Source organism: Pelodiscus sinensis, chromosome 15 (genome assembly GCF_049634645.1).
Source record: "Pelodiscus sinensis isolate JC-2024 chromosome 15, ASM4963464v1, whole genome shotgun sequence".
NCBI classification, from domain to species: Eukaryota; Metazoa; Chordata; order Testudines; family Trionychidae; genus Pelodiscus; species Pelodiscus sinensis.
This window is the reverse complement of record NC_134725.1, coordinates 39,214,220-39,495,541: the sequence shown is the minus strand read 5'-3', so window position 1 is coordinate 39,495,541 and position 281,322 is coordinate 39,214,220. Positions and strand designations below refer to the sequence as shown.

Genomic DNA, 281,322 nt, shown 5'->3' with positions numbered 1-281,322 from the left:
AAATCCAAAATTAAAAAAAAATCGAATACAAATGTTACTCATTGGTTTATTTTTGTATTATTTTCCAAACTTAATAAAATTCAGTGTGAAAATTTTCTGGTGACTAAGTGAATATTAATGCAAATAAACTGACATTCAGTAATAGATGTAATTGAAAGAACTGCACAAAACAAAAGTACAACTATGTAGATTTGTACATAAAATATTAATTGTTGCGTGACTGTTTTTCTTGTCTTTTAACTAATCGGTTATTTACTATTATGACCATAGGTTTTTAATTCAATGCCACTGTAATTGTTTTAATGCCCTGAGCCACGACACAGTTGGAGCATATATTTATGCACCCCAGGAGATCAGTATGCTCGGGAGAGCTGTATAACTATGTTTCCATTACGACCTGAAAGTAATATGTTGTAGCAATGCCAAAACTACAGCCTGCGATTGTGTTGGGCTGTGAGTGTGCATTCGACTCAGGAGTTTGGAATCATTGATGATCAAATGTAGGCACCTGAAATGCTGTCAGGCTGAGGTGGCTCCGGGACCTGATCCAATCTCTGGTGGATCCATTGCTGAGAGAATACTGGGCAGGAGTGGAAAGAGGAGGAAAATATAAGACAAGCTAATAGGTCTGAGCCTCTGCTACTGGGAGCCCATCAGCTAATGCAGGGAAACTGGATATTCAAAGGCACTTTGAGTTATTTACAAGCAGAACACAGTCATCTGTCTCATTTGGGTGATAAAAGTCCGACCCCAGTTGGGACAGCCCAAGAAAGCTCAGACCAGTTTCCTGAATTTATTTGGTAACATTCAGGCAGCCATCTGTCAGGGATGTAAAATCCCGTTTAATTGGTCAATCAGTTAACCATTATGTTCAGCCTGTTAACTGATTACAGGGGATAATGGGGGGAGGGGCGGAGGCTGCTACAACTTGTTTGGGCTAGAGCAGCCCCCTTTGCCCCCTGCCTACCACAGCTGGGCTACAGCAGCTGTTCCAGAGCCTACCGGTTAACCAGTTAACCATTAAGCCTCAGCTTTACCATTCACATCTGTATTGCCTATAGTTTTTCCATTTGTGTTTTTCATAATTAAAACTCAGGTGGTTTTAGTTCTGATATGAATACTAAGACTGGGAATGAATGCCCCACAGTCAGGAAATTCATGAGAAATGGCAGCCCCAAAAGATATTCTCCTGGAGTCTGGGAAGAAATAAGGGAGCAGAAGCATCACCTTAGCATTAAACAGAGGGTCCTTAGTGCAACATGGGAAAATATGTGCAGAGCCAGGCTAATCCCAGCAACCTCAAACCATCCTGCCTGGGGAGCCAAGGAAAGACCTGTGATGTCACTGCTGAGATTTGCTGCTTTGTGGAACTGTGTCCCCCATTCGGAGAGCTTGCAAGCCACCTCCTCCATCCTCAGCATCCCAGTGTAATTACTTCCCCGCAGCATGGCTTGCTGGCACGCGTGCATTCTGCATTGAACAGAGCTGGCCAGAGGAGAGTTATTTGTATTGCTCAGCCCTACCTGAGGCTCCAGAGTGAGATTCATCAGGAACCCAGCAAATCAAAATGTATAATGCTTTCCCTCGGATTCAGGAAGTGTTTAGGATGGACACTAATTATTGTAATGATCATGGGGACTCATCCCTCGCATCTACACAGCGCAGCCCTCAAGGAGCCCAAAGCAGCTCTGTAAATGAGTCTCACCCCCAGGGTCGGCAGCTGTACAGATTTCTGGCAGGAAGCAAACCACTTGCTGGTAGGCAAAGGGAGGGGGCTCCGGGATGTGCAGCAGCGCAAGGCAGGGGAAAGGTTCCCAAAAATGCCCGGCTCCCAAGAGTGAAATAATAATAGCAAATCATTAGGCCAGAGCCCCCTCTGTGTGGCTCACTGTAGAGATCACTGAGGTTTGATGGGCTGTGAGCTATTCAAGGCAGGGACTCTGGTTTCTCCAGGGGTCCGTGAGCAGGGCTCCCAGATGTTATGATAATAAAAATACAAACATCATAGTTCTATATAAAATAATGAATAGTATATAAAATTATCTTATCTAATTATATATAATTGTACAGAATAATATATACCATTCTGTCTACCAATACATAATTATGCAACACAGATCAATGCTCTCATGCGCCCTTCAATCTTTTTCATCCATGTGCAGATTTTTTCCACCCATGTGAAGAATAAATGTTGTATGTGCACTGTGGCATGTGCAGAGGTGTACCACCTTTGGAAACAAAACACTTAACTGTGGGCATTCTGCTAAACAGATGGACGGTATTTGAATTTCTTCTTAGCGGCCGCACAAGTGCCCAGCCTGCAGGGGACACTGGCGCACATATGATGTATATTATACATATACAAATACTAATTTATGGCACCTGAGTGTCTGGCCTGATCTGTAGCTTAAAAATGCTAACACTCAACGGGGCTGATGGCTGCTCCTTTTTACTGGCCATGCCTGCCCTGCCTCGACAGGTGGATTTTAGTGATGTAATGAACTGTCTTCTTGTAAAATCCTAGGCTATGTCTAGACTGCAGGCTTCTTTCGAAAGAGCCTCTTTCGAAAGATCGCGTCTAGACTGCAGGCGGATCTTTCGAAAGAGAAATCCGCTTTTTCGAAAGAGAGCACCCAGCGAGTCTCGATGCTCTCTTTCGAAGACGGCCTCTTTACATTGAAGAACGCCTTCCTTCGAAAGAGGAACTTTCGAAGGAAGGCGTTCTTCCTCGTGAAACGAGGTTTACTGCCATCGAAAGAAAAGCAGCGTTCTTTCGAAATAATTTCGAAAGAACGCGGCTTGAGTCTGGACGCAGGGGAAGTTTTTTCGGGAAAAGGCTACTTTTCCCGAAAAAACCCCTGAGTCTGGACACGGCCCTAGTGTTCACACAATCTCTGTAGTTTTCACCATGATGTAGCTAGGTAAGTCAAGGCAGAGAATACAGAGTGGACCTTGCCTTGCTCTATTGGGGTGAAAACAAACAGGGCCTCAACTGCAGTAGGATTTACAGTGGGCTAGCTAACACCTTTCCTTCACCAGGAAGCCTACTTGTGGGACAGTAGACATATACTTGCAAGATGCTTTCCAGGAAATTAGGGTCAGCCAGTTCTACAAGCATATGCAAAGTAGAGTCCAGGTGGCAGCTGTGTCCCTATTGGCTAGAAGTGGCTGGTCAAACAAAGGGGGAAATTATTGGCTGCATCTGCAGCCTGTGCCTGGATTCTGAGTTCAGAGCCCTGATGGCAGCTGCTACAGAGCCCAACAGCAGAAAGACTGACATGTGCAGAGACACGTGCCCCTCACAGGGCAGGCAGAAATGTCGGTGTGCAGTGCACATGAACATTCAAACACTAGTGATGTACTTCCAAGTGTCTGACACCAGCACATATGCAAGGGCTAGTCACTGGGTTCATGTCAGAATCTTCTCTCCCCCCCGTCCCCGCTTCGGCACATGCATTTTGGGGGTGACACCCATGCCTGTCCTTGGTTAAACTGCTGCCGGTGGTACCAGAGGCATGAAATCTTGGGTTTGAACTTGTCAAGCACTGCTGCATGTGCATGTGTCCGTTTGTTAGGGAAATCCACATTGCTGCCTGTGGCATGATACTTCAGAATGCAGTGGAGGCTACATGTTGCCCACCTCCGTCAAGCTGAGAGTAGAGGCTCGATATGGATGTATTGCACTGTGGGGAGAAGTGGCACAGAACCACCAGCCCCGGTGCCACACTAGGGCTGCTTGCCCCCTCTGATTGGCTTTGGTGTGGTTGCATTTTCCCTGTCGTTGCTGTCATGGCTGCATGTTGCAAACAGGCCACTGTTGGCATGAGAGCCAACCATGGCTGAGCCTCAGAACGGCACTTCAAGGAGGCATCCATGGGAAGCAGGATGAGGGACAGACTGATCTCAGTTTGCTGCTATGTGCCATCAGCATTTTCCCGTTTGCATTGCCTAAGTCACCTCATAAATGCCACCTGTCATGGCTGGGACTTATCTGCATGCCACAGGCATGGCTGGGGTCATGCAGAGCTAAAACCCACAATCCCTGTCTCAAGGACCTTCCCATTCTGCCCCTACCTGCCTCCAAGCAATGATGCTCCTGCTGCAGTCCGTGTCTGCCTCCCCATGCTTTGTCCTCCAGCCTAGCCACCGAGCTGGGGCGAAGGCCCTGTCCTTATCTAAAGTAGGGCATTGAAGACATGTCAGCCACAGGGCAGGACACTTCCCAGGCCTATTGAATGGAGGGAGACGTGGGGAAGGAAAGGGATGACACTGAGAGGAGGGAGGTAATGCAGATGTGAGATCTGTAGAGTGGCCTGTGATCAATCTTACTTAGAGGCCATTTAGTGCAGGAGGCTTGGCCGACCATTATCTCGCAGAAAACTTGACAGAAATCCCATACATTGCAAGGTGTTTTTGTAGCCACTGCACAGTGCAGTGCAGCCCGGACAGGGGCTGTGCCAGTTGTAATTGGGAGGAAGAGAGTGCGAAACAAATGTCAACAGTAACCAACCCGGCCCTTCATTTAGGCAGATTAAGCAAGTTTCTTATTACCCGTGTCATAATTTAAATGAATGGCGTGAGTGATCCATCAGCGCAGCCATGTGCAGGAGGGCCCTGGAAGGCGCCAGTGGGGGATCCCATTACCTTACATGTGTTAACAGACCAACTCCTTTGTATAAACAAGAAAGTGGCTCTCCTGAAAAGGCCGGTTTTCCCTCATTGTCTGCACAAGGACTAGCCGGGCTGCACAAGACGAATGGGCAGGACTGGCAGCTTCCCTGCTGGTGAGGGTCTGAACCAGAACAGAATGTGGGTGAAGAGGGACACCGTGTGGGGAGGCGGAGTGCTGCTGGGGGCCGGTGGATCCTAGCCCTCCTCGGAGCAGAAGGAGCCCACGCCGCATCCCATTCACCAGCCGGATTTGAAACACACAAAACGAGGGAGTTCCAAATATTGTGGCACTTTTTCTCCAGTCAGTGTCAGTCATTCTCCGATTTGCATAACTGAAAGCCACCGTGTATCTCCCTGCATCCTGCTCAGAGACAGCTGCCTCTCCCTCATTCCAGGGATGGCCCAGGGCTAGCAGGAAAGGGTTTAGTCAGGCATTGAAATGGGGGCTGCTGCCTGGCATTGGACTCTGGCCCCCTTCAGTGCTCCTGAACACCGCCCCTCCCCCCATAGCCACAAGCCTTGTGAAGCCACTTTGGATCCCAATGAAACACGACACTGTCACAAAAATGGATTGATTTAGAAGGAAATGCCTGTCTGTAGAGAGCATTTCTTCCCTTCAGAACTTCACCAGAGGGAAATTCAGAACAGAAGCTGCATCTTAGAAAGCTAACAAGGTCAGTGTCAATTCAACCCACGTATCTTCTAGCTTGCACTGCAATAACCCAGGGTATACAACCAATGATTTTTTTCCATCAGTGCAGAATAAATTTGTTGTGTGCACCAAGGTATGTGCAGATGTGCACCACCAATAAAAACACAGGCTGCCAGCTATGGACGCTCTGCTAATCAGCTGGGCAGCATTTGAATTAGGGATGCAAAAGTATAACTGTGTACACAGTTAACTGGTAAGCAAGATTACACACAGGAGCCACCTCCTTCCTCTCCCTTTCCCTCCCCCCCGATACAGAAGCAGTGGCACAGGGCGGCAGGCAGGAGCCAATACATGCAGGGAGCTGACTTTCATACACTCCAGCTCCTGGGGAGCCACCTGCCACTCTGCAGATATCCATGTATCTGCTGAAATTTTCAGCAGTTACTTAATTAGATGCATTTTAACAGCCCTAATTTGAATCTCTCTTTGGTGGCTGCCCATACACTTATAGAGAACACTACACTCCCCTAGGATGTCCCTCTTAGTTATCACTTCTGTTAGCCTGTTCCTGCAGCCTATTGCTAAAGCTGCGGACTGAACACACTCCTAGACTAGGCTCAGTTATTCTCTGGAGTGTTTACTCTTGATTTCACTGATGTCTAACTCTAGACTCACTCTCTTTGGGGTATTAACCAGCTTTTCTGCACTGGCATGCCCTGAGCCTCCTTCAGTTGCTTAAGGAGAGTGACTCAAGTGGAATGTTTCTAACTTCTTCAAACTTAAACTTTAATTTATTTAAAAAACCAAAGGAAACATTAACACTGCGGGAATGTTTGGCACTTCCCATTTCCTTCCATGCAGATGCTTCATTTCTCAGCCTTGCCACTGCATTGATGCTGGATGGTGCACTGGATTTCCCTAGATTTGGGGGTGGTGGGAGAGAAAAAATGAACTTAGCTCCTCCCAGTGGCTCTGGCCTTAACTCAGGCACCATTCACAATCCCTGTGTTGAGCTACCAGTGCTGCAGTGCTCAGCTCCCTCTAAGTGCCTGGGATTTTCATAGCAATGGGGATCCCTGCTGGGCACACGAAAGGAGCAGTCTATTTGGAAAACCACCTTCTAAAAGCCCCTCCCCAGCCTTATGGGAGGGACACTGGACCCATGTCCAATTAATTTCGGGGGACAAATAATGAAGAAAGGATCAGGGAGTGCAGGCTAAAGGTTTAAAACTAGGGAGCCAGATGGGGACACCGAGCAGAGAACCCCAGACAGCGCCCACTGCTCCTCAAAGCTATCGAAGGAGCCAGTGGACGCCACCCAGAGGAACTCTGCCCGGATTCGTGAAACCAGGAAGGAACGGAAATAGGCCCCACAGTCGTAGAGAACCCCCTCGTTTAGCATCCTCCTCCTGGTATTATAGATGGTAGTCTTTGCCAGGGCCAGGAGGAGGTTGACGAGGAGGTCTCGCGACATTGTGGGGCTACGTGCTACTCCTTTTTTTTTTTTTTTTTTAAATGGCTCATGCCGTTTTCCTGGGTCTTTTAAAAATCTCAGTGCAGGACAGAGGCAAACTGGCTCATGGCAGCTCAGCATCTGAAAAGCGATCAAGGTTTGCAGTTAAGAGAATCTCTCCACTTTGTTCTAGCATTAAAACCAGCTGCAAAAGTCACAACTTGCTCTTCTACTCCTCACCAGGAACATCGTCCCTTAATTGCTGTGTTTATTCTATATATCTAGCAATAATAAGTATATTAGATCTGTCATTAATACTGTCATAAGTGTTCTAGTGACAAAACAACAAGGCTGTGTCTAGACTGGTAAGTTTTTCCAGAAAATCAGCAGCTTTTCCGGAAAAACTTGCCAGCTGTCTACACTGGCCGCTTGAATTTCCGCAAAAGCACTGACGATCTCATGTAAGATTGTCAGTGCTTTTCCGGAAATACTATGCTGCTCCCGTTCAGGCAAAAGTCTTTTTCCGAAGACTTTTGCGCAAAAGGGCCAGTGTAGACAGCACAGTACTGTTTTCTGCAAAAAAGCCCCGATCACGAAAATGGTGATCGGGGATTTTTTGCGGAAAAGCGCATCTAGATTGGCCACGGACGCTTTTCTGCAAAAAGTGCTTTTGCAGAAAAGCATCCTGCCAATCTAGACGCGCTTTTCTGAAAATGCCTTTAACGGAAAAGTTTTCCGTTAAAAGCATTTTCAGAAAGTCATGCCAGTGTAGACGTAGCCCAATTGAAATAGTGTCTATGAGAATAACGCACTGTTCGGCCATTAATACTGCCCCTGCTTCGTTAAGATGTCATGGTTTAAAATAAATGCTATCATTACTCCTTTACTAATACCGTGGTATAAGAATTATAGCAGTAATAATTAAATATCTGTAGTGATTGTGTTTTGCTATAGGTGAAACAGAACTCACAGAAAGTAACATGATAGAGAAATGGGCTTCAGGTGACTCTAACGGCAGATGGCATATAAGGGTTATGGAAGGGTGTCTGAGAAGTAACTGGGCTGTTTACAGCCACAGATCAATGGTTGAATCAGAACAGTGTCTGTATGTTAGGTTGTGCCTGTGTGTGTGACAGAGAAGGGCAAGGAGTCCCTCAGGACCGGGCAAGGCAGGCTGTGCTTCATAGTCAAATCCAGCCCCTGCTCCCCAGGGGGAGAGCAGAGCATTTTAAAGTTAGTGGATACATCACTACGACGCTGGCTCCCAGTAGCCCAGGTGCACAGCAGAGCAGCAGGGGGAAGCCCTGATACCAGTCAAGAGATTCCTCCTCCCCACCCCAGCACCACAGCCTCCACACTGTCCCTTGTCCCCTGACCCATCCCAGCTCCCCCACCATGATCTAGATCAAGGAGCCCAGCAGGGATGGGCATACCTCGGTAGAGCATCCTTCCACCCCTGCACCACAGTGTGGGGACAGGCCACCCATGGGCAATGGGAACCCATCACATGCTCAGCCCCAACTCCCCACCCCGAGCTGCAGCCTGAACACAGTCTCCTGACTCACGGGGGGGGGGGGGCAAGGACCAACCCCAGTGGCAGGGCTCAGCACCCCACTGGAGCTGGCCCTTAGGCGTCAGCGCAGCAGCAGGCTGACCAGGTCCCATCTAGTCAGACCCCAGCCTCAGCCAGGCACCTGCGCTGTTACAGTGGCCACCCCAGGCTGCCTTTCTGGTCATGGCACTTGGGCCACATGTCATCCCTGTGCAAGCACTAACCACAGCCCTCTCACACCCCTGGCTCAAACGCCCTCTGAGGCAAGGCGGCTCATGGGCCTCTCTCTACACCTGCCCTTGGCTTGGACGCGGTCTATGGCTGATTCTCCAGCAGGCGCTTCTCACCTCTTGAAAGCAACCCTCCCCTCCCCTCCTTCGGCTAGGCATGCCTGCTCTCTTGTCTCTGCCACGCTAGCCCCCTTCCTTTGCGAGGAGTTGTCAAGGTAACCATATCAAATACTGTCCTCTTTGTCTGCGCTGAAGTGATGAAATTCATGAGCGGCGTCTCTGCTCAGTGACCCCTGGCGACCCCAGCATGTCAGCCATGTTGTTTGGCTGCTCCGACAGGCCCGGTTCAGCTCAGCACAATCCTAGCTCCAGGCTTCATTCTCTAATGAGACTGAACATCCCTGTACAACAAGGATGCCATGTGTTAAGAGCGCAGGGGAGATGGGAGGCATCTAAAGGCTGGCCGAGACTGCTCTGTACATAGCTCATTTGCTGATTGCCCGGCTCTGTGTGGATGTGCCTTTTTCCTTCAGGGCGTTGGCCAACGACCAGTAGTGCCTGGACAAAGCAGGCTGCCCAACTGCCCCCAAGCAGAGCAACTGGATTTCTTGGGCAGGGAACCGTTGGTTTAAAATGAGGACTGCCTGCTACCCCGTCAAAACGTCACCCCCTTGAGTTCAGTTCAGGGCCATGTTGCAGGCGGCCTACAGCTCAGTGCAGGTGCCAGCCAGAAGGTAAAGGAGCCTGCACTGCTTCTCAGAGACAGAAAGAGGCATTTGGAAAAGCCTCTAGCCCCTAAGGAGCCAGTGCTCTGCCATGGCGAACAAAGGGAGGCAGAAGCCAGAGCAGTTTTAACAGCCTTAACCCTAACCCATGTCCTGTCCCTAAGGAGGGGTGTGGTGATTTCTTCTCCTGCAGTATTCAATGACTATTCCAGGTTACATAGATGAAAGAGGAGCAGAGCATCTGAGAGAGAGCGACTGAGCCAGATGGCCAGCCCGCACTCCTGACACCTTCTGAGGAGGGACGAAAACATCACAGGACTTTGTGCTTCAGGAGCAGGGAAAACATGTAACAAACCCTCCCAAGATTTCCAAGCTCATTCATAGCATCCTCCCAGACAGCATTTTACTACTAAGACATGGCAGGAGCATTAGCTGGAATCCCAGCGATCAGCTGTTAATCCTCCTTATGCAGGCATGGATGTTAACACAAAGAGCACTGAACATTTTGTACTAGACGTAGTAAGTCCTGCAGCCATTACGGTCCCAAACGGCATTCAGCATGGTGCTTGCCAAGTTGGAAGCAGGATACACTCCTCACCAAAACTTGCTGGGTAGCAAACACAGTGACAACCATTGGCCCAGAGTTCGCGCAGCTCCCTGCAGTTTTCTGGCATTGAGTCATTCTTCTCTTAGGAAAAGCAGCAGCTGTGTTGGGAAATGATATCCACTTGCCAGAAAGGAGGGTTCTCGGGCTGGTGATTATTGGACACAAAAAGGTCACAATTTTCATCCTCTTCTTTTCCTTGCTCCCGGAGCATTTCTCATCCCCCAGCAGAGATGCTACAGGCCGGATGAGGGTCTTGAGAGCATTTGTCAATTGCAAAGCAAACACCAAACACCAAAAGAAAAGAAAGATCCCCTCAGCATTCAAGGAACGGAAAATAAATCAGGCGTCACCCAGGAAACCCTCCCTCCATGCTGGCGCCATCTCACCTGCAGCACCCAGTTTCCAGCCTGGGCATCTCTGGAAAGAAAGTGACAAGCAAACGCCAGCAAGAGATGGTGTCTGCCCATGCCCTGGGCTTTTATCTTTTGGGATCCAAGTGGAACACTTACACTGTGCAGCAGAGGACATGACCAGTCTTAAAGCAATGCATCAAGCAATGCATCAAGCCTGGCTGACTGCAAAGCCAGTGCAGCCGTGTGAGGCCTCATTGACCCAAGCAAGGTCCAGAGAGTTTGGACAGGGAACTGCTCAGAATCCCCTCATCCCCCAACACCCTTGCAAGCAGAGTGCTAGCACTGCCTCTCTAGGCTGGGCAGCAGCAGCACAGAGAGACCTGCCGTCTCCTCCTTCTGGCTTACCAGGAAACTGGGCCTCCTCCAGGCTTCTTGCAAGGGAGGGTCCCATGCACGTCTCCCTTTCACTGACGCTGAGTGCGGGGCTGGTGGCACAGAAAGAAGCAGCCCACAGTCATGTTCTTCACCTTCCTCGGTGTCCTTGCTTGTTTCCAGAGGCCTTGGCCGCCTGGGCTGTGGCTGAGTCCCAGGGCGAATGGCTGCAGTTCTGAGTCTGGGTCTGTCTCTGTCTCTGAGTCCAGGGTGAGGCTCTTAAAGTGAATACAGAGAGCTCTTTACAGAGGGTCCTTCACTGAGGCACAAATTCCTGGAGGAGAGAAGGCCAAGTCCTAGCCTTGCTATCCAGTGAGCAAATCTCTTTTCAATCACACCAGTGTGTCTACTGCAGTCCAGGTGCAGCTGAAGCTGACATTGCCACATCAGCACAGCTCAGAATAGCACCAGAGATGCAGGCAAGTGGCCTTCAACGTGGGCTAGCAATGCCAATGGACACCCAGGGTCCCCAATGCACCGGTAGCACATACCTTACACCACCACCTCCCTTGCTAGCTTCAGCTGTGCTTGGGCAGATGAAGCTAGCATGTATGTGTCCTCCCACACATGCTGCAGTCACTCCTTGAATGGCGTTGTCAACAAAAAATGCATCCCAGCCCCTTTAAATTTCATCACTAGATCAGACAGGCAGATGACAGTGGATGCACTTGTTCTCCTTAAGAAGTGGGGCTGGTGGCTGTTAGGTCACTTTTGTAGAAGTGCTGACAGCTTGGCAAGTTTCCTTTGACATCCGTAAGGAGTTGTTAATTGAGAATTGCTGGCTCATCAGTTCTTCCACTTAACGTTTCTCTTTGGTAGAGAAACTTTCACAGAGAAAACTATTCCCCATCCATTCGCTGTAAATGGACAGTCCCTGGCACGCCCTATATGCATTACAATTTCATACTTTCTCGCTCTCCCCTAGTAGCTGTGTTCTCCTGCAATGCCTTTGTCAAGACAGAGAGTGTTATTTTCTAGCCATGGAGGTTCTTTAGGATAACTCAACTTTACTTGAGTTCAACTCAATTTTCTCAGATTAAATAAAATTTCAAAGTGTCACTCACTAGCAAACTATCAGTTGGAAGGTGGTTGATTTTTCTAACCCTATCTCTGGTCCAATTACAATTTTTAATCTATATGTAGATAATGGTGAACAAAACCCCTGTAGAAATGTCAAGAGTGAGGAGGCTATTAGCTTAGTTTTAATTACTGTCTATCATTCTTTGAGAACAGCAGTAACCTGATAAATTAGGTGACAGTTTCTGCTGGAAGAGTTTAGGTGTGCTTTAGAGATGGCTTTTTTTTTTTAACCAAAAGTATCTTCTTGGAGAGGGGGTTACCGTCCCTAGTTGAAGCTAACTGCTGTTGGAATTTGCCCGCTTCCTCCTACAAATTAATGCTTACTGAAGCTAAGATCACTTTTAATGCATCTTTTAAGCCCGCTTCAAGAAACTCACTCTACCAGCCTGAGCCAGCACCCACTGGTGTCTCTGGGAACCTTTCCATTGATTACTCTTGTCTGTGGGTAAGTAAGTGTAAGTTTGGTTGGGCTAGACTTCACTGCCCTTCTCCAGTGTCTAAAGCCCCCCTCCCCCACTCCCACAGAAAGTAGCTGGAGACCCAGAGTTTGGTCTGTGAGGGATTCCAGCAAGGAATGCCCAGCGTCAGCTTCCCAACATTCAAGTTCCAAATGAAACTGAAGAAAATAAATAACTTTATAAAATCTTATGAAGAAACAAATAATAATCCAATTCCTTCAACAGAACACTGCTATTTATAACCCACAGATAATGTCCACAGTTACAATAAACAGAAGCAAAGAGAAAACCAAAAGTAAGATTTGAACAGTTCAGTCCACACAAAACACAGTGGCTGCGTCTAGATTGGCATGATTTTCCAGAAATGTTTTTAACGGAAAAGTTTTCCGTTAAAAGCATTTTCGGAACAGAGCGTCTAGATTGGCACAGACGCTTTTCCGCAAAAGCACTTTTTATCAGAAAAGCGTTCGTGCCAATCTAGACGCAGCCACTGTGTTTTGTGTGGACTGAACTGTTCAAATCTTACTTTTGGTTTTCTGCAAAAAAGCCCCGATCGCCATTTTCAGGATCGGGGCTTTTTTCCAGAAAATAAATCTGAGCTGTCTACACTGGCTTTGCGCAAAAGGGACTTTTGCGTGAATGGGAGCAGAATAGTATTTCCGCAAGAAGCACTGATTTCTTACAGTAGGAAGTCAGTACTTTTGCGGAAATTCAAGCGGCCAGTGTAGACAGCTGGCAAGTTTTTCCAGAAAAGCGGCTGATTTTCCAGAAAAACTGGCTAGTCTAGACACAGCCAAGTAAGAAGAAAAGTGATAGAAATGTAGCCGTGTTAGTCTGGTGTAGCTGAAACACAAAACAGGACTATGCAGCACTTTAAAGCCTAACAAGATGGTTTATTAGGTGATGAGCTTTCGTGGGCCAGACCCACTTCCTCAGATCAAAGGAAGTAGGTCTCGCCCATGAAAGCTCATCACCTAATAAACCATCTTGTTAATCTTTAAAGTGCTACATAGTCCTGTTTTTTGTTTCAGTAAGAAGAAACTGAGAGATCCCAAAAGCTGAGTTTCAGTTTGTGTCTCTAATCATCAAATCTGCACCATATGTTGAGTCTGAACCATCTCTCCACTTGCTTGTAGGAAATCCTCAGTTGGGGGATGGCTAACTACATTCCTCTTCCAAAAGTGGAATGTAAATGAGCTTGATCAAAAATGCAAATGAAGTGCAGATTTACAAATCTTGCACTTCATTTGCATAATCAGGAGAGCACTTTTTTGCAACAAGGTTTTCGAAAAAGAAACCGTAGCCTAGACAAGGTTCTTTAAAAAAAAACTTTTTCGAAAGAACGCGTATACCTGTGCATCCTCTTTCATTTTTAAAAAGGCAGCTTCTAAAGACAACCGAGGAAATGGGAGTTACTCACCTCGTGCAGAAACGAGTGCTCTTCAAGATGTGTGTCCCTGTGGGTGCTCCACTCTACGTAAAGGGTGGCCCTGAGCCGCAGATTGGAGCTTTGTACAGCAGTTTCCCCTGTTGAGCCACACATGCCCAGGAGGCGTCTTGAGCCCTTCCCGCCTCCTGAGGAGCATGGCTCAACCCTGTCCCTTTCAGTTCCTCATCTCTGCCCAAGTAATTTTGACTCCGAGCAGAGGGGAGATAGGGAGGGTCGTGGAGCACCCACAGGGACACGCATCTCGAAGAACACTCATTACTGCACGAGGTGAGTAACTCCCTTTTATTCTTTGAGTAGTGTCCCCGTGGGTGGTCCATTCTAGGTGACTACAAAGCAGTATTCAATGTAAGGCTGGAGGGAGCCGGAGTCAGTGTTTGGCAGTGGTAGAGAGCACTGCTGTGGCAACTGCTGAGTCACTCTTGAGTTGTGGAAGGATAGCGTAGTGTTTAGCAAAAGTATGGTCTGAAGACCATGTTGCTGCCCCGTAAATGTCTCTTAAGGGGAAGTTGCCCAGAAAGGCTGTAGAGGCAGCCGTGGCTCGGGTGGAATGCGCTCGTGGTGGGCGCTGTAACGGTATATTGCCCAGAGTGTGGCACTTGATTATACATGTCAATATCCACTTTGAGATTCGTTGCGATGATATTGGTGTCCCTTTGGATCGTTCAGCGATGGAAATAAAAAGTCTTTCAGATTTATGAAATGGTTTTGTTCTTTCTAGGAAGAAGGCCAGAGCCCTCCAGATGTCCAGAGTATGCAGGGTGGCATCTCTCTGTGAAGAGTGCAGTTTTGGGGAAAAGGTAGGTAATACGATCGGTTTGTTGATGTGGAATTCTGTACAGACCTTAGGCAGGAACATCAAGTGGGGTCTAAGTATGACCCTATCCTTCATGAAAACTGTGTAAGGGGGTTCCGACATTAGTGCTGCAAGTTCACTCACCCTTCTGATGGAGGTGATGGCTAAGAGGAAGCAGACTTTCATAAAAAGGAAGGGCAGTGGTATTGTTGCCAATGGTTCAAAAGGAGGTCTGGTGAGGTAGTCCAAAATGAGATTTAGATCCCACAAGGGGGGTGGGGCCTTATATGGTGGGTACACATTTTCGAGTGGATTGTCTCCTGCTATGGAGGAGGATGTCTTTTACTTGCTGCGAGCAGCGGTCTTCTATCTCTGAGAACCAGAAAGAAGCCATGCCTGAAGATGCAGGGTATGGAGTTGTGGATGTAGTATCCTGCTGTTGTCTATCCGGTATGCTAATGGATGGGGAGGCTGTACCGCTAGCTTGTGAAGGTATGGGTACCAGGTTTGGCAAGACCATGATGGGGCAATCAGGATGATTAGGGCTTTGTCTCTCAGGATTTTGCGTAGGACTCTTGGGATGAGAGGTATGGGGGGAAAGGCATAATATAGGGAGGCTGCCCATTTGATTAGGAAGGCATCCCCCAGAGAGTGCTTGCCAAGTGCCGCACGTGAGCAGAATTGGGGACATTTGGTATTCTGGGCCGAAGTGAAGAGGTCTATAGATGGCCATCCCCACTGGTGGAAAACTGAGTTTGTGGCCTCCGTATGTACGTATGTAATTCCCATTCGTGGTCTAAGGTGAAGTTTCGACTGAGGGATCTGCTCTGGTATTGTTCACCCCTGGCAGGTATGATGCTCTGAGGATGACATGGTTGCGGATGCTCGAGTTCCAGCGGCGAATAGCCTCTGCGCATAGGGAGCGGGAGCGGGAGCGGGCTCCACCCTGTCTGGTTATGTAGAACATCGTGCAAATATTGTCCATTAGAATGCAAACTGTATGATTGGCGATGTCGGAAGCAAAGTGTGTGCAAGCGTTCCTTACTGCTCTTAATTCGAGAAGGTTGATGTGCAGGAGTGTCTCGTTTGGGGACTACCTGCCCTGAACTTCGCGGCTGTCCATATGTGCACCCCAGCTGAGGAGGGAAGCATCCATGGTAATTTCGATAATGGGTTCGGTTTGTTGGAATGGTACCTCCGCCAGAAGATTGTTTGGCATGGTCCACCATCGTAGGGATGCAAGCATGTTTGCTGGGATAGTAACCCTTTTGCTTCGAGGGTGTCGTGATGGGATGTAAACGGTCACCACCCAGAGCTGGAAGCATCGAAAATGTAGGCTAGCATGGTGGACTACATAGGTGGAGGAAGCCATGTGTCCCATTAGTTGGAGGCATGTAAGTAGACATTGTGAGCATCCCCGTTATAATTTCCTGTATAGTTGCGAAACGTTGCCGAAGTAGGAATGCTCGGGCTGTAACGGAGTCCAGTCGTGCGCCAATGAACTCTATATCTTGGACCGGGTTCAGCGTTGATTTGTCTTGTTGATCAGGAGGTCTAGACGGTTGAGGAGGGCCATGGTCATATGTATCATAGAGGTGGTTTTGGAGTATGAGGATCCCTTTAGAAGGCAGTCGTCTAGGTAGGGGAATATGATAACATTCTGCTGCCTGAGGTATGCAGCTATGACCACTAGTACCTTCGAAAATACCCTCGGAGCTGATGAGATGCCAAAGGGGAGAACCGTGTATTGGAAGTGGTCTGGACCTAGCGCAAAGCGTAGGTAGCGTCTGTGGGAGGGGTGGATGGTTATATGGAAATAGGCATCTTGGAGGTCGAGGACTGCGAACCAGTCCCCTTGATCTAGTGCAGGAATGATTGCGGAGAGAGAGAGAGAGAGAGACCATCTTGAAATGCTGTTTCTTGAGAAATTTGTTCAGTTTGCGGAGATCCAATATAGGTCTCCAACCTCCTGTTCTTTTCTCAGTCAAGAAATAGTTTGAGTAAAACCCTCTCCCGTGGAACTCTCGGAGTACCCTTTCTATCGCTCCAATGACGAGGAGCCAGTCGATCTCTTGTTTTAGAAGGGTTTCATGAGAGTGGTCCCTGAAAAGGGGCAGGGTAGGGGGGATAGAAACAAAAGGGATGGTATAGCCCATTCAAATTATCTCTAGGACCCAGCGGTCTGATGTTATGGATTCCCACTGTGGGAGGAAGGGGCGCAAGCGGTGATTGAATAGATGGCCATGTTGAGCTGGTGCTAGAGCATGAGGGAGGTCTTGCAGGCCCTCGACCAAATGTTCAAATTTGCTGCTTAGATAGTTGAGTAGCCGGTAGGCAGGCTTGGTTGGGTCATCTTCTGAGACCTCGCTGTCTTGGTCTGGCATCTTCATAAGGCCTCTGTGGTCGATTGTATTGCCCATATCCATATCGATTATATGAATTATATGAGGTGTATCGCCTGCTTTTATAGGATGGCATGTACATGCCTAACGTGCGAAGTGTGGACTTAGAATTTTTGCTGGAGTCCAACTTTTTGTGGTCTTTGTCTGTGTTGCCTGTCCTATATTGTGGAAGCTTCGCTCACTGTGGTGCTGAGTCCACGACTAGAGAGTTAGGTTGTGGGTGAGTGAAGAGAAAGTCGTTGTCTTTTGAGGGGACAAAGTACTTTCTGTCACTTTTCTTATTAGTTGGTTGAATGGATGCAGGTGTCTTCTACAGGTCTTCTGAGGTCTCCATTATTGCCTTGTCTATGGGCAGGGCAATCTTGCCATGTAGTGTGGGATGTAGATTCTTTAGCAATTGGTATTGTTACTTCTGCACCTCTTGCAGGGAGACATTCTGGATTGCCTCTACTCTCTCGAATAGTTCTTGGAACTGTTTTAGATCGTCAGTTATTCCAGTGTCTGATGGTACTACGGCGTCATCTGGTTGTGCATCAAGGGCATCAGAGTGTGTGACGTTTACTGACTGAGCATCTGAGTTGTTGTCTGAGATTCGTTCCGCCTTGTCCTTCAAAAGACTTGCTGGAGGTAGGGGCTGTGGCCGAGGCAAGCTTCTCCGGGATGCGGTGGAGCGAGGTGGGGAGGGGTGTCCATATGGCTCCCAGTGTTCCCATAGTCCCCATTGCGGTGGATAAGGTGGAGGTGGGTAAGGCCAGTATGGGTGCCATGGGCTATGTTGTGGTGGAGCCCTATAATGGTGGGAGCGAGCCTTCCCAGGTGACGGATGTCGCAAGGAATAGACCTTGCGGCGGTCATCATCAGGAAGGGGAGTGTCCTGAAGAGATAACGGTGATATCGACCTGGGAGGAGATTGCCTTGATGGAGACCTCCCAGGAGAGTAAGAAGTAGAGGGCAGGCATGGATAGTGATGCCTGCTGTGTGGATCAGTCTCTCACGGGGGCTGATCCCTAGCAGCACCTTGTCTGGCTGTGGCAGGACCAGCGGAGCATCAGCTGGTACCAGTGGCTTCAGAGGCTGCCCATCCTTTTGCTGCAGTGCCATTACTTTAATCGATACCGCAGTTTTAAGCTGTGCTGTAGGTTTTGGTGCTGCAGAGGCTTGAAGCGGTGCCGGGACTAGAAGCGGTGCCGCGCTTTGAAGCGGCACCACGGTTTGAAGCGACGCTGGCTTTTCCTGCCGTGCCGGTTGCTTAGAGCGCTCCTGAGGCTGCTCAGCTGTTGCGCGCCCCGATGCCAGCGTGGAGTGGGAGGATCGCCCCGAAGCCTTAGTGGCAGGGGACTTCCCAGCCTGGTGTGCCTCTCCTCTGCATTTGGGAGAGGAAGAGGCTGGAAGGGAGCAGGATGGAGAGGCTCTCGCTCTCGAGTCATTCCTGGAAGCCGGGGGAGGCTCTTGCCACGCTGTAGGTTGTTCCCCCACAGGCTGTAAAGCCTTTTCAAATAGAGTCATTCTGAGACGGAGCTCTCGATCTCTTCTGGCTCTCGCCGTCAGGGAACTGCAATGGGTACAGTTGTGGGGAGAGTGAGTCTCCCCCACACAGCATATGCAGTTTGAGTGACCATCTGAAGCCGGCATCAGGTCCCAGCATTGACCACATTTTTTTAAAGCCTGAAGAGCCGGACATGGCGAGTTCTCTCCCCCTTCAGCTTATTATATCTATCTTCTATACTGTTAGGCTACATCTAGACTGGCATAATTTTCTGGAAAATCAGCCGCTTTTCCGGAAAAACTTGCCAGCTGTCTACACTGGCCGCCTGAATTTCCGCAAAAGCACTGACGATCTCATGTAAGATTGTCAGTGTTCTTGAGAAAATACTATGCTGCTCCCGTTCGGGCAAAAGTCCTTTTGCGCAAAACTTTTGCACAAAAGGGACAGTGTAGACAGCTCAGATTTGTTTTCCGCAAAAAAGCCCCGATCGCGAAAATGGCGGAAAAGCCATCTTTTTTTGCGGAAAAGTGCATCTAGATTGGCACGGACGCTTTTCCGCCAAAAGTGCTTTTGCAGAAAAGTGTCTGTGCTAATCTAGATGCTCTGTTCCGAAAATGCTTTTAAAGGAAAACTTTTCCATTAAAAGCATTTCTGGAAAATCATGCCAGTCTAGACGTAGCCTTATTGTAGTATGTCTTTGTGTGGTTTTCTTCTTCTGTTTCCTTTTTTGTTTGTTTGTTTGTTTGTTTGTTTGTTTGTTTGTTTGTTTGTTTTTTAATGTCTTTATGTGTCTCTTGCTTTGACAGCCGGGAGAACGCCAGTTCACTGGAGACCCAGTTTGAGGTGAGTTCAAGCCCCCTGAGGGAAGATTTTAATTAAATTTATTTTTCCTATTTCTAAGTTTTTGTTTTGTTTTGTTTTTTGAAAGAAACAAGAAGACACTAACTTGGATTAGAACAGGGGAAAATAACTATGGCTAAATAACTAAAGGGAAAGTAATCAGATAGTCTGACAGAGAGCTCCTGTTTGCTCCGACCGCTGACGAGGGCGGTTAAAGAGGAACTGAAAGAGAGGGGGTTGAGCCGTGCTCCTCAGGTGGTGGGAAGGGCTCGAGATGCCTCCTGGGCATGAGTGGCTCAACAGGGGAAACTGCTGTACAAGGCTCCGATCTGCGGCTCAGGGCGACCCTTCACCTAGAGTGGAGCACCCACGGGGACACTACTCAAAGAAGAATCAAATTTAGCAAGTGCAGAGATGGGGGGAACAATGGCTCCTTAGAACCCTGTCCCATGATCCAGAGGAACCTTTACAGCAGTGATGGACAACTCATCAGGGTTCTCTGTGTGGCCTGCAAGACATTTTGTTAACTGTTGCTCATGCACAAGATTGCCACATTCCATTGGTTTCCGTCTTTGTAGGATTTTTTTTTCCTTCCAGCATTACTAAACTGACACGTATGTAAAGCAAGGACACATGCAGTGAGGGGTGCACTGATTGTACACAAAGTTGTAAGAGCCATGTGCTCCCTCTGCATCCAAAGTGCTGCTACAATTCAATCGGCACCTCCTGCAAATTCTAGGTACACAAGAATAGTGAGTAAAACTACCCTATCCCGGGAGACTGTCTTGGTTACAACAATCTCACGGGTCACAGATATAAAGAATGGCCACTCCTGTGGCCACTCACTAGCCAAAATTGCCCATCGCTGCTTTATAGCAACTGTGTTGCATCAAGCTCTGTCCAGATACTGATGTAAATTCTGAGCACTGAAAAGACCTTCCCATAACTCACGTGTCCCTCATTCCCTACGTTCTGCATCATTTTGCTGCCCCTTCACTTTTACTGTTGAAAATTAATTACAACAGTGATGTAGGTCCATGGAACAGAGGTTATAGAAGGACCCATGTGCAGCAAAGCAAGAAATCCCTCAGCATTTTATTTCCTGCATGGATTGGTTTCTTGAGTCCCTCATTCTGAGTTCCTGTCACATACAGTGTAGCCTCTGCAGGGTGCGTGTGTGTATCCACCCCTAGTGCAGCCATCTCCTCTATCGCCCTTCCATTCAGCACTCACTCCCTTCCTGTTTGATGTCTCTGAGGGGAAGCGTTACCTAACATACAGAACCCAACAGCTATCAAATGGATGGGAAATCTCCAGGACATTTTGCCCTGAAAACATTGGCCCATCTGCTTATATCATTTTAGTCCAATTTTGTTTCTAAAATGAGTGTGGGTCTGCACCAAGAGCTCATCTCATTGATAAACAGTGCGTCTGCTGCTTTTACGGGGACAAGTTTCCAGTAGGAATAAGGGATTTTCCGGAAAAGGGTTTATTTTCCACAAGATCCCGTCTAGACTGGTGCTTTTCTCCAGCAAAACCCCGAGCCAGAAAAAAGTGGCAGCCATGTTCATGCAAATGCCGCGGGGGATATTTAAATCCCCCATGGAATTTGCAAATCCGACTGGTCTCATTAGCATCCCTTTTCCGGAAAGGGGTGCCAATGTAGACACAGCCTATCAGTAACACTAAAGTGACACGCACTTAAAACAAGGGCACATGCAGTAAGGTGGGTGCTGAGGGTTCCAACAATCTTGCAGTCCATTGAAATGAAGGAGGCCACTCATTTGGCCCGCTCACTAGCCTTGGTTGTGCCTCATTGGTCCAAAGGCACTGCAAGGCAGTGGGAGGCAGGGAGAGAAAAAGTGAAAGAGCTGCCAGCTGGTATAGCCAAGGCAACAAGAGGTCTGTGCCCTGCTGAGCTCAGGTACCCCAAGCCGCAGCATTCTGTGCAAATTGCTGCATTCTCTGTGAAGGGGTGGGAATGAACTCGGCATGTTTCTCCCAAAGAAAGTCTCTGAATACTTTGTCTGGAAAGTACACAGCATCTCTCTGCACACTTCCTTGAAACCAGTGCACTCTGCCAGGCTTGTGGACTGGCTGTGGAGCTAATGGCAGGTGGGTTTGGCAGCTCTTTGCTTCAGGACTGCTGGTAGGTGCAAATCAATGCAGCGCAGGGCTGTTTTCCCTTTTCCAAAATGTCACTGCAAAGATGATGACAGAATCCTCCTTCCCAGGGTGGAGGCAATTAGTAACTGCAGCTTACCAATTATGGTTAACGGGGAAGGGCTGGAGCACACACACACACACACCCCAGCCACCCTGTTTGATCAGTTAACTGGTTTAATGTAATTTTAACTGAGTAACTAATTAAATGGGATTTTACATCCCCTAATCCCTATCCAGCCTTCTGGACACCATCAGGAAAAGTTTAAAGATACTTTGGGCTATATCATACTCTGCAGCTATTAGCCAGGTGAAACCCAAGAGATGGTAATTCTACAAAAAGTACGTGAGCATCACATAGGGGCCAAGCAGCCCTGACCCATTTGTGGAAGCCTCTGAACACACCCACCCAACAGCATCTAACTTCACAAGCTCTGCTTGCCAAGCCAGATGGTTGAGTGGACTGGGAGAGATGGCAAACCTCGGGGATTGCTGTTGAGCAGCAAGCCCTCTCCCACGAGAACATGATCAAACCAATCTAGAGAAAGAATGGCCCATAGCAGGAATGGCCTGGCCCAACACGCGGATGTCGCAGCTTGTTGGGGATTTCTCCCACAAGCCTCTGTCTCTGCCATGCTCCCTGACCAGAAAATGAGCCATGCTCAGAACTCATGGCTCTAGCAGAGATCATACAACAACCACCTGCTGTGCAGAAGCTGATGGGGAGAGATGTGCACTTACTTCTCACCGTCCTATCATAGCCAATACTGTGGGCTAGGCCACCAAGGCTCCTGGGCATTGCTCCCTGTAAACTGGGTACTTGTGCGGCCACCCAGGAGAGATTCCAATGCCACCCAGCTGATTAGCAGAGCACCCACAGCTGGCAGCATGTGTTCTACTGGTGGTGCACATCTGCACATGCCTTGGTGCACAGAACAAAATTCATTCTGCATATTGGATGGAAAAAATAGAAGGAACATTGCTCCTGGACAGTGGCAAACACACCATGTGCCAGGGTCCTCATGCTGCCAGAGGCCCAAATGGTGTGCTCACTTAGTTGCTCAGGCTGCAGTATTCCTAGACCAAACGTCTACACCCAACGGGAGCAGATACTTTGGCTCAGCGCCTGCCCTTGGCTTCATAATGTTGTGCTTTCCTAGCCACAAGAGAACTTGCTGGGTGTCATGGCTCATAGGCGGTGCCCACACTTGGCCCCTTGGCCCCTGATCAGAAACCCTCACCTTCAGTGCAGCACCCCTTCTCGGGGAGCCCCTTTCACTCCAGCAGCAATGAGACAGCCCTTTCCCAGGGAGTCCACTCCAGTGCGGGAACCCTCTCTTGCGGGCCCACTCTCACCTGGGGGTCCGCACCTCCGCCTCCGGGATGGCCTCTCAGCCGCCTGCCTCTGCCGTGAGCCCCCCTGGGGGGTCCACTCCCTCTGGACCCCCGGGGTCTCCACTCTCTGTTCAGTGCAGCACTGCAGTTCTCCAGACCAGAGTGCCCCTCAGCCAGCACCAAAAGGAGGGATTATTGAGCTTTCCACACAGGCCTGGCCCCCCTCAGCCCAGCATGTCTGAATCTCCCTGGGGCCCGGTGGGCTCTGCTTGCTCTGCCCTCTGTTCAGATCAGAAGCCTCCTTCTTCCAGCAGAGCCACCAATATCCCCCAGCAACAGCCCCTCCCCAGGCAGTGTCTCTCAACAAGTAGTCAGGGTCGCCTGGCCCCTCTCGTTTCCACTTCTGCTCCTCAGTCCAATGTTCACCCCTCGCTAGGACCAGCAGGGTCAGTAGCCGGAGTCTCCCCACTACAGTTCATTGTCTGTTGTCTGGCTGGAACCAGTTGTGTCCTCTAAGTGGATCTGCCGGGCATCAGGGCACCAGACACTGGGGCTGCAGTTCTGTGCTGTTCTCTGCAACACCAAACTCCCTCCCCCCTTGTCACATTGCACCAGTGACATCCCGGGCACTGAGTGCCTCCCTCTGCATGCAGTCCCCCTTGGATCCTCCAAAACGCCCCACGTCTTCACACTGACTCCATGCCTTGTCAAGTCCTGCCCAGAGATGGGTGTTAGGTATTCTTAACTAGAAGAGTTGCTTAGTGTTGCTTGGACCCTTAACTCAAGTCATTGTTGTGTTTTGGAAATTAAAATGAAAATGACCAGGCTTCATTGGAATCACCACTCTGGGGCAGGGTCGGAGACGAGGGTTCAGGCTGCCCTGGGGAGAGAGGACAACCCCAGCCCTCACTCACCACAGCAGTTTGGGGTCAAGTGAAGAGCGCCTCTCCATGGCAGCTGCAGCTCCAGCAGGCACAGCTGATGGAGAGGTGCATATCTCCTTAGTCGGGAAGGTCCAGGTTAATCTGCACTCCCCAATCAGAGTAAGGAATCAGCAACCTGATGAAAGGGAACAGCCAGAAATATTCCCATATTAATCAGTGGGGATCTTCAGCCCTCCTTCCCCCCTCCCCCCACTAAAGATCCTCTGGGGGTGGGAGGCACTGGGTCTGTCTTGCCTAGGGGACAGCCCTTTTCACCTGCCTGGTGATTCTGTCTCTTTTCTGGGTGGGTTTCTGAGAAACAATCCCATTTTCCTGGCACAAGCAAACCCTGACCTTGCTTTAAGTTAGGACAAGAGGAAGCTGCCTACCAAGTGTGGTGGTCCTAGCTCTTACCATCTAGGACATTGGTTCCCAAATTGTGGGGCGCACCCCTCTGGGGGCCGCATGAAGGAATTCCAAGAGAGGAGTGCAAGGCAACCCAGCCTCCCTGTCTTCCCCCCCCCCCCCCCACCCTAAGAAAGAGCCTGTGCAGGCACTACCTCCTGCAAAAATTGAGGTAGCGCCGGCTTCTTGCAGCGTGAGGGGGAAATCATGCAGCTGCACACCAGGTCTGAGTCTCAGGAAGCTTGTGTGCTGCTTTCCCCCTCCCCAAACAGCCGTCACATTTCCTGAAATGCTAGCTCACACAGATGTGATCTCCTCGCCTCAAAAAAGTATTTTGACATTAGAAAAGGTTCAGAGAAGAGCAACTAAAATGATTAGGGGTTTCGAACGGGTCTCATATGAGGAGAGGCTAAAGCGACTGGGACTTTTCAGTTTAGAAAAGAGGAGACTGAGGGGGGATATGATAGAGGGATATAAAATCATGAGTGGTGTGGAGAGGGTGAATAAAGAAAAGTTATTTACTTGTTCCCATAGTATAAGAACTAGAGGACACCAAATGAAATTAATGAGTAACAAGTTTAAAACTAATAAAAGAACGTTCTTCACACAGCGCACAGTCAACCTGTGAAACTCCTTCCCAGAAGAGGCTGTGAAGGCTAAGACTATAAGAGTACATCTACACTTGCTCCCTATCTCGAGATAGAGATGCAAATGTAGTGTACTGAAATTGCTAATGAAGCACGGGATTTAAATATCCCACACTTAATTAGCATAATCGCGTCCTGCCGCCATTTTGAAATTGCATTATCGTGAAATAAAATGCCCTGTGTAGCAGCATCCACTTCTCCACCTCCTCCTGCATCCAAATTTCCTCCTAGAGCTTGCACCTCTCACCCCTTCCCACACTCAACTCCGTCATTCCAAACCTAGGATTTCCCAAGTCGTGAAGAAAATGCAGCATCATCCTTCACATTAAATTTGTTTTGTTTCTACTTTTTCTTACGTTAAATTACATTTTTATTACATTTTTGTGCCAAGAATAACTACTTGTGCTCATTTTTAATTTTAATAATTTTTATACCAAGTTTTTGTGTTTATTTTTAATTTTAAATTACTAATTTATTTTTTTGTGAAAAGGGGGGTTGGATGATGGTAAAGAAGAGGTGGGGAGGTGTGAAATCAAAAATCAAAAAGGGGGAGTGATGCCAAAAAGTCTGGGAACCACTGATCTAGGAGGAGTTCTTGAGCAGACAGACACACAGACAAACTCTCTCAAATATATAGTAGATAATGTTCAGTACACACAGGGGTGCGAAGTAGACCCTGCAGTTGGTGAAATCTGCAATTTCTGCCCCGGGATGGTTTTCTCAGATGTCACATCGGGCTTTCAGTGCTGTGCCTACTTTTTCTGCCAGTGCTCCACCGACCTGACCCAGGCAAAAGTGACTTGCCCAAGGACCCCATACCTCAGGTGTGAACTCCAGATTCACCTTTCTCCACCCCTGAACTGTTGCCACTAAGGCCCCTTACACATGGCCTGGGCTGTGGAAATCTGGGGGTTGTACTGAAAACCCTGTGGCCCTTTCTGGGCAGTGCACGCCCTCAGTTTATAGATTATTACCTGCAGCCAGGGCTGTGTAAAGTCCCTACTTAGGAAGCAGGTGAAGCAGGGTTTTATCACAGTGGATACCTGGGCAGTAGCTGCAGGGCTCACACTGGATGACAGGATTCCATCTATGAGCTCATAAGCAGTTCATTGCTGCTGAAGGAATGATCTCTGCTGGCATTATTGCTGGTGGGAGGCATCGACGTGCCGGCAGTGTCTGTAATTCCGTATAATTGGTCCTGACGCTTGCATGCTCCAGCAGCAGGATGCACGGACACAAACTGTCCACACAGGGCTGGCTCTGGGCAGCATGGAGTCACCAGCAATGCTCCAGCCACAGACAGAGACATGGACCCCAGAAAGTCCAGCTGGTGAGGGAAAGGATGCAGAGCTCTGCACGTTCAGCACTGGGAAGGGGGCAAAGTGCAGGAAACGCTCACAGTGCCATATGCAGGCGCAGCTGACAGACAAGTGTCACTTGGTTCAGCTCTGAGGCTACGACTAGACTGCAGCCTTCTTTCAGAAGAAGCTTTTCCGGAAGAGAACTTCCAAAATAAAAACTTCTTCCTAAAGGGAGTGTCCACACTGCGAAAGTGCATCGAAAAAGTGATCTGCTTTTTTGAAAGACAGCATCTACACTGAATGGACACTCTCTCACATGTAAGCTATGATTGCTATAGGTGGAGTGGCCACCAGGGCACCTGTGCTTTTTCCTCTTTCCTCTTCTTGCAAAAGAACTCCGTCTTCCATGTCCACACACGCCTTTTTGTGAAAGAGCTCTTCTGGAAAAAGGCTTCTTCCTCATAGAAAGAGGTTTACCAATGTTAGAAAAACCCTCTACTCTTTTTATTTACTTTCGGAAGAACATGATTCCAGTGTGGACATAACTCAGGTTTTGTCGGAAAAACGGCCATTCTTCTGACAAAACTCTGTAGTGTTGACATACCCTTAGATGCTGCTGGGAAAGCCCTTGTCTGAGCAGCGCTGGGCCTCCCTCCTAACCTTCCTCCCTGGATTCTCTCTCCCGCACTAGCCAGGATCTCTCTCACACAGGTTTGCAAACCTGACAAAGAGCATTTGAGTTACAGGCCCTGGGAATGGGCCGACTGTAAACAGGAGACAAGTCGGCCAGTGGCCATGGTAAAAACATAGTTTGGTGAAAATGCATATTGCTTGCCACAGGGGAGGGTGCTCTGAAAATGCCTGAGTGTCAGCAGGAGCGGCGTGTGTCCATCCTCCTACGGATCACATCTGGATCCCCTGCCATTCTTCACCCTCTCTCATTGGCACAGACACACAGGCACCAGCCCTCGCCCTGGTGATTCCCCTGATGTACGTGGCTGGACCCCCCCCTTGTGGTATTTCTAGGCTCCATTACCCTGGGTGGTAGCACCATTTAAATCCATACACATGCTCCCCCAGCTACTGGGTCAAGTGAAGCAGGGGCAGGTTTTGCCAGGCTGGAGAGGACACCACAGAGGAGAAGGAATGGTGCCAACTTTCAGAAGAGCACAGCACCCAATAGCTCCCATGTAGGTGTCACTGAGCCTCAAGAGGTCACAGCTGAGGATGCCAGATTCAGGACAGACTGCCACAAAATAGGGCAGCCTCACCCCAGGCAGGCTGTTAGTTTCTCATTAGATTAGCAAACCAGTAACAAAAGTGAACTCCTGTCTCACAACACTGATTAACAAGAAGTTAAGGGTGCCATCTCCTTACACATCCCAGCCCTCTTTAGGGCCACCACCCAAGCACGAGACTCTTTGTTGCGTGCTTACTGAAAGCCAATTTCATGCAATATGGGGTCCTTCTAATATGCAGGTGTAATCCATGTACCTGCTGGGTGTGGTTCACTGCCCCATGTAATGGTACTTAGACCACTTACAGAGAGAGAATGAGTTTCCTCTAGTGCCAAGGTTCTCCAGCGTTTTGGCCTACCTGGCTCAATGCAAACCTTTCTGCGAACCACCATTTGCTAATGGAAACTCACCATTAATTACATAATCATGCCAGAGCCATTTTGCTAGTGCTGCAGCGGGGTAGAATGGTTTAATTTAAATTATGGAAAAGATTAAGCATTTTAACTTTCTCAGGTTAGTTTATCAAACTCCATTTTAAATAAAGTAAAATATTAATTTATGTCCAACACAAAAGGTTTCAATGTTGTCTATTTATGGCAGAGGTGAGGAACCATTTTTTTGGGTCAGAGGCCACTGACCCACAGAAAAATCAATTGGGGACCACACAAGTGAGGGGGATTGGAGTGTAGGGTCTGGGCATGAGGAAGGTGCTTACCTGGCTTTGCGCCCCCATCATCCCCAAGCACAGCCTCCTGCTGCTCCCATTGACTCCAATGGGAGCAGTGGGGAAAACCTCCAGGTATCATGTCCCTGCACTGCTATTCCCCCAGAGAGGTACAAAGGGGGGCAGCAGCAATGTGTGGAGCCACTTGCTCTGCCTCTCTCCATGAGCCAGGTCTGGTGGGGAAGGTCAGGGCTTTCTTCACCATCACCCCCCATGACCTCTGAGCAGGTAGCCAGAGCTGGTGCTCCAGCCTAGCTAGGAGCCACAAGGATAAAGCACCAGTGCAGGGTCCCCACTGTGGAGGAAGGGGGGGGGGTGAATGAGCTCAATCAGCGGACCACCTGTAAAGTGACCACGGTCCACTAGTGGTCCGCAGACTGCACTTTGAGAACCATTGCTCTACAGCCTTAGCTGAGCACCAGCTGACTTTTGTAGAGGCTCATACACTAAGGTCTGTGTTATACAGGCACCAACCAGTTAGCCAGATCAGATTTTACCCAATAATCCAATCTTAAGTGACAGAAAAGAAAAGAAAAGAAAAGAAAAGAAAAGAAAAGAAAAGAAAAGAAAAGAAAAGAAAAGAAAAGAAAAGAAAAGAAAAGAGTTATGAATAGCTAATAGATCATATACTTACAAGTGATTAAGGCTTCTTTCCCCTCTTCTCTGAGACCCGCCCCTGCTCCACCCCTTCTCCGAGGCCTCACCCTGCTCACGACATCCCCCTTCATCTCCATGCTCACTCACTTGCACCAGGCTGGGGTAGGAGTTGAGCTGAGAGAGGGGAGGCAGTAGTAGAGAGAGAGACGGAGGCAGGCTCTGGTCTTGGGCCAAGGGGTTTGGAGTGTGGAAGGGGACGCCCTGAAGGCAGGGCGGTGGGGTGTGTTCTGGAGTGGCCTAGAGCAGTGTTTCTCATCCAGTAGTAGGAGTACCCTTAGGGGTACTCGGGAGCAGTCTGGGGGTACGTCAGCACAACTGACATTCAGAGAAAACTGATTTTTTAAGTTTTACAGCGCTCTATTGTTTTTGTACTTTTTACGCCCAAAAATTTCATCGCCTGCCCGGCTATATTTAAGTTGTTCAAACAAATGTGTTGCAATGGTAGAAAAAAAAATTGTGTGTCTGAAAACTGTAGAGACTGGGGATACTTATAATTTTTTTTAAAGATCTCCTTTATAAAAAAAAAGGGAGGGGGGGTTAAGAAACACTGGCCTAGGGGATAGGGCATTTGCCTGGGAAGCGCAGGGTTGGGGACTTGAGTCCCTCTGGAAGCAGCCTAGCAGCCATCACAGGCTGCCCCAGGGACAGAGCTGGTTCCTGCATCAGCAAGATCAGGGAGGCAGCGTGAGTTTGGGAATGGCCTAGGGACACAGCATCTTAAGCACAGGTGGTAGATTTGGTTCCTGTTCAGGCAGTGGCCCCAGGGAGTGGCCCACATTAGGAAGGCAGGATAAGGGATGCTCTGAAAGTAGGGAGGTGGGGTGGATTCTGGAGTGGCCTAGGGGATAGGGCATTTGCCTAGGGAGCACAGGATGGTGGGCCCAAGTCCCCACCCACCCTGGGAGCAGCCAGCAGAGACAAGGCAAGCCCATCCCTGCACTGGCCCTGGCCTTGCACCACTCCCAAAAGCAGCTGGCATGTACAGCAATGGCTCCATGTGCTGCCCCTCATCTACAGGCATCAACTCCACTGGCAACAGTTCTCCATTACTGATCAACTAGCCAATTAGCCCGTCATAAGACGGGATTTTCAGGTCTCTCCTCCACCTTTGTCTTCTCTCCTGAGCCTCCGTCTCTCTCTCTACTACTGCCTCCCCTCTCTCAGCTCAACTCCACTTTCTGTCTCTCTCTCCGTCTCTTTCTTTCTCTTCTTCCCCTCCTGCCTCTCTCTCCCCTCCATCTCTCCCCAAACGCTCCCCCGTGGCGGCCCAGCTGAGAGGCGCAGCACACAGTGCCATGACGGGAGTGGAAGGGGGGGTGGGGCAGTGATGGCCATGTACATCAGCACCCCACCCCCTTCCCCTTCCACCGTGGTGCTCCGCTGAGTCCTGCGCTGCTCAGCTGGACTGTGGCGGGGAGAGCAAGTGGCAGCAAACGGCCATTTGGGGTCCGCACTCCATGGATGGGGAGCGCGGACCCCAAACGGCCGCTTGCCCCCCCCCCCCCCCGCCGCTCAGCTGGGCTGTGGCGCAGCACTCAGTGGAGCGCCACGGCGGGATGGGAAGGGGGGCAAGGCGCTGACATACATGGCCAAGGGGCGTGGCTGTGTACATCAGCATTACAGGCTCACAGACATTGGGCTACAATATATATAATGAGAATTGCAGGAGCAGTGTCTGCAGGCAAGGACAACATGTGGAGATCCCCTGCTCTGACCGTCTCAGAGGCTGCAGGAACATGCCAGCCAACTCCAGGAGCACAATTACCACAGGAATGATGACTCCAGCCACAACAGGTTAGGCATTTTAGAACTCACTACTCAAAGAATTTAAGAATTTAAGCATAAGAGAGAAATGAAAATGATGAAATGTACAGACCAGTCAAAAACCAAAAATAACTCACTTTGCAAGCAGTAAAAGTAACACCCAACCCCCTATGTATGTGTTGGGTCAGGAGATGCGAGTGTAGGACAGTGCGTGTTTGTGAGAATGAGCATGGCCATGTATGTCAGGGGGCGTGGCCGTGTACATCAGCGTTACAGACTCAGAGACAATGGGCTACTATATATATGATTCCCAAGCAAGCAGAATACACATGCTAAGCACACAGTGTCATGCTCACCATGGCTCACCAAGGCAGGCAGATTTCTCCTGTTGGCCAGCGAAGGTCAGCCTCTCTGGATCTTAGCTGCTGTATGTCACAGTCATGCAGAGAAGTCCTGGCAGCTCTGGTCTCAGGCTGTGTCTTGGAGGTGAGCTCTTCTTCCAGGTCTTCCCCCGTCTTCTTGGTGTTCCTTTCTGTTCTTGTTTCCCTTTTCCTTTTCTAGCTGGTCTCCTTGGACCCCAGTTTGTATAGTGAAACCTGAGTCCTGCTTAGCTATACCGTAACCAATTATTTTAGTATATTTTTGCTAACCAGTCATAACATACTGTAACAGAATTACCTAACCAATCATACCCCACCACCTTAGTTGATTTACACCTAGCAAAATTAATTATACAGCAGACAGAAATTGTTACTAACCAAACAGAGATCACACAGACGAACAATAGAAAAGTGAGGACAATAATCACAGCATGAGGATTCCACAGCCTCAGCTGCTGATAAGCAGTTTCTTGAAAGACAAAATGCTGTTAATTAAGTTTTCTTTACCCATCTTGAGATCTGTTTCTTTATCAATGACAGTGGGTGCTATTAGGACAGGATCCTCTTCTCACAGCCTAGTGTGACACTACTGTCATGCAATTTAGATAGAACCTGAGTATGTCACTCCAGGCTTTGCAGCTAATGGCTGCTGCTCTCCACTCTGGCTGCAGAAGAAGGCTTTAGTTTAGGCCTGCCACTATGGCCACAGGCCTTCCAACATGGCTACAGAAAAACCACAGTTACAACTGTGTTAGGAGAACTGCAGCTGACCTTTGTAAAGATCATGACAGCAGCAACACAGTTAAGAGTGCCCAGAGATTACGTTTAATGTCTCACTCCTTAGCTGGTCAGGAATCTTCTGTCGGAAATATAGTTCCCACAAAACTGAAATTTTCAGCAGGAAATGGTTCGTTGCAGGTTGGTTCAATATTAACCTCAGCTTCACCTGAGCCACTGTGGAGTCTGCTGGGAGTTGCCAATGAGTGTCTTACACCCCCATTCTCTGCTGTTGGTCAGGTTCTCTGTTGGACTACATTTCCCATAAGACACTGTAGTCGTGGTGCTCCCAAGATAAACCATAGCGATCTAGTCACAGGGAGAGACTGAAATGCATTATGGGAGTTGTAGTCTGGCCTGTTTTTTGTGGTGACTAGGGCATTAGACACACAAATTACTACTCCCCTGAGGCACCGCAGTGTCACAGATGGATGCAGATTAATCTCATACCAAACCAAAACTAAATGTTTTGACATTTCCAAACTGAATTTTTCTCAAGTTTTATATTCTATTTCAATGTTTTTGCCCCTAATTCAAGACAAATACAGATGCTGAAATATCAGAATTTCCCACAGGACAGAAAATTCCATTAGTTGGTCAGCTCTAGTTACTAATAGCATACTAGCAAATCAAGTCTGAAAGGCATTTAAAGATCAAATGGAGATTTCATTTTTTACACGGAGTCTTTACTTGTCGGTGCTTTGTGCAGCTGGGATAGTGAAGCTAAGCTAGTCTCTTCTGCTCTTTTGTTCTCAGGTACACGCCCACTGCTGCTAAATTGAGAATGTTCATAAAATGACCATCTGCCTCTTCTCCTCTGTTCATGCTGCCTAAGTCTGGGCCCTCAGAATGACCCAGAGGTTTCTTCTCTCAGTCTCCACTAACTTCATAAAAATAAAACAGTCTGACACATTTAATCCCACCCCTCTTGTGGACCACGGCTCACTCCAGCTCGCGTCTCAGAGCCCGAGGACAAAGGCAAAGTAGCTCAGAAAAACCACAGCTGAAAAAGGCACAGGTTTCAAATGTCAGACTTCCTCTCCTGAAACGTCAAGGATCTCTTACACACGTTTCAAAATTAAAATGTGCCTCTGGAATAACGTGTTTTCAGAAATAGAAGTGTTTGATCTATCTTTAGTGCAGAACACAGATTGCATGGAGACATTCAATTTGGAGTCAATCTAAATTTCAATTGTCTGTGAAATCTAAATCAATAGGCTATAGTTCAATGGTGCTTTAATAAAACAGGACATAACAGAGAAATCATTAGAGATTACATATGATAAGAGATTGAAAACAGTATCTTTGTAATGGTGGAGGAGCTGTTAGAGAATTACCTCAAGCATTTGCAAGTAAACCAACAACCTCTTTCTCCTCCTGAGATTAAGGAGAAGACTTAATTGTACTGTAGTGTCTAAAAATACATCTCTGTCAGCCTTTAGATTGGTAGACAATTTACAGTGACATAAAAGCTTCAGGGCACTTCACTGCTGCTCCATCCCAATACTCTCTCTCTCTCTCTCTCAGTTGTCTGGATCACTTTTAACTATGAGCCTCAGAATGAACTTTGTGGAATATGAGAGTAACATCTCTGTCATCCTTAGAGCTGTCTGTGGGGTCTTGAGCAGTATTCAAGGAAATTCATCTACATCATCTCATCTTCTGTTCCATCCAGGAGCCTGCCTGGCCCAGCTGGTAGCAGAATGGATAAAGAAGCAATTCCCCTACAGTTGTGTCCTCTTTCACCTCACCATGATTCCCCAGCCAGTGCCAAGCAGGCAGTACAGGGATCAGAATATGGCTCTGAATTTCTACCCCTCATGCTGCCAAACCCTCACTCTTTGGCCTTGACCCAGTCACATAGGCTATGTCTAGACTGCAGGCTTCTTTCGAAAGAGGCTCTTTCGAAAGCATCTTTCGAAAGAGCCTCTTTCAAAAGATCGCGTCTAGACTGCAGGCGGATCTTTCGAAAGAGAAATCCGCTTTTTCGAAAGAGAGCACCCAGCGAGTCTGGATGCTCTCTTTCGAAGACGGCCTCTTTACATTGAAGAACGCCTTCTTTCGAAAGAGGAACTTTCGAAAGAAGGCGTTCTTCCTCGTAAATTGAGGTTTACCGCCATCGAAAGAAAAGCCGCATTCTTTCGAAATAATTTCGAAAGAACGTGGCTTGAGTCTGGACGCAGGGAAAGTTTTTTCGGGAAAAGGCTACTTTTCCCGAAAAACCCCCTGAGTCTGGACACGGCCCTACTTGCCAGAGTGGGACTCAGTTTTCCCATCTGTGCAGTGGATATAATACTTGTAGGACTGTGTGAGGAAACCAGCTAGAAATGTCTCTGGGACAAGCTTTCTGATGAGAGTTTCTGATGAAAGGTTCAGAAAAGGACAACAAAAATGATGAGGGGTTTAGGAACAGTTCCCATATGAAGAAAGATTAAAAAGACTTGGATTCTTTAGCTTAAAAAAGAGGAGGCTAAGAGGAGGGATATGACAGAGGTCTATAAAATCATGACTGGTATGGAAAAAGTGAATAAGGAAAAGTTATTTACTTATTCCCACAACATATGAACTAGCAGTCGCTAAATGAAATTAATAGTTTAGGCCTGCCACTATGAACACAGGCCTTCCAACATGGTTACAGAAAAACCACATTGTTGCAACTGTGTTAGGAGAACTGCATGTTTTCCAGCTGGGGTTACATGTTTTGGAGGCCTTCCTGCATCAACTATGATGCAGTGTGAAAACCAGTCTGTAAGCCATTGAGAATTTCATGTACAGCCGGTTCCTGAGTTGCGAACAGTCGACTTACGACCATTCGCAGTTATGACCGAAGCTGTTGTAAATGGTGGACCCCAAGTTACGAACATGATCCGCGCATACGAACAGTGCAGTCGTGTGTAACTCAATGAGGTCCAACTTATGAACAAACCAAGTTATGACCAATTGCTTGGTCTGTAACCGGTTCGTAAGTCGGAGAGAGCCTGTAAACAAGATTGTGGCTGTAGGTGCATTTTCCATGACAAGGTCCCTCCTAGACAACTCATAGACAAATCTGCAGAGGCCACTGTGGCAATAGATAGATAGATAGATAGATAGATAGATAGATAGATAGATAGATAGATAGATAGATAGATAGATAGATAGATAGATAGATAGATAGATAGATAGATAGATAGATAGATAGATGGGATGTGTGGGGATGTGTGGAGATAGAGAGAGAGAGAGAGAGAGACCTGTAGACCTGTAGCAGGATTTCTTCCTACACTGTAACTTCCCTGATCCTGCACCCTAGAGACCCGACAAAGTGAAGGATTTTGTCAGACCAGGGGAGGTCAGTTGTTGCTCTCCTTCCCGCCCTGCCCCCTTGACTCCACTCCCAACCCCATCTGCCCCTCCTCCCAGCCACCGGCTCTGCTCAGAGTGCCCTGCTGGCACCATCAGTCCCAGTCAGGCAACCAGTCGCAGGCTGACCACCTCAGCCAGGCTCCCAGCCCTGCTGCTGCCGCTGGCCCCAGCCCGGACGCTGCCATTAGCCTTGACTGGGATGCCAGAGCCACTGTCATCACTGTCCTTGGGCTGCCCACCCCAGCCACTGGCTCCACTACTGCCAGCCCGAGCTGGATTCCTGGCCACAGGCCCACTTTCTGCCCAGCTCCTGGCCACTGGGGCTCTCTGGCTAGAAACAACTGTGGACTGGCCGGGCCAGAGAGTTCTGGATTTTAGAGGTTCAACCTGTATTTCCTAGTGTCTTTTCCCATTTCACAGACTAAAAGAGCCCAAGACCAGCAGGTTTTCACTTCTGTTTAGCCTAACTGTCGCCCTTTCTTGTGTTCACCCCCGTTCACTCTCCTAGGGTACGTCTAGACTACATGCCTCTGGCGACACAGCCATGTAGATTAGACTACCTAGCATAGGAAATGAAGCGGCGATTTAAATAATCGCCGCTTCATTTAAATTTACATGGCTGCCGCGCTGAGCCGATCAGCTGTTTGTCGGCTCAGCGCGGTAGTCTGGACATTCTGCAGTCAACATCAAAGGCATTTGTCGACCTCCTATGTATGCCTCATCCCAGGAGCTTCATTTTCCTATGCCAGATAGTCTAATCTACATGCCTCTGTCACCAGAGGCATGTAGTCTAGACGTACCCAGGTGAAGTCCTCTGGCCCACCTTGGTGCTCATTCTCATAGAATCAAAGAATCACAGGACTGGCAGAGACCTCAGAAGGTCATCGAGTCCAGCCCCCTGCCCAAAGCAGGACCAATCCCAACTCAACCATCCCAACCAGGGCTTTGTTAAGCCGGGACTTAAAAACCTCTAGGGATGGAGAGTCCACCCCCTCCCTAGGTAACCCATTCCAGTGCTTCCCCGCCCTCCTAGGGAAATAGTTTCTCCTAATATCCAACCCAGACCTCCCACAGCGTAACTTGAGACCATTGCTCCTTGTTCTGCCATCTGCCCCCACTGAGAATAGCCTCTCTCTTGAAAGTAGGAATAAGGGATCTTCCGGAAAAGGCTTTATTTTCCACAATATCCTGTCTAGACTGGCACTTTTCTCCAGCAAAACTCCGAGCTGGAAAAAAGCGGCAGCCATGTTCATGCAAATACCGTGGGGGATATTTAAATCCCCCGTGGCATTTGCAATTCCGGCTGGTCTCATTAGCATCCCTTTTCCGGAAAAGGGTGCCAGTGTAGACACAGCCCAGATGTGGCTCACCAGTGTCAAATAAAGGGAAATAATCTTCTCTCTAGATCTGCTGGCAATGCTCTTTCTAATGCACCCTAATATGCCATTAGCCTTCTTGTCTACAAGGGCACACTGTTGACTCATATCCAGCTTCTCATCCACTGTAATCTGCCAAACTTTTCTGCCAAACTGCTACTTAGCCAATCAGTTCCCAGCCTGTAACAATGCTTGGGATTCTTCCATCCCAAGTGTAAGACTCTGCACTTTTCTTTGTTGAACTTCATCAGATTTCTTTGCCCCCATCCTCCAATTTGTCTAGGTCACTCTGGACCCTATCCCTGCCCTCCAATGTATTTACCTCTCCCCCTAGCTTAGTGTCATCTGCAAACTTGCTGAGGGTGCTATCCATCCCCTCATCCACATCATTAATAAAGATTTTGAACGAAACCGGCCTTTCAACTTCTCCTTGGGGCACTCTGCTTGAAATCAACCACCAGCCAGACATCGAGCTGTTGATCACTACCTGTTGTGCCTGACAATCTAGCCAGCTTTCTATCCACCTTACAGTCCAATTATCCAATCCATACTTCCTTATCTTGCTGGCAAGAATATTGTAGGAGACCATATCAAAAGATTTGCTAAAGTCAAGGTATATTATATCCACCAACTTCCCATGTCCACAGAGCCAGTTACCTCATCATAGAAGCTAATCAGATTGGTCAGGAATGACTTGCCATTTGTGAATCCATGCTGACTATTCCCAATCTCTTTCCTGTCTTCCAAGTGCTTCAAAATGGATTCCTTGAGGATCCCCTCTATGATTTTTCTGGGCCCTGAGTTAAGACTGACTGTTCTTTAGTTCCCTGGATTGTCCTTTTTCCCTTTTTTAAAGCTTGACACTACATTTGCCTTTTTCCAATCATCCGGGACCTCTCCTGATCTCCATGGGTTTTCAAAGATAATGGCCAAAGGCTCCGCAATGACATTTGCCAACTTCCTCAGTACCCTCAGATGCATTAAATCTGGCCTCATGGATTTGTGTATGTCTAACTTTTCTAAATAATTCTTAATCTATTCTTTCTCCACTGAGGGCTGCCCACCTCCTTCCCACGCTGTGTTGTCTAGTGCAGTAGTCTGGGAGCTCACCTTGTCCGTGAAGACAGAGGCAAAAAAAGCATTGAGTACTTCAGCTTTTCCCACATCATCTGTCACTAGGTTACCTCCAGTAAGGGCCCCGCACCTTCTCTGATCACCCTTTTATTGCTAACATGCCTGTAGAAACCTTTCTTGTTACCCGTTACATCCCTTACTAGACGCAATTCCAATTGTGCTTTTGTCTTCCTGATTACTCCCCTACATTCTCAAGCAATATATTTATACTCCTCCCTAGTCACCTGACCATATGAAGAGAGGTTAAAGTGACTGGGACTTTTCAGTTTAGAAAAGAGGAGACTGAAGGGGGATATGATAGAGGTCTATAAAATCATGAGTGGTGTGGAGAGGGCGAATAAAGAAAAGTTATTTATTAGTTTCCATGATAGAAAAACTAGAGGACACCAAATGAAATTAATGGGTAGCAGGTTTAAAACTAATAAAAGAAAGTTCTTCTTCACACAGCATGTAGTCAACCTGTGGAATTCCTTGCCAGAGGAGGCGGTGAAGTCTAGGACTATAACAGAGTTTAAAGAGAAGCTAGATAATTTCATGGAGAAGGATGGCAGGAGACAAATCGCTTGATTGTTGTCTTCGGTCCACCGCCTCTGGGGCACCTGGTGCTGGCTACTGTCGGCAGACAGGATACTGGGCTAGATGGACCTTTGGTCGGACCCAGTACAGCCGTTCTTATGTTCTTATGACCAAGTTTCCACTTCTTATAAGCTTCCTTTTTGTGTTTAAGCTCACCAAAGATTTCCCTGGTAAGACAATCTGGGCGCCTACACCCAATCTTCTCCAAACACTCCTAGGTATTTCTTTCATCTTCATATTGGTCATCTCTCAGCAGGGAATGGGTAAGGAGATGAGGAAAGATGAGAAATACCAAACTGAGCAGCTGGGTGCACTGGCTTATTTTGTTCATGGCGATGGCTTCCAGGACGGCCTGACCCAGTTCTTTGCCTGTAATGTGTATCTCTGCTTGTACTGAATACTGAGAGCTAAACTCGCTGCTCAAAGCCACAAGCAGAAAGCCAAGGGCATGTGTGGGAGGAAGATGGTGTCCAGACTGCTGAGCCAGCCTGCTTACCCTGGCAGATCTCTGTATGCAGCTGTAATCGCTCATATACCAACATGTCTATGGACAGAAATCCTGTCACCAAATTCCTCACTGTCTCTTGTCCCAAATCCAGAGGGAAAATAACCCTCCCAGCCAAAGAGTGGTGGGGCTGTGTCTGGGCTGGGCACATCCAGACATACGAGGCTGGAAAATTTATCCTTTCAGACTGTCACTTAAATCATTGTACAGAACAGAAAGTGTCTGCAATGCCCAGTGGCCTCTTCCCAAGGCAGCGAGCTCCAGGCAGGGAAAGCAATCTAGGAGCCACACAAAGTGAGGGTGGATTAGGTTCAAATCAAATAAAAATGCCACTTGTTTTGTTGCAGCAAACTGAGCTTCACTGTCATTTTCCAATCAGTATAATCACATTCTTTCTATTGATGGAAAGATAATTGAGGGCCTATACTGCTCTCTGTGCACGGCTCAGGATTTAGCTGCGGTAACTACTTGCCGTGATACATTACCTGGGTTAAAATCTCTCCCTCTGACTTATGGGCTTTTTGTCATTTTGAGCGGCCCCAAACAGCATTATTTAACTTTTATTTGCATTTCATAATAATTCACTTTGCCTTTGCTCTTTGCAAATTATCACAATCAAACTGGAGGTGAGATTGGATTTCATCAGCAGTTGCTTTTCCTCTCATAGATTAGCGAATCATCTGCATAGAAATGGGGTTTTCAGGATGACAGGAGAGGACACAGATTATTCATCTACCATGCAAATAATATTTGGCTTAATGTGGCTGCTTGACGGGCTCCCTAACAAAGAGTAAGCAACCTGGAGTAGTTTGGCCACCTTTTCAGATCATCCTTCAGAGAAAGCCAGATTCCAATGTGCTGCCCTGTACACGCTCCTCCCAGGTCCCAAGAACTGGCAGGGAAAGGTTAAAACACTCAACAAAGGAAAGGTGAGGCTGGAGATGCTGGCCTCTACTTCAGAGAGTGTGGACAGCTTAGCTGGGCCAGGGACTTTGCATTAACATCTACCCTCGCCGCCGCCCCCCCCCACACACACAGCACTGTACACAGCTTGTCTTGGTCTTGGTCCCTGCTCTGAGCTGGGGAAGCTTGTACTTGTTTGTCCAGCCCTCTAAGCCCTAAACCAGGGGTAGACAATAAGAGGCCCACAGGCTGGCCCCAATTTTCCAGGGTTATCCCCTGACAGGCCATCAGGTGCTTTATTTACCTGCATATCCAAAGGTGTGGCCACTCGCAGCTCCATTGGTTGCAGTTTGCCATTCCCAGCCAGTGGGAGCTGCAAGAAGCGGTTGCCCGGCCCACGGTGTTTCCCACAGGTCCCATTGGAGGCCAGAGGAGGGCTGTCTATTTACACACTCAGGCTATGTCTACACTGCAAGCTTTTTGCACAAGAACAGACATTTTTGCACAAAAACTTAAGGAACGTCTACACTGCATGCGTGTTCTTGAGCAAGTAAATTTACTGTAAAGCATCAGAAGAGAGGGCTTCTTGTGCAAGAGTTATTCCTCTGTCCACGAGGAATAAGCCCTCTTGTGCAAGAGCTCTTGTGCAAGAAGGCAGAGTGGACAGGCAATAGGGGTTTCTTTGCACAAGAAACCCTTATGGCTAAAATGGCCATCAGAGCTTTCTTGCACAAGAGAGCGTCCACACTGCCATGGTCCAATGTGCGCAAAAACTCTTGCACAAAACAGCTCTTGCGCAAGAAGCCTGCAGTGTAGACATAGCCATATTGTTGGCAAGTGGAGGGAAAGGACAGCACTCACAGACCCTGGTCCTGGTAACTGTAGTGTCTCTGACTGAGCCAAAACCCATGTGAAGAGGGACACACTTGTCTCTGTTACCCAACAGGAAAGAGACCACGACCTGGCTTTTGCATCAGCACTTTGAAAATCTTTGCTCTGAAGGGCAGAGAGAAGACAGATCATGTCACTAACCTGCCTCTTGGCCTTACACAAACTCAGCTATCTTCTAGCCCAGAGGCAGTGGCCAACTGATGGGCTGCCATTCCTGTTGCAGTTTTTCTAGCACTAGCTTTGGCCTGGGACTCTGACATCAACATGCTTTCTAGTTGATTGTCCCTTCCTTCTGGGTCAGAAGAAGGCAGTTTTTGCTGTGGGATTTAGAGGATCTCTCTGTCTACTCCATTAGAGTGGGGAAATCTGTACTTGTTGGGAAAGTTGGGCTTGGACAGGGTGTGCTTTCAACTAAGTGTCAGCTGAATTTCAATCTAGTCCCTCTGTCTCTAGTTCAAGGCTTAGAAAATACTTTTAAATTCCCAAGAAAGGCAGTGAAATGTACTTCAGGGGTATTTTTGAGTTACACTGACAGTGTCTAGTCCCTGTGGAGAGCCATGCATTTTAGTTTCCATGCACCCAAATAAATAGTCTTTCAAGCAGGCTGCAATAAAAATGAAGCATGTCTTGATTGTGGGACTTTCCTGCAGAGGCCATCTGCTCTGACACCAGTAGGTCAGACAAATGCAAAGGGGAGAATTTACATTGGATATTTTTTTCCCTCCAGATGAGATAATCAAATGAGATCAATTAAACTGGAACTGAGTCTCTGGTAGGAATGTTAACATGCTATTCATTGAAACTGAGCTAAAAGTAGTTTTAATTGCTCCAAATCCCATTTGTGCCAATCTAGCTGGGAATTGCAGGCAATAGAAAGCATTTGCATAATCAGGAGATGACTTTACAGGGCTTTCAAAAAATATCATTGACTGCCAAGGGGCCTGAAGACAGTCACAAGGGGAAAGTGTGTGCGTGTGTATGCATGTGTGTGTGACATGAAAACACACAAGGGAATTTATTAAACAAAAATTAAGAAAAAATGCAAACAGTCATGGAATTCAAATTGTAACTGGCATGACCCTAAGCGGAATGGTGCAGCGCGCAGAAAAGGAGGGAGGGAATAGATGAGGTCCGGCACAGAGTGGTGCTAAGAGGATATCAACTCAGAAAAGGCAGTTCTCAGCAAGGGTTAGTGCTAGGCATTCTCCCATGCTGTGCAGCTACTGAGACAGTGTTGGTAGTCTCATGGTTAGCATGGCTGTCTTCCAAACAATTGGTTTAAGTTCAGCCTCAGCCAATGCAGGCTGTGGTTCAATTCTTACCTTTTAAAGAGATGACTGAGAGGGGACATGACAGCAGTTTTCAAGAACCTAAAAGGGTTTTACAAGGAGGAGGAAGAGAAATTGTTCTCCTTGGCCTCTAAGAATAGGCTTAAACTGCAGCACGGGAGGTTTAGGTTGGACATTAGGAAAAACTTCCTACCTGTCCAGGTGGTTAAACACTGAAATAAGTTGCCTAGGGAGATTATGGAATATCCATTACTGGAGATACCTAAGAGCAGGTTGGACAGACATCTATTAGGGCAGGGGACTGGACTCGATGACCTCTAAAGGTCCCTTCCAGTTCTAATGTTCTATGGTTTTATGATTAAGAGGTGGTGCCAAACTACTCAGACTGCATTAAAAGCCCAGATTCAGTCTGTTCTGGAATCACACAGTATTTCTAAGCAGCGAGCTCTTTACAATGAGACCCAGTAAAGAGACACTCACTTTGCACCCTTTATACCAGTGCAAAAAAAAATCCCACAATGAAGATGAACAATGTCAACAACAATCCAAGTGAATTTAAGTGCATTCGAAAAATGTTTTTACAAGCTTTGGTTAACCTGAAGTGCCAGCTGTCTGAATGCACACAAATCAACCTGTTCTGTGGAGGAGACAGTAAAAACTAAGTGTAGGGGACACTTTGGCTGCTGCACTGCACTAGTAGGTGAGGAAATATTGTGTGCCATCTAACTGTTTAATACTCAGAAATGCAGCCATGGAGAGCAATCCATTTGCTAACTCTTGACAGCTAGGAAGCTGGGGTGTGTTTTAAAATTGGTTTCTCTCTTAGAAGGAAAATTTGGGGAAAACATATCAGAAAAGGCTCAGAAGAGCAGAGACTTTCTCTGGCTGCACAGAGGAGGTTAGATGTGCTATTTGCAGTACCCTGGGGAAAATGAAGGGCTAGTTGTAGGGCTTACGGTGGAAATACAGCTAGTCAGTCTTGCACAAGCTCCCCACGCAGCTCTGCTGATTACCTCATTCCTGTTCTCCCACCCTCTACAATTCCATGCATGGGATGACCTCATTCCTGCTCTCCCCACTGAGTACTGCCCCTCAGTCCGGGCCTGCTGCGGTAGGTGGCAGTGTTCCTGCTTTACATTTCAGCGAGGTACTGAATATAGTTGTTTACACCCTCCCCACCCCACCATTGCAACTGAGCACCTGATGCATTCAGTGTTCCAAAGGGTTCTACATTTTTTCTCACCCTCCCGGAGTCACTGGCCATGGGATAGTGGAGCCAACATAGGGGTGTGCAGGAGTGGCAGACGATGCTGCACTCTGCTTTTGGGCACAATTCATGGCAGGTACAGCAGTGGTAGGCAGCTGCCTCTCTGGGGTGTTGCAGCCAGGCACAAGGCAGCAGGGTGCCCCATGTAACTGTGTGCAGTGCAGGTGTCAGTGCCTATGCTAAAATGCCTCTCTCCCTAGGTAGGCACAGGGGTCCCTCCAGCAGCACTGTCTGCACTGGCCCAGAAGCCCAGAGAGCAATGCTGATCTCCTTCTAGTCACTTTAGAATCAGGGGCGAGGGATAGCAAGCTGGTAGCCCACTTGACATACCATGAGGATCCCTGGCACAGCTGTGTGTTCTGTGCTTAATAAACCCTGTGTCAGTGTGCTCAGGCCCAGAGACTATGCCGTCACAGCCACTGTGTCTCTGTGGGGGTGCTGGGCGGGCACACTGCACAGCTTAGGCACACACAGCTAGGGGGGTTCCAAGGCTGCTCAGACACCAGTGCCCCCGAGCCCTGTGCCACTGGCCACCTTTACAGGGCGGGCACTGGTTCTAGTGCTTTCGGCACCTCCACAGACTCCCAAGCACATTCCCCACCAGCCTGCCTCAGCACCAGGCTGGATTTGGTCCAGAACTGCTCCACTTCCCACCCATACACGAACAGCAGCAGGGCTCCTCCTGTAGCTTTGAGGCTATTCAGAGCCTGGTTCTGATGTCCACTGCAGCCTAGGGGGCCGCCTCCTTTCAGGTGGGGCCCACCTCTCAGCTTGCAATTCATTTTGCTCCTTTTGGACTGCCTCAGGCCCAGTCCTCAGGGATGATACTTCTTTCTGTGGAGCACGGCATGCCGTTCTCTGGCTGCACACACAGGCCAGTGACATACCGGAAACATTTGCCTGGGGAGGGTGTGGAATCTCCATCCCTGAAGATACTTCAGAGCAGGTTAGACAGACACCTGTCAAGGATGGTCTAAATTCTAGATGGTGCTTGGTCCTGCCGTGAGGGCAGGGGACTGGACTCGATGACCTCTCAAGGTCCCTTCCGGTCCTAGTGTTCTATGATTCTATGCAGCATCACCTGGCTTAGAACCAGTCACCCTTGCCTTGGAAGACTTCAGCATCCGTCTGCAGAGCTAGAAATGCTGCTTGGACAACTCAGCAGACCAACCTGTTCTGTTTAAGCCTCACACACCCCATGTACTGGAGAGCAACAGCATTTATAACAGTGTATGCCAATTTATTACAACGCAGCAACTCCGTCCCATCAATCTCCTCCCACCAACTAGCCCCAGTGCTGCAAGGCAGGCCAGGACATCCAAGGACAGGTGTCTGTGGCAGCCGGGCTGAAATCCTCTTCCAGGAGGGACAGTCCAGCAGAACATTTCTCTCCTGGGTGGCAGAAAGCTCCTCAGAGCATTTCACACCACTACACTGGGGAGCTGGCCTCACTGACTCTATAGCATTTGCCCAGTAAATATATTTGCTGGAATAACCACAGTGAAATAAAAATAATCCCTGGTGCTCCTTTTGTTAGAAAAATCACAGCCTGGAGGGGAGCTGGGAACATTCTTTTCTCCACCTGAAAATGAAAGTGTTGTGCTGCTTGCCACTTCAGATCCGAGCAGAATGGGCTCAGGAGTCCACTAAAGAGTGAGACTTTAAGCCGTGCTGTTAAGAATGAGCCGAGATCCACTGGGCAGTGTGGAAATAGAAGAAATACTACAGTGCCAACGCTAAAACCTAATGAGAAATGGAACAAGCTGAGACAGAAGCTTAACAAGAAATACTGGACAAGTCCCCCAAGAAAAACTACACGCAGTACTGGAAAGGAGCTGCCAGCCATCTGCGTAGCTTTATTGATCAGGTCCTGAGATATAAGAGGAGGCCTTTGGAAAGTAGATAAACAGGGAGATATATGGCAGGAGAGGTCCAGCACTGATGAAAAGAGGAGAAAATGCAGCCTAAATCAAAGGGCAAATACACAGAAAGAAGAAAGATAATAGGATTTGTGTTTATGGTTAAAAAGGAGCCCAGTGTGATGGTGATCAGACACGATGGTAATTGAAAAGAGCTGGAGAAGAAAGGGAAAATGGAGCACAGCATAAATATCTTCTCTGGGCCAGGTGAAGTGCAAACCCTGAATGGAACCATTATTAATCTGAATTGGAGGCAAATTCTAAAAAAGAATATGGAATGAGGCATGATGTGTGGTGGGGAGGGAACGGGATGTAAGAAGCTCCTGATTAAAATATACAGAGTTAGAAATTCCTTTTTCTACGTTATTTTCCTGGCTGAGTCTGCAGGATTCAGGGATTTCGTATGTGTCTTGGCCAAAACCATGCAACAAATCTTCCTGGGTGGTAAACTGGCTTAGCTCTGTTAACCCTGCCCATTCCGCCTCTTCTCCAGCTCTTTTCCAGAGGATAACTATTCTTCTGATGCCCAAGATTTGGGGACACTGTTCATCCAGTGAAATGTGCTCCATGGCTCTGGCTGTAGGGCAGTGACCTTAGAGCTGGAGGGGGGCTCAGGTTCATGGCTGAACTTGAGACTTGGCAAAGCCCTGTCAGATGCATTTTGCATTGCAGGTTCTGTTTTATCCAAGCCCCACCCCCCAGGGTCTAGGATGGGGATGATCCCAAGCAAAAGGTTTGGTTTGGTTCCTGTTCCATAATGGGTGGGCTGGTGTGGGTTTGGATTGGAGAAAAAAGAGCTATTATTAGCAGAATCCCAACTTGTCTTCTGCCCTGTGCCAGCCAAACAATACCCCATGGAGGAGTGATGCATGAGATGTCTATTATCCATGTCTGGTGGGAAGAGTTAACGCTCATGGCTTCGTAATACTGACACTCGACGGCCGAGAACATGGCAGAATACACCACATCCAGGCTGGCTATGTAACAGATACATTACCTGGCATTGCTCGTGTGTTGGTGTAACATTGCGCCCTCTGGAATGGAGGCACAGCTGCTCCTAAGCTGTACGCTACTAATGACCAGCCAGAATTCTTCTTCAGCATAGGATTGGGGTCTGAATTCTGAGGCTCAGAGCTGAATTCTATCCAAGCGCTATAATTCTGAATGGCTAGGGTGTGTAACACAGGAAAGCTTAGAGTTAGGGTTTGGTTTGGGTTTGGGTTAGGATTAGCCTCCCTCCCCCTTACCTGGATTTAGACCTTGTGTCACAATGCAGGGCATCTGCACCTGTGCTCTCCCCTCTACAGAACAGCATCTCCCTCCTGACCAGGGGACTTCCCAGCTGAACAATTGCTGCCTTCACAGTGGCATTTTCTAGCCAAAGGCAAGCTGATATGAACGGTGAGACTGCCCACAGTTATTAGTTACCACACAGATCTTCCTGCACGTGGCTGTTTTCTTCTTAAGTTGAACACACTAAAGAGAAATCATATTAAAACTACAGGTTTTATAATCCAGCAACCTCGGGACTTGATTGGTGCTGATCCAGAGAATTTGCCAGACCACGGGAGATCAATATTGTCTACCAGCATTACTCATACTTCCACTGCTTCCTGGGCTCTTAGGGGTAAACTGGAGCTAAGTAACAGCACAGAACACTGAGAGCCAGGACTGGTGGCTATAAACAAACTTTATAGGACCACGGGAAACTTGGCCACACTCGTGATCAGTGAACGTCCAATGAACTAAAATCATGCCGGACCATGGATGTTACCAGACCAGAGAATGCTGGACTAGAGAGATTCAGCCTGTATAAGAACCTACCCACATGCTACAACATTGCCCCACCTCCAGCAGGCCTGCCACAAGTCATCCAAGGGTGTCCTTGTGGTTTCAAGTTCATCACAAATTTTCTGCCCTTCCTGATGTGTGACAGAAGTGGAACAGAGCAAGAAACAGGTAAAGATGCTCTGAGATGCAGGCGAGGAGAAGACTCCTTCTCTGGATAAGGCCTGATGCTTTTCTCCACTTGGAGATTGCTGCTGTGATATTCAGGGCTCCTCCCACAGAGAGAAATGGGTGGATGTGCTGGTGCTGGATGCAAGGGGAGCAATAGGCTCAGTGAGCATTGCGGATCTGTGGTCAGCTCCTGGCAGTGTGTTTCCAGCAGCACAGACAGGAGGAAGTGCCCAATAGAACATGTGGCTGCTTGTGCATCAAGTGGCCAGTAATAGTGACATGCCAGCCTAGTAAAAGAGCATCATGTAGCTCACAGAGCCCCTCTGGGGAGTCGCATTTGGCCTGGAGCAGCAGTCAGCTCAGCAGTGCTGTCTTCCTCCTGTACCTGTTGTGTTCCCTTCCTCTTGGGCAACTGGCACTGGCCGCTGTCGGCAGACAGAATACTGGGCTAGATGGACTTTTGTCTGATCCAGTCTGGCCATTCTTATGTTCTAATCCTAATGCAAAGAGCATCACTCCTTGGGCAGGCCAGACATACAGCTAGGCAGATATACAGCGGTGACAGGGCAAAGTAGCAGCAGTTGCAAGATCTTTGCCCGATCTCCTCATGCCCTCCCTTGACTCCACAGGGATGTGTTTTGCAACTGCCCTGCCTCCAATCCAATGGAAGAGAACCAAAGTGTGATTTGCTGAGGGACCCTGTTGAAGTGACCACCGGATAATATCTTCAACCCAGTAGGAGCAAAGGGGATGAAGGGGGTGGATGGACGGTATCTGCCAAATGGACTCTGCCTAAGAGGCGCTAAGGCATGGCTAGCGCATGGGTAACTGAGCCTAGCTATGAGCATGAATGTCCATCACATACCCCAAGCAAATGCCCTGCCACTGTAGGAACAATGATGGCTTTGCTTTTCCCATTCCGCATGGTGACTCTAGCAGGGAAAGAAGTGCTGCTCAGGCTATGTCTACACTACAGGGTTTTCCAGGGTACCGGTGGTATCCTGGAAAAACTCTTCCACATCCAGGGAACGTGACTGCTCTTCCGCTTTTTTTTGTGAAAGAACAGATGTGCTCTTTTAGAAGCCCTGTCTTACTCCTTCCACAAGGAAGAAGGACTCTTCTGCAAAAAGGAGGCTTTTCCAAAATTTGGCCCAGTGTAGACGGGCCAAATTTCAGAAAAGGCTCTTCCGACAAAACTAACGGAAAAAGGTATGCAAATTGCAGAGTGCCATTTGCATACCTTTTTCTTTTGCATACCTTTTTCCGATTGATCAGTGTAGTCTAGACATAGCCTCAGAGTGGGAGGCTCATGTACAGGTGCTTGAAATGCCTGACTTGAAGTCACCCGGCAAGCGGGGATCCCAGACAGTGCTGAACTGAGCCATACTTGTGCACCGGGCAGCAGGCGCACGGCGCATGCGCGGCCTCGCCCCTGGGCACGTGGTTCCTGATTGACATGATAAGGGGCGCCGTTCCCCCAAGCACCAACCTATGGGGGGGGGGGGCGCCTGATTGAAGTGGTAAGGGGAGCCGTGCGCCAGGGCATGCAGCATATGCGCAGTCCCACCCCCGGGTGCGCGGCGCCCCTTACCACTTCAATCAGGTGCCTCCCATAGGTTGGCGCCCCGGACAGCTGCCCGGCTAGCCCCCCACTTAATCCGGCCCTGATCCCAGATGCTCATTCCTGCCAGCTCCTGCAGAGACTGGTGTGGTGGGGGCATTATAGCCTGGCTTTCTGATGCTTTCGCCATCAAGGGCTGGGAATTCATTGGAACAGCTTCTCAGGAGTTCTACAGAAACAAAGCCAGTGGTGGGTCTCCTCGCAGATTGAAATCCCTGCAGAGCAGTGGCTGAGCCAGCCATAGTAAGGAGTCCAGCACACAAACCCCCTCCCAAAATTCCAGAGAGGGGCCGAGCGAGAATTTGGCAAGCACCATTCCCAGCCGCCCCTTCAGCCGATCTATTTATAGCAGCCGTGGCTGGCACGCCTCCCGCTCACACACTATTACTGCTCTTTCTGACAAACGTTCACACCGGGCTGCCGTTGCCATGGCAATGGGAGAGGGTAAGGGTTAGCGCTTGGTATGCGCATGATGCTAAACGCTGGGGAATGCTCCTTTGCATTAGGCACGATCACACGGGCCAGCAGCTGCCCAAATACAAATTGGCACTAATTGCAAGGAAGCCCCAGGCAGCTGGCTCCTCTTGGAGGCCCCAGGGCCTAAAAAGGAAAGGCCCTGATCCTCGCCCAGCATGTGCGGCCTGCAGAGGGAGACCACTGATGTCACTGGTGTCCAGAGTCATCTTCATCCCTCAAACCACCATCCCCTTGCTTCCTGTGCTGTAGGGCAATCAGGGCCCTCTGAGCTGAGAGTCTGCAACACAAACAAGGCCTGAAAAGCTGGGCCGGAGCTACTCTGTCAGATGCATGTAGCAGCCATATCTCTTTGGAGTGAGGCCCTGCAATACAGTGGCATGGTTGGGAGGGTGCTCAGATTTCCTGGAAGCTGTCTGGATGTCCCCCAGCGAGAGAGAAAGCGCTGTGGAGCCAGCTGAGAACATGGCATACAGGAGTTTCACATACCTGCCATTTCCAGAGGGTTTAGGGGATGCCAGAGGACATCTGCCTTTCAGACGTAATGTGACTATCATTGTGACCACCCAATATAAACTATAACAACCCCAAATTCACAGCAGACCAGGGACTCCTTAGGAAGGAAACCTGCTTTGGCTGAGCACTGGCGGATCCCGTCATTCAAATTAGTTTTAATCATGAGCAGACTGGGATTCACTGCTGCCTTTTTGCACCTGCTCCCAGTCTGTCAGTCTGTCTGCATTTCCCAGTCTCGTCTGCAGCGGGTACCAGGCCCAGCCAAAGAGTGTGCGGGGCCCAAGGCAGCACTCTGAGATGCACAAACGCATGGCTCCCGGCCAGGTGAGTGGGGCCAGGAGTTAGGCAGCGCGGGGCTCTTAAAGTGCGGGACCCAAGACGACTGCCTTGCTCACCTTGCTGAAAGTCTGGAGGGAACCTGTCCTTAACTTCGTAAGAGGCCCCTCACTCTCCATGGGGCAATAGCAACACTGAGAAGTCAACATTCCTCCTCCATTTACACGGTCCAATAGGGACCTAAAATTTGCTCTTTCCACCAACATCCCTGCCTGCAATCACACTTACCTATAGAAAGTGAACACAAAGCAGGAGAAAATACAGCAAAACAGAGCTTATTCAACAATTGAAACCAAGTCACAAGGCATATTCCTCAGTGTTTGTCCTACTCTGAGGTCTTGTCTGCACTAAAGGGGAAAGTCAACTTAAGATACACATGCAATTCCTGCTACGTTAATTACGTAGCTGCAGTCGACATATCTTAAATCGTATTTTTGAGCGGTCCACACAGCGGGATGTTGATGGCAGCCCATGCTCCTATCATCTTCCTTTACTCCTCGTGAGGAGCAGGACTACCTCTCATTTCGAAGTAACGGGTCTTCATTAGCCCTGCTAATTCAAATTCTAGAAGATCAAGCTCCTGAAGGCCGATCTTCTCCATAGTGCAGACAAGCTCTAAGAAAAATAATTGAAATATGCCATCATGTGCACACCCCAGTTCCACCACCATGCACCGAGCGCACTGTTGGTGTTTGGAAAACAGGACTGCAGTGGATGTCCCTAGAGGAAATGGGAAGAGGAGAGACAGGACTATCCTTACAACTTATGGGACACTATACAATTGAGCCCCCCCCCCCCAAACCGAGCAGTTTTGCTGGGAGCCTAGGGCTTGGGGCTTCCCTACTATCTTCCCCTCACGCCCACCATGCAGGTTCCTTCACTCCCACCATGCAGGTTCTAGCAGGGCTCAGGGGCTTCCCTGAAGCTGGAGTGGAGCTGCAAAAGCCAGGGGCTCTGCTCTTCAGCCAGTCTGGCATCAGAGAACTGTCACTAGCCAACTGCTGTTGGCAGAGGGCTACCTAGGGGAGAGGTGGGAGGGAAAAGCCCCGCAGAGGACAGGGAGAGCAGCCCCGGGAGGGGAACAAGCAGAGGCATATCCTCAGGCATACAAGAACACACAGCTTCCTAAGGGAACCTGAAAATTTGGTGCCCCAAATTTTCAGGCGCCCTATGCAGCCGCATATTTCACATATGGCTAGGGACAGCCCAGGGGGAGGGAAGTGCTTTCTATCTGAGCATAATCATGTGGTAAAGGGGCTCAGTGTTAGAAAGAGGTAGAAAACTAAATCTCTGGCAGGACTATGAACATAGCAGAAGCTCACCATACAGATGCTATGTACAGTTATTATTGCAATGTCCATTTTATTCTGTAAGAATTAGAGGTGCTGATTACAACTGGTGTCTTAGACAGACTGTAGCTTCCTAGCATAGCTGTGCAGAAGAACATTCGTGATGATCAGTAAGCACAAGGTTGTCGAGCAACCCAAGAAGCTCATGATTCTGTGGGAGGAAATATAGCTAAACAGAACCCCATTTAGGGACAGTCTCTTGGCATTGTTGGTCTTTCTGGCCCTAAACACCTGACAAATCCAAAACATTCCACATTTCCTCCTAGAAAACCCAAACTCGTGTTGGTACTTCATAAGAAGGGACACACTGTGACATCCCAAAGGTCCACCTAACCCAGTATCTGGTCTTCCCACAGTGACCAATGCCAGATGCCCTGTTACTCATTCCCAGCTTCTGGCAAACAGCGGCTAGGGACAGTATCCCTACCCACCCTGGCTAATAGCCATTGGTGAACCTAACTTCCATGAATTTATCTAGCTCTTTTTTGAACTCTGTTAAAATCCTGGTCTTCACTTCCAAATACAAGTGCGTGTACTAATGCCTGTGTGTACTTTCACAGGCATTAGCACTGTGATGGGATGGCACAGAGACCTCACTTTGCAAGGCACAAACTATCCTTACGCTTCTCTAAACTCTCTGTCCAAACCTCCTCACTCTCAGGAAAATATCTGATCACCTACCACTTCCGGATAGTTCTCTGCAGTTTTGGAAATCCTCTGACAAACCACTGAGATGAAATTTTCCTTCAGGAACAGGCCAAGTAGTTTCCAAATGATTTGTGTTAACAGGCAAGCTCTGTAAACACAAATTTTGTGCTTTCCACTAGCTAGCAGACAGTGGAAAGATCTCTTGGAGGAAAGTACAGTAGAGTGCAGTCCACGTAATTAATCTTCATTTTGTTGTATTACTAGCTGCATGTAATGACAGACCTCAGTGCAATCCCACATCCCCCAGTGAAAACAACAGAGGCTCTGACTGTTTGTTTTGTTCACACCCACCTAAACATGGGTCAAAATTCCTTCCTCTGATGCCTATGGAAATATCAGTCAGTACATTTTCCACTTCTAAATACAGTAAATTAATTAGAACCAAAAGATCTTTCTTCTTAATGTTTTCTTTTTTGTTTTGTTTGTTATTCAAACCACAAATTAATAAATAGTCAAACTAAGAAAACATTTAGCAAAGAATCAGTGTCCTGGGTAGAGACGGTCTGGGGTCCTTTTTAAGGCTGAGTTTAATACTGTGGGTACATTTTTGGGAGGGAGTGGCACTGGAGTTTGAGGAGCTGGCCAGGATATAAGATTCTTGTAGTATTCTTTCTAAGCATCATAAAAGTTCAGGCAGCTATAGTGAATTTTTCGCAACAATTTACAGTAGAAAGTGAAATTAGACACAGTAGTGAGTGAGATTATGTTGTTTGTTGGGACTAGTGTCTGTTGGGGTATGTCTACACTACAAAGTTAGTTCGAACTAACGGACGTTAGTTCGAACTAACTTTAATAGCCGCTACACTAGCGCTCCGCTAGTTCGAATTTGAATCGAACTAGCGGAGCGCTTAGTTCGAACTAGGAAAACCTCATTTTACGAGGATTAAGCCTAGTTCGAACTAGCTAGTTCGAATTAAGGGGTGTGTAGCCACTTAATTCGAACTAGTGGGAGGCTAGCCCTCCCCAGGTTTCCCTGGTGGCCACTCTGGCCAACACCAGGGAAACTCTATGCCCCCCTCCCGGCCCCGGACCCCTTAAAGGGGCACGGGCTGGCTACGGTGCCCGTGCCAGGTGCAAGCCTGCCAGCACCCAGCCAGCAGACCCTGCACCTGGCACGGCACAGAGCCACCCACCCGATGTCCCCCAGCCCACCCCCTCTTCCCGGGACCAGGCTGGCGGCTCCCGGGAGCTTGCCCTGGACCGCAAGAGGCGGGCACCTTCCTGGGCTAGTGCGGACATCGTGGACCTCGTCCACGATCTCTGCACTAGGCACAGGAAAGTGGCCGTCTAGGGCAGGAGAGCTGCCAGCCTGGCCACCCAGGAGCAGGTGTGCATGAAAATCAAGGGGGTCCACTGAGACCCCCCGACCCTGAGCCCTGAGCTTACAATGGCCGTCCTGGGTCAGACCAAAGGTCCATCTAGCCCAGTAGCCTGTCTGCCGACAGCGGCCAACCCTAGGGACCCTGGAGGGGATGGACCGAAGACAGTGACCAAGCCATTTGTCTCGTGCCATCCCTCTCCAGCCTTCCACAAACTTTGGGCAGGGACACCACTCCTACCCCCTGGCTAAGACTACTCCATGGACCCAACCTCCATGACTTGATCTCACTTCCCTTTCAACTCTGTTCTAGTTGTAGCCTTCACAGCCTCCTGCAGCAAGGAGTTCCACAGGTTAACTATTTGCTTTGTCAAGAACAACTTTCTCTTACTAGTTTCAAGCCTGCTACCCATTCCTTTCCTTTGGTGTCCTCTAGTCCTTCTTTATGGGAACTCAGGAAGAACTTTTCTGAATACACCCTCTCCACCCAACCCCTGCTTTTAGAGACCTCTATCCTGTCCCCCCTCCGTCTCCTCTTTTCTAAGCTGAACAGTCCCAGTCTCTGTAGCCTTTCTTCATCTGGGACCTGTTCCCAACCCCTGATCATGTTAGTTGCCCTCCCTTCTCCCAGCCTTTCTCTTCCCCTCTCCCACCTCCTTTTCCCAGTCTCCCCCAGTTTTGTTCAATAAAGACAGAGTCAATGTTGGAAGAAACATTATCTTTATTTTGTACATCAATAAGAAGGGGGGCTAGGGAAGGGTAAGTGGAAGGAGGTGAGGGAGGAATGGGGTACGAGCCCCCGATGGGGAGGACTGGGCTGGCTCTGCGGGCTTCTGGGGGTGGAAGCTCTCCTGCAGCCCCCCAATTGCTCCCTCTCCCCAGATGGCAGCCTGCGACAAGTGCAGCCGGGCTGATGGCCGAGTGGTGTGATGTGCCCAGTGTGGGTACTCCGGGCACTCCAAGCCAGAACTTCTTTGCAAGCAGGGCACCCCTGAGAACTGTGTGTCCGGGGTGGGGGTCGGGAACCTTTAAGTGCAGCCCTCGGCTAGCCTGAGACAGCATCTCCATGCTCTAAGTCCTCCTCTGATGCCCTGCCGGCACTGCTTCCGGCCATCCTTAAGCCCTGTTCAGAGTCCACTCAATGTGGACTTGCTAGTTCGAATTAGCAAAATGCTAATTCGAACTAGTTTTTAGTTCTAGACGCATTAGTTCGAATTAGCTTAGTTTGAATTAACTAATTCGAACTAAGTTAGTTCGAACTAGCGCTGTAGTGTAGACGTACCCTTGGTGAGAGAGACAAGATTTCAAACCAACTAACTTCAGGTCTAGGAAAGGTACTACCAGAGTCACAGCTAAGGCTATGTCTAGACTGCAGAGTTTTATCGGAGAAAGATACGCAAATTGCAAACTGCAAACCACAATTTGCGTATCTTTTTCCACTTCTTTTTTCAGAAGAGGCTTTTCTGAAATTTGGCCCGTCTACACGGGGCCAAATTTCGGAATAACCTCCTCTTTCAGAATTTCCCTTATTCCTCTCACCAAGAGGAATACAGGGATGTCTAAAGAATGTGCCTGCTTTTTCGGAAACTGTTCCAAAAAAGCGGACACGTTTCCTGGACACAGCAGAGCTTTTCCAGCAGACCTCCAGTTTCCCAGGAAAAACTCTGCAGTCTAGACGTAGCCTAAAGGCCAAGTGGCACAGATCGTTTAGCATAAGGAGTTAGCTCATATTCTCAGAAACCATTCAACTCCACTACCCCACTGCAGTCATGGGACAAAAGGAGGGGATCAGTGAGTTACAGCGGTTCGCAATTTTCATATCTTTTTCCGATAAAACTCTGCAGTCTAGATGTAGCCTTAGCTGTGACTCTGGGAGTACCTTTCCTAGACCTGAAGTTTGTTGGTTAGTTGGTATCTTTCCTCAGCCCAGGATTTTTAGCATTTAGCAGGGTTATGCATTAAAGCTTCCAGGTTTCCTTTGAGGATGAAAGTGATCATTTTAGCCCACAGGTGACAAGAGTTTTCTTGTCTTTTATCGTTTTCCAGTGTGAGTCATTTGGGAGCACAATGATTGTCTGCTTCATCCACAGAGTTCTTATAGGCGCATTTAGGCACTGGATGACAGAGCCGGCCCAAGATATGGGCCGACCGAGCTACTGCCCCATTGTAGGGGGCGCGGCACAGGGCTGCCGGGCCGGGTGGGGGCAGCACTGTGCATGGTCTGCGTGCCTGGGGGTGGGGCCACACATGCGTCGCACTCCTGGGGGCGGCGCCACACTTTCGGAGCCTGGGGCACGCGCATGTCTCGGGCTGGCCCTGCTGAATGAGATACCCCACATGCTGAGATAAGCAGGCATAAGACCCCTGGAAACTGCAAGGAGTGTACCCCTAGCTATTCCTTGGCTTTGGACACAGTGGTTGTTGTTTTATGTAAAACGGTTGTGGCTGGAAATGAAATGGCTGAATTTGGTGATGCATTCGGAGTGATCCCCTGCCTTGGAGAGCTTTGAAGCAGGCAGCAAAGACATCACTGTGTCAGACACTGGTGTTCACCTTCCAAATGCTACCCTGGGTGCTTAAATTCATCATTTTGATAGATACTAAAATTCCTCTTCTTGGTAGAGACACTGGATTCATGGCTTAGCACCACACTATCTCCCACGCACCCCACTTTTTGGTACCAAGACTACAGTTAATGGGCCACTTCCCTGGGAATGGTCTTGCAGAATACATGGTAATAGCCAGGGCTTGACAAACCCCAGTGAGAGCTACTCTCAGCCCCACACTGTGCATGCGCCAGACCGGCACTGGCATGCGCGAAGTGCCAGTGAATGGAGCGCACAGAGCGACTGGCTGAAATCTACTCACCATGGGTGAGTAGATTCAGTGGTTTGTCGAGCCCTGGTAATAGCATATGTTGAACAATTTATTGCACCTGACATTTAGTTGTGGCATGCAGAGTGCCTTTCCTGGACCTGAAGGAGAGCTCTGTGTAGCTTGAAAGCTGGTCTCTCTCATCGCCCAAAGTTGGTGCAACACCACAATATTGCAAACAAAAAAGCAAACAGGGAAACTAAGTTAATATAAAGTGTGTGAAAACCAAAGCCATATGCCTGCAGACCAAGACACACAGCTGGACATAATGAGCTCTCTACAGACATAGCAGGAGCCACCAGTGACGAATCTATTCCCTGCCCTTTGACTGGACAATGGCCGGAAGTAAACCCATTGCAAACTCACAGGTTAGAGGCCTTCTGTTCTCATCAAATCCCTCCTTACTCGTTGGGGATCTGTGGCCTCCTTCAGTCACTAACTCCTCCTTCACATAGTGTGCCTTTGTGGCAAACTTCCTCGTGAACAGGGAGCAGGGGCCCCAGGGTCTGAGGAGTTGCAGGGAAGCTAGAAGAGTTGGATGGAACAATGGCCCTTTGAACAAAGAACTGTTAGAATGCATTAGAATGGCTGGTAGAATGCATCTGACTTTGCCCAGCAGCCCAGCATGTTGGTTTATATCCCTGGAGGCATCTGGCAGACAAGTTCACATTGTTCCAAGTCAGCCACAACAAAACCAACCTCACTTTGGAAGATTCTCCGCATGACAGCCCTTCGGTGCCATGACGTGAGTCCAGGCCAGGGCAGAGTGTGCGGAGGAAGCAGACAGGACTTTACACAAAGATGTGAAGAACGCACAACTGGAAAAAGCCGGTTAGCTCTTTGAGAGAGAAAGGCTGTGCCTGGCAGGGTCAGTGTCCCAAGAGATGGGATGCCTCCCTTGTTCCTTGGAGGAATATTACACCTCTAGGAAAGGTATCCTGGATTGTCCTTTGTTTTGGTATGGGAGCTGCAGTAAGAGTGGGAGGAGAACATTCCTCTTTCACATGGGCTCTCCAGTCCTCCGAGATTTCTGACATTCAGACTGTATCACCCCCCAAAGGCTATGTGCCGGCTTCCTGCTCTCCTAAGGCTTGTCTACACTACAGAGAAGATCAAAGCTGCCACAGTCAATTTTCTGGGGTTCAATTTAGTGGGTCTAGTGAAGATACGCTCATTCGAATTGAGAGGGGTGCTCCTGTCGGTGCTGGTACTCCTGCTCCTCATGAGGAGTAAGAGAAGCTGATGGGAGCATGTGCTCCCATCGACCTCCTGCTTCATGGACAGCATCTAAACATGATTTAAGACACTTCAACTCCAGCTACGTAATTAACTGAATTGTGTATCTTAAATTAACTTTCCCCTTTAGTGTAGACCTGGCCCTAGAGAGGGGAGTAAATCCAGGCCAAGAGCAACCGAAATCCAGATCTTATTACAGGAGGGAACGAATGATGAAAAACAGTGTCTTGGTTGCAAAAGTACCTACATGCAATAATCAAATGCAGTAAATATTGCAGTCTAAGATGCCCCTCAAGTTTGAGCCTGTGTGCACATGTGCAGCCACATACACTCATACACACATGTGCACACCCGCATGCACATACAAACAGTGCTCAGAGGGAGTAAGGAGGGCACACCAAGCCCCAAAGCTGCCAGTGCAGCACATTTCCCCTGTAAAGGATGCAGTATGCACAAGGGAAGGATTTTTTAATAGGGCCCCATGGAGACATCAGAGCAATTTTCAAGGAGGTTTGAAGCCACCGGGAAGCTTATTAGATCTGGAGTTAATTTGATGTTGGTAATCAGTGAGCAAGTTAAGCAGTTAAGGAGATAGCTGCTGCAGAATGGTTTGTCTGTTTAGCCTGCTTGTAAGCAATGGTTACTAATGAGCTGCTCATGAATATGAATGAGAGATGATTACAGTGCGGAAAGGGCAGTCAGCAAACCATAAACTTAATTTTAATCTTTTTATTATCAAAGTCATGTTATTAATAATAGACATTACACTAAGACCATGCTTCATCAGCCAATTAAAGGGCTGCCCGGCAGTCCCTCTGGAAACCTCACCTCCAGTGCATGGCTCTGCAGTGGGTTCTCTCCGGCTGTCTAGCTATAAAGTGCCACTCACTGTGGTATCTGGACATGGGCTGGCAATACCCCGGTGGGCAAGAGGCAATGCTGCTTAGAGAAAGCAAAAGAGATTTCTTTCCTGAAGAGTATTTACCTAACTCTATTTTCTGTGCAACGACAAGGTGAGTGAAGGGAAGGGAATTAATATCCAGGGAGCCTTTCTATTTTGGAATTGACATGTTAGCAAACACAGGACTGGCTTGGCTAGCATCTGCTGAGATGCAACTACTTCTGGGGAGGAACACAGAAACTGTTTGACAGTGCATAGTGCCAATACTCCAGTGTTGAGGACAGGAAGTGAAGGTACAGGAAGGCACAGCACCCAACTAAGCCAGGAATTCCAGGGCTTCACACCTAGGATAGGTCTATACTACACCCTTCTTCCACAAAAGCTTATGCAAATGAAGCACGGAGTAGAATATCACCATGCTTCATTTGCATAATTAATTAGGGGACTTTTTGCTCAAGAGGCTTTTGCACAAAAAGGAGCTGTATAAACAGCTCCTTTTTGCGCAAAAAACCCCTCTTGTGCAAGAGCCGTTCTTCCTGCAAAAATGAGGAAGAATGGCTCTTGCGCAAAAGCCTCTTGCGCAAAAATGGCCCTTAATTAATTATGCAAATGAGCATGGCCATATTCTACTCCGCGCTTCATTTGGATAAGGGTGCAGTACAGACATAGCCTTAGCATCTGGGTAGGTTTACATGCCACTTCAAGCCATCCGCTCCCTGCAATGCAATGGCCTCTGTAGCTCCTTCTGTGGCTCTATACAATCCTGCGACTGGCTCACATGTGAGGTGTTGCCATCCACCCAAGTGACATCCCATGGGAAGAGCTGCTGCGGGTGCCTCTCCTTCCTGTCAATGTGTTTCAAGTTAACTGACTAGTATGAGTAGGTGTGTTCTCAGTCTCATGTGTCCGGCACAGAAGGAAGTTACAGCCTGTCTGTGGGACTTCCAGGGCTCCCATCCCTGGAGTGTGTACAGAAAGTAAGCACCTAGTGAGAAAAGTCAAACTATGGCTGAGATGGAGGAGAACCTGGTGAGGGATGAGCACAGGGCTCCGTGCAGAGCCCCCTGTGGTCAAAATGCGAAGGAGCCCAGCAGCACTAGACAGTGGGAACCAGAACTGACTCACCAAGCCCCAAAGCTTCTATTTCTCTCCCCCCTAGTCCTCCTCTGCCAATAATAGGGGATAAAATGGCTCTGAGCCTGGCTCCCCATCAATACCTAGGTCACGCAGCAAAGGTGGCAAAGGAGAGGTGCCTGGAAGATGCAGCTAAGTCCAAAGAGGCTCACCATGCAGCAGGATGAAGAGGCTGAACAAGAGCCGAGTTATGTTGTCCTAGTGATAAAAGATCCCTGTGAATGTAAAGTATAGATCTATGCTGGCACAGTGACTTGGGGACCCCAGCATGTGCTCCCCCTCTGCCTTGCACTCCACACCACAGAGCTGCAGTGGAAGAGGCAGCATTCATGCAGTACTCTGCTGAAATGCTACACTTTTATTTTCAATGGCCTGTGCCCAGTTAAAATAACTCTTAGTACACAAGGCCCTGTACGTCCTTTGTGCTTCCTGAGATGGGGGTACAGGAAGGTATCCTCTTCCCTCCTCCCTGTTCCCCCCCCCCCCCCCCCCCCCACTGATTCCATGGGAAGATGCTACTGGCCTCAGTAGCCAGCTATCGCAGGAGATGGAAATTCAAATTCCTGGGCAGTTTCTTGGCTCGTTTAGTCTAAACATTCTCACTGTCAGATGACAGCTGCTTTTTAGAGGCACAGAGCCCTCCCTAGCCCAGGGCAAACATTGTGACCTTCGACCAGGGTGCACAGAGTGTAAACACAAAGGAGGCGTTTAAGGCAGCATAGGGGGGCAATGGGACAAAGCTGGGGGAGAACAGTCCAGGTTCAATTAAAAAGCAGAACCCAGGCACCGCGAGTGCACGGAGCAGGCTATGGGTTTGGGAGGCCCCGGTGTGCTGACCCCACTGCTTCAGTGCCTTCACACTAGAGCACGGGCAGCAATAGCAAAGAGAGTTCCACTGATCTGCTCGGGTCCCATTTCCAGGTGTAAGTATGTGCCTGTTCGGCACTAACCAACCCTCCCACTGACAGGCCAGCTCACATGGCGTCCGTTGGTCAGACAAGCAGCAGATATTCTTGCCTGCATCTCTCTGGGAGGGCTCACACTTTGCAGGAGCACTCGCGTCAGGCTCACTCGTGGTAATGGGTGGCAACAAGTCTGACACCTGCTCCCCAGGTCTCTTCTGTCACCGAGTTGTGGGGTGAGGGTGCAGCCGCCCTGTGTGTGCATGCGAGACCTCTCCTGCCTTTGTAGGGCCTGGAAAGCAGGGTGAAACTAGCATTTCCATTGTGTTTGCCCCTTACCTCCCTACCTGCTAGCTCCACACCAGAGCCCAGGGACAGGCGTGTCAGCCAGCTGTCTTCTCATCATTTCCGTCCCACCTGCTGCCAGAGTTAGAGCCAGTCTTCCACATCCAACTCCAGCTGCCACACTAGAGGGTCCAAAGAACATTTCCTCCGCATTCAACAGAGGTCTGAGTTTGGGTTGTGGATTCCTGTTGCTCACTCTCTCCCGCTCAGCCCTCTGTGTGGAACATCAAAAGCAACATAATGGGAATGCCACTAAAAGGGAGCAACCCTCTCCTCCGAGCATCTAGTTAGCTGCCACTACTTCCTCCGACACATGCTGCTCCTGCAAAGGGGCGGCAGTTATGGTGTGAAATGCTGAAGCCAGGCCTGCAGAACATGCTAAAAAATATTAATCTACAAATGAAAATGATTTTAATTGGATTCTGCCGGGGGGGGGGGGGGGTCAGGTCACGGTTATGTTTTCAATCAGAGTTGTCCAGTCAGCAAACCAGGTGGTGCAGCCTTTTCAAATTGAAACGCTGCCTGACTACAAGAGGTTAATAGGAATGTTGGAAAATAAATAGGTTATTGATTGATAATAACAATAAGCTGACTCCTGTTCTACCTTACTGACCTTCCTTCACCCAATCTTACAGAAAACTCAGTTAGCATCTAATTATGGATTGCCTTACAATGCTGTGTATTAATGAGAGTGCGCCACTGTGCCAGGCGCAGGATGTCATTCTCATCGGAGAACTTGCCTGCCCCTTGCATCCATGGTGTGATCCCTTGGCTGGAAGAAGATCATGCTTGGGCAACATTCAGACAATCTATAGGGCTCTCATGGCAGCAGCGACGGGGCTGGGTTTGTCCTGCCCTCTATTGTCCTTCCCTACACCCTGGCACTGAGAAAGCTTCAGAGAAGGGCAACAAAAACGATTAAAGGTTTGGAATGGCTGCCATATGAAGAGAGATTTAAAAGACTGGGACTTTTCAGCTTAGAAAAGAGGAGCCTAAGGGGGGATATGATAGAAGTCTATGAAATCATGACAGGTGTGGGGAAAAATTATTTGCTTATTCCCATTAACATAAGAACTAGAGGTCATCAAATGATATTAATAGGCAGCAGGTTTAAAACAAACAAAAGGAAGTTTTTCTTCACTCAGTGCACAGTCAACCTGTGGAACTCCTTGCCAGAGGATGTTGTGAAGACCAGCAGCTTCCTTGGCTTTCTCAGGCAGCGGGGTGCTCAGCACCTCACAGGCAGACTGGCAGCTTTGCTCAGGAAAATACTAATCCTGTGAGCAGGAATTAAGTCCCAGCCATAGCTACAGGGGTGGCCCTAAACTAGCTGCCAGCAACTGGCTCCCTAGGTGAACTATGCAATCGGCGCCGCTCCCCAACCCCAAGGCAGATATAGACTGAGATTTTTGGTTCTGTGGCTGGGGAGAGGAAGGCTGGGGATGGAGTTCTGTGGCTGGGGACAAAGGAGAGGGGAGAGGGGAGAGGAACAGGGTGCCAGTGGGGGGAGAGAGTCCCCTGCACCCACCTCCTTTCTCCCCCCCCCCCCCCCGCAGAGGGAAGCCAGCACGCACCTCTCCCAGGGCAACCCCCCTCCCGCAGCACAGGGGAAGCGTGGCGTGGGAAACCCCCATGCGCCTCCTCCCCTGGGGCCAACCCCCTTCCCACGGCCAGAGAACCCAGGCACGTGCCTCTCCTGGGGCCAACACCCCTCCCCCTCCCGCGGCACGCACACCTCCTCCCCCAGGGCCGACACCTCTCCTCCCGCGGCGCAGGGAACCCCCGCACACCACCTCCCCTGGGGCCAACTCCCCGCGCTCCTCCTCCAGGGCCGAAGCCAGGCGTTAGGGGAAGGGGAAGGAAAAGTGGCAGTAATTTGGCATCCCATTTAACTCGGCACCCTAGGCGGCTGCCGACTTTGCGGCACGGGCCACCCCTGCATAGCTAACTCAGGAGAGAGAAGGGGCCCAGTGCAATCTGCAAACCCTTGGCTTTCACCATCATGGAACACAAACCTGACCGGCATGTTTGCACACCTGTGCGTTGGTGCATAAGTAGCAGGCATGTGCAAGTAGCACCACAAAATAATGTGCTTTTGCGCAAGACAGCATCCATGCTGCATTTTTCCCATAGCATCCACACTTGCCTTTTTGAGCAATAGCTGTAGCACAAAAGGGAGCTATGCCTCATAGAAGGAGGTTTACCTACACCAGCAAAAGCCCTCTGTTCTGCCATTTAACTGCTGGTTTACTTGCATAAAAGCGCATTTGAGGTGTGGATGCGCTGCAGGTTTTTGCACAAAACCGGCCATTTTTGCGCAAAAACCTTGCAGTGTAGACATAGCCCTAGGGTACGTCTACACTGCAATACTATTTCGAAATAATTAGCTCTATTCCACAATAACTTAGTCCACGTCTACACAGCAGGCAGTTATTTCGAAATAATGCCAAAATACTGTCAAACTGGAGGACTTCTTACTCCAATTCCTGTAAATACAAGGAATAAGGAAAGTTGAAGGAATAAGGGAAGTGGAGGAAGAGTGCCCTATTTCGAAATAAGTGCTGTATAGATGCTCCCTATTTAGAAATAAGATTCGCAATTGGCATAGATCAATTTGTGTAGCTTATTTTGAGTTAAGCCCTGCAGTGTAGACACACCCTTTAGTCTTTGAGAGTATGTCTACACAGCAGGGCTAGAGCCAAAATAAGCTACGTAACTTGAGTTATGTCAATGGCATAGCTTAACTCAAAATAACTTACTTCAGCTTTTGGCGCTGTCTACACAGCAGGAAGTCCAAGGTAGAACACTCTTCCTCTGACTTCCCTTACGCCTCATAAAATGAGGGTTACAGGCGTCGGAGTAAGAAGTCCTCCAGCTCGACATTATTTCAACATTATGTAACCCTTCTGCCGGGTAGGTCTGGCAGTAACCAGAGCTGGGTTCAATATCTTGGGGTCAATCTTACAAAGAACCGGCTCGAGCCCCACCCAGTGATCTGGGAAATTCACGCACCCCTGGGCACCTCTGAGAGGCAATGCTTCCCCACTCGTAAGCACTGAGTCTGAGTGTAGGAAAAGAACATTTAGGCTGTGTCTACACTGGGCCACTTATTCCGGAAAATTAGCCGCTTTTCCGGAATAAGCTGCGAGCTGTCTACACTGGCCCTTGAATTTCCAGAAAAGCAACGACGTTGAACTGTACAAAATCAGCCGCTATTCCGGCAAAACTATTCTGCTCCCACTCAGGCATAAGTCCTTATTCCGGAACACTGTTCTGGAAAAGGGCCAGTGTAGACAGCCCAGGAGTCTTTTCCAGAAAAAAGCCCTGATCGCAAAATGGCAACCAGGGCTCTTTTCCAGAAAAGCACATCTACATTGGCCACAGACACTTTTCCAGAAAAGCAGCCTGCCAATGTAGACACTCTTTTTCCAGAAATACTTATAACAAAAACTATTCTGTTTTAAGCATTTCCAGAAATTCATGCCAGTGTAGGCACAGCCAGGGGGAAAGGTGCAAGCTGGGCCAGTCTTATAGCTCACACCTGGCAAGTGTGAAGCAGGCTAACTCAACTCCTTTAACCCTTTCCCCCAGCTCTGTTCACTCAACTCTGGAAGCGGGGAGGCTTGTTCTTCCGAGACCTCTTACCAGGATGGTGGTGTCTCTCCTGCAAGCACTGGTGGCATGTTTTACAGTTCCCACATTTAGGGGTAGCATGATTAGGTACCCCCACAACAGTCCCAAATTATATACAATTCTCCACATTCCATTCCAACACTGACCCTCCATCAGCCCTGGATGCATGGGATTTACATAGCCACACCTCGGATTCTCTCCTGAGCTGTATTTACATGTCAACAGTTAACAGTTAATTACCTTGTAGAGCTAAACAACTGTAGTGGGCACACCCACTCCTCCTTTTAGCTGGCTGACAGCAAGCAGCAGTTCAGCCCCTGCTTACATCTATGTCAAAATAACTGCTTGTAGTATAGATGTGAACTATGTTATTTCAGAATAACATCAATTATTCCAAAATAACGCTGCTGTATAGACATAGCCTAAGGTGCCACAGGACTTCTCATTGTTTTTGAAAATACAGACTAACACAGCAACTCCTCTGAGACTTGTCACTTCATCCTACATCATAGGAAAGCTAACAGGTCCAGCAGCCAACGATATTTGCAAGGATGATAGGAGGTGTATTTTCATTAAAATGGCTTTTATCTAACTAATAAACAACCTCTTCTATAAGCCAGACAATTGGGGAGCATAGCTTAGTAGGCTGAATGATCCAGTGGCTTTTCTTTTATAAAAGGCTAAAAGATTAGTGGTTTCTGCAAGGTGCTGTAGAAAGGAACCAAAATCACCCGCAGATGTAAGTAAATCAAGACTTACTCTGTTCAACCTGCTGTCAGCTGCACTGCTGCATTCTTTGTTTCGGGTTAGAGTAAACTATTTATTCTGGTTCCCAACAAAATCACAGCCACTGTCTTCTTCCACAAAGGTAAAAAAAGAAAGGACATTGGCTTTTCAGGCATGCAAGTTTGGAACTGATGTTTTAATTGCTTCGAGATGTGCCAGGGACCTCAGAATATAAGCATCCGCTTTATTCATTATTTCACATATGGTTTTCAACTCTGTTTGCTGCAAGATATGAAACAGTCATAACCATCTGGAAAACAAGTGAAATTTCCCTAGGCCTGTACAACTCTCCCTTTGATTAAAGCTATTTCCTAGCATGGAGATAACCAGTCACCTAGGAGGCCAGGATTATCAGGATATTAGTCAGGATGCTAAATGCCATAGCTTAACGCCTTCCCTGGGACACCCTGTAAGTGTATTTAAAATCCACCACCACTTCCCTGACAATGTCTTCACGGAGTCCAAATCAGTGCTATGGAAGCGCCTGTTTGTCCTGGGAAGAAGGCAGTGACTGTGTTAGCTTAGGGACTGAACACTGCACCCATAGGCTTTGACTGAGCCTTGATTGGGACAATCAGTAGCTCAGAGCAGCTGTTCCCTTCCTCGTTTCCCCAGGCTCCTGGAGAGGCAGGAGGAGGTGGGCGCATCAGCAGTGAAGGGGGATGAGAGTCAGGGGTGGGGATGTAGGACGACAGGACAGGGAGGAGCTGGGGTAGTTCTGTTTTCTCATTTAGGGTCCATGGGCACCATCCTGGATGTAAATGCTGTTACACTCCAGCACTACTGATGCAGCCATTAATCAAGTAAACAAACCAGCGAATACAGGACGCCCCCAACATGCAACCGCCCGACTTCCGACCCTGTGCACTTACGGCCATTTTTGTAAGTGAGGAAGGGGCCGGAAACCCCTGACTTACATCCTCGGCCTGCATTTATGACGGCGCATGGCACCTATCGTAAATGAAGGTTCAGGTTATGACGCCCCCAGCTTGTGACGCTTCCCCCAGAACCGATTGCGTCGTAAGTCGAGGGCCTCCTGTACATAGATGAGAGAGAGCACACGTGTGTCAGCAGCAGATACGGTGGCTGGGAAGCCATCCCAAGACCACAGCAATGGCTATTTCTGCTTGCCGTCTCGCCTGATAAATGGAACTGAAATGCAGAGCAGGTAGAATGTGCCTCAGTCAAAGTTACTACAAGAACTTTAACTTTGGTGTTTCCTGACTTTGGGTGCTTATGTAGGTTGCTGGGTTGTATTACTGTGGGCCCCAGGGAGATGGCTGTATTTACTCAAAGCCTTTCTTCATCTTTCATGTCTTACTGAATCCAGGGATCTCAAAGCACCTCACAAAGAATTAATGAAGAACCCACATGAGGTAAGGAATGCAATCATTGTTTTATAGATGGGGCTGTGCAGCAAAGCAAGGTTCAGGCCTGGTCTGCACTTAAAGAGCAGATGGACCTAGCTACATCACTTGGGGCTGCGTATGGACACAGCTAGGCCCACAGAAGAATTCTTCTGCCTTTCACAGACGTGGGTCAACTATAGCGGCAGCTAAGCCCTGCTGTCAGAGTAAGAATGGGATTGACTTTCTAGTTTTTTAAAACTGGGTCCTCCCTGCCCCACCTGTTCCCCAAGGGCCTACTCCACCTCTTTCCTTGAGGCCCTGCCCTCTGCCCCACCTCTTCCCCAAGACTCTGCCCCTTGTGCCATCTCTTCCCTGGACGCCCTGCTCCCTCTCCCGCCTCTTCTCTAAGGCCCTGCTCCCTGTCCCGCCCCTTCTTTTGAAGCCTTCCCCTGGTCCCACCTCTTAATCTGTTGCTCACTCCTCTCCCACTACTCCTTTCCTTCTCACTCAATCCTCTCCACAGCCTCCCTCCTCACGGCTTGGCTTCCTCTGCTGTGGGCTAGAACAGGAGCTGCAGCTGGTTGTGGAACCTGCTTACCTAGACATGTGATGTAGGTGGGAGGCAGCCCCAGCTAAACTGGAGCTGGTTCAGGGTGATGATATGGCACCTCCCCACTGCTTCCTCCCCACCCACAATAACCAGATCCTTCCCCCCCACAGTCCCTTTTTCAACTGAAGTGAAAACCAGATACCTGGCAACCTTAAATAGAAAGCCTATAGCTGTACCACTGTAGCAAGCCGTAGTGTAGACAGCAACACTGCAGGAGCAGCCCCATTGTTTCACCAGGGTAGAGCCATTTCACCTTCCGAGTAGAATCTGTTCCTGCTACAAAATGAAGGGCCTGATCCATGTGGCACTTTCAATCACACCTACTATTGCAGGTACACAACAGTCCATAAAGTGACCCAGATGTGTCCCCCAATCTATCACAGTAACAGCCCATGATAGAAAAGCCACCTGCCAGGCCCTGGCATGGAGAACGGTGCATTCATGTTGTCGTCTTCCTGAACATTCCCAGACTATCCAACCACTGAAGCAGTGGTTATGGGAGTAACCAAAGGCCCTTGATAACTGAGCTCAGAGAGAAGCATGGAAGAGGGTGTGTGCGTATTTCTGTCCCCCCAGTGAGTGCCATATAAGAGGCGAGTCATGCTTGGTGACATCTGTGTCAGAGGATATGTCTAGACTACTTGGCTCCGTTGACGGAGCCATGCAAACTAGTTTACCCGACATAGTCAATGAAGCGGGGGGTTAAATAATCCCTGTTTCATTAAAATAAACATGGCCACCACGCTGTGATGACAATCAGCTGATCCGGCAAAGCCCTGCAGTCTAGACGCGTATTGGTTGACTGGGGAAGCCTTTGCTGACCAGTCCTGTAAACCTCATTTCATGAGGCATAAGGGAGTGGTTGACAAAGGCTTCCCTTGTCAACCGACCCGTGTCTAGACTCCCAGGCTATGCCAGATCAGCTGATTGTCGGCACAGTGCAGCGGCCATGTTTATTTTAATGAAACAGGGATTATTTAAATCCCTGCTTCATTGACTGTGTTGGGTAAACTAGTTTGCATGGCTCTGTCAACGGAGCCATGTAGTCTAGACATACCCAGACTGGATATCCCCAGGCTGGCCTGGTAAGGTGCTGGGCGCATTCAATTCCCAGAGGCATATGTGAGGGTAGAAGTACGCAGCACTTTGAGGATTAAACTCTACTAACCTGAGAACTACCTCTTCCAATAGGAGCTTTGGAGAGTCATGGCACACATTTCTCCCAGTGTGCCTGCGCTCCTGCCTGCTCCATATGGGGAAAGCACACTGGAACACAGGCCACTGCATGGGAATTGGTGCGGGGGGGAGAGAAATATCTAATGTGTCTTTATGATTCTGTTTATATCTATTCTGTGACCAGAAATAACTGATACCCACTCTTACCTTAACTCCACCGAGACATAGACTGTGTCTGAAAATATATTTGCATAATGAGCCAGCACCACCAACATAATCTCAGAGGCAGCTGCATGTCATGGGAGTACAAGGACTTGACATTTTTCTAAAGAAAAGTTTTTCCATCAAACAGAAATTGTTCATGAAAACTCAGGGACACTGTCACAGTCTGTCACTGTACACGACACATGTTGTGCCTCTAAAAAAAGAAGTCCAGAAGCTTTGTCAAAACCAAGCCAGGAACTAGGTCAAAGTTTGGGTACGTCTACACTACAGCGCTAATTCGAACTAACTTAGTTTGAATTAGTTAATTCAAACTAAGCTAATTCAAACTAACGCATCCAGACTAAAAAACTAGTTCGAATTAGCATTTTGCTAATTCGAACTAGCATGTCCACACAGAGTGGACCCTGAACCGGGGTTAAGGATGGCCGGAAGCAGTGCCGGCAGGGCATCGGATGAGGAGTTAGAGCGTGGAGCTGCTGCCTCAGGCTAGCCGAGGGCTGTGCTTAAAGGGACCCGACCCCCACCCCGGACAGACAGTTCTCACGAGGCGTACAGCTAGTTCGGATTAGAAGCTAATCCGAACTAGCTAGTCCGTGCCGCGTGTAGCCGCGCGGCATGGAGTCCAAACTAGCCGGCATTTAAAAATGGCGCTGGCCGGCTTCATGCAAATGAAGCCCGGGAAACTCAAATCCCGGGCTTCATTTGCAAGTGCGGATGACTACATTACCCCTGCTAGTTCGAACTAGCGGGGTAGTGTAGACATACCCTTGGAGTGCCCTGAGTGCCCACACTGGGCACATCACAGCACTCGGCCATCAGACCAGCTGCACTTGCTGCAGGCTGCCATCTGGGGAGAGGGGGCAATTGGGGGGGCTGCAGGAGAACTTCCACCCCCAGAAGCCCGCAGAGCCAGCCCAGTCCTCCCCATCAGGGGCTCGTACCCCATTCCTCCCTCACCTCCTTCCACTTACCCTTCCCTAGCCCCCCTTCCTGATGTACAAAATAAAGAAAATGTGTGGTCAAAAATAGAATCTCTCTTTATTGAACAAAACTCTGGGAGACTGGGAAAAGGAGGTGGGAGAGGGGAAGAGAGAGGATGGGAGAAGGGAGGGCAACTAAAATGATCAGAGGTTTGGAAGAGGTCCCATATGAAGAGAGGCTAAAGAGACTGGGACTTTTCAGTTTAGAAAAGAGAAGACTGAGGGGGGATAAGATAGAGGTCTCTAAAAGCATGAGTGGGGTGGAGAGGGTGCATCAAGAAAAGTTCTTCATTAGTTCCCATAATAGAAGGACTAGAGGACACCAAAGGAAAGGAATGGGTAGCAGGCTTCAAACTAGTAACAGAAAGTTGTTCTTCACAAAGCAAAGAGTCAACCTGTGGAACTCCTTGCTGCAGGAGGCTGTGAAGGCTAGAACTAGAACAGAGTTTAAAGAGAAGTGAGATAAAGTGATGGAGGTTGGGTCCATGGAGTGGTATTAGCCAGGGGGTAGGAGTGGTGTCCCTGCCGAAAGTTTGTGGAAGGCTGGAGAGGGATGGCAGGAGACAAATGGCTTGGTCACTGTCTTCAGTCCATCCCCTCCAGGGTCCCTAGGGTTGGCCGCTGTTGGCAGACAGGCTACTGGGCTAGATGGACCTTTGGTCTGACCCAGGACGGCCATTGTAAGCTCAGGGCTCAGGGTCAGGGGTCTCAGTGGACCACCTTGATTTTCATGCACACCTGCTCCTGGGTGGCCAGGCTGGCAGCTCTCCTGCCCTAGACGGCCACTTTCCTGTGCCTAGTGCAGAGGTCGTGGATGAGGTCCACGATGTCCGCACTAGACCAGGCTGGTGCCCGCCTCTTGTGGTCCCGGGCAAGCTCCCGGGAGCCGCCAGCCTGGTCCCGGGAAGAGGGGGAGGGCTGGGGAGATTCGGGTGGCTGGCTCGATCCGTGCCAGGTACAGGGTCTGCTAGCTGGGTGCTGGCAGGCTTGCACCTGGCACGGGCACCGTAGCCAGCCCGTGCCCCTTTAAGGGGTCCGGGGCCGGGAGGGGGGCAGTAGAGTTTCCCTGGTGTTGGCTAGAGTGGCCACCAGGGAAAGCTGGGGAGGGCTAGCCTCCCACTAGTTTGAATTAAGGGTCTACACAGCCCTTAATTCAAACTAGTAAATTCGAACTAGGCTTAATCCTCGTGGAATGAGGTTTACCTAGTTCGCACTAAGTGCTCCGCTAGTTCGAATTAAGTTTGAACTAGCGGAGCGCTAGTGTAGCGCCTATCAAAGTTAATTCGAACTAACATCCGTTAGTTCGAATTAACTTTGTAGTGTAGACATACCCTACGTGACAACATTCCCCCTCCCCTCAGCCGCAAAAAAGAACAACCAAGAAACAAAATGAAATCAACTAAAAATGGGACCAATGCAAAACAGCTCAGAATTGCGAAGTCCCGCAGGACACCAATTCTGCAGGTTTCTCCCAGCCCTAGTGATCAGCAGCCCTGCCGTGGAGCTGGGCCGGGCGCTACTGCGGCAGGGTCAGCGGCCGGGGCTCACCAGGGAGCCAGACACGGCTCTTCTCAAGCCCTGCCCTGCTCCCCCGCAGCCCGTGTGGGCGCTAAGCAGCTGGGCAAAGCGCCCTGCGCTGTGAGATGCCCCAGGCAGCCCCTCCCCCCGCGAGCCGTTTGTCTTCCGTGCGCTACGAGTGGGGGGAGGGGAAGCGGTGCCTCATGTGCTGATCCCGATCCCAGCACAATCCCATTGGCCACTTCCGGCCAATGGCAGCTTCTGGTTCAAGAACAGGCCACGCAGGAAGCACCAATCACCGCTCCCCTCCGGCTCTGAGTCACCGAGCGCGGGGCCAGGCCGCCTGTGGGGACGGGGCAGCTCACTGCTCAGTGTCCCTGCCGGAGCCTCACTGGGCGCCCAGCCCCTAGGTTGCCAGGTGTCCGGTATTGCCCCGGACAGGCTGGTATTTTCAGCTCCTGTCCAGTAAAAAAAATTCAGAAAATACCGGACACTTGAAATGTCCAGTATTTTCTGATATTTTCCAGGCCAGGGGGCAAAAATACCAGACTGTCCGGGTCAATACCGGACACCTGGCAACCCTATAGCACAGTCAGCAATCGGGCCCAGCTAGGGTGGCCAGAAGATTTCAACAAAAATACCGGACACCCTTGACATTACGTCTCAATCTACCTCACAGCTTAGCTAGAAAACACCCGACACTTCTAGATTCTCATTGCTATCTTCTCAGTTTGTTTCCTGGGCAGAAAGCTCAAATACTGGACTGTCCGGTTCAAAACCGAACACCTGGCAACCCTAGGCCCAGCCCCCTGCTTACCTGGTTCTGCAGGGGAGCTGTCTGGCCTGGAGCAGGGAGGGAGACAAGATAGGCACCAGCAGCCTGTTAGGAGAGGCAGCCAGCTCCTCTGTTCTTAAAGGGGTTAGGCTGGTTTTTTGGGTTGTTTGTTTGTTTGTTTGTTTGTTTGTTTTGCTCTACAACTTTGGTCCTCTCCCGTTTTTTTCAACAATTTTTTCCCCTTGTTTTCTTGTTTTGGGGGGAGGGGAGTGTTTGGTATTTTTGGTTAAACCATCTGGCAACCCTACCAGCCTCGCACCCTCCTCCTCCCCACTCCCCCACTGAACCCAGCACCCCAACATTCCCAGCCCCTGCCATAAGATTGACAGGAGACAGCCTGAATGTGTGCATGAAACTGGATATAACCAGTGATGATGTAAACTTCAAAGAACTGTGTGAAAAGATGCAGCAGCAGAGGTCCCATGACATACAGTCTGGGAGTACCATGTTTCATTCATGCTCTTTATTGACCACTTGTTCTGAATGTTGATGTAGTTGGACTCTTTGGTTTGAAAATGGTGCTGACCCCTGAGCTAAGGAGCTGGAAAGAGACTTCCCCTGGGGACAGTCCCCACTAGGGACTTTTTAAAGTGTTCCCTAGGGGTTTTTTGTTTCTTCTCCTTCCCTGAAGGGTGGATTCCAGGCCAGAGTCTGGCAATGTTCAGTCCCCATTGCAGCCCAAAGTCAATGGCCCTAGGACAAGCGTGGGGAACCTTTTTGGGTAGAGTGCCAATGCAGGCTCTGCAGTTCTGGAGGAGCCCCAACCCTCGGGGTCTAGATCCAGGCAACTCAGGAGCCGCATCCAGCCCCCAGGGCCCTATGTTCACCACTTCTGGGTTAGGAGATACAGGGCAGATTGAGGAGCTATCCCCTACCTTATGGTGGAGCTCTCCATCTGGTGCTATGTCTACACTACAGAGTTTTTCCAGCATACCGGAGATACCCTAGAAAAACTCTGCCGCATCCAGGGAACATGTCTGCTCTGCAGATGCGCTCTTTCAGAAGCCCTGTTGTCCTCATTTTATGAGGAATAAGGGCTCTTCCAAAAGAGGAGGTTTTTCTGACATTTGGCCCCATGTAGGCGGGCCAAATGTCGAAAAAGCCTCTTCCGAAAAAAGAATCGGAAAAAGATACGCAAATTGCAGAGCACAATTTGCGTACCTTTTTCCAGAAAAAAACAGCAATGTAGACATAGCCCGAGCCCCACCAAGCCGCCTCATTGCCTGGCCTCACTGATACAGGGAGCTGCGCTGTTTACAGCTGTTACTATAAACGTCTTGTATCAATTTCACAGAACTGAGTTGTAATTTGATGCAAATAAGACGCATTTCTCTTGCTTACACACGTTTTCTGTCAACATGTTTTTGAGAAACTTGCTGTGACATGTGAAAATCCTGCTGACTGGGTAAAAATAAATGCTGCGATTCAGATGCTTCCTGTCCACAAGCTGCCTGGTGGAGGGCGAGCTGCACAGAGGCACCATTTCAGCTGGGAAGCTAGAGGTCCGCTCCCTGGGCTGAGCGTGCCTGGCAGCGCCCACTGCTTCTCACCAAGAGGAACATCCCTGAGAAGGTCAGCTGCCTCCAGGGCAGGATGAAGGAGCCAAGTGTCATGCACATCAGCAAAATCACACAGCATCTGTCTTCTCCTCATGCAGCCTCTTGGTCCTACAGCAGGGGCCGAGGGGGGTGCAGCCACCACCAGGAATCTGGCCCTTCCTGCTTGGGGAAGGAAAGTCATGAGTGCCCCGTGCTCGCAGGCACTGAAAGGATCACAATCCAAGCTAGACGCTCCGAGGAGACTCGCTAGGGGGAAAGGACCTTGACAGCTGCTGCCCAGTGTCTAGTCTCCTCTTGCAAGAAGCTATGAACTAGGGATGTTAAATATCGGTTAATTGAATAGTCGAGTAACCTCGTGAATTCTTATTGGTTAGTCGACTAGTCTATAGTCGCCGGGGGCAGGCCGGGCAGCCACTGTATCAGAGGCTGCAGTGCAGGGTGTCAGGCAGGAGCTGGTCCACAAGTGAAGTGAGTTTATAAAACAGCTCCCCTTGTAGACCAGCTGCCAGTTGCCCAGTGTTGCTGCTTCTGATAAAAAGGCAGCAGAACAGGGTGGCAGCAGCCCCTTTCTAAGGTGGGTCTGAGGTCCTGGACCCAGCATGAGCCGGAACTGAGCCAGGCTGCCTGCCTCCTAATACGCTTTGGGTGTGTCTTTATACCCTTTGGGTACCTCTAGACTACAGGCTTTTGTCAACAGAGGCTTTGTCGACAGATACTGTTGACAAAGCTTCTGTTGACAAAGAGCGTCTAGAGTGCATCCAGTTCTGTCGACAAAGCAAGCCGCTTTGTCCACATGAGAGTGTAGACGCAAAGGACAGTGCAGATGCAATAACGCCTTCTGCCCACAGAACTCTGTCAACAAAAGGCGTTATTTCTCGTAGAATGAGGTTTACTGCCGTCCACAAAACTGCCGAGTTCTGTCGACGTTATGGTATAATTTTGTCAACAAAACCCTGTAGTCTAGACACACCCTTTAAATGCAGAGCTGCAGCAGGAGTAGGTTCTGGACCCAGTATGAGCCAGAACTGAGCTGGGCTGCTCGCCAGCCTGCTAAAAAAAGTACTGGCAAGGGATGGGGGAGGGAAATGCATGTTGTCTATCGCATAAGCTGTAACTTATCAGTTAATCAACTATACTATTACATCCCTATTATGAACAACTGTCTCCCACCACCTGCCCACAGCCAATGCCCAGACAGGGGCTGCTCTGTGATTTCCATACCTAAGGGGTGCCTGTCGATGTTTGTGCTCTTGCGCCTGTCTGGAGGTGGTTGGCACTTGGGAGAGCCTCTCTCAAATGCTGAGTCCTTTTCCTGCAAGGCAATCCCTGGAAGACTGTGCAGGAGACCTGCCTACCTACCCGAGATTGCTCCCTGTGCACCCTGGCTCTGCTCCTATCCCTGCCATAATCAGAATTTGCGTGCAGCCTCCCAGAGAACATCAGTTGATGGAACCAGGGCTACGTGTCATTCAGCTGCACCTACTCTGCCCAGCTGAGACTCGCCTGTGACCAAGGAATCAGATGGGGTTAACCCTGGACCCCGAACCTCCAGCATGCCCATCACTCCTGGCTCTGCTCGTGGCCTCTTGCTCCATGGGGCTAGTCCCACTCACCCACTATGGGCTGAGAGGGTTCAACCATGTTTCAGCAAATCACCCTGTGGCATATTGAGTGCAGGGCATGTCATGGGCAGTCCCAGGCTATGTCTACGCTGATGGGTTCTTGCGCAAGAATGGCTGTTCTTCCGCAGAGCGTCCACACGCCCCCCCCTGCCCCGCCCTTGCACAAGAAGATTTACAGTAAAGCATGGGAAGAGAGGGATTCTTGTGCAAGAGCTATGCACATGGCTGTGTGGACGTGTTCTTGCACAAGAACCCTTGCGCAAGATGTTCTTGCAAAAGGCCTGCCAGTGTAGACATAGCCCCAGAGCCCTGCAGAGCTACCAGAGAAACGGGGACTCCTGAGCCCCATGCATGGGACACAATCCTTCCTGTGAGCTGGGGGGGACCATGGCAGGCCTGAACACCCAGCTCCTCTGCTTCCTCCACTGCAGGCACTCAGCTTTGTCCAAGCCCCTTTGAACCCCACTGTACCTCTTTCGGTCCACCTGCCCCAGCACCCTCTCCTCCTTAAAGGGCTTTGCTTCTGGCAGGTCACAGAGTGCAGGCCAGTCACACACAAAAAGCCTGCACAAACGCCAGCTCCCCATCCAGGCGCCAGGCGCATTGGCTCAGTCACTGCATGTCTGTTGCATCCCTGTCCCTCGTGTGCATGCCTGCCTGCAGAGTGGTGTCTTTCACACTGGGGAGAGTGCAGGCTCCACTCTGATCCCCCAACAGGCCAGTCCCCCTTGCTTCCCCTGCAGGCAGAGGGAAACTGTGTCTCACGAGCTCAGCCAGCCCTCCAGCTCAGGCACACATCTGGGCAGCAGGATACCCAGAATGCCAAGTGGCTGCTCCGGTGCAGGCCAGGTCCACACTGGCTTGGAAGGTTCCCAAAGATGCTGCTGTGTGGTTGGTTCTGAGCCATTCCCATGACTAGCACCTGACAGGCGTCACGACAGCCCCAGACAACGTATCTGTGGGGAAGCACATGCTGACAAGGGGCGGCTGCTTTCCTGGCCCTCTCCCGCTTGCTGCTGCTTCCCAGGCTCCCTGCCGGAGACTCACCCATAGAAGCACCTTGCTGTGGTGCACACAGGGCTGCGGCGGGCTCCAGCTAGGATCCATCCGGCTTGCTCAGAGCTGGGCGGAGGCAGCCGGTGCAAACCAGCTCATCTCCAGCCTCAGCACTGACAAAACCTGCCAGGCAGCACGGGAGAGATGGCTGCCTCCGCAGGACACCCAGGACTGGGCTTTCTTAGTGCAACAGCACCATCTGCTGCCCCTGGCCTGAGGCCCAGCGGCACACGGCAAGCAGGAGATGGGGTGGGATGCAGGAGCTCGGGAAGGAGGCAACAAGTAATGCACAGGCCTCACCCCGTGTCACCACAGGATAAACCTCACACTGGCAGTGCAGCCAAGCTGGGGACAGGCTCTTGTGCAAATGGGAGGGGGGCGTGTTAACCCTGCGCAGTGAACCAGCCAGCCAAGGTCTGGGCACCATGGACACCCCACTTGAGACCTATTGGGAGGGATGCAGTGGGACTGTGTGATGCTTGGCTCATGGGTGAACAACACCCAGTGACACGGCTGCAGCACAACCCAGCGACACTCCTGTAGTACAGTGACAGGAATGCGCACAATCCAGAAATACGACTGTAACACAGCCACAGGACTGCAGCACAACCCAGCGACACGGCTGTAGCACAGCGATAGGACTGCAGCACAACCCAGCGACACAGCTGTAGCACAGTGACAGGAATGCGCACAACCCAGAAATACGACTGTAACACAGCCACAGGACTGCAGCACAACCCAGCGACACGGCTGTAGCAGAATTAGATGACTGTGGCACAGCCCCAGCTGTTTGGCAGTTTGCTGGCGTCCAGTGTTTCTTACTGATAAAAATCAGTGCCCAGCCCCACAGATCTTCCCTGCTGGCTATGGGGTTTGCTGCCATAACTCCTGCCTTATCTGTAGCCAGACATCTCCTCGCAATGACTCCTAGGATGGCCATCAGGGTACTTCAAAAATAGAGGACGGTTGCATTTAGTGCATAGGGGGCCCAGGGCTGGGGATTCAGGAGACAGGACTTGGGCTGAGGGATGGAGTATAGAGGTGAGTGCAGAGGGGACACTGTACCATTTCAGGAGGGTGGGGGACTTCAGCCACACATACCAGGTCACTGCTGCTCTTCTTCCTCTGACTCTCAGGGAGCGAGGGGGAAAGTGCACAGCCTGCTGCATCCTCCTCTGCCCTCCCCTCATAGAGGATAGAGTAGCAAAAACCATGACTGTCCTCTACAATAGTTTCTCAACCACTGGTATGAGTACCCGTTGGGATACTTGAGAAAAGTCTGGGGGTACGTCAACACAACTGACATTTGGAGAAAACTGAATTGTTGTTTTAAGTTTTACAGCGCTTTATTATTTTTGTACTTTTTACACCCAAAAATGTCATCGCCCACTCGGCTACAATTAAGTTGTTTAAACAAATGTGTTGCAATGGTAGAAAAAAAATGTGTGTATCTGAAAACGGTAGGTACTGGGGGGACTTACTTTTTTTTTTAAAGGGGTTATTTATAATTTTTTTAAAAGGGGTACTTTATAGAAAAAAAGGTTGAGAAACACTGATCTATAAGACCACAGACTCCTAGGGTATGTCTAGACTACATGCCTCTGCTGGCAGAGACATGTAAATTAGACTACCCGACATAGTCAATGAAGCAGGGATTTAAATATCCCCCGCTTCATTAAAATAAACATGGCCACCACACTGTGCCAGCTCAGCTGATCATCGGCACAACATGGCAGTTAAGACGCGGATCGGTCGATGAGGAAAGCCTTTGCCGACCGATCCCTTATCTCATGAAATGAGGTTTACAGGATCGGTCAGCAAAAGCTTTCTTTGTTGACCAATCCGCGTCTTGACAACCACGTTGTGCCAATGATCAGCTGAGCTGGCACAGCGTGGTGGCCATTTTTATTTTAATGAAGCAGGGGATATTTAAATCCCTGCTTCATTGACTATGTCGGGTAGTCTAATTTACATGTCTCTGCTGGCAGAGGCATGTAGTCTAGACATACCCTAGTGTGAAGGACTCTTTGTGGCAGGCAGTATGAGTGGGGCCATGGAGGGCACAAAGGCTTAGGGTCAGCATTGGATAGCAGTAATACCCAGGGAAAGGGAAAGGAGAGGGCAAGCCACACAAACTCTCTGGGTATGTCTACACTAGAAAGTTAGTTCGAACTAACGGACGTTAGTTCGAACTAACTTTCCTATGCGCTACACTAGCGCTCCGCTAGTTCGAATTTGAATCGAACTAGCGGAGCGCTTAGTTCGAACTAGGTAAACCTCATTTTACGAGGACTAACGCCTAGTTCGAACTAGCTAGTTCGAACTAAGGGCTGTGTAGCCCTTTAGTTCGAACTAGTGGGAGGCTAGCCCTCCCCAGGTTTCCCTGGTGGCCACTCTGGCCAACACCAGGGAAACTCTATGCCCCCCTCCCGGCCCCGGACCCCTTAAAGGGGCACGGGCTGGCTACGGTGCCCGTGCCAGGTGCAAGCCTGCCAGCACCCAGCTAGCAGACCCTGCACCTGGCACGGCACAGAGCCACCCACCCGATGCCCCCCAGCCCACCCCCTCTTGCCGGGACCAGGCTGGCGGCTCCCGGGAGCTTGCCCTGGACCGCAAGAGGCGGGCACCTTCCTGGGCTAGTGCGGACATCGTGGACCTCGTCCACGATCTCCGCACTAGGCACAGGAAAGTGGCCGGCTAGGGCAGGAGAGCTGCCAGCCTGGCCACCCAGGACCAGGTGTGCATGAAAATCAAGGGGGTCCACTGAGACCCCCGACCCTGAGCCCTGAGCTTACAATGGCCGTCCTGGGTCAGACCAAAGGTCCATCTAGCCCAGTAGCCTGTCTGCCGACAGCGGCCAACCCTAGGGACCCTGGAGGGGATGGACCGAAGACAATGACCAAGCCATTTGTCTCGTGCCATCCCTCTCCAGCCTTCCACAAACTTTGGGCAGGGACACCACTCCTACCCTCTGGCTAATAGGACTCCATGGACCCAACCTCCATCACTTGATCTCACTTCCCTTTAAACTCTGTTCTAGTTCTAGCCTTCACAACCTCCTGCAGCAAGGAGTTCCACAGGTTAACTATTTGCCTTGTCAAGAACAACTTTCTCTTACTAGTTTGAAGCCTGCTACCCATTCCTTTCCTTTGGTGTCCTCTAGTCCTTCTTTATGGGAACTCATGAAGAACTTTTCTGAATGCACCCTCTCCACCCAACCCCTGCTTTTAGAGACCTCTATCCTGTCCCCCCTCCGTCTCCTCTTTTCTAAGCTGAACAGTCCCAGTCTCTGTAGCCTCTCTTCATCTGGGACCTGTTCCCAACCCCTGATCATGTTAGTTGCCCTCCCCTCTCCCAGCCTTTCTCTTCCCCTCTCCCACCTCCTTTTCCCAGTCTCCCCCAGTTTTGTTCAATAAAGACAGAGTCAATGTTGGAAGAAACGTTATCTTTATTTTGTACATCAATAAGAAGGGGGGCTAGGGAAGGGCAAGTGGAAGGAGGTGAGGGAGGAATGGGGTACGAGCCCCCGATGGGGAGGACTGGGCTGGCTCTGCGGGCTTCTGGGGGTGGAAGGTCTCCTGCAGCCCCCCAATTACTCCCTCTCCCCAGATGGCAGCCTGCGGCAAGTGCAGCCGGGCTGATGGCCGAGTGGTGTGATGTGCCCAGTGTGGGCACTCAGGGCACTCCAAGCCAGAACTTCTTTGCAAGCGGGGCACCCCTTAGAACTGTGTGTCCGGGGTGGGGGTCGGGACCCTTTAAGCACAGCCCTCGGCTAGCCTGAGACAGTATCTCCATGCTCTAAGTCCTCCTTTTATGCCCTGCCGGCACTGCTTCCGGCCATCATTAAGCCCTGTTCAGAGTCCACTCAATGTGGACTTACTAGTTCGAACTAGCAAAACGCTAGTTCGAACTAGTTTTTAGTTCTAGATGCGTTAGTTCGAACTAGCTTAGTTCGAATTAACTAATTCGAACTAAGTTAGTTCGAACTAGCGCTGTAGTGTAGACGTACCCTCTGTTAGAAAGAAGCTGGGTTTATTGCCCTGCTTCTATTAGGGTTTCCAAATTTAACTTTCAAAAAAGAGGACACCCCTGAGAGGGAATGTATCTGTATCAGTATCTACCAACTTGCGTTGTGTTAATGTGCTATATATATATTATATAATACATTAATATGTAAGCAGGGTCTGGACAACAGCATGCAATGGAGTCAACTGAAAGGGGACAGCAGACCTGGGGGTGGGTATGCTCACTCAAAGGCTGTTTCTAGACTGGCAAGTTTTTCCGTAAAAGCAGCAGCTTTTGCGGAAAAACTTGCCAGCTGTCTACACTGGCCACTTGAATTTCCGCAAGAACACTGACTTCCTACTGGCTGAAATCAGTGCTTCTTGCGGAAATGCTATGCTGCTCCTGTTCAGGCAAAAATCCTTTTGCGCAAAGCTTTTGCGCAAAAGGGCCCATGTAGACAGCTCAGATTTGTTTTCCGCAAAAAAGCCCCGATTGCGAAAATGGCGATCGGGGCTTTTTTGCGCAAAAGCGTGTCTAGATTGGCACAGACGCTTTTCTGCAAAAAGTGCTTTTGCGGAAAAGCATCCTGCCAATCTAGACGCTCTTTTCCGCAAATGCTTTTAACGGAAAAGTTTTCCATTAAAAGCATTTGCGGAAAATCATGCCAATCTAGACGTAGCCAAATTGTTTAGCCCTGCAAGATAATTAATTGTTGATATGTAAATACAGCTCCTGCTGGAATGGGGAAAAAATCCAGGGTGTAGTTATGTAAATCCAATTCAGCCAGGCCTGATGGAGGATCGATTGTTAGAATGGAATGTGGTGTATTGTAACTAATTTGGCTGTTGTGGGGTTACAAACTATGCTACCCTTAAATGTAAGAACTGTAAAATATAACACTAGTGCTTGCAGGAGAGACACCATCATTGTACAGGATTTCAGATGAACAAGCCTCCCCGTTCCAGAGTTGAGTGGACTAAGTTGGGGGAAAGAGGGAGCTTGAGCCAGCCTGCTTCATGCCTGCCAGATATGATCTGTAAGATTGGTTCAACCTGGCTCCTTTCCCTCCTGTTCTAAGGATAGACCTAAAGCAGACTCTATAAGGAGTCTCTTTGTTATTCCAGTGGAAGCTGGAATCTTTTGGCCATCCTAGGTGGAGGCTAAGGCTATGTCTACACTGGCAGGTTCTTGCACAAGAACGTGCAGAGCGTCCACACTGCCCACCTGCTCTTGCGCAAGATTTACAGTAAAGCATGGGAAGAGAGGGCTTCTTGCGCAAGAGCTACTCTCTTTTCTAACAAGTGTAAGCCCTCTTGAGCAAGAGCTCTTGCGCAAGAGGACAGTGTAGATGCGCAGCAGGGTTTTTTTGTGAAAGAAAGCCCTATGGCTAAAATGGCCATCAGAGCTTTCTAGCATAAGAGAGCATCCACACTACCATGGATGCTCTTGCACAAAAGCACATGACAGTGTGGACGTGTTCTTGTGCAAGAGTTCTTAAGGCTACGTCTACACTGCAGGCTTCTTGTGCAAGAACGGCTGTTCTTGCACAAAAGCTTGTGGAGCATCTACACTGCATGCACGTTCTTGCACAAGTACATTTACAGTACAGCGTCGGAAAACAGGGCTTCTTCTGGAAGAGTTATTCCTCTCCCCACAAGGAATAAGCCCTCTTGCACAAGAGCTCCTCCTCAAGAAGGCAGTATAGACAGGCAACATGAATTTCTTGCACAAGAAACCCCTAGGGCTAAAATGGCCATCAGAGCTGTCTTGCGCAAGAGAACGTCCACACTGCCATGGACACTCTTGCACAAAAGCACATGGCAGTGTGGATGCACTCTTGTGGAAGACCTTTTGCACAAGAACTCTTGTGCAAAAATTCTTGTCAAGAAGTCTGCAGTGTAGACGTAGCCGAAGAGCTGAAGTCACTGGTTTGGCCTGGAGCCAGACCCATTGCAACTGGTGGGTGGCCAGCAGGATGGCTGGTAAGAGTAGCAGCAGGCAGCCAGGAGGGTGGCTGGCAGGGCAGCTGGTGGGAGTGACTGGCAGGTGGCCAGCAGGGCGGCTGGCAGGAGCAAGCGGACCACAGGAGCAGTACAACGGTGGCATTGCCTCAGACCCAATGAGTGGAGTCATCAGGGTGATGTGTCTGGCTCTGCCCGGACGGGACAGAGCTGTAAGTGGGGCGTTTGAAGTGGGGTATGGAGAAAGTTTGGGTAGGTGAACGGGACCCTTACATTGTTGGACTAGTGAGCCTGAGAGGCAAAGGACATTGCTCAATCCACTTGAGCTGGGATGGCTTCTCATGGGTTGGTTATGAACTCTAGCTTCTATACCTGTGTCTAGACTGCATCCCTTTTCCGTAAAAGGGATGCAAATTAGACACATCGCAATTACAAATGAAGCGGGGATTTAAATCCCCCTGCTTCATTTGCATAAAAATGGCTGCCGCTTTTTTCTGGCTCAGAGCTTTGCCAGAAAAAAGCACCAGTCTAGATGGGGATCTTTCGGAAAATAAAGCCTTTTCCGAAAGATCCCTTATTCCTCTTAAAATCCCCGCTTCATTTGCAATTGCGATGTGTCTAATTTGCATCCCTTTTACGGAAAAGGGATGCAGTCTAGACACAGCCAGGGAAATCAAACCAAGGGCAGCAGCAGAGGGACCAGGGGACTAGTGCCCCTGTAATGCAAATGTTCCTGCAACCCCTATACGACCTTGTGCACATCCAGCAGGATGGGGTGAGTAGAGAAGTTATAGTGGGATTCAGAGGGACAGGAACAGACCCTGGAGAAAGTTGGAACCCCTGGGGCCCTCCTGCTTGGCCCAGAGACAACTGCCTCCCCCTTGGGCTGCATCTCTGACCTCCCCTCAGTCCACCTCCAGTCCCAGCACCTCATTTGCAGGGAGCTTCTGCTCCCTGCTGCAAAGCAGAGTTTGATACCCTTCCATACATCCCTACAGGAGTGCAGCCATGGCCTGGCCCCGGGGATATTCTGGGGATGGGACATGGCAATGGCTGCGTCTGGCCCCTTACTGCCACTGCCAGGTGCTGGAGTAGACTGGACACCTCGGTGGGCCTGTTCCTGGCCAGAGACACAGGAAGCCACCAGAGGGAGCAATCACTGTCCTGGAGGTGGCCCAGAAGAGCTCAAACTGGCCACCATAAATATGAGCTTCCCTGAGTGGCTTTGTGGGTGTATTATAGCCAGTACATTGCTGATCCCGGCATCACAGACACTACTGGCTTCACATGGCACCAGGCATGGGACAGGCCTGACACACGGGAGTAGGGAGGGATAGCATGGGAGAGGCCCTGGGGCATGGAGGCAGGCTCCCAGTGTGTGGGGCAGGCAGGACTGACTCCAGGTGTATGAGGCAGGCCCTGGGGACATGGGGGCAGGCTCCAGGTGTATGAGGCAGGCCCTGGGGACATGGGGGCAGGCTCCAGGTGTACAGGGCAGGTGAGGCAAGCTCCAGGCGTATGGGACAGGCCCTGGGGGCATGGGAGCAGGCTCCAGGTGTATGGGACAGGTGGGTTAGGCTCCAGGCATATGAGGCAGGCCCTGGGAACATAGGGGTAGGCTCCAGGCATATGGGGTAGGCCCTGGGAACATGGGGGCAGGCTCCAGGTGTATGGGACAGGCAAGACAGGCTCCAGGCATATGGGGCAGACTCTGGGGACATTGCTGATTGCAGTTCCAGTTGTAACCACACACGAATGTCCCAGGGGCTGGTACAGGAGCGTCGTGCTGTTGGTGCTATTGTTTGGAGCCACCAGTGCCCAGCTGCGTAAAGCTCATATGCCCCCTGCTAAGTGGGGGCAGAGTCAGGGCAGGATAGACCCAGGAATTGGGAAGCAGGAGTCACTTTGCTGTCTGCTTGGCTGGACTACGAGCCTCAGCCTGCAGAGGAGCGGTACCTAGTGGCCGAGGCCCAGACACCTGTAGGTTGTTCCAGGTTGCCATCGCCTTGCTAGGAACCTTGGGGTGTTGCTGCATCTCTGGGTTTCTTTCAGTAAGCCAGTCCTCTTCGGTGCCTGGCCTCTGGGGAGAGCCAGCTCTCTGTTGCAGGGCCTGTCTCCTCGTGTCTGTGCCCACACTGCACTCTGTGCTCCAGCATCACAAATCATCAGTGTTTGCAGGGGCAGATGGATTTTCACTTTCCCAGGGCTGGGTTCAACTAGCCAGCACCCCCACCCCTCCGGCAATGCCACTCTCCTGTGGTGTGTACTCCTCTTGCTTTGCTGCAGATTTCTCGCTTGTAGGGCAGCCAGTGTGACCTTCCCTGGCTCTTGCCCCTCTGCTCCCCACTTCCTAGGGAGCTCCCCACCCCGCCCATTCCCATTCCAGCCCAGGTCGGGCTGGTGCAGACAGGCCCCTTTCCTCCGGTGTGACGAGGTGCAAGTGGCATCCATGCTGGGGCTATGTCCCACCTGGCAGCATGCGGGGGGGGGGGGGGAGAGGCAGGATCACACTGGGCTGACCAGCCATTCACAGTGGGTCCCACGCTGCCCAATCAGCTGACAGGGCTGAGAAGGTCCCTTTGTGGACACAGATTGCCCTGACTGCTTCCGCTGAGCACATGTCCCCGTGTGCTGCTCTGGAGGCGGGGCCTGGGCCCCCAGGAGCTGGAGTCTGCCCCCAGCACTTGCTGAGTGCCCTTGGTGGGTTACACACTCCCCCCTGCCAAGGGGCCGGGTCTCTCGCTGCTCCAACCCTAGATCAGTCACGGCTGATCCTCTGGCCTGCCCGGTCCTGCTGCCTGCTGGGGCTGCATCCTCTCTTACGCTTACCGGTTCTGGGCAGGTCCTGGGCCCTGAGGGTTAGTCAGTCCAGTCTGGCTTATTGCCTCGGTCCAATCCTGCCCTGTGGGTACAGGGTGTCAGAGCATGAGAGCTCTGGCCCTTGGTCTGCCGCTAAGAGACAGGGGTAGGCCTGGCAAGACTGGTGGGGTGGGTTGTGCCCCTCAGGACTGCGATTCAAACTGCCCAGCAGGGTGGCAGGTCCTCCGCCCTCAGTTCCCGCTGCAGCTTCAGTGAGAGCCATTGCAGGGCCAGACAGTACAGGCTCCTGGGCCTGGCCCTTACACAGCAACCCCATCCCAGCTGCAGCAGATTCCTTCCTTCCTTCCTTCTGCTCCTCCAGCTGGGAGGGAACATGTAGGGAGTTGTGCAGGGAACACCCACCACAACACCACAAAAGACACAGGGAAGCACAGGCCTTTGCAGAGTTGACATGTTTAGAGCAGACTTCACAGCCCATCGGCAGCCTGGGCACATACACAGCCAGGGCTGTTCACAAAGCCTTTATATGCCTACCAGCACTGCAGGCAGCACCTTGGGGCCAAATGCCTGCTCTCCAGAGCCATGCAAAGGCCAGTCCCAGCTGTGAGATGGTCCCTCCCTAGCCCCTCTCTGCCACCCAGGCATGTGTCTGTCAGGGCTGCAGGCAGGGCCTTGAACTGGATGTGCTGGCCTGTTGGGCCCTGCTAAGTTGCCTGGCTGTTAATTCCCTGTGGGGCTGGGCTGCTGGAGGGCACTCTGACCAATTGGGCTGGAGGGGGCCAGGGCCTGGTGCTCACAGCATTAGTATTATACAGAGCTAATTCTCCAGGGAAGTGACATGCACAGCAGGGGGCAAATCTCCAAGACTCCAGGGTTTGGGTGCTTCTGGGGACGTGACCGGAGGTGTCCATATCCCATGCAGGCCTGAGTTAGAGAGCTCATGAGCCGGCCTGCCCTCCTAAAGCACCAGCCCTTTCAGACTCAGTCCTGCCCAAGCACTCAGAGCCGCAGAAAGCAAAATACATGGAACCCAAATCTTATATCTTCCAATTAACATTTGCCTCAGGCTCATGACAGGGTTGGATCAGGCATTATTCTAGTGGCCGTGAACATTATTCTAGTTCATGCAGCCTAGGGTCTGTGGAATCCACTTGATTCTTTTGCTTTGGAACTGCAATACTAGCCTCTTTTCCCACATTTGCAGCTAGGAAGCCTCATCTAACCTGTGCTCCTCTCTGCTCTGTGGCCGTGCCTTGCGTTGGAATACGACAGCTTTGCTTCTCGTTTCCCCACCACCCCCTTTGCCTCACTGCTGCTCCTAGATGTTAGTGTGGCCCACCTCTTGTGAACTAGGTTCCAGGCCAGTGAATAAGGACAATCATATCTGAACCATTCAGGCAAGCCCGCTGTTAGTGTACGCAGCCATTCCCACAGAGATGGTCTCCATTCCCAGCATGTGCAGCGTGCTCATGGCAGACCCTTGGTGGCAGTACACACACACACACACACACACACACACACACACACACACACACACACACACACACACACAGAGCCATCACAGATACACACATACCCACCCATTGCACACGCAGATACATAGAACCATCAGAGACATCCTCACACATGCACACACACAGAGCCATACACACAGAAACACACACAGGGTCCATTGAACTCACGGACCCACATGCACACACCAAGGCATATGCGATGTGCACCGCCAGTAGGCACACATGCTGTGCGGGGCAGCCCCTGGGAGGGTTGCCCTTAGGATCAGTGAAACCCAAGCTGGGTCCAGCTCCCTCCATCCCCCCTTGTCCTGCTCCCTGCAGGGCACACCCTACGCAGCTGGCAACGGGCGCCTGCTACTGGAGCTGTCTCCAGCAGCTCAGCCGAGGCTCTGCCAGTGCTCCATGAACCTAGGCAACCCTTCCAGACAAGCTCTGGCTACTTCTCCACAAGCCCCAGCTGCTGTCCTCAACCCTGGTGCCTCTGGCCCTCGGGCTGCCCACAGCCATTGTAGGGCAGAGGAGAGGGGCCGTCCCGGGGGCCGTCACCTGGCCCAGCTCTTACCCAGGAGCACAGGACTTGGTGCACACGTGCAGACAAATGTCCCTTCTAGGCTGGGTCCTGCTTCCCTCAGCAGTCAGATGTACCTGGCCCAAGTGCCCCACTGGCAGTGAGGGGCGCCCATGGAAGCTGCCCAGCCTAGTCCACCACTGGCTGCTCCCAGAGCCGTGCGACACAGCACACTGACGCAGAGGGAGCACTACATCTAATCCACGGTGGTGAGCATCAGGTCATGGGGGGGGGCTGCCATTGCTGCAGTGACTCCAGGTATGATTGGACCCGTGGGGAACGGCACCAGCCACCCTCACCAGAGATAGCCCCGCCTTGGATCTAAAACCAGGCCAGCCTGGGCACCCTGCTCCCCGACGTTCAAGCTGGAAGTGCTGCTAGGCCAGCTAGTCCCTGCCTTGCCGAAGGTCTGCCCCGGGACACGGCTCCACAAGGCACCACCACTGCCTGGCCCAGCTCTCTTGATCTTGCATGCACCCTGGCCCCCTCAATCATCCCCTCCCTACCTCTCCACTCAGAGGGCCAACTCTAGGGGGCTCCTGCCATTCCTCCCCTTAGCTACAGGTTTTCACTTCCTCTTGTACGTCAGCCACACTGCTCTCCTCTCCGGTCCCCTCGTGTGCTGCCCGGCACCGGGCCAAAGGCTGGTCATGCCCACATCCCCTTCATCTCTAATCTGTGCCCTGGGCGCAGATCCCATAGCCCCTGGAGGGAAACGGGAGAGCCCTGCCTTGGACCCCCTCAGGAGGGCCAAGAAGCAGTGGGTCTGGAGCAGGCAGCTGCTGGAGACCTTGTTCCCTTGTTCTGCCAGGCCCCTGAAGTCGCTGCAGAATCACAGCTGGGAGGCAAATCCCTGTCCCCTGCCAAGCCAGAGGAGGGAAGCCAAAGGGCACCCCAGGTGCCAGGCAGGGAACATCTGCAGCCACAAGGAGCAGAACCCAGCCGCCCAATCTGTAAGAACTCTTCCCTGCACCCCCGTCCCCAGCCTGCATCACTGCCCGGTGGTGAGCAAGCAGCCAGCCGTGCAGACAGAAGCAGGCTGCAGAGAATCACAAGTGCCCTTCTATGGAGCCTGCCGCCTTGCCAGCAGCTCTGACCCCTCATGACCCAGGGCTCCAGCGTGTGTCACTAACAAACCAGAAGAGGAGGGGCCCTGGCGAAAGCAGAGACAATTCCAATGTCAAACCCAGCAGGGGTTGGCACAGACACAGGTTTGGACTGTTGGACTCAATGTGCCACACATCTCCTGGGAAGAGCAACTCCAGCTTTTTAGCCCCGGTGCCTAGCAGACTGGTTAGTTCATGAGCCCTGGGCAAGGCTCAGGTCTCAAAACAAAGTGAGGGCTGGGCTGGAAGAGTGGCAGCCCGCAGGATGGGGCATGGGCCTGCTTTGGATACCACTGAGGCTAAAACGCTGGATCCCTAGTTGCCACATTATTGCCTCCAGAATAGGAAGGTTTTGCTTTCTCTGCCAGGCCCTGAGCCAGATCACCCTGACCTAACCTAGCTCAGCTGCTCTGTGCCAGCCTCACTGTGCCCAGGCCAGGCCCACGTGTCCTCCTTTTCCAGGATGCACTGTCCACACCACTGCTTTCCACCCTCTTCCCTGATGGGCTGGTCAATCCTGCATCGCTCTGATCCAAGGCAGCCAACTACTCTTCCCCCAGCAGCACTCCCTCCCGTCAGACTCTTCCCCTCAATTTGGCCCCATCACATCCCATTCTCCACAGACGCACACAGAACAAGGCTCCAGCCCTGACAGGTTTTAGCATGTGAATAAATCAGGGAGTAGAAAGAGCCTGACAGCCTCCTGACTAGTTATCATGTCAGGGAAAAATACCCCAACCCCGTCACTGCCACCTACAGACCTGGCATGCTAGTCAAGAGGAGGCAGCCAGGTTAACTGCAGGACCCCAAGCTGTGAGTTAATAGCAGACTGCAGGGAACTGGCCGTGGTGGTTAGTACAGAAACACACACAGGTGAAAGGCAGGGAGGTGTCTACAGAAAGAGGCAATAAACTTGCATAAAGACTGATTCATGCTGAGGGTCCTTGTCCAGCTACACGTCTCAGCTCAAAGTAGACCAGCTGTTAGTCGTCAGACAGCAAGCCAGGCAGAGAGAAGGGATTAGCACCGGACTGTCTCAGGGTTAGTGTGCACAAGTGAGGGAAAGGTTCAGACCAATGACAGGCCAGTTCTAGGAAACACTTGAGCAGTGCTGCTCTTGGCCCCACACTTGGAGACCAAGAGTTTGCTCCTGGCTGCAAAGTGCACCTATCTGTCCATCTGGGCACACGCTCTCCTGCTGTGAGCACTGCAGCCCAACTGCCGAGAGGAGGGGCTCAAGGAGCGGCTCTCATGTTTAGCCTTTGGCCATGCTGAGATGCACAGAACAAGCACACTCCGCCCAGGGAGCCAGCAGCAGAGTGAACAGGGACAGTCTGGTTGGGAACCTAGTGACGAACTGCATCTGCTCCCACTCTGCCCACGGACTGGATCCATTCTCCTCTCTGCCCAGTCCCCCTCCTTGTTCTCACTGCACCCTCCCTCACACTTGCCACCTTCCTCCAGAGCTCTCTGACCTCTGCCCACAGGCACTGCTCCCAGGCTAGGGGAACACCCCATCACCTGCGCAGCTCCTTTTCTCAGGAGCTCCCCACACGGCCCTGGAGTCACTGTGCTCTTCCCGCTGGAACCTCACTGAGGCACCAAGAAGGACCCCCCCCCACGACATGCAGGCTTCATGCACAGCATTTTGGGTGGTTACAGACAAGACAGTCCCAATCCATCTCTTATCACTGACTGATCTGGGTACGGGGCCTTTGCCATCAGTATTTAAGGACATAAGAAAGTAAGAACAGCCAGACTGGGCCAGACCAAAGGTCCATCCAGCCCAGTGTCCTGTCTGCCACCAGTGGCCAATGCCAGGTGCCCCCGAGGGAGTGACCAGAACAAGGAATCTTTAAGTGATCCTTCCCCTATCACCCAATCCCAGCTTCTGACAAACAGGGTCTAGGGACACCTGGCTAACAGCCATTGAGAGACCTATCCTCTAGGAATTTATATTTAGCTTTTATTTGAACCCTGTTAAAGTCCTGGTCTTCACAACATCCTCTGGCAAGGAGTTCCACAGGTTGACTGTGCACTGAGTGAAGAAAAACTTCCTTTTGTTTGTTTTAAACCTGCTGCCTATTACTTTCATTTGGTGACTCCTAGTTCTTATGTTATGGGAATAAGTAAATAACTTTTCCTTATTCACTTTCTCCATACCAGTCAGACCTCTATAATATCCTCCGGTAGTCTCCTCTTTTCTAAGCTGAAAAGTCCCAGTCTCTTTAATCTCTCCTCATATGGGACCCGTTCCAAACCCCTCATCATTTTTGTTGCTCTTCTCTGAACCTTTTCCAGTGCCAAAATATCTTTTTTGAGATGAGGTGACCACATCTGTACTCAGTATTCAAGATGTGGTCGTACCATGGATTTATATAAGGACAATAAGATATTCTGTCTTATTCTCTATCCCTTTTTTAATGATTCCTAAGTGTAGTTAAAAGGACATGCCAGGGTTAGGATAGTCCTGTTAGGGCTGTTGTTACTACAAGCCGCTGTGAGGGGATGCATGGTTAGGTAAGAGGATATTCCTGGTTTAGCAAACTCCTTGTGAAGGCAACAGGAATGCAACCTCTACAGGCAGAGTTAAAGCTGAACAAAGACCTCCCGACTAGCCCCGAAGCGAGCACATCATAAAATATATTAAACACCCATCTCAATGGGCAGATTTCCCCTCTAAACAAAAAGGCCTGTCCCTCTCCCTGCCTCTCACCTCTCGGGTTAATGTAAATATTACGATGCCCGCTGTTAGCAGCTGCTTTCCACGTGTATCATGGCCAAAAAGGAAACTGTGGCCATACAAGGAAACTGAATCCTGGGGATGCCCCATGTCTGCCCAAAAGCTCCAGCCTATCAGAGGCACTGTGGCTATTGTGAAGGCCGTTCCCAATGACAGAAGAATGAGCATCCCACACACTTCAAGAGTCTGCGATGCGGATGGGGATTGCCGCTGTAACTGCTGTTTAACCAGGTCTCTCTGCTAACTGGCTTCACTGGGCCTTCTGGCACGTTCCCATTACAAAGTGACCCACCAGAGAGTGAAACATGCCACTCCAAGCCGCATTAGAAAGCCTGGGAAGAACATTGTTTCCTCTGAGCCTCATAAAGTGGATTGAAAAAGCATGGCCTAATATTCAAAACTGCCGAGCGTCTTCCTTTCTCATTGCACTGAATGGGAGCTAAACATATTCAGCAGCACTGAAGACAAGGCCAGCAGAATGATATAGGAGGGTTGCATTCATAGGGATCTGTTACATGGGTGGGGTAAAGCCTGTTCATTCCTCATGGTGAAGAGCATCATCAGAAAGTTAAAGAGCCAAGAATGTATGTTAGTAGCAGAGAGAAACAACTAAGAGATTAGCTCAAGCAGTTAGTAAAGTGCCACATGTCACAATCAGAGAGTGTATCTTAGTTCAGGTGCAGAACATACATACTAGGAAAGAGAAATGGAGAGAAAAGCAGAAAAGGTTAGCTTGTTTAATTCAAGTCAGAAATGTGTTAGTATCAGGGGAGAGAGAGATCTGGTGACTTAAAAGGGAACTGAAAAGCTTTTGTCACTAAAGCCATTCTAGGATCCCTAGTCAGCAGCAGAATCCAGATGCAGATTTCAGCATTACAATCAGAAATGCCTCTGGAAAACCAGCCCTTCCTCTAGTTACCTGCCAAGACCAGTAAAGCAGATTCTGTCTTTACTCTGTGAGAGTTCTAGCACAGATAGCACAGCAAACCTCTGCATGCCAGTGTCCCTGGAGCACTACTGTGCTGCTGGGGAAAGACAAGATCCTGCACTCCAGCCCTGGCAGGTCCATAGGGGAGCAGCTCCCCACAAATTCCCACGCTGTGTTTCTAAGGTTTGACTCTGCACAGAGATTCGGTTGCAGGTGCAGCAAGATGAATGGCTTCTTTGCAGGCGTATTTACCCCGGCTTTTCCATTCCCCTTTAAAGGCCACGTGTGTGGTCCCGGTTAGTAGAAAGTGAACCAAAACCGGTTAGTAAAGCATGCGTTAGCACCAGTTAGTGAGTTAGTTCATTGTCAAGTGACTTACTCAACATACCAGTGTCAATAGCAGGACTTTGGGGTGGGGGCAGATTCTGTGAGAGCAGGGAGGTCTTCCTGGGTTAGCATGTTAATAACTTTGCACAGTAATAGGCATGCACAGTGTATGAGTAGCAACCGTAAACCAGTTAGTCCCATTTGCGGGTGAGGGATGTTCCTCCTTGCGTGGTAGCCTGCACTGCTGTCGTAGGCCAGGGGCAGCTCCACATAGCACCGTCCTGCCCTAGGTGCACACTTGGTACTGCCAGCTGCGATGCATGCCTGTGCAGAACATGTCTGTGTGGCTACCGAGCCAGCATGTTCCCCTCACTTGCACTCGATGGGAGGGGTCACACCCACCGCGCGAGGGCAGGCAAGAGTCAGGCTGTTCACGTACATCTGGCCCCCCTGGAGCAGCGAGCCACTAGCCTGGTTTGCTGGGCCTTGCACTGGCACCCTCAGGATAGCTGTCTAGTCAGGGCATGGAGGTGGTATCTCAGGCTGCAGCTTAACACTTCAGCACCCATGCCACAACAGCAGCACAGCTGTGTTCTGCACAGCAGCCGGAGCCGGTTGCCTTGGTCTCAGAGGCTCAGTGCCACAGGCAATGTAGACGGGCCCACAGAGGCCAAGCTGTTTAGCTGGCCAGCCCAACTGAGCAAAATGCGTCTGCTCCACTGAGCTGCAGAGGGCAGGAAGAAGCAGAGAAAGGAAATGGGAAGCAGGGTTAGGAGAACGCTGTGAAACTGCACTAAGCTGATGACCGGGACAAAAGCCATTAGGTTGCAGCACATCAGCTGCAGCTGGACTATGGGAGACACAAAAATATTTCTGTCCGGGTCAGAGATGCTTCTGTCATAAGCAGGGAACTGCAAAGAAAAGTGGAGATCTTGCTTTTGGCTCTCCCCTACAGCCTGACAGCGGCCTCCATGTATTGAGGAGACCTTGGCTGGAGAGTATCTGCAACATGCGCAGGGAACAACCGGAAGAGGCTAACTGTAGCTGTGAAGCAGAAACAGAAAGTTCCCAGCTAAGGTGGGCTCCAGCTGTCACATGCACAGAGGATCTCAGAAGGGTAGCCTTGTTAGGCAGTAACTTTAAAAACAGTGAGCAGTCCAGTGGCACCTGAGAGACTAACCAAAATATATAGAATCATGAGCTTCCATGGGCAAAACCCACTTCCTCAGATGAGATGATGTTGAGTGCTCTAAGGAATATCTCAGGGATGGGAAGCAAAGTGCTGCTGCCACACAGGGGTACAATCAAATGAGCCCGATGCAAGCTCCCTGGCATGAGGCCCTCCATGTTCACTCCTCAGAGAGCACCTCACTGAACAGGACCACACCTGCATCTAATCTTGCTCAAAGAATTACACATGCAAGTCCCACCACAACGCCCCACCTGCAGAGGCTGCTCCCTGACTTGGCTGGGGCATGTTCCACCCATCTCCTGGAGCAGGAAAGTCGTTCCATTTACCAGGAGAAGGCGGTGCTTGCTTAGCATGGTGAGGGGGAATGTGGCTCGGGAGCTCTGAGAGGCAGCATTCCCTCCTGGGTGCTCCACATTATTCCTGGTTTTTAAACACATCCCTCAGGCAGGCATTGGGGACAAACCAATCCCCCTGAGAGCACAATCCTTGAGACCAGATGTGCGGGATGGGCAAGGCAGAGAAAAGCCCCGGAACGTCGGCTACAGCAATAGAGACAATGTACACACAGTAGCAGGGCCACCCAGGCTCCCTCGGGCCCCTAGCTATCATGCTGACACGAGGAGATCATGCACACAATCACCAGGGGCTCAGGGAAATGCCGAGGCCCCCTCCACTGCTACCTCGCTCAGCACCATTCCCTGAAGCAGAGAAGTCCCAGTAGGAGCCAGTGACCAAGGGTCAGTAGGGTGAACTTCTTCCTTAAGCACCTCCACGTTTCCCATTCATAATTTCCAGAGCTACCCCCATGGCCAGCTGGCACCTCGGTTCACACACACACATGTGCACGGCACATCACTTGGGTTTGGAGAGCACCTTGGGCAAGCCAGAAAGGCTAAGCACCATCATTAACACAGACCAGGCAAATGAAGTAGCCTGCACCAACGCTAACCCCAGTGGCCATCTGTCCTCTTTCCAGGGGAAGGTTTCAGACAAGCAGGAAGTGCTTTGGCCTCACCCCAATTTGTAAGTGTCTAAAACGTTCCCCAGGGTTTGCTGTGGCAGAGATGCAGCATCGACACAGCATGTGCCCTGGCTCACAGAGAGACCATGACAAGCAAGCCCAGCTGACGCAGAGCTAGCCTTAGCCATGCTCTGGCCCGCAGCCCTCTCCCACTGCAAGCCATCTACCTCTGTGCACTTGAGCCTCTGCTCGTCGGGCAATCTACACACACAGGCCAGCATGTGGCGCTTGCCGGTCTCACATCTTCCAGGTGTCAGCATTAGGACACATCCGCAGCCGTGTCCAGTCCACGCTGCTCCCGCAGCCCCCTGCAGACTGCCTCATGGCCTCCCAGTCAGTGTGACCCTCTCGGGAGCCACACTGGCTCCTAGGGATGTACGGCAAAGAACAGGAACCAGCTTCCTATGGTGCTAGTCAGAGGTGCTAGGACTCACTCCAACCCCTTCCTTTCCAGGGCACCTCCATGGTGTGTCCATCGGCTCACCAGGACTCTTGAATCCTGCTGGGGAACTAGACGGAGCGTCCCTCAGGCAGACGGCGTCTCTGCAAAGAAGGCAAATAAGCTGTTAGTTGCCCTGCTACTTCCTCCCTGTCTGTGCAGTATCAGGCCACCCTCTGCAGCAGAGTCCCGGCTTTCTCTGGCCTACACCACCCTCAGAGAGCTTTCCGGGGCAGCTCATGACTCTCGGCACCCCAAGGCAGGCCCCAGGAGCTTCAGAATCAGGTGGCAGAGATGGTCCAGGCTGCAAAGGGGAGTGACCCTGAGAGGCTGCAGAGCTGAGAGATGCTGATGTGGCCCAGCCCCATGCTCAGTCCTGTCCAGACTTCGAGGCCTGCTCAGAGCAAGCCTAGGAAAAAGGCTGGACAGGGGTGTATGATTATTGGGTTTTAATAGGAAAATGCAGATCATTGCTGCACCCCCAGTTGTGTGTTTGTCCCAAATTTTGGGCCACGGGGGCCAAATGAGGTGTCTAGTCACAGCGTACGCTCTGTTGATTCCATTTATGCTACTCATAGGCATGTATGATTTTCGTATGTAAAGTTATGAATGTGGGCTCTGTGCTTTTATTTTAAATGTGTTCTGCCTAGGAGACAGCAGTAGGTGCCAACCTCCTATTGTGAGTGGTGGCGACACAGTGAATAGCTCTGCTGCATGGACACTGGCTCTTATGTGTTCCCAATAAGCACCTGAGGAGTACACACTGGCCCCTGGCCTAAAAAGAACATGGGCAGGTTAGCTGATCATGTGATCGTCTCCATTTTGGGAGGTACCTTCGCACAGGAGAACAATGCACTTCCCTCTGCACGGGCAACAGTATAAAAGGATCCTGGGGGTGCCTCCATCTTTGTCTTCACTCCTGACCTCCGCTCCAGAAGCAGAGGGCCTGGAAGCATTTCTGACCCATCCTGACGTAAGATGCACTCCAGAGATTTTTAAGTTGGCAGTTTGTGACACCTCTGCTAAAAGCCTTCATCAAGCACTTGGGGATTGATGTGTGGAATGTGTTTTCTATCCTACTCTCAGCCTTTTCTCTCTTTTATTAATAAACCTTTAGATGTTAGATGCTAAAGGACTGGCCCAGTGTGCTCTTTTGGGTAGGATCTGAGATATAAATTGACCTGGGACTGTGACTGGTCCTTTGGGACTGGGAGAGCCAGTTCGGAGTTGGCGAGATGGGTTTATAACCTCTCACCTGTGTAAGGTGTGGTGCTGGTTGTGGCCCAGGTAAAGCTGTAGTGTCTGAGGGGATTACATGTGTGACTCCTTGCTGACCAGGGTGGCAGCTGAAGTGCTCTGTGTGACTGGTTTGGTAGAGAAGGACCCCAGTTTTGGGCTGTAGGCAGCTCTGGTTCTGAGCAGTTCACCCTTATTTGCCCCTCACAGTGGTACCCCCAGACCACCTGATATATTAAAGGGGCAGCTTATAAGGGCCTCAGTGCAGCCAGGTGGCTTACAGTTAAGCTGCCAGGCTGACGGGCGTTTGGGAAGTGCAGCCCCACCCTACACATCATAGAATCCTAGAATCCTAGGGCTGGAAGAGACCTCAGGGGGTCATCGAGTCCAGCCCCCTGCCCAACTCAATCAACCTAGCCAGGGTTTTGTTAAGCCAAGTCTTAGAAACCTCTAGGGATGGAGATTCCACCATCTCCCTAGGGAACCCATTCCAGTGCTTCACCACCCGCCTAGGGAAACAGTTTTTCCTCATATTCAACCTAGACCTCCCCCACTGTAACTTGAGACCATTGCTCCTTGTTCTGCTATCTGCCCCCACTGAGAACAGCCTCTCTCCATCCTCTTTGGAACCCCCCTTCAGGAAGTTGAAGGCTGCTATCAAATCCCCCCTCACTCTTCGCTTCTGCAGACTAAACAAACCCAAAGCTTCTCTTCGTAGGTCGTGTGCTCCAGCCCCCTAATCATTTTGGTTGCCCTGCGCTGGACCCTCTCCAATGTGTTCACATCCTTTTTGTAGTGGGGGACCCAGAACAGGATGCAATACTCCAGGTGTGGCCTCACCAGAGCTGAATAAAGGGGAGTCCATCTCCTCATGCTGGGAAGTGCTTTGCCTCAGGCTTTTGCCTCTGTGGGAAGGGCTACCCATCACCCTGGGTCACTCAGCGGGCATTTCTCGCCATTATGGGACTCTCCTCAGGCCTTTGCCAGGCCGTGGTCAGTCCCAAGCAGTGCCTAGGCCTTGTGTTGCCTTCTGAGAGCCTGGCCACCCCATGTGCACCTGCCAGCTGCATCCTCATGCTACAGCGTGCGGACCACCCCATGTCCTACCTGGCGCCACTGGCTACAAGAGCGCTGTCAAAGAGCCCCCCATCTTGCCTTGCCACTCCAGCCACACAGGGGACTGTGTGTGAACAGACCTCAGATCAGTCATTAGCCACTGCAAAAGAAAGCATCCAACGCAGCAAAAGAGAACAGCATGCAGCACCCTCCACAGTCCCCAGATCCCAAGTGCCCCGGTCCCAGGTGGCACAGATGGCACCAAAGGGAAGCACTAACACATAGCCCAGCAGGAGCGTATTTGGCAAACAGAGGCTCAGAGGAGACTGGCAGAGCACCCTGTCCCTGGGCTGTGCTGGCATGCATTCCTGGCACTGGGATTGTAGGCCCCTTTTCCGAACAAGGTGCTTTCTGGGAAAGCTGCAGAGCCTCACCTGGCTGCAGAAAGATCCCCCCTCACTGGCTGTCCCTGCAGACAGAAACCGATGGACTTTGATCCTGTGGATTCACCCTCCCCCAGCCCCAAGCTAGGTGAAAGCATGATAACAGAGGCATGACTAGACTAGGAAAGGGGTTGCTAGTGGCTCCATCCAGGCTTGCATGCAGGCTCCCTCCAAGGAGCCCCATTACTCCGGCATCTCTGGGGCTAGGGCATGCAGAACCCAGCCAGCCACTGGCTTTCTGCAGTCACTTGCTGCCTCATGTGATCAAAGCCTCTTCATTCAAAATGGCTTCTGTCAGGGGTGTGTGCAGTGTCAGAGCCGGGCTTGGTGGGACACTCACGCTGGCTGTGCTGGCTTCCATTCATGACTTAAAGGGCCAGCTTTAAATCCAGAAGGCGAGACGATGAGGGCAGAACCAGTGCTAACTTGGGGCAGGCAGCTCTGAGGCAGGGTGGACAGCAATGCAGAGCGCTCCCTGCTGTCCAGCTGCACGGTACGCCCCACAGGAGGGGCAGGACACCGCTTGAGTAGAAGGAGAGGATTCCCAGACACTAGGAGCATCTCGCAGACAGCAAGCTAGCCCCTCTCTGGGCTGGAGCCCCTGACCTCTTGTGCCATGATCCAGAACCCATGGCCACGCCTTCCTCTGGGGGCTTCTCCCAATGTTACCTACAGGGGCTGGGCTGCAGTGATTCACCTATCACAGATGTAATAAAAGGAACAATGCATGCCCCCATCCCAAATTGGGAGCCGGACCTTATTCTGGGTGGTGGAATTGGTACAAAATCTGATTATCTGCCTGGAAAATGGGAGGAAGCATCTGGAACCAGTCTGAGATAGCCTGTGCATCTCCATTTGCTGCTGCTGTCTAGATTTTAGCTTCTTCCCTACCTCAGGTGAGTGTGTGCACACGTATGTTGTGTTCAGGGCTGACTACATTTTTAAAGTTGGCACATATCTTCAAAATTTCAATTTTTTCAATTCAATTTTTCATCAAAAAATGTTTCTTTTTTGCACCAAAAAAAAAAACCCATGCTTTGTGAGTGCAGTCAGGTGTTTTGACCACTTCCAACATATCTGTACATTTGCACTCTGTGTGCTGTGGGCAGGGCAGAAAGCTGAGACCCCCTGCAGCATATTTGGTTACACTGTGTCCCAAGGGATGCTGAAAATGGACCTGCTTCCTCTCTGTGTCCATAGGAGGCAAAGCCAGAGCAGCGCTCCATTGGGAACCAGCACACGGGTCACATGTGGGGATGTTAGTCACTGGGGCATAATCTAACTCCTAGGAAATCAACCCTATCCCTGTGCAGCTTCTGTTACAAGGGAGTCCTCCCAGATTTTCAGTTCAGGGCACCCTGGGGCTCATGCACATACACAGCTGTGTGTGTGTGTGTGTGTGTGTGTGTGTGTGTGTGTGTGTGTGTGTGTGTGTGTGTGTGTGTGTGTGAATTACACAGGGATGTGTGTGTGGGTGTGTGGCGACAGTGAAGGAGGGCTTAGAAAGTCCATGCTAAACAATTACCCATTTCAAATGGTAATATCTTACCCTGTCCGGCCCCAGGCACTATTTGAAATCTTTATACTCTTGGTAACATCAAAAGCTAGAGAGAGATTGGGGCAGATTCTGATCTCAGTTTTATGAGATCTTTCTTCAATGGCATTACAGAAAAGGCTTTACAGCTGGCCCCCACCTTTGGACAGGTCTGACATGCAGTCAGCTGACCACAGTCATTAGATTCAGATTTTGTTAAAGGGTTGTGTTCAAAACCAGTATTAACATACCAATCCCATTGGAAATAGACAGGGACACCTGCAGGACAGTTTCCAAGGAGTTCCTTGGGTCAGTTAGTTATTATGATTGCCATTATCACAAATGGGGTGTGTTTCTGGGAACAGAGTGGAGAGAATGAATGGCAGTGTGCCGGGGGCTGTTAGCAAAATGTGAGCTTTGTGCATCACTGAACTGTAAGTTCTGGTTGTAGCCTGGGGCTGTCTGTAGGCTTCTATATACATTGGCTGCAGGGAGCATTCACTAGCCTAGCATGTGCGGAGGCTGTAGATTTGAAAATGCAGCTGCCATATTGTTCAGGTTAAGCCAGGGATAAGCGAATCCGTGGGGAGCCAGGAATGATCCCAGCTTTGCACTGGGTCGGAGCAGAGCACACAAAGGGACAAGAGTCCACCCTACGCGAGGCATGTCCCATGAGCGGCATGTGTGATGAGTTGAACTGCATATAACAGCAGAGTGGGGCAAGAACCTCAGGGCTGAGTAAACCATTGTGGCATGTAAGTGACTAAGATGCAAAGTTCTGGGCATTCTGGGCTGCTCTATAGCATCTGCGTCTGGGTGTGGCCCCTCACTCTAAATTCAGGTGTTAGCTACTGCACTCCTGGGTTATGTCTACACTGGTGGGTTCTTGAGCAAGAACGGCCATTCTTGCGCAAGAACCCGCAGTGCGTCCACACAGCCCGCTCGCTCTTGCACAAGAGGGCAACATGGACATGCAGCCGAGGTTTCTTGCACAAGAAAGCCCTACGGATATAATGGCCATCAGAGCTTTCTTGTACAAGAGAGTGTCCACAGTGCCATAGATGCTCTTGCGCAAAAGCACATGGCAGTGTGGACGTGTTCTTGCGCAAGAGTTCTTGCACAAGAACCCACCAGTGTAGACATAGCCCTGAAGTGGCTGAATCCGTCTCTGAGCAAGCCTTCCTTTGCCTATTGTGTTAGATTGCATTTGATGTATTTTTCAGAGAGGCAGATCAGGGGCATTCCTTGGGGGGGTTGAGAAGTTGCTAGGAATAAAATATCCCATTATTTCTAGTCTTGCCTTGATTGTCAGGGTTGGGGTAGATATTCCCATGCAAACAGCGGCAGAGCGATAATAGATGTGCAAATGGCACCTCAAACTATTCTAGGGTCTCCTCTATCAAGTTAACTCTTTGCCAACAAGACCAGATACACTAGTGTGTCACTGACAGGCTAGGCTTTCTCTGTCCTTTTCCGCAACCCTGTCCCCCTTGGAATGGCTCCTTCTTCACATGTCTTACAGAAAAATGGTGATTTAAAGGCAGAGAATGAAGCCAGGATTTTATTGCATTCCCTTCCGGGAGCACTGGAAATTATGCACGGTTGGTTCCATTTACCTGTCTTAAGCCCTAAACTTGACATGGGTCAAAAAAGATGCTTCTGGAAAGAAAATACAAACAAGTGGCATATCAGTTAATAGGGGACCTCAGCTGCTCAGCGCTGACAACGGAGCCCTGCCTCTGCTCAGCACCTGCCTATTGTTCAGAAGGGCCTCCCAGTAGACAGGGCTAGTAATGCATTTAGGCAAAAGCAATGACAACTAAGAGCTGATAATTGCCCTGCACAAAGGACTCAGCGAAGGCAGAGGGTGCCCTTTGCCACGGCATCCATTTCCCTGTCCGGAATGAGTCAGAGATAGATGGGAAATAGGAGGGAACCGAAGGGACATTTTGGGTGATGACAGTCCCGCTGGCCCCTTTCCAAGACTACCTCCCCATTTGCTAGGGAGCAGCCGCAGAAGGATCCCCCTCTGGTTTCTGCACGGAGTTTTATCCACACCTGTGTATCGGCGGCTCTCTGTGCACACACTACCCCTCTAGGCTGAGGAGCTCTGGAGGCAGACAGACACCCCCCGACAGACAGCTGGCACCAATGGCACAAAAGAGAAACCCAAGAGAAGAGCAGCCTCACCTGATTGCCATGAGAAACCACGGTGCAGGGCCCCCAGGCTGGGCAAGAAGCTGGCCACCGTACAAGCGTCTTTGTGCTGGAGCTTTGGAGAGAAAGAGGGAGACTCCCTGGGTGAGAGATTACCATGCAAACTCCGCCCCGTCTTCTCCTCAGCCGGCGCACAGGCGAAGCCGAGCTGCTAGGGCTGCAGCTCCAATTCATTGTTAATGCTGAAAATGCGGCCAAGTCACCTTCGCTCCTCCGGCTCCATGTGCGGTGCCGCCCCTCTGCGGCTGCCCCCTGGCTGAGCCCCCGACGCGGGGCAGGCATGTGCCAAGCCCGGGGCAGTGCCCGGTGAGGGGGGCTAGGCCACGGCTTGGCAATCCTGCATCGCTCCCATCTAAGTGACTGACAGGGAACCGCTGACAAACTCAGACTAATCAGCCCATCTGTGGGCTGCTGAATGGCCTGCGCCGTCCACCAGCTGCTGCTTAGTCCGGGAGGGTCCTTGTTCCCCTTCTGCAGGAGCCATCTGGGCTGCCATGGAAACGGCAGGCAGAGCAGGCCTGGGTCAGCAGCTAAGGAGGAGGATAAATGATCCTCCCCAGGGCTCATTCAGGCCCAGCCCTGCTCCCAGAGCCCTTAGCCTGATGGCTGTTCTAGGGGAACTGCCGGGCTGGGCACCCCCGGGCGGGCTGGCAGGGAGGGTGGGCGCAGGATCCCCAGAGAGCGCCAGCCTCCTGGGTGGTGCACTCGCCCTGCTCCACTGGATAACTCCATTGCAGGGGCAGCTGGACCCAGCAAGGTGGAACCCGAGGAGGAGCAAGCCTGGTGTCTCAGCTCTGCCGCACTCCCCATGGCTGGCGCCCAGCTGGCAGCAGGGCTAAGCGAGGCCTTTCCCCTCCTCTGCCTTCCCCAGGCCCTGAGTCCCTTCCTTCTGGGCAAGGATTTGGTGCCCCAGCAGCTCCAGGCTGGGCTCCTCAACCCGCCGTCCCCGGGGCAAAGGGAGCCAAGCCACGGTCGTCCTCACAGGAGCTCCTCTGCGGGGGGCCTCTCACCTGCCAGGGGCTCCCGGCCAAGGCTTTACCTTGCCCTCCTGAGCATGAGGCCTGTTTGCCTGAGACTTCCTGACCCCCTCCCTGCCCTGCTAAGTGAGCAGGGTCCCCCACGGGGGCGAGGCACTGCACCAGGGGCAGGTGAAGCTCACCGGAGACAGGGCAGTCTGCAGCCTAGGTGCTCGGCCACAGAGGTGAGCACGGGGTCAAGCTGGAGGACTCCCAGAGAAGGCTGCCAGGGCCCAGGCAGGACGCTGCAAGGGAATAGGCCCAGCCCAGTGTGCAACCCGGACAAAGAGGGTGCCATGGGTAGAGTTGCCAGATGGTTGAAACAAAAATACTGAACACCCGCCCCCCCCCCCCCCCCCCACCCGCCCCAAAAAAAAACTCCAGGAAAAAAATTATTTTGAAGAAAAAAAGGGGGGGATACCAAAGTTGTAGAGAAAAAATATATATATAAATAAATAAATAAATAAATAAAACAGCATTAAAACAGCATGTCCCCTTTAAGAGTGAGTGCAGGGATAGGAACAGGGGAGTCATTGCTTCCCCTTGGTCTTTTTGCTGGCAGCCATTTTATGCCAGCAGCCTTGCAGAACCAGGTAAGCAGGGGAGCTCAGGGTGTTCAGGGCCAGGGGGGCAAGCTGGGCGCTGAGTGTTTGTAGGGTTGCCAGGTAGCCAGCATTTTTGCCTCCTGGCCAGGGAAAAAATCAGAAAATACCGGCTATCTTAGATGTCTGGTATTTTCTGAATTTTTTTACCGGACAGGAGGCGAAAATACTGGACTGTGCGGGTGAATACCAGATACCTGGCAACCTTAGCCATGGGCAGCCCTGGATGCAGCAAGTGCCCCAAGCCCAAGGAGTGCTGCTGGGGGTCCCTGAGGACGGGTGTAATTCCCAGCTCCTCGGGAAAGGGCAGGAGGGAACTGCACAGGGGGGCGGGGGGAAGGTCTTTGAAAGCTGTTTTCTCTAGTGCAGGAAGCTACAGGCACCACTCTTCTACCCCAGGAGCAGGGGGTAGAACAGCCTGCCCACACGCAGTCTGTCCACACAGAGCGGGTGGGTGGCCTCTCTAGCCCGTGTTCAGAGCTCATTGTTGCAAGGGGAAAGAGCTCAGTCTGAATGGCAGGGAGGCACCCTGGGCTGGAGCTGCTGCCACATGTTCCCTTACTGGGCGTGGGCAGGATGGGGGTGGGGGTGGGGGTGTGGGTGTGAGGGCGGGGTGGGGATGCACAAGTGACTCTGTCTGCAGCCGGATGAGCTGGCTAGTTGGAGGTTTCACACACACGCTCCTGAGCTGTGTCTAGACTGGCAAGTTTTTCCGGAAAATCATCTGCTTTTCTGGAAAAACTTACCAGCTGTCTACACTGGCTGCTTGAATTTCCAGAAAAGCACTGACGATCTCATGTAAGATCGTCAGTGCTTTTCTGGAAAAACTATGCTGCTCCCGTTCGGGCAAAAGTCTTTTTCCGAAAGACTTTTGCGCAAAAGGGCCAGTGTAGACAGCACAGTAGTGTTTTCCGCAAAAAAGCCCCGATCGTGAAAAAGGCCATCAGGGCTTTTTTGCGGAAAAGCGCGTCTAGATTGGCCACGGACGCTTTTCCGCAAAAAAGTGCTTTTGCAGAAAAGCATCCTGCCAATCTAGACTCACTTTTACGAAAATGCTTTTAACAGAAAACTTTTCCATTAAAAGCATTTTCGGAAATTCATGCCAGTGTAGACGTAGCCCTGGAGAAAAGCCCTCTGTTCCCTGAAGAGTGGCCATGAAAGGCAGGTGTGCAGAGCCTGCCTTGCTGTCTAACAGGCCCCAGACTGTACTAGGAACTTATCCAGCTCACACTGGACCCTGCATCTGCCTCAGTTTCCTTTCCTGTGGCTTGTCAAAAACTGCACCCAGGCGCTTGCATGTCATACCTGGGTCTGGTTTATTAAAGCAACTTCTGTACAGAGGAGCTAATCCTGGGTCAGCTTTCCCCCTTCCCCGGCCTTGGCTGTATGGCAAGGGGCAGGGCTGCGCCCAGCTCCCTAGGGGACCAGCAGGCCTGACAAATAGTAGGAGTGAAGGGGAGACAGGCACAGGAGCTCTCTCTTGGGTGGATTGTACTATGGCCCCACTTGCCAACCCTCATACAACTGCCAACCCTCGCATGGCTGGCCCCTCTGTATGGCTTGCCCAGCCAACCAAATGTGGCTGAGCTGAATGGAGAGCCCAGCAGGCTGGTTATGACCCTTACTGTAACTGGGGCCAACAGCGTGCCCAGGGCTGTACGAATATGATGGGCCGGCTCCAGTGTCTACTCCCTGCACTGGTTCTGGGCGACAGCTGGGAGAGAAAGCAGCAAGTGGCTCCGGAGTGCAGCAATCCTGGGGTGGCTGGCAAGCACAACAGCCCTCTGCTAGTGCTAAGAGCCCAGAATTGTCTGCCCAGTGCTGGTCCCTGCCGTGGGCCCTTGGCATGTAGCACAGAGGCCATGCCCCGCTCTCTGCCTATGCTCTCAGCGAAAGGTGGGAAGGCCCAGCAGCTGCAGCACGATCGACTGCCAAGGCAAGAAATGTCCTTAGCTCAGAACAGGACCCTACGTCTCAGGCCAGGTCTGCACTTGAAAGTTAAGTCACCTCAGCTCGGGGGAACTCCACACCACGGAGAAATGGGGCTCAGCCGACCTGATACCCATGCACAGAGCACTTGGCTGGTGGTAGAATTCGGCAATCTTAGCACTGCCGCCTGAGCAGGTTGCTTAACCCCCGCACCAGGAGAACCCCTCCTGTTCTCAGCCTGCAGGCTGCTTGCAGCCCAGTCAGCACACAGCTGCAGCCCATGTGAAGCCCTGAGGGCCATACAGGCCAATCAGGACCTGGGGATGAGGGAGCTCGCAAAGTCTCATCCCCCTGCCAGGGGTGCGCAGTTCTCTAGCTGCTGCACACCCCAGCAGGGTAGGGACAGAGACTTTGCGTGCTCTCCTGCCCCCAGGCTAGAGCATTGGCCCAGCGTGCTCTTTGGTGTAAATTGCCCTGGGACTGTGGCTGGTCCTTTGGGACTGGGAGAGCCTGTTCGGAGTTGGTGAGTTGTTGTTCATAACCTCTCGCTGGTGTAAGGTGAGGTGCTAGCTGTGGCACATGTAAAGCTGGAGTGCCCAAGGGGATTGCTTTTGAGACTTCTGGCTGGCCAGTGTGGCATCTGCAGTGTTCTCTGTGACTGGTTTGGTGCCTTATAGAAGACCCCAGTCTTGGGCTGAAGTGGCCTAGTTTATAAGCTGTTTGCCCTGATTTGACCCTCACAGTGGTGCCCCCAAACCAACTGGTATATTACACTTGGTGCCCCCAGGGCTCTCCCCACCCTGCACAGAATGGCTAACAGCTGGCCTGCCCCCTCCCGGGCATGGCCACAGCATCTGGGGAGTGCCGCAGCATCGCGGGCGGGCTGGTATTGCAGATCCCACTGAGGTTGGTTTCATTGGGGCCCCGTGGTGTCACCCTGGCATTGTCACAGGAGGAGCTGGTCGGGAAGCTGCCAAGGAATGAAACGGGTCCTGGGCAGATGCTGGTTTCTGAGGGTCCCACCCATATCCAGCTGCTCTCAGCCTGACACACCAGAGCTGGGCCCCTGAGCACTGGGAGCCTCTGCACGAGGTGTCGGATATGGAGCCAGAGTCTGTCTGCAGTTGGCTGAATCTGTGCATGCCCTGTGGGGAATAGGTGGGTCCCAGCCTTGTGGGGCGACCTGTCTCTAATTCCAGCTGGACCCTGCATTTCCTCCCACAGGCCACGCTGGCAGTGCTGGACGGGCTCCACCCGAGGCCTTGCTCCGCTCTGGAGACACGCCCAGCAAAGCGCTGCCCAGACACATTCTGACAGTCTCACAGCCTGAACCCATGGTGGGCAGCCAGCCAGCTCCCTCAGGGCCAGCCATGGCCTGGCCATTCCAGACTAGCCGTCTCTGCAGGGCTCTGAGGCTTGGTGTGCACTGGGGCCGCCCTTTTTTCAGGCCCACAGCTCCAGCAGGGAACTCCTTCTGGCCTGAGCACCTCACAGGGAGACAAGGGTAAATGTACTCCCCAGCCACTGCTCTCCTCTGCTTCTGGTGCAGCCTCTTCCCCGTCGCAGGGGACCTTCTCCCCAGACCCGCAATAGGTATGTGCCTCCCCTCTTGTGGTTCCAGTTAATGGCCTGCCTGGCTTCCCACCAGCACAGTGTGAGCCACTTTCAATCACTGCAGGGGGCTGGCGCTGCCCGGTGCTCGTTTGTTGTACCTATCAGGCAGGCCTCCTGGTGGTTTCTCATAGGGCTGGAGGCTGCCTCCGTCCAGAGCCTGTGTCCTGCTTACCAGGTAAATTGCTCTGGGGTCCAGGTGTCCAGACAACGGGCCCCCGCCTGAATCCCCACTGCAGAGGCCTGTATTCCTGGGACATCCCTGAGTCCCTTCAGTGCCCCACGCAGTCAGTTGGCAGTGCTGTTGGGCTGCCTACGCCTGCCCTTGCTCTCGGGCAGAATGTGCTCTGCCTCGGGGTGCCTTGGGCAGGACAACAGGCCGTGGCGTGTCTGCCAGTGACCTCAGCAGGAATGACTAGCTGGCCAGCTCTGCATCCACGCCCACCAGCTGCCCGCCTTCCAGGCCTGTGCCTGCTGCTGTGGGCAGCCTGGGCTGGAGAGAGGGAGGGATACTGCTTCCTGCCCAACATGTCAGGGACAAAGAGCCAGCTAGGCTGCTCACAGCGCCTGACCTCATGCCAGGAGGGTCGTCCTGGGCTCGTGCCCTGCCTGCAGCCAGCTGCAATAAGCTGGACTTACCGGCTCTGTCTGGGTGAGACAAGTGCATCTTTATTGAGCTTTGCTTTGACACAGCTTGGGGCTGCTGGGCCATGACCCAGCCAAACATGGGTACAACACTGAGAGGCAGGAGGGGCAGTGCTCACTGCTGGATCCTCCGGATGGACTGGACCTGGGGGGTCTGTGCATGGGAGCCCCACTCCCGGTAGTGCTTGTAGTCGCCCATGTGTCGGTCGCTCTCCAGGATGTACTGGAAGCCCCGGTAGCCAGGGAACTGGGAGCAGACCCAGCTGCGGAAGAAGCACAGGAGAAGCCATTACCTCCGAGCCAAGCCCAGCCTCAGGGGAGCAGGGCAGGTGTCAGGCAGACAGATGGGCAGCAGGCCACGCAGGCAAGGGAAGGCATTGCCTTCTCAAAACTGCCGACACAACCTGGGGCCATGGCATGGCAGCCTGGCTTCCTGGCCACTGGGGAGGGCTGGGGCTGGAGCCAGGGCAGCAGCACGGCAGCCCTGGCCCTTCAGGTGGCCAGAAAGGACTGGGCTGGAGTGGGTGGGGCTTGGTTCCATGGGGCGGAGCCTTGAGCAGAAGGGGCGGGGCTGGGGCTTGCCTTACCCAGCTGGGCCTTCACCCACCCCTGATGGCCCACAGGTGACCCTATGTGGGGGGGTCTGAACTTGCCCTTGGCCATCAGGTTCTGACAGGCTCCCCCCAGCCTCAGCATCTAAGCCTGGCACCCCGGGCCTGGCAGCTACATGCTAGGGGAGTGCTGCAGTCGTGCAGTGTCGGGGCTGGGCCTCAGGTGAGCGTGGGGCGCAGCGACACAGCCCCGGGGAGGTACTCACGCGCCAGAGTGAGCGCGGAAGGAGCTCACCGCGCTGCTGTCCCAGCCCATGGCCGGCAGCGAAGGGTAGTCATCACTCAGCTCCCCTTTCTGCCCCAGGAAGTTCTCCCACTCGAAGATGGACATCTTGCTGTCCCGGTGATTCTGCAGGGCGGGACAGAGAGATTGAGGTGGGCTGAGGACACTGCCTGGGGCCCATGCCAGGGCTGCCCACTCAGCAGGGCCACTCCGTCCCCGCGCTGCTCCACCCACCCAGGAGAGCCACCCCAGCTTCACCCGGAGGAGGAGACGGCAGAAGTGGGCTGCTGCTGCTGGGAACTGGCTGGGGCTCAGAGCAACTCAAAGGGCACCATTTAACTGAGGCCTGGACCCCTTCAGAGAGCGGGAGACCGCGGGCAGCTTGCGGTGGGCAGAAATCCCAGGAATCAGGACGCTCTCCGTGGTTTCTTGCGGACCAGGGTGCACACGAGGTGACTCTCACATCTCCTCTCTCCAGGCCAGGACCCAATCCCTGGAGTGAAAGGCTGCCCGGCTCCCCCCAGGCAGCCAGAGCCCTGCCTCCATGTCCCTTCCTGGGGGAGGCTGAGTATGCCGGGCCACTCCCTGCAGCCCAAGCCTGTGGCAGGCGACTCAGGCCGCCGAGACTCAGGCCATCAGAGCTCTGACAGGCACTCCCGGGGGCAGCACACATGGGGCAGGGCCCCTCCGGTCAGCCTGCAGCTCTACAGGGCCAGCGCGGCCTGCGGGGGAGTATGGGCAGAGGGGGAGGGCCCAGCCAGTGCTGTGAGTGGCTCCCCAGCCCTACTCACAGCACAGGCGATGGGGCGGAAGGAGCTCATCTTCTCCACATGGTAGGCATGGCTGCCGCTCCAGGCCTCCCAGCCAGGGTACTCGCCTTGCTCCAGAACAAACTGCTGCCCCTGGAAGCCCACGTGCTCAAAGCCTGCCCACCTGCGGGGGAAGCCAGCACCCAGGTCGGCCAGGGAGTTCAGGGCACCCTGGTCCCAGCTGTCAGTGCTCCAGCAGCCACAGCAACCGGCTGTGGAATGGCTAGCTGGCCAGCTCGGCATCTGTGCCCACCACCTGCATGCGGGCTCCCTGTCTGTGCTCTGGGTCACCAGGCCCTGCTGCCCACTCCCCAGCCAGCTCATCAGGGGGACGGGGCTCAGCATGGGTGGCCCAGCTTTACTCCTGGCCCAGAGCCTGCCCTGCTCAGCCGGTCTGCTGGGAGCAGTATCGGGGCACAGGGCTTGACCGCTCCAGCAAGAGAGAAGGGATTGGGCCGTGGGGGCTTGTTCTGCTTTGCTCGTCCACTGCTCCAGCCACAGAACCTGGTTAGGGACTTGTTCTTCTCCTCCCCCCCAGGCTCTCTTGCCAGGGAGCAGGATTGAGTATTGGGGCTAGATAGGGCCCATGCCCCGACCCTGCTCCCCAAAGGGAGTGCCAGGCAGATGGGGGCAAGCCCCCAACCCTACATCCCAGCTGTAATGTTGGGTGAGCTGGCAGCATGGGGGGGCATTTTTCTTCACCTCCTCCCTTGGTCCGCAGGGTGCAGGAGGTGGGGAGAGGTGGCCCTGATGGCTTCTTCCCTGCCCTCCTGTCCTTGCCCACCTGCCCTAAATCGGGGCCCATCCATGAGTCCCAATCTGCCTATGCCTCTGTCGAGCCAACTGACAGCTTAGCACCCCCAGTGAGCTAGAGGTCCAGGTGAATGGCAGCCTCCAGAGTGCTGCTCTGTGGCAGCCGGCGGGGCCGCTTGGCTGGGGCAGGCAGCCCCCCAGGGATGCGTTTTCAACACTCCAGGAAGCAGAACCATGTCTGAGGGGAAACGCTAAGCTTCCCAGGGAGGAAAGGCGATGGGTAGTGCGGGTTTCCCAGCATTCCCTGTGGCAGGTGGAGCCCTGGGACGCAGCATTCTCCAGGGAATAATGGCGGGGGACAACAGCCAGGAAGAGCCGGGCAGGGCTGTCCCGGGACTCACGCGCCACTCTCAATCTTGCAGGAGCCAACCATCCGGAAGCCGCACGCCCCAACGTCGTAGCACTCGGCGGTGAACGCCTGCCCGCGGCCCTGGAACAGCGCCTCGTCCCACACCACAATCTGAGGAGCACAGCTGGGGGTCAGGGGCGCTGACACTGTGGAGCAATGATCCCTGGCTCCTAGAGCAGCTTCTGGCTCACATCCCCTCAGGCACCGGCCACAGAGACCCTGCTGCAGTTCCTCCCGCACCCGCCCGCCCAGCCCGGCAAAGTGCAAGGAGGAGCGAGATGGACAAGGGTCCAGCCATGACTTGCGTTAGCCAGGACCCTGCAAGCAGGGGAGCGCTTTCTACTTCCATCCAGGCTCCCTGCCCCATGTTTGGCCTCAGCCCCAGGGGTGGAGCAGAGCTGCATGGGAGCAGGAAGGGATTAGCTCTGCTGGTGCAGGAGGATTCATACCGTAAGCCAGGCTGTGAGAGATGGGCTGGGGCGAGTAGCTGCTCCAGGAAGAGGGGCGAGGGGAGGTGGGGAAGGTGGGGCTGGGCCTGCCTGCAGCCAGCCATGCTGCAATGGGCTCAGCACCTCCCAGGGAGTCTGGCTCGTGGCCTTTGGCCTGTCGGCAGCGGGAAGAGCACTTCACTGGGCTCAGCGCCTTTCTGTGGCACTGCTCAGCCTGGCTTGCAGGCGCTGCCCCCACTAGCCGGACTGCCACACTCAACTGCTGGGAATTCTCCCCACGCTGGCTGGATGCAGAGGGATGGAGCCCAAACCTGTCGCATCCACTAGAGGGCAGCAGATGCCCAGGCCAGGCATCCCAGGCAGGGAGCCAGCTGCCTGTGCATTGGCTGCAGAGCACAGAGTACAATGCACCTCTGCCTGAAACCTACTGCATGTGCCTGTCACCAGGTGCCTCCCAGGCCCTGGCCTCCCACCAATCCCCGTCCTACCGAGCTGAGACAGGCAAGGGCTCCGGGACAGCCATTGCAGGGCAAATATGCTGTGCTGGGAAAGGTGACTGCTGTCCATCTGCACGGGCACGCAGCAGGCTGAGAGCTGGGGAGCCCCGCCTCCTCCAGGCTAGGGGGTTTCAGACTAAACTCTGGGAGCTGGCACAGGCTGCCTTGCACCCACGCCCGGCTGTGTCTGAGATGAGCTCTGTGCGCAGGCTCGCCCTGGGGCTGGGCTGAGGGACTTCCTGCTTTACCATGCAAAGATCCCAGGGGGCTGGTCCCATTGCCCAGGCGTCAGCACGGGTCCTTGTGCCAAAGCAGCTCACGGCGATGCTCCCCCCTAGACCCTGCCACACCCAACCATACCTTCCAGAGGCCAGAGAACTTCCGGCAGGGCTGGCTCATTACGGCTCTGTCCTGCAGTGGAAAGGAGAGAACCAGCTTGATAAAAGCTGTTCTACACAAATCTGTGCTGTTGGCAATGGCCACAGGCTGAGAAGCCATCCCCAGGGAGCTGGTCTGGAGGGGCGAGGGCACCCCACGGAGCTGCTGCCCCCTCCCTCCCTCTTCTAGCCCTACAGCACGGAGCTGCTGCTCCGCCCTTCTCCTGTCACTGCTGGGAAACACCAGCCTGCCCTCCCATCTGCAGGTTGCCATACAGACCATGCCCATACCTGGGCTGGCCCTCCGACAGGCAAGCAGGCAAACTGGAGTTTCAGGGAGCCTCTTGTGTTTAGAGGGCAGCCTACGTGCTACCTTGGCAGCCGCATGGGACAGCTGGCAGCACTGCCTGGGTTTGGAGCAGAGCCCGGTGCAGGCAGAGCTGAGCACTGCTACTGGGAAGCCTGTTGGGACCCAGCTGCCAGCGTGAGGGGCCCCAGGGGACAGACGAGGTCTATGGATATCACCTGGTGTGGCACAGGCCTCAAGAGCCCCGTGGTGCTCACTCACAGACATCGGGTGCTTTTCCACGTTTCCTGGGCCTGCAGCTCTCACCAGAACCAACTTTCTGCTAGGAGTTGGGCTCCTTCCTGCCCCAGCCAGGCACTGGGAGAGCCCTTCACAGGAGCTGGCACTTCTGCATAGCCCAGAGCCGCAAAAAGAGAGAGGGACTCCAGTCTGGCCAGCCCCAGCTGGCTCTGCTGGTCTCTGCCTGGTGCCAGGCCGAGGCTCTGCTTAGTTCAGGTCTCGGGCAGCACTGTTGCCTCTCCATCGCTGCCCAGGTTTCCAGCCTGAGTCTCTCACCTATGTCCAGCAGCTCTGCAAAGCCAAGGGGCTTCTAGCCAAGCCAGGATCTCCTCCCCTGCTAGGGCAGGATCCGAGCCTCACCCAGAGCCTCACGACACATGGGCCTATGAGGGTGGGAGCCAGGGATCCACAGCCCCTTGAGCCAGGAAGCTGCCAGCATGCCCAGGGTTCAGCACAGATGCGCTGACACAAAGTGCTGGACTTTGCCACTCTGTTCTTCATGCTCAGCCCCGCGGACAGCGTGGGTATCGCCGGCACTGGCTTCAGTGCACAGGGTGCCCGCACCAGGCAGGACAAAATACCTGGGTGCCCTGATGAGAGGGGCCTTCCCTTCTGCAACTCCTCCCCATCTGGGTCTGAGCCCATACCTCAGCCCCCTGGCCAGCTAGTGACGCCCCCCATGGGGACATGGAAAGCAGCAGGAAGCCCCAGCCTAAGGATTGGTGCAGTCCCTGCAGAGGCTGGGCAGGGTCCTTCATTCTCACTGTCCGCAGACACTTCTGTGTTCGCAGAAGGAGGGAAAAGGCCCAAGGATGAGATGGGGAGCTGGGATCCTCCTGCTGTGCGGAGTTAACCCAGACCTCAGGCCCCAGCAGCCCCTGCCTCCTCAGTGCTCCGCTCCCCCAGCCTGCTGTTAGGTCTGACTCTGGTTCGGCTTTGTTGACACTGGCACTTTGTTGGCAAAACTGCTGTCATTCGGGGGCGTTAAAAGCCACACCCCTCATGGCAACGGCTTTGCTGCCAAAAACACTGATGTGAGTGCTCTCCTGCCCATAGAGGCTCTGTCCCTTGTTCCAAAGGGTGGGGTAGTATTTTGTCATCTAGAGAGCTCTCGCCTGCCAACAACCAGCAGCTACACCATAGGCCTTTGAGCACCACAGTCAGGTTGCTAAAAGTTGTGTAGTGTAGCCATGACAGTGTTTCCTGCTGCCTACAAAACAATTGTGTCTGTTGTCAGCTCCCTCCGGATCACTCGCCACCCTGGCAGCTGCTGGAAGAGCTGGGGAACCACTGGGACTTTTTGCAGCCAGCCCAGACTTAGCCTCCCTCTGGGAGGATTCGGAACCTTGCAGAAGATGGTTCCTGCAGGAGCACACCCAGAGAGAGACAGCCCCATGCCCTTAGGACACCCAGCAGGAGCTGGGGCAGAGGCAATCATCCACAGAGCCCTGCCACATGGGTGAGCTGCTGTCCATGTGCTTTTGCCATGTTGCAGGACAGCCTGAGCTCAGACAAGCCACAGGGCTCTGAGTTGCTGAAGACACAGCAGAGAGGCTGTGCGTGTGCATACATGCACGCGCACACACACACACTCTCTATCTCTGGCAGTGAGCAAGCTGCCAGGGCTGGGCACTCCAGCCTCCGCAGCCACCTCTTCAGTCACTGCCAGCTGCACATGGAGCCTGTACAGGCGGAGTGTCCTGCAGGGTGCTGGGCAGTGCCTGTTCCGCGACACTGGCCCTCAGAGTCTCCTGCTACCTGTTCTCCCAGCACAGGGAGGACATAGCAGCAGGCACAGTGGCTCCGGAAGGGCCAAGCCTCAGGTGCTTCACTCTGTCCTGCTTCCACTAGCGGGATCCTATGGACGGACACCCTGCTGAGTCTTTGGGCCCCTCAGCAAACTGCTGCTCTTTCTTGCCAGTCCCCCAGGAGAACTCCCATCCCTTTGGGTGCCCACCTGCCCTTCCGGCTCCAAGCCAGAGCACCAGAGCAACCACTGGCCAATGGCAGCTGCTCCCTGTACTTACCGGGTGAGGGGTGGCTGGACTCCAGAGAGGGAACCTGGCTGACAGTGCCTGTGGCTGGGTTTTTATAGCCTCCAGAGGGACCCAGACAGGCAGAGCATTAGAGAACCTCCTAGCTCAGCACATGGGGAGGGAGGGACCTTGGCCAGAAACAAAGACTGTTCTGCAGAGAGCTAGGGTACAGCATGGCCAGCAGCATCAGGCTCTTGGCTCAGCATCATGCTTCCAATGCCCCCCAGAGACTGCCCTGGATTCGCCCCTGAGGGACTCACCCTCCTTCCAGACAGCAAACAGCGGCTCTGCCTTGTGCTGCCTCCCTGGAGAACTGAGGGCCACTGGTCTCACTCATGGCCTGCTTTGTAGCCCCATCCAGTGTGGGAAAGCACCTCCGTCACTCTTTCCTATGAGGTTGTATTACACCGACAGGCAGCATCAAACCTGGGACATAAGTGCATGAGCCTCTGCAGTAGGAGCAAACAGCCAGTGGGCTGGTAGCTAAGACTGTAGAGCAGACTCCTTTTTCTCTCTAAGGGGTCTCCGTGCCACTAGAGGGGACAGGGCAGCACACCCAGCAGATGTGTGGGGTACAGCTGCATTCATCACACAGAGGCAGCCATGTCCCAGCCAGTGCCAGCAACTCCTCCCTCTCCCGGATGAGTGGGGGCAGGCGGCTGGGAGGGAGAACCTGGGTGTGTCTCTCTAGCTCCCTGCCCAGCACTGGCTCCCTACACTTTACAGGTCTCCCTTGGCGCTGGCGCTCAGGGTGGGAAGCAGCCGGGTGCAGGCGAAGGAGGCGGTGAAGTCATGGGGCTTGTCCTGGAGGAAGGGACAGGCTCCCCAGCATCTGCCCCACCAATGGTGTCCTCCCAGAGGCTGTTCCTGTGGAGCTGTGACTGTTCTCCCCTCTGGGAGGTGTCTATGCACTGGCTGGTGTGGCACAGTCGGAGATAGGGGAAGGGAGCATAACTCCTGAGTCAGGCTGGGGGGGGGGGGCGTCTCACCACCGCGTAGCATGGTGCCAGCTCGGCACAGGAGAAGCCCATGACTGTGTCCTCTCAGTGCCGGGAGGACAGGTAGCAGGAGACTCTGAGGGCCACAGTCTTGGAACAGGCGCGACCTACCTGACTCCAGGCTGCTTCCCAACCTCATGCTGGTCAGCCCTTCCTGCCACACGAGCCTATGCATTAGTACCCCCTGCAGCAGGATTCCCTGTGAGCTGGGCTCTTGTGCAGCTGTCCAGGACAGATTCCAATGCCATCCAGCTGATTGGCAGAGCGCCCACAGCTAGGTTTTTTTTTCTACTGGTGGTGCACATTGGCACATGGTTTGGTGCACATAAATTATTCCACACATGGATGGAAAAGATTAGAGGGAACATTCCTCAGGAGTGAGGCCAACTGCCCTCCAGTGGGGAGGACACTCACAAAGCCTGGATGTTGTGCAGTGCAGGACATGGTAAATGGAGAAAGGGAAAATGTGGGTACAGGAACAAACAGATCAGGAGGGTGCACATTTTGGGCTAGCTTGTTCTAGGAGCAACCATCTCACTCAGCAGGAGCTCTGCATGCTGCTTGCCTTTGTGCTCCATCGGGATGCCAGGTGGCTCTGGATCGCGGGGCCTGGGGCAAGTCCTCCTTCAGGATTGGATTGTGCCAGGTTCAAACAAGCCCCGATGTTTAATGCAAGCTCAGGTTACTCTGTGCCCTATTTCCCACTGTAATGGTGGGCATTTCTTTTCAGTGCACTCGGGCTCTGGGGGTGAGGGTTGAGCTGAGTACAGATAAGTAGAGAGATTTGATACACAGAGTCACTTGCTAGGTGAACTTGAGCACCGTGGGTGGTGAGTGAACATCCAGCGGGGGAAGGCAAGCCCTGCTCTGCCCCGTCCTCTTGAGACTCCACCAAGGCTGGCCCCCACTCCAGGTTACTGCCCCCACCTCCCTGAACATCCTAAGACACCTTAGTTTCCCCCATGCCCCACCCTTCCCAACCAGCCAGAGAGCCGGGAAGCCAAGCCCTCCTGGATGGTGGTAGCATGGGCAATTTTGAGAAGGCAATGCCTTCCTTTGCCTACACTACCCACCATTCATGTCGAAAAGCATGAACGTAAGCAGCTCACAAAGAATCTCAAAGGGTGTTTGGAGAGCAAGAGGGCTTTCTTCTAGGTCCAATTCTACAGGTGGTAACTAGGGCTATGTCTAGCTTTTCTGGGTATCCCGGAAAAGCTATGCCACATCCAAAGAATGCATCTGCTTTTCCAGAATTTTTTTTGGAAAAGTGGACACGTTCTTTCACCATCCCCCCAAGTAATCCCCTGACCCCACCCTTTAGGGTTGTTGAGGCAGCCACTGCGGGGTGGTGGGAGGGGGGAGGTGGTCCAAAGCGCAGGGCCTGGGGCAGCCTCCCCAAACTGTCCTATAGGGAGCAGATTTTGGAAGTAAATCACTGGCTAGGAAAGAGTTGTAGAGTTTGGGTTTTGTGGAACATCCGTCCATCTTCTATAGCAGTGTTTCTTAAACTGTTCCGTGGCACACCAGTGTGCCACGAGGCAGTCGGCGGTGTGTCATGGAGAACAATAGTCTTCAACATGGCTGCTCTTAAAGGGGCAGACAACCATTTTTCTTTTTTTGCTCAATAACTTTCCCCTGGCCCTTTTTTTTTCCTCTCAATAATTCCCCCCCCCCCCCCCCCCCAGCCCTTTTCCCCCCAACTTTTTATTTTACTCAACAAAAAATCCTTGGTGTTTTTCATGAAAAAAAAGTATTGTTTGGTGTACCTCAGTCTTAAGAAGTTTAAGAAACTCTGTTCTATAGAGAAGGGGGTCTGTGGGCTGCCCAGTTTGGATGACATTCCCTCAGTAGAAGGCAGACCAATCTCCTCAGGACAGATTGGCTGAAGCAGTCAGGAGCATTAAACTAATAGCAAAAGGGGAGGGTAAGAAGAGGGAAGATATGATCCCTCAGTGAGCACAAAATATAGATGTTGAGAACAAAGTTAATCAAAGAACTGGAGGATGTGAAGAGCAGAAATTCCTTACTTGCTTCTACACTCCAGTGCTAGGAGCCTGGATAACAAGCAAGAGGAATTGGAATTGCTTGTTTATGAGCATAGGTTTGATCTAGCTGGTCGTACAGAAAGCTGCTGGGATGGTTTGCCAGACTGGAATGTCCAAATCAATGGCCATCACCTATTTAGGAAGGAGAGAGTGGACAGCAGATAGCGGGCGGAGGCGGGGAGGACCACTCTGTCAAAAATGGCATGGCCTCTTTCTAAGTCACTGATAAGTCAAAAGGAAACCACTTAGAATGTTTACAGATCAATGTCCTAACAGATAAAGCATGAGCCAAGGTATGAGTTGGTGTCTACTACAGACCCCAAACCACATTTGGGAACAGGATGGCAGCCTCCTGATACACATATCTGCACTGTGTAGGGAAAAACCTGCCTCACAATGGGGGGAGTTTAATTTGAGTGACAGATGCTGGAAGTCACATGGTGCCAGGACTAAAACATCCTTGGAACTGCTAAAACTCATAGATGACCTTTTCCTAACTCAAAAAGTGTCTCATCTAACAGCCAGGAATTCTATATTAGACCAGGTTTTGACAGACTAGGAGGAACTGACCACAGAACTAAAAGTCGGTGGTTGCTTAGGAGCAAATAATCATGAATTATTTGCATTTGTGATGTGCAAACAGAATAAAGTCCAAACCAGGAAGGCATATATTTGGTGTTTTAAATGAGCCATTTTCACCAAGCTGAAAACTATTATAGGTCAAATCAGCTGGGAGAGAGAATTTAAACAGCAAAATATAACTGATACATGGAAACTGTTTATGAACATTTTACTAGATGCCCCAAAAGCCACACTCCCACAGTTGAGAATGAAGGCCACAGTGGTTAAGCATCCCAGTTTAGAAGAGAAGTGAAAGCAGCTTAGAAAATATAAAAATATATAACAAATAGAAAAAGGGAAATTGATAGGAAAGAATGTAAATTAGAAGCTAGAAATTGTAGCACATCTTTAAGGGAAGCTAAAAGACACAAAGAAAATCCATGGCCAACAGGAGATAATATAAATAATATAAATAAAGGGATAATATAAATAAAGTTTTAAGTATATTAGTAATAATAAAAACCCTTATAATGGCATTGCTCCATTTTGAGTTGGAAATGACAGAATTGTCAATAATCATGCAGAAAGGGCAGGTGTGTTCAAGATATATTTCTCCTCTATATTTGGGAAAAATCCAGATGATGTATGTCATGGGCCCCATGATTTATGAAAATTGGCTTTTGAATGTGGATATGCGTAACTCGAAGACACTGTATGCAAAATGGGTAATGTAGCAAGTCATTTTAAAAATTGTAATACACTGAGTCTGTGTATCTTATTTCTGTGTGTGTATCTTTCTTGTATGTGAAGTTAGAAATAGTAAGTGGAAACCTGTTTGATTAGTCTAGGTATTCTAGTAAAAGCCATTCGTGATATTTGAGGAATTTAATGGTTCAGTGATTAAGTCAATGACCTGTGAATGGTTTTTGTTTGTCCTGGAAGCACAAACTGTGGCTGGTCCTACAAAGACATGTGACCATGATACCTGATGCTGAAACTCGCTTTGGATCTGGTACTTTTCCACTCAAAGTGAGAAAAAATTGAACTGAGCACAAAGAATTCCCACCTCAGGCAACAGGAGTATAAAGGGAGGAACCAAAAAATAGGGGGAGTGGCCAAACACCAGGAGACCCCTTTCCCCCCAACTTACTACCCAAGATGTCTTCTAGAAACATCTAAGACTGAACAGAGGAAAGGATCCAGCTAGGAGGCTGCTTAGCTTGTGAAATAAATGATTAGAACAACAGTTTAGGGTAAGAATTGGCATATTACAAGTTTTTTTGTACATTAGGATTAACTGACATGATTTGTTTATTTTGGTTTAGTATCTTACTTTGATCTGTCTGGTTCCATTTGCATTCACTTAAATCCTACTTTTTATCTACTATATTTCTGAGATAATTTATCTGTCTATCTGTTTGTTCAAGAACTCCTTCTCAACAGTAAGAGCTAGAACCATCAAATTTGGTACACAGCTTCCTCTTGTCCTAACTTAAAGCAAGATCAGGGTTAGTTGTGCCAGGAAAATGGGATGTGCCTGGAATGGGATTGTTTCTCAGAAAACCACACAGAAAAGAGACAGAGTTACCAGGCAGGTGAAGGGGTTGGCTTGGGGTGCTTCCTCTGTCCAGGACTGCCCTAGCCATGAGCCTTCCATCCCCCCCAGGTGCCTTTAGGGAAGGCAGGGGGGCTGCAGATCCCCCACCCTCCAATTCATAGCGAACACTGCTGGCTGTTCTCCTGCATCAGGGAGTGAGGGGAAAGTGCCGAGTTTGCTGCATTCCTCACTCTGGCTGGGGAGTGCAGGGGCAAACGAACCTGGACCTACCACAGTTGGGGCACGTATGCCCCTCGCCTGGCTGTGCTCACTGAAGCTGCAGCAGCCATGGAGAGGTGCTTCTCACCTGGCCCCAAGCTGCTGCGGTGACAGAGGACTAGGATAGTTCTTTCACCCTGGAGCAGCCTGAACATTGAACCCTTGGTTCTCAGCCCCACCCCAGAGCCATGAATTAAATGAAGCCTGGACATTTTCATTTTATTTTCCAAAAAACAAAAATTAGTTGAATGAAGGACTCGAGCAGCACTGAGTAACTCTTCTAGTACTAATAAAACCACTTTTGTTTATTATCAAGTCTAATGTAAATTATTGTTATGCGAGTGGAAGAGCAATCCCTGGGAACATTTCTCTTTCATTGATAAAGAGGGCAAACTTATGAGCTTTCTGTGTGTAAAACTTTTCTACAGAATACAAAGGATTTATTTCAGGGTTTGGTCCTTAGGAGTTGGGTTCTTGTGTGCTTTCAATTGCCCAGATCTGAGTGCTTCAGCATCTGTGTTGCTCTGTTTTGGGGCAGTAAGGCCAACTCTGTGCCCTGGCGGAGGGAGAGCAAAGCTGCTGGCCCATCAGGACAGGGTGGTGGGGAGGCCCAGAAGGCAGGAAGGTGGTTATCACTGGCTTGATCAGCACATCAGATGGAAATTCTCCAACTTATCACAATGTAATATCGTATGACGATTAAATATGTTTCATTCCAACAGTAAGCAAGAAAGGTTAAGCAGAAGCTACTAATATAGGACATATTAAATTAAGCAGAGACAACTTGTGTTCAAGAGTTTTTAAGAGCTGGCTGAGGAATTCTCTGGGCCATAAATATCTATTATTCATAAGTCTTGGAGCACCTGGGAAGTTCCAGAAGAATTAAAGAAAGTCCATGTTGTAACAATATTTTAAAATGGCATATGAAATGACATAGGTAATCATTCGCTTTGTAACAGATCCTGGGCAAAGCAGTGGAAGATCTGATAAAGGAGTTGAGTAATAAAGAAGTAAAGTTACAGTAGTATAATTAATGTCAGATGCTGAGAACGTGGGACATTTCTGCATTATTTTAATGAAATAGTGTAATACCATTTACAATATGAATGGAGATTGCCTACCTCTTAGAACTGGAAAGGAAAGGTCATTGAGTCCAGTCCTCTGCATTCATATCAGTACCAAGTACCATCTGTGACAGATTTTGCCCCAAATGGCCTTCTCAAGGACTGAACTTACAACCCTGGGTTTAGCAGGCTCAAGCCACTGAGCTATCCCTGCCCCCAAATTTATGGGTTTAATGTTTTGCTGCATGTTATCCAACCTCAAGGAAATAACTTTTTTCCAAAGCCTCTCACTGGAAGTGGGGAGCAGGCAATCAATAGACTGTCACTTAGCCATGGCTGGGTTGGACTAGTAGGCTGCCAAGACTCAGGCTATGTCTACACTACAAAGAATAGTCAGAAAAAGATATGCAAATTGCAGACCGCAATTTGCATATCTTTTTCCACTTTTCTTCTGAAAGAGGCTTTTCCAAGATTTGGCCCATGTACACAGGGCTAAATGTTAGAAAAAAAATTTTTTTGAAACATGCCTTCTTCCTTCCAAAGAAATGCTGAAAAAACGCATCTTGTTTTCCAAAAAGCAGACTCAATCCTTGGACCTCCAGTATCCCGGAAAAGCTCTGCAGGGTAGACATAGCCTCAGATATTTGAAAAGCTCCAAGTGAGCCAGCACAGTAGCTATGCTAAAGGAGGAGATCAGACCAAGAAAACTGGTTCTGCCAAGTGAGCTAGTAATCAGGCAACAGGTCACGTGGTAGGGGATTCTGACCACCTTTGGCTGGGCTCTGAAGGAGGTTACAAAAGGAAGGGCAATGTGGGAGAGCAGAAGGATGCTGATTGCAGGGGTCAGACAGGCAACCGCAGGAGAAGCTGTGAGGGGCCAGGGGCAGGATCTTAGGGGGCCTGTGAGTATGCAGAGGCAGAGCCTGTGGAGTCGGGGGGTGGGCTGGGCCTTGGCTAGGTGTCTGCACCCAGGGCTCCAAAGCGGGGCTGGAAAGTGGCCCTGTCAGGCGTTCTCTTGTGCCCAGGGCTCACAATAGAAAGTGCTGGGTTCAGCGGCTGTGCATGGGGCCTGGCCGAGGTTTCCAGCTCACTGGCCCCATTGCAATATGTGATGACAGTGAGCCTCGGGGCAGACGCTGATGAGCTTGCACTTCCATTGTGTGCCGACCTGAGGGCTGCCCTTGCCAGGCTATAAAGTGGGGGCTTCCCAGGACCCCAAAACACAGCCCTGCGCGCTCACTTCACCAAGCAGCAGCAGCAGCCCAGGTAAGAAGACAAAGCACCCTGGGCAAACGGCTGGCAGAGCAGCCACACATGGAGCTGGGACAGACCCTGAGGCGGCAGGGCAGAGAGCTCACTCTGGAGCAGGGACAGACCCTGGGGAGGGGCCGGCAAGGCCAGTTACTCAGTAAGACACAGGGGTTGAGATTGGCAGGCTGGATTCATCCGGCAGCTGCAGGGGCAGCCCATGCTCACAGCCCCGTGTCTGCAGACTCTAGGCGCTCGAAAGGAAAGTGGAGTTGCATGTGGAGACGGAGGGGTGGCAGGGAGGGCAAAGGTGTGGCAGAGCTGACTAGTCAGGTAGAAGCAGGTGTCCCTAGCTCTTGGTCACATCTGGGCAGATGTGTGCCTTCCCAGGGGTTCCCAGCATGTGCCAGGGAGGGCCCCTGGCTATGACTGCTGCCTACCACAAGGGCTGTGGGTTGCAGGGCATGGTGCCCTTGGCCATGGCCATGGCTTGCCCTGTTGGTTCTCCCCACACCTCCACCATGGGCCACTCTCAGGGTGGGCTGTGCACTCCCAGGTCCCGAACAGGTAGTGGTGGCTACTGGAAATTCAACCTGCAAGCCATGCGATGGGCTCTCGAGTCACCTGGGGCCCCTCTGTTCCGACTGGTGGCCCCTAAGGATTAGGGACAGGTTTGTTTGTGCTGAATATTTCCCCTGTCCCAGACTGCCCTTCGGATGGCATTCCTGCAAGAGCCAGCCCCTGGCGGGAGACCCTCTCTGGGCTCTGTGCAGAGAGTGTGCCTGAAGGGGCATGGGCAGAGCACGGGAATCCGTTGTCTCTCTGCCCACCCAGCTCCAGCTATTCCTTGCCAGTCCTCAGCAAAAGGATCAGACAGCTAAAGGGGTGCACAAAGGCAGCATGGGCCTGGGGTCGCCTCCCCGCCGGCACAAGGCACCCCCAGGGGGCTCAGGCAGCAGAAGGAGATTGCCGCAGTCCTTTGGGTGCAGCTCTCCGGGTGGGCAGAGCAGCCCAGGGGAGGAGAGAACAACAGTCTCTGTTAGGTCCTCAGCGCGTGTGTGTGGGGTGGGGCGTTTAGTGACAGACGCGCTAACCTGCTAACAGTGTCTCCAGTCAGTGCTCCCTTTGGATCTGAGCTGAACCCAGCAATGTCAGAGACCATGAAAACTGCTGCTGCCAGCCAGGCTGCAAATGACAAAGAGAAGGGATCCCTGGCTCCCGCCTCATCTCCAGACCCCACTCCTCTTTCGAACATTAAGGCGGAAGAGTTTTCCCGGCGAGCTTTCAAGGTAAGCCCCGTGCGATGAGCAGCCCATGCTTGTGCCATGGGGCAGGTACAAGAGAGCATCTAGCCCCACACAGTAGGGGCTTGTCCCAGCAGTGCAAGATGATGGATGGCTGCATGAGGAGTGTGTCAGGCTAAAGAGAAAGGTCCTACCTCTGGACCATCGTACATGCTCCCCACCCTCCAACGCCCAGCCCTCTGGCCCCCTCACAGGGGACAATGCAGTTCTCCTTGCAGCAGACTCCTACGAGCAGCTCGTAATGATTACGGGGATTCCCACCTAGCCTTCTGTGAAGCACCAAATCCCAGTGAGGAGTCCGGGACACCTGCAGGAGAATGGCAGTGGGAAATCACAAAGACCATGAATTCCCTTCTCCGTCCCAGGGGCAGAGTCAGCCCACCCAGCGTGTCCCCTTGTGCTGTAGCCATCTCTCCCTCAGGCAGTGGTGGGCAACCCATGTGTGTGTGGCCTATCAGGGTGCTGTGTGTGGCCCACAAGACATTTTGTTAGTTTTGCCCAGATTCCACTGGTTTCCATCCATGTAGGGTTTTTTCTCCTATCGGTGTTACAATAGTGGCACACATTAAAAACAAGGGCACATGCAGCAAGGTGTGGGCTGGTTGCACACAACACTGCTGATGAGCGCCGTGCGCTCCCTTTGCAGCCAATCCCAGCTCTGCTACAGTGCAATCGGCACATCCTAGATACCCGAGCGCAGTAAGCACAAAACTCCTATCCCAAGAGACCACCTTGGTTATGACAGTCTTGCGATGGAGGGCCAGTCATGTGGCCACTCACTAGCAGGTGTGTGGTAGTTCCAGGTGCTCTGCCCTGGTCATGATGCTGGGGTCTGATGCTTCGCTCCACTCTCTCCTCCTGCTGCTGCTAGAAAAATACAAGACCAGTTTAGGGGCAGGGCGGAAACTCTCAGGCTGCTGTTGAAGCTGTGAGCCACAGCTGTGGTCTCCCAGCTCTGGGAGGAGCCCAAGCAGGGACCGGGCTGGTATTATCACCTTGCACTCTGGCATTAGGACCCTTTCCTGGGAGGGCCGGTGGCCATGCTGTGCTCAGAAAGAGCCTGGGTGCAGTCACTCCACAGATGGAACAGGGAAGAAAGCCGTCCTTGCTGGTACTCATACACTGTCTCCAGATGGCAAAGGCCGCAGCTTTAAATGCAGCTTCTGATCGTGCAGCAGCAAATCCCACCATGAAAATGATGGGCCCAGCAGAATCGCCCGTTTCCCAGCAGCGGGTGTGTTATTATGCAGCACAGTCCCAGGACCCAACCAGTGGCTGTGCCGTGCACCCCACACAGGGCCCATGTACAGCCAGAATGCTAGGTGGGGGAAGGCACTGCTCCTACAGTTGGTGTTGGGGGGGGCGGAGTGTGGGAGGGGTCCAGGCTGGTGGCTCTTGGGAGGGTGGAGCCTTGGGGCGGGGTTGGGGAGGAGCTGGGGGGGGTTGCCTCTCTCAGACCTACCTTCTCCACTGCCCCTGGCTGGGGCATTAACACAGGCACACATCCTTTGTCAGGTACAGAGCTAGAGTCTGGGTTGAGGCCATTTGCAAGCTGGCTGTCAGCCTGGGACAAGCATCAGGAACAGGATAACTGAGACTGGGAGCCCTGGTCCCAGGGGGGCTCACTAGAGGTGCGTCTGCAAGTGCAGTTTGCTGATGGGGCAGGAGGAGGGGCAAAGGAGCACGGTTCCAAGCCAGCTGTAGAACACTGCCTGCCACTAACCCCCCAGTGGCTGGCTATTCCTCGGGCTGGTTCTGAGCCCTTTTCCTTTGGCTCCCTACAGATCATCATCTTCGAGCAGGAGAATTTCCAGGGCAAGCAGCTGGAATTCACCAACGAGTGCCCGAACCTAGGCGACCGGGGGTTTGACCGGGTGCGCAGCATCATTGTCAGCACCGGACCGTAAGTGGCCCAGAGGCTCTCGTGTGCTCAGAAGGGTCAGGCAGGCAAAGTTAGTGGCGGGTTCAAAAGGCAGCCACTGTGCTAGAAAGGTGGGTCCATCCGTGGCAATTAGCCAGGATGGGCAGGGATGGTGTCCCGAGACTCTGTTTGTCAGAGGCTGGGAATGGGCAACGGAGGATGGATCGTGATTCTGTTTATTCCAAAGCACCTGGCATTGGCCACTGTCGGCAGAGAGGACATTGGGCGAAAAAGCACTTTGGTCTGACCCAGTGTGGCCAGCCAGATGCTCTTATCTAGAGCTGAAATGTATCTGCCCCTTTGCTGTAACCCACTAGACTCCACTCTCCTCCCAGAGCTGAGATACAGTCTGGGAGTCCTGATGAGGCTTGTCTCTCTCACAGAGTTGGTAACAAAGTAAGAATATATAGTAAATTTTAAGTTTAACTAGTATCCATGAAGTGACTTGCCACAAGCTGCCAGAACATGTTACTGTCAGAGCTGAGTGGGTCTAATTTCTATATAAAATTTTGTTTCCTGTGGGATGTAATCACATCACTCTGCATTGCCCTGCCCCCACCCCCAGCCTGAGCGGCGCCCATGGCTCTGGTTCTCCCGCCACCCCTCCTTAGGGGGGTGCCCTGGGCTCCCCACAGGCCCTGGCTCCTCTACAGGAGAGCCAGGGGGCAGCAGCCGCCTCCAGCCCTGCTTCTACTTTTGGCTCTGGGGCCCCGACACTCTGCAACCCAGCATTGCCTGCCTCACACTCCAGCCTCCTGCGTGGCAAGATTAAAGACCCAGCACTGGCTTCCTGCAGGGTAGGGGGAGGGAGAAAGCCTTGAGCCTCCCTCCTCCCCACCTCCCCCGTGCTCCATAAGTTCCAGCCCAAATCAAATACCGGGGCCGCATTTTGAGCTTGTGTGCAGGTGTGTTTGTTTGATGCTGCACGTTCCCTACCAACCTGCCTGGCTGCTGAGCAGAGGGGGAGGGCTCAGGAGTCTGCTGCTGCTGAGGAAGAGTCAGAAAAGAAAGGCAGGTTTGCAAAGGAGGAGGGTGCAGAGCCGGCGGGTATGGATTTTTGTCCTGCCCCCCCCCCCCCAGCCCCCTTGCCCAAAGGGAGCCTGCAGCATGCCTGGGGGGGTGTGAGCTAGAGAGTGAACTCTGAGTTCGGGCAAGGCCCCCATGCCCTGCCCTGCCCTGCCTCTTGGGATGCTCAAGGAGACAAATGCTGTCCCACAGCAAGGCGAATGAATACATACAGACATGCATACACATACATACATACACATGTTCATACATGAATAAATGCATGGATGGGTGCATGCATAAGCAAATGCATGGATGAATAAGTGCATAAATAAATTCATGACTAAATAAATGAACAAACAAAAATGAATCTCTCTCTCTCTCTCTCTCTCTCTCTATATATATATATATAAAACTTTTCCTGCAGGACAACAGAGTGACATCATCACTCAGTCTGCATCCCACCTGCCTCCTACTTCCCTCCCCCCTTCCCTTTTCCCTGGTCCCCAGGGGGCAGGTGCTGCGCAGCCTCCCTCCTCCCCCATCCCTGGTACTCTGGGGGGACAGGTAGGCTTGCCGCACTGTAACCCTGGCAGCTATGGGAGAGAGCCAGGCTTGCTATAGCCTTGGCCTGGCCCAACCTCCAGTGGCCAGGGAGAGACAGCTGGGGCTGCTGAGGCAAGAGGAAGACGGGGGGAGAAGAGGTAGAGCCAGAGCTTGTCCAGCCTTGAGGAAACTGAGGCTGTCCTGGCCTCAGACCGACCGGATGGCTGGCAGGGGGAGGGGAGAGCAGGAAGCAGATAGGCCAGGGCTTCCACGCCTTGGCGTGGCCCTCTCCAGAGACAGGGGGTTTGGCGAGTGTAGCAAGCAGGGTGTGCAGCCCCTAGTATTTGTTTAATTTTCTTTCTTTTATATAGGAATTAGATGCAGTGCTCCTGCCAGCTAACTGCTCAGTTGTCTGCCAAAAGAGTAGAGTTTTCCAGAGCCTTGGTAGCCCCTGGGCAGAGATAATGGACGGGGCAGATTTGGTGCTTGGCTTGTACTGAGCATGCTCAGTAACACTGCTGAAGCCTCTGTCCTCAGTCCCCCCCTCATGCTCTCACTCTCTTCCCCCCCAACATGGCATGCACAAGTCGGATCCCCCGAGAAATGGTGCTCCTGGAAATGATCCCGTCTAGGCAGAGAACTGCGCCAGTCACTAGAGGCTAAGAGAAGCTATTCCAGAGAAGGGGGCCAGCAGGCAGTACAGGCCCCACTGCTCCGTGTGCAAGAGGGACAGTCGTATCTCTGGCAAAGGGTAGCCAAGGAGGCAGGCTGCCTCTGCCCACAGCAGTAGGTGGTGCTTAACTGGGGGCTTCAGGCAGTCAGCACCACACAGCCTTCCCTCGCGGCAGCTTTACAGCAGCACCAGTTGTCACCTGAAATGTGAGGAGTTAGAGTGGGGCATTACCATGTCACCATCTTTGTTATTCATGCTGCATCCTTGGGAACCCAAGAGTATTATGAAGCTGGGTCAAGACAAATGGTCAGCACCTGCTCGGGAAGAGGCTTGGATTGATTCCTGCAGGCAACTTCGAGAGACAGGCTGCACGGGAAGGGTCTGGTTCCCCAGAGATGAGTCTCTCTCCTGGGGACCCTGGTTCTCTGCTGCCTTTCTCATTTGGAAGCAGGTGACAGACACCCTCCTGGCAGGAGGAGCTGATGGCACCAGGTGCAGTGCAGGGGAGAGCCAGGCATGGAATTGCTGCAAGCTGGACAGGGCTGTCTTCAGCGTTTACAGGGCCCTACGCAGTACTGTTAAAGTGGTGCACCTATGCCTGATGGCAGCCTGGGAGGGGATGGTGAGTTTTTAGAGATGTGATTTGATCATCTTCAGCCACACGCTTATAAAGAGTTTTAAATCAAATTTTAAACTCAGGTCCTATGGAATAACAGCACATTCAGAAATGGACAGTACGTACCTGGGGTTGGCAAATGGCTGTTGAATGGCTTCATTACCTCTTGAATGGCTCTTTCCCAGGTGCAGAGCTGTGCTTATAGCTCTGTCCGGCCTATAAAGTTTTAAGCTAATGAGATGCTCTCCGGAGGCACAGAGCCACAGAACAGGGACAGGAAGACCCAGTGGTGCCCCAAACTTTCAGGTGCCCTACACAGCTGCATTTTCTAGTATGGTTAAAGACAGCTAGGGTTGCCAGTGTTCAGTATTGAACTGGATAGTCCATTATTTTTGTGTCCTCTCCGGTAAAAAAATTCAGAAAACACCGAACACTTAAAATGTCCAATACTTTCTGATTTTTTTCCCGGCCAGGAGGTGAAAATCCCAGGATGTCCGGCTCAATATGGAGGCAGCCTGGCAACTCTAGTGCTTACCGGGGAGCTGTCCAGCCCGGCACATGGAGGCAAGATGATGGGTGGCCACCAGCAGACTGTTAAGGCCAAAAAGCCTCACTATGGCTGTGTCCAGACTCCATGCCTCCGTCGACGGAGGCATGTAGATTAGCGAGATCGGAAGAGGGAAATGAAGCCGCGATTAAAATAATCGCGGCTTCATTTAAATTTAAATGGCTGCCCCGATCTGCCGATCAGCTGTTTGTCGGCAGATCGGGAGAGTCTGGACGCGATGCCCCGACAAAGAAGCCTTTCTTCATCGACACAGGTAAACCTGGTTTCACGAGGCTTACCTGTGTCGATGAAGAAAGGCTTCTTTGTCGGGGCATCGCGTCCAGACTCTCCCGATCTGCCGACAAACAGCTGATCGGCAGATCGGGGCAGCCATTTAAATTTAAATGAAGCCGCGATTATTTTAATCGCGGCTTCATTTCCCTCTTCCGATCTCGCTAATCTACATGCCTCCGTCGACGGAGGCATGGAGTCTGGACACAGCCTATGTGTTTCTTAAAGGGGTCACCTTTTTTTTTTTTTGTTTTGCTCAACAAACTTTTTCCTGGCATGTTTTTTGTTGTTAGTTATTTTTTCTGAAACCATCTGGCAATCCTAAAGACAGCTCTAGTCTTGGAGCTGTGCAAGGAATGAGCTGGCCCTTTTGTGCTTTCTCCCAAGAGGGGATTGACCTGCCAGCCATGGGGGCCAGATCTTCCTGTCAGTAAGAGGCTGCTAGAAGTATAGGATACATTTCCAGGTGAGAAATACTGAGCCAGCGGATAGTGGCAGCACGAGGCTGTGCAGAGATAGTGAATTTAGCTGCCAGGTTGACAGACATTAAAGCTGGCCAGAAGGGCCTGTATCTTAAAGAGAAATTTGAATGAGGAGTGAGCTTTGTCTGTGCTTCCTATTGACTACGCAAAAGAAGTCCAATTGAAGGTCTGAAAAGCTATTAGGTTCTATTAGTAAAAGAGAGAGCACTGGCAACTAAAAGAGAGCAAGCGGAGCATTGCCATCCAGCGCCAGTCCCGTGGGAAGATTGGCCATAAAATAAAAGAATGTGCTAAATTTAGCACTAGCCAAAACAAAACAACCCAAGTTCTTGCAATAGCAGCTCCCACAGCCTGGGAGACAGGCAACACCAAGCTAAGGTAGGTGGGGGAGGTGAATGCCTCAGGGCAGCCCCGCATGTCTTGTTAATAGCAGCAGTGAAGCAAGTAGGAACCAGGGAAGTCACAGAAACTGTAGCAGCCTGTCGGTGAAAGCTGGCTGCCGCTAACTGTACTGTATGGTGATCTTGCGAAGAAAGAGGATAGGGCCAGCAGGCAATACAGACCGTGGTGACCTCAGGCAATGGAAAGGTGTTTAGATCTCAGTGGGAGGTACATTATTGCATAGAAGAAAAGGAGAGCCCAACAGGGGATAAGAGGCACTAGGGGTTGATTTTTGCCTAGCACGGGCATGACCTTTGATCCGTGTCCTTTGAATGGCACATATAACACACATGATCAATGGATCCCTTTTGGAAGGTGCAAAGTGCTGTTTCAGTGCTCAGTAGCGTTACTGGCACACGGACAAAGGGGAAGAAGCCTTAAGATTACATTGTAACTGGAAACCCACGGACACTTTGGAAGTTACACAACTCTAAGCTACAGGGGGATTATGACCAGAAGGGTGTGCAACCTAGAGGTGGGAAAGCAGGTGCAGCATATACAGTACTTGTTTTGTAACGCAAGGAGAACCCCAGAACACCTATATTTCATAAGGCTAGCAAAGGAATGTATCCCTGCCCCTGTGCTTGGCCATCTACTTCATACAGTGACTTAGGGACTCTGGACATGACCTCCAGAGACTGCAGCCTGCAGCCACGTAGAGCAATGCCACACAGATGAAACGTACCAATGATGCTGGCCCAGTATCTGTTTTGTTGTCACTGATGACTTGAGATGCCAACAGTGTAGAAGCCAGGCAGGTCTGCAATGGCACCTGATCTTGTGTTAAATGAGAGCCAGGGCTCAATGGATGAGACTCTTGCAGTCACAAAACTCCAAGTGCCCCAGCACAACCACAGCCCAGTGATTTAACCTGACCCATGCTCGGGCTCACAACATAGCAGCCACTGGTGCTACTGCAGCTGGGGGAAACTGGGGCTATGTCTAGACTGCAGGCTTCTTTTGGAAGAAGCTTTTCTGGAAGGCTACGTCTACATTGGCCCCTTCTCCGGAAGAAGCATGTTAATTTCCAACTTCAGAATAGGGAAATCCACGGGGGGTTTAAATATCCCCCGTGGGATTTAAATAAACATGTCCGCCGCTTTTTTTCCGGCTTGGGGAAAAGCCGGAAAAAAGCTTCTAGACTGGCGCGATCCTCCGGAATAAAGCCCTATTCCGGAGGATCTCTTATTCCCTATTCTGTTTGCAGTTCCACCTCCAAACCTACTTACAGGTGCCCACAGCCAACACAGTGAGATGGGAGCCACAGGATCATGAAATGCAGACAGCCGGTGGCAGCAGCAGCCCTGGGCACTTTGCCATGTGATTCAGGAAGTGCTATTTCAGTGGAGCAGCCCAGGAGCTGCTACATCCAAGCATTCGGATACATGCCTGCCCTCCTGCCCCTGGGGCAGTAAATCACACAAAGCAGCTAAAATTGCCCAGCCCATAGACCCTTGGGCCTCCTGCATTGGACATGTCAGGAGGGAGGCTGAGTAGAGCAATGGGAGGGATTATCAGCCGGCAATATGCTGATGCTTCCTGGTGATTGACAGGTGCTGAGTTACATCCTCACGGGCCAGCAGAAGCAGCGGGATCCTGTCATAACAGAGGCCGTAAAGTCTCTGGCCTTGGGGAGTGCCTCTCGGTTCCATGGCAGCACGCTGCATATCTCTAGACCTGGAAAATCCCTTCTGGTTATCTGGCACATGCTGATGTCTCTGGCCCTGGGTATTTCCTCCTAGTACTCTGGTGGCATCCTGCATGTCTCTGGACCTGGAGAGTCCCTTCTGGTTATCTGGCACATGCTGCATATATCTGCCTCTGGGGACTCCCTCCTGGTACTGTGGCACATGCTGCGTATCTCTGGCTCTGGGGAGTACCTGCCAGTTCTGTGGCAAATGCTGCGTGTGTCTGGCCCTGGGGATATCCTTCCAGTTCTGTGGCAGATGCTGCGTGTCTCTGGATCTGGTGAGTCCCTCCTGGTTCTGTGGCACATGCTGCGTGTCTCTGGACAGTGGCAGTCCTGATGGGCAATCGGTGAAGCTAGGGCTGGGGTTGCAAAGCCTCACCCCCACCTTCTGCTCTGCCCCTTCCTGCCTCATGCGAACTAGGGCACCTCTCTACTCCTCCACTGAGATGCGGGGTAGGATGCCATGGGGCAGGGGGACGAAGTCAGGGCGATGCATGCGATACCACTCCCCAGCCGTGAGTACAGGGAGAGAGGCGCAGGTCCCTATCCTGCCTGGTCCCTGAGCATGGGGAAGTTGGGTGGCATGCAGCTTCAGGCTTCCCATCCTGAAACCATGGGGGGATTGAGACTTGGGGGCAGCAGCAGCCTCTCCCCAGTATGCCTACAGCAGGAGTTCTGGGGGCGGAGTGTGGGCAGGGCCAGGCTGGTGGTTTGGGGACGCAGAACCTTCCCCTGCCTAGGCGACTGGATGCCCATTCTAAGAGACATCCCCACGCTATGGTTATGTCTAACCTATCCCTTGCATGTAGCTCGGCGGCCTGCCTTCTGCCACCTTCCTTAATTCTGCTGCACCCTCTCCACAGGTGGGTGGCCTTTGAGCAGTCCAAGCTGCGAGGAGAGATGTTCATCTTGGAGCAAGGCGAGTATCCTCGCTGGGATACCTGGTCCAGCAGCTACAGGAGCGACTGCCTCAGGTCTATGCGTCCCATCCGGATGGTAAGAGGCCTGTGGCACTGGGCTGAGACTGGGCTGTGTTGAGGAAATTGAATGGGGCTCTGGAGATGCCATGGGATGGTTGGATGGGGCTCTCGCTGCTGAACACAGCCTGCCAGAGCTGTGCCCCACAGTTGTGGGACAGAGGAACTCTGCTAGCTGGGAGGAAAGTGTAGCCTGTGCAGTCCAGCTACCCGCCTCCTGTAGGCACACAGCCTTGGGACATGGCGAGGCCATAAGCCAGGCTGCAGGGCAAGGGCAGGGGAGGATCCTTCAGCTCCATGGGGTTGGTTATCCAGCACCGGCAGCCACGCTGGCCTGTGGCACTTTCACATGCACTGTTGTTTGGGGTGGTCACAAAGTGGCTCACTTCATAAATAGGTCAACCCAGGCAGGGACCAAAGCAAGGGAATGTGGGGATCAAAGTTTCCTTTAATTGTTTCCATCCATGTGCAGAATAAATGTTGTTGTGTGCACCAAAGCATGTACGGGTGTGCACCACGAATAGAAACACATGCTGCTGGCAGTAGGCGGTGATGGGTGCTCTGCTAATTACCTAGGCGGCACCTGAATCTGTCCTGGGTGGCCACCCACGCACTCAGCTTATGGGGAATACTGGTGGGCAGCACAGACCCTCTTGTCTGCCACAAATGAAGTAACCTCTCCTGCACCACTAGGATAGCAACACTCCTCACCTCCCCTCTTCAGGTGGAGAGCCATGCTGGGGAGCAAGGAGGCTCTGTCTGTGACTCAGCCCTGCTTGTTGGGCTTTGGACCAGAGAAACTATTTCTCCTGCTGCCTGGCTGCCCATCCAGCTGCCCCTTACTGAGTGCTGAACCCCTGGGGTCACTCCTGTCTGGGATCAGAAGGGAACGAGGCCATAGGTGTGTTGGCGAATGAGCGTGGGTCAGCCCAGTGAGCCCTTCTACTCTGCTGTCTTCCCCAGGAGGCTGATGGCTATAAAATCTCCCTCTTCGAATCTGCCGACTTCAAGGGCAACAAGATGGAAATCCAGGAAGATGACGTGCCCAGCCTCTGGGCTCATGGCTTCTGTGACCGGGTGGGAAGCGTGAAAGTGTCCAATGGAACGTAAGCACACACGTTGCCCCTCTGCGCTGTACCCTGTCACCCACTGCAGGCCCCAGGAGTGTGGCAGGGGGAGCCACACTCAATCTCCCAGCCTCTGTTTGCTCATCATATATTTGTGTTATGCTTATAAGAAGCACACAGGATCTTTTTCAGGGGAGAAGGCAATGCACTGTGTTTACTGAGAATACAGTAGAGAAGCCGTTAGTATATGCTTTATAAACACACACACACACACACACACACACACACACACACACACACACACACACACACACACACACACACAGATCCTGCAGATGGTGCATAGTTACCAGTCCATGATGGCTCAAGTCAGTATATGCTTTATAAACACACACACACACACACACACACACACACACACACACACACACACACACACACACACACACACACACACACACACACACAGATCCTGCAGATGGTGCATAGTTACCAGTCCATGATGGCTCAAGTCAGTCTCACTGGCCAGGCAGGCCTGACTGAGGGAGGAGTCGGGGTTCCTCTGAGACTCCTCCACAGCTTGGCTTGCAGGACTGAACCCAGAGTCCCATAGAAAGAGCTTCCCTTCTCATCCCTGACAGTTCCCATTGGAATCTATGAGTTTTGCAGTGTCCTGCTGCTGTCATCTGCCCTTAGGACATGGGTTCCCACACTGAGGGGCGTGCCCCTGGGGGGGGGGGTGACGAAATTCAAGGGTGTGTGCAAGGCAGCACAGCCCCCCCTTCAATCTCCCTGAAGTTTTGCTGCTATTTTTGTTTTTCATCCACAGTCAGTTCTTTTTTTTTTTTTTGCTCAACAAGTTTTGCTGTGGAGGGGGGGGGGGGGGGGAGGGCGGAGGGTTTCTCAAAAATCAAAAAGGGGGCATGATGGCAAAAAGTCTGGGAACCACTGATCTTGGAGGTGTTAATTTGTGTTCCTTTGACGGTGATTGTCAGGGTTCCCATCGTTGTTTCTCACTCTTGGTGGGGGTCTCTGCCTGTCTCCAGGGTTCCTCAATGCTGCCAATTCAATTCAGCCTCAAGACACAATGCATGTGTCTACATTGGCACCCCTTTCCGGAAAAGGGATGCTAATGAGACACTTTGGAATTGCAAATGTCGTGGGGGATTTAAATATCCCCCGCGGCATTTGCATGAACATGGCTGCCACTTTTTTCCGGCTCGGGGCTTTGCCGGAGAAAAGCACCAGTCTAGACGGGCTCTTGCGGAAAATAAAGCCTTTTCTGGAAGATCCCTTGAAAGTAGGAATAAGGGATCTTCCAGAAAAGGGCTTATTTTCCGCAAGATCCCATCTAGACTGGCACTTTTCTCTGGCTTATCCCCAAGCCAGAAAAAAGCAGCAGCCATGTTCATGCAAATGCCGTGGGGGATATTTAAATCCCCCGGGGCATTTGCAATTCTGACTGGTCTCATTAGCATCCCTTTTCTGGAAAGGGCTGCCAATGTAGACACAGCCTAAGGGTGTGTCCAAGTTTCCACTTCTTCTTGATCACCTGGGCACACACCTTCCATTCACACCTAACAATTGTATAGAGCTTCAGACAAGATCAATAGTTACTAGGGGTACAACTTAATTTGCAATATTAACAGAGAGCAAGGCCTTGCAGAAACAGTATCTAATCATGAGAGACAGAGAAAGAGAGCTTATAAGCAAGTCGTTACATCAAATCATTATGCATCATACTTACAATTTTATAACCAATATTAAAATATACATTTTTGCTACATTAGAACCAACAGAGAAATCTTTTGATGGGTTTCCCTTCTGCCAGGAAAGGCCACTGACTCCCACTGGGCCCCCTGCAGGCTGCATACAGATGTGGTCAGCTCATCTCAAAAAAAGATCTCTTGGCATTTGAAAAGGTTCAGAAAAGGGCAACAAAAATGATTATGGCTTTAGAATGGGTCCTGTATGAAGACTTGGACTTTTCAGCTTAGAAAAGAGTAGAATAAGGGGGGGATATGATAGAGGTCTATAAAATCATGACTGGTGTGGAAAAAGTGAATAAGGAAAATATATTTACTTGTTCCCATAAGAATTAGGGGTGACCATATGAAATTAATGGGCAGCAGTTTTAAAACAAACAAAAAGAAGTTTTTCCTTACTCAGCGCATAGTCAACCTGTGGAACTCCTTGCCAGAGGATGTTGTGAAGACTCGGACTTTAACAGGGTTCAAAAAACAGCTAGATAAATTCATGGAGGAGAGGTCCATCAATACTTATTAGCCAGAATGGGTAGGAAAGGTGTCCCTAGCCTCTGTTTGCCAGAGGCTTGGAAAGGGAGACAAGAGAGGGAGAGGGAAAGGGAGACAAGAGATTCCCTGTTCTGTTCACTCCCTCTTGGGCACCTGGCACTATCGGCAGACAAGACACTGGGCTAGATGGATGTTTGGTCTGACACGCTCTGGCCATTCTTATGGCCTCTCCTCTTAGTCCTCTGGAAATCCTAGTCTGGAAAGCGATGTGGGGACAAGAAGCAGGCCAATGCCCTCTCACAACCACAGAAAGGCCAGGTGGGCAGCTGGTTCCAGAGTCCTGCATTGTACAGCACACATGGGCAGAGGGCTCCCCTCCCTGCCATGCCACGCTGAATATGGGGCTTTCTGATCACAGACCCCTGCCCGGTCACGGCCCAGCCAACAGAGCAGAAGAGCCAGCCCAGGGCATGGTGCACTGAGCGCACTTACCCTCCATTACCAAGACAACGACAGCCATGCTTCTCCTGCCCAGCACAGTGAGCAAGGAGCATGAGGGGCATGTGAGGCAGAGGCACTAGGCCAAGTGGTCTCCAACCATATTAAGCACGAGATCACTTCTTGAATTTAAGTGCAATCCAGGATCTACCTCAAATATAAATACCCTGGCCCCGCCTCCTTTGTGCCCCTTCATTGAGGCCCCGCCTCCCCTGCTCACTCCATCCTCCTGCCCTTCCCCCCATCCTCCCTCACTTTCACCAGGCTGGGGCAGAGGGTTGGGGTGCTGGCTCTGGTCTTGGATTAAGGGATTGGGAGTACAAGACGGGCTCTGAGCTGCTCTTGGGGCAGGCAGTTGGGGTGCGGAGGGGTTCTAGTGCAGGCTCTGGGAGAGTGTTTGGATACAGGGGTACTTGGGACCGGGGAAAGGGTTTGGGGTACCGGAGGGGGTTCATGGGATTCAGGCTCCAGCTGGGCCCTGTTACCTCAGGTGGCTCCTGGGTGAGGGTGCGGTGAGGCTAAGGCAGGCTCACCCCTGCCTGGCCCTGCACCGCTCCCAAAAGCAGCCAGCAAACTCCATCCCAAGCCCTGTTGTTCGCCCTGCTCTACTCTGTGGAGATAGGATACAGGATGGGAGAGGGGGCACCTTGACATGGACACCCCTTCACAGCCTCCCCTGCCCTTCACAGCAAGCAGGAGGCTCCTGGAGATGGGGGGAGGGAGACACCTCCAAGGCAAAGGGCAGGAGAGACGCAGCAGAGGGGGAAGGGGCAGCTGAAGGGCTGGCACATGGTAGCCTCTTGGCCACACCAGTCAGGATCCCCTGTCAGAGGCTCCAAGATCTACCAGTAGATCCCGATCAGACCGTGCGAGCAAAGCCCATTTGATAAGTGAAAGGTCATAGGATTGAATGCTATCCAGCCTGGGGCTCCCTGCTGCTCACCACGCAGGGGCCAGGGGCTTCAGGCCTGATACTTGGTGGCACTAGACATACCCCTGGTGTCTTGTTTTTTAAAGACTGGCCAAGTAATCCAGCCAAGACCTAGTCCTCATGTGGCCTGTAATGTCCTACATCTCTGAGATGCTTTGTTCTGGCTTCCTCTACAGCTGGGTTGGATACCAGTACCCTGGCTACCGGGGCTACCAGTATCTCTTTGAAAGAGGAGACTTCAAACACTGGAATGAATGGTCTGCCTTTCAGCCCCAGGTCCAGTCGATCCGTCGCATCAGGGACATGCAGTGGGATCAGAAAGGGCGCTTCACCGCTCCTAGCGCGCCTTCAAACTGAGCACAAGCCCTGCTAGTGAACAACTTTGGGCCATGCTGCACCTCAACACCTCTGCTACTTTTTGTGAACAGCCCCCATCTCTCCTCTCTCTCACACTCCCTTGCTCAGCACTTTCCTTGTATATTGCACATTTATCGGACGTCCTGTACATTGTGATGCCAAATAAATCAATACCAAAAAAAATCAGAAGGTTACAGTGGCCTCAGAGTGTGTTTTGCATTGGATTGTTCTCAGGGCATTTCCTATCCCCTCTGCCTTCCTGACCCTATTAAATGGCTCAGTGTTTCTTTCTGTGTTGGACATTGGCAGGGGTTGGGAAGTCAATGGTTCTGCAGACATTTCAGGGTTGAGGACTGGGTTTGTCCTGTGTCAGGGTTTCTAAGTAAGGGCCAAAGCTTAGAACAGGACCAAATATTTGACATTATGGGGCACATTCATCCTCTGGTGTGCCTGGCCTCTGTTGTCTCCAAGCAGAGAGCATCCAACCCATTGGTGGCCTTGCTCTGTAAGTCTATCTACACGTGCAGACAGACTCTTCTAGCCACGTTCCTATTCCAGCTATTTCACCAGAGCAAGAAAACAGGTCCTGTTCCTAAAGTGCATTACCTTTTAACTCCATATGGTTAGGCCATACGGTGATGTGTGGCTGAGAAAAGTCCTGGTGGTGAAGAAGTCCTGGCACGGAAGGGGTTAAAAGGGATGGAGTGAGCTGTACTGGCTTACAGGTCCTTGGAATGGCATTTAATGGGATAGCAGGTCAGTGGCACAGGGCAAAACTAACCATTCAGTGCTGATCAATATTGTGTCATTGTGTGATGAAATCTCACACATCATGTTTTCAATGGGTCTGCAGCTGTGAGGACTCATTAGCTCCCATTAAAAAACTGGACACCATCCTTCAGTTCTTTTGAAGAATGCAGGCCTCTACTCTGTTCCACTGGAGGAGATAAGGAGTGAATGGCAGCCTAACCCATGGTGTTAAGATAAGTGGGAGAAGAGCTACCAGGGCCGTCTTCACCCATGTGCAGAATACACAGTTGTGTAGTGCACCTGAAAATTTGGGGCATCACTGGGTCTTAATGCCCCCCTACCTGCTCCTTCTTGTCCCTGGTCTGTGGCTCTGCTTCCTCCAGAAAGGATCTAATTAACTTAAAACCAAAAAAGCCTGCCAGAGCTATGAGCAGAGCTCTGAACTTGGGAAAGAGCCAGTCAAGTGGCAATGAAGGTTTTTCCCAGGCATTTGCCAATGGAGGAAGTACATATTGTCCGTTTCTGAATCCAGGGACCTTAGTTTAAAATTTTGCTTTGAAACTGTTTCATTGGCGTGTCGCTGAAGATTATAAAATCACCTCTAAAAAATCATCATTGTCCCATCTCCCAACTGCCATTGTACATAAGGGCAACAGTTTAATAGCATTGCGTAGGGCCCCATGAACTCTAAGGATGGCCCTGGGAGCTGTGTTTTGGTGCATGTGAACCATCAGATGATAAAGACGGAGCTTGCCCTCTCCTGTTTGGCAAATAGTGATGAAAATAATAATAATAATTAATAATAATGTAAACCATTTGATTCTTGATCCAGCGTCAGACTGGTTTCGTCAGGGGCTCCATATGCATCTCGAGACATCTGGAAATATGACAGCAGAGCATGGCTTTCAGAATGCAGCCCCATAGAACCCTTGCCAAGGGCTCACTGCTCAGGGCTGGAGGGAGAGCATCATTTTTTTGGGCCCAGTAAAATGTCACATGAGTGCCCTCCATGCACATACCATACTTTGGAGCCTGTGCGGGCCCCCTAAGGCCTCCAGGCCTTGGTATGAGTTCCCTTTTCACTTGAAGCGACACATGAGGGTTGTGGGGGGCTCCATACCTCCCAAATGCTGTGGGTGGAAGAGACAAGGGCTGGCCAGCAGGGTGAGTCTCTGGGAATCCATGGGGACTAGCAGGGGGGACTAGCACCCACAGAGGGACTTAGCCCCCCGCGCTCTCCAGCACTGGCAGAGGAAGCAGAGCAATCTGTCCCCAGCTCGCTCTGCAGTCCCAGCACATTGTTTGGGAGGAGGTGGGACCGATCCCACACTCGCTGGCAGAAAGTAGAGCAATGTGCCTAGAGGAGCAGACTGAGTTGGGGAGGGTTGCTCCACTTCCCCCGCTCCTGCTGGTGAGTGTGGGGGGCCAGACCCCCACTGCAAGCACCAGAACCCCAGCTCTGCTAGTCCCCAGGGCTCCATCAATTGGGGAAAGGTGGGGTGGGGTGGGGTGGGACAGAACAGGGGCAGGGAAAGGTGAGGCCTGGGGTAGAGTGGGGTTGTCCCAGCCCTTTCCCAGGCTGGGAGGGGGAGGGTCATGGAGTCAGTTCCTCCTCTGTCCCCTTTAACCAGTCACTCCTGTTTTTCCCTCCCATGTTGGGCCCCTGCAGGACTACAAATACTTTAAATGTCTCTCTTGGCTTTTAGCAATTTCCACTTCCACTGGTAACCTAGGAAGGAACCATTGGGTGTGTCTAAACTACATGGCTCCATCGATGGAGCCATGTAGATTAGGCTGATCTGCAGAGGGAAATGAAGCCGTGATTTACATAATTGCAGCTTCATTTAAATTTAAATGGCTGGCGCACTGAGCCAACAAACAGCAGATCAGGATGAGGTTTACTGGGGAGGTCGATAAAGGGCTTTCATGTCGACAGGGGAGCGTCCAGACTAGTGAGCTGAGCCGACAAACAGCTAATGAGCTGTTTGTCGGCTCAGAGCGGCAGCCATTTAAATTTAAATGAATCTGCGATTATTTAAATCGTGGCTTCATTTCCCTTTGTCGAACAAACAAATCTACATAGTTCCATTGACGTAGCCATGTAGTTTAGACGTACCCTGAGTTACACACATACAAAATGGGAAATGACTACCTAGGAAGGGATCTGGGGGTCATAGTGGATCACAAGCTAACTATGAGTCAACAGTGTAAAACTATAGCAAAAAAAAAGCAAACATAATTCTGGGATGTATTGGCAGGAGTGTTGTGAGCAAGACATGAGAATTAATTCTGTTCTTCTCTACGCTGATTAGTCCTCAACAGACATGTTGCATCCAGTTCTGGCCACTACACTTTGGGAAAGGAATGGGCATGCTGGAAAAGTCTAGAGAAAAGCAACAAAAATTATGAAAGGTCTAGAAAATATGAGCTCTGAGATTTGAATTGTGGGTTTGTTTAATCTGAAGAAGACTGAGAGGGGACATGATAACAGTTTTCAACTACATAAAAGATTGTTAGAAGGAGGAGGGAGAAAAATTGTTCTCTTTGGCCTCTGAGGATAGGACAAGAAGCAATGGGGTTAAACTGCAGCAAGGGAGGTACCGTTAGACCTTAGGAAAAACTTCCTAACTGTCAGGGGGTACGTCTACACTACAACGTTAATTCGAACTAACTTAGTTCGAATTAGTTAATTCAAACTAACCTAATTCGAACCAACGGATCCAGACTAAAAAACTAGTTCGAATTAGCGTTTTGCTAATTCGAACTAGCATGTCCACATTAAGTGGACCCTGAATCAGGCTTAAGGATGGCTGGAAGCAGTGCCGGCAGGGCATCAAAGGAGGACTTAGAGCGTGGAGATGCTGTCTCAGGCTAGCCGAGGGCTGTGCTTAAAGGGACCTGACCCCCACCCCAGACAGACAGTTCTCAGGGGTGCCCCGCTTGCAAAGCAGTCCTGGCTTGGATTGCCCGGACTACCCACACTGGGCACATCACACCACTCGGCCATCAGACCGGCTGCACTTGCCGCAGGCTGCCATCTGGGGAGAGGGGGCAATTGGGGGGCTGCAGGAGAGCTTCCACCCCAAAAGCCCGCAGAGCCAGCCCAGTCATCCCCATCGGGGGCGTGTACCCCATTCCTCCCTCACCTCCTTCCACTTACCCTTCCCTAGCCCCTCTTCTTGATGTACAAAATAAAGGACAATTGTGTTCAAAAATGGAATCTGTCTTCATTGAACAAAACTGGGGGAGACTGGGAAAAGGAGGTGGGAGAGGGGAAGAGAGAGGCTGGGAGAGGGGAGGGCAACTAAAATGATCAGGGGTTGGGAACAGGTCCCATATGAAGAGAGGCTAAAGAGACTGGGACTTTTCAGCTTAGAAAAGAGGAGACGGAGGGGGACAGGATAGAGGTCTCTAAAAGCAGGAGTGGGGTGGAGAGGGTGCATACAGAAAAGTTCTTCATTAGTTCCCATAAAGAAGGACTAGAGGACACCAAAGGAAAGGAATGGGTAGCAGGCTTCAAACTAGTAACAGAAAGTTGTTCTTCACAAAGCAAAGAGTCAACCTGTGGAACTCCTTGCTGCAGGAGGCTGTGAAGGCTAGAACTAGAACAGAGTTTAAAGGGAAGTGAGATCAAGTCATGGAGGTTGGGTCCATGGAGTAGTCTTAGCCAGGGGGTAGGAGTGGTGTCCCTGCCCAAGGTTTGTGGAAGGCTGTGGTCCACTGAGACCCCCGACCCTGAGCCCTGAGCTTACAATGGCTGTCCTGGTTCAGACCAAAGGTCCATCTAGCCCAGTAGCCTGTCTGCCGACAGTGGCCAACCCTAGGGACCCTGGAGGGGATGGACCGAAGACAGTGACCAAGCCATTTGTCTCGTGCCATCCCTCTCTTGATTTTCATGCACACCTGCTCCTGGGTGGCCAGGCTGGCAGCTCTCCTGCCCTAGACGGCCACTTTCCTGTGCCTCGTGCGGAGGTCGTGGACGAGGTCCACGATGTCCGCACTAGCCCACGCGGGTGCCCGCCTCTTGCAGTCCCGGGCAAGCTCCCAGGAGCCGCCAGCCTGGTCCCGGGAAGAGGGGGAGGGCTGGGGGGCATCGGGTGGGTGGCTCGATCCGTGCCAGGTGCAGGGTCTGCTGGCTGGGTACTGGCAGGCTTGCACCTGGCACGGGCACCGTAGCCAGCCCGTGCCCCTTTAAGGGGTCCGGGGCCGGGAGGGGGGCAGACAAGTTTCCCTGGTGTTGGCCAGAGTGGCCACCAGGGAAACCTGGGGAGGGCTAGCCTCCCACTAGTTCGAATTAAGGGTCTACACAGCCCTTAATTTGAACTAGTAAATTTGAACTAGGCTTAATCCTCGTGGAATGAGGGTTACCTAGTTTGAACTAAGCGCTCCGTTAGTTCAAATTAAATTTGAACTAACAGAGCGCTAGTGTAGCGCCTATGAAAGTTAGTTCGAATTAACGTCCGTTAGTTCGAACTAACTTTGTAGTGTAGACATACCCAGGGTGATTAAACACTGGGGCTACGTCTACACTGGCCCCTTTTCCGAAAGGGGCATGCTAATTTTACAGGTCGTAATAGGGAAATCCGCGGGGGATTTAAATATCCCCCGCGGCATTTAAATAAAAATGTCCACTGCTTTTTTCTGGCTTTTAGAAAAGCCAGAAAAGAGCGTCTACACTGGCCCCAATCCTCTGGAAAAAGCGCCCTTTTCCGGAGGATCTCTTATTCCTACTTTGAAAAAAGCGGCGGACATTTTTATTTAAATGCCGCGGGGGATATTTAAATCCCCCGCGGATTTCCCTATTACGACCTGTAAAATTAGCATGCCCCTTTCGGAAAAGGGGCCAGTGTAGACGTAGCCTGGGATAAATTGCCAAGGGAGGTTGTGGAATCTCCATCATTGGAGACTTTTAAGAGCAGGTTAGACAGACACTTCTCAGGGATGGTCTAGATCAGTGGTGGGCAACTTGCGGCCCAACATTGATATTCTATGTGTGCCCCTCAAGACATTTTGTTTACTGTTGCCCATGTGCAGGATCGCTAGATTCTGCTCTTTTTCATCCACATAGTTTTTTTCCTACCAGTGTTACAAAAGTGACACAGACATAAAGCAAAGGCAAACGCAGTGAGGAGGTGGCTGATTGCACACAGCACTGACTGTGAGAGCCATGCACACCCTCTGCATCCCAGCGCTGCTACAGTGCAATCGGCTCCCCCTGCAAATTCTAGGGACACACGCACAGTGAGCAAAACTGCCCTGTCCCAGGAGACTGTCTTGGCTACAACAATCTTGCAGCCAACTAAAATGAAGAAGGCCACTCGTGCAGTCCTCTCACTAGCCTTGATTGCCCCTCAGGCCATGTCTACGCTACCAGGTTATTTTGAAATAATAGTAGCCCAGTGTCTGTGCATCTGTAACGCTGACGTACACGGCCACGCCCCCTGGCCACAGCGCCCCGCCCCCCCTTCCCTTTGCTCCCTGGCGGTTTGGGGCCGCACGCCCCCCCCGGACACCCTCCACCCGCCAGTGCTGCTTCCCTCTCCCCATCCTCCGGGCCCCCCCATGCTCTCATCCAGCCCCACAGCCCCCAAACCTCCCCAGCTCTGCTTACCACCCCCCTTCCGGCCAGCCCCGCCCCCTTCCCCTCCCTCCATGGTGCGTTGTGCCACTCAGCTGAGTGGTGCTCCGGCCGGGCCCCGGTGCGGGAGCAAGTGGTTAAGCAAGCGGCCCTTTGGGTGGGGAGTGTGGACCCCAAAGGGCCACTTGCCGACCCGGACACAGCTGACCACTCCTCCCGCTGGGCCCACCTGAGCGGTGCTCCGGCCAGGCCCCAGTGGGGGAGCAAGCGGTGGCAAGGGGCTGGCCAGAAGGGGGGTGGGAAGCAAATCTGGGCAGGGATAGGGGGCTATAGGAGAGGATGGAGGGACCTGGAGGAAGGGGGAGGGAAGCAACACTGGCGGAGGGGTGTCCTGGGGGCCATGGGGCTGGCTGACAGGAAGAGGGGGTGGAAAGCAGAGCTGGGGGGATATCGGGGGCTGTAGGGGAGGAAGGGGGGCCCGGAGGAAGGGGGAGGGAAGCAGAGCTGGCGGGGGGTGTCCAGGGGGCCGTGGGGCTGGCTGGCAGGAAGAGGGGGTGGGAAGCAGAGCTGGGGGTGGGTGTCCAGAGGGCCGTGGGGCTGGCTGGCAGGAAGAGGGGGTGGGAAGCAGAGCTGGGGGTGGGTGTCCAGAGGGCCGTGGGGCTGGCTGGCAGGAAGAGGGGGTGGGAAGCAGAGCTGGGGGTGGGTGTCCAGAGGGCCGTGGGGCTGGCTGGCAGGAAGGGGGGTGAGAAGCAGAGCTGGGGGGGATCGGAGATCGTGGGGCTGGACGGGAGGAGGGGGGCAGGAAACAGACCTGGCAGGAGGGTGCAGCCACAGGCTGCTTGCTGCCACTTGCTCCCCTGCTGGGGCCCAGCTGAGCGCCGCTCAGGTGGGCCCAGTGGGACAGGAAGGGGGGCGGGGCGGTGATGTACACGGTGAGGAGGCGGGGCCGTCTACGTCACCGCCCCCCCTTCCTCCTCCCGCCGTGGTGCTGAGTGGTGTGCCCCTCAGCCAGGCTGCCGCAGGAGGGAGAGGGGTGGTGACATAGACAGCCCCGCCCTCTGGCCGTGAACGTCAACGCCCTGCCCCCCTCCCTTGTGGCAGCCCGGCTGAGCAGGCAGCACTTAGCCAAGCGCCATGGCGGGGGGGAAGGGGAAGGAGAAGGGGAGTGGGGAGAGACGGAGGGGAGAGTGACAGGCAGGAGAGGGAGAAGAGAAAGAGACAGAGAGAGAGGCAGGAGGCGGAGGAGAGCTGAGAGAGAGGGGGGAGGCAGTAGGAAGAGAGAGAGAGAGAGAGAGACAGAGCGAGAGAGCTCAGGAGAGAAGACCTGAAAATCTCGTCTTATGACGGGCTAATTGGCTAGTTTTGAAATAATAACTCCTGAAATAAATAAGCTTATTCCTCTTCACAATCAGGAGTTATTCCTTGGCAGCTATCTGGACGTGGCCAAATGCTGCCTGGTACATTAGTGAGTTTCTCCTTCTGGGCATTACCCATAGCTGTTCCCTTCCCCTGAAGCAGCAAAAACACATCTGGTGCTCTTGGTCCATTCTCAGTTGGTGGCAGTCAGCAGAACTATACCGACCATCATTTGACAGTCGCTGAGTTTCTGGTCTAGAATTTGCAATGCTGGGCTGACCTAGACTGAAAACTATATAGAATTAACTCCAATTATCAGAATCAATTAGAAAGCATTTTGGTCTCTAAGGAGTTTTATTCCCCAGCACTTTTTATTTATTCTCCAAATGCTCCTTTCCTGCCTTCCTGTTCCTGGTTTCCCCTTTTCTAGTAGCGGACAGGGATGGTTCCTCTTTTCTGACGTTTATTCTCCTCTTCACGTTCCTCCTTTACTCATGTTTAGCTGGGTCCTGTTCTCCTACCTTTCCCCATTCTGTGCCTGCGTCTCTCACTCATGGTTCTTTTGCTAAGCTAGGCTGTTGTTTCTTTGATTCTAAGCTCTCTCCACTCCACACCCCTTTGCATTTCTTTGGCTTTTTTTTCTTCCCGCTTGTGTCCCTTGCGTTTCAACTTCTCATTTTTGCCCTAGCTTCCACCCAGTGGTGGCTGCGTAGGCTGCTGACAGAGCAGGATTTAGCCCTTCCTCTCCCTTGGTGCATTGCACCATGGGTTTGTGGCTAGCATGTCTTCTTATTCCAGCATTGGCTCCTCTCCCCTTTCGGTGTGCGTTGTGTAGTGACGTTTACCACTTCTCTCTGGAGAGTGCTTTTCAATCGCTATTTATAATTCTTCAAAGCACTTTAGCAGCTGAATCCTCCCAGTGATTTATCTAATTAATCCCCAAGGAAGCAGGCGAATAGTGTTAACCCCATGAAGGGAAAGACACCTACCTGCGACTGGCCCGCAGTTATGCAGTGAGTTGAAGGCAAAACTGGGACTGTCACTATTTCAGCTTTTTTACAGTTCTTAGGGGGCTGATCTCATCTGAGCCACACAATGCCTTTCTCCCCCATTCCCAGAACTTCCTCTTCAGCAGCACACTGCGATTTCCCTGAAAGGTAATTGCTGTAACCGTGATTGCCAGTGGAACACTTAGAAGTGAGACTCTTGGAAGCAGTTGGCAAAGATTGAATTTGTTAGCATGACACAAAAGGAACAGGCTTGCAGAAGGGGAAATTAAAGCTTTGAAACTGCTACACGGACAGTAAAATCCACCGGAAAGACAGTGGGCAGGGAAAGTACTGGTGGTACTATAACCTCTGTATTTTTGGCAACCTCCATTTGGGCAAGGGGATTTAATGACCACATGCCAATCCTCTTCCCTTTTTATTGTGTGCTTGAAGGACGAGTTTTAAATAGTTGCTGTCTAGGTGGACTGATACCAACAGAAGGCAAAAACCGCAGTAGTTTTTATGTTAAACTGCTCTAATTATCTAGTGTAGACCAGGCCTACGACCAGACGTGAAAATAAATGGGTGAGCCCTACAGCGAAGCTCTGGCAACAGCTGGCTGAATGCCAGCAGGGAGCTAGTTAAATCGCTGCAGGGACCCAGGCTGCAATAGGATAGGACCTGTAAGGCATGTTAAGTTTCTGTCACCGCTGCCTATGACTCCACCAGATGATACGTGGCCCAAAGCTTCATTGATTCACCAAGGTCAGTCCCTAGGCTGAATGTGGTATAGAGAGTACAACCTAGGATGGACTGTCTGACACAGGTGACGGCTTACACTAGAGAGCTTTACAGAGCTGCATCACTGTAAATCATTGGTGAGCAACCTGTGAACAGCATGCGGCCCATCGGGATTCTGCGTGCAGCCTATTAGACATTTTGTTTACTGTTGCCCACGGGTAGTGTTGCCAGATTCTGCTGGTTTCCATCCACATAGGTTTTTTTCCCTACCAATGTTACTTAAGTGATACCCACATGAAGCTAGGACACATGCGGCAAGGTGCCGGCTGATTGCTCACAGCACTGACGGTGAGAGCTGTGCACTCTCTCTGCATGTAATCCCAGCACTGTGTCAGCCGACGGTCAGGGCAGTGTGTGTGTGTGTGTGTGTGTGTGTTTCCGAGAAAAGGTTTAACGTCCGTGTCTTTACTGCTAGGACAGGGGTCCCGTCGCAGAGGGTGGCCTGCAGGCCAACAGACGCCCCTTTATAGGAAGAGCTTATTACACCTTAGATTTTAGCTGCTAGAACACAAAGTTCCTTCGCAGCGGGCAGCCTGGGGAAGGCTGAGAAGTGCCCCAACGGATCTGTCACCTGGGAGTGACACAGATCCAAACGCCCAAGCTCTCCCTATGTCTGTCCCTTTATGACCGGCTGAAATTCTTTTAAATTGTGCTTGGTTCTATTACAGCAACTGAAGGAGTCAGGTTAAAGCTTAAACAGTTACAGGTTTATTAAAAGACTTATAAAAGCATATGGTTACAATGGCTATTGCTCTATTTCTTAAATGCTAGCAAATATATATATATATAGGTCTTAAAAATGATCACAGGAAAAAGGTAAAGATAGAAAATAGAAATAATGGTACCAAGTGACAGCTTAATCTTTAAAGAGCTCTAACACTATGTATATATATACTTAAGCAAAGGACCACATCCAGCTACAATTTTTACCCCTTTCTGTGCCTCTCGACTCCAGCGTGTCAGGCCAGGGCCGGTCTCTCAATTCCTAGGAAAGACGAATACGAGGTTCCCCTTGGAACCTCGGGAGATCAAACACCTAACCCGACCAGCAGATAGATGGTAGATTGACACTCAGAGAAAATGCGCTGCTGGACCTATCTTTATACCCCTGGGGGCCCGTATCCTCTTTCTTATCTAAGATGCCAAATTGTACTGGTCCGTTTTGTGGCGCCAGTTCTTACAAGCAAGTTTCAAGTTAATTTACACTTGCAAGAGAGATATCTAAATTGTGAATACTAGACATTTTTACTGGGCGAGAGATTCCTCCCCCCACGGACGGATGTGTGTTCGTATCAATATGGGTTTGAGTCAAGGGCACTCCTTGGCAGCCTCTTGGTCAGCAATTGGCGTATCTCTGTTTACAGCCATTCACGGTCACAGCAGCCTGGGCCTTCTGCTCTGTGTGCCCTGTGTGCTCCAGGCAAGCAAAAATGGATGTTACAAGGGGGGTTCCTGTCTGGCTACACACTGCTACGGTGCAATCAGCTTCCCCTGCACATTCTAGGTACACAAGCACAATGAGGTCATTCATGTGACTCATTCACTAGTCTTAGTTGCCCACGGGTGCTGTAAATTCTCCAGGGGAGGTGCTCTAACTAAGCCAATGGGATAGAGCTCATCTGTTGATTTAATGAATCCAGCCTGATGAGCAGCAGTAGCTGTGTGTGGTGTGGCCATGGTGCTCCAGGTCAGTGTAACTTAATGTTGCTCAGGGGGTGGTTTATTTACACCCCGGAGTGATGTAAATTATACTAACATAGGGAGTAGTGTAGACATAACCCCATGTCTCTTCTGTGGTTGTTCCAGAAGACACTGGGACACTGCACAACACAGCTGTTGATGGCACGTCTGCACTGGGAGCAGCCCGAGGAGACAGCCCTGTGCTAGCTTTCCTACCACCAGGGCACTGAAGATAATGAGCATAGCTGATGGCGAGGAGGGTGGCAGCTGCCCGGAGGACACGCCTGCTGTCCAAGATGTTGGTCACATACTTGGGGGGAGCTCTCCCTTTCTGCTGCTGACGCAACCCTGCAGCATCTGTGGCTGGTGTCCTGGCTGGATCAACATTCACATCCCCAGCTCTAACCACAGACACACCCACTGTGACTGGCATGCACTGTATCTGGCCATAGATAACAGGTGAGAGATAAGGGGCCAGTATGCAGCAATAGGAACATGGCTCCTGACGACTCCACAGCTGAGTTTGCGGTGCCCAAAGGAGGTGGTATGGCCAGCCTGGGGAAGAGGAGCCAGTGCAAGTCAAGGTGAAGCTGACACTATGCCTACTGCTTGGCAGAAGCAATGAAGCAGCAGTGCCAGCCAGAAGCAGGCAGGGAGGTAAGGCCACAACACTTAGCCATAAGAAGTCAGGTCCAGCCAAAATTTAATTGGTTATGGGAGATCTGAGAGCCAGACGGGCGCTCGGCACAGGCGCTTTCCCCATCGCCTACCGCTGCAGGGAGGGAAAGGAGAACGGACACACTTGCTGGCAGCAGTGCGTGAATGTGCCATGCATAAGCGTGCATGCACACAGAGCTGCATGTGCACACACATAGGCACAACTCACACACAACGCACCACAGGTGCATCCAGGCACGGAGTGGAGCGCGCACACACACACACGTGCTTGCACACAGAGTTGCAGGCGCACGCCCATGCACACAACTCACCCACGCCATGCACCACAGGTGCACCCAGACCCTGTGCCAGCCGCGCACGCACACTCCGACCCGGACACCCCGGCGCGTGCACGGGGCGTGTGCGCGCCCGAACGTGGCCCACACGAGCCCGGGGTGACACCTCTGCACGTGCCCCCCCTCCCCCGGGCTGCGCGCGCACGCAGCCCCCGCCGCAGCCCCCACCCCTGCGGGCCGGGCCGCGCGGAGGCGGCTGCCCCGGGGATCCCGGCCCCTCGTGCGTGTGACGTCGCCGCGTCTGGCGCTGCTGCGGGCTGGCGGCTCGGGGCGGCGGGAGCTGCCGGCTGGTGAGTGAGCAAGGGGCAGCCCCCGCCCCCGCGCAGCGCTGCGCGCCCCCTCCCCGCCCGGAGCTGCGCGCGTGCTTGCGCTCCCCGTGCGCCCTGCTCCCTGCGCCTCCCGTGCGCGGAGCCACGCGACCCTGCGCCCCCCCCCCCCCCCGTGCAGCGCTGCGCCCCCGGAGCCACGCGACCCTGCGCCCCCCCCCCGCGCAGCGCTGCGCCCCCGGAGCCACGCGTCCCTGCGCCCCCCCCCCCCCGCGCAGCGCTGCGCCCCCGGAGCCACGCGACCCTGCGCCCCCCCCCCGTGCAGCGCTGCGCCCCCGGAGCCACGCGCGTCCCTGCGCCCCCCCCCCCCCGCGCAGCGCTGCGCCCCCGGAGCCACGCGCGTCCCTGCGCCCCCCCCCCCCGCGCAGCGCTGCGCCCCCGGAGCCACGCGCGTCCCTGCGCCCCCCCCCCCCCGCGCAGCGCTGCGCCCCCGGAGCCACGCGCGTCCCTGCGCCCCCCACCCCCCGTGCGCTTTACACTCTGCGCCTCCTGCCTTGCGCGGAGCCCCGCGTCCCTGCGCACCCCCCACCCTTTCGCGGGGCTCCCCTGCGCGTTCGGTTGTTTCAGCCCCTGCTGCCCACCCCTTCTGGCTGCCTGTGCCCAGCCGGCTCCCGGCAGGGGAGATGCCAAGCTGGGCTGGAGCACTGCACCGGCTGGCATTGCCCCTCTGCTGCCCTCCCGTGGCTGCGGGGCTCGGGTTACAGCAGTGCGACCCAGTGCCCCAGCTGGCTCAGCTCTGGGCTGCCTGTGTCCGCATGGCTGGCAGTCACTGCTGGGCAGCATTATCATGCCCTGCTCATGGGCATGTAGATGGGTAAGACCCAGAACAAGGGCTGAGCAATGCCCCGCTGTGTCCCTAAATCTCTTGTGCCGCAGAGTCTCCCTTCTCTCTCCCTCACTTTCCTCCCCAAAGCCAGCTATGTTCTGAGTTTGCATTAAGTGCCGGGAATTCAGGGGACTGGCCTTTCAGGCTGCCTCCTATTCTGGAGTGCTCTGACAGTTGTGCATGCGTTTATACCTATGCATCAAGAGAGCCACATTGTGAATTTACTTGCTTTGTGGGTTTAAATTTGAATTGTTAATATGGGCATTTTTTCTAACTGGCAAATTGTGGCATGTAGCGGAGTTCTCTTGGATGCTTTTATTAGCCAATGCTGCCTAAAGTGATCAGAGGAAGGAGCAGCAAACAAGAGTAATGTAACCTCAAAATGTGACAACACACTTCCCATAATTCAGTTTTGGGCTATTGCCCAGTGTTTCTCCTTTGCCTTCCTAGTAGCTTATAGGCTGTGTCTGTAATAGTAAAAGCAGCCATAACTTAGTGCTCGTGGCAGATACTGTCCTATAGACAAGCATGTGTGTTTGGTCCCTTGTTTGACCTGACTCTCTTGCAATATTCTGTTCAGTTTCATTAAAACAAAAACAGTGGGTGTAGGTATTTCTCTTTTAGAAGCCTGAACAGTGTTTCCGAACAAAATGCTGATTTGAATTGGAGGCAGACGGGAAGCCACTCAATCGTTTGGTGTCAATGAATTTAAAAGTGCAGAGGGGTGTTATGGATGTTCTTCCTCACATTGCTTGCAGCCCCATCTGCATGCATCCGCTGTGGGTCAGGATGAAGGTTGAGGCATGTGCAAATCGGCAGAACATGACAAACTTATTTTTTTATAACAGGATGATATATATCAGTTAACTGGATCTGTGATCAGAAATTAAGTCTGTCTTCCCCTGACTCCATTCTGATTTAATTAGCACTGTTGTCACAATCTCTCTCTCTCTCATATCTGAGGCAGTGAGTTGTAGCTCATGAAAGCTTATTCCCTAATGCCCTAATGCATTTGTTAGTCTTTAAGGTGCCCCTGAACTCCTTGTTGTTTTTGCTGAAACAGACTAACGCAGTGTTTCTCAACTGGTGGTATGAGTACCCTTAGGGGTACTCGAGAGAAGTCTGAGGGGTATGTCAACACAACTGACATTTGGAGAAAACTGAATTTTTTGTATTAAGTTTTACAGCGCTTTATTATTTTTGTACTTTTTACACCCAAAAATGTCATCGCCTGCCTGGCTATGATTAAGCTGTTTAAACACATGCGTTGCAATGATAGAAAAAAATGTGTATGTCTGAATAGTGTAGGTATTGGAGGTACTTATCTTTTTTTTTTTGAAAAAGGGGTACTTTATATAAAAAAAAAGAATGAGAAACACTGGACTAACACACCTACCTCTCTGAAACCTGTTGAAAAAGATTGAGAGTTCTTACTGACTAAAGGTAAATTGATATACGCCAAGCTTAAATTAACTTCAGTGTGTCAACACTGGAGCAAACCCTTGTGTAATTAGAATATTTTAAAAAATTGAGCTAAACTGGTGTAATACAGAGCTAGGTCAGTATACTCCAGTCCTGCAGACATGCTTACTTTTTTACTTCTCTCCGCAGTCTGGTTGCAGTGGATGAGACTGGCCAAAGTGCAATGAAAGCTCTGCCTTCTTTCCATAGACTCAGGGAACTCCTATACCTTTTAGGATATGCTTCTGATATGGCAGGAACAGAGAAGCTGTAAGACCTGTGTCAAAATCCTCAGCTTTTCCTTTTCCTGAGGGGTTTGTTTTGTTCCTTCAGCATTCCTTCAGCATGGAAGCTTCCAGTTCTAAAGAGCAGCTGATAGTCTCTGACTCAGGTGGGGCTGGAGTTGGGTGAAACTGAACAGCATCTCAGGAAAAACTTAAACAACAAATCCTCTAGCAGCACCTTAGAGACTAACAAAACACGTAGGTAGTATAATGAACTTCCGAGGGCACAGCCTTCAGTTTCATCTGAAGAAGTTTGTTGTGCCCACGAAAGCTCATGATACCATCTACATATTTGGTTAGTCTGGCAGCACCTTAAAGACTATTTGTTGGTTTTTAAGTTTTTCCTGTTACAGACTAACTTGGCTACCCCTCTGAAACTTTTGAACATCTCAGGAGACAGGCAAGAGATTCAACCAGTGCTCCCCTCAGGCTCTCATTTAAATTCCAGTTTTACATCAGGTGTCTTTGTTTCCCTAATATCCTTGGCTAAGGTATTGACACATACCTCCTGGTGAGCCTTTGAAGCAGAGTGACATGGCTGGAAATGCAGTGACAGGGGATATTCTGGCACATCTTACAAACTGGAACCTAGGTGCAGGGCCTATGAGAATCTCTGTAGAGAGGCTGGAAAATCTTCCTTTTTAATTCTAGTGTGCAGATGCTATTAGCGCAAAAGAGTGAAAAACATGAGGGGTTACCCGTCTGAATCATTCTCCCTTCACTCTACTGCCTAGGGGCATTGCCCTTTTCCATCAAGCTGGGGGAAATCTCTTTGTTCTGGCCTCAGAAGCCTGTAAAGCATTCACCTTGCAGATAGCTTCTCCGATTCCCTCCCTCTCCACCCTCATATGTGTGTCTGGTGGGTACTTCCTGCCTTTTTTGGGGGGCACTTCAGAGAGCGAATGCTGGTGTATAAGCATGCACATTAATCACTGGAGACTAGCAAATAGGAGTCTGAAGGGCACCATTGCCAGTCACTCAGATTCTGGAGGCCTTTGTGAGACAGTTCAGCCAACAAGTGTAGCCAGCTAAGGAACAAAGCCCAACACGGCTGCCAATGGGGAGAGGTGACTGCCTGTCTCTAGCTGCTGATCTCTCCAGATATTGTGCTGTCTGGGACGTGGCAGTAAACATGCTTACCTGCAGTGTGGTAGGAGGGTTCCTGGAATGTGTGTGATGTGATAACCCAATCAAATCTGCCATGAATAGCTCAGGATTTTACTTAGCAAGATGATATTTTTTTAATTTAGGAAGCCCCTCAAACTTTTGCTCCCCAAAAGGTGAAGGAGTAATCCCCTTTGGAAAAAAAACCCTTCACAGGCTCGTTTCTTCAGCGTATCAGTGCACCTTCAGACCAAAGTGACCGCTCTAACTCTCTGCTCAAGCAGGACATCGTACAATCTGGAACCTAAGTGCGGGGCTAATGTGTGATGGTTGACACCAGACATCTGACCTGGCTGAAAGAGCCTGGCTCTCATTTTCCTCCTAAATCGACAGGTGCAGATCACATCTCCACACGTGGAAAATGGCTTCCGTGCACAGCCGCCCAAAGGTGACTAGGGTTTAAAAGACGAGGTCTGGCAGATCTGCTGAACATCACCTAACGCGCTCTCTCCTAGTGTGAGAGGAACCGGTAGTCCAGTGGCATCTTAGAAACTAACCAAAAGATGGATGTTAGCGTGTAGCCATTAACACGATTAACCAAGAAGCCTGGGCTCATCCATTAATCCTAATGGTTACATGCATCCCCCCCAGCCCGGCTGCCTCCATATGAGGGCATGAGATGGTGCCCGTGGGGAACCGGCTTTTAAGCTGGCTCTCCGTGCATGTGGCTCCTGCTGAGCCTCCTGCCCCCTTCCGACTGCTTTTCACAGAGGCAGCAGTGTGGGGGGCAGGGCCGGTAGGAGCCAGATTTGGGAGGAAACAGCTCAAAAGCTGTCTCCCCACGAGCACTGGCTCCTGATACAGAGGCACCAGCGCCGGGCTGTGGAGGCCGGCAAGAGGAGCCAGTACGTGCGGGAAGCCAGCTCCCTGCGGGAAGCCACCTGCTGCCTGCGCTGCTGCCTCTGTAGGCGGGAGTTGGTGCTCCCACCAGCCCCCCTGTGTGTAACGTGTAACCGCTAAAAAATCCAGCAGTTACACGTTTACATCCCTCACCAAAAGATACAGAATCACGAGCTTTTGTGAGTCACACCCACGCCAGTGTACCCGATACAATGGGTTTTACTTCTGAACGCTTATGATTCTGTGAATGTTGGTTAGTCTCTAAGGTGCTCCAGGACCTCTTGCTCTCTTTAAAGTTACACTAACACAGCTCCCTCGCTTAGGTTTTTTCTTCTTGTGTGAAGTTTCAGAAGCCTGATGCTGTGAGGATTTCCCCAGGGGTGGGCTACACTCACTGCTGAGTTGCCCCCGTGGAACAACTCTTGTCAAATGTTTGGGCTGTTTTCCCTCCTGCTCTGTAGTCCCTCCCTCCCTCTTTCATACCCAGCCGTGGGCCCAGGGCATGTTAGCATGTGTTGTGTGTTAGCATGACTCCCCAGTGAACACCAGAGAGGGGTTTAACACTGAGCATGCTGCTTCCCCCTCTGTTTGAAGCTGTTTCACCGTCCCTGCCACTTCCTCCCTGACGCTCACACTGAAAGTGCGCCTGCCTTGCTCTGTTTGGGCAGCATCTTGCAGTGCTGTGTGGTAAGGACATGAGATGCAAATTAAATATATTCCCTCCACAACGTCAGGTCCCTGGTGTGTGGCCAGAATTACAGCGCTTCTGTCTCCTGCAGCACTCACCAGCTTTTTTCTCTGCTCATTGCCTTGTTGGACACTCGCAGTGTGAATTCTGCCACCACCTTCCATGAAGATGGGACTGGTACAGCTCACTGGGAAAATTCAGACATTCAGGCCTGCTCCACAGCCAGTGGCCAATGGCCCTTGTTGATGTATGCATTTTCTTGTCAGTTGGCTGCTTCGCAATCCAAGTTCCCTAAATCTTCCCCCGTCCCCTCAGGCAGCAGAGTTTTGAGACTTGTCAGAAGGGGTTTCGCTGCATGTGGTGACTAGTCAGGTGGGAAGTGGAGGAAGACTTCTGATGACATTTTTCCAAAATCAGTGTCAAATCTGTGGTCATGTTTCTGTGGCTAATATAGCAGTCCCACTTAACTTGCGTGAAATTGCGCCCAGATCAAATGTTCCATGAAAAGTTTGTTTTAACTAGTCTGTTTTGCATATAATTTGCATTCCATTGGCTGACAGAAACAGAACTGTATAAGGTGAGCAGTGTTCACATGCTGAGTATTTGCAACAAACTGCTCTAGAGCCATCCTGTAGGACAGTGGCTCCCAGTTGCCGATCCGCAGTCCAGAACTGCTGGCTGCCAGGCTGCAGCAGCCCTAGTGGCCTGGGCTGGATCCCTACCGCTGCAGTTGTTGGGAGAGGCCTGTCCTCCCCTCCTCTCAGCCACCCAGCACCAGTCAGGGGCGAGGTCTCCTCCTGGACACAGGAGAGCAGATCGCTGTGCAGCGGGAGGGCTGTGCGGAGTCTGGCACGGCAGCGTTGGAGCAGCCGTGACTCGGCAGCAGTGCTCAGCCGGCGGCTGGGAGGCAATGGAGGGCTAATTGAGGGGAGTGAGGCAGGCACTGGGTGCTCTGCAGGGGGCCTAGTGTGGGGAGCTTTGGGGGTGGGAGCTCAAAGAGGCAGGGGGCTGGCACAAGGGGGCTCTGGGGACTGGGGGTTGACAGTCGGAGGGGCTCTGGGGGGTTGGGTGCAGTGGGGCTCTGGAAACCGGAGGCTGGCGCTGGGGGGGGGGCTCTGGTGGTGGGGTGCTTTAAGAGGCAGAGGGTGACACTGAGGCATTTGGGATGGGGGGTTGGCATTGGGGGACTCTGAGGGCTGGAGGCTGACACGAGGGGGTTGCATGCAGGGGACTCTGGGGTCAATGGCTGGCATTGGGGTTAGTGGAGGGGTGGGGGGCTTTAAGAGTTAGGGCTGGCACTGGGGGGCTCTGGGGTCAGGGTGTACCCCAGCCCTCAGAGCAGCCAAAAGCAGCTGGCTTCATCTGCAGCAGCTGTCTGCCATCTGGCAACTGCCAAGCTGAAGCCTGGGATTTTGGTGGACTGGTAATAATCTTGCATATTTTCATATTCATTATTTGCACAATGAATATGCAAATAAAATGTTACCAGTCCACCAAAAGTTTGTGAACCAATAGTGGGATAAAAAAAGTTGGGAACCACTGCTATAGGACAGGGGAGTGGGGGGGGCACCTAAGGGTCAGGGACTGGATGTGGCCCTTAGCTTGCTTGGCTCTGGCTCCTGAGGCTTGCCATCCTCCCCACGGTGCTGGAGCACACACAGTCTACTAGCCTGGACCCCCTCAGGCTCTGGTATGCCTGGGAATGGGAGGAGTGTCTTTCTCCTTCTCAGCCAGGGGCCACGGGGTTCTCAGTCAGCTTCTCACTTGTGTGGGGCCCCTGGCTGATTTTTCTGTGGGTCAGTGACCCTGCCCCAGAAAGGTTCCCCACCCCTGCTATAGGGAAACAAGTGTCACACGGATTTGGGAGTGGCTTCCCAGATAAGTAACTCTTCTGAGAATTTCATGTGCTGCTCATGAACATTTTGTAAATAGAGGGGAAGTTCAGTTAACGAAATGTGTTGTTCTGAGTGATCTGCTCAGACTTGATACTGAAATGACCAATGACTGAACAGCGTTAAGGAGAAAATATTGAAATATTATGGTCTAGTTCTAGTATTTTTACCTCTACCACTTCTAATGCCCAAATAGCTGCAGCCATTATCACTGTCCTGAGGGCTTTTATCTGATAAAATCAGATGGAATGGTCAGTAATTGCTCTCTGGCACCTGAAACTTTTGGGGTAATGTTAGCACCTGTGGACTAGCACTGAAAGAGGTGATGGGGGGAGGGGAAGGGATTCGAAATGGGCTGCAGCATTCATTATATTGTCTGCAAAACTTGTTTTTGTTTGTTCAAGGCCGGAGCACAGAGAGCAAATAGCCCTCCTGCAGGATTAATAACTTTGTGAGCATTGTTCTTCCCACACTGACGGTAAGGAGTGGGATAAGCTATTATCCAGTCCTGGGCTAACAGCTTCTTCAGTAATCTCTTCTGCTGCACTGGCAAAACCCTGATAGCTTTTGGACCTTTTAAAACCACAGAGCCAAACTCCATCACAATTCAGAACAAATGGTCAATAGAGAGTATGAAATGAAACTTTGTACTCCCAGACTGTATGTAATGGGACTTCTGCTGCTGCATCTTTTCACACAGTTCTTTGATGTTTTCATCATCACTGGTCAAATCCAGCTTCACCCACACATTCAGGCAGTCTCCTGTCAATCTTATGGCAAAGGCTGGGGATGTGGCGGTGCAGGAGTTTGGATTATGATGTATGAGGGGTTCAGGGCAGGGGGGTTGGATGTATGATGAGCCCTGGGTACAAGGTTGGGGTGTGTTTGGGGTGCAAGAGTGTTATGGCATGGGACTGGGGACGTGGGGGTGCAGGAGTTTGGGGATTTAGGAGTATGAGGGGGTCAGGGCAGGGGGTTCAGGTGTGTGATGGGCTCAGGGCTAGGGTGTGGGGGGATGCAGGAGTGTTATGACGCTGCAGCCAGATGGGTGCTGGACACTTTTACGTTTTCATGTTAGTTTACCAAATTTCTTTGTTAATGAAAGTAAAATATTATGTCCAACACAAAAGCTTTCAACATTGTCTTTATTTATGGCAGGGGCAGGGAATCTTTTTCGGGTTGGGGGCCACTGACCCATGGAAAAATCAGTTGGGGACCACACAAGTGAGAAGCAAAAAAACAACCCTCCCAAAGCCCCCAACCCTCACTGATATGGCCCCCAACTGAGACACCTCACTCCTCTGGCACTCCAGCCCCATGATGGGGCAAGGGCCAGAGGGGACTGAGGTTCAAGGCCTTAAGCCAGACTAACTCTTCTGGGGTTCCGGGGTTCGGGGATTTGTGGCTCTCCCTAGGCTCTGGGGTAGGGCTAAAAATGAGGGGTCCAGTGTGCAGATAGGGTTGCCAGTGAATGGGATAGAGATAGGGATTCAGGATCTGGGTGAAAGGTAGGATGCAGGAGCAGGCTGGAGGTAGGTGTCTGGCCAGGAGGAGGGGGCAAGTGCAGGTTTGGGATAGTTGTCTGGCTGGGAGGGGCAGGAGTGGGCTGGGGGTAGGTGTCTGGCCAGGAGGAGGGGGCAAGTGCGGGTTTGGGAGTGTCTAAGCTAGCAGGTTCTGTTTAAGAGCCTGCCTTCCAGCTGGGTTTGAAGCAGTGTAACTCCTGATGTTTTTAGCTGTCAGGGAGTCCTCAGAGCTGTACTGGGTTGTGCCTCTTTTAAGAGTTGCCTAAGTTTGTTTGTGCTTCAGGGTTTTTGCCTCTCCCACACTCCCTATAGTAGCAGAATGGGATTATCACAACTTAAGTAGCTGTTGTGGTGTGAAAACAGTCCCCTAAACTGAGTGCTTAGAGGGTGAAACCAGTGGCAGCTTTAGTGACAATAATTGTAGTGAAGGAGGGGAGAGGATGGGATGGGGAGCTTTGCTGCCTCCCAGCTCATCAAAAGACACCGATTATTGTCTGATGGGTGCTGAGCCTTCCTGTGTGTTCCTGCCCTGCGGTTTCTTTTCACATCCCCGTTCATATCTCTTGCTTGCATCTGAGACTTTTCATCTGCCATTATTGTTTTATGCTATACACCATTTGCAGAGTAAAGTTGTTCTGAGACAGCGTACCCAGCAGCCTCCTTAGTGAGTGGGCAGGTATCTGCGGCATACTAGTAGGCATCCCCATCGCCCCCTCTCTGGCAATTTCAGGGTGACTGAACTCTTGGAAATGGTCTCTGCAGCATAGGACTGAGAGACCTTGGGGGAGAAGGATTTGTGTAGCTTGCCTTGCTGCTGCCTGTCGGTGTAAAGCAGTGAACAGGGTGCTTTATGTGGGTGAGCCTGGAATAGCTTCTTGTGACAGAGATGCACAGACTGTAGGATTAGATGCAGGATTATGTGAAAAATTAGAAAATCCAATGAATATCCCAAAAATGTTTAGAGAGAGAGAGAAAATAAGCACGCAAAAGGTGGCTTTATTTGGCACTGCACAGATGGATCTTCAAATGGGCCTGTTATTCCTTCAGAAAGCTTACTGCTAGCATTCAGGGCTTCACAGAATGTCTCTGTGTGCACAGTCCCTATGTAATTTTTTATTTTATTTTAGGTTTTATAGCTACCTCTTAATATAGGTAATCCCCCACAATGCAGGACCCTTCAAGGGAGCCTGCTGTTAGTCACTTGCTTGCATGCTTTGGCTCCACAAAAGCTTGCAAAATTGTCCTCTGTGCACTTCTCTTAAACACCTACCTGCCTTTGCTTCATTGTCTACTAGTTTGGAGACTCTCCTGATAGGGAGCCAAAAAAAGGGTAGCTCCTCTTGGGTGCCAGTCCTTGTCTGCGCTTGCACAATATGGGGTGGTTTATGGAAACTAGAAATTGGTTGTATGATAATGTGGGATTATAACACTGAGGTGAGACTACATCTTCCTAGCCTTGGATGACGTAGGAGTGACATGTGTAAGTAAGAATCCTTTCTCTGTGTGGGTTTCTTGCATCAACCTGCTCCATGTCTCAGGTTCTTACAACACCAATGACCGATAACAAAAGAACATTCTTTAGCATTAAGCATTTGTGCCTGGGGAGCTAAGAACAAACAGCTGGTTTCCCAATTATGCCCATGAGTTCAAAGCAGAACCTGCCCTCCCCAAGTTGTTGTAGCACTGAGATATTTCTCAGTGGGCAAATAATTGCCAGCAACTTCCGTTCAGATTTGGATTCGGGAGAGTTACAGGCCAGGGAGCAGGACAGTGTAATCACTGAGACAGAAGGAGCTGGGATTTCGCTAGGGATCCGTTCTTCCTCAGCGCTGGAGAAGGATCATGCAGTGGAGAACATCTCTGTGCAGGGAGAAAGGGATGGATGGGTCTGACTGGCTTATGACCTGACCTACCTTACTGTTTTTTCTCGTAAATGCAAAAATGGCAGCAGTAGGGTTACCAGATGATTAGCAAAATATCCCGGATACACGTGATCTCAGATCAGGGGCAGGGGGACTGGCAGGGAGGGGAGCGGGGCTGGCCAGGGGGTAACTGACTGCCAGGGAGTGAGGCTGGCTGAGAGGAGGTCGGGGAGAATGGGGCTGGCCAGGGGAAGCAGATGGGGGGTATCGGCCACCGGGGAGCGGGGCTGGCCCGGGCACACACAGATCCCGGGCCACTGCCCATCCCACACATGGTCCCGGCGGGCCGCATAGGCGAGTCCGGCCCCGGGGATTCCGTCCTACCCCGGCCCTGCCCCCCTCCTTTCTATTGTGTAATTACGTAGTGCCTGGCTAGTAGACACGCTCGTCCACCAGCCAGGCAGTACACAACTATGTACTGTTACTCATGATGATAATAAAAACTTAATTAGAAAATACCGACATTTATATGTCCGGTATTTTCTCAATTTGTTTCCCAGACAGAAAGCTCAAATACCAGACTGTCCAGTTCAAAACCGGACACCTGGCAACCCTAGGTTGCTGCCCCCAGTGCCTGCTCTCCCCGTACTCCGGAGTGGCTTGGGCCACGCCGCTGCCTCCCTCCCTGGGCCAGGGAGGCTGGAGCCATGTGACCCCCTCCCTCCTTGTTGCTCCTGGGTCCGGGAAGCTTGGCCCAGCTTGGGCTGTGGTTGCCTCCCTTCCCACTGCTTCTGAGGCCAGGGAGGGGTCCTCATTGAAGGAGGCAGGGCTTTAGTTGGGGCTGGGGGGCCGGCCACATGCACTGGTGCTGGAATATTTCCCCTAAGTAGTACCAATGGGGGCCCGGGTCTCAGTGCCCCCTGGAGTGGCATGCACATGCTGCACTATTGGGCCCCTTGCTTGCTCTGTTCCTTCTTGCCATCAGTGAGACACAGCTTGCTTCAGCCTTGGCTGTAGCTTAGTATTCCCTTCCTAATGTGTTGTAGATAGTGATCTCCCTTAGTTTAAGCACCTGTAATAGTTCTGTTTTGCATTTATTAGCTCTCTTAGAGACTTAGCCTGGGGTGGGACCTGCCCGCTCCCCTGCTTCAAAGCCTGCACTGCCTGCCACACGCCTACGCCAGTCAGCAATCCATGTCCTGATTGCCTCTGCTGTCTGGGAGAAGGACACAATGGAAAAGTGCCATATTTGCAGGTCCTTTCGTCCCAGAACCATCAAGAACAGAGGAGTCCCTCTCAGGGCCTTGCTGAAGGAGCCTGCGCTAGCTCCCCAGGACCAGCATTTAGGTTCTGCTCCCCCGACACTGACAGCTTGGTATCAGTCTTCACCCCTGGCTCTGGCGAAGCGCCAGAAGAAATTGGGCAGAGAGAAGCTCCTGGGCCCTCGCAAGAACAAGGGCAAGAAATAGTATCAACTGGCTGATAGGCCGCAAGGTAAAGCCCTGGCTGCATGGAGCTCCCCGGGCTGGCCACCATCCCGGGCACTGAAGGTCCATTTCCTTCCATGCCGGAGGCTTTCCAAGCTGCACAGACCACCTGAACCGGGTGGTACTTCCACCCCCAGCACTGCCCGGACCTTGGCATAGAGGGAAGCCACCGTTTGCCCCTCGGTTGCCAAGCGCTGCGCAGTCCTGTTCCCCGCCTCAGTCTGAGAGGAGTCTGTTCCGTAGCCTGCAAAGGTCAGCGAAGGGAGAGTTAAAACCCTTACTCGCCACTCCATCCCAGGGGTGCTTCCCTGTGACCAGGCACCCGCCGCTGTGCAGAAGATACTCACAGGTGCTGAGCTGTTCTAGTCATCCTGGCTCGTTGTACAGCTCTCGATCAACCTCTCGGCAGCGATGTTCACCTCCACGCCGCTAGTCACCGCACATGAGATGCCCTCACTGGGACGTATGCCAAACTTGAGACCTCCAGAGTTCCAGAAGGCCTCAAGAAAGAGTTCAAGGCCCTGACAGAGGAGGGCTTTGCTGTGGCCAGAGCGGCTCTGCAGGCGGCTTTGGGCACGGTACTCTTGGTGGCCCGCTCCATGGCATCAGCCATCTGGAGGCGGCGGATGGCTTGGCTCCTCTTCCCAGGCCTTTCACCGGAGGCACAGGACCTTCCCAGTGGCTTCGGTGCCCTGCTTTCAAATCAGACAGACACTTAGTTGCATGGGCTTCAGGACTCCCGCCCTCCCCGAAAGACCCTGGGTCTGTTTCCCCCCGGGACAGAGGAAGAAGTTCAAGCCCGAGCAGCATTCTGCATAGCTAGCTGGTGCCTCTTGGGTGGAACCCACATCAAGGGTGCTTATCCTTGTTCTTCCTGAGGCCCCCAACACGCTATGTACATTCCTAGGCTTGCCTGTGCCACAGTAACTGGTTTTCTGCATAGCCAGTTGCTTAAAAGTCAGGGCCAGCATTAGGGGATAGCAAACAGGCCCCACACCACAGGAAGTAGTCCCATGACGCTTTGTTGCTGGAACGTCACCCTCACTTGGCAGGATTCATGCTTCGGCTTTGTTCCCTGCGCCCCTGCACGTCCAGTGTTAGCTCTGCTCTCTGATTTACATTGGCGGAGCCCTGAAATCTGCTTGTAGCTCCCCATGGTGCTAGTTGAAAACCATTGAGCTAAACTGCACAGTGTGATATCTGCGGAGTGAATTCTTTCTTCCCCCTGACAGAGCAGAAAGCTGGCATTGCCTCGTCTTGGACAAGTTTGTGCCTGAGTGCTTAGCACCCCAGACTAGCTTATAAGGGGACACACAAGGGACTGTTGTCAACACGCAGTGGTGCAGTACCCCGTACTGGAATAGCCCTTTTTTCTTCTTTGTTCTTTCACTTTGTACATCTGATGAAGTGAGTTGCTGCTCACGGAAGCTATTGCCCTAATGAAATTGTCAGAAGTGCCACCAGACTCCTTGTTGTTTTAGCTGAAGCAGACTGACACAGCTACCTCTGAAATGTCTATCTTCTGGATATTTCAACTCTGTCATGACTATTCTTCAGCAAATTTCCTAAAGGTGACCCCGAGAGCAGGACGTTTGAAGACTCTGCCATTGTGAATGTTTCTCCATAGGGTGAAGTCCTGTTCTGAGTTCCTTTCAATGAATTAAGAGCTGTTTGATCCTGGGTAGCCAAAGCAGACATCGGGACTGTTAGTGAAAATTCAGAGCATTGATTTCATTGTCTCTTGAGAACCAACAGCGGGTGTGTCAAACCACCATTGTTTCATTTGCCTGAATAACTGACAAGTCCCTACTGCGGTGTTTGAGAAGACAAATTCCATTCAATAAAGAGAAAATGGGGTGTTACGTGACATGTCACACAGTTCAGAGGTCAGTGCAGCTGAACAGAGTGTAACAATAATTTAAAGTCTGGAAATAAGTAGCTCCTCGCTAATCCATTCCTCTCACAAATCTAAATGCAGCGATTCTTGCTGAAAGGTAGTTAGTAAGTTGCTATCTGACCGCTAATTGCTCACTGTGCACTTGCAGCCTGTGTGGTGTTGCAGGACCCTTTCTGACAGGGTCCTGAAATATAATTGGGCACATAATGTGTCTGATATTTTTCAGGGTGGATTGATTTAAATCAGGATGATTTTAAATCATTGATTTAAATCACATTTCCCATCGATACTTCTTCACATATTTCTTTAACAATGGTGCAGATCTGATCACTGAAATAAGTTAATTTACAACTCAGTTTAGCATTTTATAGTATCTAAGCGGATATACCATGTGTAATTTTTTTTAGATAACTTGATTTTTATTAATTTAGGAAATAGCACGTAATCATGGTGGATAAAAATAAATGATTTAAAAAAAAAAATCAAATAGATGTTTTTAATGTAATTTTTTTTATTTAAATCAGATTTTGTTGATAAAAGGTTTTTTTTCCCCTCAAAAAGCATATGTACATATCGTTTTAATTGAGATCATCAAAGCTCAAGGATATTTCATCATGGAATAAGGATTATAAATGCTAATTCTAAGTCATGTAATGTTTAAGGAAAGTTTTGTATGAGTTCCAATAGTTCATGGAATAGGGACACAATCTTAAGGGGTTCCAGAGGCTTCTAAATAGATTATTTAGATCAATGGTGTCCAACCAGTTTTGAAGCGAACTAGCCACATTCAACTGGCCAAATAACCACATGTGGCTAGCACAGGGGTTGGCAATGTACAGCATGTGTGCCATAAGAAGCACGTGAGCTGATTTTGAGTGGCCGTGGCCTGGCCAGCAAGGCTGCGTGGCCAGCAGCTGCCCCATGTGCCGCAGCTGGATTCAGGTCGTGGAGAGACTGTCTTTACTCACCATGGCCCCGGTTCCTACTCAACCGCAGTTGGCAGCCACGTGGCCCTACCAGTAGGGCTGTGTGGCTGGTGGCTACTTCAGGAGCTGGGCCAGGTGGAGGAAGCACCCCAAGGCTGGCTGCTGGGGACAGGCTGGAGCTCGCCCGGGAATGCAAATAGAGTGCTGGAGCAAAAGTGAGGGTAAGGCAGTGCTAGGCAGTGGTGGGGGCGGCCTCTGAGGGGAGAGGAAAAAGTGCAGGGGGGGTTCCCCCATATCCCAAAGCTGCATTGGTGCCTGGGTCCCTGGCAGGCAGGTGAGGGTGCAATGGACTGGACTCCCACAGGACCCCACCCCCAGCAGAGCTGGACACCCCAGGGTCACCCACCTGCTCCCGCCTCGTCCATTTCCCTGAACTCCCCCACCCCCCAACAGCCACTCTGACCCCAGCCCATGCTGGCAATCCAGTGTCGCACCTCCCACAAGATTGGAGCCAGCGCCAGCTTCCTGCGAGGGAGGGGGGAGCCCCGAGGCCTGCGCCGCTTCCAGAGAAGTGTGTGCGCTGCTCCTCCCTTCTCCACAGGAAAAGCTGGAACGGAGCCCAGGGCAGGAGACCAAGTAGGTGGAGAGAGCCCCCTGGGAGAGCGGCACAGCCCGGGGCAGCAGGGTTAAGTCTTGGCACGCCACTTGGGAAAGGTTGTCAATCCCTGGGCTAGCATATTGGACACCATGGATCTACCCCATGAAAACCAGTGCTCAGTCTAGAAGATACCTTCAGAGATGCTTACTTTTGCAGTTCTCAAACTGTGGATTTGTGTCTCCAAAGCTAACATGCTTGTTAACAGCAAAAAATGTTTTAAAATAAATAATTAGTATAGAGAGGTCAGAAATAAGAGGTCTCAACCCTATTGCCCCTCTGCAAATTTGTGTTCACAAATTCAATCCCTTACCTCTCTCTAATAGTGCACAGTTTCAAAAAGTTCAATTTAATTTTCGTTTAAAAATTCATTTAACTATCTGAGTTAAAACAATCTTAACAAAAACAAACTTGTTTTTTAAAAAACTAGAATTTTTAACCAAATTGAAAAATTCATATGCTTGTTTTGTTAAAATATTACATGTTTGCTGCTGAAAAAAAATCTAGACTACATAACATTGTTTTAGCTAAATAAATCAATTTAAATGTCAGTTTGGTGATGTTCTCTTCCTAATACAGCATAGTAAGGAAATCATCCTACTAATATTAATAATTAACCCATTGAATCGGGGATAATTCACCTCCCAATGACTTCATAAATATCTGCTTCAATTACTTTAAGTAAATGAAATAACCAAGCCATCCTTCATTTTCTGATATAGCTGTAAAACTAATTTGAAATTTTTCAAAATAAATCACTGTTTAAAAATGTGTAGTGTGTATCTTCTAAAAATGAAACCTACATCTATCTCTGAGTTGTGAAGCATGTGCGTTAAGTTTATAATAACCAACCAGAATGCACTTTAATGTAGAAAACCATGATTAAATTGAGTCTTCCTGACTAGTGATTTAAATCAAATCCACCTTGCCATAATATTCATTATCTGTGTCAAGATGTAGATGCAGCAGCAACACAGTAGGAATGGTAAGAATTAAATCACACACACAAACACCAAAGTCCTTATATTTTATTAAACAAAGTCTTAAATGTTACATAAACATTTCACTTTTGCAATTGCAGCAGTCTTCTGAGTTGCCAGTTGATGGCTATCCTTATGCTTTTTTAAAATAAATTTCAAATTTTATTAACTCTTAACAGACCAGTCCTCAGAATACTAAATGTTTGCTATCCTTAAAACTTCTGCAACTAGCTCTCTTCTTCCCCACTGCCACACTCATTTGGATTGATAGATTGAAACAAAAATACGCATTTTTCTGTCTTGACTATGCCCAGTTGATTTCTTATCTTTGGGTGAATAATACCAAACAATGACAAGTTCTCTTTGGGCCGTCAGTGGAAGCTGCTGCTGTGAAAAGTTGTTTAGCAAGTGAAGGAACTCTGTTTCAGGATGCCAGTTTAGGGGAGTGACTTTGTTCATGACCAACATGTGCTGATTAAATGGTTTTGCTCCAGCCCAGGAATGTATTCTCACTGGCATAACTGAGAGTGATTTTGGGATACCCATGCCATGGCAGCAGCAGCATCTTCAGAAGTGAGACATCTGCCTTTATGCCTGGGGTTAAGTGTTTGCAAGAAAACTAGGTCGAGTTAGTGCTTGACCCATTCACTTTTTTATTTCCTGCAGTTTACCTTTCTGGTGAGAGGGTTTTTTGTTTTTGTTTTTGTTTTTTTGCTGTCAGTGTCTCTTGACGTGCTTACCTGTTGTACGGGTGATGCTTACCCATTGTGGTTAACCAGCTGAGGTTGCTCCAGCTGCATGGGGCCCACCGCAAGCACGGGGCTGCTCCAGCCCAGCCCGAACAGCCCTCATCTGCAGTAGAGGGGGCCACTCGAGCCCAGCTGGGCTGGAGTGGCCCTCTGGCCCCGTTTAATTGGTTTATCTGGTTAACTAGTTAAATGGGATTTTACATGCCTAATTACAGGGTGGACCTCCCTGCTGGACCATGAATGTTGCTGGACCAGAGAGGTTTAACTTGTATTTAAGTTACTAACCATCTGATCCATGTTGTCCGCCAGACATCTTTATCCACTTTACTTTCACCCAATAAGCAGTTTTCCTTGTGATGTTTCGTTCTTACAGCTGGGCCCTGCATCATCATCTTGCATTGCTTACACTTGACATGTTGGCCTTTCTTACTCAGGGAATGAATTTCTTCAAAATAGTCCCAGATAGGGTCTCTCTAATGCCCAAAAGCCATGGCAGTTTTTCTGGGGCAAAAGCAGGAGCGGCCTGAGGCAGCTGGCGCCCCAGGCAGAAGGCGCCATTGGCACTCCCGCCTGCATGGCCGTCAGTGGCCGTGACATCATCAGGCGCCCTAGGCAACTGCCTTGTTTGCAGGGCTGCCCCTGGGCAAACGTGTGGGGGAATGTAGGAAGCTGTGTGTGTGCTGAAAAATGTCTTCCCTTTTTCTTTCAAGTCTACCCCCTATTCCTTTCAATGTTGCCCCTGTCTTTCTTCTTTTGTGCTTGGCCCAGGTCCACCACCACATGAGCACAGAACAAATCAATCCTATCCAGCCTGTGTCTGGCTTTGCACATGTTGGTCTGCTGAGAAACAGAAACGGAAAGCCCCAAACTTCAAAGAAGCAAGAGCTTTGTGTTTAGGCTGGACAGACTACAGCAGTGGTCTCCAACCTTTTTACACCCAAGATCACTTTTTAAATGTCATGACAAGCCATGATCTACCCCATCCTTTCCCCAAGACCTCACCCCTTCCTTGAGGTCCCTCTCTGCTCCCCTCCTCTCAATCACTTGCAATCCTCAGCCCTTATCCACTCTCACTGGGTTGAGACTGGAGGTGCGGCTCTGGGGTGGGAATGAGGCATCTGGATGTGGGAAGGGGTGAGAGGTGCAAGCTCTGGGAGGGAATTTGGATGCAGGAAGCTGTGGAGAAGGGGATGTTGGCTTGGGGAGGGGGCTCCAGAATGGGGAGTGTTGAGGTCAGGTGGAGGGTTGGGGTGCTGAGCAAGCCACAGGCTTGTGGCTATGAGGGTGCAGGAGTTTGGGCTAGGGTGCATGAGGGGCTCAGGGCAGGGAGGTTGGGAGTATGAGGGGCTCAGGACACAGATTTGCAGTGTGTGGATGGTGCAGGAATGTTGTGGCAAAAGACTGAGGATGTGGGGGTGCAGGACTTTGGGGATGTGAGAGTCTCAGGACAGAGGGTTTCAGTGTATGATAGGCTCAGATTTGGAGGGGTGCAGGAGTGTTATGATCTGTGGCCAGATGGGGGCTTGGCCCCAATTGGGGTTTTGTTAGCCAGGCTTCATTTTAAAATATAATAAAATGTCAAACACAAAAGGTTTCAGCATTGTCTTTTTTTATGAGAGGGGTGGGGAACCTGTTTTGAGACAGGGGTCGCTGACCCACAGAAAAGACAGTTGGGGCCACACAAGTGAGATGCAAAAAAACAACCCCTCCAAAAAACCCCAAGCCTCACTAAGGTGGCCCCAACTGTGCAGGTGGGGGCAGAGTTCTGGGGAAGGGTGCTGGTGGGTGCTGGGGCAGGGCACAGAGTGTGGGGCAGGCTGCTGGGGCAGGAAACAGGTTGCTTATGGGTGCTGGGGCAGGGAACAGGGGCAGGGGACTGGGTGCTGGAACAGGGGACTGGGTGCTGGTGGGTGCTGGGGCAGGGTGCTGGGATGGGGGCAGGGTGCTGGTGGGTGCTGGGGCAGGGTACAGGGTGTTGGTGAGGGCTAGGGCAAGGTACTAGTGGGGGGGGGTCTGACCAGGGGGAGGGGACAGGGACAGCTGGGGCCAGTACCTGGGGATCTTGCAGCTGTGTGCCAGGTCCAGGTCTCAGGAAGCACATGCGCTGCTTCCCCCTTCCTAAACAGCCAGCACGTTTCCTGAACAGCCGGGTCTGTCGCACACTGGCGGTTTACTTCCCTCTGCTGCCTTCCTGGCCAGGATATGTGTGTGTGTAGGAGTCCCAGGACTGCACCAGCTCCAACTGCTCAGGAAGAGTGTATGCCCTGCTCCTTTACTCTCCATGACAGCCACATGCTTCCTGAGCAGTTGGAGTGGTCCCTGGATTCCTACTCCCTCTCCCCCCCCCCCGCACAGGGAGGCAGCAGGGGAAGAAATGCACCAGTTGTTTGAGGCAGGGGGAAGTAGGCCACATGGCGCACAGCCATGGGACTTCCCTCCACCCCGTAGGAAGCTGGCACTACCTCGATTGTTGCTGGAGGTAGTGTTAGTGGGGCTTCTTCTTGGGGGTGGAAATAAAAGGGGAGGCAAATGCCTTGCGATCGACTGGTTGAGCCACCCTGATCGACCCATCAATCGCTATCAACGGGTTGGTGACCATGAGACTAGAGCTATTAATTCATGTTTTTGAGACTTGTAAGTGTATGCGCAACATGTTTATGATGAGATTTAATTGTAATGGTTATTTTTAAATGAGACCTTTAATATTGATGATTTTAAAAAATTACATCAGATTTTTTTTAAATCACTGATTTTTATCCACATGGATATTTTTATTGCCCCCACCCTCTCCCGAGGTGCTGAGAATTCACATCTCCTGCGAGTGAAGCATCCTTTCAACTGATTGAGAGTATTGCAAATCAGGCCACACGATCAGATCAGCTGTGTGCACAGAATTGTGAATTTCTGCTTTTGTTCCATACCCACCCCTATGATTCCGGTGGTAATGACACAGCGGAAGAGCCAGAAGGCTCTCCCCAAAATGCAGGTTCTTGCTGATGTTCATGCCATTCCAAAAGCACTCAAATGTGAGGGCTGTTAGCTTTTACTAGGTAACCAACGTTGATGAGACATCACTAGAGTTAAATGCTCAGCCAGCTTCACCCACAGGCCTGCAGAGGCTGTTTTTCACTTGTGTACACGTGAACGCAGCTACTGCTAAGAAGGTGCTGACTAATAGCACCCAGCAGCACCGTAACAATCTAGGACAGACGCTGAATGTTTGCATGCATAAGAAGAAGTAGATCTAAGGGAGAGTACCGTTACCAAACTGCTGTTTGCCAGGACTGTTTATCCCTGGCTCCGAGTCGCTGTGTGACATCTCTGTGCCTTTAAAACGGGAATAGTGGGATTTACCTTTGTAACATGCTCTTTGGTCCATAGATTTCAGGTGTTTACACACCAGTACTTAACAAAAAGTGTCAGGATTATTTTAATGCCCACAACTGTCACTGCTTTGTGTTTCCTCCAGTATCCCAACACCCTCTGCCTTGATGCTGAAGAGACTAATAGGATTAGGTGCATTAACAGAGCTGCGGGACCAGGCTGTACCAGCAGCTGACAAAAGGGTCTTTGAGCGGTTGCTGTTTGCTGCCTTGGGAATAAAAGATTTTGTTGTTTTTCATTTAAACTTAAGTCTTTGGCTTTTCTGTTTCAAAAGAAGCCCTTGATTTGCAACTGACAGCCCCTGCACATATATATAGGAGAGTGCTAGATCTTAATGCTTGGAATGTGGATTTGAAAATGCTTTTGGCAGAAATAAGTCATTTTATTGTAGCAGCCTCTTTGCCATACACTGGTGCACAGGACAGACTTTAGACTTCAGTCTGTATGGAGAATCTGTTGATTGTTTCTGGGCCAGGGTAGGATTTATATGGGGGGGAAAAAGCTACAGGTTGAAGCTTTCCAGTCCAGCACTCTCTGGTCTGGCAACATCCATGGTCTGGCATGATTTTAGTGAGCTGGGGGTCCACTTTTCATGGGTGTGGCCAAGTTTCCTGTGGTCCCATAAAATTTGTTTACAGCCTCTGGTCGTGGCTCTCAGTGTTCTGTGCTGTTGTTTAGCTCTAATTTACCCCTAGAAGCCTTGTAAGCAGTGGAAGTGTTCGTAATGCTGCAAGACAACATTGGCCTCCTGTGATTTAGCAAATTCTCTGGTTTGGAACTGGTCAGACCCAAGGCTACTGAACTAGAGAAGCTCAACCTGTAGTACAGGCGAAGACTCTTAATGCCGCATGTAAAGATGACTCAAGTGAGGGTTGCTTCGTCAGCCAGAGCTGCGTGTGATGAGTGGGTTCTGGAGTCTCGGTTGTGGTTGTTTTGTTTTTTGTTTTTAAGTGACATACATGTTACCGGCTCACGCTTGGCATAAGAAAATTTGCTGAGTTTCATTGTAAGTTCAAACAAAAAACAGGACTGTGTAGCACTTTAAAGACTAACAAGGTGGTTTAATAGGTGATGAGCTTTCGTGGGCCAGACCCACTTCCTCAGATCATTGCCTGAGTGGAAGAAAATTGTCACAACCATATATACCAAAGGATACAATTTAAAAAAATGAACACATATGAAAAGGACAAATCAAATTTCAGAACAGAAGGGGGATGAAGGAGGGGGGGAAAGCAGGGGAGGTAAATGTCTGTGAGCTAATGATATTAGAGGTGATAATTGGGGAAGCTATCTTTGTAATGAGTAAGATAATTAGCGTCTTTATTCAAATTTGCATGTAAAGTGTCAAATTTAAGCATGAAAACACGGCTACATTTCTACCACTATTGTAAGTTCAGTTTGTACCACAGAGGACTGTTGACTTGCTGTATCAGGCTGTACAAATGCACAGTTCTTGGTGTTCAACCTGACTGGTCCTATATTTCCAGCAGAGTGCACTAGGGATTGGGCAGCATATGTATATGGTGCGTCATCTTCCTTGAGTCACTACACAATCCTTAGGGAGGGAAGGAAGAATTGTAGTGGGGGAGAGTGGGCTATCCTGCTTTCCTCATGGAGTGTTTGTATGCCATCACCCTGGTTTCCTCACCCCTGAGTTACTGGGTATAAATTATTTTCTATATACTAGACTTATGATTAAGCACTTAATGTGGGAACAATAGACACAGAAAAAACTGAGACTTCCCTTTTGATCAACATCCTTTGTTCATTATTTGTTGGACCATTTCCATTCAAGAAGCTAGAAAGGCTGATGCATTTCTTTGAGGGGGAGGAAACTATCATTTAAGAAAATATTCTATATTACTGTGTTTACCTGTTTGTCAGTTTTCTAAACAGAGAGCCCAAACCCAGAATCTTGATTATTTATGTTTTCAAAATAGTCCTGCCCAGGTCACTGTACTATTTGTTTAATTCCACATTTCTTTAGCTCGTAGAGTCTGCCTCAACTTTATGTACACTGTCAATTTCAGAACAGTCTGGTCTGGTGTGTTTTCCTTTGGGAATGTCATTTGAGCTGGTCGAAAGATTTCCTGCTGGAGGTAATGGTCTGTCATGAAGATATTCTTATTCTATCGGTTCTTATCATGCCCTCATCAGTGTAGTAGCTGAGCATCTTCCAGTCACATATTAAGTGTTACATTGAGAGTCTATCGTGTGTGGCTTACTTTCTCTGATGGAGATTATCTGTGCAGTGGAGTGAATGTTCTGTTTTGGTAGGGTCTTGATGGGTGGGTGTTATTTTTAAATGCCCACACAGCTGTGTGCATAGGTTGGTTGAAGCAATACATCTCATACTTGGAGCAGGAATGGTTACGTTTGTGCTGGTCCTTGATTTCTGGAGGAGTTAATTCCAATCTAGTAGCAGCCCTCTCTATGTGCTATCCTGACATGTTTTACCCAGGTGGTAGAAAATTAATTGGGCTGAAGGAGCAAGAGTTGTAGAGAGTGGTTGTGATTGTAGAGTTTCTGGCTCATTTGGGTATCCAGGATCCAGATCATTGAGGAAGGACTATGAAGATATGATCTGAAACCTTAAAGTTGGCTTTTTGTTACTTGTATTTTTCAGCGCTGTAATCAGTATTCTCCTTCATGATTAACTATTTTTAATTACAGTAAAACCTGTGCTATCCGGCACTTAATTAGCTGGAAAACTTTAGAAACTGGCAAATATCCGAGCCAGTGGGGGGTGGGGAAAAACGAAACTGGTGCTTTAAGATGGGCGTGCATCTTATGCAGTACATACCTGGGGGAGGGGCTGATGGCTGCTTCAGCCGTCTGACACCAGGCCGCATTCCGGCCCCCCCGCAGCTCCTGGCAGCCCAGAACCCTAGTGGTCGCTTGCCAGCCCCCCGCTCCCCGCGCCTCCTGGCTTTCCCCTGCAGGTCAGCCCCCTCACAGCCCCCTCTTCCACCCAGCAGGCTGCTCCCGCCATCTCCACCCCCTGGCTTCCTCCCCCTACCATGCCGCATCCTGCCCCCCCACCTCATTGCTTGTTGCCCCTCACCGCCCAGCAGGCCACATCCTGGCCCACGCCTGGCTCCCCTGCTCCCCCGTAGGCCCCGCATGGCTTTCTCCCCCCCCCCCCCCCCAGATATCCAGAATTTTCAGAAAACCATAACAACCTAATCTCTGTGTGTGCCGGATAATACAGGTTTTACTGTATACAGCTGTGAAATCTCCAGTAAATACACAGCTTAAAATAGAATAAAATTGGGCCCCTAGCTCCTTAAATAACTCCTGCTTTTGTCTCATCTTCCAGGGCAAAAACTGTACTGCAAGGAGTGTATGACCTAGTTGTCACCCTCCTTGTTAGCTAGGTATTCAGCACTTGCTAATCCTGCAAGCGTAACTCTTAGAACTAGTGATATGAAGCTTCCATAGTGGTTTTGTATTTCTCGAACAGCTTAATGCACTTGAATTTTTTGGTTTTTGGCAGCTTGGGTAAAGTCTCAACATAGTTAAAGGTACAGCAGGATTTAATATCCAGGAAGTAATTCCCATCCCCAAAATAATTGTGCCTGTGCCACTTCTGATCAGGCTGATATCTAAGGGCTAGGAAAGTAGATAATGAATGCAAACAAAGGGTATGCACATGCCACAGCAGCACAGCTGTGATATTGCAGCTGTGTGTAGACCACGGGTGGGCAATAATTTTTGATGGGGGAGACACTGCAAGATTTTGGTAAGTGGCCAAGGGATGCACTTTTCCATGGAGGGGGTGCAGGGCCTGGGATCAAGGTTGGGTGCAGTAGAGAGCTCGAGGTAAGGTACTGAGGTGCAGGAGAGGCTGTAAGGTCTGAGAGGGAGTTAAGCTGTGATCTGGAGCAGGGGATTGGGGTGCAGGAGAGGATTCTGGCCTGTGAGAGGCATGTAGGATGGGGTGCAGGGTCTGGGAGGGAGTTGGAGTGCAGGAAGGGTTGGGGTGCCACTGGCAGGCTGAGGCTGAGAATCCTTTTCCTAAGCAGCTCTTGGCCAATGGGACCCTCAGGCAGGCTTTCCTGCCTGCCACAGTCCCAGACCACGTAAAGCAGCTGGCTTTTCAATGTGGCTGGCTGTGCCATGTGCTAGAGGGAGGGGCTTTGTATGCTGCCTCTGCCCCCACCACAATCTCTCAGCTTCCATTGGCTGGTCTCTGGCCAGTAGGAGCTGAGAGATTGTCCCTGGGATGGGGGCAGCGAGCGTGTGAGTGTCGTGGAACTGCTCCATAGGGGCAGGCTGCGGGCCGGATTAAAAGGCTTGGTGGGCCAGATCCCGGCTGGATCGTGCCTGCAGAAGTGTAGACACTTCTGCGGTGATGGAAGAGTATTTTGGGGGATCAGCATGGTGGGAGCCAATCCACCTTTGGCTAGTTCAGTGGAAGAATCCTTCCCTCAACCTAGCCTTGTCTATACTGGGCCTTAGGTTAGTCTAATTACAGTGATAAAGGGGTGAAATTTTTCACAGCCTCAGGCAGGGGAGCTGGGTCTGCCTAATTTTTATATGTAGTTCAGGCTGAAGATAGAGCCAGCTCTGCAGGAGAACTGGGTGAAGTGCCAAATGTGAGACTGATTGGAGCAGAGAGTAGTCCGTGGGGAATGGGAAAACCAGGATATGTTAAAAATCCTGTGTAGCCTGAACTGAAGCTGGAGGTGGGGGTAGAGGAGGGAAGGAGGAGGGAGAAGTTTCAGCAATTTTACCTTGTCCCTCAGAGTGAAGCCTCGTTAGCACGTTACACAAGCTGCAGAAAGGGAGGAAGGAAATGGCTCAGATTAAAATAGAACAAACAGTTTCCTAAACCTGAGGCCTGGTTTCCACTGAAAATAGATGGAGATAGCTCCAGTGCTCAAGGGGGTGAAAAATCCACACACACCCTCATACACAGTAACTGGACTGACCTAACCTCCTGGTGCAGCTGCAGTGAAGTCTATGGAACCCCCTCCCACGCTGTAGTCTGAGCCATGCTATCTGGAGTGTTTTATGGCTGGGAGTGTTTGCTTCAGGGCAGACACAGAAACTTGGAGGGGGAGGGGGTGTTCTGCAGTTAGGTTGCACCAATCTACAAATGTGAATTCCTGGATCACTGTAAAAGTGCATCACAGACAGACCCCTCCCGGTGTCAATGACAAATGGTCACTTACACCAAAAGTCACAAAATATTCCCGTTGGTCCCTGGCCAGTCACTTACTCGGATCCATTGTACCTCAGCTCTCGCATCAAAGAGAAGGCTGGTAACCATTCCTATAATTAACCAACTAAAAGTTTATTAACTAGGAAAAAGGAATTGAAGTGTTATTTACAGATTAAAGCTAGAGATACGAGGGTGTAATTGACTTACTGTTTAACCAATAAGTTGGTGCTCAGGGAAGCAGCTTCGCTTTGGCATGGCAGCGAAGCCTGGTCCACAGGAGCCAGACGGGCAAAAGCTGGCAGCCCCACTCCTGGGGTGGCTTTGCTGAAGACTCTGCAGTATAAAGCTTAAACAAGCTTTATACTGCAGGGCCCGCAGTGTGTAACTGCTGAGACTTTCAGCGGTTACACAGTTACCTGTTTAACCACCTTCTAACATCCCTAGTGTGGAGCAAAAAGGTGATATGTGGATGTATGTGGCATGCAGTTGCAGTGGGATAAAATAGGTCTGTTCCCCCAACTCTTTGATTGGCCTATTCCAGAAATTGATGTGAGTGGCAGCAAGTTTAGTCTTTTGTATTAATTTTTTGTATTAGACTTTGGTAGCTCAATTTTGTAATGGTTTCTTGAAAAAAATCTGCATGATTTAAAACAGAAGAAATGGGATCTCTAGTAAGTCCTGGTTATTTAAAACCTGGGTTGACTGAAGATCATAAAATTCCCTCTAAATCAGAGTTCTTCCCCTCCCCCCCCAAAAAAATCTCATATTTGGAGGTATCCCCAAGCCTTCTTGGAGAATTGGGGTGTACTGGGCAACCAAAATGCAGCAGAATAGGGAGAGGTAGCCAGCTAATAGATTTGCATTTGCAGCTCAGTGCTGTGATGGTTGGGTCTAAGAGCTGAGTCCTGAGAAGTTAATGTTTTGTTGACAGATCACACTCTGTGCAGTAGGGGCTCTGTATTGCTCAAGAGTAAAACATCTGACCTGCAGCTTCTCTCAAATACAGTGCCTTGGAAAAGCTGTGAATTCCACCAGTGACTCAGACAAGAAGCTATTCTCTCCAAGGATTAAATGGTGCAAACTCCGTACCCAGCTTCTGTAACTCAGGCCTAAATCTGTTTGTAAGAGGCCTTGTTTCAGACAGGGTGTTAGCAGATAAGATTCTATCCTCAAAATAATTTTGCTTGGCAGTTGAATAGAATTTTTGCTTGGCAGTTAACTGAATTGGAAGCCTACCTCAGATAGGCAGGGTCCCAGGAGCATATCTGCAGAGGTGATTATTGTTCCATCATGATTCACTGGTCATGCATCCACCAGTGCTGCATGGATCAGAGATTAATTTTTTTCTTGCAGCTTTTTTTGCCTGCTTCAGGAGGCTCTGCCAAGACCCCTGGTATCACCGGAGCACAGGAAAAATTATAAAGGGCTTGATCTGCACGTAAATCTTACATTGTCCTGGCTACGGGTGTAAGGAAAAATATCACCCTGCCTTCTGAATCTCCAGTGGAGCTCTGCTGTGTCCATCGGTCAGCACAGCTCCTGTGGACTGAGGAGCTGACATCCCTGCCCAGACAGAAAACTGTGACTGCTAGCATGCACTAGGGTGCTATGCTAGTGTAGCCATGCTGGTGCAGGCTCAGTTATGTAAGACTGTGTCTACACCACGGGCGCCGGGGACAGGGGAGGGTGTAGCTGTGCCAGCCTAGCCCTGTACACCCAGCTTGTACTAACAGGAAGGTTTTTCCTCTGGGGTAGGAATTCCACCTCACCGAACAAAATCAGACATCTGCAGCAGGGAATGAGGTCTGCGTAGCTGCAGCAGCCAGAGTGTGTTCCTCTGTGTTGCCGTGACTTTTAGATTTCACCATACCTGTGTATGTGCCACCACTGCCACTGTGTACGTGTTGGGGATGGACAGGATGGTACGTGGCCACAAAACTGTTAACTCCAGTCAAGGGGGGGACCAGAGCTGTGGTTTTCTTTCACATGCTGGTGGTTTTATGAAGCGAGTTTCCTTGCAGAGTTGGGGTAAGGTAGAGTTCCTTTCCTCTTGCCTTCTAACTTTGGATGCTTTCTTACAGCATGTCTTTGCTTCCTGAAAGCTCTCTTTGCATCAGAGATGATATTTCTAGAGTTCTGGGCACACAAATATAAGCTTCCCCCCCCTCTTCTGGCAGCGGTCCATTTCTCAGTTGGGTTGCTAGGCTTATTTAGGGGACTGCTGGATCAGTAAGTGAATTTGCATTGGAAAGGAGTATGCTTAACTTGAATTTGGTGTGTTGAAATCTTAACTTGGTGCTGCAAGAGATGGGTTCTAACCCAAATTGCAGTGGTCTTGCCCTTTTTGAGTTCAAGGCCCTGAAAGTAGGTTGAGCTCAGGGTGGGTGTGCGAGGAAACTTCCCTTTGTCTTGGACACCCGATTTCTGCAACTGTGATGGGAGGTCACTCAGGTTGGCATGCATCAAGGTGAGACAGTCTCTCCAAATTCCTGCTCCAAGCAGCTTGTTCTTTGGATTGTGACCATAGATTAAACACTGGAATCCTAGAACTTTGGGAGGGAGCTTGGTAAGAATTTGCGTGTGCTCTCCATCCACCAAAAGCTAGGAAAGGATATGTTGGAGGGAGATCCACGCACCTTTGCCTGTGTGGGGAAGGCCGTGTTTTTCTCTGAGTCTGGATATATTTGTAACCATTTCCATAGCAAATGTGCTGTCAGGGCCACAACTATGAGCCAAGTGTCTCCTCTGGTGAATCACAGGATACTGGCAAATGGGAAGGTGCTACACAGCTACCATCTGCAGTGGTTTACAACATGTTTGCAGCAAGATGGGTAACTGGGCACAATGGTGACTGCCCAGAGCTGCTGTCTGGTGAATGTCCCACATTATTAAATAGTTAGCTCCCCAATGCTCAGGCCAATGTTTGTGTCTGCTGGGACCACCTGCGGCCAGGGAGCTGGGCTTCTGTGGCCGCAACCCCAGCCTTCCCCAGTGGCCAGGGCATGTAGGCACTTTCGGGAAGGCAGCGCCTACCCTTGCCTACATTACCCACTGCCCATGATAGAAAGCTTAAAAGAGACGCAAAACTTGGCTGTATGTCCTGCTTCTCACTATGTAGAAGGCATCCAGTGCCCAGCCTGAGGCAGGCCTGGCTCTGCTGGGAACTTCAAAAGATGGCAGAGACCACAGTGAGCGTGACCAGTGTTTACTTTTGAAGTGCTAGTCAGTGCTTCTGTTCGGGAGGTGGGAGAAGGGGGGGCTCTTGCCAGAGATGAAGGGACAGTGAGAACAGCAAGTTGTGCCACACTGATAAAGCATCTTTAAAAGAATAAAATGCTACGGGAGAGTCAACAGACTTTTTACACAAAGGCCATGTCTGGTTTTATATCAGCAGAGCAGGGTATGGCAGCTGATTCCAGGTGTTTGGCTTTGCCGCTCCAACATGGGCTTTTTTAACTAGGTACTTTACAATTCACAACCTGGTTTGAAAGCAGAGCGTGCTTCCAGTCGACATTGTGGAGGGCAAGTGGAAATTGACATGCCAGGATCATGCATGACACAGGATAAACTAGTGTCACAGTCTTCACTTGGAACAGGAGAAAATAGAATGGAAGAAGATGGGTTTTTTATTATTTCAAAAACGTTTTAGTATTGAGCAGGATAATAAAATGTTTTCTAATCACAACAGCCCTGAGGCAGTAAACAAACAGCACATTTGTGCTGTAAAATGTCTGTCAAATCTTTGTTGATTTGATTTAAAGCCTGTTTCTGCAGCCTGGCTTTGTTCATGCATCCCTGAGGAGAGACTCTTGGGAGTTTGGGTAATGTTATAAGAGTACTCATCTGTGAACATTCTTCTTGGCTCTGGGTTTTACCTCTCCATATTTCTTAGCAACAGACTGAAGTATTTAAAGCCTGAGTTTGCTGGTCTGTAATCCATAGATCAAAGCCAACAAACCTGTGTCACACTCCCCCCATGCTTTATGAAAATTGGTAGATGAATATGCATAATTTGAAGATGCTTTATGCAAAACAAGTCGTGTAACATTTAATTTTTACAGATACATTCTGCTGACTCTATATAGCCCATTCTTGTGTGTGTTAAGGATGTTAAGTAGCGAGTAAATGAGTAATTGGGTACTCGATACAATTTGTATGGAGTACACGATGAGTCGATAAGGAGCTGCTGCAGCTCTGCAGTTTAAATATAGTAGGAGCTGGGTGTGCAGGCAGCCTGGTTCCTACTATTAAACTGCACAATCACAGTGGAGAAAGATCTGAGACCCAGCAAAAGCCAGGACTGAAGCAGTCCCAGTTTATGCTGGGTCCAGCACTGCCCCTCTGTCTTTTAAATGTAGGAAGAATTGGTCTTTTAAGCCAGCTCCCCTCGTACTGGCTCCTGCTTCCCTCCCCACCTTACTATCTCTAATATAGAAGCAATGGGCTGGAAGAAAAGCAAGTAGTCAATTCAGCTAACTGATAAGCTTAGACTTATCAGTCAGTTGACCAATCGACTGCTTTTTTACATCTCTAGTGCGTGTATCATTCTTGTATGAGAAGTTAGAAATTTGTAGTGTGAATCTTGTTTTAATTCTAAATATGCTAATGAGGGCCATTAGTGATGCTTTGGAACTTAATGGCTCAGTACTCAAACCAACAATCCATGTATGGTTTTATTTTTCCTGTAAGCCCAAACTATGGTTGGTCCTAGAAACAGTGCTGGAACTAGGTATTTTTGTGTCCAGGGCAAAATATTAATTATACACCCCCTCTCTTTATGTTACCACACGTCATGCTCTTTATTTTTGCTGCTTATTATTTTTATTTATTGCGTCTTTGCGCCCTTGATTTTGATGACCTCGGGGTGAGCGCCCCCTTGCCTGGCTCTTGTTATGGCCCTGCCTACAAAGACACAAGCCGCCTAGTACTGGAAGCCATTTTTAATGAGGTACTTTTCTGTGGAGATGGGAAGACAAGAAACCTGGCAACAAAAAACGGTAGTGAGAGGGTGAAGGCAAAGCTGCTGGGACCAGGCCAGGAAAAGATCAACTGTGGCCTCAGATAAAAACACTTTTTTTAGGGTAAGAATTAAGGATGTAATAGTGTAGTCATAGAATAATAGGACTGGAAGGGACCTCGAGAGGTCATCGAGTCCAGCCCCCCGCCCTCAAGGCAGGACCAAGCTCCGTCTACACCATCCCTGACAGATGTCTATCTAACCTGTTCTTAAATATCTCCAGAGAGGGAGATTCCACCACCTCCCTTGACAATTTATTCCAATATTTGACCACCCTGACAGTTAGGAATTTTTTCCTAATGTCCAATCTAAACCTCCCCTGCTGCACTCTAAGCCCATTACTCCTTGTCCTGTCCTCAGTAACCAAGAGGAACAAATTTTCTCCTTCCTCCTTGTGACATCCTTTTAGATATTTGAAAACGGCTATCATGTCCCCCCTTAATCTTCTTTTTTCCAAACTAAACAAGCCCAGTTCATGAAGCCTGGCTTCATAGGTCATGTTTTCTAAACCTTTAATCATTCTTGTTGCTCTTCTCTGTACCCTTTCCAATTTCTCCACATCTTTCTTGAAATGTGGCACCCAGAACTGGACACAGTACTCCAGCTGAGGCCTAACTAGTGCAGAGTAGAGCGGCAGAATGACTTCACGAGTTTTGCTTACAACACACCTGTTGATACAACCTAGAATCATATTTGCTTTTTTTGCAACAGCATCACACTGTTGACTAATATTCAACTTGTGGTCCACTATGACCCCTAGATCCCTTTCCGCCATGCTCCTTCCTAGACAGTCGCTTCCCATCTTGTATGTATGGAACTGATTGTTCCTTCCTAAGTGGAGCACTTTGCATTTCTCTTTATTAAACTTCATCCTGTTTACCTCTGACCATTTCTCTAACTTGCTACGGTCATTTTGAATTATGTCTCTGTCCTCCAAAGAAGTTGCAACCCCACCCAGTTTGGTAACTTAATAAGCGTACTCTCTATCCCAATATCTACATCATTGATGAAGATATTGAACAGTACGGGTCCCAAAACAGACCCTTGCGGAACTCCACTTGTTATCCCTTTCCAGCAGGATTTAGCACCGTTAACAACAACTCTCTGATTACGGTTATGCAGCCAATTATGCACCCACCTTATCGTGGCCCTATCTAAGTTATATTTGCCTAGTTTATCAATAAGAATATCATGCGAGACCGTATCAAATGCCTTACTAAAGTCTAGGTATATGACATCCTCCGCTTCTCCCTTATCCAAATGGCTCGTTATCCTATCAAAGAAAGCTATCAGATTAGTTTGGTATGACTTGTTCTTCACAAACCCATGCTGGCTATTCCCTATCACTTTATTACCTTCCAAGTGTTTGCATATGATTAACTGTCGATTAACTGATAAGCTTTTGCTATAGCTTTGGCTATAGACTACATGCATTTCCCCCCTCCTCCACCAGTAAATTGTTTAGCAGGCTGGCCAGCATCCCAGCTCAGTCCCATCATGCTCCGGGTCTGGGACCTACCTCTGATGCAGCTCTGTATTTAAAATGTATTAGGAGCTGGGCAGGCAGGCAGCCCAGCTCAGTTACAGCTTGTGCCAGGTCCGGAAGCTCAGATCACTCCCACCCTGGACAGGGGCTGCTGCCATCCTATACTGCTGCCTCTGTATCCGAGGCAGCAGGATGGCATGACAGGCAGCCGGTGCATGAGGGGAGCTGGCTTTTAAATTGGCTCCCCTCTCAGACCAGCTCCTGCCTAGCACCACTTGCTGCTGCCTCTGATACAGAGGCAGCAGCACAGAGTGGCAGCGAGCTCCTGTAGAGTGGGGCCGGAGTGCACTGGCTGCCAGCCCCACCCCCAGGGACTATAAAATAGTTGATTAATCGAAAGGAATTCATGAGATTACTTGACTATTCAGTTAACCGATATTTAACATCCCTAATAAGAATTTGCGTGTAACAAGTTTCTTAGTGTATTAGAATTAGTTGTCTTCTTTTGTTTATTTTAATGTAGTAATTTACTTTGATCTGTCTATTTTCACTTGCAACCACTTCAGTCCTACTTTTTATACTTAATAAAACACTTTTGTTTATTTTCAAGCCCAGTGTAAATATTTGTTACTGGGGAAGGGGTCAAACATTGTGCATCTCTCTCTTTCATTGATAAAGGGGACAGACATCTTCATGAGCTAAACTTTTACACAGGGCAAGGCAGATTTATTTGGGGTTCTGGCCCTCTTTGAGGGCTGTATTCCTGGGAATTGTCAAAGACCTTATAGCTGAGCCCTCCTGGAGTAGAACTGGTTCAGTGTCTGAGTTGCTCTGTTGGGATGTGGTTACCCCAACATTGTGCCATGCCTAAGGGAGACAGAAGATCTACCCCAGTAGGACAGCATTGTGGGGCACCCCAGAGAGCAGGAAGATGGGCATCATTGGCTTGATCAACACATCAGGTGACAACTCCAAGGGGATCTCTGTGATGCAACCCATCACAACCTGTTCTTACAAAGTGTTGAGAAATGGAGAAAAGCCTCTCCGTATGTCCCCATGTCCGAGGTTGGTGCTGAGGTTTTATATCAGAGCTTCGCAGAGAAACAGCCCTAAAATCTCTTGATCTTTGCAGCTGCAAACCAGTGCCCTCCATGTGCGGCAAGATGCAAGACTGTTTCAGCTCTAAAGTTAATACTGAAAAGTGGCTAAAGTATAAATAGAACCAAAAGAGAAATAGGACTGGAGAATATACTGAGGTTATTGCAGTTTGTAGCACTTTGTCTTCTGAAGCGTTCCAGAGCATGTCACAGACTGTGGACCCGTTCCTACAACTGGCCGTGACAGGAAGCCACCTCCCTTTTCACAGAGCTATTTGAAGGATCGGAAAGTGTGTGGCTCCAACCATCCCTGAAGTGCAGCCACCTCTGGGTTACAACTTCACATTGCTTTGACTGCTGCGTAGTGTTGCTGTGCAGTTTAGGACAAGAATGGAAGAAAAATGTCTCATTTAATTGAAGTTAAAGGTGGTGTTTTAGGTAGCTGGAATATGATTACGTGAATTGGAATTAGGCTAGGATACCTTTGTGCAATGCTTTCAGGGGAAAAAAGACAGAAGAAACCAGAACTTTAAATAGATGCAGATAGGTATGGTCAGCTGCAGTCTGGTGAATTTTAAAGTTATGATGATTCAGGAACTAGAGGCCCTGAAACCCTCTGATGATGTTTATGGCTTTACAATCCTATTTTTCTCTCCAATTTGATGTGTTAAAGATCTATGCGGAGAGGAGCTGGACATGTCCCAACCATTTTTGTCTAAGATGCAAAGAAGACAATCTGGAAATACAGAAACACTTTGTCAAAATGGGCGGGGGCTTTTGAAGGTGAATAATACAGATAAGTGCCCAAATCCCATGAAAATTCTGTCCAGTTTGTGTGTGTCACTTCTGGAGGTCCCTTTGAAAATTCCAGACTCACATGTTATATATAAGTATTAATTGGCACCAAACTTTCCGGTGCTTGTGATTTTTTTGTCCAAGGTGATGGCCTCAAAGTAATTTTCTTTCTGGAATGTTTGAACTTTGTGGACTTTCCACTTCGTAGCTGGATTCTGTGTGTCTGCAAGTAGCCTGGTGTCAGTGAGCGGCATTCGCACAGCCTCTGGTTTCAGTTACATCAGAATGAAAATCTTCTTTACATCTCTCCAAGAGTCTGTGAAAATGTAGCTAGTTTCAGCAGTCATTGTGGTGGACGGTGGATGTGCTCGTGGTCATTAGCAGTTGGACAGTGGAAGATGCAGTGCTAGACTCCCTCTGTGGCAAGGGTGAGCATTAATTTTTGATAGGGGACCATTCCAAGATTTGGTAACTGGCCAAGGGTTGCTCTTTTCTATGGAGTGGGAGTGGGATCTGGGAAGGAGGTTGGGTGCAAAAGGGAGGGGGCAGGATAGGGGTCTGGGTTACAGGAGAGCATGTGGGGCCCGAGTGGGAGTTTAGGTGAAGGAGAAGGTTGTGACCTGGGACAGGGGAATGGGGTGCAGGGTCCAGGAGGGGTATGGGTGCAGGAAGGGATTCTGGTTTGGGGGAAGGGGACAGGAGAGGTGAGGAGTGCAGCGGGTTTGGAGTGCAGCGGGTTTGGATGGTGACCTGGGGCAGGGAGCTGGGGGGAGAGAGAGGGAGTGGGGTGCCAGAGGCAGGCGCTAGCTGGGAGGCTCTTACTTAGGCTGCTCTCGGTCAGCAGCTTTGCAGGACCCCTGGCAGGCTCCCTGCCTGCCGCAGCCTCAGGCTGCTCAAAATGGCTGGCTGCTTCCTGTGGCTCTCTGGGATGGGGGGGGGGGGGAGCTTTGTGCACTGCTCCAGTCCCCAGTTAAATCTCTCCATTCCCATTGGCCAGTTTCCATGAAGCCTCCCCTTCCCACCTGGAGCAGAGAGCCACAGGGAACAGCCAGCTGCTTAAAGCCATGTGGGACTGCTCTGGAGCGGCTGGTTGCTCTGTGCCTGAGGGTCGTAACTGGGTGGCCTGCGGGCCAAATCTTGCCCACTTCTGCTCCATGCTTTGATTTTAAGAGCAGCTTTTGAGCGCTTCTTCAGCTCTGAGAAATCGTGAACATGAGAACTAGTCTCTCTCACCAACAGAAGTTGGCTCAATAAAATATATTCTCTCCTACACCTCGTCTCTACAATAACTTCTCAGGTGCATGCCATTTTCAGAATGATTTACAAACACTAGAATGGCACACTTTTTTCCAACCACACAAAACAGATGAAATTGACAGGCACCAAGTTTAATACAAATAAGGAAAGAAATGTGTCTGCTATACACAGTTAACCTGTAGAACTCATTGCCATTGGATATTGTAATAGCCTTATTATCACCGGATTCAGGCAGATCTAGATAAAGTCATAAGGATAGGTCCATCTGTGGCTGTTAGCCAGGATGGTCAGGGACGCAATCACAAGGTGAATGCGATCCTAAACCTCTGGCTGGGAGAGGAAGCAAGATGGCTCATATCAATTGCCGTGTTCAGTACAATGTGCCTGAGGTTCTGGTACAGGAGAGAGATTGGGTTAATTGGACCCAGTTTGATAGTTCTTATCTTCTTCTAGGCGTGCAGATAGCACTGCTTATCATTTAGTTATCTGACACTTTCCATTCTAAGACCCTGTTTTCAATTACTTGTAACTTTGCCCAACTATAGCTAGTTAGGCCAAAATTTCCAAGCTGGGTGTCTTCAAGGTCTGTCTTAATTGGTACCTTTCTGATAAAAAGGTTCAGCCATTCCAGAAAAAAAGATTAGAGAAAAATACATTGTCTTGTCCGTATTAAGAATAACAGAACAGCTGTAAGATTGTTTTAATTGTATTTTGAGAAGATCTAACATTTTCATGCTGCAGAGAAAGGACTTGAAATTTGGCTGGGGGAGTCATCCTGGTGCCACGTCTGCAAGAAGTTGCCCTTTGGTTGGAGAAATTTTGAGCCATTGAATAACCACAGTTTGCATGTGCTCGTGGTCGGGATTTGTTTCACAGCAATGTTGAGAGCTGTAGTTCTCACTGGTCTTAACAACCGTGTTGTTTAAGCTGTGGTGTTGGCAGTTGGGATGTGAGAGTGTGACTGACTAATTATTTAACCAGTAGGCTGGTGTTTATCAGTTAATGGTGTCAGTTGCACTCAGCTGGCTCCCGGGGAAGCACCTTCATTGGGGCAGGGCAGCGAACCAGTGGAGAAGGGCTGCCTGCTGCCGCAGGGAGGCCGCCTCTCCAGGAGCCAGGCTGCAAGGGCTGGAGGGAGGCTTTGCTGCAGGCTCTGCAGTGTAAAACGTATCTGAGCTTTATTAGGGAGCTGTGCCCCCTGCACAGTGTGCTCAGTAACCCCCCTGACACGGGTTAGGCAACACCTGCTCTTCCCCTGCCATGCCAGCCCAGCCTCCCGCTTCCCTCACACCACCCAGGCCCCCTTGTCCCTCCCCACCCCTCACCGTGGCCTAATCAGAACTCCAGTGGCTGGAGGGTGGTGCGTGTCAGACCCAGCTCTAACCCCGGCAGCCAGGCTCAGCTTTCTCCCTGCGTGCCGCTTTCCCCTGGACCCGAGCCACACAGGCCCAGTTTTCCCACCGGGAATGTCCTACTGGGAGAGGCTGGGCCCAAGCTGTGCTGGGCTCTGGGCTGGCTTTCCCTCCTGCTGCTGGGAAGGGGAAGGGAGGGCTGGGCCATAGACAGCCCCGCCCTCCACATGGGCCCTGGGAAGGGCCATGGTGTGGGGGGGGGGATGTTCCTGAGGGATGCAGAGTGATGTGAGTCACTCTTTCGTCCCCCAGGACAAGTTTTCTTTATATATAGTAAGGATATTGCAGCATCTGCAGCATGTAAACGCTGAGATTTTCAGCGGTGACACAGTTATGTGTTTAGCCAACTTTTAACATCCCTAGTAGGCAGGGCATGCAAGATCCTGGTGTGGTGATCGCTATTCCTACTGGAGGCCCTGTTCTCACTATAGCCTCCATCTCGAGTGCACTGATGTCAAATCCTGGCTGTGAAGTTTGTAGGTGCAGCCTGATGGATTCCTAACAGTTTTCAATTTTGTAAATGGATGTTTGTCCCCTTAATTTTTTTTCTGGTTCCCATTCCTCATCTTGAAGCTCTCTAACCCTGACGACCATTGCTGAGTGGTAGCTCTGGGAGTTCTTGGAAGAATTGTCTGCACCTGTTCCCCTTCCCCTCCTGCAAATCCCTGCTCCATGGCATCACAGTGTGGGGGAGTCACCAGGCCCTGCACCCCCATCCACAGCCAGATGTCACTGTCAGCCGGCAGGTAGAACAGAAGGTTTATTCGTTGACAGGGACACAGGGTAGCACAGACTGCTTGTCGCAGGAACCGGGAGCAGTCGGTACAATCCATCGTGGGGAGAAGGGGCCCCAGAGCCAGTGCCTTGGGCCCCCTCCCTGCATCCTCCTCCAGCAGAGAGCTCACACACCCAGCAATTGGTCCCAGCCCTGCAGATAGCCCCGCCCCCTCCTTTCTTCAGAGTCCCAGGCAAGGTGTCACTTGGTTGCTCCCCCCGCCTAGGCTCAGGTTACCAGGCAGCCTGAGCTACTGTTGTGTACATGCTAAGATGGGACAGCCTAGGAAAGCCTCCCGTTAGTGAGAGCCACACTCAGTGTTCCCATCCCCAGCTGCGCACCCGGTGCAGTGCCCAGGGAAACTGAGGCACGTGCACGGCGTTACAACAGAACAGCACAGGACAGTAGGAATCCCCTACAGCATAAGAAAGCAAACAGAATGAACACAATCCCCACTCTGCCACACATGGACCTTTCAGAGATAAGCTGCAGTAGCCGCCCCCGGATCCTCCACTAAGCTAACGTGGGAGGTGAGAGCTGTGCCGGCATCTCTGCGGCTAATTTTTTGTGCTGGTGCAAAGGAACGAGGGATGTAGCCTCTGCACGCAACTCTGCTGAAGTGTCCCTGCTGCCACGCTATTGTTGGGCGCGCTCTCAAGCTGGGCCAGGAGCCACTGGAGTCAACACTGACCTCCTCCGCTGACAGGGGCCTGAATCCCTTTGAGTCTGACCCATGTCCTGTGACTTAAGGCTGGAAAGGCAGATCATTCGTGCCATGTCTCAGCCCTGTTCAGCTTCAGGTGAGGCTCTAGCACTGACTTTGTCAGCCAGAATATGCCGTACATTGAAACTGTTTTAATCTGTGCAGGACTTAGGTCAGTGTATGGAAACCCAGATGTTATCCCCGTATGTGTTATTTCTCTAACAGGAGTATCCTCTCTGGAGGGATTTTCTCTTTATTTGCACAGAATCATCGATAGCAGCCGGGTTGCCAGGAAGAGCAGGTGTGTGAAAAGTCTACATACCAATGGTGGCTGCAGTCCTGAGGCTGCCACACAGTTCATGGCAATTTGGGGCATGACTCTGCCCTGCAATAACCCGCTGTGCATGGTCTGTGGACACCGCTGACGCACATTAACAGTGCATTCAGACACGTAACTAGTCCTTTTTGAAACTGATGAAATTGAAGTGCATTAATGAGCTGTCAGCGGCAGTGTTCCCTCTAGTGAGTGAATTTTGTCTTGTGCACCAATGTTGAGGTCATGTGTGCTGGTTTGGATGTGTGCCACCTGTATGTTATAGAAAAAAGAATATTAGAACAAGGGCTAATTAACACTGTGCTGCGGCTGTTCTCTTCACCATCAGTGCCAATAGGGAACAGATGGGGGACAAGGCATGAGGTAGTGCTGGCTAGGTCCAATGTGAGGAGAACGTGGAAAGAGACCCATATCCAAGTGATGGAGAAGCTGCACCAACCGAGGGAAGCATGATTCTTTCCTGAAGGCATCAGAGCTCAGGTTTACAAGGCCTGTGTTAATGGCTCTCCCCCAGCCTCACTGGGACACATGCAGTCTGTCTGCCACAGGGGTGGGCAAAAGGGCCTCCGGGGGCCGGATCTGACCTGCCAAGCAAGTTGATTCGGCCCGTGGAGGCCCTGCTGCTCTCCCGCCCCTAGGCCAGTCAGGGACATGGGACAGGGAGAAGCGCATGAGGCCTCCTCCTGCCCTGCCCCCGCCCTTAGAAGCACTGCACGCTCCTGGCAAGGTGGAAAGAGACTTCACATGCTCCCTCTGCCCAGGGCCGGACTAAGGGGTGGGTGAGCCGGGCAGCTGCCCAGGGCCGGCCCCCTCTACCCCCGTGGCACCGGCCAGCAGCACCCTTCCCCCAACGGCCATGCGCATCCCACCCCGGGCTCTGCGCCAGCAGCTGTGACCAGGCTGGGCTGGGCAGCACATGTGCCATCCGCCCCGGGGGCGGGCCCCAGGCTGTGCGCCAGCGGCTGTGGCTGGGCCAGCCCATGCATGCACCGTGCGCCCCGGGGGCGGACCCGCACATATGCCATGTGCCCGAGGGCAGCGCTGCATGCCCGGAGCGCCAGAATGGCTCCGGCCGGCCCTGCCTCCGCCCCCAAGCTCTGATGGACCTGGAGCCAGGGGGGAGCACACAAAGTCTCCTCCCATCACCAGGGGTGCAGGTGCCTGGAGGGAATGGCCAGGTGATTCTCTCTGGGGGGTGGGCGGAAAAGACTTTTCAGCTCCCTGAACCCTAGACCAATGAGAGTCTGTGCGTGGGGAAGCACAGAAGTGTCCTGGCCCCACCCCCTCCACTTGAAGCCTCACCCCTTCTGGGCGTGGCCCAGGGCCACTTCAAACATTTCTGAAGTGGCCCCCAATCAGGCCCAGCCCTGATCTACCAAGGCTCTCACATCACCTTCCTTCATTCCAGTATCTGACCCCCTCACAGTGTGCACTGACCCTTTCACTGGAGCAGATACTCCTCTGCAGCTAATGGCCATTTTATGTTCAGATAACAGGCTTGCTGTTAGATAAAACCTGTGCTCTTTTATGGAATCCTATGTTTGTGATTTCTTGGTTGGCATTTCCTTTATAAAGCTCTCTGTGATTGAAAGAAAATCCCCCCCCCCCCCCCATGGAGAATATTTAAACTATCTCTCTATATAAAAAAATTTCCTGCGGGATGACAGAGTGATACCATTACATCAATCAGGATCCCACCTGCCTTTTTCCTCCCCTCTCCGGTGCTTGGGAGGGTGGATGCCATGTGCCCCCCCACTGCCTGCCATGGTGCTCCAGGGAAAAGCCAGGGCTACCACAGCCCAGACCTCTGCCCAGTGGCTGGGGGGGGGGGAGAGCCAGGGCTGCCATGGAGGAAGAGAGTGGGGGCTGGTCCAGCCTTGGCCCTGCCCAATGGGCCAGCAGAAGGCAGGGGAGAGCTGAGGCTGCCTATCCCCAGAGAGAAAGAAAAAAGAGAGAGGAAATAAAAACCCGAGGGGTGCTTCTAGCAGTCCACCGTTATTTTCTTATTTTTAAAAACAAGGACGTGACATTATTTGATTCTGAATAGCATAGTTCAACTTGCTATTTTCCTTTCCTATGTATAGTAATATCACTCTGGCTAGAGGGTATTCAAAATACTATGGGCATATATTGCTGTAGTAATGTAACCTTGTACAGTAAATGCTTTATTAGTGTGCAGCTAGTTTTCAGCAATCTTGGCAAAGCCCTACACAGGTTTTATAGGCATAAGAATTAAATAAGTAAGGCGAAATGGCAGAAGGGTTAAGATGTGCAAAGAGAAACTTACACTTGACAGCAACATAGAATTTATTAAGATAAGGTAGAGATCTTGGTTCATTACAGATCTGAAGCTCCTGAGGGTAGAACCTTAAGTCATAATCATCCAACAGTATGGCTATTTCTTCCTGGGCTGAAAATATTGGGACCGTCCCCCAACACCACCGCAGTCGCTGGAGTAGCCGCCCCCCAATGGGCCTAGCTGGCAGAACAGCCACCGCTCAATGTGGCCTCAGAGTCAGCAGCCAGAACAGCTGCCCTCTAATGTGGGGTACATGTACTGCTGGGGGTACTCAGAGCTCTTCTGGAGAGTACATCATCTCATCTAGGTATTTGCCTAATTTTACAACAGGCTACATAAAAAGCATTGGCGAAGTCGGTACAAACTAAGATTTCATACAGACGCGGACTTGTTTGTACTGTTCTATCTACTCTACACTGAAATAAGTTCAATATTTCTATTCCCATCCATTTATTTTTATAATGATATGGTAAAAATGAGAAAGTCAGTAATTGGTCCCTCAGAGTGGGCTGTGGAATTTTTTGCATTTTAATGTCGGATATTTGTAAGGAAGCAGGTTTTAAGTTTGGTAAAACTTGAGGGTACCAGGAGCTGGGGGCACCACCTTTTTGCAATATGGACACTTGATAAAATTACCATACTTAGTGATGGACATCGCAGGGAGTTATGTCACTGAGTCATTCAATGTTTTGAAAAATTACCACTGACCTTAAAACTGTTACCACAGTCCCTTGGGGTCTGTACAAACACGTTGCTGGCCAATGGGGGATACGTAACACAAATCAGGCTCCCAAAAGGGGCACAGTAGTCTGAAAGGCTGAGCTGCACAGATGTGGACCTCTGGTCCATGGCAGGTTCAGCTGGATTTGTAACCAAGTGCCTGGTGGGTGGGGTGTGGATGTGGTTAGTGCACTGTGACCCATCTGCCTCACTTCAGAGCTATTGTGTGCATTTACTCACAGGCCACTCAAATTTCACCACAGTAATTAGCTTATATAATAATAATGCATTCCAAAGACACTGCAGTTGGAAGGTAACTATGAAGAGTAGTTATTAATGGTTCACAAACATGCTGGAAAGGCATAATAAGTGGGTTCCGCAGGGTCTGTTTTGGAACCCATTCTGTACAATATCTTCTTAAAATGATTTAGATATTGGAATAGAGAGTAAGTTTATACAGTTTGCAGATTATACCGAGCTGCGAACGGTTTCAAGTGCATTGGGGTCACAATTCAAAATTGTCTGGACAAACTGGAGAAATGGTCTGAGGTAAATAGGATGAAGTTCAATAAGGACAAATGCAAAGTACTCCACTTAGGAAGGAACAATCAGTTTCACACATACAGAACAGGAAGTGACTGTCTAGGAAGGAGTATGGCAGAAAGGGATCTAAGGGTCATAGTGGACCACAAGCTAAATATGAGTCAACAGTGTGACATTGTTGCAAAAAAGGCAAACATGATTCTGGGCTGCATTACCAGGAGTATTGTGAACAAGACACAAGAAGTCATTATTCCGCTGTACTCTGCGCTGATTAGGCCTCAGTTGGAGTAAATTGTCCAGTTCTGGGCACCACATTTCAAGAAAGATGTGGAGAAATTGGAGAAGGCCCAGAGAAGAGCAATAAAAATGATGAAAGGCCCAGAAAACATGAGCTATGAGGAAAGACTGAAATATTGGGCTTGTTTAGTTTAGAAAAGAGAAGACAGAGGGGACATGATAGCAGTGTTCAGGTACGTAAAAGGATGTTACAGGGAGGAGGGAGAAAAATTGTTCTCCTTGGCCTCTAAGGATAGGACAAGAAGCAATGGGGTTAAACTGCAGCAAGGGTGGTTTAGGTTGGACATTAGGAAAAACTTCTTGTCAGGGTGGTTAAACACTGGAATAAACTGGCTAGGGATGTTGTGGAATCTCCATCCATGAGGACATTTAAGACCATCTGAAGAAGTGGGTTTTGCACACGAAAGCTCATGATTCTTTATATATTTTTATTAATCTCATAAGGTGTCACAGGCTACTCAATTGTTATTTAAGAGCAGATTAGACAAGGGATATTAAATCCCAATTAATCAGTTAACCAATTAAATGGGATCCCACTGGCAGGGAGATGGTGCTCCAGCCCATCAGCTAATCTTGGCGAAATGCAACCATTGTATTGCCCACTCCTGACCTAGATGGTGGTGGGTCCTGCTGTGAGGGCAGGGGACTGAACTTGATGATCTCTCAAAGTCCCTTCCAGTTTGAGAGTTCTATGATTCTATTAATCCACACACACACGTTATGCAGGTCAGACTAGAATGATGATCAAAATGGTTCTGTCTGGCCTTGGAATGTCTGATTCTAGCGATAGTGCACAGTCCTTAGAATTTGAATCCTAACACTCCTTTGCTAGAATTACTCTTTTTTATGGCTGCTGTGTGTTCTGAGGAGAAAGGATGAGGAACAGTGGTACCTGAAGTTAACTAGGCTGTGAGTGTAACATCCAGTTGCCAGCACTAAGTCTGCAAATCTAGGTAGCCAGAAATATAAACATCTCTGGAACAAGAATGATCTAAAATTGCACCTAGTCTCATTGCTATAAATAAAAATCATATGATCTTTAATCTCTTTGGCTAGCTGCCCCTTGTGTTCCAGTAAGCTGTATTTTCCTAGCCAGGCGCCACAAAACAGCTTACTTTTTTATTTTAATTTCGTTCTCAACAAACCAGTGTACCAACTTGTCTCTTCTGTAGGGCTGGGTAAAAAGTCGGTTGATATATGTGGATAGTGGCACCACTGCTCTTGTGTATCTTGCAAAACTGGCAGACTCTTGGGGAGAGAGAGGCCCTCAGCTAAGTGGCTGCCTCTCTGGAAAGTTACTTCTTGTGTGTGCAAAGGGTTCTTAGTTATTACAAAGCAGCACCCTGCTGGTGGTTTGCATGAACAGTGAGTGTCAGAAAGGAAGGGGTTGTGAGCATGCATGCACTATCAGTGAAAGCTATGGGCTTGTTTCCCGAGGGCAGAGCGTGGGTGGTGGGCTGAGAACTGCTGCTATTTAAGCACCAGTGGTGCTTCTGAAATCTCTGAGGAAATGTGGCCCCTGCCTTGGGCTGCCTGCAGCCTCGTCCAAACTTGAAATCCCCCAGTGGATGCACCTTGCTCAACTCAGGGCAGGAGTCCTGATGTGGGAAGACATGTGTAAATCAGCCCTGCCAGGACAGAAGCACTGGAGAACCGCTAATTATCAGGACAGATGTGTAAGTGGAAAGAGGCGGCTGCTCTGCTTCAGAGCTAATTAAGAGCCTGGCAAGGAAACTCTACCCCAGACCAAGTTCCCAGTGACTCCCACTGTGCCCAGAAGAGCCCAGTGCTGCCGACCCCGTCAGTTCTGGAAAGCAGGGGATGAAATCTCACTGTTCAGGGGAAACAGTGCTTGGAACCTGCCAGTGTCATGGGGAGGTGAGCTGCTGCACTCCGACCACAAGGCCCTGCGGGGAGCGGAGTGTGTGGTGCATGGCCCAAGTGTGCTCACCAGCCTGGATGAGTGCGCCATTGCCACGGCAGAGACTGAGGCCTGTAGTGTATGCGGAAGAGCTCGCTGTGCTTTTGTGGGGTCCCTCTAGAAATACCATGGAGAGAATCCTGTGGCCTCTAACCTTGGAGCCAGGTGGAAATCCCCTTCCAGCCCTAATGAGCCTGATTGCTGTGTGCAGCCAGCTGACATGCTATTTTGTGCTGTTTTGCTCCCCCCCTCTCCTTTCTTTCTCTGCCTCTTCGCCCAAAGGTGTCTGGAGCCTGCCTGGCTGCTGCCCTGCATAGGGATGTAAGCAAGTAGCCTAGGCTTATTGGTTAGTCTTCTTGGCCACTCGCATTCCTCCCCTCCCCCCCGGCAGCAGCGCACGGGGTAGGGAGCAGGAGTCAGTGCTGGGGGAAGCCAGCTTAAAAGCTGTTCCCTCCCCCCCCCCCCCCCCAGCACCAGCTTCATGGTGCTACCTGCCCCTCACTTCCCCTCCCCTACACTCACTGCAGTGAGTATGGGCCCACCATGGGCAGAAGCTGCTTCACAGAAGCAGCCCCTGTCCGTGGGGGCTCCTAGCTCTCATGGACAGAGGTCTCCCGTGGAACAGCCTCTGTGCACAGCCAGCTTGGGCTCTGCGGCAGCAGCCCTTCTCCGCAGGGGATCCGTGGGAGGCGAAGCAGCCTCTTGTCTGTGGGAAGCTCGAACTCCCTGTGGACAGGCACTGCTGCCTCTGTATTGGAGGCAGCAGTGCAGGGTGGCAAGGGGCTCTCTGGGAGTGGGACTGGGCACATAGAATAGTTGAGTAACCTCAAAGATTTCATGCAGTTACTTAACTATTCACTTAACCAATAGCTAACATCCCTAGCCCTGCAGAGGCAGCTAACTTCTTGTAGCAGCTACATTGGCAATGTGAGTATTCCTGGTGCAGAGGCATCTCCTGGAAACAGCATGGAAAGGACTCTGTGGTCTTAGAAGGTAGCTTCATCTAGGAGGTTGTTAGCTGTTTGGTGCCGTGTGTTCAGCACTTACAGCCCTTGGCGCAGAAGACAGGCCTCCTTGGAAATCCACAGATGGGTGTTTTAGCGGGAAGGCGGGGCAGTGTGCACCACAGGAGGGTGCCCGTTTTGGTTTTGTGTTCAGATGGCTGTTCGTACGTCTGCATGCTGCAGAGAATTTATAAACACCTCTGCTCTCCAGGGAGTTCCATTTGCTAAAATCCATTTCACAGACTAGAGCAGTGGTCTCCAACCTTTTTACACCCAAGATCACTTTTTAAATCTCCGAAAAGGTGAAGATCTACCGCCCCACCCCTTTCTTGAAGCCCCGCCCTCTCTACTCTCCTCCTGTCCATCATTTGCTATCCCCAGCCCTTACTTCCACACTCTGATAAACACTTTATTTTTAAATTATGCGATATATAAAATTAAAATCATGCGTTTATAGTTATGAAATAAATGGTCTGGTTTTTATTCATGCTATTTAAATCTAAAATGAAGCATTTATAATTATACATTTTGTGGGGACAGAGTTCTGCGGCTGGGGGCAGGGGAGAGGGAACAGGGTGCTGGGAGGGCAGAGGACAGGGTTCTGTAGCAGGGGACAGGGTGCCAGTGGGGACAGGGGAGTGGGGACTGAGTTCTGTGGCTGGGGACAGGGGAGTGGGAACAGAGTTAGGGGAGTGGGGACAGAGTTCTGTAGCTGGGGAGTGGAGGCTGGGGAGTGGGGTGCCAGTGGAGGCAGAGAGCCCCCTGTATCTGCCTCCTCCCAGGATTCCCCCCCCCCAGAGGGAAACCAGCGCGTGCCTGCCCTGGGGCCGACCCCCCGGCGCAGGAAAACCCTGAGCGCGCCTACCCTGGAGCCGACCCCCTCCCCCTTCCGGGTGCAGAGAAACTCCACGTGCGCGCCTCCCCTGGGACTGACTCACCCCTCCCGTGCAGTGCAGGGAGCCGATGCTCCCTCCCGCTGTACACCCGGCAGAGCAGCTAGCGCACTTCCAGAATTGTTGGAAGTGGCGCTAAGCTGCGGGACTTCTGTCCATCCCCGGGAAGCCGACACAACCTCCATTTTCACTGGAGGTAGGTAGCGGGGCTTCTCGGGGATGAGAGGGAAATGGGGGCGGGGCGGACAGGACGCCTCGCGATCGACTGGTCGAGGCCTCGCGATCCATCTGGAGCAAAACATGGAGGTTGTGCTCAGAAGCCAGCAGAATCTTGCGGCTTGCTTTGCAGGGGCTCGTGCTGATGTTTTCTTTTGCACTGGGGTTCACATTGCTTTAAATATTATGCTCAAATGAGCCTAATTTTCAAAGCCAAGCTTGCTCAGAATTGCAGGTAACCTCAGTAAAAGCCATATACTGGGCTCAGGTTTGCTTGAAAGCTTGTGCACCACTTGTGCATCTGATTTTCAGAGTTTGTAAGGAAACGGGGAAGCAGGTGCTCTGGTCTTTGGAGAGGGCAGCATGATTGTGTATCAATGTGAAATATAAAAGCCCAGGTGGAATTCAGTCATATTCAGTCTGCTCTCTGTTCTCTGCTCTGGCCTCCAACATCTTGCCTGCTTCTGCCTTGCTCTTGCTCTTCCTGGTCTCCAGTCTTGAGAAGCCAGTCTCCTATTGCACTTGTGAGATGTGTTCAGTTTTGTTTTCCTTGCTGCCTGTGCCCCAAGACTCTTCCCGAGTTTTGTTGTAATCCCCCTGATGGACATTGCACAGTTTCCCTTCCCCAGGATAAGAGAAATATGATGCCAGTATTGCTTCATGGGCTCAAGGTGGAGATACCAGGTGGAGAGTCTTATTTTTAGTGCCTTGTCTGTGGCTGAGTTAGCCCAGTGACATTGCCAGTGGGTTAAGATCTTCAGGCTGATTTCTTCTAGACAATTGCTAGCTCTGAGGCCAATGCATGCTGAGTGTTAACAGTTGTATCTGGTGGCTGCATCTCTTTTGGCTTTCAGGTAAACATTCAAAGATTAACGATCTGTGTGGTAGATAGACTCAAAACCTCAGTTTGGAAAATTGAATCTGCGAATGAGCATTCAATTTCTGACCATTCCAGCAAGTGTCCGTTATCTCTGAACAAATCAGGATTGTGGGTTTTATTTCCCCCATTAGGTATTCATCAGCCCTCTGTATTTCTGAGTGGAGACTGGGCAACAGCAAAATGAATTCACCAGGGAAAGGTAAGTGTATCAAAAAGGGGTCTGTCAGAGTAGTGGGACCCTGCATGACACATTGGGAATGGGCTAATGAATGTTTCATGTTTGTGTCTGCACAGCTACTTCTGTTTATTAATATTTTAACACTCTCAGAAGCTACCAAAAGCAATTACAGATCTTGTTGCTGTTAATAGCTAGCCAGAATGCAAAATGGGAAATTTTTAATGGCAGGGATTTTGGGGGAATTTCGATTTGTATTGATCCTTATTACCACGTCTGCCCCACCCAGCTGCTAGTCTGCAACACTGCCTTCTGTTTTCTTTAGAGTCAGGACTAAATTCTCAGATTGGCTGACGATGAAGTTTCTGCCACTCTGGATTGCACTCCATCTTTGCCAGTGTGCCCCTGTTGTGACAGCACCAGCCCGAAGTGGGCTGAGGTTTCATTGAGCCGCGGAGCTGGTTTTGCTCTGGTAACGCCTATAGCACTTTGGGATCTGTTGATGAACATCTGTCCTGAAGGATGCAATGGTTTTTAGTCCCTGGGTCCTGTGTGGGAGGGAAGAAGCTGGGGAGAAGACAGTATCTGAGGACTTTTTCATGGGTTTCAGGGCCAGCGCGGACTGTGCTCTAATCACGTAGAGTGGCCACCTGCCTAATATAGGCCAGAGAATTCCAAGAAGCAGGGTCTGCAGTGGAGGGAATTGACCTTCCCCGATGATGGACGTTAACTCCGAGCCCCGTAAGCTGCTGGTGGGTTCTGCAGCAGAAAACAACAGAAAACAGCTTGAGCTAAACGTTGCCCCTTTGACCAAGCTTCAGTTGTGTGAAGGACCTCTGAGTGTAGGAAGGTTTGAGGGACCCCCTCTCACAACAGGTAGTTGTGCCACAGCAAACATTCCCCTTTTTTTACAGCTGGGGAAGCAGGGACAGAGAGAAGTGACTGTTCCAGTAACAGATGGAGTCAGCATCGGCTTGAGGCTTAGAGCCTGCAAGTTCTTGTTCCCCAGTCATGCGTCCAGACAGTAGGCTGTAGGGATGTAACAATGCATCGATTAACTGATAAGCCAAAGCTTATAGGTTAATGCTATGGACTACGCACATTTCCCCTCCACCTCTTGCCAGTACATTTTTTAGCAGGCTGGCTAACAGCCCACCTCAGTCCTGCTTGCACTGGGTCCTGGACCTACCCCTGCTGCGGCTCTGCATTTAAAGTGTATTAGGAGCAAGTCAGGCAGGCAGCCCAGCTCAGTTCTGGCTCTCACTGGGTTCAGAAACTCAGACCCCACCCTTTGGGACAGGGGCTGCTGCCACCCCACACTGCTGCCTCTGTATCAGAGAGAGCAGCACGCCGTGAAAGGTATCTGGTCTATGCAGGTACCTGGTTTTTAAATCTTGCGGACGAGCTCCCGCTTGGCACCCCATGCCGCTGCCTCTGATACAAAGGCAGCAGCACAGAATGGCAGGGAGCTCCTTGAGAGTGGGGCCGGAGCTCGCTGGCTGCCAGCCCCACCCCTGGGGCTATAGAATAATCAACTAACCAATAAGAATTTATGAGGTTACTCGACTATTCAATTAACCGATATTTTAACATCCCTAGTGGGCTGTCTGTACGTCCTGCACCTTGAAGCAGATAGATCCGGCTTTCTCCTTTTCCTCTTCCTTTCCTTACCAAAATTAGAGGACAGACAGTCTCTGTAAATGCTGTGTATTAGCTGTCTGCCTTGACAGTAGTTGAATAAACACTTGACTAGGAAGGAATAGAGCTGAACAGCATTTGAGATCATAGTCCCTTAAAAGGTGTTTGTCCTGCACAGCTTGGCTCGTCATGCTGCATGGGCAGTGGGAACCAAGAACACGCTTTGTGCTGTGCAACAGGTTTCGCTTCTGGATTCTGGGCATGAGGCATACTCCCTTTGGTCAGCTTTCCTGAAATGCAAGGTTTGTGTTGTCAGAAGCATCTGCTTATGTCAGATGCCAGAATGAGCCATGCCCTCATCTCTAAGTGACCTTGAGAAGCGAGTGCGGGATGCAGGGAATCTCTGTAGGAAATGTTAACTATATTCTCCTACCCCATTTAGTACAAACTTCCATCCTTCTTTTAAAACTTTTTTTTTAACCTCTGCTTAGACTTTGGAACTACGTCCCATTACAGTGCAGTTACTGTGAATTTCTGTCTTTTCCAGCCAGAAATGCTGTTTAGACTGGAGGCTAGTGGGCATTTGAAATTGCTTTTGGAAATAAAAAATATTATCAAGTCAAATGACCAATTCATTGCTTCAGAGACATGTAACTAGATTGTAAATTCCCTGGGACAAGAAGTGCCGCTCTCTGTGGTTTGTACAGTGCCAAGCAAAAGTAGTTCAGAACAAATAGTGATGTAAAGAAAAGCAACCTGCCCCACTTGGCTCCAAGGACAAAGCAGGCGGTGAGAATGGAGGCAGCGAGAGGAGCTGCAACTGATGCTGGTTACATGGGTACTGGTAAATGCTTGCTTTCACAAAGAACTTTTTGAGAAAAAATATTTTTCTTGGGCAGTTCTGGATTGGTAGTGAAATAAAACACACAACTGTCCCCTTCCAGTGTTCACCTTCTGCCCAAATACAAGTTACTGCGAAACTCCCTCTTTGGCCTAGGAGTGGGATGGCAAAATTTGCAGCAATGGGTCAGCAGGGAAAGTGAAGAGGGATAGTTGGCTAGTTTTAATAGGAGCTTTGTGAACACAAAAGTGACTGTCCTGCTGGAATCTTCTATAGAGAAGTAATGTCTTCATTGCAGAACCAAATGAAGGCTTCAGTATCTCAAGGGTGAACTGTAAGGTGTGTTTTAGGCTTGGGAGTATTCATATTGGTCATGCTTGTTAATAGTATTTACCTTAGTTTGAGCATGAAATTGGGTTAATTTGTAAACCTTAACCATTGCTTCTGCTGATGCAAAACTCACCAACTTCCTGGAAATCAAATGGGAAGAGTTTTCTTATGTTAGTAGTTAATTTCTAATCAAAGTAAATAAATTAGAGGAAAATTCTTGTTGATGGGACTAATAGAAGGATTGCGTTGGATCGTTCAGTGAACACAACAATCAAAATCTGTAAAAAAAGGGTGCATCAGGGATGGAGGGCAGTAAATTAGTCTGTCCCTTTGGGGAATTATGCTTGCTTGGTCTTCATGAAGAGGGAAAAACCTGGCTAAGCCACAATGACCCCATCCATAAATACCAAAGCTCTGGCACTGAGCTGGTGAAGAATGGCTGGTGCATTTTCCACACTTCCTACTCTTCTAGAATTGTTAGCATGGTTTACTCATGCCTTGGAGGATTCTGCATTTACTTCAGTTCTTCTCTGTATTGAGGCACGTACTGACATCAAAGCAGCTCGTGTTTAATAGAAGGAAGTAATGGGATGAAGATGGTCCAATGAAAATTGGGTCTGAATGTTGGAAAATGTTTCTCTAAGGATTTCCTGGATAAATTATTCTTAATTTTCTCTCCTAAACTGCCGTACAGCATTTCTGGTAAACAGGCACCTTCACCAGCAGCAGCAAAGAAAGAGCTGTGTCTGCATAACCTGAAAATCACTTTGCAGTTCTTTTGGGGATGTAAGACCCAGGAGTCCTAGTGGAATCTGGAGTTAGTTCCAAACAGACAAGACAAATGGCATGGAGGGCTCTGTCCAGGACCAGCTGAGATGATCAATAGGCCAGTTTGTAGGGATGTTAAAATGCGTGTAATTAAGTAACCGTATAACTGTAGAAGATTTCAGTGGTTACATGTGGGGCAGCTCCCTACACACACCGGGAGCTTGTGTGTAATAGTGAACATTAGCTGATAAGCCCAGGCTCATCGGTTAGCCATTTGCACGTCTAAACTTTCACATCCCTTGTCTGATGACTGGAGGCTGAGGGTGTCAGGTAACTCAGTGGAAGAGAGGCCAGGTACAGATGTATGCCCCCCCGATTTCTTTGAACATGTGCTGTTTCCTTTGCAGACAGGCACCGGATTGGCTGCTTACTAACTGAAAGCTGAAGGCAGAAGACCCTTCGGTCTCCCAGCCTGCGTGCAGAGGAACAGAATGCGGGTCACCATGAGGCGGGTGTTTCTGGGGCTGGGCTTTGCTGTTGCCCTGATGGTGACTGTGCACCTTGGCCAGCAGATGTTGGAGTGCCAGCAGCTCTTGGATAAGGGCAAGCATGGGGTGATGAGACCGGAAAACGAAGAACTGGTAGTGGTGGACTCCAGGCACGTTGAGTACCGGTACAGCAAGGAAATGCCGCTGATCTTTATTGGTGGGGTCCCACGGAGCGGCACAACTCTGATGAGAGCCATGCTGGATGCACATCCTGAGATCCGCTGTGGAGAAGAGACTCGCATCATTCCCCGGGTGCTGGCTATGCGCCAGGCCTGGTCCAAATCAGGGCGGGAAAAGATGCGCTTGGACGAAGCTGGAGTGACAGACCAAGTCCTTGATGCTGCCATGCAGGCTTTTATCCTGGAGGTCATTGCCAAGCATGGGGAACCAGCCAGATATCTCTGTAACAAGGACCCCTTCACATTGAAATCCTCTCTCTACCTGTCCAGACTCTTTCCCAACTCCAAGTTTCTGCTGATGGTTCGAGACGGACGGGCTTCTGTCCATTCCATGATCACCAGGAAGGTAACGATCGCTGGCTTTGACTTGAACAGCTACCGCGACTGCCTTACCAAGTGGAACAAAGCCATCGAAGTGATGTATTCCCAGTGTGTAGAGATTGGGCAGTCCAGGTGCCTGCCAGTCTACTATGAGCAGCTCGTGCTGCACCCCGAGCAGTCAATGCGTGCCATCATGCAGTTCCTAGACATTTCCTGGAGCAACGCAGTGCTGCACCATGAAGAATTAATAGGGAAACCAGGCGGAGTCTCTCTTTCCAAGTGAGTGTCTGTGTGGCTCACGCTGCTTTCCAAACAGGCCCTGACTAGAAGGAGGGGGTGCTGGCCAATCCTCGGGGCATGCCTTGTTGTTGTTTATTTTCATGCCTGGTTTTCAGGAGCAGATGGATCGATGCACTCAACTCTGCTGAAGAGTGTTTGCACATACCTAAGAACAGCCTGGATGTCACACTGGGCATGTCCCTGACCACACTTTGCTTATTAGGTGAAGGTTTGTAAGAGTGGTGCCGTCCGTGGTCCAACTAGTAAATAAGGAGATTTCTGGTTCTGCTTTTGCAGAGACCTCTGTAAGTAGCTTGCGTTTCCTCTCTCTCTTTCTCCTCTTTCCCACATTTGTCTTCACACGTGGGATCACATTCCAGCAAGCATGGTGGCCTGCAGCTGAGGTTTCCTGACCTCCCAGCACCTCTTGCCACACACAGTTCTGTTGTGATCAAGACGTGGGTACCTACAGTGCACATCTTTTGGGCAGGGATGTACAATCCCGTTTAATCAGTCAACTGGTGAAACGTTACGTTTAACTGGTTAACCACTTAAATAGAAGTGGGTGAGGGGCCACTCCTACCCGGCCGTCAGTTAACCGTAACCGGCAAGCTGCGCACAGGAAGGGGCTGCTTACTGGTTAGCCGGTCACATCCCTGGTTTCTGATCTAGTTCCTATTTTTGAGCTTCTTGCTGCAGTTGGCTTTACTGCTGGTTTTGGCTACGTGGTGCTTTGGGCTACGTTAGACTCACCTAACACAACCTCTGACTGTCAACATGGACAAATGGGCACTAGCCGGGCAAGCCTGTCTCGAGCACGATCTTTTCCTGTTAGCTTGTCACACCCAGAACGGGAGGGGGAGGAGAGAGAACCCACTGCCTGGCTTTCCTCTGAGGTCAGGCCATCCTGTTATCGGCACTCAAGGAGTGCCTGCACTGCAGTGAGGCATCCACCGCTGGTCTGTGCCAGCTGACTCAGGTTTGTCAGGTTGATTAATCTGGGATCCTCCCAGGGTTCCTCTCTTCTCTCCCCTACCCTGCAGTTAATCAGCCCTAAGTCCAAGCCCCACAAATCCACCACACTGGCCAGACCCGGGAGGCTCATGGTGGCATAGACAGAACCTACAAGAGACTTCCCAGAGAAAATGTTACATATCAACATTGCATGTGGTTAGCGATGCAGCACCCTTGCAAAGTGCTTTCTCACGCTAGCCAGCGTTTCACGGGGCGTGGGTCTCTCTGAGTCAAGAGTTGAAATGAAGCCCCAAGGAGCCACCCTGGAGATCTGGGGCAATTCCCAGATAAGGCCCTGTGCTGCTGATGCTAGTGAATGGGGGTGGTTTGACCACTGCCTGGCGTGAATCAATGGAGCCCTGGGAGTCTGGCTCTTTGTGGTCTATTGTGCAAAGTGCTGCCTGGAGGGGGGAACGTTGCAGGTGTGCTGTGCAGGCACTGGGTACAGCTGAGCAGAGGGGATTCAGAGGCTGGGAAGCGTGCAATGCACTCATGAGCGGGCTAGAGATGTTCTCCCTTTATGGCCTTGTTTTCTGTTCGGTATAAACCCTCCTTGCCCGTTGTGGCTTGGGGTAGCGAGGGAAGAGGAGAGCATGTATGGTGGACAGGCATGTTTCTTGGACGAATTGACAGCTTCTGTTGGGCTTTAGATCTTTATCAGTCTACTGAGAGCTAATTGCTCATTAACTGACTAGAGGTCTCGTTGCAAGTCCTGTGAGGCCCATATGGCAGGTAACCTCGGCTTCCTTTGATTTGTCTCCTGCAGAAACTGGAGTGGGAGGTTTGGGCCATAGGAACGCCTGTCCCTTCTGGAGGGGAGAAATCAGTGACTGATCTCCAGAGCCTGACGTGAGACAGGCCAATGATGGGAGATTTATCCCTAGATCAGGTGTCCCAAACTCCCGGCCTGTGGGCCATCTGCAGCCAGAGCGGTTGCTCCAATCCGGACTGGGACTCCTGTGTGCCTGGGGAGGGAGTGAAGGGGGGCTGTCAGTTACCAGCCCCCAAACCCTGCCCTCCCCCCTTCCATGGCATTTCAGGGGACACAGCTTTGGGGCTCACTGGAGGGGGCTAGTGCAGTGCGGTGGCAGTGGCCATCGTCTCCTGGACTCGGAAGCAGAGTGCAGCGGAGTGAGTGCACTCACCCAGCGTGCTCCACTTCCCTGCAGCTGTGGGGAGTTCAGGAGAGCATGACCAGCCCCACCTGCCGATCCTCGGGGACCAGGTGCCATGGGAGGGAGAAAGGCGGGAAGGGTTGGGGCATGGGAGCTGGTAACAGAAAGCCTCCTCCCCCCCGGCCAGATTGTGCAGTCTCTCTAGCCGAAAAGGCCTGCGGGCCAGGAGTTTGACTGTTGCTGTAAAAATTCAGGAACCCTGGTTGGGCTGGCAGTGCCTGCGGCACTCCTGTTGCAGCCACTTCTCCGCATGTGCTGATGTGCCACGTTCCTACAAATTATGGGACTCGCTGTCTTCTGGTGCAAAGAGGCAGTGCATGCAGTGAGGCTGCTGCTTGGCCTATCTTTGCAGAGGGCCTAGCTCAGACAGGCAGCGATGCAATGGAGTTGGATTGCAACGGGAGATACACTTTTCCTCTCTAGGGGAAACACAAGCTGCACACGATCTGACACAGAGTTGGCCCAGCAAAGTGGGCAGGACAGACGGGAGCACAGCCAGGCAGATGGACAGGCCAGGCAGAGTGGAAAGAGTGCCCAGGCCACCTCAGCAGAGAGTGGGCAGCACAGCATTTGCCCTTGAGCAACGCTGACAACAGATGGGACTTTGTGAGGGCTGAGGACAGGGGGCCATGTCAGCGACTCCAGTTGCCACACTACTTTGACTTGGGCATCAGAACCCCTGGAACCGACCCCTTAGCTGTGTTAGTGCTGGGTCTTTGGCACGAGTGCTTTGCCGATAGCTTTCAAGCCGCTGGGTTCCGAGCTTCTCATCCTGAAGATGCTGAAAATACCCGATCTACCTGCGTGTCTCAGGCATGGAGAATTTCAGCGGCAGTAACCCAGCTGCAGACTCCTATGTGTGACTGCAGTGTACGCCCCATCCCTGAGTGACTGATTTCTGCTCTTTTTTTTCAGGATAGAAAGATCAACAGACCAGGTTATTAAGCCTGTAAACTTGGAAGCTTTGTCCAAATGGATCGGGCACATTCCAGGGGACGTATTGCAAGACATGGCCCAGATAGCACCAATGCTTGCGAGGCTTGGCTATGACCCATATGCAAACCCACCCAACTATGGCAACCCAGACCCCTTGGTAATCAACAACACCCACCGGGTGAGTATTGCTTACAAGGTGAAGCACCACTGGGTCATGATGAGGGGAGTGCCACATGTTGCAAATACAAAATAGCCACCACAGTGGGGATCTACTCTATGTAATACTGACATACAAACCCACATGCCTCTCCCGGGTTGGTAGGGTCACTACATCATGCCAAAAGACAACACAGATAGCACCGAGTTGATAAAACAACAGAAGGGGCGTACCAGTGACATTTCCTTTATTTTCAAAACATTGGTTCAGATGACAGGCTCAGTGACTTGTGAGAGACGAAATTCCTATTGGTCTGATATTGTGCCCCCTCAGGGCAGATGTCACACTACTCTGCCTTCACCAGCTAATTCTGGAAGCCTGGAGTAGGAGCATATTGGGGTGTTTATTGTGACCATGTTAAAAGTTGCATGCATGCAAAGCTGTTGGCACTACAAAACTCCAGTCTTTCCCTAGTGGAAGATGTAGAAGTTGAGGCTTTGTTCCTTCGCTCACCCAAACCCACGCATGTCAAGGGGCGCCTGGGTGCAGAAGGAATGCAAGGTCATACCCTGGGAGCGTGCTCCTACTCCAGGTGTGCTGAGGCCACAGAGACATGCCCCAGAAGAGGTACTGGTATATCTCTGGACGGGTACAGTCCCAGTGACAGCAAGCGGCAGAGCCACAATGCTCCAGTTACAAAATGACGTGAATCTTGCCACTTCCCTGTTCCTGCTTTGGTACAGATCAAACGCTGCTTCCCTCAGGTGTGCCAGGCAACTCCTGTGCTAGGGGAACTAGCCTAGGGAGTGGCTGTGAGGTGGTGCTGATGGTTTATTTGCAGTTGTGCTGGCTTTGTGCATGGTGCATTGAAGTACCAGCCCTGGCCCCTGGAGCTGGCTTGATGGGCTACTCTGATTGTGGCACTAACTTTGAGACCTAGTCCAGGCTGCTACTCGCCCTGTGCTCCGTGAGCCTTGTAGACAGCAGTGGAGAGTGGCATACGAGGCTCTCCCAGGATCCAGACTCTTCAGGTTCCTGTGTTCAGTAAAGCAGAGAACGTCAGGTTTTGTCAATGAGAACACAGGACATTGTATAAACGATCCCGTCTTCTTGCAGTTTTTTTTTTTAACTTCCCTGTTGGGTGAGAGCGGGGGCAGAGCCCAGAGAAACCACCTTCTGAGGACAGCCCATCAGCCAGAGTCTGATGCCTAACACCATGTCTGCGCTGAAATTGGGATGGGGGTGGAACCCTCCTGCCACAGGGTGATGTGTCAGTCCAGCCGGGCAGAATGGAATTGCTCACGTACAGTGCACACTCCAGGCCTTTGCGGTTGGCTTCTGGTTCAGACACGCTCTCACATGCTAGGCAGCTAATGAGGCAGAAGGGCTGCTTAAGTGTCAGCTAGTCTGTACAAAGTGGAATCATTCTGGTGCTAATTCCTTCCATAGGTTATGAAGGGGGATTTTAAAACACCAGCCAATCTGAAAGGGCGTTTTCAGGTAAGAGCCCTTCAATTCTTCCAAGTTATACCTTCATTTTGGATGGCTCCGTGGCTGCTCTGTCCTTGGGATTTCTGCCTCTTGCACGTCCCGCTTCAATTCATCCAAATCTCCACTCCATGGTTGTTCCCCTCCCGTCACCCCAACCCTAAATCCCATTACTGCACTGGGGTTCCATGAAATTTTAGCTGCAGCTCATCTCTGTCCAAGCTCTGTGTGTACTCATGCCCTCCCCTCCTTCCTGCTCACATTGTTTTCTCTCACTCTTGGCTTGCTTGCACTGGTGTGTCTGTGCATTCCTCCGACAAACACACTCTGACTGCCTCTAATCCCTCCGCACACATCTCGCTGGGGGCCTGGCTCTTGAACTGCTGGTCTGGGCCTTGCCATGTGTGGCGTGGGAAGCTGGTGTGTCTGATCTAGAGGTGTAAATGGTTCAGAACACGGTTTCTGGTTCGGATCGTTATTGCAGTGTATAATTGCTTCATGTGTCACTAATCAAATTGCTCCCTTTGCCCAGGTTTGTTCAGGAAAGCACTTGTACCATGCAGTTCAATTGCACTGGCACTGTAGAGGAAGTTCTAAGAACTGTAAACCCTTTCCTTTGCCCCTCCCCAGAGAAGGCTGCCTAAATAGACAGGACACAATATAAGGAGGGACTTTTTCCCATAGTACATGGTCACCCTGTGGAATTGATGCCAGGGATTTTGTGAAGGCCTACAGCAGAATGGGGTTTTAAAATAAAAATGTACGTTCCTGGTGGCTTGGGGGATGGCTGTTAGCAGAGATGGTCCGGGATGCAGCTCCATGCTCTGCGTCCCTGAACTCTGACGGCTAGAAGGTGGGGCTGGATGATGGGTCACTCAGTAATTGCCCTGTTCTGTTCATTCCCTCTAAAGCATCAGGCTCAGCTACTGTCAGCAGACAGTAAGAAAGACCATTGGTCTGACCCAGCACAATCATTCTCATGCTCTTATGATACATGGTAGCCTAATGGTCAGCACAGTAGGGCTGTGTCTAAACAAGGGGCTTTGGGAAGCAAGCCCATATGTGAACTGTTTTAGTAAGCCGTGATTTCAGCTTTCACGGTAACATGTGGGGAGAGAGGCACCTCTCAGGTCACCAGCATTAAAAGCATTTACAGATTCACAAGTGAAAATCATTGCTTTGCATTGCTAGATTCAGAAACTAATGCAGCCTCCTGGTGCGAGGGGAAATTGTGCTCCCTGCAGGAAGTACCAGGTACAGGTCCTGAATGGCCCTCAGATGTTGTCCCATGTGGAAGAGCTGGGCCACTGGCAAGGCTTACATATTGCTGGAGAGGTGGCAGTTTCCTGGCAAAATCAAATTCTCAGCCACTGGTCTTACTGCATTGCCTCTGTCTGAGCTTTAATCAGTTCATTCTCAGAAGTGCGGTGGGAGCTTTTTGAGTTTGGTATGTGACTTACTACTAACCGTTGCTCTTCTTGGACTATTGTAGGTGACTCAGAATACGTCTGCTTCTCACTGAAAGTTAATGATTTCCAGGTAGGTCCTTGTGCTTTACTGTGCTGTCTGCATTGCTCTGGGCGTGAGGTTTTGCCTGCATCCTTTCGGGTGCCTGTTGCTAGGAACTCACCTTGCTCTAGGTCTGCTTCTGAGACATAGGGACTTTTGTGTACAGTTAATTGCTCCAGTTTTCCAGAATAACACTGTTATTCGGCCAGATGGGTTTCAAATTAGGATTTTCTTGTGTTTCCTGTGAAAACAGGTTAATTTGTACAAAATATAAGTGAACTAGTGGGTAACATCACCAGCTTGTAGCATTGCTGAGAGCATGAAAATGCCTCAGTGAACTGAGCAGTATTTCTGTGTTGCAGAAGCAGCCCAGATAACCCCCCAGGATGTACCATTGACCTTGGTGGACTAATTTTTTTAAAAAAAGTCAGGCATACTATTCTTAATTAAAAAAAAAAACACCCCTGTTGTTGCTTTCCCCTCTTCCTCTGAATAGAGCTTACAGTCTCTGCTTTTACACAATAATCCCTACTCTGTAAACCCAGTGGTGGGCACTTGTAAAATCTAAGGCCATGTAGCTGTGCTGCTGTAAGACTTTGTGGAGCCACAGCATGCCAGTGGGAAACAACTCTCCCATCGGCATCATTCAGCTAGAACAGCAATTGGCAGGAGAGCGTCTCCTGCCGACATAGCAATCTGCACAAAACTCATGTCACTCAATGGGGTATTTTTTCACAGACAAGAGACAAAAGTTTTGCTGATATAAGGGCTAGTGTAGACATGCCCTAATGTTGAGAACGCCCATTGAATAGGAAATGTTGTCTTGCCCTGAGTTTGAGATACAAAGGAACATCATAATGGTCGTGATAAAGGAGACAAAAGCATTGACCAGGGACAGATAATTTATGAGGCCTGATCTCACAACAGTTTACACTGGCTATGTCAGTCAAGAGTGTAGTTATGCTGCCAACTGAAGCAGCTATAGCAACAGAAGAGGGCTTCTGTCAACAATAAATTACATTGTTCCTGTACTGTCAGCATTCCTTCTATCAGCATATGCTGCAACTACACCATGGCTGGGCAAAATACAGGCCGCATCCGTTCCACCAGACCACCTGATCTGGCCCATAGAGGCAGCAGGGAGCCCCAGGCAGGCTCCCTGTTTGCCTCGCCCCACTCACATGCTGCTCAGAAAAGTGGCTGCAGGGCCATTTCTCTTTCACCACTGGAAGAGAAGGGAGGCTTCATGAGCTGGCCTTGCCCCCAGCACAATCTCTTTGGCTGGTTTCTGGCCAATGGGAGCTGCCTATGTAAAGAACAGATAGCACACAAAGTACCACACGGTCCCCCTCCCCTCTGGCTCCTAGTTTCTCTCTCTCTTTCTCTCTTTCTCTCTCACGCACGCATGCACCTGGTGTGGTTGCTAGATGGGACTCACCCATGTAAGTTTCCTGCACGGAACCTGCCTCTGGCACTCCAGTCCCTCCCTCCCCCAAACTTCAGCCCTGCCCCCCACCCCACATAATCAAAACCCTCTTGCCCCTTTCTGCACCTATACCCCCTCCCAGATCCTGCACCCTAAACCTCTGTTCCAGGTCCCAACCCCCTCTGGCCTAGGTCCCAACCCAAACCCCTGTACCGCAGTCCTCTGCCCCAGGTCACAACCCCAATCCCTGCACCCTGGTCCAGTGCTCCAGGTCACACAACCGCTTCCTTCACCCAAACTCCCTCCTTCATCCTAATCCAGTATTCCCAAACTTTTTTATACGGTGGATCAGCAAACTTTGGGCGTACTGGCACAGAAATATTTGTATATTCATCATGGTAATTAATTTATTTGCATATTCATTGTGGTAATGGTAAGCAGTCACGTGTTATTTTACATTGCATCTGCACATACAAAATACATGCCATTGTGTGGATGGGAAGATAAGAATCATACATTGTGGAACAGATGGCATGCTTTGCAGTATAGTTCTGGTTTTCACTAGTTTTTTGAGAGAGGCAAAGGGGTACAGCAGGCAGGGAAGGAGAAGCTGGGATGTGGCCAAGAGGAAGAAGGGAGGGAAAGAAAAGAAAAGAGGGATCAAACCGGGGAAGAGGCTGGGCTGAAAGTGGCGATGTGCTGACTTTGGCTCAGAAGACCTCTCCTGCATTGTGCCCTTGCCTCACCCCAGCCACCTGGGTAGAGGCAGTCCCTGCTCAGCCCTACCTGCCCTGCCAGAAGGTCCCTGAGCCAGCCCCCAGGGCTCAGTGCACCTGAGCAGATGGCCCAGGTGCCCCCGGAGCATCCCTGCTCTGCCACGCAGCCCAGCTGCCCCAGAGCAGCCCCATTCCACTGTGCGGCTGACCTCCCCTGGAACAGCCCAGCGGCACCGCTGGCTAGTCTGTGTAGCTGCCATGAAACTGGGGATGTGGTGAGGCTGCCCTAAGAGGGACATCTTTACTGTGTCCTGGCACCAGTAGGGTCAGCCTCACCGTGGCCTGACTTCAGCCCTGGCACAGTGGCAGTCTGCAGAACCACTCACCATGGGAGAGTGGGAGGAGAATTTATAGAGCACATGCAGACATACACCTTGGGAACTATGTTCCACAGTGGACAGGGCTTATTAGCAGCTGGGAGTGTGGCCTAGCAGAGTGCCACGGCCCCGCAGACAGGAGTTTGTGGCGTGCCACTGGTCCGTGGACTGCTGGTTGGGAACTGCTGCCCTAATCACTTACTTGGAGCTCCTTTTTGCACCCACCTCCATCCCAAACTCAGCACCTCCTCCATTAATATCATGGAAGAGTGCAGCCCTGGACCACTTAACAAAATCTTGGGTGGCCCCCACCAACAAAAATTATTGCTCACCAGTGATTACACTCAGGGAATAGGCTCTATTGTGTAGATGTAGCCCTGGTCTTGGTTGGTGGCTGGGGGGTTGCATGTCTCAAACTCATTTGTAATAGCTCTGGGTACAAAAGATCACAGACTTGCTTGTTTATGTATATTCCTGTGGTTAAAATACCTTCTTCTCCCCCTTGCAGGACATTGCACGTGACCTTTCCTTGCCCACCCGAGGAGGAAGTTTGCGGATGCAGAAGTGGAAATCTGTTACCCAAGCATATTGCTTGCTGATACTATTGCCAGAACTTGAATGTTGTGTCCAGAGATGTATTTGCATTTGTTTGCAAAGCCCACGCACGTGTCCGCGGCCAGCCTGTCGCCCTGCGCGTGGCGAAGGGCGCGGGAAGCGATTGGCGGGAGAGCGCGGCTCGGGGACTTCCTCAAGTTGCATTAAAATGATCTCGAGATTCTGTCCCGTGATTGGCCTCAGCACCCGCTGGGGGAGGGGCCGGGCGGGCGGGCGCCGCCTCCAGGGCAGAGGGAACGGGGCGGGCGGGGCCGCAGCGCCTCAGGCCGGAGACTGGAGGGGGCGGGGCTGCTCTGTCTCCGAGGGGGAGGTGGGGTCGCTGGCCCCACGGGGCGAGGTTTGCGCCGGCGCAGTCGCTGCGCGGCCCGGAACTCAAGGACGCGGGTTTGTGCTTCCGGGTCCGCAGCGCTGATCGCCGGCGAGCGTCGGGAGCGCGGCCTGGCCCAGAGACCGCGCGGGGTGAGCGGCCCGTTCCGCCGCTTCCGGAACCCCCCCCGTGTCACCGCCTCGCGCCCCCCCCCCGTGTCAGCGCCTCGCGCCGGCCAAACCCCCCCCCCCCCGTGTCACCGCCTCGCGCCGGCCCAACCCCCCCCCCCCGTGTCAGCGCTTCGCGCCGGCCGAACCCCCCCCCGTGTCAGCGCCTCGCGCCCCCCCCGTGTCACCGCCTCGCGCCGGCCCAACCCCCTCCCCGTGTCAGCGCCTCGCGCCGGCCGAACCCCCCCCCCGTGTCAGCGCCTCGCGCCCCCCCCCGTGTCACCGCCTCGCGCCGGCCCAACCCCCTCCCCGTGTCAGCGCCTCGCGCCGGCCGAACCCCCCCCCCGTGTCAGCGCCTCGCGCCGGCCGAACCCCCCCCCCGTGTCACCGCCTCGCGCCCCCCCCCGTGTCACCGCCTCGCGCCGGCCCAACCCCCCCCCCGTGTCAGCGCCTCACGCCGGCCGAACCCCCCCCCGTGTCACTGCCTCGCGCCGGCCGAACCCCCCCCCCCGTGTCAGCGCCTCGCGCCGGCCGAACCCCCCCCCCGTGTAAGCGCCTCGCGCCGGCCAAACCCCCCCCCCCCCGTGTCAGCGCCTCGCGCCGGCCGAACCCCCCCCCCCCCGTGTCAGCGCCTCGCGCCGGCCAAACCCCCCCCCCCCCGTGTCAGCGCCTCCCGCCGGCCGAACCCCCCCCCCCCCGTGTCAGCGCCTCGCGCCGGCCGAACCCCCCCCCCGTGTCAGCGCCTCGCGCCGGCCGAACCCCCCCCCCCGTGTCAGCGCCTCGCGCCGGCCGAACCCCCCCCCCCCCCGTGTCAGCGCCTCGCGCTGGCCGAACCCCCCCCCCCCCGTGTCAGCGCCTCGCGCCGGCCGAACTCCCCCCCCCGTGTCAGCGCCTCGCGCCGGCCGAACCCCCCCCCCCGTGTCAGCGCCTCGCGCCCCCCCCCGTGTCACCGCCTCGCGCCGGCCCAACCCCCCCCCCCCGTGTCAGCGCCTCGCGCCGGCCGAACCCCCCCCCCGTGTCAGCGCCTCGCGCCGGCCGAACCCCCCCCCCCGTGTCAGCGCCTCGCGCCGGCCGAACCCCCCCCCGTGTAAGCGCCTCGCGCCGGCCGAACCCCCCCCCCCCGTGTCAGCGCCTCGCGCCGGCCGAACACCCCCCCCCCGTGTCAGCGCCTCGCGCCGGCCGAACCCCCCCCCGTGTAAGCGCCTCGCGCCGGCCAAACCCCCCCCCCGTGTCAGCGCCTCGCGCCGGCCGAACCCCCCCCCCGTGTCAGCGCCTCGCGCCGGCCGAACTCCCCCCCCCCGTGTCAGCGCCTCGCGCCGGCCGAACCCCCCCCCCCGTGTCAGCGCCTCGCGCCCCCCCCGTGTCACCCCGCCCTCGCGCCGGCCCAACCCCCCCCCCCCGTGTCAGCGCCTCGCGCCGGCCGAACCCCCCCCCGTGTCAGCGCCTCGCGCCGGCCGAACCCCCCCCCGTGTAAGCGCCTCGCGCCGGCCGAACCCCCCCCCCCCGTGTCAGCGCCTCGCGCCGGCCGAACCCCCCCCCCCCGTGTCAGCGCCTCGCGCCGGCCGAACCCCCCCCCGTGTAAGCGCCTCGCGCCGGCCAAACCCCCCCCCCGTGTCAGCGCCTCGCGCCGGCCGAACCCCCCCCCCCGTGTCAGCGCCTCGCGCCGGCCGAACCCCCCCCCCCCGTGTCAGCGCCTCGCGCCGGCCGAACCCCCCCCCCCCCGTGTCAGCGCCTCGCGCCGGCCGAACTCCCCCCCCCCCGTGTCAGCGCCTCGCGCCGGCCGAACCCCCCCCCCCGTGTCAGCGCCTCGCGCCGGCCGAACCCCCCCCCCCGTGTCACCGCCTCGCGCCGGCCGAACCCCCCCCCCCGTGTCACCGCCTCGCGCCGGCCGAACCCCCCCCCCCGTGTCAGCGCCTCGCGCCGGCCGAACCCCCCCCCGTGTCAGCGCCTCGCGCCGGCCCAACCCCCCCCCCCGTGTCAGCGCCTCGCGCCGGCCGAACCCCCCCCCCGTGTCACCGCCTCGCGCCGGCCGAACCCCCCCCCCCGTGTCAGCGCCTCGCGCCGGCCGAACCCCCCCCCCGTGTAAGCGCCTCGCGCCGGCCAAACCCCCCCCCCCCGTGTCAGCGCCTCGCGCCGGCCGAAACCCCCCCCCCCCCGTGTCAGCGCCTCGCGCCGGCCAAACCCCCCCCCCCGTGTCAGCGCCTCGCGCCGGCCGAACCCCCCCCCCCCCCGTGTCAGCGCCTCGCGCCGGCCGAACCCCCCCCCCCGTGTCAGCGCCTCGCGCCGGCCGAACCCCCCCCCCGTGTCAGCGCCTCGCGCCGGCCGAACCCCCCCCCCCCCGTGTCAGCGCCTCGCGCTGGCCGAACCCCCCCCCCCCCGTGTCAGCGCCTCGCGCCGGCCGAACTCCCCCCCCCCGTGTCAGCGCCTCGCGCCGGCCGAACCCCCCCCCCCGTGTCAGCGCCTCGCGCCCCCCCCCGTGTCACCGCCTCGCGCCGGCCCAACCCCCCCCCCCCGTGTCAGCGCCTCGCGCCGGCCGAACCCCCCCCCCCGTGTCAGCGCCTCGCGCCGGCCGAACCCCCCCCCGTGTAAGCGCCTCGCGCCGGCCGAACCCCCCCCCCCGTGTCAGCGCCTCGCGCCGGCCGAACCCCCCCCCCCGTGTCAGCGCCTCGCGCCGGCCGAACCCCCCCCCGTGTAAGCGCCTCGCGCCGGCCAAACCCCCCCCCCCGTGTCAGCGCCTCGCGCCGGCCGAACCCCCCCCCCGTGTCAGCGCCTCGCGCCGGCCGAACTCCCCCCCCCGTGTCAGCGCCTCGCGCCGGCCGAACCCCCCCCCCCGTGTCAGCGCCTCGCGCCCCCCCCGTGTCACCGCCTCGCGCCGGCCCAACCCCCCCCCCGTGTCAGCGCCTCGCGCCGGCCGAACCCCCCCCCGTGTCAGCGCCTCGCGCCGGCCGAACCCCCCCCGTGTAAGCGCCTCGCGCCGGCCGAACCCCCCCCCCCCCGTGTCAGCGCCTCGCGCCGGCCGAACCCCCCCCCCCCGTGTCAGCGCCTCGCGCCGGCCGAACCCCCCCCCCCCGTGTCAGCGCCTCGCGCCGGCCGAACCCCCCCCCGTGTAAGCGCCTCGCGCCGGCCAAACCCCCCCCCCGTGTCAGCGCCTCGCGCCGGCCGAACCCCCCCCCCGTGTCAGCGCCTCGCGCCGGCCGAACCCCCCCCCCCCCGTGTCAGCGCCTCGCGCCGGCCGAACCCCCCCCCCCGTGTCAGCGCCTCGCGCCGGCCGAACTCCCCCCCCCCGTGTCAGCGCCTCGCGCCGGCCGAACCCCCCCCCCCCGTGTCAGCGCCTCGCGCCGGCCGAACCCCCCCCCCCGTGTCACCGCCTCGCGCCGGCCGAACCCCCCCCCCCGTGTCACCGCCTCGCGCCGGCCGAACCCCCCCCCCCGTGTCAGCGCCTCGCGCCGGCCGAACCCCCCCCCCGTGTCAGCGCCTCGCGCCGGCCCAACCCCCCCCCGTGTCAGCGCCTCGCGCCGGCCGAACCCCCCCCCCGTGTCACCGCCTCGCGCCGGCCGAACCCCCCCCCCCCGTGTCACCGCCTCGCGCCGGCCGAACCCCCCCCCCGTGTCAGCGCCTCGCGCCGGCCGAACCCCCCCCCCGTGTCAGCGCCTCGCGCCGGCCCAACCCCCCCCCCGTGTCAGCGCCTCGCGCCGGCCCAACCCCCCCCCCGTGTCACTGCCTCGCGCCGGCCGAACCCCCCCCCCGTATCACCGCCTCGCGCCGGCCCAACCCCCCCCCCGTATCACCGCCTCGCGCCGGCCGAGCCCCCCCCGTGTCACCGCCTCGCGCCGGCCGAACCCCCCCCCCGTGTCACCGCCTCGCGCCGGCCGAACCCCCCCCCGTGTCACCGCCTCGCGCCGGCCGAACCCCCCCCGTGTCACCGCCTCGCGCCGGCCGAACCCCCCCCCCGTGTCACCGCCTCGCGCCGGCCGAACCCCCCCCCCCCGTGTCACCGCCTCGCGCCGGCCGAACCCCCCCCCCGTGTCACCGCCTCGCGCCGGCCCAACCCCCCCGTGTCAGCGCCTCGCGCCGGCCCAACCCCCCCCCCGTGTCACCGCCTCGCGCCGGCCCAACCCCCCCCCGTGACACCGCCTCGCGCCGGCCCAACCCCCCCCCGTGTCACCGCCTCGCGCCGGCCCAACCCCCCCCGTGTCACCGCCTCGCGCCGGCCCAACCCCCCCCCCGTGTCACCGCCTCGCGCCGGCCCAACCCCCCCCCCGTGTCACCGCCTCGCGCCGGCCCAACCCCCCCCCCGTGTCAGCGCCTCGCGCCGGCCGAACCCCCCCCCGTGTCAGCGCCTCGCGCCGGCCGAACCCCCCCCCGTGTCAGCGCCTCGCGCCGGCCGAACCCCCCCCCCGTGTCAGCGCCTCGCGCCGGCCGAACCCCCCCCCGTGTCAGCGCCTCGCGCCGGCCCAACCCCCCCCCCGTGTCAGCGCCTCGCGCCGGCCCAACCCCCCCCCCCGTGTCACCGCCTCGCGCCGGCCAAACCCCCCCCCCCGTGTCACCGCCTCGCGCCGGCCAAACCCCCCCCGTGTCACCGCCTCGCGCCGGCCGAACCCCCCCCCCCGTGTCACCGCCTCGCGCCGGCCGAACCCCCCCCCCGTATCACTGCCTCGCGCCGGCCGAACCCCCCCCCGTGTCACCGCCTCGCGCCGGCCGAACCTCCCCCGTGTCACCGCCTCGCGCCGGCCGAACCCCCCCCCCCGTGTCACCGCCTCGCGCCGGCCGAACCCCCCCCGTGTCACCGCCTCGCGCCGGCCGAACCCCCCCCCGTGTCACCGCCTCGCGCCGGCCGAACCCCCCCCACCGTATCACCGCCTCGCGCCGGCCGAACCCCCCCCCCGTGTCACCGCCTCGCGCCGGCCGAACCCCCCCCCCGTGTCACCGCCTCGCGCCGGCCGAACCCCCCCCCGTGTCACCGCCTCGCGCCGGCCCAACCCCCCCGTGTCAGCGCCTCGCGCCGGCCCAACCCCCCCCCCGTGTCACCGCCTCGCGCCGGCCCAACCCCCCCCCGTGACACCGCCTCGCGCCGTCCTAACCCCCCCCCGTGTCACCGCCTCGCGCCGGCCCAACCCCCCCCCGTGTCACCCGCCTCGCGCCGGCCCAACCCCCCCCCCCCCGTGTCACCGCCTCGCGCCGGCCCAACCCCCCCCCCCGTGTCACCGCCTCGCGCCGGCCCAACCCCCCCCCCCGTGTCAGCGCCTCGCGCCGGCCGAACCCCCCCCCGTGTCAGCGCCTCGCGCCGGCCGAACCCCCCCCCCGTGTCAGCGCCTCGCGCCGGCCGAACCCCCCCCCCGTGTCAGCGCCTCGCGCCGGCCGAACCCCCCCCCGTGTCAGCGCCTCGCGCCGGCCGAACCCCCCCCCCCCGTGTCAGCGCCTCGCGCCGGCCGAACCCCCCCCCGTGTCAGCGCCTCGCGCCGGCCGAACCCCCCCCCCCCGTGTCAGCGCCTCGCGCCGGCCGAACCCCCCCCCCGTGTGAGCGCCTCGCGCCGGCCGAACTCCCCCCCCCCGTGTCAGCGCCTCGCGCCGGCCGAACCCCCCCCCCGTGTCACCGCCTCGCGCCGGCCGAACCCCCCCCCCGTGTCACCGCCTCGCGCCGGCCGAACCCCCCCCCCGTGTCAGCGCCTCGCGCCGGCCGAAACCCCCCCCCCGTGTCAGCGCCTCGCGCCGGCCGAACCCCCCCCCCCGTGTCAGCGCCTCGCGCCGGCCGAACCCCCCCCCCCCGTGTCAGCGCCTCGCGCCGGCCCAACCCCCCCCCCGTGTCACCGCCTCGCGCCGGCCAAACCCCCCCCCGTGTCACTGCCTCGCGCCGGCCAAACCCCCCCCGTGTCACCGCCTCGCGCCGGCCGAACCCCCCCCCGTGTCACTGCCTCGCGCCGGCCGAACCCCCCCCCCGTATCACTGCCTCGCGCCGGCCGAACCCCCCCCCGTGTCACCGCCTCGCGCCGGCCGAACCCCCCCCCCCGTGTCACCGCCTCGCGCCGGCCGAACCCCCCCCCCCGTGTCACCGCCTCGCGCCGGCCGAACCCCCCCCCCCGGTGTCACCCGCCTCGCGCCGGCCGAACCCCCCCCCCCCGTGTCACCGCCTCGCGCCGGCCGAACCCCCCCCCCGTGTCACCGCCTCGCGCCGGCCGAACCCCCCCCCCGTGTCACCGCCTCGCGCCGGCCGAACCCCCCCCCCGTGTCAGTGCCTCGCGCCGGCCGAACCCCCCCCCCGTGTCACCGCCTCGCGCCGGCCGAACCCCCCCCCGTGTCACCGCCTCGCGCCGGCCCAACCCCCCCGTGTCAGCGCCTCGCGCCGGCCCAACCCCCCCCCCGTGTCAGCGCCTCGCGCCGTCCTAACCCCCCCCCCGTGTCACCGCCTCGCGCCGGCCCAACCCCCCCCCGTGTCACCGCCTCGCGCCGGCCCAACCCCCCCCCGTGTCACCGCCTCGCGCCGGCCCAACCCCCCCCCCCGTGTCAGCGCCTCGCGCCGGCCAAACCCCCCCCCCCGTGTCAGCGCCTCGCGCCGGCCAAACCCCCCCCGTGTCAGCGCCTCGCGCCGGCCAAACCCCCCCCGTGTCAGCGCCTCGCGCCGGCCAAACCCCCCCCCCCCGTGTCAGCGCCTCGCGCCGGCCAAACCCCCCCCCCCCCGTGTCAGCGCCTCGCGCCGGCCAAACCCCCACCCCCCGTGTCACCGCCTCACGCCGGCCAAACCCCCCCCCCGTGTCACCGCCTCGCGCCGGCCTAACCTCCCCCCCCGTGTCACCGCCTCGCGCCGGCCGAACCCCCCCCCGTGTCACCGCCTCGCGCCGGCCCAACCCCCCCCCGTGTCACCGCCTCGCGCCGGCCGAACCCCCCCCCCGTGTCACCGCCTCGCGCCGGCCGAACCCCCCCCCCCCGTGTCACCGCCTCGCGCCGGCCGAACCCCCCCCCCCCCCGTGTCACCGCCTCGCGCCGGCCGAACCCCCCCCCCCCCGTGTCAGCGCCTCGCGCCGGCCCAACCCCCCCCCCCGTGTCACCGCCTCGCGCCGGCCCAACATCCCCCCCCCCCGTGTCAGCACCTCGCGGCGGCCGAACCCCGCCCCCCCGTGTCAGCGCCTCGCGCCCCCCCCGTGTCAGCGCCTCACGCCGGCCGAACCCCCCCTCGTGTCAGCCCCTCGCGCCGGCCGAACCCCCCCCCCCTTTCTCCATGTCACTGCCTTGTACCGTATGATTTCTCCACCCCAGTGTCACCTCCTTGCTTTGTCCAAGCTTCCTCCCTCCAGGTCACCAGCTAAGTACTCTTCACCCTGTTTTGGGCTTGCACTCACTGATTCATCCCCCCCACCATTCTTCCTGTCACTGCCTTATGCCAGCTGAGACCTCTCCCTCTCTCTCTCCCTCCCCCCATTTTGCTGCCTTGCCCTGGTGTGTCATGGCTGCCTGTGCTTTGTCTCACTTGCTCCTGTGTGCTACTGGCTGTGCCATGTCATCCCCTTCACACCTTGGTCCTTGTGTCACCCACCACCTCACTAGCCATGCCTCCTGCTCTCCTTACCTTCACACCCATCCCATGTCACCCTCTTGCACTGTCTATGCCCCCTACTTTTGTTGCCAGCCCTCTCTGGATCCACCCCCTGACCAGCTGCTTGCTCCAACTCTCCCAGGCCATCATGTCAATGTCCCATCTCTATGGCAAAGATGACGACGACGACGTGGAGATGGAGAACTTTGAAATCACAGACTGGGACCTGCAGAATGAGTTCAACCCCAACCGCCAGCGCCACTGGCAGACAAAGGAGGAGGCCACCTATGGCGTGTGGGCTGAGCATGACTCGGATGATGAGAGGCCCAGCTTTGGAGGCAAACGGTACAGGCAGTTACCAGTGTCTTGCAAACTCTGGCAGTACTGTGAACAGCAAGAATCTTCTGTTAGTGGTTAGCATAGCCGATAAGCTAAAATAATAGTCCAAAGGAGATATCAGTTCCTTTATGTAGCACTATTGGATTTTTCACTTTCTGGAGGTTTTCTTTTCTCTGTCCATTTGCAAAGAACTACTGGGGAGATGCCTTTATACATTCTATAGAATATTTGATTATGTAAGTTTTTCTGACACTAACTCAGTCACTTGATGTATAGTGCTAGCTTCAAAAGGCTTAGTCTCTTGGAAACACTTTGTGCTACTGTGGCCAATTTGAGATTGTAATGGCTTTGAAAGGTATCTGTGGGAGCAGTGAGGGGTTACTATTTAGTTCAGCATGTTATCAAATAGATTGAATTTTTCATGTATAGTTTGGTTCCGAGATTCATTTCCTTATTGCCAAGTTCATGAAGAAGATCAACATTGTGCTAAGTTACAACTCATTAGAGAGTCTTGCATGCACATGCAAAACCAACACTTTCTATGACTGAAATACAAAAGTTTGAATTTAACAGCTTTTAAATGTTATTTCTTAACATTGCGTTTATTTTGGGACCAGTAATGATTGCATTAAGGTGTCTGAGTGTATGCATTTCAAGTTCAAATTCAATGGAACAGTGGAACAATAGCATGACTCTGAAATCCCTTTTTTGTGTAGCTCTCGTGACTATTCCGCCCCCGTTAACTTCATCAGTGCGGGGCTAAGGAAAGCTGCAGCTGAGGAAGTGATAGAAGAAGATTCAGATGAAGATGAGAAGCCCATTAAGCAAGAAGAACTCCCTAAAGAGTTTGTACCAAAGAAGTTAAAAACAGTGAGTTACTCATGAAAGTTTGAAACTTATAACAATTATTTATGGAGTGCCAACCACAGTATGGTCTAGATACTGCTTTAGTAACACATCAGCTGAGAAGGGAGGACAGTGGCTGAGTAAGATCACAGAACTGTTTGTGACACTGGTTTGCCGTGGGGGGAAAGAATATCCCTTGGCTTTTCTTTATGTGTTTTCATGGATTGTGTTAGGTTCTCGGGAGCTCATCTTTTCCCCAGGCCTCTTAAGCCTCTTCTCTTCATTGATAATCATTTTGAGTTGAATGAAGTTGAAGTAAATTAATGACCCAGTTTTGCTTCCACCCATCAATGATAAATATTTTTGTAATTATTTCTTTTTACAGTACTGAATGTGGCTGGCATGAGCAAATTGCCAATTAAATGGATTAAGAATCAAAACCCATTTTTCAACTGTTGAAAAGCAAAATATCAGGAACCAACTTGTATCTGCTCATGATAGTGTGTTATAGATCAGACCATAATAGGAGCAGGGCTACAAATCCCCAACTCTAGCAGTGGCTTGGGGGTGCTCTGACAGAGCAGCGCAGACTGCAGGCTGGTGGGGCTCCTCAGAGGAGATCCCCTCTTGAGGCAGCCAGGAGCTTGGTGATTATATCACTTACCTGTTGTTTTTTCTTTTCTCTGAACAGGGTGGCAATTTCAAACCCAGCCAGAAAGGATTTGTAGGTGGGACCAAATCTTTCATGGACTTTGGCAGCTGGGAGAGACACACCAAAGGAATAGGGCAGAAGCTTCTTCAGAAAATGGGTTATGTTCCTGGTAGAGGGCTTGGAAAGAATGCTCAAGGTACTGTGTGTTTTCCCCAAGAGTGTGGGTCCAAGATGGGGATTCTTTAAGGAAACTGCAACCTTGAGACACTGAATAACTTGGTTTTGTTTTCCCACCTCTTCTTCAGCCAATTCAGATCTTCAAGATTAAATCCAATTATATTAGTTTTAAATAATTACAGCAGTAATTAGAATGAAATTGTGAAGTCTACTACCCATGTCAGTCTCTGATTATTTAGTATGAGGAGACAGAAGGAGGAAGATTAAATTAACTCACTGTCAGGGTGGTTAAATACTGGATTAAATTTCTTACGGAGGTTGTGGAATCTCCATCACCAAAGGTATTTAAGAGTAGGATAAATAGGCATCTGTCAGGGACAATTTAGATGGTGTTTGGTCCTGTCATGAGGGCAGGGGACTGGATTTTATAACCTCTTGAGATCCATTCCAATTTTAGCATTCTATGATTAAAAGACAGTCAACTTGTAACCAAAGGAAATGCTATTTTGTGCAGTGTATTGCTGAGCTATAGAATTCATTGGAGTCGGAGGTCAGAGGAACATGCTATAACAGGATTTTTAAAAGTACCTGAATATATTAGGGCCACATATAAAAATGTGTAACTGTACAAAATCCTATCACTGCTGAAGACAGAATGCCAGACTGGATGATCTGTGCTACTCAGAAATCTCTCTTTTTCCTCCAGAAACCTATCCACAGCTTTTCTTAGTCAAATGTTTAGAGTCCCCTTCACTAACTATTCTAAAATTCCCTAGGTATCATCAATCCCATTGAGGCCAAGCAAAGGAAAGGCAAAGGAGCCCTGGGAGCATATGGCTCTGAACGAACCACTCAGTCCTTGCAGGATTTCCCTGTTGTTGACTCTGAGGAAGAAGCGGAAGAGGTATGACTCTTGGTGTGTCTTTTTCAGGGGTAAAGGCGCACTGTGTTGCAGACGCCCTTCACTGTTTGGTATGAAATCAGATTGTAGTACTAGGGTATTCTCTGTTCAGCTCAGCAACATGCAGGAAGCTATAGTTACATATTCCATTCCTCTTATTTTTTCTGCCCTTACCCTAGAAAGAAAGACTTAAGCTAATGGCTTTTCCTTTGCTGCTGGAATCTCACTTGCCTTATGCTCCAGGACTGTAAAACCTGTTTGTTAGCTGGGAACATCTAAAGGTGTTTTTCCTCCCTCTATCCTGGGAATAAGATCCAGAAATGTACTGTCTAGCACCATCTGTAATACGTTTGATTGGCCACAGAATTTCAATCAGTAATCTGCTATTCAGGGATAATCTTTGCCCATTGCTTTTCTAGACTGCATTCTTTAAGGACCTGAGCTGAGATACTCTCATGAATAGAATCCTATGACAGACTTGCACAGCTGGTTAGCGACCTGCATTGCCACTCTCACATTTCTTTCTCACTAACACACTTTAGGGGCACCCGCCCATTCCAAATTGTAGGGCTCAGGTGTAACCTCAGAATAGGCAGCTATCCTTGCCTGTTCCTAGGGCTCAGGTGTAACCATACACTCCGTGGGTTTGCAGGGCTTTTTTTACCAGCGAAAGAGTCTTATACAGTAAAATCCTACTAAACCTCTATTTATTAAATCACCAAAATCAGAATGCACATGCTAAGCATACAATGGTGACCACTTCCAATGAGGCAAATGAACTTTTCTTGATGGTCAGTCAGGATCAGATCCATCTGAAGCACTCCAATTTCTGCACAGTGTCATTGGCAGAGTGTTCAGGTCTGATAGCTCTGGTCTTGCAGCTGTGTCCTGGAGTTGGTTCCCAAAAAACTTCCTTTGAGATCCCAGTTTAATAAAGTGAAATTTGAGTCCTGCTTAGCTCTACCATAATAAATCGTTACTCAAAAATTGTACTGATCCTAACCTGGGTAACCAATCATCTAACCAATTACATCCCACCACCTTAATTGATTTACACCTAACAAAATAAATTATTCAGCAGACAAATAATTCTAGGACTAGTCAGAGATCATGCAGATAAACCAATAGAGAAGTAGGGACCATAAAAATTGATAAGTAGTTTCGTGTTAGACAGAATGCTGTCAGACTAAGTTTTCTTTAACCATCTTAAGATCTGTTTCTTTATCTGATGATATTGGGTGCCATTAGTTCAGGGTCTCCTTTAATAGCCTGATCTTACACTATTTTAATGTAATTTAGATGGAACATGAGGAGAGGATGTAACTTCCTGACTCTCAGCTAGTGGCTGCTGCTCTTTCAGTCTGGCTATAGAGGAAGGCTATAGGCTTTAGGCCTAACTATGGCTACAGACAAAAGGCCTTATCCTTACACTTACAGATTCTCTGATCTGTCTTTGGCTTTTTATTTAGGAATTTCAGAAAGAGCTCAGTCAGTGGAGGAAAGATCCCAATGGAGGCAAGAAAAAACCTAAATATGCCTACAAAACAGTAGAAGAATTGAAGGCCAAAGGCAGGATTGGCAAGCAGCTCTCAGCTCCTCAAAAGGAGCTGTCCCAAGTCAAGGTAAGACCAATATCCAATGCAAGGTATGTTAAAAGTCTGAGAGATTAGCATCTGCCTAGACATTTAACTTCTGTGCCTGGAAAGATAATGGAGCAAGTATTTTAAGGAATTCATCTGCAAACTCCTGGAAGATAATAAGCTGATAGGGAACAGCCAGTATGGATTTGCAAAGAACAAATCATGTCAAACCAATCTGATAGCTTTCTTTGATAGGATAACGAGTCTTGTGGATAAGGGAGAAACAGTGGATGTGATATGCCTAGACTTTAGTAAGGCATTTGATATGGTCTTGCATGATATTCTTATCAATAAACTAGGCAAATACAACTTAGATGGGGCTACTATAAGGTGCATGCTTATAGGCTGGGTAGCCGTTCTCAGAGAGTAGTTATTAACAGTTCAAAACCTGCTGGAAGGGCATAACAAGTGATGTTCTGCAGGAGTCTGTTTTGGGAACAGTTCTTTTCAATGTCTTCATCAACGATTTAGGAATTGGCATAGAGAGTACGCTTATTAAGTTTGCAGATGATACCACGCTGAAGGGGTTGCAACTGCTTTGGAGGATAGGGTCATAATTCAAAATGATCTGGAGAAATGGTCTGGACAAACTGGAGAAATGGTCTGGGGTAAATAGGATAAAGTTTAATAAAGACAAATGCAAAGTTCTCCACTTAGGAAGGAACAATCAGTCTCTCACATACAGAATGGGAAGCGATTATCTGGGAAGAAATACTGCAGAAAGGGATCTAGGGGTCATAGTGGACTACAGGCTAAATATGAGTCAATAGTGTGACACTGTTGCAAAAAAATCAAACATGATCCTGGGATACATTCACAGGAAGTGATTCTTCTGCTGTACTCTGTGCTGATCAGGCCTCAATTGGAGTGTTGTGTCCAGTTTTGGGCACTGCATTTCTAGAAAGATGTGGAGAAACTGGAGAAGGTCCAGAGAAGAGCAACAAGAATGATTAAAGGTCTAGAGAACATGACCTGTGAAGGAAGACTGAAAGAATTAGGCTTGTTTAGTTTGGAAAGGAGAAGACTGAGAGGGGACATGATAGCACTGTTTACGTATCTAAAAGGGTGTCACAAGGAGGAGGGAGAAAAATTGTTCTCCTTGGCCTCCAAGGATAGGACAAGAATCAGTGGGCTTAAACTGCAGCAAAGGAGGTTGAGGATGGACACTAGGAAAAACTTCCTAACTGTCAGGATGGTTAGACACTGGAATAAGTTGCCTGGGGAAGTTGTGGAATCTCCTTCTCTGGAGATATTTAAGAACATGTTTGGTCAGATATGATCTAGATGGTGCTTGGTGCTGCCGTGAGGGCAGGGGACTGGACTCGATGACCTCTTGAGCTCCCTTACAGTTCTAGTGTTCTGTGATTCTATATCATCCTCTTTATCATTCTTACAAGACAGAACACAGACACTTAACCAGCTTAAGTTTTTGTTGCTCCTTTTGACGTAAGAGCTGTACTTAAGAATCAGTTTCCAAAATAAGAAGTGAGACATAGCCTATGGTCATTGACAGGCTAATGAGAACCACATCAAGCCTTTCCTCCAGGCGCAGCATGCAGTTCCTTGTGTTATAAGGTGACTTGGTTTCATAGTCTTGGGAAATGGTAGAGGGGGAAAACAGTCCTTTCTCCTCAGGCACAGGAAGATAGAAGAGACTTTTTCTGTTTTTATTTCTGGCTCTAGCTCCTAACTTCCTGTAACTCCAAATCCTTAGCTAGGCTATAACTACATAGAGTGCAGGTGCTTCTGAGAGAAACCAAAACTGCTGCATCTCCAGTTTCAGCCTTCTCACTCAAATACCTAGGTTTATTAATAACTGGGAGGTTGCTGAATTACCGAGAGAGCTTCCATTCTCAGTCCTGGGTAATGCATTGCCTTTTAATACTGATATGAACTATGGCTCTTAAGACATATTTGTTTTTGTTTGTTGGAAGGTTATAGACATGACTGGCCGGGAACAAAAGGTTTATTATAGTTATAGTCAAATCAGTCATAAGCACAATATCCCGGATGACAGTCCTCAGCAGCCACTGGGCAAAGACTCTAAGCCCCAGGCATTTGCCTTGCCAGAACTAGAGCACAACTTGCAACTTCTCATCGACATCACAGAGCAGGAGATCATCCAGAATGACCGGCAGTTGCAGTACGAGAGAGATATGGTTGTCAACCTAACCCATGAGATCCAGAAGATGTCTGAAGTCCTCTCGCATGAGGAAATAGCCATTAGCAACCTCAGCAAGGTCCTGGAAATGGTGGAGGAATGTGAGAGGCGAATGCAGCCCAGCTGTGACAATCCACTTACCTTGGATGAATGTGCAAAGATTTTTGAGACCCTCCAAGATAAGTATTATGAGGAATACAGGATGTCTGATAGAGTGGACCTCGCAGTAGCTATTGTCTTTCCTCTCATGAAAGATTACTTCAAGAACTGGGATCCCCTCAAGGTGAGGCTGAGTTTGGTGTCAATATTTTATTAGTTAGGACTAACAAGATTTTTGTAGTTTGCTTTGATTACAAAGCTAATTAAACACTGCCCTATCCTTTTTTTTTTTTTTTTCAGGACTGTACATATGGCACAGAAATTATAGCCAGATGGAAAAGGCTTTTAGAAAATGATCAGTTGTTATCGCACAGTGGTCAGGACCTAGCAACAGATGCTTTTCATAGGTAACCAATAAACCATTCATACTTGTTTGCAACTCTCTCAAATGATGTTTTCTTGGGTCTGGAGGAGAGTGGGGTAGAAATGCGCTTTCCAGATGATGCTTTTTTAATGAGCTGAAATGTCTGTGAAAATCTAGCTTCAAACGTAAACAAAGTAGCTGTTTTTAATTCCTTGAAGTTCTCAATAAAAGACAAACCAGTTGTTTAGCATTCACTTCCATGAGTCCTTTGCTGTAGCTTAATCTTTATTTTGATTTTTCCAGGCTCATGTGGGAAATGTGGATGCCATATGTAAGAAACATAATAATGCAGTGGCAGCCAAGAAATTGTGGCCCAATGGTAGATTTCTTGGACAGCTGGGTGCATGTTATCCCTATTTGGATATTGGATAATATTTTGGATCAGCTGGTTTTTCCCAAACTACAGAAGGAGGTAAGATGAGAGTGAGTTTACACTGAAGCCACACTCTGAACCAATGTTCAAACCACAGTTAGTTGCAAATATCTAATAATCTTTGTGTTTTGGAGCCACAGGGCAGTGTTTGTAACAGTGGGATGCTTTCGCTATTATCCTGTATGCATTTGACAGTGAGAGGCTCAGGGGCTTAGGAGTCACTGGATAGATTTATTTCTATGCAGTAACTTTTTGTTTGTTTCAAGGTTGAAAACTGGAACCCTCTGACGGATACTGTCCCAATCCACTCTTGGATTCACCCTTGGCTTCCACTGATGCAGGCCCGATTAGAGCCATTATATTCACCAATCCGAAACAAGTTGGCAAATGCACTGCAGAAATGGCATCCCAGTGACTCCTCGGCCAAACTGATCCTTCAGCCCTGGAAAGAAGTTTTTACGCCAGGATCTTGGGAGGCTTTCATGGTCAAAAACATTGTTCCAAAACTAGGTGAGGCAAGCTAAAGAACAGTGTCACACAGAAACTCCTACATCTACATTGCAGGCTTCTTGTGCAAGAACTGTTTTGCACAAGAGTGCATCCACACTGCTATGGATGCTCTTGCGCAAGAGATGTGCTTTTGCACAAGAGCGTCCATGGCTAAGGTTGCCAGGTGTCCGGTATTCACCTGGACAGTCTGGTATTTTCGCCTCCTGTCCATTAAAAAAATTCAGACTGGACACCTAAAATGGCTGGTATTTTCTGATTTTCATTTCCCCAGCCAGGAGGTGAAAATGCCGGGCACCTGGCAGCCCTACAAACATTCAGCACCCAGCCTGCCCCCCTGGCCCTGAACACCCCCAGCACCCCTGGTCCCAGACCTAATGCTTACTTGGTTCTGCAAGGCTGCTGGCGCAAAAAGACCAAGGGGAAGCAATGCCTCTCCTGGGTCTTAGTGCTCAACCGTTCCCCTGTTCCTATCCCTGCACTCACTCTTAAAGAAGGGGACATGCTATTTTAATGCTGGTGTGTGGGGGTTTTTTTTTTTTTTTGGCTTAAGTCTTGGGAGTCCCTTGGTTTTTGCTCAACTTTGGTCTCCCCCCTCTTTATTCTTCAACATAATTTTTTTCCGTTTTTTTTTTTGGCGGGGGGAGGCGGGTGTTCAGTATTCTTGTTTCAACCATCTGGCAACCCTATCCACGCGCTCTTGTGCAAGAAAGCTCTGATGGCTATTTTATCCATAGGGATTTCTTGCGCAAGAAACCCTTGTTGCCCGTCCACACTGCCCACTTGTGCAAGAGCTCTTGCACAAGAGGGCTTATTCCTCGTGGACAGAGGAATAACTGTTGTGTAAGAAGCCCTCTGTTCTGATGCTTTACTGTAAATTTACTTGCGAAAGAACACATGCAGTGTAGACGCGCCGCAAGTTTTGTGCAAGAATGGCTGTTCTTGCACAGAAAGCCTACAGTGTAGATGTAGCCCATGGGTTCTCAACCTTAACTGCACTGTGACAACAAAAATTGCTATCTAACCCCAGGAGTGGGGACTGAAACCTGAGCCCTGTTGTGGTGAGGGTAACCCAAAGCCTAATTCCCTCCACTGCAGGCAGGGGTGCCTAAGTCCAAGGGCTTCAGTCCCAGGCTGGTGGGCTGTAACCTCAGCCCTGTGCACTAGCATATCTAAGTTAGCCCTGGTAACCCCACTGCGACAAATCTCCTACAAAAACTTGGGTCCTGCACTTCCTGTCAAATTTGCTTGTCTCAAAGGTTCACAGCGGCCCACAATTTTAGGTACCACACCAAGGGCTTTAATGTGCTGTTTGTTGAGCTCTTTTCACCATTGGCCAGCATATGGTGAACTTGAGAATAAATTCCAGTCCTTTTTCCCTGAGTGAAAATGAGGAGGTAGGTGTTGGGGAGGAATCTGGGAATCTAATCTCAAGTTCCAGCTCAGAGCCCTGTGATAGTAGCTGCTCATATGAATCCCTGACACCTGCTAGAATACAGCTCCAAGATCCCTGGGTGACTTCACCACACCACACCTTCCTTCCTTCCTTCTCTCTCTCTGGTTTGTCCAGTTGTGTTCTCCTCCTTCCCAACTGCATGCCTTCTACAGCTGTTGGGCAGCTTCTTTTATAGCCAGTCTGAACTGGTTTTCTTAAGTACCCTTTAGGTGTCCTAATTGGCCAAGGCTGGCCTGACTCTGCAGGCCTGGTCAATTTGCCCCAGGTGTTCACTGCCCCATTGACTGCTATTCTAAACCAGCCCCTCCCTGTTAGTCTGGGGGCAGGGATCTCCTCATTCTGAGGCTTATAAATCTCCCTTCGACTACTTTTTCATAGCCTTTTGCTCTAACCCTGTCACCACTAAAACAGGCTCATGACCCACTTTTGGGCACTGATCCACAGTTTGAGTACTATTCCTGAGAATTCTGACCTGTTCTGATGCCATCCAAACTGGTTTAAAATCTCTCTAGCCTAAAGTAAAACTCAGTGTGCTTTTAAGATATATGCTTCTAGCAGAGAGAAGCACTCAGTAGAGATTTAGCATACTTGCTTTTTTGGAGTCAAGGGTGGTTTCTGTAACTATTCACTTTATACTAACAATGGAAAGAGTTTGAACCCTGTTGGATAGCTTTTTTGATTGAAGTCCTATTTGACCACTTAAACTACTTTCTGAATAGGTTGTTGAACTCCCTGCAGTTTAAAGCACCCACTCTGCCAGCAGAGCAATTCCTATTTTGACTTCTCTCTTCTCTTTCCAGGGATGTGTCTTAATGAGCTCATCATTAACCCTCACCAGCAGCATATGGATGCATTTTACTGGGTGATCGACTGGGAGGGAATGATCTCTGTGTCTAGCCTAGTTGGACTTCTGGAGAAACACTTCTTCCCAAAATGGCTGCAGGTGTGTAGCTAAAAGACTAACCAGTGATCTGTTTCCTTTAAAGAACAAGCCAATCAATGATAAGGTGGTGGTGAATGGCTGTGAGGGATTTGACTTTGTTGGACAGTAAAATATTTTGTTTGTTAAAATCGGGATTCCAATTCCTCCTCAGTGTATATTCATGGGAGCAAAGGCTTGAATGTTCAACGCATACACTTCTTAGTGATGGCTCCTTGTGCATCAGATGGAGTCTCTGAATGAGACTTCAACAGCTTTAGCAGTCACTGATTTACAGCCCCTTCTTGTTAGTATATGCAAATTTAGAGCAAAACTAACTGATTTTGAGGAGGCTTTGACCCTTGTTTGTGCTACCTTGTTGATGTCTGTATTTCCGTTTTTTGTAGGTGTTGTGCTCCTGGTTAAGTAATAGCCCCAATTATGAAGAGATAACCAAGTGGTACCTTGGTTGGAAGTCTATGTTCTCAGACCAGGTGTTAGCACATCCGTCGATCAAGGACAAATTTAATGAAGCTCTTGATATTATGAACCGGGCTGTTTCTTCCAGTGTTGGTAAGTAACTTATTGTGAAGGCTTCATCTTTTCTATCCTACATACTGCTTTCCAATACAGCAGTACTTTATTCTTGTGTGTTTGTGTCCATTCAGTCATAAGCCTTGTAAACAGAATTTCCTAAATTTCTGCCAACACTCATGCAAAAATGATTTTGCCTGCTGTCAGAAATGTGTAACACTAGACTTCTGTTCAGAAATTTGCAATTGACTGAAATTCTTTAGACGGTTACTGTTTCCATACTTAACAGGTAGAGATGTTAAGCTGTTAGATGTTTCTTATCTGTGTTTGTAGGTCAGTGATTAACATAAGAACATCCATGCTTAGTCAAACAAACAATATTGCCTAGTCAGGTATCTTGTCTTCTGACAGGCCAATGCTAAGTGCTTCAGAGGGAATGAACTGATCCATCCACTGTTGCCCATTGCCAGCTTCTGACAAACAGGCTAAGGATGCCATTCTTGAGGAGACATTGTTCAGATACCTGGATTTTATAGCTATAATTTGTGAGCTTTCCTTTGTGGTGAAAGTTGGTGCTTCTTTACAACACTGTGGAGGTGTCCAGGAGGAAGCACTGCCAGGAAGTAGTACAGATTCCCAGCAGCTGACAGAGTTGTGGGGAGAAAACTAAACATACAAAAGGTAGCAAAAGGTAGAAGGGAATAAACTCTCTTAAACCCACTTCCCCATTTTGTGTGTCCTGCTCTAGCAGTGAGTGAACTTCTTTCCCTGTTTCTTTTACAGTTTTATTGTATATCTGAAAGGACTGTATGTCTATGGCACAGTACACGAAGTGATGCACTAAGTCTTGAAGGCAGTGTTATATTCCTACATTAAAACAATGAACTAGATACCCAGCTGTAGGCATACTTTATAGCATACTGGGAACACACCTACTCTGAGAAATCATAGTATGATTTTCCCAACAGCCACTAAAGGATATAAAGCTGCTCTCTCTGTGGATGGGATTGCTTATGTTGAGCTCTTTAAGACTGTTGAACTACCTGGCTTCTTACAAGTCACTCTGTCTAACCTGCTAAGAGACAGCTAGTCTGACTGCAGGAGCTCGGGTTTGGATGTAGCATGGCATGTTTGCCCAGATTAGCCTCTACTTCTAGTGGTTCTGCAGTAACTTCCTCCAAGGTCCTTGTCAAACTGTTCTGTATATGCTCATGAGATTCAGTGACAGAGGATTGTTTTAAATCCTGCCCTTTATAGTCATTTAATAGAATTTATCCAGAGAATGTTTCCCCTGAATATCCTGCAATCTCTTTAGCATTGAATACGTAAAACATGTATGATAAAATGTACTGACTGTCCCACAAAAGTAGTGTATGCTGCACCCAGGACATTAAGCTATTAGGTTTATTATTGCATGATGTTCAAAACTGGGTTGGTACTTTGTCTTCACCTGTTTCACATTTTTCCCAAACAGGTGGCTACATGCAACCAGGTGCTCGGGAGAACATTGCCTATCTCACTCACACAGAACGGAGGAAAGACTTCCAGTATGAAGCTATGCAGGAGCGGCGAGAGGCTGAGAACATGGCCCAACGGGGCATAGGCATGGCTGCTAGCTCTGTGCCAATGAATTTTAAGGACCTCATTCAAACAAAAGCAGAAGAACACAATATTGTGTTCATGCCTGTGATTGGGAAGCGGCATGAAGGAAAACAGTTGTATACTTTTGGACGAATTGTCATTTACATTGACAGGGGCGTTGTATTTGTACAAGGAGAAAAGACATGGGTGCCAACCTCTCTTCAGAGTCTCATTGATATGGCTAAATAGGATCCTGTTCCATGCCAGGACCATTGTACATAGTAAGCATTGTCAGGATTCCCATACTACCAGATGTTGTGTGTGACTGTGTTACAATAATAAAGAGGTGATTTCGATTTTGTAGATCTGATGGATTTTCAGCTCCCCTGGAGGATTTTAACAGGGCTGTTCAGACACATTGATAAAGCAGTTGTCACCCTTTAAACTAGATTTTAGCAACCATATCAGCTATGCAAAAAATGTTTCTCATCTAATTCAATTTCTCATGAAATTTTGCCCGATAAAACCCTTGAGAAATGCTTCTGCATATTGCTTGATTGATGAAATTATACTTCCTGAATTCTAATTTACTATGTAGATAAATCAGTATTTTCTCTGTTTTTGTCTTTGCATTGGGAATTACAAGCATGTCTGGACTTTTGTAGGCAAAGACTTATGATAGGTACTGTCAAACACAGGCCTCAACAAATGGATGATGCTTCAGCAAACTTAGAAGACATTTGCCTGGGAGAACGTGCTCGGTATCTCTCTAATAGTGATGAGTTGTATAAGGCCTGACTCTATTTAGAGATACTCCAGACCAGGCTCATCATGCAAGATTGCATGCACTAGCTGCCTTTCAAGAACAGTGAGAGCATCCCAGTAATGTTACAGGATGCCATATTTTTAACTGTGGTTGAGAACCCCTTAATCTATCAAATTCTAGAGAACAAGCACCTCTGTTCTATAGTGAGAAGGAAAATAAACCATCACTAATGTGGCCCTCGTCTGAGACACTCCCCCCATTTCCCTCCCACACCAGAGCCTAGGGGACCTAGCCTAGTGGAGAGATGGGAAGGCTGGAGCACCAGTGCAAGCTCCCCAATGCTGGGGGGAATGGGGTGGAGGCTGAGGCTTAGGGGCTACATCCCTACCCCTGCTGTAGTAGGTCAGATACAATTGAGAGTAATTCTCGGCTACCCCCTGAAGTCACTTATACAAAATAGGCCTCTAAGCTTCAAGCTCACTGAAGGCCAGCATGGTTGTGGGAAGGTTACAGAAAGCAGGCCCAGTCTCTTAGGAATTGGTAAGTCTATCTTGGGGGTGGTTGCAGCCGGTCAAGCCCTGGATCCGACCTGCAGACATAGCAGGGAACCTCGGAGAGACTCCTGCTTACCCTATGTGTCCCTTCCCTGTACTGCTCAGAAACAGCTGCTGCAACCATTTCTTTCAGCTGTGATCCCAGGAGAGGGTGGAATGGTGCTTCATACGCTACTCCCGCCCCCAGCACAATCCCATAGGCAGATTTCTGGCCAATGGGAGCTGCCTATTTGAAAAACAGGAAGCATGGGAAGTACCATCACCCCTTCCCCTCAGGATCTTATTCATCAGTGCACATGGCCCCTAGAGCCTGTGCAGGGGCAGGGCTGGCAGGCTGCCTACCTGAGAAACGTGCTGGCCTTCTGGCCGGGTGTCACTTAGGTAAGTCTTCTGGACAGAGCCTGCTTCTGGCACCCCAATCCCATCCTTTCCCCATGACTTCTGCCTACCCCATATAAACCAAACCACCTGACCCCCCCTCCCAGACGCTGCACCCCAATCCCCTGCCCCAGATAAAAGCCTCCTTCCATCCTAGGTCACAGCCCAAACCCCTGCACCCCAGTCCCTTACCCTAAGTCACAACACTACTTCCCAGACCCCACACTCCCTCTTGCACCCCAATTTCTTACCTCAACTCTCTTTTGCACCCAGCCTCCATCCCAGACCCCACACCTCCCTTAATATCATAGAAGAGTGCAGCCCTCAACCACTTTCCAAAATCTTAAGCATGGCCCCATCAAAAATTACTGCCCTACCCTGATCTAGTAGCAGAAGACACAGGTGTTCATCAAAATAAAGAGTTAGTATGAGTTTATTTAGTGAATAATAAATAGAAGTACAGTTTTCACCTTTAAAAAAAAATCAGTACCTCTGAGGAAAAACTTGTCACATTAAATTCAGGTTGCTGCCTTCAAGCCAGTCTAGGCTTTAGATGGATAATTATGAGATTAACATCCCCTTAAAAACAGGCACAAAATCCAGAAAGCAATTAAAGGTTCCATTTCAGTCTGATCAAAAAATAAAAACTCCATTGGTCCTATTTCCTGATAATCTCCAAGTCATCACATTCCTGGTACGTTGGCTCTTCCTGAAACTTCCAGGCTTCTGTTGGGAGCTCCTTGAGTTTTTGTAAAGGAAACCAGTGGATGGAGGTGTCATTAAATATGTCCACATACTGAGGATGAATTGGAAATGCAGATTCCTCTGTCCCTTTTAAAACCTAAACGTGATTGAACAGCATCATTACACAAGATACAATGGCTTCCATAATCTAAATCAATCATGGTAAAATGTGGAAACACTCTTTAAACCTTACGCACAAATGTCATCCAGCATTAAAACAGCTGAACAAGGCAGCTGCGAAACCTCTTTATCCTCTAGCACACGGGTTTTCTCTTTTTGTTCCCTTTTAAAGACCCCTAAAAAATTTAACAATCTCTTGAGAAGTCTAAGATAGTCTATGAATTCCCAAGTTAAAAACCATTGCTCTAGCATGCAAGAACAAAAGATTACTAAAATGCCATGCTCACTTATGTAAATGTTCTCATTAATTTATCATCAGTATCTGAGATGCAGATGACTATCCACTATAACAGGGGTAGGCAAGATACCTTCTGTGGGCCGAATCCAGCCCACCAAACCACCAGATCCAGTCCGCAAACCCCCTCCTACCTGGTTTAAACAAAGGGCTGCTCCATGTGCCTCTCTGCTTTGGAGGGAAGGGGAGACTTTGTGTGATCTCCCTGCCCCCAGCCCAATCCTCAGCTCCTACAGTCAAAACCACCAGTCATTAGGAGCTGAGAGATTGGCCTGGGGGTTGGGAGAAGCACCTCTCTCCACTCCCAGAGCTGAGAACAGGGATGCTAATTTAGATTAATTACTTAATCGAATAGTCAATGGGATTTCCATCAACTATTTGATTAGTCTATAAGAACACCTCCAAGTTCAAAAGCAGAAGCCCAGCAGGGAGCATGGGGCTTCCTTTGAATTGTACTAGAGCCCCATTAGGGCTCTTGTACATTTCAAAAATCCCCCCTTAAGTCCCCGCTCGTGCCATTTCCACTGTGCTTCTACTTCCCCTGCCCAACACAGAGATGGTGCTGGGGGTAACTGGCTTTTAGCCAGCTCCCCACAGCACTGGCTCCTCCTCTCATATACAGGCAGCAAGGGGAGGGAAGTGACTAGCTGACCAGTATCTTACATCCCTAGTTGAAAGCCACATGGAGGGAGGAGCCTGCATTTTCAAGCAGTCTAGGGCTGCAGCAGGCAAGAAGCCCTGCCTGCCATGGGGGTGCTGCATGACTGCTGGCTGGGAGATGCTTAGGTAAGTGCCTCCAAGCTAAAGCCTGCCTCTGGCACCCCAACCATTCCTACACCCCAACTCACTCCCTCAAGCCACCATCCAAAGCCTCTGGACACCTCCGCCACCCCAGGTCACAACTGTACCCTCTCCTACACCCCTCCCACAGGCCAGAATCCTCTCCTGCTCCTATACTCCCTCCCTGACTCTACACCCTAATCCCCTGATCCAGGTCACAACCCCCTCCTTCAACCAAACTCTCTCTCAGACCTCGCACCATCTTTTGCACCCCAGGTCCTTATTCTGCATCCTTCTGTACCCAGTCTCCATCCTAGACCCTGCACCTCCTCCAGAAAAAAATGCAGCCCTTGATCACTTTCCAAAATCTTGGCATGACCCCCCCACCCAAAATTGCCTACCCCCGCACTACAACATATTCACATTTTTAAAATTATAAACCGTACCTTTGCTATGTACAAATAATCTCGCTTTAATATTCTTGCCAATAACCTAGAAACAACGACAAATGTTAGTATTGGAACCACTTGAACTTAACTGTTGATTTATATTTTGGAAACATGGTTGTTTTATTAAAAGATAAAATGAATCTAGTTAACACAAAAGGCTGAAGTTGTGCAGAATGTATAAAATACCGATTCCAAGAAAAGCACAGATGAAGACCACCTTAGCATCAGGTTTAGATTTAGAGCAGTAGTGAACAATCTGTAGCCCAAGAGTTGCATGGGGCTCGTTGGTGTTCTGTGTGTGACCAATGAGACATTTTTACTGTTGCCCCGTGCACAAGTTTGTCAGATTCTGCTGGTTTGCATCTGCATAGTTTTTTTCCCTACCAGATCGGTGCTGATTGCACCCAACAATGATTGTGAGAGCTGTGCACTCCCTCTGCATCCAAAGTGCTGCTATGGTGCAATCATCAAACCCCCAAAATTCTAGGTATATAAGCTCAGTGAGCAAAACTACTCTATCCTGGGAGGCCATCTTGGTTAAAACAATGTCACGGACTATTGAGCTGAAAGAGGGCTACTCGTGTGGCTCACTCTTTAGCCAAGGTTGCCCCTCCACTGATTTAAATAGATGGAATCTACCTCACTACTTAAGCCTGTTGTTGGAAAACTAGAAAAACAATTGGGCCTGTATATGAGGAATACTGAACAGATTTAATATTGATTTGTAATGAACCAGTTATTCCGAGATCTGGCTCAGACATTACAGGAATATGGAGAAAAAGGATAAGGTTACAAAAGAAGTCACCAATAAAGCAGAAGCTGAGTGTTTAGCAAGTGACCTGTCACAGACAGTTTACAAGAACATGGTCGTGCTCTCTAGCTGGCGCTCTTAGCGCATAACCAGGGCTTGATGAATGGCAGCAAAAGCTACTCGCCAGCCCTGCACTGCGCATGCGCAAGACCCACATTGCGCATGCCGCAAATGAACGGGGGCGCCTGGCTGAAATCTACTCACCCTGGGCGAGTAGATTCAATACTTTGTCGAGCCCTGCACATAACATTTCCAACGTGACAAGTAGCAACTTCAGTCAGGGAAGGTTGAGATAAAGTAATAGTAAGGATAATCAATTAACAGCTGCATCTCAAGGGCAGATAAAATATCTTGCAAAACAGACATTGAAATGGATGATTTTATGTTCTGTATGAAAAGACAGCTCCTCCAGTGTTTGTAAAGATATCACAAGCAGGTAAGCATATAGGATTACTGCTATAGTGAGAGTGAATGAAATTCTGCCTTATATGTAAGAACATCTTTTTTGGGTACCTACCTTTCCTCAATCCCTGTAAAACTATTCCCAATAATCATCATTTTGGACAGCGCATCCACAGACCAGTTACTCCAGAGCAGGTTGTTATACAAAGCTTTTCCACAGTGGATCATATAAAAGATGGTGAATTCATGAATGTGATGTTTTCCCTCCTGCAGATAAACAGCATCCCTTAAGATTTACTTGCAGCTACCCTGGCTTTGTAAGTACTAAAGCCTGTTCACTGGCACTCAAAGTGCCAAAAACTGTTTAAGCCCAGCAGATTTCTTGGCTGCTGAATGTTCCAACCCATCTCCCAGGGAAAACATGGTACCCTGTGAAACATACCAATTTTACAGAAGGGCTACAGCAGACTAGATACCTAACTAAAAAGTGATACTTAGTCCTTTTATGATCCCAGTATAGGGTTTACAGGAGAAACTTTGCATTGACCAGACTAGAATTAAGTGAAAGGCAAAAACTCTGCAATGTGTAGCAAAGGCACTTACAGGAAGGACTCTGGAGTGCTCCTTTTTTATTTTTTTGGTTCATTGGATAAAACATGTCACTTACATTTTATAGCTTTAATATACCATACCTCGTTCTCCAGGACAACTGTTATACCGAGGTCATTCAGAACACCAATTTCCAATTCGGAAAATAAAGGATCAAAAATATAGCACCGACTTTTAGGAATCTGCAAGAGAGAAAAGGTATTAAGTTACAAAGACAAATATGCAGCCATTCCAACATACGGTGTTGTTCTTACCTGTAACTTCTCCAGTAACAGAAGTAAGAATGCTAGCTGGTATCGAGAAATGACACAAGAAGAAAAGTTCCCAATGCCATAACATACACACCGCAAGTGACCACTTTTGCAAGCAGGCTCTCCTGAATGTGAACTGGGTTTCATAACTGACTGATGGAGTGGTTCAAGTTGCAGGTTTTCAAATGAACACAGGACTTCTGACATAGACGCTGGTATTTTTTCCCATTGCTCTAAGCATTTGCTGAGAGATTCTTGGATGGTTCCTGCAGAAAGTGAATGTCAAGCAGGCATCAGAAAGGCAGAAGAATTAGATGTGCTTATATATTCTTCCTGTTCTAATGTATATCTTTACATCTCATATTTGCTGCTAAAGCAACTCATTCTGTCTGGAACAAAGGCCCACTCCTGGTACTACTAGGACTAGCCCAGTTCTCCATGACAGAAAGGATGCTGATGACATTTGCTGCTTCCGGGTGTAGGGCTCAAAACAAGTGAATGGGCAGCAAGTGAGGAAAATCTCTATATAATTTCTCAGCCCAAAACAATTGTAATCAGTATGTAAGTTAGCACAGCTTTGAACATGTCTCTAACTGCAGAATCAGGATACATCCATGTACAGTAACTTCAAAACAGACTATTTTGCAAATGATGTATAAACCCACAAGGGAAGGGGGGGCACATTGCTCTTCTCCACCTCTTTAAAAGCATCTCTAAGATGAACCTTATGGTTGTGATAAAAGAGATGGCTCTTCTGGCTTCTCAGCTGTGTCCATTTTTTTATTATGGGGGCAAGAAAAAGCATAGTCTGTTCTTTACTGAAATGTGGCAATTTACAGAACCTCGACTAAAGAGCTTATGGTCAAAATTCAGATGTGATCTGAGTGCTAAACAAAAACTTAAGGGGGGAGGCAGAGCAGCAATAAGTAAGAGTGGTTCTTACTTCTAGCTCTCAAGAGCAGTCATTGAGAGGTCCTGCTTCTCTCAGCTGCTCAAGTTTGGGGCTGGAGGTGACCCAGTTTCCTACTTCAGCCATCAGTTAGCGCTGCCAGCTGCTCTCCCCGGCAGCACCAGCCAGCAGCGACCCCTCGGCCCCGGGTCGGGTATCCTGGCGGGTTCTACTTACTCTGCGTGCAGGCCCAGAACGGGGAGCTCAGCAGCTCTTCCCTGGGGAGAGGAGAGAGCAGCGTCACCCGGCAGCGCGCACCCCGGGGACAGCCATGCGGGCGGGGCGGGGCCCCCAGGGCAGGGGAGCGGAGCTGGAGGGGGATGGGTGCGGCGCCTGCCCTGCTCTTGGGGGCCTGCCCCGGGGCGCTGTGGGGAGGGGGAAGGGGGCAGGGTCCGGGGGGGGGGGGCAGGGCCCGAGGGGGGGTGCGCGGCCCGGGGAGGAGCAGGGCCCGGGGGGGGGTGCGCGGCCCGGGGGGAGGGGCAGGGCCCGAGGGGGGGGTGCGCGGCCCGGGGAGGAGCAGGGCCCGAGGGGGGGGTGCGCGGCCCGGGGGGGGGGGCAGGGCCCGAGGGGGGGTGCGCGGCCCGGGGGGGGGGCAGGGCCCGAGGGGGGGTGCGCGGCCCGAGGGGGGGGTGCGCGGCCCGAGGGGGGGGCAGGGCCCGAGCGGGGGGTGCGCGGCCCGAGGGGGGGGCAGGGCCCGAGGGGGGGGGTGCGCGGCCCGAGGGGGGGGCAGGGCCCGAGGGGGGGTGCGCGGCCCGAGGGGGGGGTGCGCGGCCCGAGGGGGGGGCAGGGCCCGAGCGGGGGGTGCGCGGCCCGGGGGGGCGGGGCTGCCTGGCCCAGGATGCTAAGGGGGGGGGCTCTGGCCGCGGCCCCGCACTCACCGGGCCTCCCCGAGCCGCCGCTGCGCCGCCGCGCTGGGCTCGGCCTCGCCCCCCGCCTGCGGCCCGCGGGCCCGGCCGCGCCTCGAACGTCCCGCGCGGCGCCAGCGCCCGGCCAGCTCCATGCGCGCCGCGCTCCGGCGCTGGCCCTGCCCGGCACCCGTAGCGGGGGCGGGGCAGTCACGTGCCCTGCCACGGGCTCGGCGCAGCCCCGGAAGTGGCCCCGCTCAGGTAGGCGCTGCCGTCCGCCCCGCTAGGCCAAGCTCGCCCCTCCCCCCCAGCGGGGCTCGGCGGGAACCCCCGGCTCGGGCCTGCCCGGGTGGGAGGCCTCGTGACACCCGGGGGGGGGGGAGCCGGGACCGCTCGTAGTTTGCAGCGTTAGCGGCTCCGTCTAGACCCGCGACTGGCGCCCCCGCGGCTTTCCCGGGATATCGCCTCAGAGCGCGGGGGCGCGGGGGGTTAACGTCGGGCTCCTGATTCGCTCCCCGAATTCCTTCTGCGGTTCGTTCCCTTCCTGCCCCGGCCCGGGAACGCTTTTGCCTGGAGCCTGCTCGCTCTCAGGGACTGAGGAAAGGGGTCGGCACTGCCGGGCCTCTCCCACCTGCCTCCGTCGGGAGCTGAGGCATCATTGTTGATAGAGCCGGTTGAAGCACTTGGGTGAGAGGCAGTGAGGAAAGGCAACTAATGAGAGTTAGCGGGGGGGGGGGGGGGCTGAGCCGGCTTTTCTGTTCCCGGGATTGTGTGCGTGTTCTGAAGAATCTGATACCGCTTCATGTTGTACACAGGGCAGCAAACTGGATGGGTCATTGTTGACCTCATCTTCTATGGCAATCCTGTTATGTTCCTGTTGTTAAGATAGAAAATCAAATTTCATTCAGTTAATTTTCACTGCAGCCCTTAGGTTAGCCTGTTACATTTTCTACCTCTTTGTGTTCCTATTAAGAGGATTTTTCTCTGATTGTCAGGATCATGCACGGTTAAGCACTGATGTAGCCCAATGCTTACATTAAATATTCCAAGCATATTAAATGTACCTTTGTTTAAATGGAAGGCTTGTTTATGTCCCCAGTGTTGCTCATGCACAAGTTCTGTTGTTGAATGCTTGTCAGCTGCTCCCTATTGGATCACATGTTAGTTCAGCAAAGGCATCCAAGCATTAATCTATTCATTCTTTACTCTAGGATTAAAAGAATAACATGAATGCTGGAGACCACAGGATATCATTCAACTTTGTACGGATTATTCAAGGAGCAGTGTCTTCAGCAGAACATCCCTAAATAGGAGCTCCTCTGAGAGAACGTTCTCCATGTAGTGATAATTTTTTGCACAGATGGCCACTTAAATGCTAAATAATAAACTTGAAAGAACTAGTGTAGTGTCATGAAATTTGCCTCTTGTAGCTCTTTGTTTCTGACAACTAAATTCATGCTTTCTGTAGCTTTCTGATTCATTGCAGATACTTAAGATTGTTTCTGTCCTGTCTGGAATGTTTTCATAAAGTAGCTTCATTAGTTCAGTCCCAGAATTGATGAACCCAAGTTTTGAAGAGACTTTAATGTAGCTTAGGCACAGTGTTAATGTAGCTATTGTGAGATAAACCTCTACAATGAAAGCACTTTGGTTCATTTTTGTTATTCATGTAAATAAGCCACAAAGAGCACTGTTGACATCAGTATTTTAACATCTCCAACATATTCATCACCTAGAGCCAAAACCCACTGAAGTCTCCACAGTCAGCATTTGTGGAACAATACGTTTACTGCTGGAAAACAAATAAGTTGTTTGCACCACTTGCTTTGGAGGAGAGAGACTTGTGAGGATGATGAGACATGATTAAGATAATCTGATATAAATGGCTATCCCCGTTCTATCTGAAACTAACTCAGCTTCTTGGTAAGTAGCAGTCATTGTACATGCTCTAGAGTTGCAAGGTAAGGTTGCATAACTGATATGGAGGCCAGAATGGGATTGTTTAGCGCAGTGGTTCCCAAACTTTTTGGCATCTCGCCCCCTTTTTGATTTTTGAGAAACCCTCATGCTCCGTCCCCTCCCCTCCAAAGTAGCAAAACTTGCCCCCCACCCCCCAAAAAAAGGAACTGACCAGGGCCAAAAAAACAAAAATAGCAAAACTTGGAAAGGGCGATTCTGGGGGAGGGAGGAGCTGGATTTCCTCGTGCCCCCCCTGGAATTTGGGTGCACACACCTCAGTTTGGGAACCCATGGTTTAAAGCATGCAAACAGATGTGCATAGTATCTTAAAATGTCTGAGTCATTTAGGGATGTGAAAGTGTAACCATGTACACAGTTAACCGATGAGGCTGGGCTCACTGATTAAACTTCATGGTTACACGCAGGCTCCCGGTATGTGCAGGGAGCCAGCTTAAAAGCCATCTCCCAGCGCTCATCGGCTCTCAGAGGAGCTGTTTCCCATCCCCTTCATGTAACTGCTGAAATTTCCAGCAGTTACCCATTTACTTGATTAAACACATTTTAACATCCCTACACAGTTCCGCTATGGCTATGCCATCGGAATTGGAGAGACTCCCTGAGCTTCTGGTACAAGAGTCCCCAGGCTTTGGTTTATTGCTGCAGTATCGCAAGCTATAAACTGTGGGCTCCAAAGTGCTTGCCACAGTAATATGTGAATGTCTTTTAAACACATGATACCCTCACAGGGAACATTATTGTCCCCATTACACAGGCGGGAAACTGAGGCAGAGAAAAATTAAATGCCTGGCGTATGGAGTCACAGAGAGTCTGTGACAGAGCGAAGGATAGAATTGAAATCTGATTCCTAAAGCAATACTTTACCAACCTTTCTGTTTCACTGGTGGGGCATTTCGGGAATGGTTTGCAAGCGCAACTTTAGTCTCTGCTTTTTGGCAGAGAATAACTTGTGTTCCTTAGCTTCTCCTTTTGAATTGTACAGTCATCTCATTCCAGACTTCATGTGATTTAGTTAGCACTCTTCATAGCACTCTTGCTTGGAAGCAGTTGTGCACAAAGTGTATGACTGGAACATGCAACCTACAATGAAAACAGTAACTAAAATATTTTGAGTAAATCAGTAAGGACACAAAATAATTAAGACTGTCGCTGATCAGGAGAAAACTTCAGTTTGACATGTTTTTTTCACATTGGTTCAGTGGGTTCAACAGGAAATAAGAGCCAATTAAGTGACTGAAAACCAGTCCAAACTGCTTTTAGTGGAGAAATGTTAGCAGCTACATAGTAATAAATGACAGCACAGACTTGGAAAATGGATCACAAATCCATGCCTTTCTCCTCTAGTTTTAGCCGTAAGTTTATTGTCTTGTATTTTAAACCCAGAAAGTTAGGAGAGTTGACTAGCCCAGATCCTTCTCCACCCTGAATCTGTTTCCAAAATCCATGGGTGAGGCTGCATGCAAGAATGATGCACATCAGCTGTTCCTGAAACATTTGTGTATCACACCATAAATAGCAGAGCTCTGCCTAAGAGAAATGGGACATGGGAAGAAATACCAGTTTGACTTAGCTGGGAACAGCAAACATCTTCCATTGTGTCAATACTTTGATTTTGCAGGTGGAACTACTTTTTCCTTTATGATGGGTCAAAGGTAAAGGAAGAAGGGGATCCCACAAGAGCTGGAATTTGCTACTTTTATCCTTCTCAGGTAATGCCTGCTTTTCTTCTTCTTCCGTTGTCTGTGTAGGGCTATATAAAATATTTCTATATAAAATCCTACCAAAGCCAATTTCTGTTCTTGGAATGGGGTGCTTGCAAATATCTGGGTTTGGTTAGGTTGATAACTGCAATGTTTATAGAAGTTTATGTTAATTGTATTTTTAAAGCACATCATTAAAGCCATGCATAGCACAGCTCTGCCAACATACCTGAGCTGTGATCCACAGCACTGCTTGTTTTGTTGCCATAGGTGGCCCTTACGGGCAAACCTTCACTGCAGTAACAGACCATGGCACAGCTACAGCTGGCCTGGGTCACCTGACTCAGTCTGCAGGAAGAAAAAAGCAGTGTGGAGGCTGAGGGCACAGTCTGGAGCTGGACTCTGAAACCCAGGGAGGGAGGTGGTCTCAGAGCCCTATCTGGCTGCTTTTAGCCATGCAGTCAGAGCTGTGGATTTGAGATTCAGAGCCACTGGTTTTGTATCCCAATGTAAACATACTTTATGGCTGTGTCTACATTGGCAAGATTTTGCGCAAAAGCAATTGCTTTTGCGCAAAATCTTGCCACCCATCTACACTGGCCACGAGTACTTGCGCAAGAACACTGACATTCTAATGTAGGAAATCAGTGCTTCTTGCGCAAATACTCTGACGCTCCCGCTTAGGGACAAGCCCTCTTACACAACTGTTCTTGTGCAAGAGGCCAGTGTAGACAGGCAACTTTAATTTCTTGCACAAAAAGGCTTTATGGCTAAAATGGCCATCAGAGCTTTCTTGCGCAAGAGAATGTCTACACTGGCACAGGTGCTTTTGTGCAAAAGCACATCTCTTGCGCAAATGCACATGCCAGTGTAGACGCTCTCTTGTGCAAATACTTGAACATAAAAATTCTTGTAGACGTAGCCTATATGTGCAGCACTCTTTAGGCTGTTCTTTAACACTCTGCTGTTTGAGTGTCATAGGCAGAGACTTTTCATAATGCCCAATTCTGTCATGGTGAAGTGGACAAAATTCCCCCCAGGGATCAGGCTTGCTAATTCTTCTTGATCTCTTGGTCAGATTCTTTTTGCTTAAATAAGAACTCAGCCTCTGTGACTGGGATGAAAAGTCAGTGTTTTGTCTTTGTGCCGGGTACAGTGTAATAAACACCATCTGTTGTTTTACCACCACCAGTTCCATCGGGCTGCCATGTAAATGTGGTGCCTCTCCAGGAATGCTGCAAAATACACTCTTCTTCCTCCTCTCACAGACTGTCTTGGACCAGCAGGAGCTGCTGTGTGGACAGATTGCAGGAGTGGTGCACTGCATAACTGAGATCTCCAGTGCTCCCCCTAGTCTCATTCAGCTGAGAAAGCTCAAGTTTGCAGTACGGGTGGACGGAGAGTATCTCTGGGTGAGTTCAAATGAACAGGAGGCATGTGAGGAGCTCTAGGAACTTGCATAAGGGTTGATTTCTTAGGGTACTGGTGGCAGTGGCCTGGCAGAATACAGGAGAGACCTGCAGCTGTAGGATTCGGGCTACAAGGATCTATGGGCCGATGGAAAAGGTACAAACTAGCTGAAAACAGAACTCCATGGATGTAGCGTATACCAAAGGGCTGGGAAGCTCTTTACCCATTGCAAAGCTCTTGGCAATGATAGTGGATTTCTTATGTTGGGAGCAGATCTAGTTTCTGTGATGTGATGTGGTCACATGCTCTGAGAACTGGTCCAGGCCACTTGCAGCTCATTCAGTGGGCATTCCCAATTGGGGGGTAAAGCCACACTGCAGGAAGTTCTCCCAACAAGTAGAACCCCCTGACAATCTAGTTACTTTTGTGGATTCTCAGAAGTTTGGTGCACTGTCTTATTCTCTGGTGGAGGAAGATGGAAGCCTCTTCTCAAGGTCATTAATTAGTGAATTGAGCCTCAAAATATTCAGTTTGGGCCAGATGTTCTTGGCAATTTAAGCATTAAACTAGAGGTCAGGCCCTTGAGTTTTTCACCTTTGCCTTCAAGCTCTGGCTTTCCACCTTTGCTGATAGGACAGATGCTACTGCTGACACTTCCCAAACTGAGTTTTCAAGCATGCTGCAGCTGTTTGCTTTGCCAATAGCATGGCCACATCAGAAACTTTTGTTCTGTACCCTTGTGTGTTGAAGGCGCTGGGCTGTACCATTGAACTCCCTGATATCAGCTGTCAACAATTTCTGGAACTACTGATTGGACTCTTCAGATTTTACAATGGATCTGTGTGTCATGCTTACACGGTAATTGCAGACTAACAGTGGTGGGTATCTCTCCCTGATCAATGAGGGTCTGACTCTCTCCCAGAATGGCTGAAGCCTGGTCAGTTTTGTGGAGGCTGACATATTCCCTCGGCCTTCCTGCACCCAGGCAGCTTGGAGATCACAGGAATGTGAGCTGGAAAGTCCTTAGGTCCCATCCCTACATGGCAAGATCTCGTTTGTGATGTCGTCAGCATCCTACATGATGACGTTCCCCCCACTTCTCTTAGGAGACAATCCCTCTTATAACTTCATGGGAAGATTCCTCATGTTTAGGGTGTTTCCTTCTCTTGTTCTCCCATCATGTCTAGTCCCTGCCTCTACCCCAGTATACATCATTCCTTTTGCTCCTTAGAGCAGGGCTACTCAACTTTGGAAGCCCCGAGGGCCACAATGATACTCACAGCACATGCCAAGAGCTGCAACTTAAGTGTGGTTGCAAATATATGCAGATATCTTCTTTCACGTTGACAGGCATGAATACAAAGATTAAGCCTTAAGCTGCGGCACCGGACCCATATGTGGCCATTGTGAGCCAGTCGGTACCTCGCAGGCTTTGCCCACATGGCTAAATAGCCAGCACTTTCCACAATGCCCCAGCACTCACAGCACCTCCTCCCTGGGAGCTAGAAACATTGACACCCTGTACCAGCCAGCTCCTCTGCTTGCATCTTTCAATGCTCACCCCTCCTGGGAGATGCCTCGCCCTTGTGGAGCATGTTCCCAGTGAAGGCCATGTTCAAAGGATCCCACCCACAGGCCATGTATAAATCCAAACCACACTGTGGGCCACAAACAAATGGGCCGCGGGTTGAGTAGCCTTGTCTTAGAAGGCCTCTCAGCCACAGGTGGTTTCCATTCCCCTGAGCCTAGCTATGCAGATCTAAGCCTTTGTTTCTCTAGCCTCCCTTCACCTCTGTATATCTTTCTGTCTCGTAGCTGCTTTCAGATGGGGAATGATGTTCCCAGATCTGAGGGGAGTATTGCAGGGGAGAGTCTGGCAACTTTCTGCCCCTTGACAAACTCCTGCTGCATGCCAGTGTGAAACCAAAGGTCACATGCACGCATCTTGCTGCCATCCATGTTGCACACTGAGGTCTTGTGGGCTGTCCCCTTGTTCCAGGATGGTGAAAGGGAACTGGATGATGTTTGAGCATTTCCTTGCCACTGTCCGTCTAGTGTGGCACTCAGCATCCCATGCCAGATTGGAGAGTGCCTTTCCCCACCTGTTCTCTGTTGTCAGTAATGAAAAGGAGAGTGCAGACAACCAGAATTAAGCTACTGGGTTCCTATGGCATCTGGCCTCTGTTGTCTGCCCTCTCTTGTCCAGCACCTATAAATCCTCTGTTAACTGGGCTTTTGCTGTTGCAGGACCAGATTCAATTCCTGGTCTTGGTTTAGTGTTCTGGTGGACTTTTCATTGAAGACTTGCTGCTTGGATGCTTCCCTGAACGAATCCCATCTAACTGTCTTGGGCACTTTGGATCCCATGTTAACTCCAGCCATGTGTCTTACTGTGGGGATTCTTGCTTCTCCAGGTGTTTTCTCGGGAGGAGCTGAGCACGCAGTGGGACAGGTACATTGAACACATCCAGAAAAACACCAGCGACCTACACAAGATCTTCAATTCCCTTTGGAACTTGGACAGAACCAAGGTAACTCCTGGAATCTCTGCAAGGGGCAGCACCTAGACTAGTTTGTTGCACTGAGAGGTGCCCTTTAGAGGTCTATTTGCTACTGTGATTATTTCCTGGGGTTTGATGGTTAATTGTCTTCTCCTGCTCCTTGTGCAGGTAGACCCCCTGCTGTTACTGAAAGCAGCTCTCATCTTGCAGACCTGCCAGCGTTCCCCTCAAGTGTTGGCAGGTTGCATCCTCTATAAAGGCCGGTGAGTAGCCAAGGACTTCTGAATGGGCCCTGGGATTGTCCGTTCTCAACCTGAGTTGACTGCAGGCAATCCCCTCCTACAGCTGTACTAACCAGGGCTGCTTTCCTGTGCTCCCTTGGGGATGACAGCAGCTGTACCCACAGATCTGCCATACACTTCTTATTGCGGACATTTATATTACTATATCGCACTCGCCAGCCTCAGGTGCATTTCTAACTAGGTAAATTGTTATCCTCAAATGTGCTTGAGAAAGCAAAAGGCCCAGAGGGGCTGGGTGTCAATAGGCACCTAGCTCCCAGTACATTTCAGTGAGATCTGAGTGCCCAATTCCCATAGGCTTCTCTGGATGGGTCACATAGGGTGAGAGATTCAACCTGTTAGGGCAGGGGAGCTCTTTTATGCAGGGGGCAGTCCCTATATTCTGGACAGCACCTGGCACAATAAGGTCCTGACCCAGTTAACATGTAGGTGTTACCACTCTATAGATGTTATAGAATGGGCCATCAGTGGCATAACTGATTCTCTGGCATGCTCTGTCTACTAGATCTAGATGCCTGTTCTGTCGCAGGGACCTTTCACATGTTCAGACTGGCTGGGGGACAGACCCAGCTTAGAGCTTTTCCCCTTTCTTAGCCAGCTCTTCCCCCTGCCTTGCCAATAATCATTCTATGTTTTTTAAATGACTGGTTTGCTGGCCAGGTGACTCGTCCACACTGATGTGGAGTATATGCAGGAAAAGGGAACCTGCCCCCTCCAGGAGAAATGCTGGCTTTATTCAGCTAAAGAGTCTATGGGTAGTGGTAGCTGGGCCAGAGAAGATCTTACAGAGCCAGTGGATTAGGGACTTCAGGCATTCCCTTGTGACAGAAGTTGGGAGCTCCTTCTTTGGGGTGCTACTAAAAGAGTTCCATGACATGTGTCAGTGGCACCTCTGGCAAGAGGTGGAGACTTGCTTTGCAGTAAGTGCATCCGACCAAGTCTGAGTGATTCATCTCTGATCCTGGTTGTCCTTTTTATGGGAGTGGCTTCACATGCACAGCAAATATTTTCCTCCAGTTCTTAGCATCCTTTATTCAGGTGACTTGTTACAAGTGCAGAACACTTCTGAGAATGGAGGTCTGTTTTGACACTGGGCCTCAAGTTCACATGGTGTGTCCTGAAGGTGTGTATGAGTTGCATGGGGTCTTGATGTCCTTGAAGTCCCCATAGTGGTCCCATCCGTGTCACATGCCTCTGTCTTCTCTAGCATATTGATTTTCTTGTGGGCAGAAACTTTTTTCTTGTGCAAAACAACTCTGACCAGAAAGGCTGTGGGCCACTTGGCCACCAGATTAATCACTACATCACTAAGCATGAACCTCCATGCTACATCCCAGTGCAACAGAGAGAGACTTATGTTTGGGTCAGACTTCCCCTCTGCAGAGTCTCTTGCAGAACCTGCATCTCACCTGGGAATAAGTGAAGAGCCTAGCCAGATCCCTTTCTCTGGCTTGCTGGTGTGCCTGTGGAAGAGGCCAGGGGCACAAAAGCATTAGTACTGGTTTTCTTGGTGCTGTCCTCTACCAGTGTCCAGCTCTGCAGGAGAGTGGGGAGGGAAAAGGCTTTACCCACACAGAGTTTCTTTGCCTTGGATCACTGTTACATTTGACTCAACAAAACCAGGCTTCCCAATGAATGGTAAATACCCAGCATGAAATTTTACTTTTGCTGATTCTGTGTGTTTTGCTGGGGAGTGTAATTCCCCCTTACTCATCTCCAGGAAGTGCCCTGGGATTGACAGGAATGTCTAAAGGCCTTGCAGGTCCATGGGCCATCACTGCTGCTGGAGGTGCTAGTTTGACCTCACAACTTACTTGTCATTGTGTGATTTAGCTCCCCCTTTTCAGTCCACGAACCTCCCGTGGTTCAGCTGGGGTGTCTGCAAATGTGCAGAATGGGGTTTGGAACCTGCTTTCAGGTTGGCGAAAGAGCAGAGCACAGTGCCCCCAGCAAGTGTGAGAGCAATCTGCCTTCCCCAGAAAACTAAGCTTAGCAGGGGTGGTGGTGAACCTGAACTTCAGCAAGAAACTCAGCTCATAGCTGGTTATGTTTGTATTCTGCCCTGCTAGGGTTGTGAGCACGCAACTTCCACCTCCTCTCACTGCCAAGGTTCTCCTTCAAGGAACAGAAGCTGCAGGAAAGGTATGTTGTTAAACCCAAGCCCAGCAGCATGTATATCCCATCTATGTGTGACTCACACCACAGAACCAGCCAGCCAGCATTCCTGGAGCTGCTTGATGCTGATGTGAAATGGTTCTCCTGGCTAACAAAAATCAAAATTCCTGTTGATGTTCAGGAGTCTAGATGGTGCTGCTGCACATGGGAGCTTTTCTCCTGTCAGTATTTTGCCTATTGAATTCTTGTCAAGAGGTCAGAAATGATCGGTCATTTTCAGATTAACCTGGCCAAAGGCAGCTGCTTAGCTACATACTGAATGAATGTATATAGCGATCCCCTTACTCTAAAACTGCAGTGTTTGCTGAAAAATTAAATGCTTGTTATGTGACACGGGCAAAATGCTCATAGCTAACTCATTACCCACTGAGTTTTCTTTAGTGTTCCTGTGTAATCCCTTAGTTTTCTCATTCTGTCTGTTACTAAATTAACACAGCATTCCAAGAGGTGTTACGCTTGCACATCTGTGTGCGGTTGCATGGCACAACAGATTGGGAAAGCATCTGTTTTGACATTGGTTCAGGGAATGAACAAAGATTTACTTCCTTGCTAGTCCCAGTGAACTCAGCATGGCTCCTGGAGCAGCAAGTCACTGCAGAGCATGAGTAGGTTTATCACAGTCTTGCCCTCAGGGCCTGATCCAGAGTCCATTGCCGTCAGGGGGAAAATCCCCAAGGACTTCGGTGGCCTTGGGGTTGAGCCTGTGTGTGTGTCTGGTGGCTCCTGTTGAACAGTCTTAAGGCAGGCCAGTGATAACTGTGCTTTATTTTCAGAGTATACCTGCAAGTGGGGAGGTGCTGCAGGAGCATAAGTCAGGCTCGTCGCACAGCGCACATGGTGAGCTGCATTGCAGGAGTGTGCTGCCCTTTTCCGGCCTGGTTTCCTTCTGAGATCCAGTTTTACCCTCTACTGCAGTTAAAACATAACAGGGCAGATCTTGCTGCTTCCATTATGCCCCAGATAAAGTTCCAGGTGCACCCACCTTCCAGAGTCTGTTCAGTGGGTATTGTGAGGCGGATCTAGGGCCTGTTCCTGCATCTTAAGGGCAGGGATTTGCTCATATGGGTTCTCCCACAAATTCTGCAGCTATGTGGAACTGGGGGTGCGTCAACTTGGTCAGTGACAAAACTGTGAAAGTAGAAAGGGTGCAAAGGTTTGGACGTATGGCAGGAGTTTGGGTTCTGAACAGCGACTCAGAACTGGACTTTTTCTTTCATCCCTTTGGTGAGTTAGACCTGAGGATGTTCCACTTGTTTTGGGCAGCTCTTCCTCTGCCCTCTCCTCACATCCGCTGCTGTATCTCTGGGATGCTCAGAAAAGCCACAGGGTATTTGCCGGTACCAGGCATTGAGTTTGTAAAGGGCTGAGGAAAAAGCCGCCTGGTCAGTTCTGTGCTATGGCTTCCAGAGCCAGGCGTGGGCCTTGGCCAGAGGCCTCCTTCCTCTCCTCTCACAGGAGGACTGCACTGATGGAGTCTGGCATCCGTACAGACATTTTAATTTCTTCTCACTGGTCTGTGTCCGTTCTGCTCTTGCAGGTCTCCCATTGCCCCAGGATGTCTCTCTCATCCCAGTTTTCCTAACAGAAGATGAAGCCACAGCGCTCCGGGAGTTTCCAGTAGAGTGGATGACTAGGTAGGAAGTGAATTCCTGAGGTGGTAAAGAGTCTCTGCAGCAGCTGAGCTCATGCCGCCACCAAGCCCATGCTCACTATTTTTTGCTGCTATCTTCCCTCAGAATAACACGAGGCCTGAGTGAGGGGTACTGCCGTTGTTGGGGGCTTATCTGGCTGGGTAACTCGAATAACTTGAATTGTCTGGGAGGAAAGGGCTTGGGCTTATCTCTGCTGCTGTGCTTTACATAAAGAAAAATGACCTCCCCACCTCAGACAAGCTGACACACCATCATCTCTGAGCCCCAGTGCTCGGAGTATAGCCTCCGTTCTTTGTGTTGCATGTAAGGGAGCAATATGCCCAGCACAGAAGAGAAGACTGCACTGCTCTGGGAGTTCCTCGCTGAGGTTTGAGACGGGCACAGCCTCTGAGATTAGCCAGTTCCTCCTTTGCTGGGTACATTCAGATCAGGAGTGCAGATCAGGTTTTCAACAGGAAATGGGGGTGTTTATTTTTCTGATTGTTACTGGCCTCTGATTTGCCACGTATCTGCAACTCAGTGGTTAATAGAGTGCTGCTCTTGTCTCCTGTTAGGTTGCCCACATCTCCAGGAAACCCAACAGGATCTAAGAACACCCTCCGCTCACGAGCATTCTCAGATTCGGCCCGGGCTGATGAAGTCCGAAGCCAGTCTGCTCTGTGGGTGAGAGAGCCCCTTGCTCAGGGCTCAAGTGCCATCACAGCAGAAGATACTCTGAACTCAGTCACCTTTGCAAATACAGCTTCTACCAGTGGTTTCTCCAAACCACAGGCCAGTGTAGAGAATTTCCCTGCTGAAGCAGTGAGCAGCCCCAGCAGTGAAAGCCCAGTGTTGAGTTCTGGCTGCTTCAAACTATCTTCTCCACTACAGAGAAAGCTGGGAGTCCTGCCCATCATTTCCAAACTGCCTGCTGCAGAGTGCATGCGAGACACAGGCACGGCCTCAGGCTTTCCAAAGCTGGGTGCCCCGGGGCAGGAGGGTGGAGGCCCTATGGAGCCCACATTGCGCTCTAGCACTAGTAAGGTGGAGGTGTCTGAATGCTGCAGCCTCCAGAGGCGTCACACAGCCAGTGGCAGCCTCTCCACCTGCTACCCACTCAAAGAGTCGAGAAGAAATCATTCAAGTGAAGGTGACGGTCTGTCGAGTGTGGACAGTCAAGACCCCAGCAACCAGAATGGGGCCTTTGGAAGAGGATCTGGAGCAACGTGGTTTGATGCTTCTGGGCAGGAGCCCCTGCCCTATGCAGCACAGTTGGAGCAAACGTTCCCTGCAGATGACTGGGGTAGGAATCTGTTTCCTGTTGCTGGAGGCCAAGCAAGACAGCAACACAGCGTCAGGGCAGATGGTCCAGGCGCGCCCAAGAGCAGAGAGAACAGGTTGCCTACAGAAGTAACTGCCAGGGCAGACTGTCTAGCCGCCGCTGATTGCACTGTGTCAGACAAGCAGGCCAAGCTGGTTAAGATGCTCTTGTATGTTCACAGCATTAAAGGGCTGGTGTTGTTGCTGCTGGTGGAGGAGCAGTTTAAGGATGTCCAGGGCTCCATTGAAGATGTGGTAAGACAGACGAAGCTGCCTCTTCACATTAGAAAATGTTTCATACCCTTCCTGTCTCATGGCAGTGTGGGATGGGGGGCCTGGGCAGAGGAATGGGAGTCAGACTCTTGAGTCCTGGTTCCAGTTCTCCCTCTGGTTACTCTGTGACCTTGGAGACAAGTCCCTTTACCCCACCCTCTCCCTTTGGTTCCTCCCACCAAGGGCTTCAGACCTCCCTTGAGTACAGTTTAGAGATGAGCATAGTAGGAATGTTGCAGCTCTGACTGACCAGCCCCAGTGTTCTAGTCTGGCAGATCACAAGTGGCTTGTGCAGGAGGGGTGCTCCTCTGGGAGGGCTTGTGGTTAAATGTTCCACACTACAGAGTGCTAACCATGAGCCGTGGGTACTAGCAGGCACTGCAATTACATAGGGCTAGCTCTCCGACACTGCTCTACCTGCATAAAGTTTAATTGCCCCCTTGGCGTGTTACAACTTGTGACCCTAGCGATACTAGGGATTTGAAGGTTTAACCCCTTTTAATCAGTTAGCCAGTTAAACAGGATTTTACATCCTTAAGCAATTCTGACGAGTTGGTTGTCTGGCGGCAACTCCATCTGGAAAGAAATGGTGTTTGACTGGCTGGCAGCCTGCAACTCTGTGCAGCTGGCTTCCATACCCAAGGGACCTAGCAGGTTGGTGCCATTCCACAGTTCAGTTATGGCACATGAAGAGAGGCTGTCATGAGGGCACTTCATGTCAGCAGCTGGGTCCTAGGACCCAGCACCAAAAGCACGTCATTGTTGCTTCCTCTGCGGGCTGTGGTCAGTGTGCAGGCTTAACTGGCAAATGGCGAGATGCCAGGAAATGCTTTGGTCTGCTGGAGAAGGACACACTTGCTTAGGTGCCATTTCCCTAAACAAGGCATTAGAGTCTGCTGTGTCAGCAGAGCTGCTGTTTTCTTTCTAAACAGGAGGTGGGGGGTGTTCTGAGCTGTATTCCGTTAAGATGCAGGATTTGTGACTTTCTGGCTGGCACCTTGTAATCAGGCCACCAGAGTGCAGTGACTCAGGAATGACTCACCAGGAAAGGGAGGTGCTGCAAATCCAGCCAGGTGATTGGCAAGTGCAGTGCTCTCTTTCTCTCTGTGCCTCAGGCTAACTCCACCTTCCCTCCCTCCCTCCCTCCCTCCCCCCCCCCCTCATCTGGGCCCTGCTTTTGAGTCGCATTTGCTGGTGGTGCTGTGGCATGGTAAGCGAGGCCTGCGGCTATGTGGACAGCTCCTCCGGAGTGTGCCTTCACCAGCTCCTCTCTCTGTTTCTCTCACTGGGGAGTGAGACAGAACAGCCATAAGGGAAATGTGGCCTATCTAACCCTGTCATTTGTGCCTTTGTTATAAACTTGCCACTTGCTAGTTGGCCCACTTCTCCCCTTGGAAAAATCCCTGTGGAGCCCCAGGTGCCTCACCCACACAAAGCCTGACATTGAGTGCGCAGCTTTGAATGATCACTGTCTGCATACACACTGTTGAATCAGGGTGGGTTGCGTTTCTAATGGGCAGTGAACACAGACTAATCAGCTTCCCTTTCTGGCATGCCTGCATTCCCACAGGTCAGTTATGTCAGGGTTGAGATGTTCTGGAAAGCCGTTTGTCAAGGCTCTGCCTGTAGGAGTTGAATCATTTAAATGTTGGGTTTGATCTTACCCTTTGCAGTTCCAAAAGCATGTTCTTACCCAGTGTAAGTTTTGGGCCAGATCTGATGTAATGAGAACCCCTCAGCTGTCCCATTCCTAGATGCAGGACACTTGATCTCCACTGGCAGAAAGGTGGCCTCCCAGCTGAGTTTTGAATGGGATTGTGGTCTAACGCAGTGGTGCTCAACCTTTTTTCATTCGCAACCCCCGGAACTGGGAACATTTTTAATTTTTGTTGAGCCAAAAAAAAAAAAAAGCCAGGAACATTTTGTTGTGGCCCCTTTAATTTAAAACGCCGGTCCACTTCCCCTGCCATGTGTACATAAGGCACCGAGCCAGGAAAACAAAATGCTGGACGGCCCGGATCAAAGTGCTGTGACCCCCCAGGAAGATAGCTGCGACCCCTTTTGGGGGTTGCAACCCATAGGTTGCATACTGCTGGTCTAACGGATACAGCAGAGGACTGTCAATCAGCACTCCTGGGTCCTAGTGTGCTCCATCGTGCTCTCTGACTTTCGGCAAACCACTCAGCCTCTCTGTATTGTTTATCCATCTATAAAATGGACAGGGTGTGGAGCCTGAAAAGAACCTGTTCTGAGCCCAGTGAGCCGAATGGAAGCATGACCCTCCCTGTGGCTGAGGAGGGGACAGGGACACTTTTGAAGATGAGAAAACTAATCTTCCTTGAGGAGAAGCATGCTGGAGACTGCAGTGGGAGATCTTGCCCATCCTGCCTCAACCCGCGGTTCAGCCCTGTCTGTGCACCCCGCTATAGGAAGAGACAGAGGGGTCCCCCATGCCTCGTTGGACAGCAGTTCCATTGTCTAATGCCTAGTCGGTGGTTGTGTGTTCTTGGGACCAGTGACAGCTCCCTAGTTACTGGTAGAAATTCTTAATCTCATGTTTTGCAATTTGGATGGAGTTGGAGCAGATGGGCTGTTTTCAGAAGCGAGTCCAGCCCCCTTTGGCTCTCTTAGAGCTGTGAAAAGCTCTGTTGTCTGGCAGGAGAGGGAGTAGTGTGCTACCTAGAGGGAAGATGCATCCAATGCCAGGCTTCTGCAATTAAATACAGTGTAAATGTGTTACATTGGAATGCACCTAACACTAATTTTCAATTACAGCAGCAAGAGCCTTCTGTCACCTGAGTAATATTCAGTTACTGATTTAAAAAATGGACAGTGCCTTCATGAAAATACCTAAGTCCCTAACTCAAGTACCTCAAAGAGTGTTTATGAGGAGGATGGAGAAAAATTATTCTCCTTCCATATTCTGATAATAGGACAAGAAGCAATGGGCTTAAATTCTAGCAAGAAACATTTAGGTTGGACATTAAGGAAAATGTCTTACCTGTCTAAGTGGCAAAGCACTGGGATAAATTGCCTAGGGAAGTTGTGGAATCTCTGTCACTGAAGATATTTAAGAGCAGGTTAGACAGACACCTGTCAGATAGTATAGATGGTGCTGGGTCCTGCCATAAGGGCAGGGGACAGGACTCGATGACCTCTCAAAGTCCCTTCCAGTCTTGGGATTCTATGATTCTGTGAAAATGGGCACCCCATAGAGAAGTGCTGGGAGGAAGTGAGGTCATTAAGTCTTGCATCCCATGCTGATGAACTGCCATTGGTGCTTGAAAGGCCCTTTTGCCACTCTCGTGTCCTTTGCCAAACCTACTGCATCATTGACCTGTGGGCTAATAAATGGACGGGAATCCACCAGTTAGTACCACACAAGCCACCAAACAGCCTTGAGTTGATAATGCTTCCAGGGATGGATCAGAACCCACATGTCAGTTGTGGGTTCATTGGCATGTCATCCATGTTTGTCCAGACAAATTACAGCCCCTAGTAAATGGTGAGTCTTCTCTGATGCACACGTGTGTTGCTCTGTTTGCAGTATCACAGCAGTCTGGCTTCTCTCAATGGCCTGGAGGTTCACCTGCAGGAGACTTTGCCCAAAGATCATTCCTCTGCAGTCAAAGCCACCTACAGCTTTACTCACTACGACTGCATTCAGAATGTGCTGACAGGTGAGGCCTTGTTTCCAGAGCTCTAGGCTTGTTGCCTTGTTAACATCTCCTGCCTGAACTGCTGTCTGAAGTTAGCACAGCCCAGGTGCTGGGTGCCTGTCCTGCTTTTGGGAGTGCATACTGCTGGTGCCTGGTAAACGTTGACCCATAGGCAGTTGGTAATGTAGGCAAGGGAAGGCACAGCCTTCTTAAAACTGCCTACACACCGAAATGCCTAAGGGTTGGGCCACCAGGGGAGAAGGCTAGGGCTGCAGTGTAGCAGCCCAGCTCAGCAGTGGTCTCCAGAGAGGGATAAAGCCTCTGCACAGCAGCCCAGCTCTCCCCAGCCACCAGGGAGGGATAGAGCTGCTGTGCAGCAGTGCGGCTTTCCTCAGCCACTGGTGAGGGCCGGGCAGGTGCCACAGCACAGCAGCCCCAGCTCCCCACATGGCCCAGAAAGATCAAGCTGGGGGTGGGCGTGTCTTTAGGTGGAAGGGGCGGGGCCTTGGGCAGAAGGGCTGGCCTTCCCCATCTGGCCTTTCACCCAATGCCCAAGTTGTGACCATGGTCAGCACTGGAAGTTCAGGCAGGGTCTGTGATCAGCTTGTGTCAGGCTCAAGCCAAATGTCTCTGGGAGTGAGAGTGGGAGTCTGCTTGTGGGCAGTGTCCTTTCCAACACCGTCCTGATTCTGCCTGACCATTTCACAGCTGTATCTCACCTGCCCGGTCCCGGTGGAGTCGCTGCCTCCCCATCTGTGAGCATAGCAGCACTGGGCACTCAGCACATCTGTGGCTGTGAAAATATCTGCCAATGGAACAGTAACATGGGACTGACCTTACCCTTGAGCAGCAGCCCATGACAGCCAGGCGCAGAGCCTGGGCTGACCAACATTGGCTTACAGGGCTTGGGCTGCCGCACTGTAAATCGCTGGGTAGCTGCTCCAGCTCGGGCTGGAGTTTGGGCCCCAGCCCTGGTGTCAGAGCCCAAGCAAGCCCAAGCTGCACTGCCCAGCTCTTTAGCATGGTGGCCTGAGCTTTTGTCAGTCATAGTCTGTGCTGGCGTCCCCTTAGAGCTGCATAGATCCCAGATCACCTCTCATCGTTCCAGTCCGTACTCGTGTCTCCCGCCAGCCCATGAGCACTAACCATTGCTAGCCACATGCCTTCTCCAGCACAGAAGAGAGAGAGACTGGGGAGAGAGAGAGTGGCCCAAATGATCCTGCTTTGGTCTATTGTTGTGCTGTTTGTGAGCCTGTCCCCTGCCTTCATCACCATACTGCCTGTGTCATGTCCCTTTGGCTCACTCTCTGACCACCGCAGGCAGAGGGCAGAAATCCAGCATTCTTTCCCGCTGACAAAGCTGGGACAAACTACCTTGCACAGGCAGCTTCCTAACCTCTCCCTCTTTCTTCTCTGCAGCAAACCTGCCCCAGGTACTAGGCGCTCAGGATCAGCAGTTCTTGAAAGCTGTGAGTCTGATCCACTCTGACTTCCACCAGCACCCGACTGCTTCTGAAATGATCATCAGGTAAGGGCTGCCTGGTGCTTCCTCCTCTCTTCAGCCAGGGGAGCTGCTTCCATCCAGAGGTGATAGGGGGAGGAGATGAGCGTGGGGCACTTCAGAACATGCTTGCCTTGTTAGAAGGCCTTTAAGCTACTTGTCTTCAAGAGGTACAGTAGTTAGCATCCCAGCCCATGAGCTCTGTGTAGGATGCAGGAAAGCCAGGCCAGGTCACTGCTATGTATGCCTGCCAGAACGCGGTCCAGGAGACTTACTTCCAGCAGCTGGCCACTCCTCTGCACAACTCTGGGGTTCCCAGCCCTCAAGACAGTGCATTCAGTTTGCTAGGCAAGGCCAAACAGAAGCGAAGGCCCATTGTGTTCTGCATACTCCCTAGAGTTCCCTCTTACCAAAGACCCAGTCAGCTCACCTCATTTCCTGATGTTCAGCTGCTGAGTGGAGTGAGCGGACAGCAAGATGACTGTTGCCAAAGGCTTGGATGAAGACATAGCGCTAGAATGTTGCCAGCTCCTGGCACCATAAGGTTCGAAGCTGCAGCTTTAAATAGAGCTGTTCGTAGTAAACTTGTGTCTCGGCTTGGAGCCAAAGGCGTCTGAAATTGTCAGTCTGGGTTTGTTTTCTTGCCTGGCATGTTGGGTTGGAAACAGGCTGCGGCGTGTGTGGCAAACTAAATTCAATGCTCCAAGCAAGATGGTTTCATCAGTCAGAGCCTTTCATGGTGTCACGGGGGCACAGACACTGCCTCCACCCTGTTCCTGTTACAAGGAACTGAGTCGTTTTGCATCCATTTGGCACAAGTTGGCCTTCCCAGCCAGGCCTACACTTCTGGCTACCTGCTGCCTCACTGCGTGCAAGGTAGGCTGGCTGGGAAATGCCAAGCATCTCTCCCTTGCTGCCCGTGCCCAGAGGGGGTGCAGGCAGTGACAGCAGCAGCACATGGGAAAGTGCACTGTGGGAAGGATCTCGGCAATCTTTGTATACAGGTATGGGTGGGGGTCTTGTCCACGCTGTGGCAAACCAATCCCTGCGTATCATTGCACACTGCAAGCCGGCCTAGGCCTCTGACATGCTGAGCTGTCATGGCTGCTGCTAGTGTGGTCGTGGGGCTTTGGGCTTCAGCTGCGCAGTGGTGGGCTCAGTATCCTGGCTGCAGGGCTTCAGGTGTGGGTCATGGGCCTCAGACTACAGCCGTGGGGCTTTGGACTCAGTTCCCCATACTAACTCCCACCCCCATCATCCCTGCCTCCTGCTGTCTCCCTCCCTCTCCATCTTCCCACCTTGGGCTTGCTGGGACTGAGTAAATCTGCTGTGAGAAGTGATACTTGTGTGTTAGTATCACTTGTCTCTGCAGACTTGTTAGTTAGCTGAGAGGCTGTGAAAAGTGACATTAACTAGGCATTTAAAATCCCGATTAATCAGTTAACCGACTACCCTGTTACATCCCTAATGGACACCTGTTGTGCTGTGGGACACCTTGTCAGTCTCTTGTATTCCCGGGGTTAGTCCACCACATTTCTTGCTGTCACTGTCACATAAACATGCCCCCTGCTTTTATGAAGTGGTGCAGATGGAGCAGGGCTCCTGTAGCCAGTCGGGACTACCCATGCCTTTACTCTCGTCCTTGGGGCTGGCTGTTCAGTGTCACACTGCCATGTGTTCTAATGGAACTCGCAAAGAACACCAGGGTGCTTGCATCTTCCTCTCAGAGCCTTGACCTTTGCTTTCCTTTCTGTCCTTCTAGGAATGCCTCCACTGCTGTGTATGCCTGCCAGAACCCAGTCCAGGAGACTTACTTCCAGCAGCTGACCACTCCTCTGCGCAATTCAGGGGTTCCCAACCCTCATGACAGTGCGTTCAGTTTGCCAGGCAAGGCCAAACAGAAGCTGCTGAAGCATGGGTTGAATCTGCTCTGAGCTGGCTTTGACCTCTTGGAATGGCCTGTCCAAATCCAAGCCGGGAGAAGCTCTGTCTGTAATAAGCTAAAACGCCAAGACTTTTATTCTATACCAGCGGCTCTGTAAAGAACCTGGGGGCACAAAGCTTTATTTGTGTGTCGTGCCTTGGTCGGTTAAACAGTGAGTAGCCAGGACAGCTGAGTGCCCTGCTCTTGGGCTGGTGGTCTGGACTGCCAGGTAAATCCAGCATGCCATGTGCATGCTCAGGGGGCCCTTTGCCTTGCTGTGGTCTGTTGGGAAATGTTGACTGTTACCAAAGAACTTAGGAGGCGGATTGCAGTGGCATCTGCCACCTTCAACTTGGAGCCCCAGAGCACCTCGACTGAAAGCGACCGGTTAGCTTGCTCTCAGCGGCACCGAGTGCTGAGTTACTGGGCAATACTTGCTTTGTGAGATCTGTCAGGGGCTAGCTCTCCCTGTGCCTACACTCCTACTCAGTCAGATGGTTTACACCTCTGAAGCTCCATGAGTGAGCCTGTCACCGTGGAGTGCCTCACCTTGAATTAGCAGAGCCCTGAATGTTGTTGGACTAGCAGGAAGAGGAGAAGAGCTAACTACTCCCCTCAGTTGCATAAAGCACTTAGATTTTTGTAACATAGCAGTGTCTAGGAGGTCTCCTAGTCCTCCCTCCCCATCTGTCTCCAGCATTCCTTCCTTGGCTAAGTTGCTTAACACTGTCCTTCCAAATGGTCCACCAAACCCTGTTATCTCCCCAGGGCATCCCTGCCTTTCATAAGTGTCTTTATGAGATCAGTTTACAGGCCTGAACACAGTACACACACAGCCTGTGCTGTACATGCACCCAGGACTTGTATCTCTCTGCTGCCGCGCCTATGGAGATGCTTTTCCTGCTGAAGCTGCCCTGACCTCCTTGCTACCTCTCTGAATTCAGAACAGGCGAGAGCCCACGAACTCATCACACACACAGCTTTACGACTGCTCTGCAGCTGCCATCTTTGCTGAAACAAACTGACCTCCAGTTTTGGTTTGCATCAGGTTAGCAATTAAGGCAGCCTGGACCTGAGTTTATGGGAACAACACCTCTCTGAGACCGTTTTCTGTAGTACAAAGGTGGCTACTGCTCTGAGCATGAACATCCCTGTGGCAGTTCAAATAAAACAAGTAAAATACAGAGGAGTCTGCTGGACTCATCCATTTACAACTTGTCAGAAACAATAGAGGCCTATTTATTGCACAGTTCTCTCACCTGTGGCTTTGAGCGTTGGGGCTGACTGACCAATGGGCTACCACAGCCTGGCATGTCTGCAGGCACAGGTCAGTAAGGTGTCTCTGCTGCTTAGACACCACCCCAAATCACCCTTTGTTGGCCTTTCCTCTGGAAGGGGTGGCAGCACTGGGATGTCAGTGGGTAACGGCGGAGGTGTCAGTGGGTTGCAGGTCAGGACTGAGGTGTGGAAGCAAAGAAAAGTTCCACGCTTGACTCTGTTTCAGCTCCCTACACACCTCTGCCATAGCCAGACAAAGCAACTGCCGCCCAGGTGAATCTCATCCCAAGCTCTCACTCTGGTAGAACATATCGCTGTTTCCAGTGGGGCCCCCACCCCATTCTCACTGTGGCCTGGCCACAAGGGCATCTCTGCAGAGTGCAGCTGAGTGGCTAAGTGAGCTTTGGGAAGATTCAGCTCCTGATTTGCAGGGTGGAGTGCAGTCTGGCTCCCACTTTGCTGAAATGATTTTCTGCTGACAGGAGGGCAGCCAGCTAACCGTGGCCAGACTTGTCTGTCCCAGATGCCACCACGCTCCCCACTAATGCTGCCTGCGTAGCTAAGAGTTGGAATGGAAACTGCCTTGCATAGCAGTGTTAGCAGCAGCGAATCTGCTGTGGTTCCTGGCAGGGGCTAAGAAGGCGACATAGCCTGGATCTTTGAGAGCAGTGATGTGAAAGGTCAGCACAGTGCTAAGGGCACCAGCTTGCATGTTGTGTTCTGGCACCACTAGGATTGTGGGGGCTGCTATGTACAGTCCACCCCTTTGGGGAATAGCTGCTTCAGCCCTAGTGCACCCAGCAGCATTCCTCTGGTACTGCCTGTATGCAGCCAGAAGGTGTCCTGCCACCTAGATGATACTGGTCACTTTGTGCCTTTGCACAGCCTTGCTGCTCTCAGCAAATGGGCCAGACTTTCTGTGAAGTGTGAGGCAGGGAAGTAGGAGAGTCTGGCTGAAGCAGCAGGGTGACAGCAAGCTGAGGGGCTGCCAGAATCCTCTCTCATATCCCGACCATGTTACAGCGCGATTACACAGCCCACTGCCCTGCAAGCGCTGGTAAGGGAGTGACGGATCAGTGAAGAGCGAGGATCGAAGCTCTGGTGAGAGGCTGCATAAAAGGGACAGACGGAAGCTCTTGTACAGTAATGAAGCAGAAAGTAAATACACAATTTTGCTAGTTGTCTTCAGAAATCATCCGCTACAAGCTGCTGTGCCATCTGTCAGCCACCCAGACAGCAGCCACGGCTTTGTTTTCCTTTATGCCCCGGATCACGTCTGGGCAGTGAGACCTAGTCCAGACATGATTATGGGGAGGACACAGCTTGGGAACAGCCCCGCACGGGGTTGTGTTGTTTGGTGTGCTTCCAGGCAGCGACAACACAATGGGTGTTAACCCTAAAAAGCTGCCACTGCATGGACAGCGTGCGGCCCGCTTTCCTAACGGCCTGGAGCACTGATAGTGGGGAGGGGCCTCCAAAGCTAAGTGCTGGGTGGGACACTTGGCCTTGCTGCCCACATGCTTTTAATCATTTACTGCTTGCTAGCAAACACTGTTCAGCCTGCAGGGCAGCAAGCTGCTCCCCAAGACTCCCCTACTCCAGGCAACTGATGAGCGTTATGCATGGGGAGTAGGGGACTGGACATGCTTCCCCCAATTGCTTTGGGAAACCCTCCCCTGGTGGCTCTTCTGAGCAGGGCAGCTGACCAGTTCCCCCTGCCCCCTCACTCTGTGTCTGCTGCTGATTGTTGCGTGTGGCTGTCACGGAGATGGTTTGCACCATCGCAGACATGTGCCAAGGAGTCACTGGAAGTCACAGAGGGCCCAGCAGCAGTTTCCTGTCTTTGGGATTGTCCTAGAGCCCTACCCAAACAGGAGCATGCTAGCTACATACCCCAGTGTCTGAGTGCTGCCTTTTGTGGGGAAGTGGAGTGAGATGAGCAGGGAGCACTGGTGATGTCATCCTGTCCCCGGCTGCACAGAACATGGCTCTATAGCCAGAGAGAGGGTTCCTGCTGCCAAAGATGCCCTTCCAGACCAGCCTGTCCCTGGCAGCCCAGGAGACTCCTTGGCTGCCAGGAGCTTGCTCTGGCCTTCAGAAGAGACGGGAGGTGCCATGTGGCAGGACGAGGTGAGCCATGGACTCTGGGCTCTGAGCTTGTGCAGAGCTGCAGAGCCAGGCACTGTATCACTGGGTAGCCAGCTACAACTGAGCTCAGCTGAGCAGGGGCAGTCACAGTGAAATGGGTTATTTAGTGCAATATATGGAATTACAGGGTGATAAATCTGCTTCCTACCCTGGGCCCTGCTGCCATTTCCCAGCGCCCCCAGAAGTAATTTCCTGGGAAGGCTGAATTGGGACCTGTCTTGCTTCACTTCCCTTGCATGCCTGTCCTGGCACTTAACTAACCTACTAAGAAAAGGCATCGCGCTGGGACTCTCAGCTGCAGCACACTGGCAGCAGGCTCAAATGCTGGCTGTGCTGCTGGGGAGTCAGCTGCTCCCAGGCAGCTCCACAGCATGTGGAAGAAGGGAGCCCAGAACTGCAAGCCCCACCTTGTGACTGCCCCCAGCGCAATGTCCTGGCCCTGGCTGCCATTTTGTGCACGGAAATGTTGCAGTCAAGTATCCCTGTTTGGCACTGTTGGGGGAAGGGGACTGTCTGCTCCTCCAAAACCAGCTCCTCAGTGCTAGTTTGAACCTTCTGCGCCAATCTCACATCCTGCCTTAGACTCAGCATGCTGACTGGGTCTGCTTTCACCTGGCACTCCTCCCGTGGAACTGTGGCCTTTGGCCCTAGCGTGTGCTTGACAGCCCCAGCTCTTCTTAGCGGTGCTTGGGATTGGACTTAAAACTAGTCTGTTTCTCCTGTCCTCTGCCCCCAGTACAGCATCTCTGCACAGTCCCAGTCCTGCCTCCAGGCCCTTCTCTGTCCTACGCATGCCTGTTTCCTCTTAGAGATGCTGCTCCAGATCTGGTCCTGCAGCTCTCCTCTCCAATTCAGGTTGAACCTCTCTGGTCTGGCAATATCTATGGTCCAGCATGATTTTAGTGAGCCAGATGTTCACAAATCATGGGTGTGGCCAAATTTCCTGTGGTCCCGTACTGTTTGTTTACAGACACCAGTCCTGGCTCTCAGTGTTCTGTGCTGTTACTTAGCTCTAGTTCACCCCAAAATGTCTTTTCAGAGCCCAACAAGCCGTGGAAGTGTTGGTGATGCTGCTAGACAATATCGACCTCCTGTGGTTCAGCAAAGTCTCTGGTTTGGGTCCAGTCAGGTCCTGAAGGTGCTGGACTAGAGAAGTTCAGCTGGTACCTCTAATCTGCCAGCATTACACATAAAGGGCATCTTGACAGACCCAAGCAGCAAGGATCCAAATTCCCAGGTAACTGCAACCAAGCCATCAGGGGCAAGGGCAGAAAATCCCCCCAACCCCAACTTCCCCACACAGAGCCCATTCCATTTTTCAGCACAACGGTTTATTGGTAGTCTTCCTTAAGCACTGTTACAAACGGCACCAAACTGTAACACAGTTACCGAGTCAGCCTGCTTCCTTTGTAATTCTATCACAAAGTATTCAACGTGTGTAGAAATCATGCACTGCAGGCATTCTTTTAAGAAGATATTTGTGTAAAAATACTTCAGCTGTATTTGAAATGTCTGCCTTAGCTTGCAATTTAATCATTGAAAAATCTGTGTAGAAAACGCCTTTGAACTCAGCTGTATACTTTTCCCTTGTACATCATTCAGTAGTGAGAAATCCAGGGACCCTTGTGGATTCATTTTCCTCCTTCAGCAGTTACCATTACCACATTTGCTTTCCCGTCAGAATAGCAAGTACATTTGGCTGCATACATGACATGCTGCGCTACACACTATACACCTGACATTAGCTCTGTACTGAGACACACAGACAATTGGATACTCTCCAAGAAAAACACAGGGGTTAGCTGGTGGACAGGACTCTTACAGGTAGAGAAGGCTATTTCCCTTCCACTAGAATGCTCTGGTCAGTTATTGAAGACTGCCTTCAGAGGGCAGCAGAAAGCATCATGACACTGCACTGGGAGAGAAGACAAGAGAACCACAGACCAACTTCCTCAGGTGCTTGGGCAACTCAGTTGCTCTACTTTCACACAACTCTTTGCCAATGGCTGTGCACACCCCAGCCCAGAGAGCATAAGGTAACAACTCTCTGAAGGGTTTAGGCAAATAAGAACCTTTGCTCAAAATTAAGCTTTGAGTTTTGTGTGTAAGTCTCCCTGGCAGAGTTTAACTGGCTCAGCTGCCTTGGGCTAAGCCCCTTGATTGCTCTCAGCTGAAAGCTCCCAAAATGCTGGTTTGTGTTTTCCCAGCCATGCTGACCCAAGTGAGGGCTTGTGGCAACAGGCCAAAGGACAGTCACTGTCTGCTTGAAAGCACCAGCGCTTCCCCCCCACCCCTAGGCAGCCTCCTCCCGTGCTGTTTGCACCTTGGAGGGAGATGTTTTTAAAAGCCTCTGGCCCCCCCCCATCCCTACGTACTAGCACAGAGCTTGTGTTTGCAGAGCAACATCACCCAATTCTGCATCAAGGAGTGGGGAGACCACTGGGCTCCTCAGCCGTTTCCATTTGGCTGTCCGAGTTGTCCACGCGGTGACTGTAAACAGTGACACACACAGGCTGAGCACAGCCTTTTGCTGACCTTGCTTTTTTTATGACCATAGGAAATGTTACATTATTACATTCAAACAAACACCCTTGATTTCGTTACTCTAATTCTGAACACTGCAAACACAGTAGCAACGTAAGGTAGGACAGCAGCAAAATCACAGAGTGAGCCTAGCGCACTCTCATGGCAGAAAGAAATCCCGGAAGCAGCGACGGAAAGGAAGTGACTGTAAGTGAACACAAGCTGGAAGCTTCCATTTACACTAACCCACGAGAGAGGAAACCCCAACACTGTGTGGGTATGGGAGAGGTTTCAGGTGAGGCAGGCTCCCAGGTATGGCGACCGACGGTACAGCAGTGGGGCTGCCCAAGGCAAGGCCCCAGCGGGTCAGCCACCTGCCCTCGAACCCACTAGGGCAAGGAAGCACGATCATCGTCCTGGAGCAAAGATAAAATCAAGGGCTTGGCGCTCAGCAGCTGCAACATTCGGGTGCCACAAATCCACCATAAAGACCACACGAGGGCCCTCTTCAGGGGGACCTGCACAGAACACAAGAGCCCAGCCATGAGGCACCAGCAGCGTTCCCGGCGCTCAGACCACAGTGCTGCTCCATGCTGGCTGCAGGGACCGCCAGGGACACAGCTCCCCTGGCGCTCAGAACAGCAACCTGTCTGGACTTCATGCTGGCTGGGGTGTCAGCCTACTGCCCTCCTGCCTGCAACAGAGACCACCCAGGAAGCAGTGCAACTGTGCTCCCCAGTGTAACATAGAAGGTTCTGCTCCTGTTCCTTGAGCAACGCTAGCCAGTCTCTACCACAGGCTGCCCTTGGCCTGTCCTCCAGCCCAGACTTCTGAGAAGATTTTCAGCCAGAGGGAGCCCAAGAGCTTCAGGCAGATGAGCAGCTGTAACTGGGGTGACACAATCCCCTCCCCCCCACCTCCTCTTCCTCCACATCACATGGGTGGCAGGTGCAGCACCAGAGCCCCGCGTGGAGTGGACACAAAATCAGTATCCGCATCTGCAAAAATGAGCCACGGAGCTCCGCATCCGCACTCGTGGCTCCCACCTGCGGATTTGCAGGGCTCTGCTCAGCAGCCTGTACAATGCCCAGACACGGAACCACTGGGACCAGGAAGGGAAACTGTCTGTCCATGGAATGGCAGCAAGCGTCTGAACCGGGGGAACGTATTGATCCCTTTAGACAATGGCCAGAATACTGGGGGTGGGAGGAGGAGCATTTCCACTGAGGCTTTAACAGTGTCCCCCACTGGGCTCTGTGTCCAATCCAGTTCTACTAAAAGGCACAGTAGTTGTTGACTACTGGCCAGGCTCTCATCTGATGCTCTCCCCACAGCAGCACCATGCCTCCTACCCCAGGTTGTGCAATTGGTTCCGCACTAACTAGGTGAGACCGACGCCCGCTACCAAGTCTCCAGCCACACAGCAACTGTCCTTGGATGGTTTCCTGCCCAACACTGTGCAAAAAAGCCCTGATCGCCATTTTAGCCATCGGGGCTTTTTTGCGCAAAACAGTCCTGTGCTGTCTACACTGGCCCTCTTGCGCAAATGATCTGTGCAAGAGGGCTTTTGCCAGAACGGGAGCAGCATAGCACTTCCGCAAGAAGCACTGATTTCTTACAGTAGGAAATGCAGACAGCTGGCAAGTTTTTCCGCAAAAGCAGTTGATTTTGCGGAAAAACTTGAGTCTAGACACAACCCAACTGTCCTTGGAGGGTTTCCTGCCCAACGCTGAGTGCATCTGGCACTGCTTGGCATGCAAATCCCAAGATTCACTTTTGTCTCTTTCCCAGAACCCTTTGGCAATCTCCCAGGGGGGCAGGAAGAGCTGGTTTCTGAGTGCTCTAGCAGTTCTTGCTCACCCATTCCTGCAATATACTCCCCTAAGTAAAACCGCCTGGCAGCAGCTGTCATCCCATCAATGACTCATCCATATTAAGTCAGCAGAACGCCCAAAAGGGAAACAGCAGCCCAGCCCAACCCAAGTGAAAGGAAAGGGACATAAAACAAGTACCGGGTGCCCATCCTTTCCCCTGGGCTGTAAGCAGCATGGGGCACATCAGCTAGGCCCAGGGGTGGTCCGTCCATATAGGTGAACTAGGCGGTCGCCTAGGGCGCCACGTTAAATGGGGCTCCAAATGGTGGTGCAATATCATTGAGGGGTTTGGAGGTGGGGGCGCTGATTGCAGGGTTCGCCTAGGGCGCCAGTTGCTGGCAGCTAGTCTAGGGCCGCCCCTGGCCAGGCCACAGCAAAGGACAGAGAGCTGTCCCCCAAGACCCTGCCTGAGTTCCAGACCAAAGTCAGAGAGTAGGCCTCAGAGCACACCTGACCCACAGAGGAGGAATGGGTTCAGCAGGAATTCCAGGGCCTGAAACAGGAGTCAGACCGCCAGCATGAGTACTAGGGAAATGGCAGAAGAGCTGGGTGACTGGTTGGGGACCAGTGCTCTCAGAGATAAGGGAGGAGGTAGTGTCAGCATTGGAGCATCACTTGCTGGTTCAAAGTAAAGGGGCTATTTGGCATATCAAACACATCACACCATTTGCCCTATCCTGACCTGTCCCTGGTGCTGCCTGTCATTGTTACTGGCCAGAAAAGCAGCTTGTGTGGTGCTAGCTGGCTCCCGGGTACAGTGGGAATCAGGGCATGGCTGCCCTTTGCATTTACCCCACCGCAGTTTGGCAACACTTCTGCCACATACAGGTTTCATGCTCCCTGTGGCCATGGGAAAGGCAGACAAAGTGGCCTCAGGCCTGGGCTGGTTAAGGCCGGTGACAATTCTGCAAAGTTGAAACAGTCACAGACACATTAATACAAACACACACCAGGCTGAGCAGCTGATTCAGCCAAGGAAACTGGGCCCTGGGTCCTTAGGATGCTGAGTGTCTCCTCTCTAGGAGGATTAGTGACGGGTGAGCCACGCAAGGCTGGGGTTGGGTAAATACCTAACATTTCTCTGAGGAAGGGTCTGGGTGCAGAATCTGCAGGGACGAGGTTTCACTGAGATTCCACTGATTGGGTCAGAGCTGCTGCCCATTCCCAGTGTTTGGGACCAAGGGGTGCAGGGAAAGCCAAGCCATTGACCCAAGCTTTTCCAGGCCTTGGAGGCGAGGCTGGGATGTGATTTTGCTGTACTTGCCCCAGCGTGTCCCTCCCTAGCTGAGGCTGGAGGAGGCTAGAGGGGCGCATGCGAGCGGAGGGAGGCAGATGGCAAGGCCTGCCAAGGCACAGGGAGCTGGCAGGGGCAGGGTGGGGCGTGCTGTACTTGCCTTCATGAAACGCAGTGTGCAGGAAGGAATCGTCAAACAGGAGGCATCGGCCCTTGGCCCAGCACTGGGGCTCACCGCCCACCACCAGCTCACAGTTGCTGGGAGTCTTCAGCCCTTGAGGTACACAACACAGGAGAGAGAAGAGGAGGGGCTGAGTTGTGGGAAGCAGCATCTAGGTGGCTAAACTGGCCCTTTTCCTTAGGGACCAACTGAGCCCTGTGTGAGAGCTGTGGACTGGGATACATGGCCAAGCCCTGGCAATAGGGATTTCTGCCAGCCTCCCTCATCACTCAGGCTGCTGTGCTGTGCATCTCCAACCCCCCTATTTCATCACAATCCCATCTCACTGAGCTCCACCAGCCTGAAGCCCAAATCCCTTCTCACCTGGCAGAGCCGTGAGGTGCTGGACAGCCACCAGCAGCTGCCCAGCCCAGCCTGCCCTGGCACTTAAGAGCCAGGAGAGCCTGAGGAGGAAACTGACTCAGCCCAAGGGCTAAAATCCAAGCAGCTGTTCTGCGAGGAGGGGAGGGGGGGAGAAGTGAAGGGGGAGGTGGCTTGTACTGCAGCCAGGGATGGAGTGCAAGGAGCTGCTTCTGTCCACGTCCCAGACGTGTATGGCTCTCAGCAGGGGCCAGCACTGAGCCAGAAGTGGATTGATGTAAAGAGGAGCTTTGCCAGAAATGCTACACCCGGTCTGCAGTGCTTGGAACTTAGGCAGGAGCTCCATGGAGGTTTCCACATCGTATTCCAGGCCTGGCTCTGTTCCCACCCAGCTCAGCCAATGCAGCTCCGTCCTGGCCTGCACCTCCACCTACCTCAGCGAGGGCACCCTCTCTCCACACTGATTCCCCCCAGTCCAGTACCCGGCAGCTGCACAGCCCCGGATGATAACTGAAGGTGGGGTGTATTTCAGGGCCTGCCAGGGACTCACTTGCTACCACAGACTCATTTCCTGTGCGACTCATTTGAGGGGGCAGTGCTCAAAGCACAAAGGACAGGCCTGAAGCAGGAACCTGGTGCATTTCTCTGGCTGTGGACTGAATATTTGAGGCAAGCAAAGATGTTCTGCACTAGTCCAAGGGGTGGGAACTGGACTGTGACTCTCAAGAGACCGGGTTCAATTCTTGCCTCAGTCACAGACTCCCTTGGCCCAGCCCTTGAATCTGGCTGGTGGCTGAGATCTCCCTCTATATCATGGGGCTAGCAGTGCCCCTCCCACCACAGCTGCAAGGTCAAAATTCAGCAGTATGTGAGAACTGCTCTGCTACCATGGTGACAGGGCCTTACATCTACCTTCATGCGGAGAAACACAGAAAGGCCCAGCTAAACATGACACTACTGCCTGACCAATGACCCCCTGGACTCTTTTTGGGCCATTAATACACCCAAGACACACAGCAAGCAGCTGACTCCTTGATTTTGCCTCTTTTGGTTTGTGAAAGCACCACCCCTCAGTACATCCTGGAGGTCTGGCTGCTACAGAGGAATGGGGGGGGGGGGGAAGCATCAGACTGTGTATAACTGTGGGGGGACACTCCTGGATCTCAGTGCTAACAGCTGGCAGCTGTTCAGATGCTGCTGCAGGCCCCAGGCATTCAGCTAACCCACCACAGGGGGCTGCCTGATGTCAAAGCCACATGGGCACAGCAGGGCTCCCAGCCACGCAGGAGAGTGAGTTCATGTCTCTTTGATGTACGTTCAGAGACTGCAAAACAATCCCTGGTTCCGTCTGCGCACAGCGTCCTCCATCCAAATCCGCTTGGGTAGCAGGATCCATGGCTTAGGAGATGGGCTCGGCAGTGCCCGGCTGACACCCTCTGGCTGGAGGGGAGAGGCTGGAACTGGGCTCTGCCCCTGGCCCTGGGCATCCAGGGAGGGGAGCCAGGAACTTGTGCCAAGAGAGGGTGCAGTGAGGCCATTCAGCAACATGCTCACGCCCCAACGGAGCTTTGCCTTCTCCAAGGGCAGGCTCCCCAAGGCAGTGCACGCTGGTGGTGGAGCTGCAAGAGCACAGGGGAGCTTCGTAGGGGTCTCTGCTCCCCACTGCGGGAGCCAGGACCAAAGTGCTATGGCAGGGAAGAGTTAAACACATGGGGAGCACTCTAGGGTGCCCTGGCCTAGGCCCAGTGCTCTCAGAGCACATGAAGGAGGGGTCCGGGAAATGCCACAAAGAACAGCCCAGCCCTGCTGGTGCAATCTTCCTCCCCAGCTCCACAGGGGGAGGAGGGAAGGGCACAACATAGGCCAGGCCATGACCCAGGCGGTGCTGCTCCTGTCATGCCTGTACCCCACTGGGCTACTCCCCTCGCCCGAGTGGCTCTGAGCTGACCAGCCTCCATCGCAGATGGCCCTTGGCTTGCACACAAGCCAGGTGAGCTGAAGTTTAGCAGCCCAAGGCAATGCTGAGGCTGCAGCTCCTACCCCAGGGGCACAGAGTCCAGGGGTGAGGCCTGAGACGAGGAGGTTCTGTGCTGCTGAGAGCCAGGCCCCTGGCTGGGATGCCTTCTAGGATGCTGCTGCCCTGACTTTATGGGGCAGGCTACACGGCCAGCCAGGCTGAGCAGGCAGGAGCTGTGGCAGGCGGTGTCTAGTAGTTGCATCACTGCTACATGCCTCGGCCAACCCTTTCCAAAGCAGAGAAGATGGGGAAGTTGAGTCAGAGTTCTATGTCTTTCTCCAGCCAAGCCCCACACCAGACCCAGCCAGCTCCCCAGCTGGGCTCAAGGGGCAGGGGTGGGGGGAAGCATGGCTCTAGCTGGCCTGGTAAACCTCTGGGGCTAGAGAGATGCTTTGAAGCTTGTGTCGAACTTAAAAACAACAAGCAAGTGCTGGGGGATTGGGGGAGGGGGACGGTGCCAGTGGAGGCAGCTGGCCAGTTGTGTGGCAGGGCCACATGCAGATTCTTCCCCCACCACAGACTTGTCTGCTGTCCATGTTCCAGACTCCTGGCTCTGTGCGGCACGGACACTACCCCAGTCTGGGCTGTGCTGAGGGCTAGCGGGCTCCCGGGAATAGACAGCAATCCAGGCTTTCAGCTCTTTGTGCTGTAGGTGTTGGGCTCTGCTCAGAGGCCATTCTCCAGAGGCCAGATACTAGCTGGGGTGCTCCTCCCCATGTGGATGTGCTCAAAACCAGGCCCCTGCAGCATCCATTCAAGCTGCCCCCTCTGAGGCTTCTGCTTGGAGGCAGGCCCTTCCGCATGACAGTCATTTCCCAGCAGCAAACCCTGAGCCACGCGTGCAGCATCCCTGCCCCAGCTGATGGAGCTGCAGGAGGGGCACAGCCTCCACAGCCACTCAGACTCTGCTCTGGTGCACATGGAGGGATGGTATCTAACGCCATGGTTCTCCAGCCTCTGGAGTAGCCCAGAATGGCCCCCTCACTTCACAGCCTGCCAGGAAATGAGCGTCTCCCCTTCCCCCCAGTTTTCAGACCGCTAAGCTCTGTCTAGCCATGTGATTTTAAAGGGTCTGATTTTTTTTGATGGGGGTGCAGAACAGAAACCCTTTGGCTGCCGAGCTGGAGACCAAGGAGCGCTCTAGGCAGCTTGGGGGTGGCTGGAGCCCTTGCCGCTGCACCCAGTGGGAGCTCTGGCTTATTTAACTTTCCTTTTGTGCTAAAGATCTGGCAAAAGCCCAGGATCAGCTCCTGCAGACAGAGACCATGGTCCGAATCCTCGGTGGCTTTGGATGTCATGCACAATCCGAGCACTGGCGCACAGCTAGCAGGGACCAAGAAGAGTAGCTGGGTCATGCCCCCGGACCCTTAGCCTCCTCCCTAAGAGTTACAGAGGAGGGTCTGCAGTCATGCTCCTTCACCCAGAGACTCACTGCTTCGTTGCCCCATTTCTCTGACTCCATAGCGGTCTCCTAAAATCTAAGCTTACTAGTTTCCTTCCTTAGCTCTAGGCCACTGCGCCTGAGATGCATATTTGAGACGGAACTATTCCCTCTTTCCCTTCAGACTGCGAGCGTGACTCTGCTGTGACTACCCTGCCCTAGCTCCCTACGTCTAATCCTTGTATCAGTTTTTCATCCTTCATAGGACGGTCTTGACATCCTCCTTATACTTTGAGAACAGACTAAGCCTGCCAGGATAGGAACTCAGTACTTTAAAATGCAGCAGGCTCTCCTAAGTTCCGCAGCCTTGGAAGAATGAACATCAGGTTTAGCATCAAAGAAGGAAACAAAATACCTGTAGCTCTTCCCTACTTCTACTGGGTACATACCTAAATGGCATCGTATGCGGATGTTGGTTGGTCCATAGTGCTCCGCAATGACCGTGCCAGGGGTCAGCACAGAGATGCATGCGTTCCCAAAGACGTTGTTGCCAATGTAGGTGCGGAGGCTCCCCAGTAAGCGATACGTCCGTGGGCACTTCCTGCAGTTCCTGGGGACGCAGGTGCCCTGGTTCACCAGGTAAAAGGTGAACCACTCCCCACTGGGCGTGCTGTTCATTTTCCATCCTTGCGGGAGGCTGCAGTTGGAGAAAGCTTTGTAGAGAGTCTCGAATTCACACAGGATGGTCTGGAAGTTGCGTTCCAGCAACTCCACATCGTGTTTTTGAGCCTCCCGTGAGAAATAGGGCATTGTGGGCAAGTCCGGTAGGAAGAAGACTTCTGGCTTCTGGATGGATGGCCTGCTGTTTAGGTAGCGCCCTTGCTCTCGGATGCCCTTGTGAATCCTGCCCATGCCAGACCAGGAGTAGCGCTTGGCATATTCCTGCAGATTGTGATAGAGTTTCTGGTTAAGCCCGTCATGACGTGTGCAGCGCACGCACTCGGGGGAGTGGCAGTAAACATACCCGTTCTGTAAGCTGTTGGGATCGGAGCTCTGCATGAGGGAATTCACAGTGACGTATGTGCGGGGCTGCTCTCTGCCAACATGGTAACAGTACCAAACAAACAGGACCAAGAGGCAGGCCACAGCTGTCAGAGCAGTGGTGTCACAGTCCCGGAAGGACTGGATCCCTGTAGCTATAAAGTCTCGGAGTCCATCCAGTGACCAGCTCCAGTCCAGCAGCCACTCCAAAGACATGTTTGTGAAGCTGTTCTTAGAGGTGCATAAAAGGGCCAAGCGATCAGTCCTCGTGGTTCTTAAAGGCACCCACACCATGCAGGTCAGTAGGGTCCTGGAGGGTAGGGCTTGCCCTGGGGAAGCATAGTTGCATCAGTTTGCTGGACACTTGTATGCGCTGCAATAGCTGTTCACGTGCACATTGACATGTTTGACAAGGCCTGTGCCTCAGAGGATCAGGAAGCCCTGCTGTGCTGCTGTTGCTAGCAAGGCATCTGCCGCGGCATCTCTGCCAACGTTCCAAGTTGGTTTGTTCTCAAATGCAGATTGGACAGGCAGGGGCTGGAAAAACAAGAACCCAGGTGGGCACGAGGGATTTTCCTGGCCGGAGTTATTCACTGGGTGTCGGCTTCAGCGTCTGCGCCGAGGAGATCTGCATCCCACTCCACAAGCTGCTGGAACTCAGCAAAGTCATGTAAATGAAAGTAGTGGGACCAATGAAGATAGAACAGGAAACGAGGCCCCTACACACCCCTGCCAACTATCTTAACCAGGAGATGGACATGGTCTTGGATTGTGCTGTGTTTCCTCCATCCCCATCCCCCCCATTTTATTCCATAAATTTCAAACAGGATGTGAACTAGGTTCCGGGGGGCATCAAGTGATTACCCAGAGACGCCTCTGTCCCAAGGGGGGCACATTCTTCCTCTCTCTCTTAGAGCTCAGTGCCGGAGCCAGTGCTGCTCCCCCGCATCCTTTCCTCCTGCCTGCTACAGCATCACTTCTAAAACCTGGTTGATGCGCAGCCAGGGGAGAAGCCAGGAATGCTCTTTTAACAGCTGTATCTCGTACCACATCACAGATTAGCCGTGGATCTAAACTCTCTGAAATGACTCCCCTTTCAGGGAACAGCGCGCTTTCCACTGAGAACAGATGATTCCACTCAGGTGGTTACTAAAAACAGAATCCGTGCTGGTGAAATGCCAGCTTTTCTCCTTTCAGACTCGTTAAGTAGAAATGAGCGTGCCCCGTTAGGGCTGCCAGGAGAGGGGTGCCCGGGAGCGTATGGCTCATCTTGGCTCTGAATAGTACAGATACATGTTACCAGACAGGTGAACTCCTCAAGCATCCATGGCACTGTTCAGATATGGCCCCTGACATCTGTGCTTTCAGGGCTGGGGAAGCTAAGGCCCAGTGGTCAAATCTAGACCCCAGGTTGTCTGGAACCAGCTCCTGAGACTCAGGGCTCCCCACCCAGCATTGGGGAGCCACTGCTGGTGCGGCAGCCCCCCAGCTGTTTTGCCCCCACAGGACTGGAGCACTAGTGCCAGCTCCCCGCTGAAGGTGGGGGAGCTCCGAGTCTCGCAGGCTAGAAACAGGCAAGTTGGGTCCAAATCTGACCCACAGGCCAGTCCTGGTATGAAGAGGAAGTGGTTCCTGCACTCTGCCTCTCACCCAGACCCCCTCTCCCAGCCCGTTCCTGCACTCACCTTCCCAACCAGCCTGGCACTGCAACTACACTCCTGCACCCATCTTCCCACCCAGTCCCTGCACCCTACCTCCTGCCTGGTGCACTCCTGCCCCCGACCACACTCCCAGACCCCAACCCAGTCCTGCACCTTCCCTCCTGCCCAGACACCCCAAGCCTATTTCCTGGCAACCTCCTCCGACACACTGAACCCCTCATTTTTGGCCTGGGAGGGCCCCCAAAATCCCCTATCCCAGCCCCCCAGACTCTGGTGTGCGAAGGAAATGTGGAGAGTGTCTTTCTGCTTCTCAGACAGGGGCCACGTCAGTCAGGGCTGGTTTGTTTTTTGCTTCTCGCTTGTGTGTGGCCTCTAACCCGAAAAAGGCTGTTGGGTTTTTCCCCATCCAATGAACCAAACATATCTAAGTCCCAGTGAGAGGTGTGGACTGCTGTGTGCTCCGGTTCCCCCCCAGCTCTTGTTCTATCGCAACTAGGTCATGGGAGCCTCGTTCCCGCCTGCTTCATAATCAGTCTTGAGACCTATTTTGTATCTCTTATTTTACACATTTCTCAGTTCCCTTTAATTTCTCTGAAGCCATCCCGCTGTGCGAACCCTGAGCAGGTCTAGAGAGTCATCGCTTCCTTCTCCACGTCCTCCCTTTGCGGCAGAAATCATCTTACTAGATCCAGTGCTTTCTGTAGCGCTTCACACACTGTGGAGCAGTGATCTGGATTGGCACCCCAGGAGTTGCCACAGTTTATCTAAGCCTAGCCTGAGATGCTCTGCTCTTTTGGGTTAGAGCAAATCCAGCAGCAATGCCAGACTGCCCCCAAAGTCCAAACACCCTGCCACACAGAAGGTGCTATTCCACTCTGTAACTCTCTTTACCATAACACAGTTACTGGCCTAGGCAGGTAGATCGCCGATCAAGCAACCTCAGTTCCTTGCTAGGGATGTGAATGGTTAGCTGGTGAACTGGAAAGGATCGCCCTTTACCAGGAAAGGGCTATTGGTTACAGTTAACTGGTGGCCCTGCCTAGCCGGAGCAGCCCGAATCCACCATGCTATGGGCAGGGGAGCATTCCAGCCTGGTGAAGCCAGAGCAGCCTCCACCCATGGCTAGGCAGAAGCAGCCCCCCCGACCCCGCTCCTGCTCCTGTTCCTGTTTAAGCACTTAACTGGTTAAACATAATACTTAACTGGTTAACTGATTAAATGGAATTCCAAATCCCTATTCCCTACCCTTTCAACACCATGTGAGCCTGCAGGCCCTGGTGAATAAATGGAAGCTGAAAAGGTGCTCAGGTGGATACGGGAGGGGGGGGGGGAGAGAGGAGCAACTGAGAGTTATTTTGGCAACTGACAATGAACCAATTTTTGAAAGATCAATAACCACAAAGTTCCAAGTGACTGCTCTGTTTCTGCATTCCGTCACGGATCTTTTGAAAGCACCTGACAGAGAAACGGAATGGAGAAATTACAAAGCGGATTTGAGAGTAAGCGTTCCCTTTAGTAGGACACGGCTCCTCTGACTTTCTCTCACTATACATCAGCTTGCCCTGAATTCTCTCACAGGGACATCATGGAGCAGGAAAGCGAGGGGAGGGGGAATGGGGTTTTCAAGATGTGGACATTTTCCAAAACATAGCTCCTATCATTGTGAAAGAAAGTGCACTAGCAGTGAAGAGAGTGGACACACGCATCTCTTGCAGTTAGCCAGTTAGATGCCATAAAGCAGTTGGAGGATAAAGTAGCTGATATTTCTTTATAGTTGAGTAAAGTGGTTTAAAAGTGTCAGAAGGGGAGCTGTGTTAGTCTGTAACTTTAAAAAAATGAGTAGTCCTGTAGCACCTTAGAGACTAGCCAAATCTATCTATCTATCTATCTATCTATCTATCTATCTATCTATCTATCTATCTATCTATCTATCTATCTATCTATCTATCTATCTATCTATCTATCTATCTATCTATCTATCTATCACAAGCTTTCATGGAAGTGGATTTTGTCCAAGAAAGCTCACAATACTGTCTGTATATTTTTGTTAGTTTCTAAGGTGCCACAGGACCACTTGTTGTTTTATACAGAAATGATTTTCCTTGTAATAGTACAGGTCGAACCTCTCTGCTCCACCCACACCCCCTAACTATTGATCAAATGGGGATGGTCAATAGGGTAAAAAACACAGCTCTCCCTAGATGGTACCACCAGTGCTTGCTCCAGCCACCACAATGCACTACCCAGGGAAGACACCAAATAAACCTCTTCCCACCCTCTCAAAAATGTATCTGTAGACACGCCCCTCAAAGATAACTCCACAGCCACACACCCTCAGCAGCCGCTTTCCCTGGGGGCCAAACCCCTTTGGAGGTAAAGGCCTGCAGGACCGTTTCCCAGAACTGTGTGTGCTGCCAGCAAGCCAGGAGAAAGCCCCTTTCTGCTTCAGAGCAGGACTGGGGAAGTGCTGAGGCTGAGTGACCACAGGAACAACTGCCTGAGGGGCAGGTCAGTTTGGAAAGATTTAGTCTGCTTGGCTGGGTGCACTCACTGAAACTGCCAGTTCTGTGCCCTAATCCTGAGTCCATTTATTAATGAAAGGCACTGGTGGCCTGGTATCCAGCAGCTGCAGCACCAGTTAATAATAAGCCACGGCCCATTCAAAACAGAGACAATCACTTTAAAATTACATGGGAGCTGGATACGGTGTAAAATGTAGCTTTGCTGTAGTAGACAGCAAAGATGTTACATAACAAATTGAGGCAGGATTAGAGGCTGCAGAAAGTTGGGCAAAAGGGTTCTTACTGGAGCTGTCAGCAGTTTTCAAACAATAGACTGGCTGTTGCATCATGTGGGACTGGGCCTTGCTGTGAGCTGGATCTGATTGCTGCTGAAGCTGCTGAAGCATTTCCTTGTCACGTGTGGGTGCTGTCCCAGACTCTGCATTTGAGGAGCCTTCTGTTTTCAGTGCCAGGAGGGACCCTCCTCACCACAGACAAGAGTTGGGGCAAGGGAGGGAAGGCCGCCTGTTACCATGGTAATGGAAACACAAGGTGTTTTTTCAAAGCAGCATTTCTATTGTGTTGGTGTGGTGGAGTGCCCAGCCAAGCATGAGATCACCAGCCTCAACTCTCCAGCCTCAAGAACATCCACTCCAAGGAACCTGCTTCTGGGCTTTTCTCCCATTTACACCGGCAGGCCTCTAACATCCGGCCTCTACAGCCCAGAAGCAGATTGACACCTGTCTTGTGAGCTGTCAGTCTCAGGGAGGAAGGCACGACATGGAGTCACCAGCCTCATCCCCAGCCCCAGAGAGGCTGTGGAACAAAGCAGGGTTACAGCAGGCAGCTGCGTTTGTGTGGCGGTGTGCCACTGGGCGGGTCACAACCCTGCCAGCAGACACCACCGCCTTCCCTACAGGCACCCAACGTGGGGAGCAGAAACCACAGCCTGGGCATAAGGCTTTCAGCCTTCTCCCTTGCAGGGTGGCAGCTGGGGGCCGGCTCGCTGCCCCCGTGCCCGTGTCTCTTGCCCAAGGCTCACAGGCTGGGCAGCACGTACAATACCTGCAGCTCCCCACGTCCCCACCTGCTCCAGGGCTCTCCCGGGGCGCCCCTGCCCCAGAGCTGGCCAACAGCCCGGGCTCCCTGCCCCAGGCACCAGCCTGGCTGTTCTGGGGGCGCGATGACACCCCCTGCAGCCGGGCTCTGGGCGGGGAGCCGGGGCCCTCCCCGGAGCCCCACAGCTGGGCACCCCGGCAGGGGCGGGGCCCGCTCCCCGCGCCGCCCGCCTAGGGGCCGCTACCCACCTGCCGGCCGCCGAGGGGCCGCTCCCGGCCGGGGGCTCGCTCCGGCTCCCCGCTCCAGCCTGTTCCGCCGGCAGCGCGGACCACAACTCCCGGCAGGCAGCCGAGCGGGCGGGACCGCCGCGCCGCCCGCCCCGAGCCCGCCCCGCTCCGCCCCGGCTCCCTGCCCTGCCCGTCGGGCAGCTCCGGAGCCGCTGGGAGCCCGGCTCCCCCACTGCCCCTCCACCCCCCTTAGGACAGCGGCCCGGGCAGAGCTCCCCCTTCCTCCCCCAAAACAACAGAGCTTCCCCCCCCACCACCTCCCCGGGTGCCAAACTCGGCCCCCGTTGTTCCCTAGCCCCTCATTCTGTCCAGGGAGACTCGAAACCCCCCCCCCCCCCCCCCCGCAGAGCCCGGCATCCTCCTTCCCACCACCCCATCCGCTGGGGCCACCCCTTCTCCCAATTCCCCCTCTTCCCCCCGCAGAGCTCAGCACCCCGTTGCCTCTACTCCCCCTCCCTCCAACACACAATTCCCTGCTTCCCTCCCCTATCCCCCCCCCCTTGCCCCAGGAAGAGCTTGGTCTGTGGCCCCACATTCTTCTTTAGCTGTATTTTCCTGTTCTCCACCCTCCCATGGGACAGCCAGGGCAGGGCAGGCCAAGCTGCTGGGCTCCCTTGCTAACCTTCCCTGCCCATGACAGTAGTGGGGGAGTGGGGGGTGAGGAGCCTTTCTCTATGGTGCATGGGAAGGAGCCTGGTCCTATGGTGCATGACTTCTCAAAATGGCTTTTCCAGTGAGTGGGCTTCCTTCCCTCAGGGACACAACCCAAGCCCCCTGGCTTTCCAGTGCCTGTCCCACATAGCACATAACTGCTGGCAGGGGATGTTCAAGTCAACCCACAGGTGGCAAATCCAAAACTGATGGAATACTCAGTGTGTGATTACACCTTGGAACTGCCTGCCACTGGACCTTATCAAGGTCAAGAGGTTCAAAGAAGCCCTGGAGGCTATCAAGAATATTCAGGGTTGCAACAGTTAATTCTAACACTAAGGAGTTTGGGAGAGGATAGAAATCCTGCCTCAGAGCTAAGCCCATCTCCAACTAATCCCATGTGTATCTACTGCAAGGTTCTTTGCCCCATCCTCTAAATCATTTCATGCCAGTCCTTGTTGGAGACAAGACACAGGGGTAGGTGGGCGCTAAGTTTAAGACATTCTGGCAATGTTTATGTTCTGCTATTGCAGCTTTTTCCCTCTGTCCATTCTCAGCCGACAGCAGTTTGGGCTGGAGGACCTGAGTTCAAACCCTGGGGTGATGCACAGCAGGTGGGGTGTGTGTGCGGGTATTATGAATTCACTAACATTCTAGAAATATTCTAACTGCGACTCTTCCACTGATAGGAAATTCCTGCCCCAACTGACCCTTAAGGGCATGATTTCAATCAGGCCCATCCCTAAGGGGGTGTGGGACCCAGGGCAGCCCCCGCTCCCAATGTTCCAAATGTGGAGCACAGAGCAAACCTTCTGCTGCAGACTCTGCCCCTGCCCCACTCCACTCCCTCCCCCAAGCCTTGCCGCTGCTCTGCCCCCTCTGCCTCTTCCTGCCCCTATTGCACCTCTTTCCCTGAGCTTTCTCCCCATATGCCCTGAGCTGGGGAATTATTTGAGGGGGGGCAGCTGGCGTGGGGCAGCAGCTACCTGGCAGTCTGTTCTGCTGCCATCTTCCATCTTCCAGACCACTGTGCTCGGCTTCAACACAGCAGG

General features: G+C 51.4%; 7 protein-coding genes and 1 long non-coding RNA gene across 24 annotated transcripts; 4 read left to right on the top strand and 4 right to left on the bottom strand.

Moving 5' to 3' along the window:
• Nucleotides 1-84,944: 84,944 nt before the first annotated feature.
• LOC106732985 (uncharacterized) lies at nucleotides 84,945-101,215 on the bottom strand. Of its 2 annotated transcripts, XR_012896037.1 has the most exons (3): nucleotides 101,036-101,215; nucleotides 96,690-100,887; nucleotides 84,945-94,450 (listed from the first exon to the last, which is right to left on the bottom strand). It is a non-coding gene; the product is annotated as an uncharacterized LOC106732985 (long non-coding RNA). The 2 variants fall into 2 exon arrangements; XR_012896036.1 differs by having other exon boundaries at nucleotides 96,690-101,215.
• A 5,446-nt stretch (nucleotides 101,216-106,661) lies between these two features.
• On the bottom strand, nucleotides 106,662-113,395 carry CRYBA4 (crystallin beta A4). Of its 2 annotated transcripts, XM_075897768.1 has the most exons (6): nucleotides 113,377-113,395; nucleotides 110,747-110,797; nucleotides 109,433-109,551; nucleotides 108,261-108,402; nucleotides 107,453-107,595; nucleotides 106,662-106,898 (listed from the first exon to the last, which is right to left on the bottom strand). In XM_075897768.1, the coding sequence occupies exons 2-6, from the start codon at nucleotides 110,783-110,785 to the stop codon at nucleotides 106,751-106,753; spliced, it is 591 nt and encodes a 196-aa protein (XP_075753883.1). In that variant the 5' UTR covers nucleotides 110,786-110,797; nucleotides 113,377-113,395; the 3' UTR covers nucleotides 106,662-106,750. The 2 variants fall into 2 exon arrangements, with proteins under 2 accessions (XP_075753883.1, XP_075753882.1); XM_075897767.1 differs by lacking the exon at nucleotides 113,377-113,395 and having other exon boundaries at nucleotides 110,747-112,385.
• Nucleotides 113,396-121,090: 7,695 nt separating this feature from the next.
• CRYBB1 (crystallin beta B1) lies at nucleotides 121,091-136,903 on the top strand. Of its 2 annotated transcripts, none has more exons than XM_075897765.1 (6): nucleotides 121,091-121,135; nucleotides 122,222-122,406; nucleotides 124,206-124,324; nucleotides 131,497-131,629; nucleotides 132,574-132,716; nucleotides 136,538-136,903. In XM_075897765.1, exons 2-6 carry the CDS (start codon nucleotides 122,266-122,268, stop codon nucleotides 136,716-136,718), a joined length of 717 nt encoding a protein of 238 aa, XP_075753880.1. In that variant the 5' UTR covers nucleotides 121,091-121,135; nucleotides 122,222-122,265; the 3' UTR covers nucleotides 136,719-136,903. The 2 variants fall into 2 exon arrangements, with proteins under 2 accessions (XP_075753880.1, XP_075753881.1); XM_075897766.1 differs by having other exon boundaries at nucleotides 121,103-121,135; nucleotides 122,231-122,406.
• Nucleotides 136,904-149,021: 12,118 nt separating this feature from the next.
• TPST2 (tyrosylprotein sulfotransferase 2) lies at nucleotides 149,022-211,300 on the top strand. 2 transcript variants are annotated; one of them, XM_075898895.1, is made up of 7 exons: nucleotides 149,022-149,175; nucleotides 196,777-196,844; nucleotides 200,805-201,724; nucleotides 204,829-205,027; nucleotides 206,456-206,506; nucleotides 207,987-208,033; nucleotides 211,031-211,300. In XM_075898895.1, exons 3-6 carry the CDS (start codon nucleotides 200,889-200,891, stop codon nucleotides 208,014-208,016), a joined length of 1,116 nt encoding a protein of 371 aa, XP_075755010.1. In that variant the 5' UTR covers nucleotides 149,022-149,175; nucleotides 196,777-196,844; nucleotides 200,805-200,888; the 3' UTR covers nucleotides 208,017-208,033; nucleotides 211,031-211,300. The 2 variants fall into 2 exon arrangements, with proteins under 2 accessions (XP_075755010.1, XP_075755011.1); XM_075898896.1 differs by lacking the exon at nucleotides 149,022-149,175 and adding an exon at nucleotides 183,556-183,819.
• A 141-nt stretch (nucleotides 211,301-211,441) lies between these two features.
• Nucleotides 211,442-232,104, top strand: TFIP11 (tuftelin interacting protein 11). Of its 2 annotated transcripts, XM_075898885.1 has the most exons (13): nucleotides 211,442-211,596; nucleotides 219,282-219,484; nucleotides 220,195-220,348; nucleotides 221,016-221,172; nucleotides 221,930-222,057; nucleotides 223,524-223,676; nucleotides 225,629-226,138; nucleotides 226,255-226,361; nucleotides 226,622-226,790; nucleotides 227,018-227,261; nucleotides 229,515-229,657; nucleotides 230,041-230,206; nucleotides 231,642-232,104. In XM_075898885.1, the coding sequence occupies exons 2-13, from the start codon at nucleotides 219,288-219,290 to the stop codon at nucleotides 231,995-231,997; spliced, it is 2,484 nt and encodes an 827-aa protein (XP_075755000.1). In that variant the 5' UTR covers nucleotides 211,442-211,596; nucleotides 219,282-219,287; the 3' UTR covers nucleotides 231,998-232,104. The 2 variants fall into 2 exon arrangements, with proteins under 2 accessions (XP_075755000.1, XP_006137534.1); XM_006137472.4 differs by lacking the exon at nucleotides 211,442-211,596 and having other exon boundaries at nucleotides 218,820-219,484.
• Nucleotides 232,105-233,861: 1,757 nt separating this feature from the next.
• Nucleotides 233,862-239,866, bottom strand: SRRD (SRR1 domain containing). The gene is made up of 7 exons (XM_075898900.1): nucleotides 239,735-239,866; nucleotides 239,034-239,074; nucleotides 237,911-238,173; nucleotides 237,740-237,838; nucleotides 237,163-237,314; nucleotides 235,832-235,877; nucleotides 233,862-234,287 (listed from the first exon to the last, which is right to left on the bottom strand). Exons 1-7 carry the CDS (start codon nucleotides 239,854-239,856, stop codon nucleotides 234,105-234,107), a joined length of 906 nt encoding a protein of 301 aa, XP_075755015.1. The 5' UTR covers nucleotides 239,857-239,866; the 3' UTR covers nucleotides 233,862-234,104.
• On the top strand, nucleotides 239,826-261,258 carry HPS4 (HPS4 biogenesis of lysosomal organelles complex 3 subunit 2). 9 transcript variants are annotated; one of them, XM_075898890.1, is made up of 15 exons: nucleotides 239,826-239,962; nucleotides 240,913-241,039; nucleotides 241,438-241,624; nucleotides 243,297-243,387; nucleotides 244,647-244,790; nucleotides 245,539-245,646; nucleotides 247,203-247,319; nucleotides 247,458-247,552; nucleotides 249,661-249,733; nucleotides 250,540-250,603; nucleotides 251,304-251,400; nucleotides 251,973-252,972; nucleotides 256,538-256,670; nucleotides 258,069-258,177; nucleotides 259,913-261,258. In XM_075898890.1, exons 3-15 carry the CDS (start codon nucleotides 241,584-241,586, stop codon nucleotides 260,082-260,084), a joined length of 2,244 nt encoding a protein of 747 aa, XP_075755005.1. In that variant the 5' UTR covers nucleotides 239,826-239,962; nucleotides 240,913-241,039; nucleotides 241,438-241,583; the 3' UTR covers nucleotides 260,085-261,258. The 9 variants fall into 9 exon arrangements, with proteins under 9 accessions (XP_075755005.1, XP_075755003.1, XP_075755008.1 ...); XM_075898889.1 differs by lacking the exon at nucleotides 239,826-239,962 and adding an exon at nucleotides 239,983-240,388; XM_075898888.1 differs by having other exon boundaries at nucleotides 240,913-241,624.
• A 3,551-nt stretch (nucleotides 261,259-264,809) lies between these two features.
• ASPHD2 (aspartate beta-hydroxylase domain containing 2) lies at nucleotides 264,810-279,725 on the bottom strand. 4 transcript variants are annotated; one of them, XM_075898899.1, is made up of 4 exons: nucleotides 279,581-279,725; nucleotides 273,520-274,648; nucleotides 269,292-269,405; nucleotides 264,810-266,541 (listed from the first exon to the last, which is right to left on the bottom strand). In XM_075898899.1, the coding sequence occupies exons 2-4, from the start codon at nucleotides 274,403-274,405 to the stop codon at nucleotides 266,432-266,434; spliced, it is 1,110 nt and encodes a 369-aa protein (XP_075755014.1). In that variant the 5' UTR covers nucleotides 274,406-274,648; nucleotides 279,581-279,725; the 3' UTR covers nucleotides 264,810-266,431. The 4 variants fall into 4 exon arrangements, with proteins under 4 accessions (XP_075755014.1, XP_075755012.1, XP_075755013.1 ...); XM_075898897.1 differs by having other exon boundaries at nucleotides 273,520-274,761; nucleotides 279,581-279,723; XM_075898898.1 differs by having other exon boundaries at nucleotides 273,520-274,758; nucleotides 279,581-279,703.
• Nucleotides 279,726-281,322: the final 1,597 nt, after the last annotated feature.

Bases quoted from the DNA above. Each gene is read 5' to 3' on its own strand.
- CRYBA4 (XM_075897767.1), bottom strand. From the start codon at position 111,337: ATGTCTGTGAGTGAGCACCACGGGGCTCTTGAGGCCTGTGCCACACCA. The intron at 109,552-110,746 runs GTATGGTTGGGT...TGTGCTCCTCAG, and splicing joins AGTTCTCTGGCCTCTGGAAG to ATTGTGGTGTGGGACGAGGC. The intron at 106,899-107,452 runs GTGAGTACCTCC...CTTCTTCCGCAG, and splicing joins TTCCGCGCTCACTCTGGCGC to CTGGGTCTGCTCCCAGTTCC.
- HPS4 (XM_075898890.1), top strand. From the start codon at position 241,584: ATGGCTATCCCCGTTCTATCTGAAACTAACTCAGCTTCTTG. The intron at 243,388-244,646 runs GTAATGCCTGCT...CTCCTCTCACAG, and splicing joins GCTACTTTTATCCTTCTCAG to ACTGTCTTGGACCAGCAGGA. The intron at 252,973-256,537 runs GTAAGACAGACG...CTCTGTTTGCAG, and splicing joins AGGGCTCCATTGAAGATGTG to TATCACAGCAGTCTGGCTTC.
- CRYBB1 (XM_075897765.1), top strand. From the start codon at position 122,266: ATGTCAGAGACCATGAAAACTGCTGCTGCCAGCCAGGCTGCAAATGAC. The intron at 124,325-131,496 runs GTAAGTGGCCCA...CCCTCTCCACAG, and splicing joins ATCATTGTCAGCACCGGACC to GTGGGTGGCCTTTGAGCAGT. The intron at 132,717-136,537 runs GTAAGCACACAC...CTTCCTCTACAG, and splicing joins GTGAAAGTGTCCAATGGAAC to CTGGGTTGGATACCAGTACC.
- TPST2 (XM_075898895.1), top strand. From the start codon at position 200,889: ATGCGGGTCACCATGAGGCGGGTGTTTCTGGGGCTGGGCTTTGCTGTT. The intron at 201,725-204,828 runs GTGAGTGTCTGT...CTTTTTTTTCAG, and splicing joins GGCGGAGTCTCTCTTTCCAA to GATAGAAAGATCAACAGACC. The intron at 206,507-207,986 runs GTAAGAGCCCTT...GGACTATTGTAG, and splicing joins ATCTGAAAGGGCGTTTTCAG to GTGACTCAGAATACGTCTGC.
- SRRD (XM_075898900.1), bottom strand. From the start codon at position 239,856: ATGGAGCTGGCCGGGCGCTGGCGCCGCGCGGGACGTTCGAGGCGCGGC. The intron at 239,075-239,734 runs GTGAGTGCGGGG...TCCTCTCCCCAG, and splicing joins CGGCGGCTCGGGGAGGCCCG to GGAAGAGCTGCTGAGCTCCC. The intron at 234,288-235,831 runs GTACGGTTTATA...AATCACGTTTAG, and splicing joins ATTATTTGTACATAGCAAAG to GTTTTAAAAGGGACAGAGGA.
- ASPHD2 (XM_075898899.1), bottom strand. From the start codon at position 274,405: ATGGTGTGGGTGCCTTTAAGAACCACGAGGACTGATCGCTTGGCCCTT. The intron at 269,406-273,519 runs GTATGTACCCAG...GTGTACCTCAAG, and splicing joins CCGCATACGATGCCATTTAG to GGCTGAAGACTCCCAGCAAC. The intron at 266,542-269,291 runs GCAAGTACAGCA...TGTTCTGTGCAG, and splicing joins GCACACTGCGTTTCATGAAG to GTCCCCCTGAAGAGGGCCCT.
- TFIP11 (XM_006137472.4), top strand. From the start codon at position 219,153: ATGCCTCCTGCTCTCCTTACCTTCACACCCATCCCATGTCACCCTCTT. The intron at 229,658-230,040 runs GTGTGTAGCTAA...CGTTTTTTGTAG, and splicing joins TCTTCCCAAAATGGCTGCAG to GTGTTGTGCTCCTGGTTAAG. The intron at 230,207-231,641 runs GTAAGTAACTTA...TTTCCCAAACAG, and splicing joins GGCTGTTTCTTCCAGTGTTG to GTGGCTACATGCAACCAGGT.